The sequence below is a fragment of the Lepus europaeus genome, chromosome 16, assembly GCF_033115175.1.
Source record: "Lepus europaeus isolate LE1 chromosome 16, mLepTim1.pri, whole genome shotgun sequence".
NCBI lineage: Eukaryota > Metazoa > Chordata > Mammalia > Lagomorpha > Leporidae > Lepus > Lepus europaeus.
The window spans coordinates 12,239,376-12,527,733 of record NC_084842.1 but is presented as its reverse complement, the minus strand read 5'-3'; the positions used below and the strand labels follow the sequence as shown (position 1 = coordinate 12,527,733).

The 288,358-nt window shown below is 41.9% G+C and overlaps 2 protein-coding genes and 2 pseudogenes across 9 annotated transcripts; 1 reads left to right on the top strand and 3 right to left on the bottom strand.

Annotated features, from left to right (window-relative positions):
* Positions 1-71,542: 71,542 nt before the first annotated feature.
* LOC133775027 (citrate synthase, mitochondrial-like) lies at positions 71,543-72,292 on the bottom strand (annotated as a pseudogene).
* Positions 72,293-81,802: 9,510 nt separating this feature from the next.
* PURG (purine rich element binding protein G) lies at positions 81,803-113,293 on the bottom strand. 3 transcript variants are annotated; one of them, XM_062213295.1, is made up of 3 exons: positions 113,211-113,293; positions 112,066-112,929; positions 81,803-82,707 (listed from the first exon to the last, which is right to left on the bottom strand). In XM_062213295.1, the coding sequence occupies exons 2-3, from the start codon at positions 112,921-112,923 to the stop codon at positions 82,615-82,617; spliced, it is 951 nt and encodes a 316-aa protein (XP_062069279.1). In that variant the 5' UTR covers positions 112,924-112,929; positions 113,211-113,293; the 3' UTR covers positions 81,803-82,614. The 3 variants fall into 3 exon arrangements, with proteins under 3 accessions (XP_062069279.1, XP_062069280.1, XP_062069278.1); XM_062213296.1 differs by having other exon boundaries at positions 112,075-112,929; XM_062213294.1 differs by lacking the exon at positions 81,803-82,707 and having other exon boundaries at positions 107,794-112,929.
* A 620-nt stretch (positions 113,294-113,913) lies between these two features.
* Positions 113,914-262,840, top strand: WRN (WRN RecQ like helicase). Of its 6 annotated transcripts, XM_062213771.1 has the most exons (38): positions 113,914-114,092; positions 114,428-114,554; positions 115,062-115,166; positions 138,121-138,228; positions 138,883-138,995; positions 144,683-144,828; positions 145,560-145,708; positions 146,457-146,606; positions 148,101-148,170; positions 154,653-154,767; positions 161,025-161,418; positions 164,168-164,254; positions 166,821-166,956; positions 174,466-174,541; positions 176,295-176,362; positions 176,637-176,745; positions 177,739-177,807; positions 181,695-181,777; positions 187,436-187,542; positions 193,261-193,448; positions 196,417-196,591; positions 207,202-207,383; positions 209,656-209,757; positions 210,646-210,738; positions 213,880-214,024; positions 223,783-223,953; positions 224,031-224,125; positions 224,614-224,686; positions 225,330-225,406; positions 229,157-229,232; positions 229,466-229,578; positions 230,405-230,519; positions 239,337-239,468; positions 243,724-243,886; positions 255,237-255,454; positions 259,025-259,156; positions 260,131-260,262; positions 260,866-262,838. In XM_062213771.1, the coding sequence occupies exons 4-38, from the start codon at positions 138,133-138,135 to the stop codon at positions 260,974-260,976; spliced, it is 4,461 nt and encodes a 1,486-aa protein (XP_062069755.1). In that variant the 5' UTR covers positions 113,914-114,092; positions 114,428-114,554; positions 115,062-115,166; positions 138,121-138,132; the 3' UTR covers positions 260,977-262,838. The 6 variants fall into 6 exon arrangements, with proteins under 6 accessions (XP_062069755.1, XP_062069754.1, XP_062069756.1 ...); XM_062213770.1 differs by lacking the exon at positions 115,062-115,166; XM_062213772.1 differs by lacking the exons at positions 114,428-114,554; positions 115,062-115,166 and having other exon boundaries at positions 225,333-225,406.
* Positions 177,084-177,394, bottom strand: LOC133775432 (histone H4-like; annotated as a pseudogene).
* Positions 262,841-288,358: the final 25,518 nt, after the last annotated feature.

Below are 288,358 nucleotides of genomic sequence, written 5' to 3'. Positions count from 1 at the left end.
GAATTACTGTAAAAGCACAGGGATAAGATTAGTCACTAATCTATATGGCTATGAGACGTTCAAAAAGACATCAGGGAAACACAAAGAAATAATCAGATGATTGAAGATAATAACACCATTTTCAAGGGAATTAATAACATCCATCTCTTGAAAGAGAAAAATAATAGTAAGAGCTCATTATTTAATGCTTGCAGAAGATATATCAGTTACTTCCCTCAACAAAGTTATCTCTGAAATTGGTCATACTAAAAAACACAAAATTCATTTTGATCAATAAAGGAAAAATAACTAGACAGTAAGTTGCTAACTAGAAATTAATAAATTTCTAGCTAGAATTGAGTAATATTGAAACAATGTTTTTTCTACCCCTGGCTTGTTTTCTGATTATAAACAAAAAATAGGGGCCAGTGTTGTGGCGTAGCTGGTAAAGCCATTGCATGTGATGCCGGCCTCCCAGAAGAGCACCCATTTGAGTCCCAGATGTTCCATTTCTGATCCAGCCCCCGCGAATGGTCTGGGAAAAGCATCAGAAGATGGTCCAAGAGTCTGGGCCCCTGCCACCCACATGAAGACCCGGATGAAGCTCCTGGCTTTGGCCTGGCACAGCCCCGGCTGTTGCAGCCATTTGAGGAGTGAACCAACAGATGGAACATCTGTCTCTCCTCTTTCTGTAAGGGTGCCTTTCAAATAAATAAATCTTAAAAAAAAAATGCGAAGGCAACCTGCGCTGTGGCTCATTTGGCTAATCCTCCGCCTGTGGCGCCGGCACCCCGGGTTCTAGTCCTGGTTGGGGCGCCAGATTCTGTCCCGGTTGCCCCTTTTCCAGTCCAGCTCTCTGCTGTGGCGCGGAAGTGCAGTGGAGGATGGCCCAGGTCCTTGGGCCCTGCACCTGCATGGGAGACCAGGAGAAGCACCTGGCTCCTGGCTTTGGATCCGCGTAGCACGCCGGCTGTCACGGTCATTTGGGGGGTGAACTAATGGAAGGAAGACCTCTCTCTCTCTCTCTCTCTCTCTCTCACTGTCTAACTCTGCCTGTCAAAAAAGAGAAGGCAACAACAAGTTTTCTTTCACATCAACAAGTTAACAATGTATATTTTTACTAATTTTCCTATTAGGGATGAATTTGAATATAATTTGTCTACTTTTAACATTATATTCATTTTCAGATTCTACCTGTCATTAATTGCATACAGATTTCTCAAAAATTCTTTGATGCTGTTTAATCATGTAGTGTCTCAAATATGGAAATAAACATTGTGGGGATTACACAAAGTAGACCAACTGGAGACATAAAAGACTTCAAGGAAATATGCAGGCCAAACTCAAACATTATTGAATCCAGAGAGGAAATGCAATTTGAGTACTGGTCATAGCATCCTAAATAGAGAGATGAACTAGAATCATTCCATTGACCCTCGTGATGATTTTTTTTAAGACTAAAAATTTTAGTCCTACTCTTACATTGTCCAAGTGACCAAAAAAGAATAATTTCCAAACTTAACAAATTAGCAGCAAGTAAATAATTTCTGTTTTAGAAAACAGGTATAAATAGTTCAGATAGCTTATTTTTTAAAGAAAATTCTTTTACTTATTCAGGCTATAGAAAAGAGACTATTTTTGGTGGCATCTTGGTGAACCAGTCCTCCTGGTTCCAAATTCAGTCTGCCCTTTATTGTGGAGATTGGACAAGGTCAAATCTGAGATGCACGTGAGAAGCCTTAAGGACACTTCAGGGAACAGGGCAAAAGTCACCGTGCATCATGTACTAGTCTGAGAATGTTCCTTGGCTGGATGACACACCTCCTTTTCTCACGCAGCTGCAGGCTATATCTGTCCTTGAAGGCAAATATTTTTGCCACCTTTTTTTTTTTTTTTTTTTTTGACAGGCAGAGTGGACAGTGAGAGAGAGACAGAGAGAAAGGCCTTCCTTTTCCATTAGTTCACCCTCCAATGGCTGCCGCAGCCGGCGCACTGCGCTGATCCGAAGCCAGGTGCTTCTCCTGGTCTCCCATGCGGGTGCAGGGCCCAAGCACTTGGGCCATCCTCCACTGCCTTCCCAGGCCACAGCAGAGAGCTGGCCTGCAAGAGGGGCAACCGGGACAGAATCCGGTGCCCCAACCAGGACTAGAACTCGGTGTGCCGGCGCCGCTAGGCGGAGGATTAGCCTATTGAGCCGCGGCGCCGGCTTGACCACCTTTTTAATAGATTGTTCCTTCAGATTATATGAAACATGAATATTATCTCCTTTAAGGGAAACTATATTTCCTTGAACTAGCCTAGTACTAACCCCCTGAGAAAATTAGTATGCTGTGATTGTGTGAGTATAAAAGCCCTTGTAAAACTAATAAAGTTTAACTATTGCTCTGACATTAGTCCCTGCCCATCTTTCAACTCGCGGTTCTAAACCTCACTGGAAAACAGCACACAATAACTAACTTCGGAGCAGTTACTTCAATCTCTGTTTCTTCATTTCTTCATTTATTAAGTGGGGAGAAATCAGTAACTATTTAGTAGGTTAACTCACCCCATCTTGTTATGCTGACCAACTGAATTAACACAGGGAAAACAAAGCAATAATTAACTCACTAAGTGCTATGTAAGTGTTGCCTATTCTCAGTACACATTTAATCAGTGGTGTACTATTTTCATCATTACAGTTTAATGCTAACTAACATCTCTCCATTCTTTTCCAAACAGTTTATTATATACTGACTTGCTGTTTTACCCTTAAGAATGAATAAGTAGGCTGGCATTGTGACACAGCAGCTTACTCCCTAAATGCCAACATCCCATTTGAGTGCCTTGTTCAAGTCTTGGCTGTTCCACTTCCAATCCAGTTCCCTGCTAGTACACCTGAGAAAGCACTGGAAGATGGTCTGAGTAACAGGTCTGCTGCCCATATGGGAAACCCAGATGGAGTTCCAGACTCCAGGCTTTGGCCTGGCCCAGCCCTGTCTGTTGCATTCATTTGGGGGAGTGAACTAGTGGATGGAAGATTTGTTTCTCCTTAACTGTCTTTCAAATAAACAAAATAGATCATTAGGGAGAGAGAGGGAGAAGAGAGAGAACAGGCATGTGTAAAGTACTTGTGTTGCTAATGGCTAAATACTTCAGACAAGCAAGTACTTAATACATTTGGAAAACCTAAAATATTAGGTTTAATTGAGAATGGCTTGAAGGACATATGAAAGGTAGTGATACAGAAGAGGGCTGATTCTGAATTAATATCCAAGTAGATACTATTCATTTACCAGTTTTACATATAAAAACACCAAGGCACGGAATGACACTAGACTTGATTGAAATGGCCTGAAAGACACACAAAAAATGAATTTCTAGACAAAGATGGATTTGTGGAGACTAAAATTTTCTTTTGTTCTTCACTTAAGCTGCTACCTATTCCTTGGCTAAATGTGACTTCACACAAAATATATCACACAAGGCGTACGAGTTAAGCTCCAAAGATTTAGACTTCCCTGACCAACACTACCCTAATGTAATTATACTTTTCTCCCTTTTAAGATTTGCTCTATTCTATCAATTGCATAAAATTACAGTAATGTTTTCTTTTATATACACTGAGGAAATATTTGCTCATATCTCTCCTTTAGTGAAGATAATTTGTTTTTTTGCTCATAGTTCTTGCTGAATCATACATTAAAATGTGAGCTTGAAATTTCTTTTTTTTTTTTTTTTTTTGACAGGCAGAGTTAGACAATGAGAGAGAGAGACAGAGAGAAAGGTCTTCTTTTTCCTGTTGGTTCACCCCCCCCAAGTGGCCGCTATGGCTGGCAGAACTGTTCTGGCCAGTGGGCTGCGCCAATCTGAAGCCAGGAGCCAGGCGCTTCCTTTCCTGGTTTCCCATGTGGGTGCAGGGCCCAAGGACCTGGGCCATCTTCCACTGCCTTCCCGGGCCACAGCAGAGAGCTGGACAGGAAGAGGGGCAACCGGGACAGAATCTGGCGCCCCGACCGGGACTAGAACCCGTTGTGCCGGTGCCACAGGCGGAGGATTAGCCTAGTGAGCCACTGCACTGGCCGTGCTTGAAGTTTCTTTTCTTTTTTTCTTTTTTGACAGGCAGAGTGGACAGTGAGAGAGAGAGAGACAGAGACAGAGAGAAAGGTCTTCCTTTTCCATTGGTTCACCCCCCCCCCCCCAATGGCTGCCGCGCCGGCGCACTACGCTGATCCGAAGCCAGGAGCCAGGTGCTTCCTCTCCTGGTCTCCCATGGGGTGCAGGGCCCAAGCACCTGGGCCATCCTCCACTGCCTTCCCGGGCCACAGCAGAGAGCTGGCCTGGAAAAGGGGCAACCGGGACAGAATCCGGTGCCCTGACCAGGACTAGAACTTGGTGTGCCGGCACTGCAAGGCGGAGGATTAGCCTAGTGAGCTGCGGCGCCGGCCAAAATTTCTTATAAGGCGTCACTTGTAAGCCACAGGGTGGAGAACACTGGCCTTCAAAAAAATGTGTCTGTAAAAAGCAAGTGATACAGAATAATGGAAGCAATGCACTAGAAAAAGCCTGTGTTGAGTCCTAGCTCTGTATTATATAACTACTCTGGTTTATAAAACTGAAATGTGATCCTCTAATATCTCTCAAATTTTATTACTGTTCAATGTTTTTCTGGTTGCAGGGATGTCTCATATTCTTTAAGAGAATTTCAAGTCATATACCTTTTCCTCGATAGAAACTAACACAATCCACACCTTTTCCAATTGGCGCATCAAGTGTTAGGGCTCAGAAAACAATATACCGAAGTGCAGCACCTTGGCGTACTGAGTTCTTTGAACTAAAGCAGACTGGGAGGCTTCAGAAGTAGCCTAAGAGGCAGTCTCTTTCTGATCTTCTACTGCACTCTTGTTTCCAAAGCAAGCCATAAAACCCAGCGTGATCGGCCCTCTTCTACCGTGAGCTGACTCTACAGGGGTCTGACCTGTACACGTGGGGAAGAAATGCTGCCACGGAGTGACCAAGAAGAATCTGAATGGACGTGTTTCGCTGGCTTTTTCTCCCTCCGTCTATTACCATTATATTATACTCTTTTGTCTAATTGAAACATTTCTACATGGCTGTCCATTCTTCATCTAACCTAAGAATAAAGTTTCCTCTGGGTCTCCCTTTCTGAAAGCTCTCAGGTCATGTACAAATCTGGTTAAAGAAATGTGTCATGCTTTTCTCATGTTAACCTGTCTTTTGCTATGGAAGTGCAGATCATGACCGTTATGATGGTTGAGAAAAGATGTCCCAGGGCCGGCACTGTGGCGTAGTGGGTAAAGCCTGCTAAGTGTCTTAGTTGCTTCACTTCCTCCCCCCCCGCCCACCATTTATTTATTTATTCCCAAAGAAACCTTTTTTTTTTTTTTTTTTTTTTTTTTTGACAGGCAGAGTGGATAGTGAGAGAGAGAGACAGAGAGAAAGGTCTTCCTTTTTGCCGTTGGTTCACCCTCCAATGGCCGCTGCGGCCGGTGCATCTCGCTGATCCGAAGCCAGGAGCCAGGTGCTTCTCCTGGTCTCCCATGCGGGTGCAGGGCCCAAGCACTTGGGCCATCCTCCACTGCCTTCCCGGGCCACAGCAGAGAGCTGGCCTGGAAGAGGGGCAACCGGGATAGAATCCGGCGCCCCAACCGGGACTAGAACCCGGTGTGCCGGCGCCGCAAGGCGGAGGATTATCCTGTTAAGCCACGGCGCCGGCCAGAAACCTTTTATTTAAGGAGTACAAATTTCATAAGTACAACTTTAGGAATATAGTAACTTCCCACCATACCCACCCTTCCACCCTACCTCCTCCTCCTTCTCCCATTCCCAGTTCCATTCTCCATTAAGATTTCAACAATTTACACACACTGTTTGAGCACAAGTTTTACAGCTAATTCTCATAACACAACTCACTGAGGACAGAGATCCTGCATGGGAAGTAAGTGCACAGTGACTCCTGGTGTTAATTTAACAATTAACACTTCTACATACGATATCAGTGATCATCGGAGGCTCCTGACATGAGCTGCCAAGGCTATGGAAACCTTTTGAATCCACAATCTCTGTCAGTGTTTAGACAAGACCATAAACAAAATGTATTTTTTTCCTCCCTTCAGAGAAAAGTACATCCTTCTTTGATGGCCACTTTCCACTGGGGTCTCACTCACAGAGATCCTTCCACACAGGACATTTTGCCACAATGGCTTGCCTTTCCATCTGGCTGCTCCACTTCCAAACCAGTTTCCTGATAACAGTCTGGGAAAAGCAGTGGAAGATGTCCCAAGTGTTTGGGACTCTGCCACCCATGTGGGGGACCGGGTGAAGCTCCTGGCTCCAGCCTGGCCCAGTGTGGCCATCTGGATAGTGAACTAGGAGATGGAAAATCTGTCTGTCCCTTTAATTCTGATTTTCAAATAAATAAATAAATAAATCTTTCTTAAAAAGTATTATATTTTTCACACCTACAAATATAATCTACAAAGTCCATGAATCCCAAGTTTATAATCTCTAGAGGTTCCTGCTAATTTAATACTAAAAATGCTATTTACTTATTTCTCTTCTCCCCCCTTCTCTCTCTCTCTTTCTCTCTCTCTCTCTCACACACACACACACACACACTCACTAATCATGCTGTTCTTTCTATAAATTTACAAACACTAACAAGCTCATGCCTCTAAAAGTGTGAAAGATATGAACTTTTATCTTTATTAACAAAAGTATTGTTTCTCTTAAGACATGAAAGTGAGAGTGTAGTTTCAAATTTATATCCTGACAAGCTAGACGCTCAAACCAGTAATTTTCTCTCTTTGATCAGTGTCCTCCAAATCTTCAAGCTGAGTTATGCAAGTTAAACCTCTCAAAGAATGTTAAAAAACTGTATTTTGTATATCTTACAGTCTAATAAACACTAACAAAGCTACCCAAAGCAAAAATTAGGTTCAGGTAATTTAACTGTCCAAACACTTACAAATTCACAGCTGTACTGGCGAAAGCAGTAGCTGCAGCTCTACCAAAGTCTCAGGTGTTGTAATTAAAGACAGACTCCCACCACCACCCCTGGAGTAGCTGTTATTAGTTTTAATGGGCAGTAATTACAAAGACTTCACATTATGTAGTTAATGCATTCCAAGGATATAGAATTGCTACCAGACTAAGGGGCTATCTTTACAAATTTGCTCATTAAGGCAATCATCAAATTTACTTTGTGTGTTAAAAATTTGGCTGTTGCTGCCAAGTTTATTATGCAACTTTACTTCACTTTGTAAAACACAGCTAGTCCTAAAAAGTCAATTTCTGACCAGCTAATCCCATTACTAGATTAACTTCATAAAGTATTATAAGCAAAAGTAAATCCCCCTAAGCGTTTGGTTTAGCCATGAAGCCACAGTTTGGCATATGCGGACCTGGATCTGGTACGAGAGTGCCTGGCTTCCAGCTCTGCTTCCGATTCCAGCTTCCTGTCAATGTGCGCCCTCAGAGGCAGCAAGTCCTGGCTCAAGTAGCTGCGGTCGCCACCAACACGGGAAACCTATAGTGAGTTATGGTCCCCTGCCTCAGTCTGGCCCAGCCTCCGTTACAAGGCCTCTGGGGAGTAAGTCAGCAGGTGGGAAATCTCTGTCCATCTGCATCTCTCTGCTTTTCAAAAAATAAGTAAATCACTCCAGTACATCACTTTTGAACACATCGTATCAATAAAAAAAAAAAAAAAAAAACCCTCTGGTTTTCTTGTTGAACCAAAAAGGTTCCTTTCTAATAAAGTAACAACATATGAATGGGAAAAAAATTAAGGCTATTTTTCTCCTTTGTTACAATATTTTGTAGATTTAGAGGAAAACAACTTCAAACACATCTAGGTCTTGGAGAGTACATTCGCCAAAAATCATAATTACCAATTTTCTAAAACTGATCTTTACATACTATGAAAATGGTGACTGTTTTCCCTAACTTGGAACATTTTGCAACCCATATACAGCAGGTCACCTTTCAGTATAAAGTGTACTTTCAGTGTGCTAGACAAAAAGTGATTCTCAGGTCTTTGGAAGCTGTATAAAAGTATTCCTGTAACATTTAACTGATTGTGAAAAAAACTTTCAATGTATTAAACTATAAAAATAAAATATGGCTAAGATATATATTTAGACTGAAATTATCGCTAGGTGCTAGGGGTAAAATGTAATAATGTTATCAAGTTAGTCTTCTTATCAAGGTCGCTACAGGTAATTCCTTATTTTTTATGTACTTAACAAATTTCTTTAATTTTTTTCAGAAAGAAAGTGTTGAGTATTCAAGACACTGACTCACTCATAATTTCTGACATTTTAATGGTTATTAGATACGGCTCATTTATAAATACCTGGGTGGTAAAGACAGGCTTTTGTTTTTTAAGCTCAGCATTTCAGAAAATGAGCAATGCCACAGCACTGAAACTATCTTTACACACCGAATTACTTTGCCAGTTTCCCTCACCTCGAATGTCAAAACGCATTCTACACTTTCTCTCTGTCTCTCTGTCACTATCCACCCTGCCTGTCAAAACAAACAAACAAAAAACTTTAAAACGCATTCTACAATAATATTCTCTGAATGAAGCCTAAAACCTTAAAGAAAAACCCAGTAAGTAGATTCCCGTGTTTTGTAAATGTGATCTCAACGACACTTTCCTTAAAGCCTGTACCACTTCTAACCCCTCTACGCAACACAGTTGTCAAAAAAGGAAATTCAAAACTGTAAGCAAATTGCTTCTAAAATTTCGTATAATTTTACTTTCAAATTCTCTTCAAATTATAACAAAAGTTATAACCTCCTAATAGTCTCAGACTCGTCTGTCACTCCGGTGGCACACAGCGCACTGGGGGTGTGGGGATGCTACCCACCCAGCTCGAAGCCCAGGCAAAACCCCACAACCGAGAAGCTGCGGGCGCCTGGGGCACCGCGCAGAGCCCAGGATCTCCTACAGCCCCCTCGCCCCTCGCACCTGCTGCTCGCAGCGGCACCACACGAGCCGAGACAGCCCGCCCCGGGCGCGGAAACAGCCGGCCCGGCCTCCCCGGCGGTGGGGCACTACCTGGCGGTCCGAGGGCTTCCTCTGCACCCGGGCCACGCCGGGACCCGAAACGACCCCGTAAGATCGCAGCGCCGAGCCAAAGACACCGACAGGTCCCGGGCCACCTCCGCGCATCCCACAACGGCCGCGGCGCCCGGACACGCGGCGGCCGCCCGCCGAGCCGGCAGTCGGGGCACGTCCCCCTCGAGCACCCCGGGCGCAGCACCGCGGCCCTCCGCGCTCACCCACCGCAGCTCCCCCACGGCCACCGGCTCCTGCAGCGAGACGGCGGGCGGCCGGCGCCGGCGGGCATCGTCCGGGCGCGGGCTCTCGTGGGCGCGGACGGCCCGGGCGGCTCGGCGCCTCGCGGAGGCGCGGGAGCCCTGTCACCCGGGCGGCGTTCCGTGCCTCGGCGTCCCCCGCGTCGCGCGTGTCCGGCGGGCGCCCCGGCGGGCGGCTGCCACCTGCAGGCTGCGGGGGGCGGGGGCTCGGCGCGGCCACGCCCCCGCAGACCCCGCCCCGCCCCGCGGCCCGGGAAGAGACCGGGCGGCAGCGACCTGGGACCGAGGCGCGCGGGACGTCGACGCGCGGGGGCTCCGAGGCTCCGGGCTGCTGCGCCCCCGAGAGCAGCGGTTCCCAGGGGCCGCAGCCCGGGCCCCGTCCGAGCCGCGGGCCTTCTCCTCGGGGCGCCCGGGCTGCCCCGACTGCAAGCGGCGGCGTCGTGCGACCTCGGCTGCTGCACCCGGGGCGGGGTGGATTACGGAGCGCAGCCCCTCCACAGACGCGCGCTTTCACGTCCAGCCGCAGCCCCCTCAAGGCCTGTCCTGGGGCCCAACAATTAACCACCTTGCCCCCTGGGCCTACCTGGCCCCCTGCTAGCGTCTAACCTCCCCTTCACCAGCCGAGTCCCCTACACACCCTGAGGCCCCGTCTGCGCTCATTTCGCTCCCTAGAAGGCAAGTCTTACCAGAGCACAGCTCCTCTCCGGCGTCCCGGGAAACTTCAGGAACACAGGCAGCACGCCCCCGCAGGCCCCCGAGCACGCGACGGGGCGGAGCCAGCAGGCCGTCGCCGCGGCGCCTGCGCAGTGGGCTGAGCGGGGCTCCCTCCGGGAGACCCCAGTGGGAGCTGGATCAGAAGTGGAGCATCCGGGGACTGGAGCGGGCGTCCCTACGGGATGTCGAGGCTGCAGGCAGAGGCTTAGCCCACAACGCCACAGTGCCGCCCCCTCCTTAGGCTTTAGAAAGATCATTCTAGAACATTTTTTTTTCTTTTTAACAGGCAGAGTGGACAGTGAGAGAGAGAGACAGAGAGAAAGGTCTTCCTTTGCCATTGGTTCACCCTCCAATGGCTGCCGATCTGAAGCCAGGAGCCAGGTGCTTCTCCTGGTCTCCCATGGGGTGCAGGGCCCAAGCACTTGGGCCATCCTGCACTGCACTCCCGGGCCACAGCAGAGAGCTGGACTGGAAGAGGAGCAACCGGGACAGAATCCGGCGCCCTGACCAGGACTAGAACCTGGTGTGCCAGCGCCTCAGGTGGAGGATTAGCCTATTGAGCCACGGCACCGGCCCATTCTAGAACATTCCACTATGGTCTTACACTTTCATTCAAAAGCACTTGGAAGTTTTGAAAGATTTTGTCTGTTCCTCAGCTCTTGGCCAATTCCTTTGGGTAAGGCTAAAACTAGGAGCTAATAAACAACTTTGGGGATCTAAAAAAAAGACTTTGCTGACAGAAAATTCTACTTTATAGCATGAGTTATTATGGCCCCATTCAGGTGCTATGTAGATTGTAGCATCCACGTCCTCCCTTCCAGCCCCTCAGATTTTCTTTCACAGTTGCAGGCCTGAGAGTCACTCGTTGTCATTCACTATTTGTGGGTAAAGATGTGGGACAGGGAATCCAAAACATGCACTAGTCCTTTTCCTGGTAATCACTTTTTATAAAGCAAGTTTTAAGGATACTTTCCAATTTGAATATAGCACATCATGACATAGTTTTTAAACATTCTATTTAAAAAGGAGAGACAGACCAAGAGATCTTACATACCTTAGTTCACTCTACAAATGGCCACAGTAGGATTAGGTCAAGCAGAAGCCAGGCTCCTTGGGAATAAGGAACCAGGTGTTTATGTGAAACCTGACATCAGCTGATTATACAAAAGACATTGTTCCAAGAAAATGTAAAGATTGTTAGGGAACACAATGAGTCCACACCCCTAGGTAACCATGTGAGAAACTAGGCTCTGGCACCATACCAGAACACACCACAAAGCAGCGTGTCTCAAGTGCATAGCCACTGATCAGGTAGGCATAACCTGCCTTAACTGGTCAGGTCAACAATATTTCTCAACTGTTACATCTCCCAAGTGGTTGACGAGGTAACGTCTATTAACTGGTCAGGAACCAGAACTGCTACTCAAGAGACAGGAAAAAAACAAAGTAGGCCCCTGACATACTGAAACTGTGTAGAAGAATTGACCAGTTGATATGCACTCCCTATAGAAGCTCCCAATGCCCAGACCTGGACGGCCCCTCCCTTAGGGACCCCTCCTGGCAAGCAGGAGTCTCTGTTTCTCAACAAAAATCTGCTCTCATGTGCTTTACTCACCACCCTTTATTGTCTATGTCGTCATTCTCCAAATTCCTGTAACACGAACAGTATTTCTTGGTTACATATTTCTAAATCTTATGTGGAAATCTTCCTTTATCCTAACTTTATTTTTTTAAAGATTTATTTATTTATTTGAAAGTCAGAGTTACACAAAGAGAGGAGGAGAGGCAGAGAGAGGTCTTCTATCCTCTGGTTCACTCCCCAGTTGGCCCCAACAGCTGGAACTGGGCTGATCTGAAGCTAGGAGCCAGGAGCTTCTTCTGGGTCTCCCATGTGGGTGCAGGGGCCCAAGGACTTGGGCCATCTTCTACTGCTTTCCCAGGCCACAGAACAGAGCTGGATTGGAAGTGGAGCAGCCAGGACGCGAAATGGCGCCCATGTGGGATGCTGGCACTACAGGCGGCAGCTTTACCCGCTGCGTCACGGCGCTGGCCCCATAATATTTTTAAAGATTTATTTAACTTATTTGAAAGGCAAAGTTACAGAGAGGCAGAGGCAGAGAGAGAGAGATAGAGCGAGCGAGAGAGAGGTCTTCCATCTGTTTGTTCACTCCCCAGATGGCCACAATGGCAGGAAGGAGCTAGGAGACTCCTCCGGGTTTCCCATGTGGGTGCAGGGGCCCAAGCACTTGGGCCATCTTCTGCTGCTTTCCCAGGCCATAGCAGAGAGCTGGATCAGAAGTGGAGCAGCCGGGACTAGAACTGGTGCCCATATAGGATGCAGGCCCTGCTGGCAGCAGCTTTACCTGCTACACCACAGTGCCGACCCCAGTATCCTAACTTTAAATATGGCACTTCAAAATAGAATTTTCAGGGCTGGGCTTGTAGTATGGCAGTTAAGATGGCACCTGGGATGCCTACCCCTCATACTGGGTGCCTGGGTTCAGGTCCCAGCTTTGCTCCTGGTTCCGGCTTCCTGCGGGTGAAGCCCCTGAGAAGCAGTATTGATGGTTCAGTGCATAGGTCCCTGCCACCCACATGGGAGACCAGCTTCAACCCCAGGCCAGCCCCACTGTCTCAGGCATTTGGGGAGTGAACCAGAAGATGGGAGCTCTCTGTCTCCCTGCTTCTGAAATAAATAAAAGTAAAAAGTGCTGCTCAACAAATATGATTGATGTAAATCCATATAAATGGCAATTTCCTAAGTTGACCTGCAGGTCCTGGACAGTTCAAAGTTAGGAGCTTCAAATAGGGCTGCTAGAATTAGCAATAAACAAATTAATGAATACAACAAATAATTTTTAAAGTAAGCTTGTGCATTGTTTATCTGCTTGTCTGTAGCTTATATGCAGAGTAGATACTTCATTCCTTGGTAATTTTGTCAGGTGAGGTCTTAAAGAGGAGTCAGACCAATTAGTAAGTCAAAGTAGACTATAAGGGGTCTGCGCTGTGGCCTAGTGGGTAAAGGTCTGGCCTGAGGTGCCAGCATCCCATTTGGGCACAGGTTCTAGTCCCGGCTGCTCCTCTTCCAATCCAACTCTCTGCTATGGCCTGGGATGGCAGTAGAAGATGGCCCAAGTCCTTGGGCCCAGGCACCCATGTGGGAGGCCTGGAAGAAGCTCCTGGCTCCCGGTGGCAGATTGGCGCAGCTCCAGCCATTGGGGCCAATTGGGGAGTGAACCAGCGGATGGAAGACCTCTCTCTCTCTCTCTCTCTCTCTCTCTCTTTCTCTCTCTGCCTCTCCTTCTCTCTGTGTGTAACTCTGACTTTCAAATAAATAAATAAATAAATAAATAACTCTTTTTTAAAAAGTAGACTATAAAAAATATTTTCTCTGCAATTTAGTACTATCTATGCTCACCCCTATTCCGGTATGTAGCACTAGAATACAACTACTGATTTTCTTGTTTTCTCCCCATTTTCTGTGAGCTATTTGAGGGCAGGCTTTTTCCAGATCTCTGTATCCCTGGAGCTCAACAGGTACCTGAGATAGACATAAATGGTGAGAGCTTGATGAACGGGTGGGCAGGTTAATTTCAGTTCCGATTACTTTGGCACATGGTCATTCCCTCCAGGAGAGGGCAGCTGTGCGCAGAGGACTGCACAGAGCAAGACTGTTAGCAGGGCTGAGCAAAGCAGCCTTTTGAATTAAAAAAAAAAAAAAAGCCTATACCTCCAGGTGTCTACTTAACAGCATTGCTATCCCATGTCCCCTCTCCCGTTCCGTGCCAATGCACACAGAACCAAGATCAATCAGTGTAAAAGATTCTTACTGTTAAATTCAGTGGAAATCTCAACTCATCCTCTCTTCTCTCCAGGAATGTGGAATTCTAACCTGAAAATATTTGAAAAAACAAATCAATCCACGTGATCTCTTTTTTTGATTGATAGCAGATGGCTTGGTACATTTACAGAGAATTCTAAATATGCTAGGCATTTTTATATTCCTTTTGATATATTCCATTAATGTAATATTTTAAAAATAATCTCTATATGAATTTTTGGCTCATATCCTTTACTAATCTGCTTATCAAAGAAAACAAAAGTAATTGTGTTCATAAAAACTGTATATAGGAAAAAGGTAATATTATTCCCATATGGTAAAAAGATATTGTCACTGAGCTGCAATAATGTCTATGACACACACACACATGCACACACGGGGCTTCAAAAAAACTCATGGAAAACTAGAATTAAAAGGCACATTTCTTTTGTTGCAACAAATGGAAATCCATGTGTAGCTTTCTCATAATACACATTTTCATCAACTTTTAAAATTATTTTTATTTGTTTTACTTGAAAGTCAGAGTTAGAGAGAGGCGGGGAGAGAGAGAGGTCTTCCATCTGCTAGTTCCCTCCCCAGATGGCCAAAATGGCCAGAGCTGCATTGATCCGAAGCCAGGAGCCAGGAGCTGCCTCTGGGTCTCCCACGCAGGTGCAGGGGCACAAGGACCTGGGCCATCCTCCACTGCTTTCCCAGACCATAGCAGGGAGCTGGATCAGATGTGGAGCAGCCAGGACACGAACTGGCACCCATATGGGATGCTGGCACTATAGGCAATGGCTTTACCTGCTATGCCACAGCACCGATCCTACACATCCATTTCTGTCATACTTGGCACATAGGAGAAAAAGAAACTAAATTCAACTGTTCGCATGTCTCTGTCAGCCTCTCAGAATGGTGATAAATTTGAGAGATTGCAAACAAAACCCAAAAACAATGAAAAGCAATTGCATGAACACCCTGGCTCAGTCTACTAAAAGTGCCTTTCAAAAGCTGAAGACTTGGCTGGCACTGCGGCTCACTAGGCTAATCCTCCACCTGCAGCGCCGGCACACCAGGTTCTAGTCCCGGTTGGGGTGCCGGATTCTGTCCCGGTTGCTCCTCTTCCAGTCCAGCTCTCTGCTGTGGCCCCGGGAAGGCAGTGGAGGATGCCCCAAGTGCTTGGGTCCCTGCACCCGCATGGGAGACCAGGAGGAAGCACCTGGCTTCTGGCTTCGGATCAGTGCAGCTCGCAGGCCCTGGCGGTCATTTTGGGGGTGAACCAACAGAAGGAAGACCTTTCTCTCTGTCTCTCTCTCACTAACTCTGCCTGTCCAAAAAAAAAAAAAAAAAAAAAAAACAAAAAAACCTGAAGTCTCAGGGGTGTGGCAGGGACGGGAAGCAGGCAAAGCGCTCTCATTTATGGGTTTAGGGGGGCACCCTGCACACACTCGCGCTCCAGGTCACACTCATACTCAAAGTCTGTGTCACACTCAAAGTCCATGTAGTCTGCAGGTTCTCCCTCAGGCACCATCACCAGCGACACAGGCCACTGCAGCCTGCTCTCATTTCTCTTTAAGGAAATAGAGTCTCTGATTGGGGAGAAGAAGAAGCAGCTCAGCTTCCCTGCTCCAAGCTCCGCATTTGCTCAGAAGTAAAAGTCAATGGGTGACTGTGGAATTCCCTCTCAGCTAAAACTGGCGATTTCTTCCTACCTTGTCGTCGTAAGATGGTGGTTCATTGCCAGCAGCTGGCTGCACCAAGTGGCTGGCTGCAGCCATGTCCCTGGGCTCTGTCCTCCTGTCCAGAGTCTTTACTGTTTTTTTTTTTTTTTTCAGTTCTTTGCCAAAAATTCCCATCAGTCAGACCCCTGGCAATGTGGTCCACCCTTTGTTCTCTTCATATCTCAGAGCAGCTGAAGTTAGTGTGGCTACACCCTATTCAGCCATCTTGGATCTCTCCCCCATACGTCAATGACACAGTAGGTTGTGTAGTACATTCACTGGCTTAGGGTACCCGCAGAGTTCTGAAGTTCTGGTAGCTGTGATGGTGACTAGGAGGGGAGACACGTGCTTTAGGAGAGTGGGCAGGGATGTGCTGACAGACAGAGCTCCTTTGAGAGTGTGTACAGATCACACAGGTGGAAAGAGGCCAGCAGGGTTTAGGCAGACCTCAAGTGGAGATTGAGTGTATGCATATAGTGCGCCCCCTGCAGTTTGCTCTAATTATTTTTTCCCTTGTGTCTACTGTGGAATTGCAAACCACATCAGGTTCTGCTTTTCATCCCACTTGGATGCTGGCATCCTCCCTGTTGGTCTTCTGATTTACTTAGAAATTTATTCTTATCATCCCTAACTTGAGTGCAGATGCCTCAACCTGTTTTTCTAAAACCAAACATCACAATTAATTACCTGATTTCATGACTCCCTGCAAGGCCAACTCACTATGAACGTGGAGCACCTCCTAGAAACCATGGGGGGGGGGGGGTTGGCGCTCAGCTGTGCAGCAGGCCTCCGGGGCTGCAGGTTCCTTGTGGTTTCTCCATCAGGCAAAGGACCCCCTTCAATGTATTTTCTATCACTTCAGTGTGATTTTGGCAGGGATGAGAGATAAACACATTTGCTTAGACCACCATCTTTAATGAGTTAAAATGCGAGCTTTAAATTTTAAAACATATTGTCAAAAATCAACCTTCCAAAACAAAATTTGCACTAGTTGACGCTTTTATCAACAGCAGATGAGAGTGCCAATTTCCCCATTCCCATGCCAGCTCCGGATGAAAATCTCTCCTTTAAATCTTCCTTAGCATCACAGATTAAAAAGCTGTTCTCTTGCTTTTTCTTTATTTTTCTTGGGTTGTTGGTGACGTTAAGTATCTTTTCATCCGTGTACAGCTTCTTAGTTTCTTTTCCTGTCTATTTTATGCTACATCTTCATTGTGCTTTTTTTTAAAAAAAGAATATTTATTTATTTAAAAGTCAGAGTTACACAGAGAGAAGAGAAGCAGAGAGAGAGAGAGAGAGAGAGATGTTTTCATCTGCTGGTTCACTCCCCAGTTGGCTGCAACAGCCAGAGCTGTGCCAATCGGGAGCCAGGAGCTTCTTCCAGGTCTTCCACATGGGTTCAGGGGTCCAAGCACCTGGGCCGTCTTCTACTGCTTTCCCAGGCCACAGCAGAGAGCTGATAGCAAGGGGAGCAGCCGGGACTCGAACCAGCGCCCATATGAAATGCCGGCACTGCAGGAGGTGGTTTTACCCACTATGCTGCAGCGCCAGCCCCTCACTGTACTTTCTACTGAGGTGTTCGTTCATTTTTATTGATTTGAGATAGTTATGCATTTAAATGTAGTATGATATTTTTGCATATATTGCATATATTGCTATTTTTCTCACATTGTCATTTGTATTTTATTTTTATGCATGGCATATTTTGCTCTAGAGTTTAAAAGTAAGTTTTGTAGTCAAGCCTGTCAGTTTTTTTATAGTTTCTAATTTTTGTGTATAGCTTAGAATATTCCTTTATCCTATTTTCTTTTGAATTTTTGTTTCTTGATGAAGATGCTTAAATGATTTTTTCTTATTTGTTAATGTAGATATTTACAGATTTGATTTTTTTCTCTAAAGTTAGCTTTATTTATATCCTGAAAGTTTGATATGTAGAGTGTCATTGCTGCTATTCTAAGTAATCATAACTTCAGTCCTAATTTCTATTTAATGCAAGAGTTATTTAGAGATGCCATTTATGACTTCCAGGAAATTACTTTCTTTCTTTTTTTTTTTTTTTTTTTTTTTGAGAAAACTCTTCCTTTTCCATTGGTTCACCAAAATGGCCATTATGGCAGGCGCACTGCGGGGATCCAAAACCAGGAAATTACTTTCTTTGAAGTTATTTTTTGATGATAACTTCTTCTTCTTTTTTTTATTTTTATTTATTTATTTTTTGACAGGTAGAGTTATACAGTGAGAGAGAGACAGAGAGAAAGGTCTTCCTCCCGTTGGTTCACCCCCCAAATGACTGCTACGGCCAGCGCTGTGCCGATCTGAAGCCAGGAGCCAGGTGCTTCCTTCTGGTTTCCCATGCTGGTGCAGGGCCCAAGGACTTGGGCCATCCTCCACTGCCTTCCCAGACCACAGCAGAGAGCTGGACTGGAAGAGGAGCAGCTGGGACAGAATCTGGCACCCCAACCAGGACTAGAACCTATGGTGCTGGCGCTGCAGGCAGAGTATTAGCCTAGTGAGCCGCAGCGCCGGCCATGATAACTTCTACTTTAAATTTTATTTTGGCCAGGGAGTTCTACTTTGTGAAATATATTGTTTATTAACTATATGATCTCCTAGTCCCTATGGGTTTCAATTATTCCTAAATAACTTTTTTTGTTGTTTTTTTTTTTCCATTTAGATTTATTTATTTGAAGGCAGAGCCACAGAGAGGCAGAGGCAGAAAGAGAAAGAGAGAGAGAGAGGTCTTCCATCCGCTGGTTCACTCCCCAATTGGCCGTAACTGGTGGAGCTACACCAATGCAAAGCCGCAGGCAGAGAATTATCCAAGTGTGCCACGGCGCCAGCCCTGCAGATTCTGTTTCACATGTGCTTAGAAATCCCCACTAGAAAAGAAAGCCCTAAAAGTGCCTAAACCCAAATGCTTACTTAGTAGGTTGAACAGAATGTTGACTGTGGACGAATAATAAAATGTATTGGGATGTAAAGGAAGGTAAGAGTTATTTTAACAAAGTCTGTTCGTACAGATTGGTGTTGACCTCCACTTGTCTCTGGTGATAAGAATGTTTATTCTCTCCTGGTACCCAGAGAAAAGGAGAGGTCAGAGTGTCTTTTTTTGTATCTGTTATTTTTCAAGTATCTTTAGTTCAAAATGATCTTTGTGCCAAAGTGGCATATTTTGGGGTGTCCCAATCTGCCACTTTTCAGAATTAAAAATGAAAATTTCAAATGAAAAAGAAGGAAAGACTAACAAAATCAACTAGTGTAACTATTGATATTAACTTAAGTATCCAAAGGAGAAAATTAATGTAGTTTCACACATGCCCTTCATAACATTTTTTGTTTTCTTTTGTATCAGATGTTAACAATCCAAGCCTCTGGTCTTAATATCTATGCTGTCAAGGTAACCATATGTAAAAAGCTTGCAGTGTGCCCAAAAAGAGAGCAAAACCAATCTATCCAGAGACAGCAAGTGCTGAGCAAGGCTATGAGCAAGGTTAGGAGTTGTGACTAAATGACTGGGTCAGTGCTAAGGGAGTTGTCAGGAGACTGGCCACATCCCCTATTGCATTTTATGTAGAAAGCAGGTGAGGCCGGTGCCGTGGCTCACTAGGCTAATCCTCCGCCTTGTGGTGTCGGCACCCCGGGTTCTAGTCCCGGTTGGGGCACCGGATTCTATCCCGGTTGCCCCTCTTCCAGGCCAGCTCTCTGCTATGGCCCAGGAGTGCAGTGGAGGATGGCCCAAGTGCTTGGGCCCTGCACCCCATGGGAGACCAGGAGAAGCACCTGGCTCCAGGCTTCGGATTGGCACAGTGTGCAGGCTTTAGTGGCCATTTGTGGGGGTGAACCAACGGAAGGAAGACCTTTCTTTCTGTCTCTCTCTCTCACTGTCTAACTCTGCCTGTCAAAACAAAACAAAACCGCCTTGCGGCGCCGGCACACCGGGTTCTAGTCCCGGTCGGGGCACCGATCCTGTCCCGGTTGCCCCTCTTCCAGGCCAGCTCTCTGCTGTGGCCAGGGAGTGCAGTGGAGGATGGCCCAAGTGTTTGGGCTCTGCACCCCAGGGGAGACCAGGATAAGCACCTGGCTCCTGCCATCGGAACAGCGCGGTGCGCCGGCCGCAGCACACTACCGCGGCGGCCATTGGAGGGTGAACCAACGGCAAAAGGCAGACCTTTCTCTCTGTCTCTCTCTCACTGTCCACTCTGCCTGTCAAAAATTAAAAAAAAAAAAAAAAAAAACAGCAGGTGAACCCAGGTACTGCACACTCCCTGACTGCCCACGACTCTCCTCATACATAATGTGTCACAGTGGCACAGCTGTTACTCTTGCATACACAAATTCTTTTTAGCCTGTCTCCTGTGAACACACAAAACCACTTTCAAGAAATGAGAGTGCATTCTACTGAGTAAGGTTGTAGGATGGCCTGTCCGAGACTAAACTGTGCCCCCTTCAGAGTGTATGTTGTAGGGCCGGCACTGTGGCTTAACAGGCTAATCCTCCGCCTTGCGGCGCCGGCACACCGGGTTCTAGTCCCGGTCAGGGCACCAGATTCTGTCCCTGTTGCCCCTCTTCCAGGCCAGCTCTCTGCTGTGGCCCAGGAGGGCAGTGGAGGATGGCCCAAGTGCTTGGGCCCTGCACCCCATGGGAGACCAGGAGAAGCACCTGGCTCCTGGCTTCGGATCAGCACGATGCGCCGGCCACAGTGGCCATTGGAGGGTGAACCAACGGCAAAAAGGAAGACCTTTCTCTGTGTGTCTCTCTCTCACTGTCCACTCTGCCTGTCAAAAAAAAAAAAAAAAAAAAGAGTGTATGTTGTAGGCCTGCTCTCCAATGGGACTCTGTGTGGAGATGGTAGGTAATTAGGATTAAGCAAGGTCTTGGGAGTGGAGCTCTAATCTGATAGGACCGTTGTCCTTTCAGAAGAGGGAGACACGGAGATCTCTTTCTCTCAATGAGAGCACAGGGACAAGGCCATGTGAGGACACAGCAGGGAGGCCGTCATCTGCAAGCCAGAAGGAGAAGCCTCACCAGAAACTGACTCTGAAGGCACCTTGATCATGGACTTGAGCTTATAATTCAGTTTAGAACCACATTGCCAAAGTGCTTAGTTTCTGTACACATTTGCATTGTTTTCTTTACACTCTTTGTATTAAATTTATGCATCTGAATCCAGATTGAAAAATGGTGGCCCTTCTTATCAGTCTATGAGGTTACGACGTCTTTTCAAGCAGAGTCGTCAGATGAAGCTATTGCTTTTTATAAACATCATAAGAACTTTATCTTATGAATATCATTGTGTTTTGATATCTAACATGACCCCTGATGTATGTAATGTAGACAGATAGCTATAGATCAAAAAGGTTTGAGTTGGCCGGCGCCACAGCTCACTTGGCTAATCCTCTGCCTGCGGCACCAGCATCCCATATGGGCCCCGGGGTTCTAGTCCTGGTTGCTCCTCTTCCAGTCCAGCTCTCTGCTGTGGCCTGGGAGGGCAGTGGAGGATGGCCCAAGTGCTTGGGCCCTGCACCCGCATGGAAGACCAGGAGGAAGCTCCTGGCTCCTGGCTTCAGATTGGGGCAGCGTGCCAGCCGTAGGGGCCATTTGAGGGGTGAATCAATGGAAGGAAGACCTTTCTCTCTGTCTCTCTCTCTCTCTCTCTCACACTGTCTAACTCTGCCTGTCAAAAAATAAAAATAAAAATAAAAATAAACACCCGTTTGAGTTAATTTTAATTGTATACATACTAATTCCAAAAATTCTCATGTGTTAGCTATAAGCCCAGCTCCACAGAAAGAAAGGCCCAAATGAATGTGACTATTAATGATACGCAAAATGCTATCCTCTGTGTGAAGTACTTGATTTTTAGTCATAACTGGCTGTGAGATGTTTGGCAAGAATCTTACCCTCTTGATTTTTTTCTTGTCTTGTTCTTGTTTTACCCTCAGGGGTGCAACTCAAAGAAAAAGTTGAGAACCAAAGGAAAAGATGATCTTTAAGATTTCTTTAAGAGGTGAGCAGTATACCTAGTAATTAACACATTGGTTAAAGTGTCCACAGCCCTTATCAAAGTACTTGGGTTGGAGCTGGGCTCTTGCTGTTCACACCAGCTTCCTGCCGATGTGTATCCCTGCAGGCAGCAGTGCTGGGTCCCTAAGCCTACATGGGAGACCTGGATTGAGTTCCGAGCTTCCAACTTTGGTCAAGCCCATGCTTGTCCATTGCTAGCATTTGGAGTGTGAACGAGCAGATGGATGCTCTCAATCTCTGTCTGTCTTTTTGCCTCTGGAATATATGAACAAAAATTTGGGGGAAAAGAAGAGGTTTCTTTAAATTCCAACATTCTTTCACTCACGTGTCATAATTTACAATCGGAGCTGCATGGCATGCTGGGACATTCTAATTCATAGAAGCCAGGGCCAGAGAATGGCAGTGCCATGGAGAAACCAGAGGCACACCGACTCTCTCTTAGGAAAAGGTGTGCAGACAACCTGGGGATGTGGCAAACTCTGGATGCATCTAGGTCAGCAGTACTCTGCAAGAGGGGCGGGTCACTGGATTGCAAGAGCAGTGGGCGCAGCTCGTGTGCAGGGTTTCCAGAGTGGTGATTCCAGGCGTCAGGTGGGTTTCCAGGATCATAAATCTGGGAGGACCATCCAAGGAGAGCCACTGGAGGAATACCAAGAGCTGGGGAACTCAGGGGAGGGTATCTGGATTATAGTCTCCCACGCTGGGATTCAGGGCCAAGGTTGGTTTTCACTGGGGAATCTGCATGGGGCAGGTAGCTCTGGCAGACCAGTTGGACAGACTGACTGAGATATGTGAGTGTTGTTTGTTTGCTGAGGTAGAACACAGACAGGGTGCTTCTCAGGGCTCACGCAGACATCCCAGGCTTGCTTCACCAGTGGGTTAAATAGTTTCCATAGTCCACACACAAGTGGGGAATGCATCTTATTCCTTGCAAGACTGGGTTTTTAATGGGTTTAAGAAAGGGGCAGGGCTGAGTCTGCAAAGGGTTAGGACACAAGTGAGCGGTGAGTGACAGCCGGCGGTGGAAGAGGGAGCAGTGTTCTCTGCTGCCATTGCAGAGCCTGGAACAAGGACTGAAGAGCAGAGTCATGGGTGGCAGACCTGACTCTCCATAGAGAAGGTTCTGTTCGGCTGGCACCGTGGCTTACTAGGCTAATCCTCTGCCTGTGGCACTGGCACCCCGGGTTCTAGTCCCGGTTGGGGCGCTGGATTCTTTCCTGGTTGCTCCTCTTTCAGTCCGGCTCTCTGCTGTGGCCCAGGAAGGCAGTGGAGGATGGCCCAAGTGCTTGGGCCCTGCACCCGCATAGGAGACCAGGGGGAAGCACCTGGCTCCTGGCTTCCGATCAGCATAGCTCTGGCTGTAGTGGCCATTTGGGGGGTGAACCAACAGAAGGAAGACCTTTCTCTCTCGCTCTCGCTCTCTCTCTCACTGTCTAACTCTGCCTGTCCAAAAAAAAAAAAAAAGTTCTGTTCAATAGAGCTGTCTGAAAATGAATTCCTCATCAATGAAATATTATGACTCCATAAAGATCCATCAGAGATACACTTCTTGTGTTGAGTGGGAAATTGGAGTAGAAAATCAGACAGAGCTGGATCAACTGGGATCTTAATTTTTACACCGTTCTGGCTCCTTTTATTTATTTATTTTCATTTTATTTAAAAGGCAAAGCTAGAGTGAGAGCAAGAGTGAGAGAGCAAGAGCAAGAGATCTGTCATCTGCTGGTTCACACACCAAATGCCTACAACAACCAGGGTGGAGCCAGGCTGAAGTCAGGAGCTGGGAACTAAGTCCCAAGTACTTGAGCCATCACCCGCTGCCTCCCAGGGAGTGCATTAGCAGGAAGATGGAATTGGAAGTGGAGCCAGGGCTCGAACCAGGCATTTCAATATGAGATGTGGGCTTCCCAAGTGACATCTTAACTGCTGTGCCAAACACCTGCTCCTAGCTCCTTTTACTGAACTAAATTTACCCACATAGGATGTACCAGGAATGGGTAAACACCAGCTTTAGGATTTGGCCTCTACTATGAATATGATTAACTCAGATGACTTCCGTTTTGCTTGACCAATAATACGAAAAGGCCAAGCTCACCTCCAGTGATTTCTTCCTTCCCCTTTGCTCCTTAAATTCTGATTTTTGCCATCAGTGTCACTGACTAGATAGCCCGTTTTAGATATGAAACAGGGCGCAGTGTGCAAGCTCAGCACTTGCTGGACACAATTCTGATACTGCTCTCCTGCACCCCATATATTATTATCTAATGGAAGGCTGCCTACTTCCTATGGGACAGACTAGATGGGCCGGTTTTCAATGCAGTCTTACAGCCGAGACAGGGGCACACCCAGTCCTCCACTGCCACGTCCTTTTGTGCAGATTTGAAATGAGGCAGGGAAGTGACCTGAGCTAACTGTGCTGTTCAAGCTGCACTTTTCAAGAAGAGAGCATTTGAGGACAAAAATTAAATTAAAGGAATAGGGAGAGGGAAATGAGATGAGGCTATTTTTGAGCAGTGCCTGTCTATGGACTCGGGAAGCGAGGTGACTGTCATGGATCCGAGTTCCCAGAAGATCCTCTGTCAAGGATTCGTGTGCAGGTAATTTATGGAAGAAGTGCTTCCAGCAAAAACTGGTGAGGAGGGAGGGCACACAGGCCAGGGAAAGGAGAGGAGCTGAGCAGCCATCAGCGTTCAGGTGCCATGTTCACGTCTTCTTTTTTTTTTTTTAAGATTTATTTATTAATTTGAAGGCAGAGGCAGAGAAAGAGAGAGAGAGAGAGAGAGAGAGAGAGGTCTTCCATCACTGGTTCACTCCCCAGATGGCTGCAACAGCCAGAGCTGCACTGATCCGAAGGCAGGAGCCAGGAGCTTCTTCTGGGTCTCTCATGTGGGTGCAGGGGCCCAAGGACTTGGGCCATCCTCTACTGCTTTCCCAAGCCATAGCAGAGAGCTGGATCGGTAGTGGAGCAGCCAGGTCTCAAACCGGCTCCCATATGGGATGTCGGCACTGCAAGTGGTGGCTTTACTTGCTACTCCACAGCGCTGGCCCGCATGTTAACATTTTTATTGCTGTATCCCACCAACTTAATGGCTTGAACAATGGTTTCCTCAGTTTCTGTAAGTCTGAAGTCTGGGCACCTGTAACTGAGGCCTCTGCTCAGGGCTTCAGGAGCCAGGGTGACATCTGGGATGCAGTCTGATTTGAGGCTCAGGGTCCTGGTCTAAGCTCACATAGCTGTTGGCAGAATCCACTTCTTGTAGCTGCTCAAAACTCATGGTGGCTCACTTCTTCTGGGTGGGCAGAGAGCATCTCTTCAATCTTGGGGGAGACTTAAGCCTGTTTTGTTTTTTAAAAAGGTATTTATTTATTTTATTATTTATTTGAGAGGCAGAGAGACAGGAAGAGATCTCCCACCTACTACTTTACTCCCCAAATGCCCACAGCAGCTGAAGCCAGGAGCTTAAAATTCGATTCAGGTCTCCTTTATGGGTTCCAAGCAGCCAAGTATTTCCATCATCACCGATGCCTCCTGGGATATGAATTAGGAGAAACCTGGGATGGAGAGTGGAGCCAGGACTTGAACCCAGACACTTCGATATGGGATGTAGGTGTCCCAAACAGTGTCTAACTGTTGTGCTAATGCCTGCCCCCAAGTCCTCGTCTAAGGACTCCCCTGATGGGATTAGGCCCACTCAGCGTTGTGGTTGTTGTTGTTTTCTTTAATAAACTCGAAGTTAACTTTAGGGAACTTACATCTATGAAATCCTTTCCCTTCGCCACATTATACGGCATAATCACGGCGATGATGCTATGGCCTATTTACATGCCCTGCATACACTCAAGTGGAGGCCGTTATGTAAGAATGTGGGTTATTGGCCGCCGTCTTGGAATTCTGTCTATTCGGGGATATTATAATTCTCATTATGATTCCCATAGGGAGCTATGAAGTGCAAATTATACTTCACAATTCTGGAAACCTGAGGCCAGGCAACGTGGATTTAATGTTCTTTCCCTGTCAGTCCCCAGCCAAGTTTCTCCAAGGGAAATAAACTTGTGGGCACATTAGGCTCTCCATAAGTATGGACAGAGGCTCTGATAGTTCTTAAGCAGTTGTATGAAGAAAGTTGCAGGTTCAGGCCATTGAAAACAAAAGGAGAGCCGGGCATTTGGCCTAATGGTGAAAATGCACCTGTTCCACATTGGAGCACGTGGTTTTGACTCCCACTCCCACTCCTGACTCCAGATTCTTTCTAAGCAGAGGCATTGGTGATGGCTTAAGTTGTTGTGCTCCTGCCATCCCCCTTGGGAGACCTGGATTGAATTCCTAGCTCCCAGCTTCAACCTTGGTCTGGCCTAGGACTGCTGCAGGCATTTCTCTGCTTCTGCCTCTCAACTAAAAAAAAATTTTTTAAAGGATATTTAAGATGAGGGAAGAGAATTCAGGATGAATTAAGGAGTTGTTGGCAAGTTGGGTAAATCACTAGCAATATAGTCAGTACTGGCCATTCAATTCTAATACCTAGAGCCACCTGAGTCTCAGTTTAAGGTCACTTCATCTGTCACAGCTCCTTCAAGATGACAGTTGACCACATTTCTGGAGGGAAAACTTACGATGTTTGTTTAACTGATGAAGTCAGTGAAAGCTCCCATTGCTGGAGCTGGTCTTGAGGTCATAACTGACCTGATACTTACTTCTCTGCTGTCCATTACTTTCTCACCACGAGTGAGGATTTCTGCTGGTCTACATGGTTTCCCTGAGGAGGGGACCCAGGAGGCCTGAACCCCTGGTCGCCAGGCTCATATCCAGCCATCTTCGCTGCTATTGTATACTCAGATTTAAAGCTGGGGATAAGAACACCATACTACCCTATTGTATCCTGGGAGTCCCAGAGAGATCCCGCTTGCTATGTTCTGGGGCAGCAGCTCCACTTCCTTGTGACAAAGGGAAGTAACTCCTTTATTTGGCTTTTATTCTACAAGCAAAATGAGAGATCCAGGACCAGGTAGCAGCTGTACTTTTACGTTTATTAAGTGGAACATTTCCACTCTGGCGACTAAGATATCCAGAGTCATAGAATCTGAACTTGTGGAGCCTGGAAGAATAAATTTCCCAAGGGAGTCACTAGATGGGAGAGCAGTCCTACTTCTGTTTCCACTGCTGGGTTTCTAGGCTCCTGTGCTCTACCTATGGGGCACATAGAACCATGCAGGATTTGTTAGTTTAAGGACAATGCCTGTCCTCCGATAGCTGCACCTTAAGGGGTATCCTGTGGCGGAATGAGAAGGCCATGCCAAGGTGGCCGCTGGCAAGTGAGCGTCAGTTACTCAGGAATGGCTTTGAATCCCACCTGGCAACAGAGCCTGCCTGGCAACAGGCTGTGATTGGATGGCTTTGGAAACTGCCTGGCAACAGGCTGTGATTGGTTAGGGCATAGACCGCCCCTTGACCGGATTGGCTGGTCTTGGCTATATAAGCTGTTGTACTAACTCAAAGGAGTCTCCAGGCTGCTCGCCTCTGGCCCACTTTCACCTGACTCCCCGGGGTCTGTGTGGTGACCCTCTTGCCCCCACCACGTTCCTCCTCTCAGAAACGAATTCACTGCAACATTGTTGAGAAATCAACGGCAACAGCATCCCGGTGCTCTATCAGAGCTGCCAGGCCTGGGGTATGACCTGTGGATCTTGTGGCCATGGGCCCAACCTGTGACTTCTTTATCTGTGGCTTTATTATGAGAGATTCACAAGGTATTGTGGTCAAGGAAATGAGGCCCAAAGACTGTGTTCATCTCAGTCAATGTCAATCACTGCCTTTTCTCTGATGAAGTGATCCCCTGGCCACCATGGAGATGGTTGGTCTCCTAGAGAGAAAGTACCAGATTGAGATCCAGTGTCCGTCCCTGCTGTAGATAGACCAGACATTCAGCAGAAACAATAGCTAAACTGGTATTGATGAGAGGAATTCTTGTTGTTGAGCCCATCTGTGTTAAGTGCATCTTTGTTAAAGCACAGGTAGCCAGAGGCTGTCTGGACAAGTCCTTAGTTATTTAATTCTTCCTCCACAATGAATCCACTCTGGTGGGCTCCTCATACTTTGAGTCCACTCCTATAGGAACCCAAGGCGTCATGTTCATAGTCTTCAGATCTCTGACAAACCAACAGAACTGCTCATATTCACCTGTCCATGAGCAGCATTGACCCAGGAGGTGGTGGTGGAATTGTCTATCCCTGTTTAGGCAAGACATGTGTCCCTTGTCTGTAGAGAATTTACAAACAATAATAAAAGCTCTGGGGCAGGTACTTGGTTTAGTGGTTAAGACGCTAGTTGGGATGCCTGCGCCTCAAATCCGAGTACCTGGGTTTGAGTTCTAGTTCTGCTTCTGATTCCAACTTCCCTGCTAATGCACACCCCGGGAGGCAGTAGGTGATGCCTCAAGAACTTGGGTCCCTTCCACACATGTGGGAGACCTGGATTGAGTTTCTGGCTTCTGGCGTTGGCCTGTCCCGTGCCTGGCTTCTGTGGCTTTTGACAAGCGGATCAGGAGATGGGAGATTTTTCTTTCTTTCTTTCTCTCAGATAAATAAAAGAAATAAATACTAAAGACAATAAAAGCCTAGGAGTCATCTGCCTTTTATTATTAATGTACAGCGGTAGTCCTAAACAATGTGAGTGTTCCTCCTAACCAGAGTGGACTGTTCCCACTGCCCTATCCCAAACTTGGTGGCTCTCTGCCCAAGAGTTCACAACGACTTTATTTCAGATCAGTTCTCTTTCTGCACAAAGTGGACAATCCCATGGACTTCCTAAAGCTCAGTCCATTGGGAAGGATGTCCCCCACTATTGTCTTTCAGGGCCACTCTCATATGGGTGCGTAGTGTACCCCAGTCAATTTGTGTGTTCATCTCGGAACCACTCCAACCTTGCCAACCATTATGGTAATTAAATTCCCCTTGCCTCTCTGGTGTTCAAGAGCTACCACTTAGCTTGCTTCGTTCTATCATTCCCATTGTCCTCAGGGAAAACAGTTCTGTAATGGCGTCTGGGGCTGTTTGCCCTGGGTGATGGAGGAGCCCACAACAGAGTGTCTCATGGGTGCTGTGTCTGCTCTTCAGTATATTCCTTATGGTATGTTATGGATTGACCGAGACTTGACTCCTAAATGTGTGCAGACATTTAAACCCCAAAGTCTTATGTTAGCAGTTAATGAATTAAATGGTGCATTGAAGTGGAGACTTGATTGATTATGGCTTCTGATAAGTGGGCCTAGTGGGAGGTCTTTAGGTCCCTGGGGGCTTACCCTTGGAAGGTAGCTCTCAGGGATGGTTATGTGGGCCGAGTGTGCTTTTTGTGTTATCTTTTTCCTTCTTAGCTCACCAGATGATCATTCCTCGGTACCTGCTCTGCCATTGACTGCCCCCACCAGATGCCAGAGTCATGGGGCAGCCCCACCCTGAACTATGAGTCTCAAAACTGTAAGACAAAATCAACCTTTTATTTCCCAAAGAAGCTCCTCACAGGCATTTAAGTGAAGATGACGATAAGCTGGCTGTCACATTGGTGAAAGGAGTGTCCGCTGGGCCCTTGCAAAGAACATGGACAGTAAACAGGCCCACGAGTCTTAAAGGAATCATTTTGATGGTTCTTATCTCTAAGCTCTCCAATACCATTCTTAACATCCTTGCAAGGTATTGCTGCCACCGCTGCCTCTTTTCATGGGGGCCACTTCTCCTGGTAAATGTTTCAAAGCCATCTCAACAGTGCATTAGGAGTGGTTCCAGTGCCAGATCCTGAGCCCCGAGATCACGACCATGCCCGCATTTAAAGACCCTCCTTGATCCAGCTTAATCTAGCCCAACTTGTTCCAGCCCTCTGAATATCTACTCCCAGACATGCCCTCCAGACCTTGAAACTCCTCCAGGGTCACTCCCCTCTTTCCTTGGTTGGCTGACACTTTCCCAATTAGGCAGCAGTGGCAGTGTGGCTGGTCCTTCATCATTGGACTTGTGGCCAACAGGCAAGGAGGCTGCTGAACTGGTGGAAGGTAGGTCCTTGTATTGTCTTGAGAAACACAAGGCACGGGCCTCTACCTGGTCTTCAGGTGAGGGCCGGGCTGATGCTTTCCAGCAAGAGGAAGCATTCCCTTCTGCAGCACCAGAGAGCTCCATGGCCCCCAGGGCATCTAACGGATGTTTGCATCCCAAATCTCAGGCTCACACTGCTGCTCCACCTGGCCCTGCCTCTGGTCTGGGGGACTCGGTGAGGCTGCAGATTCAGCTATCTCTGAAGTTCTGCTGTTCTATACAGCTAGGAGCTAGCATGATCTTTAGCACACGATGTCTGGAAATGAAAGTGTATTTAAATGTTACCCAGGAGGCCTCTGACTTTCATACCCAAGCTTGCCATTTTCTCAGCGTCTCAGTAATGCCCCAGAATAATCAACTTCATCGTTCTTATAATTGCTATTTCCCTTCTCCTTCTCCAACAGCAGACAAATCATGCAAATCAGGGAGCCCTGGCTGCCATTTGCTGGGCAGGTGTCTTAACTCCAGAACCTCAGGCTTGCAGCCAGCTTCCTAGCAGAACCAAGTGCCTTGGGCTTGGTTCCCCCAAAGCAGACACTGAGACAAGGATTTGTGAGCACGTGATGTAAGAAGGAGGCATCTTGGGAGAAACCCCAAGGAAATAGGGAAGCAGGATAGGGAAGGGGAGAAACGAAGCCCATGTGAAATTCTGAGCTTCACTCTGAGGTGTTTACTACCCAAAAACATAGACCCCCTCAGGACAAGCGAGATGAGCTTACACATGGGCACACACACATCAGCTTTTGGCTAAGGAGGGCCCCATCAGGGAGAGGCAAACCTCCACTCTGCAAGTGTGAACCAGCTGGCGCCAGTTGGCACTAGTAGCCCTTAAGCAGCTAAGCCAGTTCATAGCTCAGGATGGGGCTGCCCCATGATCCTGGCATCTGGTGGGGACAGTCACTGGCAGAGTAGGTGCAGAGGAATGATCACTTGGTGAGCCAGGAAAGAGAGAGAGGCACAAAAAGCACACTCAGTCCACCAACCAACCCTGTTTTGAGAGCTACCATCCAAGGGCAAGCTCCCAGTGATCTAAAGACCTCCCACCAAGCCCACCTACCAGAGGCCTTAATTAATCAAGTCTCCACTCCAGTGCATCGTTGAATCCACTAACTGTTAACTGACTCTGAAGGGAGTCGCTGGGATGCGCTGTCAGAAGCAAAGGCGGGGGGCAGAGACCTTAGAAATGGTTAAATGAATGTGACAGGATCTGCCTCCCCCAATTCCCTCTGCCCTGGTCAAAGAGTGATTGCCATAGTGTTACACTGGAGGCTCTCCCAAGATACTCTCCTGACTCATGGAGCAATGGGACCTTTGGGTGAGATTGAAGACAGCAAGTCACAAACATACAGGTAACAGCAGGGCCATGCCAGGAGACCTTTTGCATTGTGTCTATTGCATTGAGATGGTGAATCTCTGTGTGTGTGTGTGTGTGTGTGGTACTGGCACAGTACTGGCAGGTTTCTTCTGGACCCACACTTGCATCCCTCATTGTTTAATTGCCATCAGGATTCACTTGTTCACATGCCAATAGCAGTAGCTGCATAAAGGAAGACTAGAGCTGCTCCTTTCCTTTGCTTCATTGTGGAAGAATTGGCACAGCAGGATAATGTACAGAATCACAAAGCAAATAGAACAGTGGATGGAGAATGTTTGAGCATCCATACAATGTTAGGACTTGATTTACAGGCGTTTTAGCAGCACATGCAATGCTACCAAAATAACCAAACCAATCCGAAGGTCAGCTCTGTAACAGTAGCTAGTACAATAGCATACATATAGGAAGCTTTAACTAAATATTTGTGGATAAATGACTGATGAAGTAATGGAAATGCCTAGATCTTATAATAGAGTTGGAGTGATAAATTATGTACTCGTGAAAAAGTCATTACAACATTAAAAGTTCAGATCACCAATAATATAGTCAGAATATCCTGGAAATGTTTTGCAGCTACACCATCAAAGATGCATAGAGCTGAAGACATTGATATTTCAGAATAGTGTGTGAATGAATGAATGCAACATTTGCTACAAGCAGGGTGCTGTGCCAGGGCCTGTGGGTACAAGAGAGGCAAGATTGATATAGTCCTACTCCATAAGAGGGACTACACAAAAGAAATACTCAAGTAATTATACATGGAGAATTGTTTAATACCTCGAAGGAAAACTAGTGTGCAGTGAGGTTGTATTTGAATATTTAAAAGAGATCTGATGTGGGAGTCTCCCATTAGAGTGATGTTCAGAGTGAATTGCCATTATCCAAGTGCATTCATTTCCTAGGGATGCTGCTACAAAGGACCGTGAACTTGGTGGCTTACAACAACAGTTCTGGTGGCTTGAAACCCCCAGTGCTGGAGGCCAGAAGTCCAAAATCAATATGTCAGCAGGGCCGTGCTCCTTCCAAAGGCTCAAGCGGGAGAACCCTTCCTTGCCTCTCTTCTTTCTGATGCCTCCTGGAACTCCTCAGCTTGTAGCATCTTCACTTGCATCCCGACCTCTGTCTTGGTATGTCCTCCTTCCCTCTGCTTTCTCTTTAACTTGGAGATAGTGTGTCTCGAAGCACTCTCTCCTTTCTCTTATGCGGACAACCACTCACTAGATTTAGCACAGATCCCAAGGTGATCTCCTCTCAAGACCCTTAATTTAGTCACATCTCCAGACACTGTACTTCCAAAGATGACTTTTTTTTCCCCCCCACAGGCAGAGTGGACAGTGAGAGAGAGAGAGAGAGAGGCAGAGAGAAAGGTCTTCCTTTGCTGTTGGTTCACCTTCCAATGGCCGCTGTGGCCGGTGCACCGCGCTGATCTGGAGCCAGGAGCCAGGTGCTTCTCCTGGTCTCCCATGCGGGTGCAGGGCCCAAGCACTTGGGCCATCCTCCACTGCACTCCCGGGCCACAGCAGAGAGCTGGCCTGGAAGAGGGGCAACTGGGACAGAATCCGGCGTCCCGACTGGGACTAGAACCCGGTGTGCCGGCGCCGTAAGGCGGAGGATTAGCCTGTTGAGCCGCGGCGCCGGCCCAAAGATGACATTTCATGGGTACCAAGCATCAGGACTTGGACATGCCTTTCTTGGATGCACAGTTTGAGCCACTGCATCAAGGGAATGGACAGCCTGAAGAGAGGAAATGAAGAGGAAGAGCTTTCTAAGGGAGGAAACAGCAGGTCTGGGGACTGCTGTAGGTAACAACACTTTCATTCATGAAAGAGAAGCAGGACTTCTATGTAAGCCTACATTGAACAGGTACGTGTATAACGCCTTCCTCCCAAGTACCCATTGAAAGGACAGACAATGAATGGGAATTGTATCTGTTTACAGATATGCAGAGGCAACCCACAATGGACTGATGATATTAACACATTTTTGGGAGATAGGAAGCAGAGACAAGGGTGATAAAGAATGAGGCTAAAGCAGAGAAGGCTGAAACCTATAGGATGGGATTGGAGAATGACAAAAAAGGAGCAAGCTCACTTCCATAAAACCATTGAAAGGATCAATTGCTGAGGCTGACACTATAGCCTGGTAGGCCAAACCTCTGCCTGCAGCACCAGCATCCCATATAGGCGCCAGTTTGAGTCCCAGCTGTTCCACTTCTGACCAAGCTCCCTGCTGATGGCCTGGGAAGGCAGTGGAAAATGGCCCAAGTGCTTGGACCCCTGCACCCACATGGGAGACCAGGAGAAGCTCCTGAATCCATGCTTCAGCCTGGCCCAGTCCTGGCTGTTGTGGCCATTTGGGGAGTGAACCAGCAGATAGAAGACTTTCTCTCTCTCTCTCTCTCTCTCTCTCTCTCTCTCTCTGTGCCTTTGCCTCTTTTAACTTTGACTTTCAAAAATCCATGATTTGGGACTGGCACTGTGGCACAGTGGGTAAAGCCGCCACTGACAGTGCCGGCATCCCATATGGGTGCTGATTTGAATCCTGGCCGCTCCGTTTCTGATCCTGCAGGACTATCTTGTCACCTAGTTTTGCTCTATAATATCTGTGTTTTAATGTGGGCATCTGGAAGGATTCGGAAGCATTGCTGCAGCTACTGCTGCTGCTCTCTTCCCAGAATCCTCCTCACTCTAGTACAGTGGAAGCTCGAAATTCTCAGAAAGGATCAAGAATAAAAAATGTGTCACACTTAGAAGCAATAATCTTGGAAGCATAAAGCAGAGGGGAAATAGCTTTAAACCTTAAGGGAAAATATTTTCAATGTAGAAACTATCAGACAAGTAGAATCAGACTGTAGCCTGAGTTGGGAATTGCTGTTTTATGTTTTGAAAATTTGCAATACTATTTGAATTTTTTAAGACTTGCTTTTATGAGATTAAAAATAAGGGTTAAGCATTAAAATACCAGAGTGGCTAGAGCACAGTGAGTAAGGGTGAAGGACAGCTGAGATAAAACTGTGAAATGAGGGCCAGCGCTGTGGCGTAGCAGGTTAAGCCTCCACCTGTGAAACCAGCATCCCATATGGGCGCCAGTTCAAATCCAGGCTGCTCCACTCCTGATCCAGCTCTCTGCTAATGTGCCTGGGGAAAGAGCAGAAGATGGCCCAGGTGCTTGGGCCCCTGCACCCACACGGGAGACTCAGAAGAAGCTTCAAGCCCCTGGTTTTAGCTTGGCCCAGTCCTGGCTGTTGCAGTCCTGGGGAGTGAACCAACAGATGGAATCTCTCTCTTTCTCTCTCTCTCTCTGTCTCCCCTCCTCTCTCTGTAACTCTTCCTTTCAAATAAATAAAAAATAAATCTTAAAAAAAAAAAAACCCTGAGACATGAGGGGACATTATGGAAGGACAGACGGGACAAGGTACACAAGAAAACAACCCCTGCCCCTGCCAAGGTATAGGCAGGTTATAATAATGGCACCTTTCATTTGTGTAATATGTCATATATAAAACCAGAATTCCACAGATAGAGAACTTGATAAGGTAAGTAGGTCAATCAAACTAGCCTAAGTTTACAGGTTCCTGTATCACATGTTTGCCAGTTTTTGATGGTGAGCAACACTGACACAATCTCTGCCTTGTGTTGCTTATAGCAAGAACAGCAAGGAAGGCAGGCGTTCAACATAAAAACATGTAAAAACGCTACAGAGGCTGAGTGGAAGCAGCGAGGGAGTTTTATCTCTGCTTCTTTCAGCGGAGAGGGAAGCAGGCCAGGATGCTCAGGGCCAAGAGGGAAGGGGAACAAAGCGTGGCCCACGGTGAGACTGCAGAGCTCAGGAGAGGCATCCCTGGGGGATGTAATTAGAATGCCATCTTTTTTCCTAGCAGAAATGGGAAGTCCCGAACAGTTTTACACTAGGGAGTGATGAGATCAGATTGATGTTTTCAAAGGGTCCCTAGATGATACCTTTGCTGTTACTTTCAACGATGCACATCTAAACATTAGCAAACTAAGAATGGGGGAAACTTGCTCAACTTGATGAAGATCATCTATCAAAAGAACTATAGGGGCCAGTGCTGTGACGCAGTGGGTTAAAGCCCGGCCTGCAGCACTGGCATTCCCATATGGGTGCCAGTTCAAGTCCCAGCTGATCCACTTCTGATCCAGCTCTCTGCTACGGCCTGGGAAAGCAGTGGAAGATGGCTCAGGTCCTTGGGCCCCTGTATGCACATGGGAAACCTGGAAGAAGCTCCTGGCTCCTGGCTCCTGGCTTTGGATCAGCTTAGCTCTGGCCATTGTGGTCATCTGGGGAGTGAACTGTGAGATGGAAGACCTCCCTCTCTCTCTGTAACACTGTCTTTCCAGTGAATAAAATGAATCTTAAAAAAAAAAAAAGAAGAAGAAGAAGCCGGCGCCATGGCTCACTAGGCTAATCCTCCGCCTGCAGTGCTGGTACCCCGGGGTTCTAGTCCCAGTTGGGGCGCCGGATTCTGTTCCAGTTGCTCCTCTTCCTGTCTAGTTCTCTGCTGTGGCCCGGGAAGGCAGTGGAGGATGGCCCAAGTGCTTGGGCCCTGCACCCGCATGGGAGACCAGGAGAAGCACCTGGCTCCTGGCTTTGGATCAGCACAGTGGGCCGGCCGTAGCGGCCATTTTGGGGGTGAACCAACGGAAGGAAGACCTTTCTCTCTGTCTCTCTCTCTCACTGTCTAACTCTGCCTGTCAAAAAATAAATAAATAAATAAAAAATAAAAGAACCACAGCTGACAGCATATCATACTTAACGATGAATGTAATGGGCTGCATTGTGTTTGTCTCACCTCCCAGATTCGTATGTTGAAGTCCTAACCCCTAATATCTCTGACTGTGGCTGTATCTGAGGAAAGTAAGTTAAAATGATGTGGTGAGGATTGGCTCTAATCCTATATGACTGGTTTCATAAGAAGAGGAGATTGAGACACAGAGAGAAGACGGCCAATAGCAAGATAGGGAGAGAGGCCTCAGAAGACACAAATCCTGCCTACACCTTGACCTCAGAATTCTGGCTTCTAGAATTGTGAGACAGAAATTTCTGTTGCTTAAGCCGCCAGGCTGCGGTACTTTCAGAAGAATACACAGTGAGAAACGACATGCTTTCTCTCTCTCTCTCTCTATCTCTTTTTTAAGATTTTATTTATTTACTTGAGAAGTAGTGTTACAGACAGTGAGAGGGAGAGACATTGAGAGACTTATTTCCATCCGTTGATTCATTCCCTATATGGCCGCAACAGCCGGAGCTGCACCGATCTGAAGCCAGTAGCCAGGGGCTTCTTCCAGGTCTCCCACATGGGTGCCAGGGCCCAAGCACTTGGGCCATCTTCCACTACCTTCCCAGACCATAACAGAGAATTGGGTCAGAAGTGGAGCAGCTGGGACTCAAACCAACACCCATATGGGATGCTGGCACTGCAGATGGCAGCTTTACCCACTATGTCACAGCGCTGGGCCCTAAACTTTTAATTCCATCTTCCATGAAGTTTTCAAAGTTCCTTCAGGTGTGTGTCTGTATGCTTTGAGTATGCCTAGATTGTATCTAGAGCGATTCGTTAGCAACTGCTGACGTTGAATGCCTCCAGGGAAGCAGGTGGTGATTAGGAGAGGGTTGCTTTTACACATGTTGTATCTTTTGAATTTTGTTCCATCTCATGTGTGTAGATGAAAAATGTGGACTAGAAGAGAATTTATAGTAGGTCACATTGCTAGTGAGAGATACAAATGGGACTAAGTCCAGGTTGTCTGAATGTTAAGTACAATGATTTTTTTCCACTAGTCTGCCATATGAAGGCAGATGAGAGAAGGGAGTTTCTCTTTGTGTGGAATGGGGGGGGGGGTAGAGAGAGAGGGATGGGAAGAGCCTCAGGATGGGTGTGGGGGTCATCATGCCAGTCATGAAGACTCACTCAAGTTTTCCTCGGGGGGAATTGGATCCCAGTAAGGGTAGGGCTTTGCTCTCCTCTTCTTCCATCACTGCCCTGGATCAGGCTTCAGATAGGGCCAGTGGAGAGACAGAGGGTGTCTTAGTCTGTTCCGGCTGCTCTAGCAAAACACCACAGATGAGGGGCCAGTGTTTGGCCTGGTGGTTAAGCTGCTCATGTCCCGCATTGTTGTCCCTAGGTGCGACACCCAGCTCTGGCTCCTGACTCCAGCTTCCTGCTAATGTGGAACCTGTGAAACAGCAGTGACAGCTCAAGCAACTGGGTTCTTGTCTTCCATCTGGGAGGCCTGCACTGGGTTCCTGTCTTCCATCTGGGAGGCCTGCACTGGGTTTCTGTCTTCCATCTGGGAGGCCTGCACTGGGTTCCTGTCTTCCATCTGGGAGGCCTACATTGGGTTCCTGTCTTCCATCTGGGAGGCCTGCACTGGGCTCCTGGATGCTGGCTTTTGCCCTGGCTCGGCCCCCAATCATTGCAAGCATTTAGAGGCGTGAACTAGAAGATGGGAGCGCTCTCTCTCTCTGTCCATTTGTCTTTCTGCATATAAATAAATAAGTAAATAAAAATACCACAGATGAGCAATTTGTATGCAACACAAATTTATTTCTTGCAACTCTTGAGGCTTGGAAGTCTAAGATTAAAGTGGCAGCAAGGTTCACCAGCAGATCTGGTGCCTGGTGAGGTCTCTGTGCTGCAGCCTCAGAAGGTAGACGGCTATGCAGTGTTACAGGAGGTGATGGAGGGATGACTTGAATGGTAGGAAAGGAGCGAGCTTTTGCACAAGCCATGAGTAATTCTGAGACAGGGAGAAAACGAGGCGGGGGAGGAGAAAGAGCAGCTCCCACGGCCTCGGCTACCCTTCGCACGGACTGCCTTTTCACTGGGACAGAACATTAAGAAGCTGCTGTCCAAATGAGAATTACTTCTCACGTTGTGAAAGAGTCTAGGAGCTAATAGTCACTGTGCGTTTACACGTGAGCCCGGCTGTGATGTCATAATGTGCCTTTCTAGAGCAGCATTCATGTGAGACAGAAGCCTGCTTTCCCAGCATGAACGCTTCAGCCCTCAGAACGCCCCAGGGAAGCGGCCGCCAGCAAGAGCATCTCCATTTCACAAGCAAAAAACATGGAGCCATGGAGTCGTAGGTGATTGGGCAGAGAACGAGTTGAGTTTACATAGGGAATTAATACTGATATTAATCCAAGTCTCTGGGAAATGAATTATAAACAATCGGTTTCAAAGCAGTGTCGTGTTCAGATTCCTCGGAACATTTTAATAAATGAGTACCTGACTTTATAACCAACAGAGTAGATTGTTATTCAAGTTTTAATTACCCTGACTACAAAATTTGTCTCATGGGATTTAAAGCCATCACGCTCCTTGGTAGAGTGATAGATTCTGAGAAAGGAATTACCAGAGCATGGTCATAACAGAAAGTTGCTGGGTTTAATAGAGCATTCGTCATTTGTTTTGGTTTTTGAACTCCCAGTAGTGTAAGTAGGTATTCAGAGGTCATCCCTGGAAGCAGGTGCGTGGCGTGGGGAAATGAAGAAGAGAGGAAAGCCGACACAGGGATTCTTCACAAGCAGGGCACAGCCAATGGCAAAGGGCTCCATCCGCCAGGGACCTCTGGGAGCGTATAGACCACACCCAAGAATCATGCCCCAGGGGCAAGCGCTTTGTTTATTTCTCTCTGCCAACCTCCCGTCCTTCTTCGGGGGAGCACTGTTCCTTGGAATGTCTGGTTGTTGTGTGCTCAAGGCTGAGGTACTTCTGCAGCCAGAGAAGTGCCAGGAAGCCTTCAGCGAGTACCACGACAGCACTCCTGGAAGTGCTGGTGACCACAGGGTAGGCAACCCCAGACGCTTAATTGCCTATCTTTTTTTTTTTTTTTAACCTACTTTTTTTTTTTTTTAAATTTTTTTTTGACAGGCAGAGTGGACAGTAGAGGGAGACAGAGAGAAAGGTCTTCCTTTTTGCCGTTGGTTCACCCTCCAATGGCCGCTGCGGCCGGCGCATCGCGCTGATCCGAAGCCAGGAGCCAGGTGCTTCTCCTGGTCTCCCATGGGGTGCAGGACCCAAGGACTTGGGCCATCCTCCACTGCACTCCCTGGCCACAGCAGAGAGCTGGCCTGGAAGAGGGGCAACCGGGACAGGATCGGTGCCCCGACCGGGACTAGAACCTGGTGTGCGGCGCCGCAAGGCGGAGGATTAGCCTAGTGAGCCGCGGCGCCGGCCTTAATTGCCTATCTACTGTGTGCCTGCCACTTTGCTAGTTCCAAAGATATAGATTAACTCAGGCGTGGTGATTTCTCTGGAATGTAAATGCTGATCCAGAACCACCTTCCAGTGGTTCAGAGCCACTTCACGTTGCTGCAGCGAGAGCTGCAGGGAACTCTGTGTAGGAGACCACAAAGAAAAGCTGTATTGGGGCCAGTGCCGTGGCTTAACAGGCTAATCTTCCGCCTTGCGGTGCCGGCACCCCAGGTTCTAGTCCCAGTTGGGGCGCCGGATTCTATCCCGGTTGCCCCTCTTCCAGGCCAGCTCTCTGCTATGGCCCGGGAAGGCAGTGGAGGATGGCCCAAGTCCTTGGGCCCTGCACCCGCATGGGAGACCAGGAGAAGCACCTGGCTCCTGGCTTCGGATCAGTGAGATGCGCCGGCCGCAGCAGCCATTGGGGAGTGAAACAACGGCAAAAAGGAAGACCTTTCTCTCTGTCTCTCTCTCTCTCACTATCCACTCTGCCTGTCCAAAAAAAAAAAAAAAAAAGCTGTATTGGATTCTCTGCAATTTGGTTTAACAGACGGAGTGATTCCCCAGCCTCCGTCTCCCGTCTCTTCCCAATACGTTACAGAGCTTTGGTTTTATGGCAGAGTAGGGCAGAATCTTCTTGCTTTATGAGCCCGGTTTAGCCATGTTTCATTTTCTACCTCTAATAGGCTATTTGGGAGGCCTGTCTATTTGACTTCAGCTTTCTTCCTGTCTCTTAAACTGACTCTCATTAAACCTGCCTGTTTTTCATTAACCCCTTTGCTTTCAACCTGATTCTCCCTTGTAGAAATCTTCCCCGTGGCTATGAGCTCATCTGGGGCTTTCTTCTTATTCAGTGCCTGCAACATGACCACTCCTCACTGATGATTTTTGATCTCAATTAAAATTTACAAATATTATAATCAATCTCAAGCTACTATCCTCTTTCCTGATTTCTAAGGTGAATTTTTCCTTGAGTTACTAGGTTGTTGATAAAATAAGTCCCTGCCTGTTGTATCATACAAATACGTCCAAATAATACGTATTATTTTAAACCTGACTCACAGAGGTCAGCCTTCACATTCCTGACCATTGCTTGGTTTTATGGACAAGATCTTCAGTTTAATATGGAGACAGAGGTGATATGTTATCTCTACAAGGGGCTATTTAAAAAAAAATTATTTAAAAGGTAGAGAGACACAGAGACACAGAGAAAGAGATCTTTCATCCATGAGATCACTCCCCAAATGCCCACAACAGCTGGGGCAGGGCCAGGCCAAAGTCAGGAGCTGGGAACTCAGTCCAGGTCTCTCACACAGTGTGCAGGGACCCAGGTATCCGAGCCATTGCCTGCTGCCTCCTCGGGTCTACATTAGGAGGAAGCTGGACTGGGAGTGGAGCCAGAGCCCGAACCCAGGTACTTTAACATTAGATGTGAGTATTGCCAGCCCCATCTTAGCCACTGTGTCGAAAGATCTCCTCACAGGACCATTTTCTAGTTGGTACCCAGATCACAGGGGTTATTCTCCAGATGCTTTGTGAAGACTGGAAATTAGGTAATTTGGGGTGGTGGGGAGGGTTGAAATCATCTGTTTACTGATTGGTATCTACCTATTGCTGTGCAGCTCTCTTCTTGGGCATCTGTGTACTTTTTGCTTAGGGGCTAGACATTAAGGTGTGTGTGTGTGTGTGTGCAATGAGCCTGGAGTGTGTTAGCCATCTTGCAGTATCACTACATATCACTAAATATATCTCTTTGGGAGCTATTGGGTTGAATTCTGGTTTTCATTTAGGAACTGCAAAAGTTGAGGGTTTTTTAAAAAAAAATTTTTTTTTGACAGGCAGAGTTAGAGAGAGAGAAAGAGAGAGAGAGAGAGAGAGAGAAAGAGAAATCTTCCTTCCATTGGTTCCCTCCCCAATTGGACTACAGCCGGCGCACTGCTCTGATCCGAAGCCAGGAGCCGGATGCTTCCCCCTGGTCTCCCATGTGGGTGCAGGGCCCAAGCACTTGGGCCATCCTCCACTGCCTTCCCAGGCCACAGCAGAGAGCTAGACTGGAATAGAACCCAGGGTGCCGGCGCCGCAGGTGGAGGATTAGCTAAGTGAGCTGCAGTGCTGGCCAAAGTTGAGGGTTAAGTTTGTAACAGCTTGGTTTAGTAGCCTTTCTCCAAGGTGAACAGAAGGTAACAAGACACAGAAAATATAATTATGGGCCAGCGCCGCGGCTCACTAGGCTAATCCTCCGCCTTGCGGCACCGGCACACCGGGTTCTAGTCCCGGTCGGGGCACCGATCCTGTCCCGGTTGCCCCTCTTCCAGGCCAGCTCTCTGCTGTGGCCAGGGAGTGCAGTGGAGGATGGCCCAAGTCCTTGGGTCCTGCACCCCGTGGGAGACCAGGATAAGCCCCTGGCTCCTGCCATCGGAACAGCGTGGTGCGCCGGCTGCAGTGCGCCTACCGCGGCGGCCATTGGAGGGTGAACCAACGGCAAAGGAAGACCTTTCTCTCTTTCTCTCTCTCTCTCACTGTCCACTCTGCCTGTCAAATATATATATATATATATATATATATATATATATATATAATTATGTAATTCTAAGCTGTGGAAGTCTAATTCCTTTTTCGCTCATTGAAATAGTATGAGAAGATGATGATGTGTAGGGTCAAAGACATAGGCTCAATCTATAATCCTCATGCTGAATATTCCAAAATTGGCAGCATTTGGTGCCCTTTATATTAGATGCTGGGGGTGGGGCAAAGGAGAAAGAGAATGAAGATGTAGCCATTCTATCACTTCAGAAACTAATTCTAGGTGGAAATAACAAGGGCAAATCAGCCTTTCAAGAATTTTAGCCAAAAAGGAAAGGAAAGAGAGAATGGTAGCAGTAAAGGAACACAAGATTAAAAACAAAACCAAAAAACAACACTAGCAAGCACCCTGGCACGAAGCAAATGATGACTCAAGTAGTTGGGTCTTTGCTAACCACGTGAGAAACCTGGATTGAATTCCTGGCTCCTGGCTTCTGCCTGACCAGCCCCAACTGTTATGGGCATTTGAGGAGTGAACCAGCAGACAGGAAATCTCTGGCTCTCTGCCTTTTGAAAAAAATAAATCATTAAAAATTGAAAAGCCCAACAACTAGCAAGCAAGTGCTCAATTCTGATGGGATATTATCAAATAAATTTAGAATTTTTAAGAAGATTTTATTTATTTACCTGAGAGGTAGAGTTACAGACACAGAGAGGGAGAAAGGAGAGAAAGGTCTTCCATCAGCTGATTCACTCCTCAAATGGCCACAACAACCAAAGCTGAGCCGATCTGAAGCCCAGAACCAGGAGCGTCATCCAAGTCTCCCACGTGGGTGGCAGGGGCCCAAGCACTTGGGCCATCTTCCACTGCTTTCCCAGGCCATAGCAGAGAGCTGGATTGGAAGTGGAGCAGCTGGGACTTGAACTGGTGCCCATATGGGAGGCAGAGGCATAGCCCACTATGCCACAGCACCAGTCCCTAGAATATTTTGTTTCTAAGCGGGTGCTGTGGCTCAATAGGCTAATCCTCTGCCTTGCGGTGCCGGCACCCCGTGTTCTAGTCCCTGTCGGGGTGCCGGATTCTGTCCCAGTTGCCCCTCTTCCAGGCCAGCTCTCTGCTGTGGCCCGGGAGTGCAGTGGAGGATGGCCCAAGTGCTTGGGCCCTGCACCCGCATGGGAGACCAGGAGGAAACACCTGGCTCCTGGCTTTGGATCAGCACGGTGTGCCGGCCGCGGCGGCCTTTGGAGGGTGAACCAACGGAAGGAAGACCTTTCTCTCTGTCTCTCTCTCTCACTATCCACTCTGCCTGTCAAAAAAATAAAAAGAATAGGCCGGCGCCGTGGCTCAACAGGCTAATCCTCCGCCTTGCGGCGCCAGCACACCGGGTTCTAGTCCCGGTCGGGGCACCGATCCTGTCCCGGTTGCCCCTCTTCCAGGCCAGCTCTCTGCTGTGGCCAGGGAGTGCAGTGGAGGATGGCCCAAGTGCTTGGGCCCTGCACCCCAAGGGAGACCAGGAGAAGCACCTGGCTCCTGCCATCGGAACAGCGCGGTGCGCCGGCCGCAGCGTGCCTACCGCGGCGGCCATTGGAGGGTGAACCAACGGCAAAAGGAAGACCTTTCTCTCTGTCTCTCTCTCACTGTCCACTCTGCCTGTAAAAAAAAATAAAAATAAAAATAAAAAGAATATTTTGTTTCTGTATGAAGTATCTAAATGTTTCCTTTGGTTTTCATTTTTGAAAGCGATATCCCAGTGCCTACTCTGTACCCCACTGTCTCAGCCCACGGGAGTTAGTGAAGCCCCTGCTGTAGTAGTAACAGCACATACCATGTCTGGTAATCAGAAGATTTTACCTCTTCTAGACATGGAAATTGGGTCTGATGCAAGCCAGGCCAAGGAAATCAGCTCCAGGAGTTGTGCTGGAAGGACTGGGGCTGCGTCATTCCTTTTCTAATGCGGTTGCTCAGGTGACAGGAGGTAAGCTTGGGCTGTGGGTCACCCTGTTTACTGTCCTCTGGGGTGAGAGCCTGCATAAGCGTGAAATTAATGCAGAGGAAAGCACAACCAACAGACAGAGGCAGAGGAAGTGCTGATGATGTTGCCTGTTGAAACCTATAAGATGCAATGTATTCTTTGACTTTATCAGCTGAGCCAATGTTTTCTTTTTTGAATAGACAAATATGAGTCACCTTTCTCGTGTCTGAGAACCAGAGTTCTGACTAATATAATCTTTATAGATCAGTAGTTTCTTCTCCCCTTGCTCTACTTGTCTGTGTGTTTTTGTCAACATAAGTTCTGACGTTTTTTATTGTGGTAAAATATATGTAACATAAAATTTACCATTTTAGCTGATTTTAAGAATATAATCTTTTTTTTATTTTTATCATTTATTATTTTTTTTTGACAGGCAGAGTGGACAGTGAGAGAGAGAGACAGAGAGAAAGGTCTTCCTTTGCCATTGGTTCACCCTCCAATGGCCGCTGCGGCCGGCACACTGCGCTGACCCGATGGCAGGAGCCAGGTGCTTCTCCTGGTCTCCCATGGGGTGCAGGGCACAAGCACTTGGGCCATCCTCCACTGCCTTCCCGGGCCACAGCAGAGAGCTGGCCTGGAAGAGGGGCAACCGGGACAGAATCCGGCGCCCCGACCGGGACTAGAACCCTGTGTGCCGGTGCTGCAAATCGGAGGATTAGCCTATTGAGCCGTGGTGCCGGCTTAAGCATATAATCTAAGAATATTCAGTATGGTCACAATCTTGTAGCACTATCATGACTCTCCATTTAGTTCAACCTTTTTAAAGCAAGCAATATTTCAGCTGAATTTTCTTCTTTATACTCTGCTTCCTAAGAGGTCTTGTCAATTACAGTAATGCTGGATCAAAACCATTATAAGAAATTAACTTACAAAAGCAATACTTATAGGGGCAAGGAAATACTCCATCTGCAGGTCACACAGGAGCTATTTCGCCCAGATACATACTGAGTGGACACAGTCTTGTGGTACCCTGAATACCTCTTAGCTTAATGTTCTGTTGTAGAAGGGCCCAGTACAATGAAAGTCTTATTAAGTAATGAAACTTGATTGCAACTCAAAGTCACAGACAGAAATGGATGGCTAAACACCGTAGGATTCCCTCCAACAAGTCCAATTGCTCCAAGTCCTTGATCCTACGATTTGCAGGATGCTCATCCTTTACAGTCTTTGAAAGAGAATGTTGAGAGTCCTTAAAAGACTCCGAGCAATGGAGAATAGAAGCCATTGATGTGAATGGTTGATGGGAAATACACGATTAGAATGTGGTGATGGCCAGCGCCGCGGCTCACTAGGCTAATCCTCTGCCTTGTGGCGCCGGCACACCGGGTTCTAGTCCCGGTTAGGGCGCCGGATTCTATCCCGGTTGCCCCTCTTCCAGGCCAGTTCTCTGCTGTGGCCCGGGAAGGCAGTGGAGGATGGCCCAAGTGCTTGGGCCCTGCATCCGCATGGGAGACCAGGAGAAGCACCTGGCTCCTGGCTTCGGATCGGTGCAGTGCCGGCCGTGGCGGCCACTTGGGGAGTGAACCAACGGAAAAAGGAAGACCTTTCTCTCTGTCTCTCTGTGTCTGTCTCTGTCTCTCTCTCTTGCTGTCTAACTCTGCCTGTCAAAAAATAAAATAAAAAAAGAAAGAATGTGGTGACTTGGCCTCTGGGGGTGCGCGTGCTTCCGTGGGTGTGTCTGACCGGAGGCCCCGGAGCAGTTTTAGGAAGGCTGAAAGGGCACTAGCTCGGATTCCTTCGGAGCAGACCAGCGGCCTTCTGCATTTAGAATCCCAGCAGTTACTGAGGCGGTCTCTTACTCCCCAGCTTTCAGCTTGGCTCTTTGCTTCTTCTCCTTCTGCTGTCTCTCTCCTCCTGTCTCCTGCCCAGTGTTGTCTCCCACATTGTTCTCTTTTCTCTCTCTTCCTTTCCTTTGCCTTAGTCCTGCACTCGGTACCAGAGGCAGCTGTAGGCACCACGTATGTAGGTCTCAAAAGCCCTTTAGAACTCCAAAATGAGTCCATTCTGGTCAGCAGTTGCCTTGATTTCCTAAAGAAACTCGCGAGTTGCCCTGTTCTCATGGCTGGATGTGTTGGAGTTTAGAAGCCATGTTATTTATGTGTAAATTTTCTTGTTGATATTGGATTATTACTATTTCAGAAGTTCTGATGTTTCAAGCCCCCAGGGTGTCCTTCAATGGAAGATACAAGAGGAAAAAGAATGTTTCCAGCCAGGAGTTCTTATAAAAAGTGAGTATAACTCTTTTTAGCACGGACAATAGGAGAAACTGGTGATCAAAGGCAATTTGAGAAATTCCTAATGATTGAAATATCTACCCTGCTGGCTACTCTACAAATTTCTCTTTGGGGCTATTGGATTGAACTCTGGTTTGGTTCATGTGTTGCAGACATTACAGAATACCACACCCTCATAAATGGAGTGAAAGTTTTTTTTGAAGAGATTAATTTCCTGATCTCATTTACCCAGTTGGCCTTAACACAATAAATTTGAGCTTAGAAAATACAACAGGGTACAGGCGTGCCATCTGGGGCCTTGTTCTTTTTAGAGATAGATTTTAAAGAGAGTTTTCCAGAAGACAAATGTCTGGATGTGACCCCTTGGTAAGATTTGCAAAGATGGTATTTGCAGGAAATTTGACATTCATTGCTTTCCTGTCCAGAGTAATTTTTTTTTTTGAGATATTATTCTGCCTACGACATCCTGGAAAGTACATGTGACTCACCAGCCTCCCCCAGCATTGCTTGTAGGACAAGCTGTGGATATCTAATACTAGATGGGTCAATTATATGTTTGCTTTTAAGAAGTTGGAATTGTTGCAGTGAGAGTCTGCATCAGTTAGATGGTTACGTGTCCGTGAACTTAAAGGTCATATATAGTCAGGACTGGAGCTGACTTCAGGGCAAGGTCAGTCCTGTGCTACAGCTAAAATTATGGCAAACCTGAAGCAGAAAAATGGCACAGCCAAAAGAAATCAGCTATTAGAACTCCTGAATGATTAGGGGAACTAATGCTGACTGCTGTAAGAGGCAGACTCCAGGACCTTAACAGACACATTTCAGTGGTTTAACACAATCGAAGTTCACTTCTAGCTTCGTAACGTCCAGCTGGGTGCTCTGGGCTGGTGGGTGGCCTTCCACGTAATCACCAGGGACATAAGGCTCTGGCTTCCTCTAATGGCTTCTAATTGGACTCATTTTTTTTTTTTTAATTATTTGATAGATAGTTAGACAGTGAAAGAGAAAGGTCTTCCTTCTGTTGGTTCACCCCCCAAATGGCCGCTACAGCTGGAGCTATGCCGATCCAAAACTAGGAGCCAGGTGCCTCCTCTTGGTCTCCCATGTGGGTGCAGGGGCCCAAGCACTTGGGCCATCCTCCACTGCCCTCCCGGGCCACAGCAGAGGGCTGGACTGGAAGAGGAGCAACTGGGACTAGAACCTGGCACCTATATGGGATGCCAGCGCCACAGATGGAGGATTAACCAAGTGAGCCATGGCGCCGGCCCCTGGACTCTATTTTTATACTACTTAGTTTGGTAGGGTAAATATAGTCGGCCCTCCATATCCACGGATTCCACATCCATGGATTCAACCATTCGTGGATCAAAAAAAAAAAAAAAAGAAAGAAAGAAAAAAGCAAAGCCATTACTAAACTAATGTTTAGTGTGTTTAGCAAACATACTAAACAAGTAAAAAAATTTTTCTTGTCATTATTTTCTAAACAATTCTGTGTAACAACAATTTACGTATCATTTATGTTGTTTTTGTGATTATAAGTAATGCAGGTGATTTAGAGTAATACTAGAGGATTTGCGTGGATTATATGCAAATATTATGCCATTTTATGTAAGGAACTTGAGTAGCTGCAGATTTTAATATCTACAAGGAGGTCCTGGAGCCAGTCCCCTGCACAGATAGTGTTCATATCATAAGGAGACTCTTCACTTTCAGAAGGATTGTCTCCCAAGAGCCAGTAACTAGGAAGGACCATAGTAGCACTTAAAATGTGGACCTCCGGACCCGGTGCTGCGCCATAGCGGGTAAAGCCACCACCTGTAGTGCCAGCATCTCATATGGGCGCTGGTTTGAGTCCTGGCTGGTCCACTTCTGATCCAGCTCTCTGCTGTGGCCTGGGAAAGCAGTAGAGGATGGCCCAAGTCCTTGGGCCCCTGCACCCATGTGGGAGACCTGGAGGAAGCTCCTGGATCCTGGCTTCAGATGGGCACAGATCTGGCTGTTGCTGCCATATGAAGAGTGAACATCAGATGGAAGACCTCTTTCTGTCTGCCTCTCCTTCTCTGTGTAACTCTTTCAAATAAGTAAATAAATCTAAAAAAAAAAATGTATAGTTCTAAGTCAATTTACATGTCTCTTTTTTTTTTTTAGTATAAAGACTTCATCCATCCATCAGAACCTATTCCAGGCCGGCGCCGCAGCTCACTAGGCTAATCCTCTGCCTGTGGCGCTGGCACCCCGGGTTCTAGTTCCAGTTGGGGCACCGGTTCTGTCTTGGTTGCTCCTCTTCCAGTCCAGCTCTCTGCTGTGGCCCGGGAGTGCAGTGGAGGATGGCCCAGGTGTTTGGGCCCTGCACCTGCATGGGAGACCAGGAGAAGCACCTGGCTCCTGGCTTCAGACCAGCGCAGTGCTGGCAGTAGCAGCCATTTGGGGAGTGAACCAACGGAAAAAGGAAGACCTTTCTCTCTGTCTCTCTCTCTCACTGTCTAACTCTGCCTGTCAAAAAAAAAAAAAAAAAAAAAAAAAAAAAAAAAAAAAAAACCTATTTCAGAGGACTTTTGGCAAAATTCCTTTTTATGGTCCTGGAGCAAAGTGACACCTTCATACATTTAATGACTTTCCCCCCTTCTCCCTTAAAAAAAAAAAAAAAGAGAATAGAAACATGAAACTCTTAGAACTAATTTTATCAACACTGTCTTTTTAAAAAATCTTGTTTATTAATTTGAAAGGCAGAGTTACAGAGAGAAAGTCAGATACAGAGTTCTTCCATCAACGTTTCACTCTGCAAATGACTGCATTGGCTGGGCCTGGGCCAGGTGGAAGCCAGGAGCCAGGAGCCAGGAGCCAGGAGCTTCTTCCGGGTCTCCCACATGAATGGCAGAGGCCCAGGCACATTAGCAGGGAGGTGGATCGGAAGTACAGCAGCAGGGACTTGAACTGTAGCTCCCATGAGATGCCGGCCCTGCAGGCTGCAGCTTAGGCCTCTGCACCACAGTGCTGGCCCCTCAGATTTGTCTTACCAAGATTCATCCGCAATTTTCTCAGAAAAAAGTTCACATTTTTTAAAAAAGAAATTTAATTTATTTTATGCATTTGAAAGCCGAAGTTACAGAGAGGGAGAGACAATCTTCCATCTGCAGGTTCATTCCCCAAATGGCCACAATGGCCATGGCTAGGCCAGGCTGAAGCCAGCAGCCAGAAGCTTCTTCCAGGTCTCCTACGTGGGTGCAGGGACCCAAGCACTTGGGCTGTTCTCCGACATTTTCCCAGGTGCATTACCAGGGAGCTGGATCGGGAGCAGAGCAGACTTGAACCCGTGCTCATATGGGATGCTGGTGCTGTTGGCAGTGACTTAACATGCTGACTTAACAGTGCCTGCCCCGAAAGTGCACATTCTCACCACAAATGGGGCATATAAAGCTCGCAATTTTCCAAGAGACATAATTGTGTAAATATCAGCACTGATAGTTTTACTAACATCAACATAAGTGTACTAATATTAATATTGTCCTAATATCTGAATAAATACAAATAATAGCAGGAAGGAACAGAGAGGGGCCTACCTATTGAAATGAACCCTATTTAACTGAGGGAGCAGGACCATGATTAGAGGTTCCCTCAATCCCAGTCTTTCTGTATCAGAAGAGTTTTGTTAAAGAAAAAACCGTGCTTTACTCCCTGAAGAAGGGGAACTTGTTGCAGATAAGAACTGTGCGTTCTAGTCCCGGTCGGGGAGCCGGATTCTATCCCGGTTGTCCCTCTTCCAGGCCAACTCTCTGCTATGGCCCGGGAAGGCAGTGGAGGATGGCCCAAGTGCTTGGGCCCTGCACCCCATGGGAGACCAGGAGAAGCACCTGGCTCCTGGCTTCGGATCAGCAAGATGTGCCGGCTGCAGCGGCCATTGGAGGGTGAACCAACGGCAAAAGGAAGACCTTTCTCTCTGTCTCTCTCTCTCACTATCCACTCTGCCTGTCAAAAAAAAAAAAAAAAAGAACTGTGCGTCAGGGCAGGCACTGGCCCGGCGGTTAAGTGTCCCCTTGGGATGGCCACATCCCATCTTGGAGTCTGTGAGTTTGAGTCTCAGCTCTGCTTCCCATACAGCTTCCTGCTGGTCAGCATCTTGGAAGGCAACCAGTGGTGGCTCAAGAGCTGTGGTCCTGGCCACCCATGGGGGAGACCCAGATGGAGTTCCAGGCTCCTGATCTCATCCTGGCCAGCAACTCCCTCCCCCCCCCCCCCCCCCCCCCCGCTGTTGTGGGCATTTGCAGTTGAACCAGCAAATGGAGGAAATCTCTCTGTCTCTCTGCTTTTCAAGTGGATACAATCAATAATAAAAAATGTATAGTACTTAAAAAGAACTCCGTGTCTTTTAGATTGTCATGTAGACACAGTTACATCTTACTAAACATATGAAAAGGTAAGGACTCCCTTAGGCAAAAGTCTAAAACAGTGCTCTAACACCTGAATGTGGCTTACTGTTGTTTTGGTTAGAAAATAAATAGGTACTACACATCCCTTCTACTTACCTTGAAGCCAGAAGCCTGGAACTCCATCCGGGCCTCCCGTGTGGTGGCAGGGGCCCAGGCACCTGGGACATCTTCACTTCCAGGAGCACTAGCTGGCAGGTAATCAGAAGCCGAGCAGCCGGGACTCAAACCAGTGCTTACATGGGATGATGGCACTGCAGGCGGCTTAACCTATTGCACCACAATGCTGGCTCTCAATTTTTTTCCTTATAATTTATTTAAAAGAACAAAAATTAGGCCTAGTCTAAAAAAAAATGGAGTCATCTCTGGTTTTAGAAAGTGCTCAGAATAGGTGCCAAGCGATCCTCTTACATTTGTCTTTAATGAGGCATTGCTTCTCTTCAGGAAGTTGAAGAATGGTAATTTCCAAGATTGTGTTGTCCACTTACAAGTACCCAAGTGATTTCTCTCTGAGTCCTCTTTGGCTACATGCCTATGTTTTATATATCATTCTTTTAAAAATAATAAATTATTCAACATTATTATTATTTTCATGCAGCAAATACTTACGTGCTAGGTGTCAGGGGTACAGTAGAGAAAACCAACAAACTTACCCTCCAAACAATATGAAAACACTGCAAATGAATAGTTTCCAAGTTAGAGACTTGTTGGGATTTTGCTTTTGGGGAAAAGATGCAGAGAAATGAGAAAGAAAGACCTATGGTGAGGATTCCCGGTCACCTCTACTTTACACCTTTGACCAGACAAAAAGTCCCAGGATCTGGAAGCTGATGTTTGGGGAGAAAATCACCATCTAAAGTGGCCCCTATTCTCTCACTGCTATGTGGAGCATTGTTTATAAGATACAACACAGACAGTATGGCATTCTTTTTTTTTTTTTTTTTTGACAGGCAGAGTGGACAGTGAGAGAGAGAGACAGAGAGAAAGGTCTTCCTTTGCCGTTGGTTCACCCTCCAATGGCCGCCGCAGCTGAAGTGCTGCAGCTGGCACACCGCGCTGATCTGAAGCCAGGAGCCAGGTGCTTCTCCTGGTCTCCCATGGGGTGCAGGGCCCAAGCACTTGGGCCATCCTCCACTGCCTTCCTGGGCCACAGCAGAGAGCTGGACTGGAAGAGGAGCAACTGGGACAGAATCCGGCGCCCCGACCGGGACTAGAACCTGGTGTGCCGGCACCGCAGGCAGAGGATTAGCCTGTTGAGCCACAGTGCCTGCCAGTATGGCATTCTTTATTTTAAAATTTTATTTCTCTATTTGAGAAGCAGAGAAAGAGAGAGGCAGACAGATGGACAGCCAGCCAGAGGGACCATCCTCTGGTTCACTCCCTAAATGCCTGTAATGGGTGGGGCTGGGCTGGGGCTGAAAGTAGGTGGGAACTCAATCCTGGTTTCCCATGTGGGTGTTAGGGACCCAGTTATTTAAGCCACAACGGCTGCCCTCCTGGGTCTATGTTAGCAGGACACTGGAGTCAGGAGCCAAAGCTGGGAATCGAAGCCAGGCACTCTCTTGTGGGAGTCTTAAGCTCTAGACTCAACACCTGCCTCAAGGATGGCATTCTCTACATTTAAAGAGAAATGGAAGATATGGCTTGGATTTTCTGTAAGAAATCCATAGAACACACAAATCAAAGAGCAAAACAACTTTATCTTCATACGAAAAATGGATTTTGTTTGACATTATCCCTCTAAGGTAGAAATGGGCAAGAATTCAAGGTTGAAAAAAAGTGTTTTTTTAACTGAACGAATTTTCTTCACTCCAACCACTTTCTACTGTTTATTGATGAGAGAGAGAGACAGAGACAGAGACAGAGGGACGAGAGGAAGTGCTCTGCCCTCGCAGTGGCCTGTTTCCACTGTTCCCTGATCAGCAGGCTCATCGTGCCCAGAAGAGGGAGGACCGCCCTGAAAGTCAGGAGCCAGCCCTTGCTGCTTAAGTGACTTCATGCTGGTAGCAATTTTCACAAAGAGCAAAAACACTAGCTAGAAGGAAAGAACAGATTCATTCCATTGTTTATTCCTCCACCCTGCCCCCAAATAATCTGTTAAAAAGTACTGGGGAGAAAATATTTGACAGAAAATTGGTGCTTTGTTTTTATTTTATTTTTTGAAACATTTATTTGACAGGCAGAGTTACACACACACACGCACACACACACAGAGGGAGAGAGAGAGAGAGAGATTTTCCATCCGCTGGTCCACTTTTCAAATGACTATAACAGCTGGCAGCTGGGCCACACTATAGTCAAGAACCAGCAACTCTATCGGCTCTCCCATGTGAGTAGCAGTAGCCCTTGGGCCATCTTCTGCTGCCCTCCCAGGTACATTAGCAGGGAGCAAGATTGGAAGTGGAGCAACAGGGACAAAAACTGGCACCCATACGGAATGTAGGTGTTGCAGGCAGCAGCTTAACCCTGGAGATGCCACAATGCCAGCCGTTATTTTATTTGATTGTATATTTATTGATTGTGTATATAATTGACTACAATGAACAATATATTTGTTTGCATTGGGTGAAGATAATTAAAGGTTTACCAACAATAGACACTGCTAGCCCAGTGACGACGTAGGCAATGGTGGATGTGGTGATGCTGATGGAGGCCGTTATTGAGTGTTGACTGTGCACCAGACACATAGGAAACCTATTCCACACATCATTTAATCTCTCCACAAGAGCACACAGGACAAGGCACTATTATTGTCCTTGTTGTACAATAAAATGCTGGGATAAGTTCTTTGTCCAAGATCAAGTTTACACAGCTGGAATGCAGGCAGAGCCAGAATGGGAACCCAGGTTGGTGAGCTTCAAAGTCACATGTAGAATATGCCATATAAGAACTCATCTTTGTTAAAACTTGAATTTGCAAATGCCTAGGAAAATGTGTTGATATCAAAAATATAATAGTGATACATCTAAAATGTGTTAGATTGAAACAATCCTTTCCCCCTAAACAGTTGCCTTCAGAAAACACTTAGAGCACTACTTTTTTTTTTTTTTTTTAAGATGTATTTATTTGAAAGGCAGAGTTACACAGGGGCCGAGGCAGAGAGAGAGGTCTTCCATTTCTGGCTCATTCCCCAGATAGCCGCAATGATCGGAGCTGCGCCATGAGCTTCCTCTGGGTCTCCCACATGGGTACAGGGGCCCAAGAACTTGGGCCATCTTCTACTGCTCTCCCAGGCCATAGCAGAGCACTGGATCAGAAGAGGAGCAGCCGGGACTTGAACTGGTGTCCATATGGGATGCCAGCATTGCAGTCGGCAACTCTACCCACTACGCTACAGCGCCGGACCCTATAGCACTACTTTGATCATCACTATTTTATACCACTTACTCTTCTCATTTTGAAGCAATTTCCAGAGTTCAATTTCTGTGTCTGAAAGTTCCTAAGAATTGGGAGGGTCTGTCTATTTACACTAATAATACTTTTGGGATGGTAATCATGGTGTAGTTAGCCATGGAAACACAAAGAGAATGAGTATATTTAGAAGAGAGCAAGAAATCATGTGTCATAAACTTGGGCAAGCTGTGGGAGTTTCACATATGTATGCTTGGAGAAATATAGTAATGGATTCTTGGGTTACCTGATACACGAAGAAAAAGAAGATAATATGTGAGAAGCATTTAGAATGCCAAATATACTGATACAATGTTGTTGTTTTTCACATACATGCCATATGAAACTGCATTATATCTTTAGATTCCCTCTCCCTCTCCCTCTCTCTCTCTCTCCCTTCTCCCTCCCACCCCCCCCCCCCAAGGGATTTACCATCAAGACAACTGGGGAGGCTGGCGCTGTGGTGCAAAGGGTTCTGGAGCCCTGGCCTGAAGCGCCGGCATCCCATATGGTTACCGGTTCTAGTCCCGGCTGCTCCTCTTCCAATCCAGCTCTCTGCTATGACCTGGGAAAGCAGTAGAAGATGGCCCAAGTCCTTGGGCCCCTGCATCCACGTGGGAGACCCAGAAGAAGCTCCTGGCTCCTGGCTTCAGATTGGCGCAGCTCCAGCCGTTGCAGCCATCTGGGGAGTGAACCAGCGGATGGAAGATCTCTTTCTCTATCTCTGCCTCTCTCTGTAACTCTGTCTTTCAAATAAATAAAATAAATCTTTTTTAAAAAAGACAACTGGGTCATCTTTTTGTCTCATATCGCCCACATCACCGACACCCTCTTGTTCTAGGACTCACAACTCCACTGCTTCTCACCATCTTGGCTACTGTCTGCTTCAAGCTGCTCTCCTTTCTTGCCTGGGCTACTTCAAAAGCCTCTTAGCAGATTTCTCTGTTTCCACCTTGCCCTTTTGTGGTCTACTGGAGCCTATTAAAACGTGGGTCTAATTACAACATACACTTAGAACTCTCTAGTACCTTCTCATCTCAGAGTAAAAGAACCTTTGTATGATCTACACTCCACTATGTGATCTGTCTCAGTTCCCCCACTTACTCTGCTATTCGGGTGTTATTCTACCTTGTGTCACCTCTGTTCTGGCCAAACTGCCCTCCACAGTGTTCCTTGACATGCAAGGAGCGCTCCAGTTGTCCAGTCTCAAGGCTCGGACTCAAGGAGATGCTCTTCCCTCAGATACCCATATAGGCCTTTTCCTTCCTTTTTCCAGGTTTGTATTTGGTGAGTTTTAGAAGACACATCCACGTGGGTATTTGGATTATTATGCAACAAGCATGGTTTCTCAACTGAAAACAGTAGTCCTAACTACCAAATATACTGAAGGAAATAGTGACACTCAGTCGCTTCCATTTTGTTAGATACTTTTTTAAAAAAAAATTATTTTATTTGAGAGAGAGCAAGAGCGAGAGTGAGAGTGAGAGCGAGAGCGAGAGCGAGAGAGAGAGAATCTTCTACCCATTGGCTCCTTCCCTAAATGGCTGCAACAGGCAGGGCTGGGCCAAGCTGAAGCCAGAAGCCAAGGACACCATCAAGGTCTCCCACATGGGTAGCAGGAACCAAGTACTTGAATCATTATCCACTAACTTCCCAGGCCCATTAGTAGGAAGCTGGGTTGGAAGCAGAGCAACTGGTACTTGAATTGGTGCTCTGATATGGGATGCTGACAGAAATGTGGGCAAGCTGTGAAGCCCCTGAATTTTCCTTTCTTATACTCTGGTACAAAGGTCGTGGGAGGAGCACGAATTCATTCAGGTAAAATTTATTATTCAGGGCCGGCGCCGTGGCTCAACAGGCTAATCCTCTGCCTTGCGGCGCCGGCACACCGGGTTCTAGTCCCGGTCGGGGCTCCGGATTCTGTCCTGGTTGCCCCTCTTCCAGGCCAGCTCTCTGCTGTGGCCAGGGAGTGCAGTGGAGGATGGCCCAAGTGCTTGGGCCCTGCACCCCATGGGAGACCAGGAGAAGCACCTGGCTCCTGCCATCGGAACAGCACGGTGCGCCGGCCGCAGCGCACCAACGGCGGCGGCCATTGGAGGGTGAACCAACGGCGAAAGGAAGACCTTTCTCTCTGTCTCTCTCTCTCACTGTCCACTCTGCCTGTCAAATAAATAAATAAATAAAATAAAATAAAATAAAATAAACTGCTTAAAAAATTTTATTATTCAGTTATTGTCCTTTTTCCAAAAGAACCCAAGTGATGTGTATACCAGAGTAGCTTAGGTCAGCTTATAACACCTTCCTATTCCTTAGTACAAAATACATGTAACACGAAATTGTAAAGTAAGTGTAAAGAATACAATTATTCTTAATTTCATAGCAGTGTAGCTACCAGTTATTTTTTGAAACTATTAAACATATGTTTATGTTTTTCTTAATTTTTTTTTGGAAGCCCTGATTTGTTGAAAACATAACCAAGTATTTTTTTTTTTAAGATTTATTTTATTTATTTGAAAGATAGAATTACAGAGAAAGGTAGAGACAGAGAGAGAGGTCTTCCATCTGCTGGTTCACTTCCAAGATGGTCACAACGGCCGGAGCTGCAGCGATCTGAAGCCAGGAGCCAGGGGCTTCTTCTGGGTCTCCCACGCAGGTGCAGGGACCCAAGGACTTGGGCCATCTCCTACTGCTTTCCCAGGCCATAGCAGAGAGCTGGATTGGGAGAGGAGCAGCTGGGACTAGAACTGGTGTCCAATGGGATGCCGGCGCTTCAGCCCAGGGCTCCAACCCGCTGCACCACAGCGCCGGCCCGATAATCAGGTCTTAATTTGCCAATTGGTGTGGGCCAAACATTTGTGTCCCCCAATTCATTGAAATGTAATTCCCAATGTGATAGTATCTGGAGATGAGACTTGTGGAAGGTAGTTAGATCATGAGGGTGGAGGCTTCATGAATGGAAATAGCACTGAGCTCTCTCTCTCTCTTTCTCTCCCTCCTTCCCCCTCCCCCTCCCTCCTACCATGAGTGGTTACAATCAGTCTGAAGTCTGCAGCCCAAGAAAGGGCCCTCACCAGAACCCGACACTGACCTCAGACTCCCGCATTCTAGAACTGTGGGAAATGCCTTTCTGTTAGTTCTAAGAAGCCCAGTCTATGTCACTTTGTTGTAGCAACCAGAAGTGACTAAGGCGCTATTGTATTGAAGCCCACCCATATGCTGTATGCGGTTGTCACTGGAGGATTCTGGAGGATAAGCCTCTTCGATATTTGGTGCCTGGTTAGTTGTGTTATCTTGCTACATGCAAGGTGCGTGTGATGATAAGAGAACAGTTGAAAGGCAGGAAGGCAAAGGAAGTCCAAGGAAGGTGGAGCAAAGAGCCCTGAAGGGAGCTGTGGGAAGAGCCGGGGTGAACTGCTGAAAGATACACTGGCTGGCGCCCTACAGGCACTGACAACCGCCATGGTTTTATGTCCCTTTACACAGTGGAAAATCTTTGACCTTGCTTTATTTTTGGGGTGACTGAATAGCCTTACTCTAAAATGAGTTTTCAGGCTTCTATTTGGTATTTTGATTAAAGGATAGCAATATTTTCATTAGTTTTCAAGCCCCCAGGATTTTCAGTCTTCCAGATAATTTTCTTAGGAAATGCATTAAAATTATTAATTTTCCATGATACCTATGAATTTGTAGAAATGGAGAAATGTATCAGCAACTTTAATATAAAAGTATGTACTACTTGCTTTCTGTTTAATTATCATTTTCTTAACTGAAAATATATAGATTTCTATCAAGATACGCAAATAAAAAATTCCTACCTTGTCACAATCAAGATATGTAAGCATGGGCTGGTGTTGTGGCACAGCTGGTTAAGCTGTTGCTTGTGACACTGGTATCCTGTACTGGAGTAACAGCTGGAGTCCCAGCAGCTCCACTTCCGATCCAACTTCCCACTAATGCACCTGGGAAAGCAGCAGAAGATGGCCCAAGTGCTTGGGCCCCTGCACCCATGTGGGAGACCAAGATGGGAGTTGCTGGCTCCTGACTTTGGCCTTGGCCTAGAGCTGGCTGTTGTGGGCATTTGGGGAGTGAACCAGCAGATGGAAGTTCTATTTTTCCTTCTCATTGCTTTTTAAATAAATAAAGCTTAAAAAAAAAAAAAAGATACTTAGGCACAGAACTAAACTAAATGTCTATCTTCAAAACAATTACTTCATAAAGAATTTATTTTATTTTTTGAGTATTAAGAAAGTTATGAGGCTGGCGCCGCGGCTCACTAGGCTAATCCTCTGCCTTGCGGTGCCGGCACACCTGGTTCTAGTCCCGGTCGGGGCACCGATCCTGTCTCGGTTGCCCCTCTTCCAGGCCAGCTCTCTGCTGTGGCCTGGGAAGGCAGTGGAGGATGGCCCAAGTGCTTGGGCCCTGCACCCCATGGGAGACCAGGAGAAGCACCTGGCTCCTGCCATCGGATCAGCGTGGTGCGCAGGCCGCAGTGTGCCAGCCGCGGCGGCCATTGGAGGGTGAACCAACGGCGAAAGGAAGACCTTTCTCTCTGTCTCTCTCTCACTGTCCACTCTGCCTGTCAAAAAAAAAAAAAAAAAAAAAAAAAAAGAAAAGAAAGGAAAGAAAGAAAGAAAGTTATGAGTGAAGTATGAGTTCATGCCACAAAGATGAGCCTTGATTCCATTTATATGAATTCTCCATGGGCCAATGCTGTGGTATAGTGGGTAAAACTGCCGCCTGCAGTGCTAGCATCCCATTTGGCAACGGTTTGAGTCCCGGCTGCTCCACTTCCAATCCAGCTCTGTGCTGTGGCCTGGGAAAGCAGTAGAAGATGGCCCCTGCACCCACATGGGATACCCAGAAGACAGTCCTGGCTCCTGGCTTCAGATTGGCACAGCTCTGGCTGTTGTGGCTATCCTGAGGAGTGATCCAGCAGATGAAAGACTTCTCTCTCTCCCTCTCCCTCCCCCTACCCCCGCCTCTGTCTCTTTGTAGCTCTGCCTTTCAAATAAAATAAATAAATCTTTAAAAAGAAAAAAAGAAATTTGCAGAACAGGCACAGCTACAGAGATAGAAAGTAGTTCATGAGTGGCTGCTAAGGGCTGAGAAGGGGGGGTGGGGTGGGAAATGGAACTGACAACTAATGAGTGTGGAGTTTCTTTCATGACAGAAAAAAAATGCTCTAAAATTAGACTGCAGTGATGTTTGTGAATCATTCTCCTTTATTTCCCTGTAAGCCCTGACAAATTTGCTCACGAGAGTGCATACCACTTTAAGTACTGACATAGCAAAATCCCACACTGGCGTTCAGTTACTCAGTGATGATACACACGGCTGCTTCTAGCTCATCGTTCAGGAAGCTGGAGTGTGGCCAGCGATTGCACATCCACACAGAGTGCAATGTTTTCTGGTGTAATTAGCAAGTGGGAATGTAAATGACTGATGCTGTGCGTCTAGTTGTAGCTCAACCATAAAGCCATCTTTCAAAACCAGGAACTACAACATAAAGAAATTATATTTAAATAACAACGCCCCATCTGTAGAAAATCAAAGCCAGTCACACTAACCCTTCATTTTCTCCTCGCCCTCACTGTTGAGAACCCACGCAAGTGAAGAGGAGAATTCTCCCATTAGAATCTTTTTTCCTCTTGCTACCAGTTGTGCAATGAATGAATAAATGTGCTCAAGGGAAAAAAAAAAAACCCACATTCAAGCAGATCACTTAGTGAAAGCAAATGATACGGTGTCTACCATATAGGGGGTATATGATAAATAAACGATACAGTAGTTTCTTAATAAGTCAGACAGTGTTTCCTGCTCCATAGAAAAAGGGCTTTGGCTTGCAGCTCTTCCCTAGCGCGTAATTAGCTTTCCCTCCGTGAGAGGTTCAGAATCAAATTAGTGATTTCAGCGTTTAGACTTCGGTTTATTGAGGCAGGGCTGAGAGGACAGAAGGTAGAAAGGAGGTGACCTGACCTTATTAGGACCTACACTTTGGGACATGGAGAAAGAACATTTCACTTGTTTGATGGATGGTGGGGTTTTTAACCTTTCATTCCCTGATCTCCTTTGAGGAACGTCAAAGGAAAATTTAAAATTTTCTCTTTTCCGCTTTGACACCCCGTGGATCAAGAAGCTGTACTGTAGTGTTCTGAGAGCCAGACACTTTGCGACTTAGCAGCCCCGGCCTCCGGGATGAATTGAGAGAGGTGCTGAATGGCCAGACACCATACCCAATTGCTTTGATCCACAACAGTAATGAGAGGCAGAGAGACTGGAGAATTCAGAGAGAAGGCAAAGCCCAGCACGCCATCTTAAATTTCATTAAATATCCCCATGGGGAATAAGCACCGAACACCACACTCCTCCAGCCAGGAGTGGGCCATCTCCATATCACCTTCAGGGGGCTTCTGAGCGGAGACACAAGGCCCACAGCCTTCCTAAAATCTGTGAGTGCCTTGGTTTTAAGGTTGCATAGAAAAATGGGCTGATCTGCTCCCTCCTCTAGGTAGGGCACACCACTCACCGAGTCATTCATTCCCTCACTCACGCATTCCATTCTCTCATAATGAGTGTCTAATACACATTAGGCTCTGTCTCAGGTTCTGAAAACAGAGGCCATCTGAAGTTGACAGTGATGCTGGGAAGGATCTAGTCAATAGGGATAGCAGACAAAATGGAAAAATACAGACTCCAGGATATGGAGAGGTTAGTGGGATTGTAGCCAAAAGAAGGAAAAATTTTCTGGAAGATGGAAAAAGCAGATATGGGCAGGGGACGTCGTGAGGGAGTGAGAAGAACGCGCATAAGCTGAATTTGTCTGAAACGAATGTAAAAGATCCTGAGATGGATGGGTGAGGGCTTTTGTGGCAATTGATGTGAGTGTGGAATTAGGAAAAGAAAGCCCGGAGCTGGCATTTAACCCAGCGGTTAAGATGCTCGCCTCCCACAGTGGAGTGCCTGTGTTTGATTCCTGGCTCAGGTTCTTGACTTCAGCTTCCTGCTAAAGGAGACCCTGGGAGGCAGCAGTGATAGCTCAAGTCAAATAATTGGAGTCTTTTTTCTGTGTGTGTGTGACAGGCAGAGTTAGACAGTGAGAGAGAGAGAGAGAGAAAGAGAGAAAGGTCTTCCTTCCGTTGGTTCACCTCCCAAATGGCCGCTACTGCGGGGGCTGTGCTGTCCCAAAGCCAAGAGCCAGGTGCTTCTCTTGGTTTCCCATGTGGGTGCAGGGCCCAAGCACTTGTGCCATCCTCCACTGCCTTCCTGGGCCGCAGCAGAGAGCTGGACTGGAAGAGGAGCAACTGGAACTAAAACCTGGTGCCCCAACCGGGACTAGAACCTGGGGTGCCGGTGCCACAGGCAGAGAATTAGCCTAGTGAGCCGCAGCACCGGTCCAAATAATTGGATTCTTGACACATGCATGGGAGCCCTGGATTGAGTTCCTGGCTGCTGGCTTTGACTGGACCCAGCCCAAGCCATCGTGTGCCTTTGGGGGAGTGCACCAGTGCATGAGAGCTCTCTCTGTATCTCTAATTAAGAAAAAGTGAGACAAAGGGAAAAAAGGATGAGGAAATGTTGGCTGAATAAGTGACACTCACACTGTTTGCAGGTTTTATTTTTGGTCAAATTTATTTTTGAATTGATAATACAGCTCATCATTTCAGAAAAAAATTGAAAGCATATACAATGAAAATATTTCTTTCCTAATCTATCACACAGCTCCTATTCCTTTAAGGCACCTATTTTTATTTGTTTCTTGTATGTCCTTCCAGGGGTATTTTGTGTATATAAAAGAAAATACAGATACATATTTTCTTTCTTTTTATGCAAAGGGTACCATACTATATACAGAGGGAAAAACAGTGAAACAGCTTCTTAGATCAGAACTGTGATTTGGGGAAAACTGTATTGTGAAAACTGATACAGAATATAATTCGGTAGAGAACAAGACTGTGTGATTGTCATGAATAAATTCTTGGGGAAGAGACTCTCAGACTCTGGGATATGTGTGTGTGTGTATCATTCCAGCTCCTTGGTTTATTGGTGATTTTCCTTTGTCAGTGTTCTCTGGTGGATATTAACAAGCAATACAAATATCGCCACATTTCTTCATTCTGCCATTTGTCCATCCACCAGCCTCCTCTCCAGACCTGCCTGTACCCAGTGCTCCAATCTTCCTCTCAATCGCTTGACCAAACAGCCATGCCACTTGTCATTTTCTTTGAGTCTGCACATCCTTACCTTGGGCTGCTTTTCTTTCCAACAAGGAGGAGGAGCCAGTGCACCAAGCTCTGCCCATTGGGAGCATTTCCCTTCAGCGCTGGTCAGAGCCCCCTCTGAGAGGGTTGTGGTGCAGCAGCAGTCCATCTGTGGCTTGTATGCACAGTGAGCTGACTCACCGTCCTATTTTTTCCTTTGCTGTGAGCCAATCACAAAGGCCCCCTTTGGTGGCTATAGGTATGACCAGAGGGCAGGTGGTGTGCATTAGTGGAGAACGATGGGGGTCTGAGGCACCTGCTCATTCTGCTAACTTTTGCCCTTTGCCCCTGCTTATGTGCATGATCCCAAACGTGTCACTTCCGCCTTAGAGTGGAATGCTGCTGAACCCACCTAACCTCACTGTGTAACTGCGTGGGCCGGGCAGAACCCAGTTCACGGTGGGCAGTTCTGGACACAAGGTTACTTCATGTTCCACGGTCAAGCATTCCATCTCTACCAGAACATAATAGTCTACCAGAAGCTAATTTTTCAAATGGTTTATAATTACCTGCTGCATGTAGCATGATCTTGCTTCAGATCCTAGGGACTTGGCATTGTGATTCTTCGGTTGGGGCTTTCCATAAAAATCTATGTGACATCTTTTCCAACCACAGATGCCTCTAATAGCGCAGAGTGCAATGGGTCAAGTGGCAAGGTGATGGAAATGCTTGTGTTGCAGCCTGGGCTTACTGCAGGGCCCTTCAGTGCTCTGGGGTCCACTCAAAGCAGAAAACTTCCTTGTTTGGTAAAACGGGCCAGAGCTGCATCTCTAAGTGTAGAATATGATACCTCCAGGATCTGAAGATCGCTTCTAGGTATTTTGATTCTATGTTACTGGTAGGAAATGTAAGATGTATTAACTGTCCCTCATTTTGGAAAGGATATCCCATTATGTCCTAGACCAGGGACTCTGAATATTTTTGCTAATGGTAGATCCTTGAACCCTTGCTAGGTTTATTTTGCATTTTCTGGAATGAGTGTCTTACCAAAGCCACCAACATTATTCTTTTTTGCTACTTTTTGTTCATCTAGTCCAGTCAATATGATGTTGACATTATAATGGACCAAGCAATATTGTGCAGAATGCCCAGAGAATTTTTTTTATATATATATATATATATATATATATATATATATATATGATGTAATGGTTAGCATAGCTCTATACAAGACAATAAATGTATACTGTAGTTTGATCTGAATGAACATGAACTTTCTGATCTGTCTTCAAAATAGAGATGGAAAAGAAGGCCTTTGGCAGCTCAAGGGCCATATACTGCATACCAGAGGCAATATAAATCTGTTCCAATGAAGATACCACATCCCACACAGCAGGTGAAATTTGGGCTACTGTTTGGGTGAATTTGAGGTAGTTCATTAGCATCTTCCAAGATGCAGTTTTTGTAGGAGCCAGATGGCAGAATTAAACAAATGCACCTGCAACCTTTATCTCTTTTCGGGTAGAACTGACCTCTGCCTTTCCTCCCTGAAATATCATATTGGTTTGGACTTACCATTGTCACTTGGACGAGGAGATTTCCACTTGCCCTTTGCCATTGTTGCAGGTTTTACTGTGGAAACCAAGAAGTTATTTGGCCAGCTCTCAAGTATGCCTTGTCCAATTATACATATGTGCCTATACATGTTTGCAAGATGTGAAAAAAATCAATTGTACCCCAAAATACACAAATATCCACTGTATCTTCATGGGCAAAATGGAAATAGGAACCAGATTATAAAAACAACATGATTTATAACAATATAAAAATTATCCAATGCTTAAGGATAAACCTGAAAAAAGATATGCAAGATATGTACATTTAAAATTTTAATTCATGAAATAAATTAAAGAAGAGCTCAGTAAGTAGGGGAGGTATATGGTGTGAATGAGCTGGAAGAACTGCCACTGTTAAGATCTCAGTTCAGTCCAAGTTGACACATGGATTGAATGCAATCCCTTCATCCTCCCCACAGACTTTAGTGCACAAGTTGAGAAACTGATTCTCAAATTCAGTTGGGACTGCAAAGGACCTAGAATAATCCAAAAACTTTATTAAGAATAAGAAAGTTGGGAGGCAAACACTTCCTGCTATTTAGACTTATTAGAGTAATCAAGACAATGAAGTATTGGCAACTAGAACAACAAAAATATGAATGGAACAAAGTAGAGTTCAGAAATAAGGCCACACATACGTGCACAACTGACTTTTCCATGAGGTTGCAAGGTAAGTGAGCAGAGAAGGATAATCTTCACAACAAATAATGTTAGAATTATTGGATATTATATTGCAACAAAATTTACTTTGATCTATGGCTTAAACCATGTATAAAAATGTATAAGATTATCATAGACCTAAATGTAATATATAGAATTATAAAGTTCATAAGAGAAAAGCTAGGAGAAAATCTTTGTGACTTTGAGTTAGGCATAGAATTCTTTTCTATATGTATTTTTAAAGATTTATTTATTTTATTTGAAAGTCAGAGTTACACAGAGAGAGGAGAGGCAGAGTAAGAGAGAGAGGTCTTCGTCTGATTATTCACTCCCCAGATGGCCACAACAGCTGGAGCTGTGCCGCTCTGAAGCCAGGAGCCAGGAGCTAGGAGCTTCTTCCAGGACTCCCATGCGAGTGCAGGGGCCCAAGTCTTGGGCCATCTTCCACTGCTTTCCCAGGCCATAGCAGAGAGCTAGATTGCAAGAGGAGCAGCCGGGACTAGAACCGGTGCCCATATGGGATGCCTGCGCATCAGGCCAGGGCGTTAACCCACTGCGGCCACAGTGCTGGCTCCAGCATTTAATTCTTTTAAAAAATTTTTTGTTGGGCTGGTGTTGTGGCACAGCAAGTTAAGCTGCCGCCTGCAGTGCCATCATCACATGTAGGTGCCAGTTCAAGTCCCGGCTGTTCCACTTGTGATCCCTGCTGATGTGCCTGGAAAGGCAGTGGAGGATGGCCCAAGTGCTTGGGCATCTGCATCCATGTGGGAGACCTGGATGAAGCTTCTGGCTCCTGGCTTTGGGTCTGGCCCCAGGCTTGGCCATTTTGGCCATTTGGGGAGTGAACCAGTGGATTTGGAAGACCTCTCTCTCTCTGACTCTTGTCTTTCCCTCTTTGTAACTCACCTTTCAAATAAATAATAAAAAAAAGTTGTTTATTTGAAAGGCAGAGCAACAGACAGAGGAAGAGACACTCAGAGAGAAATCTTCCATTTGCTGTTTCACTCTGCAAATGGCCCTGACAGCTAGGGCTGATCAGGCTGAAGCCAGAAGCCAGCAGTCAGGAGCAAGGAACACTATCCTGGTCTCCCGCATGGGGGGCAGGTTCCTAAACAGTTAAGCAATCTTCTGCTGCCATCCCAGGAGTGTTATCAGGAAGTGGACTGGAAGCAGAGCAAATGGAATCTGAACCAGCACCCTGATATGGGATGCTGGTGGCTTAACCTGCTGTGCCACAAAGCTGACCCCTAGAAATAAAAATTCTTAGGTATAGGACCAAGAGTACAAGTCACAAAAGAAAAAACTGACAAACTACACTTTATTAAAATCAAGTTTCTGTTCTTTGGAAGACTGACACGAAAAAGAAAAGGTAAGCCACAAAGTGGAAAAGAAGTTTGCATATCGTGTATCTGATAAGGGACTCCAAAACAAGGCAATAAAAATAAGGACATCAACAAATGGTAAAGATTAACACTTGATCAAAGAAGATACACGGTGCCGAATAAGCACATGTAATGATGCTGGACATCACTAGTCTCCAGGGAAGCGCCACTTAAAAACACGTGAGCTATCCTGGCATTCTACGTGAAATGGTGACGATCTTAGAAACTGGCCATCCCAAAGATTGTGATGATGTGGAGGAACTGCTGGGAGGAAGGTTGAGTGAAACAACCACTTCAGAGAACAGTTTGGCAGTTTCTTGGAAAGTTAAACATCTACTTACCATACAATCTGGTCACTCCATTCCTGGGTATTTACCAAAGAGAAATGAAAGCAAAACATACCCGGCAATGCTTGAACACCATTTTGTGAATTTTTTGTAGCAGCTTTACTTTGAATAGCTAAAGACTGGAAAACAACCCAACTGTTTATCGGTGGATGAATAGATGAACACATTTAGTATATCCATACAACAAATTCTCTTTAGCACTAAAACAATATGGATGGATTGTAAAAGAAATATGCTGAGTACAAGAGGGCAGACACACTATGGAAGTCAACTTACATGGACTCTCAGGAAACATCTTAAAAGCAGGCCAGTGATTGCCTGATAGGGAAGAGGAGGAGGACGGGTGTCAGAAGGGGAAGGGTGGGGAGGGGAGGGGCAGGTTGCTGACGAAGCGGTAAGACATCAGGTAAGCTGCTCATGTCCTTTGTCACTACCTGGGTTACATGCACTTGGCTCTGGTTCCCTACTCCTGCTTCCTGCCACCGCAGACCTTGGGAAGCAGGGGGGCACTTTGGAGACCTGGATTGTGTTTCTGGCTCCTGGCTCTGGCCATGGCTCAGCCTCAGCTGTTCTGGGCATTTGGAGAGAGAAACAGCAACTTAGGGACTCTCTGTCTATTAAATAAATAAATTTTTTAAAAGGAAGAAGAAACATGTTCAGATGATGGATATGTTTATTACTTTGACAGTGATATTTTCATGGTTTCATACACAACCAAAACTTACCAAATTATATACTTGAAATATGTATAGTATCTTGTATGTATGTCATTTTTGCCTTAATAGAATAATTAAAATATAAATCTCTTTTGAATAAGTAACTTCACTTGTTAAGATATGCATAAACTATGTTTAATACAACATTGGCTGACATTATAAAAAAACTGAGAACAATGCAATATCCATTATTAGAGGATTCGTTGAATAAATTTTGATGCCTTCATACAATGGAATACAAAATCTACTAAAAATTAAATTAATCTCTGTACATCCTATGCTCAAGATATTTTAAATATAAAAAGTAATTTGTTTGCTGGTGAGGATATGAAATGGTGAAATGATGGTGGAAAACAGTTTGGCAATTCCTCAAAGAATTCAACGTTGAATTACCACGTGATCTAGACTCCTAGGTATGTACTAAGGGATTGAAAACAAATGTCCATGCAAAAACTTGCACATAGAATATTCATAATGGCCAAAAATGGAAACAATATAACAACTGATAAATGGATAAATAAAAGTATAGCCTTGCAATGGAATATTATTCAGGCATAAAAAGGGGTGATGTTCTGGCTAACATGGATTAATCGGGAAACAACACGCTATGTGAAAGAAGCCAGACACGGAGGGCCACATATCGATGTGAAGGCTCTAGAGCAGGGAAATCCATAAAGTCAAAGGTACATGACCAACTGAGAGTCTGGGGGGAAGAAGGAATTAGAACTAACTGTCCATAGGCATAGATTTTGTTTTGCTTTGTTTTTATGGGAACGGATAATGTAATGATGGCTGCAAAGCATAGTGAATATACTAAAACTAATGTACACTTGCTATTCTGTGAATTTTTAATATTTTTAAAAGATTTATTCATTTATTTGAAAGGCAGAGTTATAGAGGGAGAGAGGAGAGAGAGAGCTTCCATCCTCTGGTTCACTCCCCAAATGGCTGCAACAGCCAGAGCTTGTCAGTCCAAAACCAGGAGCCAGGAGCTTCTTCCCACTCTCCTACGTGGGTGCAGGGGCCCAAGTACTTGGGCCATCTCCCATTGCTTTCCCAGGTGCATTAGCAGGGAGCTGGATTGGAAGTGGAGCAACCAGGTATTGAATTGGTGCCCATATGGGATGCTGGTGCCACTGGCTGGGGCTTTACCCACCACACAACAACACTGGCCCCAATATATCAATTTTTAAAAATGTTACTTTTTATTACCCATGAAGAGTAAAAGGTATAATGTTTAAAAATTCAGTTATACCATAATTTGGTATATTAATTTTTGTTTAAAAATTTTATGTACCTCTCTGTCCATAATTCTAATTTTCAAACAAATAAGTAAATCCTTAAAAATACATGTATATTTTGACATATGCATGTAAATAAATTTGTAATACTATTCACTGAACTGTGAACAATGGGTATCTGTGAGGAGTGAGATTACAGAGGACTTTTATTTTTAAGTAATCCATTTAGGTACTATTTGAGGCTTTTTAAAAAATAGAAACATTTTGTGATCAAGAAAAATCAAAGCTATTTAGGAACAGGCATATAGTCTAAGGGTTAAGGTGTCCTGCCTCCCACATCATACAGCCTGGGTTCAATTCCCAAATCCGGCTCCAGCTCCTGACTCCAGCTTCCTGACAATGCAGACCCGGGCAGGCAGCTGTGATGGCTCAAGTAGCTGGGTCCCAGCCACCCATGCAGGTGAACCACATTGAATTCCCAGCTCTCAATTTTGCTCCTGGCTCAACCTCAGTCATTGTAGGCATTTGAGGAGTGAACCTGATGGGAGAGCTTGCTCTCTCTCTGCCTCTCAAAGAAGAAGAGTTTTTAAGATTTTAAAAACAAAGAAATTTATTTGCAGTTTTCTATTGAATATATCAACTGGGAAATCTTTTTTTTTTTTTTTTTAATTTTTATTTGACAGATAGAGTTAGACAGTGAGAGAGACAGAGAGAAAGGTCTTCCCTCAGCTGGTTCACTCCCCAAAATGGCCGCTACGGCTGGCGCTGCGCCGATCTGAAGCCAGGAGACAGGTGCTTCCTCCTGGTTTCCCAGGCGGGTGCAGGGCCCAAGGACCTGGGCCATCCTCCATTGCCTTCTGGGGCCACAGCAGAGAGCTGGACTAGAAGAGGAGCAAGCGGGACTAGAACCCGGTGTCCAAATGGGATGCGGGCACCGCAGGCGGAGGATTAACCAAGTGAGCCACGGCACCGGCCCCAACCAGGAAATCTTTTAAAAGAAATCCCTTAAGGGGCTGGCCTTGTGGCACAGCATGTGAAGCTCCTCCTGGGATGTCTGCATCAAATGTCAGAGTCCTGGTTTGAGCCCCGGCTACTCTGTGCTTCTGATCCAGATTCCAGCTAATGTGCCTGGGAGGCAGCAGATGATGGCCCATGTACTTGGGGCTCTGCCACCAATGTGGAATACCTGAATGGAGCTTCTGGCTCCTGGCTTTGTCCTGGCCTGGCCCTGGCTGTTGGTCGACATTTGGGGAGTGAGCCAGCAGATGGAAGTCTCTCTTTCTCTGTCTCTCCTCTCTCTGTCGCTCTTGCTTTCGAAAATAAACAAATCTTAAAAAAAAAAAATCCTTTGAATGAAAAATCAGTCTTCTTCTTTGAACAAATTTAAATTTTTGCTAATTGAAAGAAATAATTTCTTCTAATATCTATCTATAGATATTCTAGAATATACAAATATTTATAGAATATACAGAAGATATTTGTATATTGAGATGTTTTTAACAGCAGGTTTAAGCAATATTAATACAAACATTTACTTTGCATTTTGGGGATCCACACAGACACAGGATGGAGTTTTGCAGGAGGAAGAGGGCACAGCAGGAGTGTGTCTCAGTGCCTTCTCAAAGCCAAGGCAGCAGAGGATTCTGAGCCACGGAAAACCTGTGCAAATGGGGCTCACTGTCCTGCGAGCTCTTGGCAAAGGGGCAGGACAGGGCCACAGGCAAACAAGACTGTGCTTTCTTGTGGGAGGGGAGGAGGAGGAAGGCTTACTACTTTTAATGCTCCCAGCCCCAGGGACTGATAGTTAAAGGAGACTACATCCAATTTTGCATCATTTCCCTGTTCAAAAAGAGATGACTAGACCGTGAGGAGGTTATGCCGGTCATTCCCCAGCCCCTCTGCTTACAAATGCCGTGTCTTTAGGGTCACCCTATGGCATAAAAAGATGATCAAGGCATGTCTGACTAATGGCTGTGTGCGTGCACGGCCGAGGGCCACGTGGCTTGGCACAGCTGGCACGACTGCTCGGGAAACGGAAGGGGCAGGGTCCTGGTTTGCCGCACTCTTGAGGGCTGAGCAGAGCAGAAGCAAAAGCTCCAGTGACTGCAATCAGCTTTGATCCTGGGAAAGAGGAGCCAGAGCCTCCCTCGAGGACCTGGGAGGCCAAACCTAACCCATACCACAGGCACGGGTCCTCACCACCCTAGAGTTGATGGGCAGCTCTTACCAGGCAGGGGAAGAGAGCTGGTTCGAGAGGAAGGAGTCCCTTTTCATCGTTTAAAGTCCTAATTTATATTTTAACCTCAAACATATATTCATGTACACAGATACAATTTTTTTTAAAGATTTATTTATTTATTTGAAAGTCAGAGTTACACAGAGTGAGGAGAGGCAGAGAGAGAGAGAGAGAGAGAGACAGAGTGAGAAAGAGAGAGAGAGAGAGAGAGGTCTTCCATCCGATGGTTCACTCCCCAATTGGCCAGAATGGCTGGAGCTGTGCCGATCTGAAGTCAGGAGCCAGGAGCTTCTTCCATGTCTCCCACGCGGGTGCAGGGTCATCTTCTACTGCTTTCCCAGGCCATAGCAGAGAGCTGGATCGGAAGTGGAGCAGCCGAGTCTCGAACCGGCTCCCATATGTGATGCCTGCGCTTCAGGCCAGGGCGTTAACCTGCACAGCGCCGGCCCCCCACAGATAGAATTTAATCTTCAATTTTTAAAGACCCCAGAAACAAAACAGGAATATACACTTTTTAAAACCTTCCATTCTTGGGGCTGACATTATGGCTTAAGCCTCTCCCTGTGGCCCAGAATCCCATATGGGCACCGGTTTGAGTCTTCGCTGCTCCTTTTCTGATCCAGTTCTCTGCTATGGCCTGGAGAAGCAGTAGAAGATGGCCCAAGTCCTTGGGCCCCTGCATCAGCGTGGGAGACCCAGAAGAAGCTCCTGGCTCTGAATTGACCCAGCTCCAGCTGTTGTGGCCATCTGGGGAGTGAACCAGAGTTTGGAAGACCTTTCTGTCTGTCTCTCCTGTCCTTCTCTCTATTTGTTTTCAAATAAATTAAAAAAACAACAACCACAAAACCTTCCCTTAGATTGATTGATTTGAAAAGCAGAGTCACAGAGAGAAAGAAAGGAGAGAGAGAGAGAAATAGAGAGAGAGAGAGAGAGAGAGAGAGAGAGGCAGAATGTCTTTCATTTAGTGGTTCACTCCCCAAATGGCTACAATGGCCTAGGCTGGACCAAGCCCAACCGAGGAGTCAGGAACTCTACCCCAGACTCCCCTGTGGTTGGCAGGAGCCCAAGTACTTGGGCTACCATCCACTGCCTTCCTAGGAGGCATTGGTAGGAGGCTAGATTGAAAGTGGAGCATGGACACTTGACCTGGCACTCCAATATGGGCTGTCAGTGTTGCAAACTCTGGCTTACCCTGCTGCGTCACAATGCTGGCCCCAATCAGTCTTTTTGGTACTGCACGGCCATGGTCTGGGGCAACCTGTCATGCAATGAATGTGTTCCAGATGTAGGCTCATCACTGCTCATCTGACACATCTTTGCTAATTTACTTCTGAGCCAAACCAGCACTTTCTGATTTTCTCGTCTGTGTGGAGGCCCTGACAGCCTGTGCACAGCTGCTGCCTGGCAAGTGGCTGAGATGGGCCCTTACACTACTGCCCTGCTGGCCACTGTGGATGGTGAGGCGCATGCTCATGAGTTCAGTGGGCCCAGAATCAGCAGAGCCTAACATGTGGGTGAAATTGTGGGACCAGTGCAGTCTGGAGTCAATGGCTATAGTACTGCTGCTCTCCGGGTGGAGATTCTGGTCGATCTTTGCTGCAACACAGGATGGCTTTGTGATCAGATCCTTGCAGGCTTCACAAATCAATTCCCAGAACTCAGCTCATTTGAGGCCCTCTGCACATGCCTGAGCAAAGTTATTTTAACAGTACAGGGTTGTAATGGCTACATTGAGCAAAAACATGGGGTATAAACTGGTGGGAGTCACCCAGCATGATGATCATGTGAGAAGCCAGGGCTGCCCTCTTTGTTTACTCTTTTGAGAGCCAAGGTACCTGTTCCGCAGATGGCATCTGTCCAGTGACCAGTAACCAAAATAAACCTTTGGGCAGAGGTTCTTCCCAACTGTTAGGTTTGGGGAGAAGTGTCCGGCATCAGGGGTTCCTATGGCATTGGAAATGGGTGCTCCATCCAGATAAAGAACTGTTGTTTCACACAGCAATCTCTTCATGCCTCTGACACCACCAGACATTGTGTCCACAGTGATTCAGCCATTATCATCTTGCCATCTTGCTCCCAAGAACTAGGCAAGAGTTATGGCTGACTGGTGAACTCTGAAAGTGAGCAGAGAGTTGTGGCACGAATAGAGCCACCACCACTCCTGCACCAGGGGCCACACAGACAGGTGGATGAGGCTCCTGAATTTTTTTTTTTTAGAGTTTTAAAGTATTTGACTTTTTTTTGTAATACAAGTTTGTCTATTGATATTATTTATTTTTAAAATTTATTTATTTATCTCAGAGACTAGGACGAAAGCGAGGCATGGGGGAGAAAATGAAGAAAAAAAAAAGAAGAGAATCCTCAACTACTGGTTCACTCAGCCAGGACTGAGCTAGGGCCAGAGCCAGGAACCTGGGGCTGAGTCCAGGTCTCCCACTTGGGTAGCAGGGACCCAACTGCTTGAGTTATACACTGCTGCCTTCCAGGGTCTACATTAGCAGGAAGTTATACCAAGGTGTCAAACTTGGGTACTCCAATACGGAATGTGGGTATCCTTTTTTTTGACAGGCAGAGTGGATAGTGAGAAAGAGAGAGACAGAGAGAAAGGTCTTCCTTTTTGCCGTTGGTTCACCCTCCAATGGCCGCTGCGGCTGGCGCATCGCGCTGATCCGAAGGCAGGAGCCAGGTGCTTCTCCTGGTCTCCCATGCGGGTGCAGGGCCAAGCACTTGGGCCATCCTCCACTGCCTTCCCAGGCCATAGCAGAGAGCTGGCCTGGAAGAGGGGCAACCGGGACAGAATCCGGTGCCCAAACTGGGACTAGAACCTGGTGTGCCGGCGCCGCAAGGCAGAGGATTAGCCTGTTGAGCCACAGCGCAGGCTGAATGTGGGTATCTTAACAGACAGTAAGTAACCACTAGTCTGAAGGCCTGCCCACTCACTGCCTTATTATTCCTTTGATTACTTAAGTTCAGTTCAGACTGTAATTAGGATGACTCTTTCCCCCAGTATTGAGTAGAAGGATCCGAATTATCCGCCCACCTCCAACAGAGCAAAATAAGCATTAACACCACATCCACGGTAGGGATGAGCTCTTTATGATAACAAATGCGTCTAGGCAGTGACCTGGCAGCCAAGAGAATGTCCAGGGAGGATAAGTAACCAAAGGCCCCAGCTGCTGGGTCTGACTTCTCTCACTGCACTCAGGCCACGGCCCACTTCTCCTGGCCTGTTCCCACTGGCTGCCCATGGCAGGATGCCAAGGCAGGCCCATTTCTGCCTCCTCTGAAGGGCACCTTTGGCTTGAGGATGCTATAGACCTAGTTGCAACTTTCTCAAAACAAACCTAAAGGCTAACATCTTTCTTTTCTTCTTCATAGATGTCAGAGCAGTGCCACAACACGATGTCTCTCCCAGCATCCTCTAGCTCCCCTTTTCCCCTCACCAGCTTTTGACTCAATAAATCTCTTACACATCTAATCCTATCTTGGCTTTTTGCTTCTCATATCACCTGGACTAAAAGAAGTAGTAAGAATGATTAAGTGTTTGTTTCAACAGCACAAACAAGGAAGATTATCACAGTCCCTGAGCAAGGATGACATAGAAATTCATGACATAATCCCTACTTTAATTAATAAAAAAAGACATGACCAAGAAAATAGGTGGTAAGACTGTGATTTGGGCTGACCCTCTCACCATCTAGGCAGCAAGGAGGATGCTTACCTTAGTTGAGAGGGGGGGCATGGAGAAGTATACGGTGTTGCATCAAATGCTAAAGGTCTCACAGGGTGACCTGGTAGAATGTCCTGGTGGAAAAGAAAGATGTTGCCCATGTGAGGCTTGGTGCATTTAAAGCTATTGAGAGAAAAATGTCCTCAAAGACAGCAGAGTTGGCTGACTACTGCTAAGCTGTATTGATGCCAGCAGAGGGATAATGAGAGCAGTTAAACTGGTAATGGCCAAGTGTGCAAGGCGGAGGCTCTCTCTGGTGGCTTTCAAAGAAGCCCTTACTTTTTGCAGTGTTGGGAGAGAACAGAAACAGTTGAACAGAGAGTAGAACACATAGAATTACAGAGATCCCCAGCTGTTTCCACAGATACGAACGTTGCCCTGGCGCATGTACTGTGTGACAAAGATAACTGCCAACCTTGAGCAGGGCTCACAGCATGTGTAACAAACCATGGGTTAGGCCCATACCATCAGGCAGACCCTATGGCTTTGGAAGTGTCTGTGTAGGGGAAAGATGCAATGGGAAAAGATGGAGCTTATGGCAAGCACCAGGGACTGAACCACTATGCAGCCCCTGGAACTGTAGAGTAAGAGACTGACAACCACTGCAGAGAAGTATACACGTTTTGAGAAAGAGCTATGGGCATATTACTAGTCCCTGGCAGAGATGATGGTTATGGACCATGAGTATCAAACTGCCCACTATGATGTGGGATCTCTTGAACCCTCCACTGTTGGACAGACCCTGTATACAGACCCTGTATACTATAGTCTATGATAGGATCTTCGAACATCCAAGTTCAGGCCTGGGCAGGACCAGGGACTAGGAATGTGCTGCATGAACTGGCAGCCCGAACTTTCTCATCTTTATCAAACGATGCACCAGCAGCCCTCTTGCAACTCACACTCTGCCATATGTGGGTCCCTGTACACCAGCTGAAGGATAAGGAAAAGCCCGAGCTTGGTTTATGGATGGGGTGGCTCAGTGCAAGCTGCAAATGGGTGTGATGGCTTTGAAAGGCAATGGTGAAGGAAAATCTTCCTAACTGCTCACCCACTTTGTATGGGAGAAATGGCCTGGGGTCAGATATAGACAGTTCCTGGGCAGTGGCCAATGGCCTGGCTGTCTGGTCAGGAACCTGGAAGAACTGGAAGATTGGGACAGAGAGGTCTGGGATAGAGGCTTGTGGATGGACATATGGGAGTGGGCAGACATTGTGAAGAGCTTTGTGTCACATATTAACATCCACCATGGAAGAGGCGGTGAACAACCAAGTAGACAAAATGACTTGAACATGAATCATACTGCCCCTGGCCACAAGAACAGAGACTGCTCGGAGCAGATGCATCCAACGAGGGGTCCCATCCACTTCACAACGGAGGTGGAGGGCACAGGCCTACAACACAAGCACCACACCATCCAGAGGCCGACCGACTTCACAGCATGCTCCCTACAGTGAGAAACTGGAGACATATTTTCACGGCCACCACAGGCTCCAGTTTTTGCCTTGCACACATCTATACTTTCACTTAATTGGCCCACAGACCAACCTGCTGTGCTCTGAAATCCATCACCGTGTTTGCACTGAGGGTGGCTTCCTCCAAGCTGCTCTCAGCCAGTAGCTTAGTGGAGCAGGGATACTAAGCAGATCTGGTACCTGCAAGATGCTGACTTCTCAAGGGCGATTTTGGCTCACGGACTCCCCACAGGCCTGGCTGACGCTTGCTTGGGCCTGCACTGTGGTCTAAGACATTATTTCTGTGCTCCCTTCTCCTCCCCGCCCTAGATCCCTCCTTTTTTTTTCCACAAAGACCTGCATTATCGTCTGCTGTCTCCTCCTCTGGCTCCTTTTTCATTTTCTTTCACTGGCATTTTCTCTAATAAGTCCCTTGCACATTTAAAAATAGATGGTAAGACCGTGATCTCATATTGGCAAGTGGTTCTGAAAGGACTCAGACTAACACAGATGGTTTGTACGTGCGCTGGTGGGCATCTAAGGCAGAATGGCAAAACTGGGGTGGGGGGAACTTGTATGCTAAGAGCAGTCAACTGGTAGTGGCTGCCACAAGAACGCTGAGTTGAAAAGGATTCTAGAGCTGGATCCGGCCATTGTCATGAATGCGTGGTCTATTAGTAAGGTTGCCATGAGGACAAGAGGAGAGAGCTTGGTGTTGTTAGTTACTATCGTTGAATTGGGATGTTCCTCAAACTGCTATCAAGAAAGGTCATGGTCAGACAGCTATTGTTTGTTAATGATGAATGATACTCATAATGATAGTGAGTGATTAAAGAATAGTTATAAAAAAGAATAATTATTGGCCGGCGCCGTGGCTTAACAGGCTAATCCTCCACCTTGCGGCGCCGGCACACCGGGTTCTAGTCCCAGTTGGGGCGCCGGACTCTATCCCGGTTGCCCCTCTTCCAGGCCAGCTCTCTGCTATGGCCCGGGAAGGCAGTGGAAGATGGCCCAAGTGCTTGGGCCCTGCACCCGCATGGGAGACCAGGAGAAGCACCTGGCTCCTGGCTTCGGATCAGCGAGATACGCCGTCCGTAGCGGCCATTGGAGGGTGAACCAACGGCAAAAAGGAAGACCTTCCTCTCTGTCTCTCTCTCTCACTATCCACTCTGCCTGTCAAAAAACAAAAAACAAACAAACAAAAAAGAATAATTATATAACAATATGTGTTAATGATAATGCTTAATGATGAAGATAATTATAAGATAGTATATATCATTGGGGATCCTATAGTAATACTAAATGTAAGAAATATGTGGGGGTGAGATTTTGGCCTTTTGGCTAAGATGCTAGTTCTGATGTTGACATCTCACACCAGGGTACATGGGTTCAATATCCACCTCTAGCTCCTAGTTTCAGCTTCCTGCTAATGCAGACCCTGGGAAGAGGCAATGATGGCTCAAGTGGGTTCCTGCCGTCCACATGGGTTTCTAGAGGACTTTGGCTCCAGCTGGGGGCCCTTCATGGCATTGGTGGGGGGTGTCAATCAATGGATGGCAGCTCTCTCTCTCAAACACATTAAAAATATAACACATGGCTTCATTAAATTATATAAACAATAAACATTCTCACATGGAAAGATGCTGAGTCATATGGAATCTAGGAGAAAGATTCCAAAGCACAGGAGTTTGTTAGGGGTTTCCATCTCTGAGCCGATGTGATTATTCCTGTTTCGTTGGCAGGTCTGAATCGTGGAGTACATCATAACGTGATGTTACTAATGAAGAAAATGGATTTCCCTCTATCTGATTTTGCCAAGCACTATTCTGACATTAATTAGGTTTGGAAGCAGATTTTTCAGGTCAAACTGCTGCCTGCAATGCCAGGCATCCCATATGGTTAGTGTCCCAGCTGCTCCACTTCTGATCCAGCTTCCTGTTAATGGCCTGGGAAAAACAGGAGATGGGTCAAGTGCTCAGGCCCCTGTGACCCACGTGGAAGACCTGGATGAAGCTCCTGGCTCCTGGCCTTGGCATAGCTCAGCCCTGGTTGTTGGAGCCATTTGGGGAATGAACCAGTGGCTGGAAGCTCGCTCTCCCTCTGTCTCTTCCCCGTCCCTCCCTCTGTAACTCTGACTTTCAAATAAATAAATAAATCTTAAAAAAGAAGTGGATTTTCCTACTGGCAAGACAATGTGCTGACCAGTTGATGTAGGTATTCTAGTCTGCCTAGCATTTATTTCCTTCCTTTAAAAAGTCATTCAAAAATTATAAAAATAATGCATGCTTATCACAAAGTAATAATTACAACAGTAAAAAAAGCAACACTCAGAGTTCACTTCTCATGCACAGCTTCTTTCCAATCCTGCTCTCCAGGAGCAACATCTGATTTTTTTTGTTGTAAATTAATTGGCTTCTCCATTGGATATCTGGCATCCAAGATGTTTCTTTATGACCTTGTTTAAAAGGAATCTCTTGTGAATTCACTCAGAATGAACCAACAAAACTGAGTTTCTAAACACACAAAATTGAGGGCCAACCTTTTCATTCAGAGTCCTTTTATCTTCATGAGCCACGTTTTTGTTAAGTCTTTTAGAATAGCAAATATGCTTTGTAAAAAGTGTAAGCTTAACCTTCCAGTCACAGAATATAAGAGAGCAGACTGGAAACGTGGGTACTGCTGGGTTTGCTGCATTGTACGATGTTTCCAGTCCCATGAACTACCTCATTTATTTTTGTATTAATTCTCAGTTATTTTCTAAGTCTTTTCAGCAACCCTACTCACCCCTCCCCCAAGATAAAGTAGGCGATTAGAAAAGTAATTCTGATCCCAGTGTGAACCAGTAGGCACCTGCTTCAACAGTTTTAAAATAAGAACCGAGAAGATAAATCTGAAATGACTTAGGTTATAGATTGGTTCTTGTTTCTTAAAAATGTCAAGATTATTATTATCGCCTATATTAAAGCAATTCCTAGTTGGAAAAATTAGTTCCTAAGATAAGCAAAGTTACGTTTTTAAGGAAATACGAAATTTATTTCAACACTTCCCTCAATGGAAAATGTCTTTACAAGGATTTAGAAAGGACATCTTGAGTACAAGATCTCTAAAGGAATTTACTGTTTTAAGACTAGAACAGACAACTTACCAACATAGCGATGAAGAAACTGTGAAGGAGGATGTAACTTTCAAAAAACTTAAAATCCTGAGTTCACGTAAAGAGAGGAGGATTACATTATTTTCATAAATGAACCAAACTTACAAAATGTACTCATTTTATAAGGCTGATGAGTTTTATAAATCATTTCAACTGCAAAAAAAATTGATAAAAATTTGAGAATTTTTTTAGGTGTGAAAAACATTACACATTAACAGAGAAATCTGATTGAATGTGGGGGTAAAATTAAGAGATCCCATCATGTACATTAAAAAGACTTTTCTCAAATTAACTCATTTATTCTCTCATCTTTTTATAAAATTAGAATTAATTTTTCTTTCGATTAACAAGCATGGTATAAAGATTCTTTTTTAAAAAATGATGTATTTACTTGTTTTATTTGAAAAGCAGAACGAGAAAGAGAGCAAGACAGAGACAGAAAAAGAGAGATCTTCCATCTTCTGGTTGACTCTCAAAGTGGTCACAACAGCCAGGTCTGGGCCAGGCTGAAGTCAAAAGCCAGGAACTCCATTGGGTTTCCCACATGGGTGGTAGGCGCCCAAGTAGTTTGGTCATCATCTTCTGTCTTCCCAGGTGCATTAGTAGGAAGCTGGATAGGAAGTGGAGCTGCTGGGATCTGAAAATGTAGTCTGATATCAAATGCTGCTGGAGCAAGCAGCGACTCAATCTACTGTGCCACAACACCAGCTCCTAAAAATAATTTAAACATTCATAGGGTGGGAGTTTGGTCTAGTGGCTTAAGAGGCCAGTTGGGTTGCCTGCAACTCCTTTCAAAGTGTCTCGGTTGGAGTCTTGGTTTTGCTCCTGATTCCAGCTTCCTGCTAACCTATACAGTGGGAAGCAGCAGGTGATGGCTTAAGTAACTGGGTTCCCAATTACTTAAAAGCAAAACAAGACAAAAATTCATGATCTCTTTTTCACTAAAGACATTGTGGAATTGTTTCGTAGTACATTAATTATTCATCAGTTTTCATGAAATGGAATGCTGTAAAAGGAGTTACAAAATTACACGGTGGGTGTATCTTTGGGGAAAAGCTGTGGTTTGGTAAATATGGCGTTTTTTCCAAAATACAGAGAGGCAAGCTTAGTGTTCACATTGGCATTATTCTCTAAACTTTCATTTCATGATGTTACAAGCCAGACACAATTTGAGACAAAATGAATGTGCTTCAAACTCTATATAAAAGGACCACAGTAGCATGGAAATGTCATTTCAGCCATCTGACCCTCTGGATTAGATTGATAGATTTGGTCATCTTCTATTTAAGGTTGATGATTGTGGCTTGAAGTGCTTTAATACATTTGTTTTGATTTTTCATTTCTTTTTATTTTTTAAAAATATTTATTTATTTATTTGAAAGTCAGAGTTACAGAGAGAGGTCTTCCATCCACTGGTTTACTCCCCAGTTGGCAGCAATGGCTGGAGTTGTGCTGATCTGAAGCCAGGAGCCGGGAGCTTCTTCCAGGACTCCCACACGAGTGCAGGGGCCCAAGGACTTGGGCCATCACCTACTGCTTTCCCAGGCCATAGCAGAGAGCTGGATCAGAGGTGGAGCAGCCACCTATGAGTGGTGGAGCAGCCAGGACTTGAACCGGTGCGCATATGGGATGCTAGTGCTTCAGGCCAGGGTGTTAACCCACTGCACCACAGCCCTGGCCCCTCCTTTCTTTTTAAAATGTAATGTTACCCATGGGTGAGGCAGAATGACAAGGTTGAAATGCAAATTCGCCCACTGTCTTTAACACTGAATTTATCACTCACTCAGCATAAACAGTCCTTTGCTGTCATGAGACTATTTGCGGTTCACTTGTCCTACTCTCTGATTTTTAGTACAGATAATATGAAGTACAGATAATATGAAGTACAGATAATATGAAGAATATAATATGAAGAATCCAATTAACCATTGCCAGCAGTTTCTCTGCTCTGGCATTCTGGCATCTGATGTCAGTCTGTCCTGGAAAACTATAGTTTGATTTGGTGGGGGTGGGGAGAGGAGTTACTTTTATATATAAAGGGTAACACTTTTACCTTAAGTATGAGGGATTCTCAAAGTTCCCCAAAATTTGTATCATTAAAAAACTATGAGTGGGCCGGCGCTATGGCTTAACAAGCTAATCCTCCGCCTTGCGGCGCTGGCACACGGGGTTCTAGTCCCAGTTGGGGCGCCGGATTCTATCCCAGTTGCCCCTCTTCCAGGCCAGCTCTCTGCTATGGCCCGGGAAGGCAGTGGAGGATGGCCCAAGTGCTTGGGCCCTGCACCCGCATGGGAGACCAGGAGAAGCACCTGGCTCCTGCCTTCCGATCAGCGAGATCAGCTGGCCGCGGCGGCCATTGGAGGGTGAACCAACGGCAAAAAGGAAGACCTTTCTCTCTGTCTCTCTCTCTCTCACTATCCACTCTGCCTGTAAAAAACAAAAACAAAAACAAAAACTATGAGTGGTGGCTGGCGCTGTGGCATAGTGGGTAAAGCCACACCTGCAGTGCCAGCATCCCATATGGGCACCGGTTTGAGACCCAGCTGCTCTACTTCTGATCCAGTTCTCTGCTATGACCTGGGAAAGCAGTGGAAGATGGCCCAAGTCCCTGGGCCTCTGCACCCATGTGGGAGAGCAGGAAGAAACTTGTGGCTTCAGATTTCCTCACCTCTGATTGTTGCAGCCATCTGGGGAGTGAATGAGCAGATGGAAGACCTCTCTCTCTCTCCCCCCCTCTGCCACTCTGTAGCTCTGCCTTTCAAAGAAATAAAAAAATCTTAAAAAAAAAAAACACAAAAAAACAAAACAAAACAAACAACCGCTATGAGTGGATTTCAAATTTTCTGCATCAAAATAAATTTATATTTTAATGCCACTTTCCATGAATTCTGGGAAGTACCTTTTGTGAACATGGGCAGAAATGCCCTTTTCAATGTCATCTGAGTTGAGATAATGGTTTTGCATGCATACCTGCCTTCAATGCAAGTACCAAAATAGAGAAAGCTACCCTACTGACACATTTTTTGGTTTTCTCAATTTACTCATTTCTATGTCTTACAGTTTTACTTTTAATATACCCTAAATATGATTTGAGAAGCCAGACGAATTTCATTCAAATTCCTAAAAGACAATGCAAGTGTTCAGGCAAAATGAAATCACAACAAAACAGACCAACTCCTGGGGCCTGGTAGAACCGAGATGATTTCTGAAAAACAAGAATCCAAACTAATTACACATATAAACCAGTTTATTAGATTGTCAGTGATACTTTGAGACAAATTCAAGTTATTTTATTTTACTTCATATAAACAGAAGAAGGGAGGAAAGTTTTGAACTTCAAGCCTTGTTCAGCATGTGTGCAGTTAGCATCCACAAAAGCACCATCGGATATGGAAGAATTAGCACCACAGAATTTTAGGACCTAACTGTTAACATGCATCACCAAAAAACTTGGAACATGAGAACAGAAGTGGTATGTGGTATGGTCTATTCTGAGCAATACAAGGCAATTTATGATTTCTTTTCATACAGTACAATACAATCACAATCAATGAGAACCTTTTAAGTACAATACAGGACAAAAAACACCTTGTACCCTGTTAACACTAAAGCAGTTACAGATTTTAAAAAATGATTCTTGTAAGAGAGAGTGGGTTGAAATTATTCCTCCCCCCTCAATTTTTAAAATTCAGAGTTATATAGTTACATGATCTCTTAAGAAAGTATTTTCAAATCTATATGTCTCTCTCCCTCAATGCTGACAAATGGTGGTTTGAAAACTGAAAGGCTTGATGAATTAAAAAACAAAACCAAAAAAGACAAAATCCTGATAGAGTCAAGAAGGATTCCAGTGTGGTAGAAGGTATACCACATGAGATCGGTTTGACAATGATGCCAATGCTGTTGATACTTGTCTTCCCTTCCGTGCAGGAATGCCAAGTACAGAGGCCTTGCATTCATGATGAACTTCAGTTCATTCCTTTCATCGAATGCCTTTATTCTGAAGTGTAACATGAGAGATTTATTCCTTATTCCTCAACTGTCTTTGTAGCATCCTTATGCTTGATTTGGCAACAGTGAAAAGGGTTGATATTCTCTCTGGATTTAGGATAATTTGTGAGCTAAAGAAAAAATATTAATTTAAATTTAGCAAAGATGAAATTTTAAAGGGAGTTCCACTATTTCCACAGTACAAACCCATAATTAATATCATTGAAAACCTTTCTGTTAGAAAGCATGTAACAAACCCTCAATTTTTAGTTGTGTCTAGGCCAATTTTGGCCTATGAGAAGATACTGTATAAGAAAGGTGCAATAAGAATAAATAGATACAGGTATATTCAGATCTCAATGCATTGATATCAAGGAAGAAATATTTTTACTCACCAAGAGAAGAATATACCTTGAAGCATCTATGCAGACACATGAATCAATCATGTATCTGCCCAAATTCTAATTCTGGAATAGTGATAACAGGGTCATTTAGGAAAAAAGTACTCAATTACAGTACGGCAGCAATTTTATGTTGTATATATTTAACAGTGAAACATTTTTGAAAATAGAATTAGTACTATACGGTAAGTTTACAATTCACCATTTCTATACTTGTAATACATGCGATTATTTGTTTTCTGAGTTTTTAAAAATCCCACTAGGACCAACACTCTTTTGGAACAACAATCTAACATTAAACAAAACTTTCTAAGGAAAATATTTAGCATCACAGAGATTTGAGAAAAGTCTGTTACTCAGCATCACAAAATACTCAGTAGCTCTACATTTAAGATTGTTCATGCCATGACATTAACACGCCTTTGGGTTAATATATCTTATTTTAAAAAGAAAACAAAGAAACAAAGCAAACAATAGACATGGAATTTGTCTTTGGTCCCTCCTTGGTCAGGACAGACCTCTGATAAACTCGATTCCTTTCTATCTCTATCGTGGACTGATGACTGTCTTTGAAACTGCGTTTACATTTAGTAAAACATTTCTAACCAGAGAGAGAAAGATTGGCCACCACAGAGTAAGACTTAAAGGGAAGTAAAATTGTGCAAAAATGTTCTTCTAACTGTTTTTTTTTGGAAAGTGTGCTGCCCCCATACAAAAAAGAAAGCAAAGTTTGTTCACTTTGAAATAGTTTTCTGTTGAAAAACATTCTTGGTTAAAAGGTAGCCTATCCTTAAAAATGTCAACGTTTAGCTTGAGAAGGTTGACCTTTTTTGAAAAAAATTCCTATGCTTTTTGTATGGAACTAAGTCCACTGTAGAAATGAACAGCTGCTTTTCTGCAGAGGAAACAGTCACACACAGCAGCACAGCCATGCAGTGATTTACATCTGCGGATTCACCCAGCACAGCGGATGTGAGCAAAGAAACAATATTGATTTCTTCATGCTGCAGGACTACATTTGGAAAAAATCAACTGAAACAGAGCTGAGTTATGATAGGCTCGTGGAATAATTTTGATTGCCCGTATATTTTAATCAACATTTCAAGACAAGGTAACAAAAATAAATTTAAAAAATAAAAACTGTTCAAAAATTGAAAAAGCCTTCAAATTTGACATTGTTAATTTCAAATAACTGTAGACTAAGACAGTTTTGCCATTATCACATATACTTTTCTTACTCTTGGGTTTTATTCCTGCATTATTTATTGGTTATATTATGTAACACAATTTTCTGTTAAATTAAAACAGTTTATTAGATTATACTGAAAGTGGCTTTAAAAATCATGACTAGAGTTAAATTCATAAAAGGATAAGGAGAATTTTAAAAGCTTTTAGACAAATTCTATAGACGAATAGTTAGTTCAAGTTAATAAAGTGCCTTCTTTTGTAGGTAATTAATTTTTTACTAAAATATTTTAAGGCTTTATAATAAACCCAACATTCTCAGAAATTTGATAGTCTATGGGGTTCTGTTACTAACTAGCATTGTTTCATAGTTTTTATTTTATTTAATCTTTTAATCCATATGGTAGATTTTAATAGCAGATTAAAATTATAAATTTGAATTGTCTGTTTGGAATCCATTTTGTGGAGAAAGAAAAGATGCATCGTTTCTAAATTCTGTGATTTGTACATAAAACTCACATGTTGCTTGTTAACAATCTAATTTATGCCATACATATATCAGCCAATGCCCTCAAGCACTTCAGCAGAATATTTAATCTCATGGCAAATGGCCATCATTTCATTCATTTATTCATATATTGTTGTCTGACATTTAAAATGACTGTGCAGTCTTAAATGAAAAAGGCCAATGGAAATCTAAGGTAAATTGTTCATATATAGGCACAATGAATATCTTTTATTGCAACAGTTTATGCATAATCTGTATTGATGCCAACATTTAATGTTAAGCATTTATATTCATTTACATGTTGTTTCTGCTACCCATAGGTATGTCACAGTAAAATACTGGTAATACATTACTATACATATATTTGGTAGCCATAATCCTACAGAACTCTATTTCTTGTAAGTCTTGTCATTTCTCTTGGGGGGACATGGGTGTGTTTTAAGTACAGCTGCAAACTTGGTTGCCTTGGCAGCTCCAGATTTTAGGATAAATTATGACCACATAGACATCAACCACTCAAGTGTTCATAGCCAATAAGGACTAATTAAAATGCTTGAATATTCTTTTTCAGAAAATTGCCAAAAGTTGGGAAAAGATGACTCTGATACTTAAAATGTTTTTCTGATGACCAATGGATCAACTTAAAATGTCCTTTTAAATTAAAAACCCACTGCAAAGAATAGCTTAAATTAATTCGGGGATTGTTTACAGCCCTCTCTCTTCTGTTGAGGAACTTTTTTTTTTTTTCTTTTCACAATATTTGTTGAACTCTTTTACTTAGGGTAGGGTTAACTATATGATCATTAAATAAACTGAAAACAGATCTTTGTAAAAATTAAGAGTGGGAATGCGAGAGAGAGGAGGAAAAGGGTTGGAGGGTGGGCGGTAGGGAGGGTGGGGAAGGAAGTGTCACTATGTTCCTAAATAAGAATACATGAAACTTGTATAACTTAAGTGAAATTTAAAAGAAAGAAAAAAAAAACCTTACAAAAAGAGAATAGCTTAAGTTAAATGTATAATTAGAAAATTAACAAAATTAAGAAAAATAATGCTACGCTTAGGATTGTGTTTGGTTTTCAATCTAAAGCCTTGAAAAAATAAGTCCAGGGTCAAAAAAAAAAAAAAAAAAAAGAAAATAGCATAATCATTTGTAATTACACAGTGCTTTACCAAAGTGTCATAAGTTAGCAAATAGTTTTCTAAAATGCATATGATTCTACTTTTCAAATCTAAGTACATATACAGTTCTTTCTTTCTCATACTAGTATGGTATAGTTTCACAAACTTAGCACAAATATAATCTGGATGATGAATTATAACTTTCTAACCAAGTATATAGTATGTGTGTTTATAGAAAGATAACTCTTAAGGAGCCTTTGTCATTGTGAAATTCGAATCTAAGTATAGCCAAAGCATTCCCATAAAACTTGAAAACATGAAAGTTTGTTTAGGCAAATTTTAGTAATGATCTGCTATACAATGCACAAAAATCACTTGCTCATTTTTAAAAACACGTATGGTTTAGTTCTCTTGTTTTTATCTATTTGACTACAAATTATTCTCTTCAGTCATGGAAGTGACGGTACATATAATAACCAAGTTTTGAAGACAGCATTAAGTACTGAGATTTCTAGCCTTAACTGCTCCTTTCTATAATACACAGCAAAAATGTCTGATGCATGGGTCATTAATTTTCATGCTGCTATCTCTTTTTTCTAAATAAAAACATTAAATGAAGTGGATAGAGATAACATAACAGGAGGACATTAGAGACTAAAGCACCAATATATGGAAGAAATAAAATCATAAGCAACTCTATGGGAGTTCTCCATACTACTGAATTAGGTAAGTTGGGAGAATAATGAAAAATGAATATTCTTTACTATATAATAATTATGTGAATATACATTTTTCAAATAAATGGTATGTACATAAAGTTAAATCTTCATATTTTTATTGTTTGTTAGTGTGATAAAATTAACTTAGGGAGTTGCCTCATTATAAACCAAGACTCCTCTGCCCCGCCCCCAATCATATCCTTTAGAGGAAAGAGAATGTAAGATCATAATTCTCAATGACCGATCATCTAGGTCCTACTATGCCACAGACTGAACACTGGGGTGCTGTGCTGCATTTAACTGGGGGTGAAAATGCAGTTAAAAACATAAGAGAACTAAATGTTAAAATTAGGATTAGTTCCTAGTCTCAGAACATTAAGTGACAATCAAGAAAGGACTCCCTTCCTTCTCCTACAGTTTGAGAATCTCAATCTTACGTATATAAACAGCTTTATAAAAACATCTGAAAAAAATTCCCAATTCCATTCTTTATCTTTTGATACGTAGAACAGCAAATAAATGGATATCCTAGTATTGTGAGAGAATTAACAGGGATCCAACTACTTAAGTTACCACCTTTGCCTCCCAGCCAAAGCTCTGCTCTCAGGACTTTAAAACATTAAATATCAATCCGATGTTGCTCTTACAGTATCTATTATTAATACTTTCATTTATACATTTTTCGTTAGGAATTACAGATCCAAGTGACTTTGTAATAATAAATCTGAGTGCATCACGTGCACATTATATACTTTTTAAGACTGCATAAAAGCAACTGATAAACAATGGGGGCTTTCTTCCCAGTGTGTTCTGATAACTGAGACACTCTAAGAAGTATCTGCTCACCTGAGATTATATCTCACATCATGTACGTCCTGAGGTCAAACACAAGTGAAGAAAACTGTCCCAGTTCCGAGGCCATTATAACTGCTGAGGTTACTCACCTATGCCCCACTGTCTCTGCTTCTAGAACAATTTAGAGCTTCCCAAGATGATCTCTCATTGGGGTGGGGGAGCTGTTTGAATGTCAGGAGTACTGCCACTTAATATTAATTGTAGGGGGTTATTTTCTCCACTCGAATTCTTACTCATGGTTTACTGCCGTGATTTTGTTAGTATTTATGTGTCCATTAAGACTTTAAGGGAAGATCTGCTTATTTCTTGCTTGTTTCCAAAAATTAGTATCATCAAAAATAAATAAAATAAAAAGGAACTATCTGCTATTAAACTCAAAAACATTGATGATTTCAATTCTATTAGGCTGAATGAAAGCAGCCAAATACAAACAAGGGTTAATTTATATTAACTTTTTTTGATCAATAGACAAAAACTAACCAGTGGTGATAAAATCAGATTAGTAATGGGGCTGGTGTTTGCTCTAGTGGTTAAGCCGCTAGGTAGGACTCTCACATCTCACATCACAGAACCTGGGTTCAATATCTAGCTCCAGTTCTTAAATCAAACTTCCTGTGGTGCACACACTGGGAGGCAGCAACTGATGGCCCAACTGACTGGGCTCCTGTCACCCACATCAAGGTCTGGACTGAGTTCCTGGCTTCTGGCCCAGTTAAGGTTCAGCCCCATCCAAAGCTCAGCCATGCCCACTGTAGGCATTTAGGGAATGAATCAGCAGATGAAAATTTTATTTCTATCATCAAAAACCCAAAAACCCAAAAAAGCAAAGCCAGATCATGGCTGCTTTTGGAAGTTGGAATGGGGAGAAAGTGGGGGCACTAACTAGGGGAGTATACATGAGAAGTTTCCACGGTGACAGAAATGTTTAATGTTTCCATATTCCTCAACACTGAATGGTGGATTAAGATCAGAGCATTTCACTCTGTAAATCATGTCTGAATTAAAATATTAAAAAGCATTACAACTACACATAATCGTCCTGCTAAGCATCAGGGGTTGGCTGATGTCTTTCTTCACTTCCAAAATTCCTTCCTAGTGTCCCGTAGCGAGTATATATCCTAGAGTGGAATCCGTGGCTCAGACCCACCGGGGACATGGACTTTCTAACAGGGACCACCGGCTGAGAACTGTGCATCATTAATATAAAAAGAGAGCAATTCACTTCTAACTTTCAGGTGGAAAGAACACGATTTTGTCATATGCCCTTGGTACATAATCAAGTGCAAAATACGGCATATCACACGTTAACACAGTTTTGAATGCCAGCAGTTGGGGCCTAATTTATAATCATTACCTCACCACTTCAAATCTTAGGGGCCATGTGTTCATCAGATTTAATGAGGTTACACTCAATTGCCAATAGCCAGTGAATTCTAGTTTCCTACAGAAATAACCTTATTACATGATCTGACAATTCTAAAAATAAGTAAGTGAGAAAATTCTATTGGTCCTCAGAAGAAAATGGTAATATTCTGGACAGAATTCATCCAGCAGTGCTGCCAAGTATTCATCTACACAATTAAAACTTTAATCAGAAGTCGGGCAATTATTTCTCCAATTTATTTCTTCTTGTTATGCCAATTCAAACCCACCAAAGGCTTATGCTGGTCCAAATCCACATGTCATACGGAGATATTTAAAATACGTAATTTGAGGCAGGTGTTTGGCCTAGTGGTGAAGAAGCCCGTCGGGCCTCCAGTTGGGACACCTGACTCCCACACTGCAGTGCCTGCGTTCAACACAGAGCTCTGGCTCCTGACTTCAGCACTTTTTAAAAAAGACTTATTTTATTTATTTGAAATGCAGAGTGAGAGAGAGAGAGAGAGAGCGAGAGAGAGAGAGCACCTCCATGCACTGTTTCACTCCCCAAATGGCCTTAACAGCCAGACTAGGCCATGCTGAAGCTACGAGCCAGCAGCTTCTTCTGGGTCTCCCATGCATGTGCAGGGTCCAAGGACTGGGGCCATCCTCTGCTGCTTTCCCATGCATGAGCAGGGAGCTGGATCTGAAGTGGAGCAGCCAGGACTTGAACCAGTGCCTCTCTGGGATGCCAGCATTGCAGTGCGGCTTTAACCTGTTATGCCACAATGGCAGCCCCACTTCAGCTTCTTGCTAATGCAGACCTTGGGAGGCAGTGGTGATGGCTCATATAGTTGGGTCCCTGTCACTCATGTTGGAGAACTGGACTGAGTTCCCAGCTCCCAGCTTTGGCCCAGTCCAGTCCTGGCCACTGGGGGCATTTGGGGGGTGAACCAGTAGACGGGGAGCTCTCTCTCTTTTCCTCTTAAATTAAAAAAAAAAAAATGTAATTTTTCTATTCATGATTATCTCTACCTGAGATTAGAAGAAAAGGTGACAAAAGTAAAAATTTTCCCTAGAGCAACGCTTGGTCCATAGAAGGAATTTAAATCTAGTAAGTACGGGTTGAATAAATAAATGTTCTCATTTTCGTTCAAATTGCCATTTTCCAAAATACCACATAGTGGCTTCTTAGTCCATTTTACAAATTTGGTATGATTAAAAAGCAAAAGCATAGGCACATAATTTGTCAGTTTAAAAAATGCCCTGCAATCCCTAGGCTTCATCATCTTTACTGCTATAGCTACTGTTAAGACAAAAATTACATAAAATATAAATCGAAGCAATTATTCTAAAAATGACAACTTGATAATTAGCTATAAAATTTCCCTTGTAAAAACTGAACTAAGGACACGGATTTTTTTTGCCTCTTTAGAGTAAAAAACAAAAGCTTATGCAATCAAGAGAATGGAGAGTTGTACGATGTTTCACGTAAACATTTCTGAGAATGAGAGGTTTAATGGCTCCGCAGCATCAAAGGAAAATGGAGTTCCATGTGCCAGAAGGCAGAAGACCACAGCTGCACGGCAGAGGAGCGCAGCGTCAGGCATGCTCTCTGGAGCCTCTTGGTGACAGGGCTTTGGCCTCTGTTGTAACAGTTCTTTATTTTCCAGAAACCAAGGGCAAGTGTGTGCCTCAGCTCTCAAAAGGTACTTTTCTTGGAGTCAGAATGACCACCCCCACCAAACATAATCTAGTAATAATACTTTCAACTTTAAAGCCAACAGGTGAGGAAACTCTTCTAGTTGAAAAATGACAACAGAATGTGTTTTTAATGAAGCCTGCAGTCTCCCCCCGAATTTTTAAAAAAATTATTTATTAGAGAGACAGCGATAGACACATTGAGAGAGACAGAGATTGACTTCAACTACTGGTTTGTGCGCAAACTACCCACAATGGCCTGGGTTGTACTGAAGCCAGGAGCCAGGAACTCAGTCCAGGTCTTCCAAGTGGGTGTCAGGGATCCAACTACTTAACCCATCACCTCTGCCTCCCAGCCAGAGCTCTGCTCTCAGAGCTGGGACTCAAATCCAGGCACTTGGAAGTTGGATGTGGGCAACTTCAGCACTAGGCCAAATGCTTGCCCCTCCCACTGAAGCAAAGCAATATAGAGAAAAAGACACCGAGCAGTGGAGGAACCACTTAAAACGGTGTAGTTCAGGATTTGAAAGGACTATTTATTTTGAATAAGCCACATAACATCTTTAATATTTTTCCTGTCTGTTGTAAAATGAGGGTGTTATATTACTACCAAACACTCCTTCAGTAAAAAAAAAAAGAAAAAAAAAAATCAAAGTCGATGACAGATTTAGACAAGAAAATCTTAGGTTGTCAAATCACTATGGATATTTACACCTATATTAGAAAATAAGTAAATGTAATCCATTTAGTTCTGGGCGAATTGGTCCTCAAATCATGTAAGCTGCCTCATAATCATTAAAAAAAACAAACAAACAAACAAACAAAAAACCCAGAAAGAAGACAGTTTTGATTTCCTCTAGGAATAAAACCATACTTTCTTATTTCCTGGTCTTCATTTTCTTAATGGTATCTCTGGATAAGCAGAAAGTTTTAATTTTGATGGACTCTGAGTCTTCATTTTTTTTCTATTATAGTTAGTGCCTTTTGTTTCCTGTCCAAGAACAATTGGCCTATGTAACTGCGCACTTTTATAAGTGACTGAAAAACAGCTTCAGCATATTCTAACTAGCACAGCTCCCTTGCCACTGCTCTACCTGGGATTGTCTGTGGTAGGAAGAGGCTCCCATCTAATTTTGCATAATTTTGTTGTAACTTGCTGGGCAACCACCCATTTTTTGCATTGTGAAGAATTTTTGATGCTAACTGATGTTTATCAAATGTTTGTTTTATGACACACTTTGCTAATTTATCCTAAAACATTTAATTTTCTTTGAGAGAATTCTGGTTGACTCTAAGTTCTATGACAGTAAGGAATATTATGTTTTGTTACCGATATAATCCTGTGGACCCAGAAGCCCTCTGAGCACATAATGGGTGACTGACTTGTATACATTAAATGCTGAATGAATCAATTCTTACAACCCTATAAAGTTAAATTAATTGCTCCAAATTAGACAAGTGACAGAACTTGAACTTGACCCCCAGACTGGCTGACCCCAAAGTCTGTGTTATTTATTATTCTGTAGTAGGCCACTGAGACTGCATGATAACTGTGGTGGGGCTGAGCACCAAAAACCACAGCTGAAATTACTGCTGTAGCACAAGGGGGTGGAAGAAGAGGATTTAAATTACTGTTTTATTTCTCTCGTAGCAAAACGCAAATGTGGAACTTCTTTAAGCTATTCCTTAACAGTCCTAAGCATACTGATCTTTTTATAACTATATGATGATTTGTACAGACTGAACCAATATGAAATTTTTATGGGACAGAATAATTTTACAGGGGCTGGCATTGTGAGGCAGCCCGTTAAGCCGCCGCTTGCGGCTCTGGCATCCCACGTAGGAGTGCTGGTGGAGTCCTGGCTGCTCAGCTTCCCTTCTAACTTCCTGCTAATGTGCCTGGGAAGGCAGCGGAAGATGGCCCAAGTATTTGGCCCCCTGCCATCCATGTGGGAGTCTAGGATGTAGTTTCTAGATTCTGCTTTGGCCTGGCTCAGACCTGGCTGTTGCATTTGGGTACTGAACCAGCAGACAGAAGCTCGCTCTCTCTATCTCTGATGCTCTGCCTTTCAAATAAACAAATCTTAAAAAGAAGAATTTTATAAATGATTTTATAAATATAGGGACAGAATAAGTCAATCTGTTTATAAAATTGTAAATTTTAGCCTACAAATTCTTCTGCGATGCTACAAAACAAAACCTGGGTTAACTGAGAACGCCAGGAAGCAAGGTCATTTATTTACTAGAATTTCCTAGCTACCAGAGTTTTAGTCGTAATGCTTTTAATCCTACTGAAATTGAAATATTTCTATTATGTATTATTTTGATTTTCTGCTTTAATAAACATAATGAGCATGGTTAAACTTTGTGTGCATGAATGAGAATCCTGTAGTGCTCTCAAGCCTTTATTAGTAAGATTTATAATCACTGTATAATGATGGAAACAATGAAGATGTGGCTTCTTGAGCTAACCTGGGACATTCCTTCCACACAGGTTTTTGAAAGAGCCCATTTCCATTTTGCTTTGGTCATTTATTGCACATAGGAGTTTAGGGGAAAGATTATGCTAGTTGATTTTTAATTTACTTCAGTTATCAAGGGAAGGAAGTGTTTTACTTCTTAAATTCTCTAAATAATAATATTCTTTGAGAGCTACTCTGAGCTGTAGATGCCAAGACAAGATTTGTGACGGTGGGACAGGGAGAGATCAAGTTACTGAAGGTTAGCTATGGTGGGTAGCTGAGGCAGGGAGATTAAATAAATACAGGTGGTGGAAAACTCTGAGCTCCAGGTAGGGGCTGACAAAGGCTCAGCATCCAGGCAAGCGGACCATGCACAAACACGCGCCCCAATGAGTTGAGTTGCTATGTCTCCCGCTGGGACCCAAACAGGAATACTAAGTGCAGAATTGAGCCTAAAGATGTATGAAAACAAAATACCCAGCGTGCATTAAAAACATAACTGTTTGAATTAAATCAGCTATTATAACATGTTTAATTCTGATTTAAAGTTTAACCATTTAACACTTCTCTAATGTTATTCCAAATGCATCCTTATGCAGCAGGCTCAGTAGGGTCCTGATGTTTCACTAAGTAGCCAGGTGGTAACAGCCACCTCATTTCACCTGCCAGGGCCTCGGTTTTCTTCCTCTGTTAAGTGGGGATAGTGAAACTGAACTAAACCGAGCTAAATCAGTAGCTTTATGAAATGAGATAGAATATTGTGAAAGAACTTTGAAAACCACTTCAAGCAGTATATAAATTATAATTTAAGTTCCATTTTCTATTTTATTGGTAAATATTTAATAATAATGAACAGCTATGAGAAAAATTGAGGACACATGAGTTGTCTGTATTCATAAATGAATCTATGAATAATCTACATTGTAATGTCTCCACAGTGAAAATGAATACAACTGCTTACGAACTAACACAGTTAAGTGGATGCAGGCCTTTTTCAATGGGGTAAGGCATTGGTGAGATGGTCATCATAGTTGAGAACACTGTTGGAGTTCTGCAAATCCAAACGTGTGAAGAAAAAAGGAATTTATGAATATATGAGGGGTCTTCAAAGAAGTTATGGAAATGCATATTGTGAAAAACTAGGCATGGGTTTAAAAAATTTTTGCATCAATATGAACTTATTTTTAATTCCATTTTCCACAAGCTTTTTGAAGTACCCTCATATTGTCCATGTAATGAGAGTGAAGTTAAATCAAAACTGTGGAAGCATAGAAGAGCCTGGGGTATGGAGGGCAAACATGTGATGCACACGTTCCCACTCCTTGCCTTCCTCATCTACTGCCTGGCTCAACCTCCCATCCCCATCCAAAATACAGCATCTTTTATGACACAGTAGGTACATGGGATAAAACAGAACTATCATTTTCACTGTAGGACACCAAGAAGAGACTTGGAATGAGGAACATATAATTATTGCTGAAAATAGGATCATTGTATTTCTCCAAATCTGCATCAATAAAATAGAATGCAAATAGTTAATGAGATTTAAAGGATAAATTGTTGAAAGTAAAACAGTATGAATCACTTTATAGTAGCTTCAAACACACTTCTCATATAAACCAATACACTGCCTGGCACATGCCAATAACCAAATGAAACCATCTACTGGATTTAAAAAACACCAAGTTTGATTAGGCACCAAAAGTTGCTTTGATTCAAGTAACTTTGGACATGCCACACTTGCAGCTAATGGCAGTGAAATATTTGTGTTTTCTAGGTTATTGTAGCCCTAGTCCCTAGCACAGGACCTGGCACAAGTAGCCACTTGAGCGTCTAGGAGAGCATCATTTATCTACTAAGCCAGGCAAAGGATATTCCCGAAGTAAAACTTAGGATGTGGAGGAAACAGAAGATTCCATGTTACACTGCATCTTAATGCGTGAATCATCTTTGAAGTAAAAATGACATAGTATTTCTTGTTATGTTTTTACATTATCACTTCACCATTTTTTTTTCCATTTAGATTTGTCTATTAATTACTGTCTGTGATTACAAAGCAATAAGATTACAAAGGCAAAACAGAATCAGGAATAGTGGTCATTCAGTGAAGGGAGGTGACTTAAGTAATCCTGCACGGGGTGTACAGGGGAATACAAAAGAGGAGGAAACAGTCTCTGGTATTAAGCTCAGGTTAAGGAGATAGGATTTTTATATGGAAATTAAGTTTAAAATATTTTTAAGTTGTGTGTGTAAAAAAAGCTTCTGAAACTGGAGGGATTGCCCTGTTAACAAGCTCCCATGTGCAGTGCCAAAGTTAAGTTTTACTGATTATATGTGTCACAATCAACTAGTTTTTGTGTTAGTTCCAAGATAATTTGTAAACATGCACAAGCATGCGCGCACACACACACACACATGCACAAGAGCGAGGGCGAGAGAGTGAGAGAGCGATGGAGAGAGAGAGAAGAGAAACTGTCTTCTATTCACTATGTCTTCAATGGCTGGGGCTAAGTCAGGCAAACCCAGAAGCCAGGAAATTAATCTGGGTCTTCCAAGTGGGTGGCAGGGACCCGAAGACCTGAGTCATCCCTGTTGCCTCACATGGAGGCTGGCGCCTGGAATCAGGAGTGGGAGCCGAGCTGAATCCAAGGCTCTGACATCTTAGCTGCTGGGCCAAATGTCTGCCTCCGCATTATCTTTTAATTCCACTTTTTCCAACAGACTTTTTGGGGCCCCCACAAATAATTAAATGGCAGGTAAAAGGGGAACTGGGCAAATGAGACAGAGAAACAGTATATTGAATCTATGTAAAGCAGTCGTAACTGCACATGAAGGATGAAAAGGAGGAAAGGAGGGCCAAAGAGCAGCTGGAGAAAAACGAGGACAGGCTAGAAAGAAGCTGAAGGGAACTTCAGAGTCCCACTGACTCCAGGGATACAGAGATTGAAACCTTCTCAGAAGTCACCTACGCTGATTCAATCCCCTCAACCTGAGGGCCCCAGGCCCGTCTAGAAGACACAGTTGAGGTGTTTCTTAGCAACACGGTGCCCTGACCATCACCCCGCACCACGGCACACAATGATGCCTTGGGCAAGACTGTAAGGGTTTCATAAACTCTGTGAGTACTTGAAATAACAGTCCAAATCATACACAAATGAATTTTCTTGGCTTTATTAATGACAGCACAAGCAAAGTGAGAGTAATTTAGTATCCATACTCATTTTAGTCATTTTGTAACGTGTTTACTAACTTGTCACTTAGAATTATTGAAATTCTAGTTTGAGAATCAAGGTATGTGTTTACACAAGATCATTTTTTTCCTATATAAAATAGAAAATGCTTCTATCAAATAAACTGTAGATTTTATGTAGTCTGTCTTGTCAAACGCAAATCATCTCAGTAGACAGTACTGCTTGAATGACAGCTTAATATGACATGTCATTAAATTTAATATTTGGGGCTTTTAAAAGATAAGACAAAGCAAATTGTCACCTAATCACTCAAAGGCTCCCTTAGACGGGAGTACAGTTGAGAAACAATAATGCAAACCAACTTTAGCTATTGCTAATCACGTAAGCATTTGTTATTCTTTGTCAAGTCAATGTTTCAATTGATAAAGTAGGTAAACAATTAGGGAACACAGGTCCAGAACCTGGGGAATTTTCAGGCATGGATTCTCCTTAGTCTCTGCAGCTTCCTCCTGGAAAAACGTTAGTGCCCGGCTTATGTCAGAGACAACAGACAGAGGGCACGTAAGCTATGGAGTGGGCAGGATGCGCTCTGGGCAGTTCATGACTCTAAAGAATGTCTGTGCTTCAGAGGTGACAATAAACAACAGTGAAGAATCAGCTTAAATAGTGAGGGGAGCACTGGAAATTAACCAAAAAACATCCAGTAATTGCTTAGCATTTTATGGAACCAGGTTTATCACAACTCCTTCACTAAATCATTTCAATTGAAATAGACTTTTTTTTAAACCATCTTACTAAGAAATTTCTAATTTTATGATGGACATCAAAGGAATAATGATATTCCATTTGAAAGAATTTTCCCTGAATAAATATTACCAATATGTGGTAGTAGACCATTCAAGAAAAATCTAACTGGCACAAAATTATGGAATTATTAAAAAAGATTCTAAATAAATAGCATCTATCTTGCTCACAAGATGCCACTGATGTTACGAATGTTCAACTCCTAAGATGAAGAGGCAGTTAACACTATCAAAGAGGCATGATCAACTAGTTTTTGTACTAGTTCCAAGATAATTTAGGCCAACAAAAGGGATTTTTTTTCCCAATAGCAAGATCATAAACAGCATGCTCGTAATCATAGTATTTTTTGCTATTTAAATGTGTATTGTTGCAGGATTTTAAACTTTATTGATTTCCTTGAAAGATTTTAATGTCAGGAAGAAAAAATTTTTTTAAATAAAAACTTAGGAAGAGTAATTTTTAAAAATGTGCTTCTTGAGTTTTTTCCTTACTGTCAGATTTTGAAAATAATATTTGAAACAGGTCTAATGTAGAAAAACCCATTTAATTTTATACATATTTCCTCTCACACCACATTTCCTATTAAGCTGTTTAAAGCTAAATGGTTTCACACTGAAATAAGCAAAGATTCTGAAATCATAACATTCACATTGTTAAATTCCAGAAAATTTTCCAACCTACTACTTAAGTTATGTGTTATGGGCAAACAATCCTAGAATGCACATAGGAGAGAGCCATGAAAAATCTAGGAGTTAAGCCTAATTGCCCTGGTAATTCTCAGCTCAGATCTTCAACAAAGAAACAAACCAACCAACCACAAACCAGCAAGCACAAAGTGTCCCTCTGGAATCCCGCAGGTCTTACGAGGAATAAAAGACTTGGCTTCCCCTTTTAATCAGCAGAAAGGCTTCCAAGATACAATAACCTTCATTCACAGTTACCCAAGAATTGTAAGGATCTCCTATTTTAATATGAGCACAATTGCTTTATAATTGTAAATCTCTTTGCACATGAGAATTATAATAATAGAGAAGATAACGTTTATATTTGGAGAGCAAAAGGGAAATGACTAAAAACTCATTACTGATGGGAGGTGGGAGGGGTGAAGAAAACATTTTGCTTACAAAAAAAAAAGGCTGAGAAGAAAATATGATGGTAGTTGCTGGTGGCTACAGGATGGGGAGACGAGTTAATTAATGGGTGTAGGTTTCAGTTTTGCAACACAAAAATGTTCTGGTGTTGTTTGTACAACAGGTGAGCATACTTAACCCTACTGAACACTTGACACTACTGGACACTTAGAAATGGTTAAGAATGTAAATTTTATGTTATGTGTGTGTGTTTTTTTTAGCTAAAATTGAGTAAAAGAATGTCATAAGAAGTGAAACAAAGATTGAGAAAGGGTATCTTTTTTTTCTATCCCTAATAAATTGTAGGTTTATAACTACAAAATAGAGTTGAGAAGTCATTCTGTGAGAAGCTGAAAGACCAGTCCTTCAGCTCAGACTGGAAAGACTCAGGATATTTGGGCTGTGAAATCTTGGAAGCACGCAATGAGTGGTTAGCTGCCACGTAAGAACAGTTTGAACTTGGGCGGAGGAGGTGGAGAAACTGGCCATTCTAGTAACCACTGCCCAGAAAGATCGCCAGTAAGAGTACAACATCTTACATTAAACACCTGAATTTATGTATACAGCTTATCTGTGTTTAAAAGTGAACCCAAGGCATTACGTGTTGATTTTGTAACCAAAGTCATTATCCATGGTGTCATGCCTATTAAATCTTAAGCAATTCCAGTGGGAAAAATGCTATGAGACAAAGTATGCAAGTCAATGCTCCATCACCCAAGTCCATGTCAACCAACAGCTTTCGTGCCACTTATATCAAAATGAGTAAGACAAGTAAAAATGTCAATTTCCGAACCCCTCTCTGGATCAACCAAATCAGAAAACTCTGAGGACAGGGACCAGAACCTACATTTCTAATACATTATGCACACTAATGTTTGCCAATCACCCAGGCTAAATTTAAAGGAAGAATCTGCCATCATCTTAAAGGTGGGTAGCACTCATTAGAGGCAAGTATAGAATTCACTGCTTAAGTACATCCTAGACGACACCATCACGGCCATCTAATCCCTCAGAGGTGCAGAGAGGATTTTCTGTTGTTTTCACAGAGGTATTATTGGATTGAAACAATCTTTTTGAAGTATTAGAAGAGACACATTTCTAGCTGCATCACATTGGTTTGTGCTCCAACTGCCAGCTATCTGGCTCAACTTGAGAAATTTTTAGTGCACAATGAGAACTAAAATAGCAAATACTTGGCATAAATGCTGTTTTTTCTTTCTCTTCCCCTGTAGATAGACTTTAAACTCAACGTAGCACTTCAGGGTAGCCAACTATTATAGTAACGAACAAGATAAACCAATTTGCCATTACTTCTCCAGGGGCAAAGAACAGGTGGACAGGATTGGACTCTCTTTATAATTTCTATTATTTATGTGTGTCACACACACACAAAATATATGAATAGCGTGGAGTAAATTTTGCTTAAATATTTAGAAATGTGTGATACAGTTACTAAGCTCACCCACCTAGGTGTAATCTATTTCAGCCTACTCAGATCTCTCCATGAAAGGTACTATTATTTGTCCTTTTGAAATTTGGAAATGTTACAGTATCACACAAAAGCACAGATTATTGGAAGAGCTGACAAGAAGTGGCTGCTGCCAGGCAGAAAAGAGTTTTAGAATGGATCACATAGGATCCTGAATTTAGGTATTTCTGCTACAGCTACTCTTCTTTCCTTTACAAAGCCTTGAAACTCTTAAGGCCAGAATCACATATAGAATTTACAGCCATAATGGACTTACTTGGAAACTTAATCCCTGAAACAAAAAATCTAATATGAAATGAGCAAACCATGTTTGTTCATGTTGTTTCTTTCCACTGTCATTAGTAGTGTTAGAAAAAAATTTGAGATTATATGTGTTTCAACCTTTAAACAGAATTTAATCTGAATTTTTATATTAAAAAAACTCTGACAATCAGTAATGTGGTTTCCAATTTACCTTAGGTCACTTAATATCTTTCTAAATAAATCTGTAGCAGTTAGTTTTGAAATAGTAATATAAATACTAAATTTATTAAGAATTAAAGATTCCTAATATGAATGATTAATGAAAAATTTCTGTGAAAATTACAAAATGTATGCTTACTTTTGCAGGGCGAATTTCATGAAAACTACTTTAGTTAATTCACTTAACTAAAATTCAGGAAAATTTGGAATATAGTTCTTAGATTATTTTGCAAAAATAAATGTTGGGAGGAAAGGGTAAATATTTAATATTTTTAGAGAAATACTAGAATATTTGAAATCACATTTAGTTATTAAACTTGGTAAATTAACAGAGGATATGAATACAAGCATTCCAAGTAGTATTCCCAATAAGTTGAGTCTGTGTTAAAAACAATCTCTGAAGAAGTAACAATTCTTTTCTGACTTATCAATTCCCTTTATACATCCTATATGAAGTGTGTTGTAGTCTCTGCCTTAAATAATTCCAGTAACAGGTAAGTAAAACTAACTGTTCTTGAAGTCTGCTTCACCTTGAGCCGAAATCTAAAAAACTATATGCCGCCTGAAGTTTACTCAGATTATAATTCTAAAACTTATTTTTGAAATCTAAAATTTACATTGTAGATATATTAAAAATAGGATAGAGAATTTTTAAGGAAGTTACACTGCCCATAAAGGTCAGCCTTTTGAGCTTGTGATCACCTCTGTTGTTAGCAGGGAGTTAGCTGTTTTCACAATTAATAACTCAATGTTCTGGAGCACTAATCATTGAAAGGTAGGAGCTGCAAAGAGCTGTCAATGAGTCTGCAGAGCTGTCAAATGTCTATGTGTGAATTAACTTAATATTTCTGATTAGGATTTGATGTACTAGAATGACAGTTACTAAGAGGTGTAGGTATAGTTACAACTATTAACTATATTGATTTATATGTAAAGTATGGTTTTACTTTTGATCAACCCAGTATATTACAGAATATCCACAGGTTGGCAAACATAGAACAAGCCATTTTTACATGTTGGTTTTGTTTTCAGATAATATGCTTAATGAGATGAAAGCAATGGGTCCAAAAGTTAATCTGAAGAAAGTTCCTTTAATCCACTACACTATACAGTTCTTTTGTCCTATACATATAGAGAATGAAAAGATGGTAAAACATTTAGTTTTTAAAAGACATTATATATTTCTGTCTTTGTATCTCAATATAGCATGTTAAGCTCTAGCCCTTAAAGTGTTTACTTAGCCTATTTTAGGAATTATGAATCATTTGAGCTGTATGAGGTATGTCACAAAATGTAAAATTAAAGGACTAGAGAGATGCCAAGGTCCCATAAGTTCTAGTATTTAATACTTACTAAGCCTGAAGTATTAATAATTCTTAAATAGATGGCATATTCTCTTTTGTTTACTAAGACTGAAATATCAGCATTATATAATAAATTAAAATGTGCTTTAGTCTCCATACATTTATTACCACTAAAGTTTTTCATGTCAGGATTTAGAAATTTTTAAGATAGCTGCTGAAAAATGAAAAGCAGAAAGGTTATTAAATGTGATTAAAGGATAAAAATAATTTCTTTAATCCAAAAATGTAGGTAACTTACAAAAAATGTTCCATGTTTTAAGATTTGTAAACTCCTCCAGGCAGAATGAGCGGCTCTCAAGGCTGCCTCATCTACCGAGACACTATGGTGATTTTGACTGAGTTTTTTCCTTCACTAACTTTTGTAGTTCAGGTCAAACTCTCATCCACTCAGAGCAGTGATTCTTAAAACACAGGCCCCAGGTCAGCAGCTTCCACTCACCTGGGAATATGTTAGACACGCAAATTGGTCCTTACTGTACCTTAACACTTCTACTACACAGAAACTGGGCCTGGGGCCCAGCAACGTGTGGTTGTTAAAAAACCTTCTAGGTGGTTCTCAACTTACACTAAAGTTTGGAAACCTTTGCCCTGGAATAATGGAGAAAACTGTGTCCATCGATAGAGCAGTTACCTCAGTTTATTCTGTTGCAGTTGGGCAAAGAGGAGAGAACTCAGTAATTAAATGTGAAAAGGAATGGACACTGCAGGAGGAGGTGGTAGGAAAAGTGAGAAATAAACAAAACTCTCAATAATATTGACAAGATTTCCAAACGAATTTAACAGAATCAGTTATTTCTGGATCCTGAAAATGAAACTGCAGATCTGCAGTGAGGAGTAATTTGTCTCCTCTCTGCCCTTACAGATAGAACTGGGAAGACCCATCTACAGTCTCATCTTCTGACTCCTTTTAAAACTCAGTGACATTTATGTGAAACAGCTGACTGTGATTAGAGGTTCAAGCTGTGAACTGTATTAGAGATCAGATAAATTGTATTTATTAGCACCAACATTAACCAACTAAATAAACACTTATTTATGAAGGTGTCTCTTGGTGAGACTAGTCTCATATATGGGGGTCAGTTTTGGGATAAAATAATGCCCAGGGATTTATATTGGTGGTTTTATAGTGGTGGCTGGGGGTAGATTGTGCTTAAGTCTTAAAGGCAACCTGGCCTAACTGAATGGGCACAATCTTTGGCTTTGGTGTCAATTTGCATTCAAATACGTTAGTTCTGAGAGACTGCACCAGTTTTTAAACTTCTGGGAAATTATACGACAATGGGGATAATAGGGTTCATCAGACACAGTAAAAGTACGGGACTCAGCAATGCATAGTAAACAGTAGGTATTTAACACGTAATAGTTCTTAGAACTAATAAATCTCAATGGGATCTGCCTTTTATCACCATTTATCTTTAAAAATTGGTCAATGGTGAAACTTTTCTAGGGACTCAACTCATTTCTGAAATGACTTGTCAATCAGAGTAGTCAAAAATATTTTCTGAAGCCTTACTGTATATTGAAAAACTGGAGCAACTGACCTTTCAGTCCACATCATCCCAAATGACCTGTGTTTTCTTCTTATCCTAAATTGCTACCTAGAAATAGGCTTAGAGTGCGGGGCTCAGCTGAGTGAAGTAGTGGCCCATCTTACTTAGTGTCTTTAGATTTAGCCTGTAGGGAAATTTCTAAATTTTCAAAGAGCAGCTCTAGTTTTTATTGTTCCAGTTGTTAACAAATAGGATGGAGTGGGGCCATGGGGGTAGTGAGAGAAATTAATGCCCTTCTCTACTTCCAACAGGGGCCAGTTTACAGGAGGGGAGATTATCACTGATGGAATTTTAGAACTCTTCATTTACACTTGATGTTAACGTGCTACTCCCTTTTTAGAGTATTTGCCAAGCAGCAATAGGTTTAGTCTTATTGATACAATGCAGATCACTGATGTAAATCACACTGCTAGCTTGAAAAATCTAGGAATGAGATACAGTAGCTTCCAAAGTAAATTAGCAAATGATGTAGAATGTTTTGGATCTTGGTGTCTGTACATACCCGTATCCTTGCTCATTAATCTTACGGTTCTGCTGTTTTACTTTGCTGGGTAGTTTTGGCACTTAGGTGTACACTCTTTTGGTAAAGTTGCTTGGAATGTTTGATGGAGCTGAGGAAAAATTCTACAAAATGGCAAGGGTAAAAAAAAACTAGCCAAATTAAACTATTCTTTCATATCCCACTTAGATTTCACATGACACTGAAGAGGAAGCAATCAAGAACCTAAAATATATATACTATTTTGAGAAGAGGGGGTAGAGAAAGAGAAGTTTTTTTGCACATCACTTCATTTTATAGAATTTGCTGCAAACAGACCACCAATTGCTCTTGTGAACCTCCACTAGGCCAAGGACTGTTTATCACATGGAAGGTTTCTGTAATGGGATTTTACATGCAAAGATACTTTTGACATTAGCACATGAGCTTATGCACTTCAAAATATACTTAGTTTATTCTTAAACAGGGTCTCTGATACACTAAAAAGACAGCAAAAGAGAAGTCTGTGGAGAACCGTGCCACTCTTTTAATCCTCTCTGCGGGCAGTGTGACACTGCCCAGTGCAGGACTCCAAGAGAGAGGGCTCTGTCTGCTGCTCTCTTCTCCAGTCATCAACCTTTGCAGTTTCTCAAACTGTTGGTGACTGCTTAACCTTTGCATACCCTACAAGTGATAGTTCCTTCTAAAACAGAACCACACTGTTCACAGGTCAGTGTGCTTCCTGATGTTCTCCATTAAACATCATTATTTGTAACCTGGAGATCAAAGGCAGCACTATATCTTGGGGACCACTATAATGATAGTTGCAGTGTATTACTTAGCAATGTAATTTATAGTTATTTCAAGAACAATGGCATTCCAAGAAGTGGTATTAATTTTTAAAATTTCTCTGCCATACAAAATGTAAGACATGATTATAGGATGTGTAGAGATATGCAATGTTCCTTCAAGAATGAGATCTCACATAAATAATAAAAATTTCTCTTGTAAAAAATTAAAGCGTAGGACAGATATGTGATCAGTATACAGCAGTTTGCTCTTAATAAGGACTAAGAATGAAATTTTGTTTTGCATGGCCAAAGAGATCCATATTATAAAACTGACATTTCTGCATTGCTCCTTTGGCTGTCATTATACATAGTTGCATTATTATAGCTGTTTTTAATATAAAATTTTTTCTTTCATCTTTCACTGACACAGAATTTCAAAAGGTTAGGGTAGGAGGGAACTGTAGCTTCAGGCACAACACTGTTGATGTTTCATAGTCAGGCCATACATTGGCAGAATTAGTTCTTCCTAATCTTTCTCAAGTGTTCTTTTAATGGTAATTTTGAGAATTACATATTTCTCTTTTCTGTTAAACTAGATTGATTTCTTCTGTTATAGGAAAGCAAAATCATCAGCCACTATCTTTCGCTTGTGTTTCTTCTTATCTATATCTTAATTTCAGGCAACTTCATCAAATCCACAACAAATAATAAATAAAATCCTGAAGAAGAGCGTTATTTTCTCTAAGAAAAATAAAATATCAACTTTAGGTAAAATATGATTTATACCAATAGTTTGATAAAAACAAAAAACAACAAAAGCCTTTTCTCCCCAATCTTACACTTGGAGCAACTTTAACTTTTGACTTTTTTTTTCATCCCCATTATTTCCTAGGAAAATGAAACTGAATACAACAACTCATAGAACTAAGTATAAGGAGACAAAATGAGAGGACAAACAGTTGCTACCTGATCTTAGAAGAAAGCCAATAGTACTGAAGAAGAAACTATACATTCCATTTAAATGAATTATTTTCCTCATAGTTGTAATACAAAGTAACTTCACTGCAGCAGCACTAATTCATTATGTTTTAATTTATTGGTGGATGTCACTGGCCTTAATGAGAGTAAGCACATTTTACAAGGGATATTGAAAAGAACATAAAGGCTGGAAAACAGAAGTTACTATAAAGCACCAACATGGGAAACTCTTTAAGGATGGGCAATTAAATTAAAGCAAAATTCACTTCTGAAGTGAACACATACTCACACACTACATTGTAAGCTTAAACAAGTAAATACTTGTAGATCTGTACCAGTTTTATAGTTTCTATAAAGGACAATGAATTATTCATCACTGAAATACAAGCAAACTTTTTTATGCATTAAAAATATGCTTAAGAGAAACTTGTCTTCCAACAACACCTCACTCATTTTGTAATCAGAAAATTATGCCACCAATTATAGGGATAGTCTAAAGTTTAAACCAGCGCTTTAAGTTTTTAAATCTTCCAACATTTTTATAGGATTTACACCTACTATAGGACTTATACCTACTCATTAACACAATTCTTCCTTAACCTGCATATTCTTTAAGATATTTCTAACTGTATTGGAACTTTTACTTTGGTTGTTTTAATTTACAACTAAATGGGATCTTTAACTTTCCAGATAATTTTTTTTCTTGGTAGTTAATAGAAAAGTGATCCTAAAATACATTTTTGATGGAAGTGAAACAGAATGATGATTTCTTAGGGGGAGACTTCGAGAACGAATAAAGTAGTTTTGCTTATATTTTCAATGAATGGTAATAATGCTAATTTCATATTTAAACAATTACATTCTTTCAGTAGAGAATGGAGATGGTTTCATTGTAGCTCCCCAGTTTTTACTCTTCTGCAAAATCATCATAACACCTTCAGATCCCAAAGACTTGTGATTCTGGATCCATCAATGAAAAATAAGTGCTTTCAATAATCACAGCTAGTATTATTACTTGGCTTAAGGCTTAGATTTGACAAAGTTGCTACATAGACTTTCTCATAAAGATAAGAGCTTCACGTTAACAAATGAAAGGATTTCAACAGAATTGTAGCATAATCTTTTACTACAGTTCTAACACTCATTTACTCTCAGAACGGATAAAAATAAGATACTAATAACAAAACTAGTAAAAATTGGAACTGGTAATTTGTTGAAGCTTTTAAATATGTCAGTTCTTCATTAGAAAACAGTTAATCTAATATGATAGTTGTTTAAATTATTTGCTATTCTTATCTTCCTAAACTGTATTATTTCAGGAAAAAGATCAATTTTTTAGCGCAAAGAAAGAAGGAAATTTAGGAAGGCAAGATTGTTAGGAACAGGGATAATGGAATATGTGTACATTTAAAAAAAATCAATATTTAGATATATTTGCACTTTAAAAATACCAATGGGATTTATTCAAAATTACCCAGTTGCTCCCTCGGTATACTAACACAATTAAAAGTGAATGATATGTTAACTAGATCAAGTGTAATATATAAGTAAAAGAAAAAAAATCCCTTAAAATGACAGATCCGAAATTGATACTAAGTATGACAAGGTATATGTTGTTATTTGTATGTTTAAAAAGAATATGTATATGTACATATATGCTTGTATATGCAGAATAACTCTAGAAGAATACATAAGGAATTGTTAATATTGATTGCTACTCTCCACTGTCTACCCACCTGTAGTGTTTAAATTTTGTACTATTTAAAAATACTAATTAAAACCCCATTACTAAAATAAATTTAAATGGTTTAAAATATTACAAGAACAAAGACTGAATTTTTTTTTTCTCTCATCACACAAGAAGATATAACACACATTATTTTTCTAAGATCTACCTATATAAATTTGGGTATGTTTTCTTTATGATAGCGTTACTGTGTTTTAAATACCCAGTTTTTCACATGACATTACATCGGGAAGACCACATTCCCAGAGTCATTGCCATGGTATTGTGAGTGATGGATTGTCTCGACAGCACGTCAACGTCCCTACTCTGTTCCTCTGATGGGCTAGCCATTAGCCACCATTTCTGCAGGAAAGTCAAAAAGTCTTTAAGGAAACTTCAGAAAGATTTAGGTCTCTTTTCTGGTTGTGACAAATATTACATCTGTATTATCCTATAGTCACAGAATCAATGTTAATTTCTCCTTGTTAAATCATTCTGCCAAAGACATTTGGTGTTTTGGTAAAGACAGACTTCAGGCTAAGTGGTGACCAAGGAAAGCCCTTATATATAGCTTGGAATAAAATTTCATAAAGAGTTCCAGTGAAAGATATTTGGAAATAAACAGGAAAAAAAAATACCCCTTGTAGTTATGAAAAAAAGTGCTTTCAGAAAATCACTTGAAAATTCAAATTGCCTTATTAATTTCAACGTTAAAATAAACCATAAAAGAAATATTAAAGGAATGACAATACATACATCAGCTTTTAATGGTAGCTGCTCATTAAAAATGAGTATCTGAGGGTATATTCCAATTTCATCCTCTTCAGATTGTGCAGCTCAGATGTTTATTTTACTGAAAATATTTGTAAAATTACTATATAAACACATGATTATATTAAGATAGGATGACTATATATAATGTATTCTTATCTATAGATATAAAATGAATGCAGTAAATATAGCACACTCTTGATGAATCGTTAGTACACAGTGATTCTCAGTAAAGTACATACTGCACAGCCTATTATTAAGCAACACTTATCTAGCTTCCAAATGTACACTTAGGAAGTTTTTAGGATGGAAGGAGACACTAAATCCCCCAATACCCTTTTCAGTTGGTGAAGGTTAGTACTATCGCAAATTTTGAAATATTGGATTTATTTAGCAACTGTTCTTAGGCTCTTTGCATTTCCTTAACTTTAAGCTTTATTTCTTTTGTCAGAATGGTTTTTAAATGATGCCATATCAGCTAACCATATTTTGAATTCTTGTATAGTATCATGTACTATCTTTTTTATTAGTTACTTGAACATACATCAACAATAAAACAGAATCATTTAAAAATTTTTTTGTCAGGACACATTTCCAAAATGAACTTTCAGGGTATTATAGGGATCCTTAACTAGACACAGCCTCAACTGCAATACTAATCTGGGTTAGAAATAGTTATCTTTTAAAAAATTTATTCTAGTCCTTAAGAATACAAATGTGAACTCTACTTTAAAATTCTTTGTTAAATATATTGGGATTTGTTTCAAAAGCATCTTCTACCCTTCTCCGTTACATTGACCTAATGAAACCTGTTACTACAACGGTTCCAACACAAACGTATGCATGCAAGAGATCACCCTATAGGTTCTAGCTACATAGTTAACGAAACACATCCCACCTGTCAAGTGGCATAAATTTACATCTTCTATATACAAAAGGTAAAGTGCATTATTAAATTAGTGAACTGACAGATTGTCTGCCTGGACCATATAGCTTTGCGAATAGACAAATGTGAAATTCTCCCATTAGAACCAACTATTTCAAGAGGTTCCAACTAGCTTTTCCACCCTGTCATTTATTTTTTGGCCATGCTCTTTAGTGCAAATAAGCTTGTGTTTGACTCAAGTTTAAGGGACATGGCAGTTTGGGGCTTTAACAAGGAAAATTATAAAATGTGGCAGAACTTTAATACCTTTATAATACATTGCATCATTTGCATATAAGCAACAGATTAGTGCTGCTTTCAATTGCTAGGAGCATACTGCCAACTATCATGAGGAACCCGTTTCCAAATTTCATACGATTAGCTTATATTGTTACAGTTTTGAGTCTGTACCACATTATGCCTGGATTATTATGTGCAAACATCATCAGTGTTTTAGCATTATACAGTGAACTAGTAATTTTGGTTACTACTTTACGCTCATTTTTAAACTAACATCCAGTTGCCTTAAGAGTTTAATATCATCAAGGCAGGGATCCTGTTACTTTGAAGAATACCATGTACACTTGCAGCTCCATTTATGTTACAAATGACAATAAATAAAATGTATATTGCACAGATAAGAATAGTAGCTTACTTTACAAGATACATGGCAATACATGTCCTAATACCAGAGTTTTGAGCTGGATCATATTATTATGGCTAATGAATTTTTGGGAATTTTAAGTATCAAATAAAAAATCATAGCATCATTTCATTTTTCAGTGAATACATGAACTATGAAAAAGTGAAACAAAAGGACTGGTAGAAGGCTTAATGATTCTAGCATATAGATACATCTGTCCAATCTGCAACAGTGAGATGGTAAAAACTCTGAAGTCTACATACATGATAGGAAACGTGGCGGCTTAACTAGGACTTTACTTAAATAACTAATGCAAAATCAAACTGATATTTACATTCAATGAATGAAGGATACTTAGGTTTGATTCTGACATTGTAGTATGTGTGCACATATATGTATGGGTATGTATATAGACACACATATGCAAATTTTATCAAACTAAAGACCAAAAAAGAATGACTTAGACCTAATGCATATAAATATTTTAGAAAGGAAGATTTTAAGAGCGAGTATACACTCATAACGATAGTGAGAGGAACAATCGAATACTGGGATATTCAAAGCTCCAGTTTGCCAAAGTCTGACAGGTTGATTATTATTAATAGGCACTATGATGGGCAGCAATAACAATCAGTAGTACAGTAATTCAAGTGCACATCACTCCTTCAAATACCAGGAACTACTTTTTAGCAAGACTACATAGTTATTTTTACAGTTAGGACTGTTTAAAAATCCTTGCTACTTTTAGAGTCTCAACACCCACCATGTGCTATTAACTCTAGTACTAACATTATCTTCTAACCTTCCGTTGTTCCGTAGCGATCCAGATGGTCCACAATTATAATGAACTGAGATTCCTTCATACTAGCTGAGGAAACGTGAAATACAATCTGCAAACCAACACCAGTATATAGGTCTGGGTTACTGATTGCTTGTTCTCAAGTAGCAGAAACCAATGAAATTAATTTCTTAATTCGTCCTGTTAGGTTTCCTTAGTGACCTTATACTTAAATGTATTTGGGGGCAAACCTTTGGAGGAAAGAACTGTTAAAATAATTCTGAATTACTTAGAGTATACAGAAGAAGAGCTACATTCTGATTTCAAACCAAGAAGCCAGCTCTCATCAATAAGAGCTATGTTTGGAAGTTGGAATCAGTGTTCTGGCTCTTAAACATGAATATATGGACTTAATTGTATGGGAAATGAATAAAGCCAAGTTAAAAGACAGTTATTTCATTCAGAGTAAAATGTAGCTCAGGAGATGAAATTTCAGGCAGTTAATACAGGATGGGTTGGTACACGTAGACACTATATCCATTTGTTTAAAAAAATTGCTTAGGTGTTGAAAGATTGCTGTGGCACTTCCTGAAAAGCAATTTTTAATACAGGTAAATGGGTGATTCTTGTGTAAAGTAAACCTCTTTAAGAATCATAAAAAGCACCTTAGAAAATGCCTGAAATCTTCTCTTAAATATATTTATAACCAATCTTCAAATAATATTTTTTATACTGATAATTTGAATTCTAAATGTTTTTCTTTTTAGAAAAAACATGTGTTTTTTTTTTTTTTTCTTTTTTTTTTTTCTGGAATTAAAACACCTGTAAAAGTCAGGTTTATTCTGGAAGAGTTGACATGGTTTTCAGGGTAGCAACTGCAGAAGTGCTACTAAAATGTTTTATTACAGATGTTATTTTTAATATCACTTTATCAGTTAACTGGTATACCAACCCCTCTGAAAGAGTGTTAAAGAAGAAGCATAAAATATAACATCTTGAGTCCATGATATATTTTTGGGGGGGGGGGGCAGGAGGGAACCTCTCACAATCTTAAATTAGCATGAAAAACTAAAACACCAAGATTTCCATAGCAAAGCCACTGGACGAAGCCTCTCACCCAATACTAACATAAAAATTCCTGAAACTTGGAAAGTCAATTAAATACATATGGTACAATCAACAGAGGTGAAGATGGACCTGTTAGTCATTTAGAGTAACCAAATTAAAACTCTCCCATGGCTTTGATATGGCAACTATGAGCTGTAGAGTTACCACAAAATTTGAAATTATAGAATACTAGAGTTACTATTAAATATTGAGACACTTATTTTTAAGGTTTAAGTGGCTAATGAGATTTGATTCTTTAACGATACTGTTTAATATTCAATTACCCAATGGACAATGTTTCTACTTGTACTTTTATAAATAAGTATGTATACTATACCGGAGGTCAATTTCTGTTTCTGTGGTAACTGTCCTACAGGCAAGCTTGGCAGCTTTTAATGAAGTAGGAATGGGATACTTTTTTTTTTGGGGGGGGGGGAGACTTGTGAAATAGAAAGTCACACTTCTGTATTTAAGTATCCGTATCTTTGTTCAGGATTACGTCATAACGCAATGTAAATCTTAGTTACGGTATTTAGAAGGTCAGAATGTCACGTTTTGTGCTGATTTGCATACTTCAATAGTCTGGAGCAGCTGAAGTAGCTAAACTAATTTAGCTTTGGGAAAGTTGGGATTCCCATAAGAATGAGAGTGAGCTATGCTTAACGTAACATGAGAATCAGACTCCTTGAAGTATAGACTACTGGAGGTACTACTGATAACAAAGGGCCAAAAAAGAGGAAAAACTTCTCCGAAATGATAATGGATCAGTACTTTTAGCCAATTTAAGATTTTAAATTTTGCCTGATGGAGTTCAATTTCTCTCTAGTCGAGGCATTCTCCTTCTTCACCACTGGCCCTTCTGCCATCCATTCTCTTTTCTTTATGGCTGTTGCAAATTTTCCTCATCTCTTCTTCATACTTGATAAAATTCTCCCCAAACCTTGTCCAAGCTTTGAACGGAACAGTAATAGTATTACGGTAAGGTGGCCTCACCTCACTTACCTTCAGGAAAATTCCATATTTATTAGAGCCCACATCAAAGTAGAACCTTTTATTGTCCACTCTGAAAGAAGTCCCCTCCGGGAGTTCAAGCGGGTCGTCGTCGCCACCTCTGCGTTCTTCGATGTCCCCTTCGCCATAGTCTTCGATCAGCTGGACCAAGGCATCCCGGAACTCGATCATCCCCTGGGCTGGGAGGACAATCGTCTGCTCCTGGCCCAGACTGTGGCCAAAATAGCCTATCATGCCAGCGCCCCGCATCACGGTCTGCCGGATCCTCAGGAAGCGACCCCGCTGGTTCTCCTTGAGGTCTAGGTAATACTTCCTATTGTCCCTCTCTATATAGTCCGTCTTGAGGACGCTGTGCGGATGCTCCTCCGACCCCACGGACACGGGCGGGGAGGGCGCCGCGTGCTTCTGCCTCCTCCGGGAGCCCGGCTCCTTGCCGTGGCCGTGCTCGGCCCGGTGGCCCTTGAGGCCTAGGTGGGCGTAGTGCTCGATGAAGTCCCCCAGACAGTCCTTGAGCTCCGCGGCCACAGACAGGGACAGGGTCAGCTTACTCTTCCTGATGTTGTCCTGCCGGCCTCTCCCTATCCACACTTCGGCTATCTTTAGGAAGCGGCCCCGCGAGCTCTGCTTCACGTCGAGGTAAAACCTCTTCTTCTGGATGTCCACTCGCTTGGAGGCCAGCTCCTGGATTTCGGCCTGACTGGGGGTGGCCGCCGCGGCGTAGTGGGGGTAGTGGGAGTGCTGGGCCTGGGGATAGAGTCTACTCTTGCTTAGGCCAGAGCCCCCTACATGCTTGCCGCCGCGGCCGCGGCCGCCGCCTCCCCTCCGCCTGGCTCTTTCCATCTTCAGCTGCAGGCGACAAACAGACACACGGGGTGGGGTGGGGGAGGGGGTTGAGAACAATCGCGGGCGCCCCTCGGCCTGCGCCGCCCCCGCCGCCGCCCGGGCCCCCTCGCACCGGCCCGGCTCCGGCGCTGGCCTCTGCCGGACGCGCGGCGGCCGCGGCTCCCGCCTGCACACCTCATCCCTCGGCCGTCCCCGTCCGCCCGCTCCCGCGGCCGCCGGACGACCGCCCGCCTCCTCAGGCTCGGCGGCCCCCCCGGGGGCTCCCCACGCCAGCAGGCACTCACATCGTCGGTGCCATCACCGCCGCCGCCGCCGATGCCCTTCACGACCACCGCCGCCGCCAGCTCTCGGCCCCTCTGCTGCAGCCGCCGCCGCAGCCGCCGCCCCCCGCCTCCTCCCGCGCCGCCGCCGCTCGCTCTGCCCCCCGCCGGAGCAGCCGGGCAGAGGCATCGCCCGCGGCGCCCACCGCCGCCGCCCCTCCTGCGGCCGCCGCCGCCTCGAGTCCGGCCCCGGCCCGACGCCCGCCGCGCGCGGAGAGGAGGCGGGGAGGGGGGCGGCGCGGCGCGGGGCGGGCGGCGGACCCCGCCTCTCCCCCGCGCACTCGCTGCTGAGGGGAAGAGGGGGTCTCGGGCGCTCCTCCTGGGCGCGCCCCCCGCCGCAGCCGAGCGCGTGGGGACGGTGTGCGTGCGTGAGGGACTGAGCGGTGACCGGACAGAGGTGAAGATGGCAGGAAGGGCCGGGTGCCGGGAGTGCTCTGACTTCTCCACGTTCCGCCGGGATGCAGGGCTCCGGGCGGCCCGCGGGCACCCGCGCGGAGACTACACTTCCCGAAGTGCTCAGCGGCAGCGACGGCCTGTGCGCATGCGTGCCGCGCCGCGCCGGCCTCCGCGGCACCGGCTGCGGCGACTAGCGAGGGGCGGCCGGACGGGGCGTGGCCCGGGCCGGAGGGGCGTGGCCCCGGGGCGCCCAGGGTGGGCGGGCTGGTCTCCCAGAGCTGGTGCGTGGTGTGCGCGCCGGTGACGCCGTGCCGTTCCTTCTGCAGCGCGGGAATAAAGTGTGTAGGGTGGGCGGCTGTCCTGGATGCCCGGGTTGCAGGCCTTGGTGTCGTGGCGCCCCACGAGCCTTCCCGCTGAAGGAGAAGTCCCGTTGACCTGGCTCTTCTCAGGGTAACGTGTCCTCCGTCCCCTGGGGCTGAGCTGTCCCTGTAGGCCTCAGCGCTGCTTTTAGGGGGACCCCTTACAAAGGGACGTTCTCCCTCAGAGCTCGCCCACCGGAGCGCCTGGGAGAAGGGTGCCGGGCAGCCGGCTGGCCTGGGTGCTCCCCGCCCCTTGCGGCCCCGGGCGTTCTGTCCTGCGGAGGCGGCCTTTGCTGGTGCAGAAACTGAGCCGCCTCGGGTTGCACCGTGCAGCCGAGGGAAGGCGTTGGCCGTTTGTGGTTTACAAAGTTCTGTTGGATGTCTTGAGTTCCAGTCGTGCAGACTTCAGTAACTTTTTATTTTCAGGTTTCATACGAGCTTTGTTGATTGGTTTGATGTGGAGAAATACTGCTCCCTATGGAAGAGGGTGATAAAGTCCTTAGGAGCTTAATTTAGGAACCTTTGGCAGCATGCTTCAACTACGTGTAGTTTGGTATGTTAGTTTTTAGGGGGTTGGAGGTCAGGATGGGTGGGACAATTCAGATTTTGACATCATTTAAGTGCGATCTCCCTTTATGAACTCAACAAGTATTAATTGAGCCCTGCTCTTGCACTAGGGATACCAATAATGAACAACACAGTCCAAAATCTTTTTTGCTCTCGGAGCTCACATTTGGGTGGAAAGAGGCAAAAAAAAAAAAAAAAAATCAAATATGTCATTTGTCACAGGTGCAAATCCTATAGAGACTGCTATAGAAAAGAGAGTTGAAAGGTGCACGTGGGTAGGGAGCACAGTTTTACAATAGGCAGTCAGGGGAGGACTTACTGAAAATGGAATAAAAAAAAACCCAAGTTAATTAGTTTTGAGAGGCAGAGAGGTAGAGAGAGAGAGAGACAGACAGACAGACAGACAGAGTACTCCTGCAAATGCCCACAATGGCTGGGCCTGGGCAAAGCCAGGAGCATGGAACAACATCCAGGTCTTCTGCATGGGTGACAGGTGCCCAGTTACTTCAGTCATCACCTGCTGCCTCCCAGGGTGTGCGTTAGCAGGAAGCTGGAACTCGGAGCTGGGCATCGCATCAGAGCTGGGCATCAAATTCAGGTGATTCTGGGATGCATCTTATCTGGAAAGAATGAATGTGCAAAGGCATCATGGGAGCCGTGCTTGGTTTTATTCAAAGAGCAGCCTAGGAGGCCAGTAAGCTAATAGGGGAAGTATAATAGGAGATTAAGTCAGACCGGAAAAACAGGGACAGATTATGTAGGGCATAGTGTATTTTGTACATTCTGAGGGAATGGAAACTTTAGGGAAGTTTTAAATTTAATCTTTTTTTCCCCTTTGAAATTTTGGGAGCTTTAGTCTTTGAAATAACCCGACAATAGACAACTTAATAGATGGGAAAAAAATCCTAACATTTATTAATGTGAAAAAACACAAGAGCCATACACAAAGAATGAGACTCAAAGGAAGGTTAGATGGTAGGTACTTAAATAGCCCTCAACAAAGGCATAGGGGCTTCCTGTGCTTGTGAGGGGAGGTGGCTTCAGGTTATAGAGAAGGTACACAGTGAGGCAAAGGTTGTTTTGTTAGGTGGCTGAAGTCTCCCAGGGAATGACCATCTGGCCAGGAGTTAGACCCCCAGTCTCTACATCCTTTGGCTGTTTCCATCGCTAATGTAGATTTCCTTCATAGATGTCTGTTTCTTTTATAATAGGGCAGCCTTTGCCGCCATCCTTGGGTCTGCAGAAGTGTGCAATTTTGTAACCAGTATGCCAAAGAAATATATGTCGGATGGGGTATTTTACTCTCAGGAGCTGATGGGAGAGTTGTGAAACAAACAACAGGATATGAATGATTTTTTTTCCTTTTTTTTACAAATTGTAAAATATGCATAACACAAAATTTTTATTTATTTTTAAGATTTATTTATTTATTTGGTGGAGTTAAACAGAGAGAGAAGGAGAGGCAGAGAGAGAGAGATCTTCCATCCACTGGTTCACTCCCCAATTGGCTGCAACGGATGGAGCTGCGCAGATCCGAAGCCAGGAACCAGGAACTTCCTCCGGGTCTCCCACATGGGTGCAGGGGCCCAAGGACTTGGGCCATCTTCTACTGCTTTCCCAGGCCACAGCCGAGAGCTGGATCGGAAGTGGAGAAGCTGTTGCAAGCACCACTTGTAACGCAGCTTGACAAGGCTGACGCGACGTGTTGGAGCATGGGGAAGAATCTTAATGGCCTTTTCAATATAATTTATTAATCAGTACCACTCAATATATTATTAGTCCACAGGTCAACACACATCTAGGAGTAGAACAATCTCATATAATATCCAGCAATGATAATATGTGTAAAGCATAGAAAGCATAATCACTCTAGTCACACATGGCTAATCTCATAAAAGCTCCTCTTGCAAGGTTTGGATCACGGTCACAAAAGTGAAAGCTAAAAGTCCAGAGTCCGTTATTCCCCATTACCACTCCGAGAGACAGGGTCTCTGATCAGCCACATACGGGCAGTAGTTGTGGAATGACTGGCACTCCGAGCAGTAGGCTCAGAATTCTGAGATGGAGGTAAGAAGTCGTAGTCGCCCTCCAGGTCGAATGCAGAGATGTAGGAGTTGGGTCTGGCTTTGATGTCGGCTCCAGCAGCGGCTAGTCGTCTAGGCGAGGTCGCGTCCAGCAGAGAATCGAGCAGAGTCCTTGCAAGATGTGGCAGATCCACTTGGCCATCACTCGCAATGAGCCATGGTTTCCCGAAAGGATGAAGAGCATCTGTGAGGCTTGCTTTTTATTCACTTTCTGTAGTGGGTGAGGTTATTGGGTGTCACCAATCGTGTATCAGTTAATAGGTGAGGTCCATAGGTGTCACCAATCATGTGTCAGTAGGTGAGGTCAATAGGTGTCACCAATCATGTATTCGTATTTTTTATCATCTAGGTTGCAGAGGTCTGTCTGTGTATTTGCCAAGAAGCATAGTAGCATATTAGCGCACGTTGTAATGCTGTTGAAGCTTGTCCACACAGGGGCAGATGCCTTATATGCAGATGCACCTGCCACCATATAGATAATCTTGCGCAGCATGTCACCACTGGCCTGTCTGTACAGTGGCAGATGTTTGTGTATGTCGTCATACGCTTTCAACTCCAGTGCCCAGCAAGATGGAGTTACTTATGCTAAGCACTGAAAGTGAAAACGTGGGGCTCCACTTTGGATTTTATTTATTGGCTTAGTGGTGATTTGTAACTCTTTTTGGATTCCTGTGGGATTCCCCACAGCAGCCGGGACTCGAACCGGTACCCATATGGGATGCCAGCACTGCAGGCGGTGACTTTACCTACTACACCACAGTGCCAGCCCCCTTACCCGTTTTTAAATGTATGGTTTGGTGACAATTACCCTCACTGTGTTGTGCAATCATCACTACTATTTCTAGAACTTCATTATCTCAAACAAAACAAGGCAGCAACTCCCCATTGCCTCCTCTACCCAGATGGTAACCTCAAATATATTTTCTTTACAAATGTGTGTATTCTGGATATTTCATATAAATGGAATCATTAGTATATATTTTGTATCTGGCAAGCCTCACTTGGCATACTGTTTTCAAGGTCTCTCTTTGTGTGGCACGTATCATAACTTGATCTTTGTATGACTGAGTAATGTTTGTGTGTGTGTGTGTGTGTGTAGACACATAATATTTTATCTATTCGTGTGTTTATGGACACTTGGGACTGTTGCATTATTTGGTTGTCATGAATAATGGTGTGATGAACCTTGGTATACAAGTATCTGGTTTCACTTGTAGGAGTGGTCTTGCTGAATCATGTGGTAAGCTTTTTGTTTAGCTTTTTGAGAGACTGCCAGGTTGTTTTCCACAGTGGTAATATATAGGTGTTCCACTTTTGCCACTCTCTCGCCAAACTTACTTTTTTGTTTTGATGGTACTAATTCTAGTGAGTGGTGAAGTGGTATCTTATTGTGGTTTCGATTTGCATTTCCTTAATGACAAATGATGTTGAGGATCTTTTCACGTGCTTACCGGATGTTTGTATATCTTTCCTGGGGAGCTGTCTATTCAATCTTCTGCCCATTTTTTGAGTTGCCCGGCTCTCTGTTGTTGACTAATAGGAGACTATTATATATTTTGAATATTAAATCATTATCACATGTATGATTTGCAAGTAATTTCTCCTCTGATTTTTTCACTTTTTGATATTCTTTGATTCATAAAATTTTTAATTTTTATGCAGTCCACTTTATTTTTTCTTTTGGTGTCATATCTATGAATTCATTCCCAAATCCAGAGTCATGAAGATTTTCCTCTATGTTTTATGGCTTTAATGCTTATATTGGAGTCGTTGTTCTGTTATATGGACTTTGTAGGGCATAGTGTCACTCTTTTGCATGTGGAAATTCAGTTGACCCAGCACCATCTGTTGAAGAGCCCATCCCTTTGCCATTGAATGGACTTGGTAGCTTTGGCTAAAAAAAATAATCTGGCCATAAATGCCTGTTTTAGTTGTGGAATGTCAGTTCTTTTCCATTCATCTATTTGAGAGGTCTTCTGAAAAGTTCATGAAGGAGCAGGAATTTGGCCTGGCCATTAATATGCCTGCATCCCATATCAGAGTGCCTGGATTCGGTTCCTGCCTCAGCTGCTGATTCTAGCTTCCTGCTAATGCACGTTCTGCAAGACAGCAGGTGATGCCTCGAGTAGTTGGGTCCCTACCACTCATATGGGAGACCTGGACTGAGTTCTGGCTCCTGGCTTTGGCCTAGTTGAGGCTCGGCCATTGCAGGCATTTCGGGAGTGAACCAGCTGATAGGAACTCTCCCTATCTCTGCCTTTCAATCAGAAATGTTTCATGGGAAGTGATACTGTGAAAACACTATGAACAGATTTCATTTATTTTTGCACAAAAATTAACTTGTTATAATGTGTCTGGGATCTTGTTTGAGGAGTTTGGAAGAATAAGACATCAGTTTGAAAAAGAGCCTTTATAAGAGCAACATGCATTCTGCTACGAGGAAAGCAAGAAAAACATCCAGAAGCTTGGGTGGGAGATTGATGAAATTACTGATGTCTTAGGAAAACTTTGCAGACACAGCACCCCAAAGAAATCAGTGGTTTACAAACACATAACTTGTTTTAAGAAGGGATGACAGGGGCCAGCGCAGTGGCATAGTGGGCTTGGCCTCCACCTGCAGTGCAGGCATCCCTATGGGCACTGGTCTGTGTCCCAGCTTTACCTCTTCCAATCCAGCTCTCTGCTTATGGCCTAGGAAAGCAGTGGAGGATGGCTGGAGTGCTTGGCCCCTGCACCTGTCTGGGAGACCTGGCAGTGGCTCCTGGCTCCTGGCTTTAGATCAGCTCAGTTCCAGCTGTTGCAGCCATTTGGGGAGTGAACCGGTGGATGGAAGACCTTGCTATCTGTCTTTCCCTCTTTCTGTCTGTAACTCTGCATAAATAATAAATAAATAAATAAATAAATAAATAAATAATTTTTTTAAAGAAGGGATGACAGTGTCAAAGATAGTGGCAAAATTATCCACATCAGTTGGCGAGGAAAAAAATTAATGTCTGTCATACCCTCATTGAAGAGGATCGATGATCCACAGTGGAAACATCTCAAGGGGCTCAACTTACGCAATTATGACTGAAAAGCTAAAGTAGAGCGAACTTTCTGCTTGATGGGCACAAAACTGTTGTGCTCAGAACAACTGCAAACAAGAGCGGACCCTTCAGTGGAAATTTTAAACAAGTGGGATTGAGATCCTGAAGCATTTCTTGGGAGAATTATAACAGGAGGTGAAATATGGCTTTACCTGTGTGATCCTGAAGACAGAAGACACAATGGCTACTGAGAGGTGGAAGTGGTTGCGTGAAAGCAAAAGTGGGCCAGCGCCGCGGCTCACTAGGCTAATCCTCCGCCTGCGGCGCCAGCACACCAGGTTCTAGTCCTGGTTGGGGCGCTGGATTCTGTACCGGTTGCCCCTCTTCCAGTCCAGCTCTCTGCTGTGGCCCGGGAGTGCAGTAGAGGGTGGCCCAAGTGCTTGGGCCCTGCACCTGCATGGGGGACCAGGAGAAGCACCTGGCTCTTGACTTCTGATCTGTGCGGTGTGCCAGCTGCAGTGCACTGGCCGCAGTGGCCATTAGAGGGTGAACCAATGGAAAAGGAAGACCTTTCTCTCTGTATCTCTCTCTCACACTGTCCACTCTGCCTGTCAAAAAAAAAAAAAAAAAAAAAAGCAAAAGTGGATTGGTGGAGAGTAAAGATCATGGGTGCTCAGGGTATTTTGCTTGTCTTGTTTCTGAAGGGTCATAGAATGATAACATCTGCTTGTTATGAGCGTGTCTTGATAAAGTTAACCAAAGCTCTAGCAGAAACATGCTCAGGAAATCTTCCCTGGAGATTGTTTCTCCAGCATGACAATGCTCCCGCTCATTCCTCTTCTCAAACAAGGGCAATTTTGTGAGGATTTTGATGGGTAACCATTAGAGATCCACCTTAATTGGTCCTGGTTTATCTCCTTCTGACTTCTTTTTTGTTTCCTAATCTTAAACAATTTTGAAAGAGCATCCATTTGTCTCGGGTTAATAATGGAAAAAGACTGCATTGAAGTGGTCAAGTTCCCGGGACTCTCAGTTCCTTAGGGATGGACTAAACTGGCAAAGGGTACTGAGAAGGAATTCTTATCTATGTAGATTGAGAACAAGAGTTATCACAGAAGTGCAATAAAAGTGTTTCAAGAAGGTAGGTGTGATTAATTGTGTCATTTGCTGCTGGTGCATTGAGCCAAGTGAGAATTGAGAATTGGAATAGGATTTGGCAACATAAAGGTCCTCGGTCACCTTAACATGGGCACTTTTGGCAAAATGGAGTGGTTAAAGCAGGCTTAAGAGACAATTGAGGGGCCGTTGCTGTGGTGCAGTGGGCCTGTAGCACCGGCATCCTATGTGGGTGCCGGTTCTAGGTCCTGGCTGCTCCTCCTCTTCTCCAGCTCTGCTATGGCCTGGGAAAGCAGTAGAAGACGGCCCAAGTCCTTGGGCCCCTGCACCCAAGGGATTCAGCTCCTGGCTCCTCGCTTTGGATCCACAGAGCACCAGCCGTTGCTGCCACTGGGGAACGAACCAGAGGATGGAAGACCTTTCTGTCTCTCCCTCTGTCTGTAACTCTACCTCTCAAAGTAAATCAATAAAATCTTTTTTTTTTTTTAAAGAGAAAAATTGAAGGAGTGGAAATGGAAATGCTAGTGTAGTTGGCTCTTTTGAGTAATTTTTCTGTGAAAGGAGAAGAGTAATGGAGCAGTTTGCCAAGAGTTAAGGCTTTCTTTTTATGTTTGGGTGAATTTGCAGTATTCTTATGTACTGGTGAGACTTTTCTGATAGACTAGTAGAGAATAAAAAAATTTAGGATTCAAGAGACAGGCAGAAAAACGTTCTTAAGGAGGAGGGATATGGAATCTAGTGTACACATGGAGGGGCTGGACTGTGGAGTTCAACCATATTTATGGAAAAGAAAGAGGTTGTATTAATCAGTGTTCTCCAGAGAAACAAAACCAGTAGGAAAGCTGTATCTGTGTTGTATTTATATAAAGAGATTTATTATAAGGAATTGTGATTATCCTCCATGACTTTGGAGGCTGAGAGGTTCTAAGATCTGCCAGGAGATCTGCATAGGCTTGCTGATGGCGTAGTAATGAAGTTAGAGATGGGCAGTGAAGTCACTGGGGTGTGCAGTGAGGTGGTTATAACCTTAGAATTTCAGCTGGTCAAGGGGAGAAACAAGGGATGGAGGATTATGAATCGGTAGTAGGACTATTAGATTATAAGGTCCTAGTCAGGTCAAAAGATTACTAGAATTGAGTTTCTAGACAGAATGAGCTAGAAAAATAGGGGGTGATGGTGAGAGAATTGGATGGATGGAATTGAGATAATGGAAAAATTCCATCATTGGTAATGACATGTTGTCTTTGTCAGGAGTGGAGCAGAGTGCAGGCAAGAGCACTAGTGGGGGGCCGGTGCCATGGTTCACTTGGTTGGTCCTCCACCTGCGGCGCCGGCATCCCATATGGGTGCCGGGTTCTAGTCCCAGTTGCTCCTTTTCCAGTCCAGCTCTCTGCTGTGGCCCAGGAAGGCAGTGGAGGATGGCCCAAGTGCTTGTGCCCTGCACCCGCATGGGAGACCAGGAGAAGCACCTGGCTCCTGGCTTCAGATCAGCGCAGTGCTGGCTGTGGTGGCCATTTGGGGGGTGAACCCACGGAAGGAAGACCTTTCTCTCTGTCTCTCTCTCTCTCACTGTCTAACTCTATCTGTCAAATAAAAAAAAAAAAAATCACTAGCGGAGAGCTAGTCAGAAAACTGGGAGGCATAATCTTCAATATTATGCATTGGTGCTTGTGACAAGTTGGGTGGAGGCAGAGGGCAGGACATAGAAAAAATTGGCTGTTATATTGATGGTGATGGTAATGATGATGGTGATCCATTAACAACCCAATCAAATGCCATCAATTTGATTCATATCTAGCACTGGGAAATTAGGTTATGATTTACATATGGCTATAGTGCAACTCGTGGTCACCCCATATGCCCTTCCTGAACTTCTGTTCTGTGATTAAAGTTTCTTGTAGGAGTAGTAGAGACTTAAACTTTTTTGCTTAGTTGTAGGTTTGAAATCCTTCACCCAGGGTTTATTTTAAGCAAAGTACTGTAGAAGTTTCGCTTGGCAGGCTGCTTCTTTGGCTTGTCTTACCTTTTGATTAGCAAACCATTTTGAATAACTTATTGGTGAGAAGGCAGGCAGAGAATTAAGAGTACTCTTTGACCTCATAATTTTACATGCAGGAATCTATCCTTTAGAAATAATAAGAATGCATAAAGGTATTCATAAACACGAAAGGGTTTAAAGTCAACATTATTTGTTTTAAGATTAGAAACAGCCTAAGAGTTATCAATAGGAAATAGTTAAATAAATTTGATAAAGAAGATAGAATTCTGTGCAGTCTGGAAAATCAGATTACAAACAGTACTAGGTGTAGATATCCCAGCCTGTCAACACAGACATTTTCAGCTGCAAGTAGTGGAAAAGCAGAGTATCTAAAATCTACTTTATTGTAAATTTTCGGTAAATAACACATTGTTATTACCCTCATGCTATATGTTACATCTCAAGAGTTTTACCCATCATATATAACTGTAACTTTGTATCCTTTGACCGACTTTTCCCCATTTCTTACCCACCCCCACCTATTGTATATTTTTATGTCTTTGGTTTTAAGAAATTACACATATAAGTGATATCATACAGTATTTTACTTTCTGTGTCTGGTTTATTTCACTTAGCATAATGTCCTCCAGGCTCATCCATGTTGCTGCAAATGATAGTGTTTCCTCTCTTGTTTAAGGCTGAGTAATATTCCATTGACTATATATTCCATGATTTCTTTATCCATTCGTCTCTTGATGGAATGTTTCCATGTCTTGGCTGTGACAAAAATGCTGTAGTAAACATGGGAGCCCAGATAATTCTGCATGGTACAGATTTCATTTCCTTTGTGTATGTATCTAGCAGAAATGCTGGATCATATGGTAGTTTATTATTTATTGATATTTTTAATTTGAGAGGCAGGGAGAGACAGCCTGAATGCAATCCTGTATGCTATTTTATATGCTATTTTATATATGCTGGTTCACTTTCCACATGTCCACAATGGCCAGGACTGGGCTGAGCTGAAGCAGGGAGCCAGGGACTCAATCTGGATCTGCCATGTGGATGGCAGTCCAATCACTAGAGCCATGACCGTTGCCTCCCAGGGTCTGCATTAACAGGAAGCTGGAGTCAGGAGCATTGAACCCAGGCACTGTGATAAGGGATCTGGGTATCTTTCTTTCTTTTTTTTTTAGCTTTTGTTTAATAAATATAAATTTCCAAAGTATAACTTGGATTATAGCGGCTTTTCCCCCCATAACCTCCCTCCCATCCGCAACGATCCCATCTCCCACTCCTTCTCCCATCCCATTCACATCAAGATTCATTTTCAATTATTTTTATATACAGAAGATCAACTTAGTATATACTAAGTAAAGATTTCAACAGTTTGCACCCACACAGAAACACAAAGTATAAAGTACTGTTTGAGTACTAGTTATAGCATTAATTCACATTGTACAACACATTAAGGACAGAGATCCTACATGGGGGGGTAAGTGCACAGTGACTCCTGTTGTTGATTTAACAATTGACACTCTTAATTATGGTGTCAGTAATCACCCTAGGCTCTTGTCATGAGTTGCCAAGGCTATGGAAGCCTCTTGAGTTCGCCAACTCCGATCTTATTTAGACAAGGTCATAATCAAAGTGGAAGTTCTCTCCTCCCTTCAGAGAAAGGTACCTCCTTCTTTGATGGCCTGTTCTTTCCACTGGGATCTCACTCACAGAGATATTTCGTTTAGGTCCTTTTTTGCCACAGTGTCTTGGCTTTCCATGCCTGAAATACTCTCATGGGCTTTTTAGCCAGATCCAAATGCCTTAAGGGCTGATTCTGAGGCCAGAGTGCTGTTTAGGATATCTGTCATTCTATGAGTCTGCTGTGTATTGGGATCTGGGCATCTTAACTCGTATCTTCACCACTAGGTTAAATGCCCATTTCTGGTGGCTGTAGTTTTAATTATCTGAGGAACCTCCATACTGTTATCCACACAGTATAATTTATATTCGGTTGTACTAGTTTAAGTTCTTACCAGCAATGTACAAAGGTTTCCTTAGCCAGTCTATCAGTTGTGAAGAAATACCTCATTTTGGTTTTGATTTGTATTTTTCTTTCTTTTTTTTTTAAGATTTTTTTTTATTTATTTATTTGAAAGGTAGAGTTACAGAGAGAAGGAGAGGCAGAGAGGGAGAGAGAGAGTTCTTCCATCTGTTGGTTCACTCCCCAAATGGCTGCAATGGCTGGAGCTGTGCTGATCCAAAGCCAGGAGCCAGGAGCTTCCTCTGGGTCTCCCACACAGGTGCAGGGGACCAAGGACTTGGGCCATCCTCTGCTGTTTCCCCAGGCCACAGCAGAGAGCTGGATCAGAAGTGGAGCAGCTGGGACTCCAACTGACGCCCATATGGGATGCCAGCATTGCAGGTGGCGGCTTTACCCGCTACACTGCAGCATCGGCCCCTGATATGCGTTTTTCATAATGATTGGTGATACTGAACACCTTTTCATGTGCTTCCTGGCAGTTTTTATGTCTTTGGAAAAATCTGTTCAGATCATTTACCTACTTTGTATTTATTTATCAAATTTTTGTTTTATTTGTTTGAATAGAGGGAGAGGGGAGGGGAGAGAGAGATACACACACAGAGAGAAAGAGAGACAAAGAGAGAGAAATATTGATCTTCTGTCTGCAGATTCACTCCCCAAATGCCATAATCCAGGCCCAAACCAGGAGCTGATAATTAAATCTGCCATATGGTGGCAGGGACTCAGCCACTGGAGCTGTCATTTGTGGCCTCCTGGGAAGGACATTAACAGAAAGCTGAAATCAGGAGCCACGCCAAGACTTGAACCCAGGCAGTCCCACACAAGATGTGGGTGTCCCAACATGCTGTCTCAACCAGTGTGCCTAACACCTGCCCTCCTTTGCCCACTTTTAGTCTGTTTTAGTTTTTGCTTTTGAGTGGTGGGAGTTCTTTATGAATTCTGCGTAGTAACCCCTTATCTGATATCTATTTTGTAAGTATTTCCACCCAATCTGTAAACTGCCTTTTAATTTTGTTGATTGGTTCCTTTACTTTACAGAAGCTTTTTGTCTGAGGTAGCCCCACTTCTTTATTGCTTTTGTTGCTTGAGCTTTTGGTGTGATATCCAAAAAATGATAGCCAAGGCCAGTATAAAGAAGTTTTCCCTCTTGGTTTTCTTCTAGAAAATTTAGTTTTAGGTCTTATGTTTAATCTATTTTGAGTTGAGTTTTTTGTGTCTGTTAAATTTTATTTTATTTTTTAAAGTTTTTATTTATTTTTATTTGAGAGTCAGAGTTACAGACAGAAAGAGGGAGAGAGGACAGAAAGGCCTTCCATCTGGTGGTTCACTCCCCAAATGGCTGCAATGATCAGGTTTGGGCAGATCCTAAGCCAGGAGCTTCTTCCCAGTCTCCCTTGTGGGTGCAGGAGCCCACTTGGGCTGTCTTCTATTGCTTTCGCAGGCCATTAGCAGGGAAGTGAATTGCAAGGAAGCAGCTGGGACATGAACTGGCACTTGTATGTAGGATGCTGGCATTTCAAGCAGCCGCTTAACCCGCTGCACCACTACTCTGGCCCCATGGAATTTTGCTAGTAATTCTGTTGCATCTGTATATTGCTTTGGGTAGTGTGGACGTTTTAATAATATTAGTTATTGTAATACATCCACGTGTGATTTTTAAAATTTATCACTGTCATTTTCCAATTCTCTCATCGTTCTACATGTATGGATTTTTTTTCATTTTCTTAAATTTATTCCTTAGTATTTTATTCTTTTTGATCATAAATGAGATTGTTTTCTTGATTTCATTTTTGGGTAGAAAGTTATTGGTGTAAAGAAATGGAACTCATGTTTCTGTATGCATTTTGTTTTCTGATTTACTGAATTTGTTTATTCTAACTTTTTTTTAATGGAATCTTTAGGGTTTTCTACATATAGGATTGGACATGGTATGTTTTGTTCCATTGCTTTATTTCTCTATTCTTACACCAATTACACACTTCTTGAATTACTTTGGTTTTGTTCTATTTCACATTTAGGAAGGTGTTTTCCCTTACTCGTTTCATTTAGTCATTTTTTAAAGTGCTGCTCTTGAGCATTTTCTTTTCCCGGTGAACTTTAATATAAATGTGTGAGGTTTGATGAAAAATTTTGCTGACATTTTTTCTTGGTATTGCTCCTAGAGTGTATTGATTTAGTTAATACATTAAAGGTTTTGAGTCAGTGTGTCTCACCTGTGGTGGAGAGTCACTTGTTCTTTAGCTCCCCTGGAAACCCAGAAGGTTAGAGGTATTGGTTCTTAGTTTGTGGTAGGAATAAAAGGAGCCATCAGGAAAAACAACAACAACAACAAAACAAACAAACAAACAAAAAACCAAAAACTTATCAGAGCTGGGCAGCCCTCCTGTAAATCTGGTGTGAAACATGAGTCATCACCTATTGGTATCTAATGTGTGTTTGCTGCACATTCATACAGTGCAGTCACTCCAGTACGGTGGAAAAGTTATTGGCCTGGAGGATAACATTCTTCCTTTCAGAAGGTACACAGTAATAAAATTGCTGATCTTCCTTCCTTCTTATGTTACATGAATATAAACTCACCCTGTCTTAGGAGTCTGTAGTTGATGTTCTTGTGAGAATCTGCACTTATAGTTGCCTACAGGATTGCATACAGGATTGTGTATGAATTTTCCAATGTCTTTTTCACCCAGTCTTTTTATCTTTCCATTTTCTTCTCACACTTTAAGTTGATTTTGTTATAAACCTTATGCATTTTGGTTTCTACCTGCCTGTGCTGAATTTCTACCCAATGAAGAGTTTTTAATCTAAACTTAAACGTCACTCTGATTTAGATAAGTTATAATTTTGTTAAATTATTGCTGAAAGGTTATTTCGATTCTTACTCTGATCCTAAAAAGTTTAAGTTTTCTACTTATGAAATAAGGAAACTTTTGGTTCTGTATGCTTTGTTGTGACTATTTTTTAAATCCAAAACAATTTTCTTAAAGTAAGAGATTAAAGAAAGGGTTTGACTACACAGTTATATATATATTTACAGTTGTGTTTGTGTGTCAGAGTGCAGGTGCGGAAAACTTGATTCAAACAGGCTTAAAAAATAAGGAAGCTTACCATTTAGTATGCCTTGAAGGTCAAAATAGGCTGAGTTCAGGCTGCTTTAGTGCATTGGCTGTCGCTCCATTTCTCATTTCTGCTTTCTTCTGTGTGTTGGCTTTGTGCACAAGCTGACTTTCATTATGGTGGCAAAAGGCTATGGAAGTTCTGGGCATCACAATCTCAAGTGGAAGGTGTTTTTCTGGTGGTTTTCTTTCTTTGCTTTTTTTTTTTTTTAAATTTATGTATTTATTTGAAAAGCAGAATTACAGAGGCAGATGCAGAGAGAGAGAGAGAGAGAGAGAGAGAAAGAATCTTCTATCTGTTAGTCCACTCCTGAAATGGCCACAACGGCTGGTGCTGAGCCGACCGGAAGCCAGGAGCTTGGAGCTTCCTCTAGGACTCCTGTGTAGGTGCAGGGGCCCAAACACTTGGGCCGTCGTCCACTGCCTTCCCAGGCACACCAGCAGGGAGCTGGATCGAGGGGGAGCAGCCGGGACTCTAACTGTTGTCGATATGGGATGTAGGCAGTGCAAGCGGCAGCTTTACCTGCTAAGCCACAGCACTGGCCCTGGTAGTTTTCTTATAGGAACAAGGACAGTATTGTTCTCAGAAATCCTCCCCAAAACCCATGTTGTATCTCATTGGCCTGAATTAAATCAGATTTTTTAGGGTGGGCGTTGTGGCGTAGCCCAGGATGCCAGCATCCCATATTGACGCAAATTTGTGTCCTGGCTTCTCTGCTTCCGATCCAGCTCCCTGCTAATGTTCCTGGGAAAGCCGAAGAAGATGGCCAGTGGGGGAGCTCCTGGCTCCTGGCTTGTTGGGGACATTTGGGGAGTGAACCAACACAGATGGAAGCTCTCTTTCTCTCTGTTTCTTCTCCTCTCTCTGCAACTTTTCAAATAAAACAAATAAATCTTAAAAACAAACAAACAAACAAACAAACCTGTAGCTTTTATTCTTTAATCAAAGCCAGGGGAATACTTGCCCTTGGACCTGAGGTCTGAGTCGTCACTGTGGCAAGGGGAATGGGATTACTTTTGGACCTGATGGGGCTACCATGGGACCAAGTGGGGCAGTTTCCCTAAAGCACATTGGCTTTATTGGTAGCTGATTGTTACGGAAATTAAATTACTTCGTGTTGTAGAAGAAGGGTCTAGGCCGGCGCCGTGGCTTAACAGGCTAATCCTCCGCCTTGCGGCGCTGGCACACCGGGTTCTAGTCCCAGTTGGGGCGCCGGATTCTATCCCGGTTGCCCCTCTTCCAGGCCAGCTCTCTGCAATGTCCCGGGAAGGCAGTGGAGGATGGCCTAAGTCCTTGGGCCCTGCACCCGCATGGGAGACCAGGAGAAGCACCTGGCTCCTGGCTTTGGATCAGCACGATGCGCCGGCCGCAGCAGCCATTGGAGGGTGAACCAACGGCAAAAAGGAAGACCTTTCTCTCTGTCTCTCTCTCTCACTATCCACTCTGTCTGTCAAAAAAAAAAAAAAAAAAAAAAAGAAGAGGGGTCTAGGATTGAATGGATGCTGGCTTGGCCACCCTTAATAATCCACTTAATAATGAGTCCTATAAGATTTCATCTCAGGCTGTATGAAGTAGCAGTAGTAAATATAAAAGGAAAAGTAGACAGCCTAAGCAAGTTTTAAATTGACTTACTTGAAAACTTTCTCTGCAGTCTCCCATTTTATAATGGTTGATTTCAGCTGACTGGCTATAGCTACTTACAGGACAGAGGAAATTCATTAAAAAGAATGAATTATTCAGTTGCATAGTGAAGTTCAGTTACAAAGCACTTCACTGTTGTGGCTTCAGTTCAGGTCAAATCTTGTTCCTGGTTTATGGACACTGCAGCTTCTCACTATGACACAGCAGAGAGAGGCTTTTACCCTCTTCCCCTGTTGCTAGCGTTTTAATGGTATTTTTTTGTGTTTATTAGGTTTTATTCACACTTTATTTCTATTGACTTTGTTCATACAAAGCTGTGATCTATATATTTGGCAATTATGCAGAAATTATTAGATACCTGTAAAGTAACAGGTCTTTGTAAAAAATCATCTGAATACTTTGAAAAATTGCATGGACTTGCTGTAGTTGAACCAAATGCTAACAGATGATTTTATTTAGCTTTTCTGGTTTGCTTGCTTGCATGGCTTGGAGGAAAAGGAAGATTAGCAGAAATCTGATAATAGATTATTGGAAGTCTTGAAAGCCTCTTTAATTAGAGAATTTAGTGAGTGCTTCGTTATGGATTCTTTGGTTCCTGTATCATTTCCCCCATCCCTTATTTCTCTTAGTTCATAGAAAAGTAGAAAGAAATTCTCAAAAACAATGCAAGAGAATATTTTATAAATTGTAACTTATGTAATGAATTATAGGTTGTGTGTATATGTCTGTATTTGAGTAGGATTAAAAAGTTCATGGAAGAATGGTATTAAGAGATACAGACATTTTCCATGAACTTTGTAAAGTCCCGTTGTCTGAATATGTATGCGTGTAAATTTAGATAATGTGCAAGGATCACATTTTCAGAAATTATGTAATATAACAAATCAAAACAAACCAAGCTCAACATTTAAAAACTTTATTGTACTGTTTATTAAATCTGAAAAAAATTTTAAAGATTTTATTTATTTATTTGAGCGGCAGAGTTACAGACAGAGAGAGGGAGAGACAGAGAGAAAAGTTGTCCAATCTGCTGGTTTACTCCCAAATAGCTGAAACGGCCAGAGCTGAGCCGATCCAAAACCAGGAGCTGGGAGCTTCTTCCAGGTCTCCCACACGGGTACTGGGGCCCAAGGACTTGGGCCATCATATGCTGTTTTCCCAGGCCATAGCAGCAAGCTGGATCGGAAGTGGAACAGCCTGGACATGAACTGGTGCCCATATAAGATGCTGGCGCCACAAGCAGAGGCTTACCCACTATGACACAGTGCCGGTTCCTGAAAGAATTTTTGATTGGAGGCTGCCTGTCGATAAAAGTAAAATAATTGTGCTGGTAAAACCCAAGCTGTTTAACCAAAATCATGGCACTGATAACCACATTCAATGCTGAATCATTTATTTCTTTGATTTTATAAGCTTTCTGTGTGATTATTTGGAAGTACCTATTAAATCCAGACTTGTAATTTATCAAGTATTGAAATTTCTTTTCTCTGTTTCCTTCTACACACATGAAAAATTGGGTGAGTACAGGGATATTAATCTTGTCATTTACATTATAGTTGGAAACCTGCCACATGAAGTTCGTGTATTATAGCTAAAGAGAAAGAAAGCACTTGTGTGTTGAAATTCAGTACTACTTGGATCAGGTCCGTTGAGTAAGAATGATGGACTGTGTTGGATAAATGAATCCATTTCCTTTTCTCTGTTCAAATTTATCATTTTAAAGAACATTCTATCCATGACGCCCCTTAGTGCTAATTAACTGTTGATAACATTTATATGTAGTGTCTAATTTGTATGAACTTGAAATATCTGTACTGCGGATTCTTGATCCTTCTGAAGGGATCCCTGGATACTATAGGTAATGAAATAAATAACAGTAAAAGCCAATTACTACTCCTATCAGTATTCTAGCTCATGTGTAACTACAGTTGAAAAGATGTGACATCATATTTGTCACTGCTGACCTTCACGGTAACTCTGTGATCATCAACAAGACAAATAATATAATATCCAAGGTAGGTAATATACATAATAATGGGAACACAGTCTCCTTTTACAGATGAGGAAATGAAAATTTAGAAAGGTAAAGTAACCTGACTAAAGTCACATGGATAATAAGTGATTGATTTTCTTGATTTTCTAAAAAGTTTAAGCACAGATTCTTATGCAGATGTAGAATGCACATATCCTATGTTGGCAGTTCATGAGGGAGTGAGCAGGGTGATAAAGTTGGTTCAAGAGGAACATAGATTATACAGACGTTGAATAAAGAAGTTTAAAATAAGATTGCTGGGTCAGATACAAAGCTGTCACAGTGGGCAGTGAAACCTGTAGCCTAAGAGTTTGTCTTTTCTACTAGACACAATCCAGTTGTGTCTTTGCCACACAAAAATTTGTGACTTAGCCTGTAAAACATAGAATCTGAGTTTTAAAATCTTTAATAATAAATAGCCAGGCTGGCGCCGTGGCTCACTAGGCTAATCCTCCACCTGCGGCGCCAGCACCCCAGGTTCTAGTCCCGGTCGGGGCACCGGATTCTATCCTGGTTGCTCCTCTTCCAGTCCAGCACTCTGCTGTGGCCAGGGAGTGCAGTGGAGGATGGCCTAGGTCCTTGGGCCCTGCACCCGCATGGGAGACCAGGAGGAAGCACCTGGCTCCTGGCTTCGGATAAGCGCAGCGCGCCGGCCGCAATGCGCCAGCTGTAGTGGCCACTTGGGGGGTGAACCAACGGAAAAAGGAAGACCTTTCTCTCTGTCTCTCTCTCTCACTGTCTAACTCTACCTGTCAAAATAAAATAATAATAATAATAATAATAATAAATAGCTAGTCATTAGCATATTCCCTAATGAAATAATCTTGGCTGAGGTTGTTTTCCTAAGTGACATGAAAAGATATACTGTCCTTTCTGTGTTTCTTCAAAATTTTAGATAATTTTTCTCACCACAAAGCAGCATTGGATCTTACGTTTTCTGACTCCAAGTCCAGATTTATTTCCACTCTGATTCTTCATAGTGTAATTTTCAATATTCGAACACTCTGCTAACGTTTGCAAAGTCAGCTAGTCTTTGTTATTAGTTTTCCTTTGTGTGGAGTGATGCTTATACTGCTCTACAGAGAAACGTGAAACTCAGTGGGCATTTGTAAGATTTATATAACTGTCCAAAGTGAGAAACTGAAACTATAGCTTAATATTGCCTGTACTCTTTTATGACATTTTGTTAGCAAATTTCAGAGTAATTATAAACATTCTTGCATTTTTCATTAAACAATCATATTTATATAACAGTATATTTAATCAGATCTGCCTTTATATATTTAGAGCAAAGTAGAATTGAACCATTTTAGGAATTGAGTGGAAATTTGTCCGTATTAAACAGTATTAACGCATGTCATATTAAGCATTGATTTAATAATTTTTTCCTGGACTTGAAATGGTTATCTGTATGTCCTATTTAATTTAGCAGTAGCTTATTTTTTTTTTGGGGGGGGGGAGGGTGTTTCGCAAACAGATTGGGATACTTTAGCCCTCAAGCAATTAGGTGAGTCAGTTACCATGGTAACAGTAGGTATTAATTTCTTTACCTTAGTTAGAGACTTTAGGAACAAAGAAATTTTGAGCTTATCCATTGCAAGCCAACTTTCTCTTGAGACTTGACTGTCCATTGTCTAGAAGATGACATTATTCAAGTGGACAAATTGAGAAATTGCTACTCTGTCAGAGTGAAGTAGAGTATGGATAACATATTGGCCCACACTGCTCCAGACCTTCAGATACCACACACATTGGTTTTCTTTTTTTTAATTTTTAAAATTTTTTGACAGGCTGAGTTAGACAGTGAGAGAGAGACAGAGAAAGGTCTTCCTTCCGTTGGTTCACCCCTGAAATGGCTGCCACGGCCGGCGCAGCGCCGATCCGAAGCCAGGAGCCAGGTGCTTCCTCCTGGTCTCCCATGGGGTGCAGGGCCCAAGCACTTGGGCCATCTTCCACTGCCCTCCCGGGCCACAGCAGAGAGCTGAACTGGAAGAGGAGCAACTGGGACAGAATCCGGCGCCCCAACTGGGACTAGAACGCGGGGTGCCGGCGCCGCAAGGGAGGATTAGCCTAGTGAGCCAGCCGCCCGCCCGCACATTGGTTTTCCTTCTTCCCCAAGTGATAAGTTACAAGAACATTGTTTTCAATGACTGCATAGTGTTGTTGTACCACAATTTATTTTTATGGTGTGATAAAAGGGGTTATCAGATTGAGCTCAAGGAGCTAGTTAATAGGGTTGCATAATTAATAAAGCCCAACATTTCCCACTAGATTGCTACCCCCCCCCCCACTTTTTTTCCCTGCCCATGTGACGAGTGAGGCAAAAGAAATGGAAAAGCTGCCATTTTCAGTTGTTCTGTGGGAGTGTATGTTGAAGATCTGCCAAGTGACAGAGAGACAACAGTAATCCCAAAGTTGAGTGAAGAGGGATTCGTTTCAGATGTGACTTCACAGAGGTTAGGTTATGGCTCTCAGGAGAACTGTATAGAAGCCTTGAAGAAAAACACCTGGAAGACGTTTTTGCTTGGCAAAGAAGTTCCAAAACCAGCTGGGGGTAAAATGCTCAAAGTGACAAATATTTTGAAACATACAAGATAGTATGAGACAGAGTGGAAATTTAAGACTGATTGTGACATTACGTTTAGTCTAAAAAAAGTAATGTGTTGTCTTATTCATAGAGAAGTGCTTATATATTAAAGATTACCTGTAGTTTGAGTTTACTTTAAAGTTTGTCATAAAAATGATGAGCCTAATCAAATTTGACCTCCTACAGTAATTTCTTTCAGCCTTAGGGGAAGACATGCATTTAGCTTTTTCATTACTGAGGTCTGTTAACAATCCAAAGAAAAGTTTCTAAGCTAAAAGGCAAACATTAAATTATTCCATGTGAGTGACTCTTACTCTGTGGATTTGTTGAAGTACAGTTACTGGCTCCAAAAAAAAAAAGGCATCTGTCACTGACATTTGAGCATTTGAATTAACTCAATCAAAAATGCAGTGATCATGTGGAAGATATTTTAACACGTACTGACAACGATTTATGAATTCAGAGCCAGAATTCGGCATTGGAAAGTGAAGTTACAATGATTTTGGAGTGGGCATTTGGCCCAGCAGTGAGATGCCAGTTAGCTTATGTACGTGCCGGGTGAGAACTGGGTCCCCTACATAACTCTGGCTACTGAGTCTGTCTTCCTGCTGATGCAGATCCTGAGAGGCAGCAGTGAGGGCCCAAGTCATTGGATTCCTGCTGCCCATGTGAGAGAACTGGATTGGACCCCTGGCTCCTGGCTCTTGGCCTCAGCCCAGCCCCGCTTCAGCTGTTTCGGGGATTTGGGATGGGATCTGTCTCTCGCTGTTGTCTCTCTGCTTCTTAAATAAATAAACCAATAAAGTTTAGAAGAAGTTTAACTGGTGATATTTGAATCTAAAGGAGACTTAGTAGTAGTCTTACTAGATTAAAATCAGTGTGTGTCTGAAAGTTTTAGTATTATTTTGAAATAACTTGATGTACAATATTCGGTTGCCTTCTAAGCTTACTTATATCATCAGAAATAATTAATATGTTTGTTAAAGAGACAGAGAAGATGTTAGAATAGTTAGACAGTGAGAGAGAGAGACAGAGAGAAAGGTCTTCCTTTTTCCATTGGTTCACCCCCCAAGTGGCCGCTACAGCTGGCGCGTTGCGGTTGGCACACTGCGCTTATCCGAAGCCAGGAGCCAGGTGCTTCCTCCTGGTCTCCCATGCGGGTGCAGGGCCCAAAGGACCTGGGTCATCCTTCACTGCACTCCCGGGCCACAGCAGAGTGCTGGACTGGAAGAGGGGCAACCGGGATAGAATCCGATGCCCCAACCGGAACTAGAACCCGGGGTGCCGGCGCCACAGGCAGAGGATTAGCCTAGTGAGCCGCGATGCTGGCCGGTTATTAGATTTAAAGAATTTTCACATCCTTGCATTTTAAAGAGGTTGAATTGTTAGAATCCTGGTTAGAGGTGAAAACGAGTATTCTGTGTTTTGGAGTAAAGGCTCCTCTTTTGTAATTTGCTACCTGTATGCTAACAACGCCTATTATGGTTGCTGTATAGGATTTGAAGACAATACTATTAAAAAGTATGTATCAGAAGTGGAGTATAGCATAAAACCTTGTATTTTGACATCAGTGGGAAATAAAAGGCAATGAATAATAATTTCACCAAGTCAGAAAAAATGGAAAAAGGAAAAGATGAATCTGAAGGAAACAAAATTAAATATTAATCAAAGTTAGGTAAAAGGGAGAACTCATGTTTTCATGCTACCTGTGAATCAGATGAGCTTTCCTACTGAAAGACAGACATGTTCAAATTAAAAAACAGAAAAATAAACAACAAAAACCCCAACAGCCTTTAGTACAGCAATAAAGGTTACAAAGTTGTATACAGTGGTAGATGAATAGGCAAGATGAATTCAGGGAAGTCCAAACCAAAGCAAGTTAGAAAATGTGTGCATTATTTATTTCAAAGGGATTTAAGGTCCTTTAATTTTATGTGAAACACTATAAAATGATAAAAGATGTGTTTTTTGAAAAAGATGTGTCAAAGTTGTACATACTCAAACACCATAGCAGCTGAATATGTAAATAAAAAAATTCTTTTATGTTGTGACTTTGATCCCTTCCAGATTCTTATCAAGAATTAAAACCCACATGTGTGTTAAAAGATTTCCCTATTGCAAATTATTCCACAACTTCAGTTTTCTGTATGCTTTTTTATCTGTCCCAAGATCTAAGTAAATTTGATGAAGATGTTAGGTTTATACACCATTTTACTTTCAAATTCTTCACCTGAAAGCATCTAGATAGAATTCTGTGTGTAAAAGAGACTGTTTACATCTAAAAGGTAGATATTTCAAATTAAAATGATTTTAGTGTTACAGATAACTGCAGGGAAGAGCTATTGAAGTTTATTTCTGTTGTGGCAGTGTGATTGAATTCCAAGACTCTACAGTTATTTTTATATAGTTTGTGTTATTTGCAGAAACCTCAATTTTCTGGTAATGATCTAGTCTGAGTATAGCAAGAACTTGTTTTCCAGATTTATAAAATATGTTTCAAGATTAAGATTAGAAACATGTATACAGTTGGAGATGAATTTTTGGCTTCTCTCTAGGTATTTGAATTTGTGACAAATGTGAACTTAATAACCGCTAACATTTGTAAAATGCTTCACAGTTAATAAAGCATTTGTATTGTCAATTCTGATTCACTGTATCTTACTTAGGTAGATCTTAGCCAACACGAAACGGTGCTAATGGTTCAAAGACTATAGATATCAAGTGCAGATGGAACATTTTTTTTGTTTGTTTTAAGGAGTCCCAACCTGTGAGAAACAGGTTCCAAAAAGATTTCTTTCTCCAGCATTAGGCCATATTATGCCTTTGGATCAGCAGGCTAGTTTCGGTGATGTGTGCAAAATCACTATGCAAAGGAAGTTGTGGTTTGGAACTCCTGTATTCTCTTACATATACAGCTTATTTGAGTGCCCCCATTTTCTGGCCATCTATTAGAAATCCATAATTTCAGGATTATTTGTAATAAACAGTCTAAATAACTGAGCTATATCTTGCTGACCACATCTTCTGGATAGGAACTCTTTGGTGTTTTTCTTCTAGTTAGCAGGTTTACAAAATGACCACCTGGTTTGAAGTCTTAGCACGTTTGCTAGGAACCTAGCTTGAGATCTTTCATTTTTTTCCCTTCCCCAGTAGGGAAGAAGTGTGTTACAAACCTACTGTTAACACTTTCCTTCCCAATGTCTAAGAGCAATTGACTGGTATATAGAAAATTAAAGTTCGAAAAAGTAATCTTTTAAAATTTTTGCTCCATAAATGATCAGGCTTAGTTTTGGGCTCATGTGTAGGAAATTAGCAATTAAAGTGGATACGTCTGGATATTGCTTAATTTCTTCAGGGTTTATATTGTTAAATAGTATCAAATGTAGCAGGCTATTCCTAAATCTTAAACAGTTGCTTTAATTATTTAACATCGACATCATGTTTCATTTTGGGGACCTTCAGGGGTACATTCAAAAGTGGAATGTAAATGCCATAACTTGCTTTAAATATATGTGTTTGAGTGTGCATTTTGCCTGGTGGTTAAGACTCTGGTTAACATGTTGTACATTGAAGGGTATGGTTTCCTGGGTGCCATACCCAGCTCTGCTCCTGATTCCATCTTCCTGCTAATGCAGACCCTAGGGGGCAGAGGTGATGATGGTTCAAATAATTGGCTCCCTTCCATCCACGTGGGAGACATGGATTGAATTCCTGACTCCTGGCTTCTGCCAGCCCAGCCCTGGCCATTATGGGCATTTGGACATTTGAGGAGTAAAACCAATGGATGAGATCTCTTTGCTTCTGCAATAATAATAACAACAAAAATTTGAAATGTGTGTTTGGTGTTCAGTCATATGGAAATGGCTATCTCTGGATTTTCTTTTAAACATTGTTTTATTTTCCCATTAAGTAATTTTTTTTTACAACCAGGGCATTTTAAAAATGAATGAAAAAAGATTGGAAACAGCTGCAGAGCAGCGGAAGTTTCCCAAATGGATGTCTGTGGAGAGTAAAAGATGCGCTGTAGAAGAAACAAAGGTATGTTGTCCACTGAGTGTTCTTTCAGATCGGAAGCTTAGTTTCAGTGTGCCTGTGCACAAGTCAGCTCTCACCTGTGAACTTCTGGTCGTTGCATAGGTCAGAGTTGCTGTTTGAATGAACCAGAATCTTGTCACTGAATAGGTGAATGGGAATGCATTTTCATTGGATTTACAAAATAAGATTTTTAATGTATACCTTCCCTTTTGATGCCTGGTTTGCGTGCTTGACCCTACTAGTTTGTTCCAGCTCAGATAATAATTTAGAAAATGTTAACTTGTTGAATTTTTTGATTAAGCTGGTTTAAGCCCTTATAGATTTGAGATCTGCCAACCAGTCTTCGCTGTTTTAAAGCAAGACTATTGCATCTAAATAAAAACAAACATTACTATAGCTAGAATACTGCTATAATTATCAGAAAATTAATTTTTTATTAAAATATGATTACAAGCTGAAAATAAACTTAAGAAAAATAATTTTACATTGAGATGACTTTGTCTTTGTTAAATAGTCCTTGTGACTTTATTAGTCTATAAAGCATTATTGATAAATCTTAGAACTTTAAGTTGAATGCTTCAGTGAATGTTATTATTCTAATAAGTATTTATTATTTATGTGGACTTTTTTTTGTGCGCATTTTGAATTTTTCTTAAGGCATCTACTCGCAAGAGTGTTTTGGAAGATGACCTCCCTTTCTTAGAATTCACTGGGTCCATTGTGTATAGTTACGATGCTAGTGACTGCTCTTTCCTATCAGAAGATATTAGGTAAGAGATTTGAATTTCCTCCTTTCAAGTTGATTTGGGTCCTTAAGGGATAAAACTATTATGGCAATATTTGTAAGTATACTGAGCTTTTCTGTTAAGGTGTGTTCAAAAGATAACTAATTCTGTGTATTTTTTATTTTTTTTTTTGTTATCTTCTGTGTATTTTTTTTTGTTAAAAAGATTCACTGAATTAAATTTGTGATGTACCTGCTGTTCATTCATAAGCTTTTCTATTAATACAATTTTTATATTTAAGAAGTGATATATGGAACTACTGAACATACTATATTTTACCAATTTTGGAAAAAATGCAAAAATTACTCAACCCCTTTGTACCTCTTTTATTTCATTAAAAATAGCATCATCATAGTACTGTTGTATTTAGTTGGCAATGATTATAGCAAATGACCCTTAAAATGAACATTATAGGGGCTAGTGTTGTGGCATAAGGGGTAAAGCTGCCCACCTGCAAAGCTGACATCCCACGTGGGTACCAGTTTTTGTCCTGGCTGCTCCACTTCCGATCCTACTTCCTGCTAATGGTCTGGGAAAAGCAGTGGAAGATGGTCAAGTGTTTGGGCTTCTGCCTTCCATGTGGGAAACATGGATGAAGCTCCTGTTCCTGGCTTCAGCCTCGTACAGCCCTGACCATTATGGCCATCTAGGGAGTGAACCAGCCGGTGGAGGATCTCTCTGTCTCTGTCTCTGTAACTCTGACTTCCAAACAAATAAATCTTTTGTTGTTGTTGTAGAAATGACTCTCAGTACAAAGTTTCTTTGTTAAATTAGGACTCTGCAACGTTTTATAAGCAGAAGTAGTAGTAAAAATCTTGAAATGTTTTATAAACAGAAGTAGTAAGGTAGTCACTCAGATTTTCTTTGAAGTTGTTATATCTGTTCCTTTTTACTGTGTTAAAACTGTTATACATTGCTTTAAAAAAAAGCAGATTAGCTATTTGTGAATGGTCTGTTGGTAGTATGTGTAATTTAGAAATGTCATTCAGATATCCTTACTTCCACTCATTATCTGATCACTTGTGAGTCTTATTATGTTGAACTAAATGAGTTTCACAGAGGTGGCAAAATCCATTACTTACAATTATAATAACTCTACTAGTTTCCTTTTGAAATGTTATAGTGTGTCTGAAGGCAATGAGCATAAGTGATTTAAAGAATTGTAGTTTTAATGAATTGTGTGATAAAAGGCAATTTTTCTGTTTGTTTTGTTTTGATTTTCCCTTGTCCTGTGGCCACTGTAAAGTTCTTGTTGCCACAGGTTTACAAGTTTTCAACAAGTTGATAACGATGTGCATTTGTGTAATGTGGTTTGTTTATCCTGCATGGCATTCATTGAGTTTACAGTTTTAATCAAATTCAAAAAATTTCTGCCAAGTTTTTTTCTCTCATCCTGTTACTCTTCTCTCCTTTTGGACTTTCAATACACGTAAGTACCATGCATGATCCCGTGTCAGAAGACACAAAAGCTCTTCCTTCTGTCTTTTCGTTTTCCCTTTTGTCCTTTTTTCCTCTTCTGTGCTCCAGTTTGAATAGTTTCTTTCACAGTGTCTTCAAGGTCTCTGATTTTTTTTCTTCTGCAGTATCATATCTGAAGTTTATCCTATCCTGTGAATTTTAAATTCTAAATTATTTATTTATTTATTGAAAGAGAGAAAGAGAGAGAGAGAGAGAGAGAGAGAGAGAGAGAGAGAGAGATCTTCCATCTGCTGATTCACTCCCTGGATGCGCACAACAGCTAAGGCTCAGCCAGGCTGAAGCCAGGGACACAGAACTCCATTTGGGTTCATCACATGGCAGGGTTCTAAGTAGTTGAGCCATCACTGCTGCCTCCTGGGGTACACATTAGCAGGAAGCTGGAATGGGAAGCAAAGCCAAGACTTGAACTCAGGTGCTCGGACATGGGCTGCAGGCTGCTGCACCAAATGCCTGTCCCATATTTTAAATTTTAGATAGTGTATTTTTCATCTCTAGAAATTGAATTTGCTTCTTTTAAAAATTTTGTATTTATGTTCCATTTTGGCTGTCATGATACTCAGTTTTTGTTTTAAATCCTTGAGCATGTTCAGCATATTTATAGTAGTTGTTTTAATGCACTTATCTGTTAATTACATTGTTCCACTTTATTTTCCCTCTTATTGAATGACTTATCTTCTGAGTATGGGTCATGTTTTCTTGTTTCTTGCCGTGGCTGTTTTTTTTTTTTAAATTTTTTTTTTTTTTTTTTTGATGAGGCATTGTGAATTTACCTTTCTAAACATTAGATTTTGTTTGTCTTTCTTCAAAGAAAGGAACTTTGTCAGGTAGTTAAGATCCTTGAAGATAGCTTTGCATTTGTGACCTGGTGTTAAGCTTTGTTAGGGCAAGTCTACAGCTGCTTTAACTTTAAGGGTAAGGTAGCCCTGTGATATTGTGACCCTCCTAGAATCTTTGCTGACTGTGATGTAAATCTCTTTACAAGATGTGGAAAGTTTTTGTTTATTTATTTAAGAGGCAGAGAGAGAGAGACAGAGAGAGCAAGTACACCCCCCCCACCCCCTAGTCGTTTGTTCATTCCTTAAATGCCCTCAATGGCTGGAGCTCAGCTGGGCTGGGCCTCTGGCCAAAGGTAGGACAAAGAAAGTCAAGCCAGGTCTCCTTCATGGTTGACAGGACTGCAACAACTTGGCCCCATCACTGCTGCCTATTAAGTTTCCTACTAAGGCAGGAAATGGGTTTCAAGGGTCAGAGCTGAGACTCCAGTATGGGGCTGTGGTGTTGGGATGTGGGTGTCCCAACCAGTGGTGTACACACTAGGCCAAATGCCTCTACTACTATGATTTTTCAGCAGGCAATATCTCCTCCCTCAGGAGTTGTTCAGCTTATACATTGTTGCTGTGGATTCTTCTGAAAGGAGGAGCGTGGTGGAGGCAAGAGGCGCAGAGTTACCACACAGACCCTGGGAGTGGGGTGAAAGCAGGCCAGAGCAGCCTAGAGACTCGTTTATTCCAGTTGGTACAGCAACTTAAATAGCTAAGGCAGCCAATCTGGTCAAGGAGCGGTTTATGCCCTAACCAGTCACAGCCTGTTGCCAGTCATGCTCCATTGTCATGTGGTTTCCAAAGCCATCCAATCACAGTCTGTTGCCAGGCAGTGTCTGTTGCCAGCGGCCATCTTGGCATGGCCTTCTCATTCCACCACAATAGATCTCTGGTTCATTTGTTGACCTCATAGTTTCCATCTATGCACGTGTCTAAGTAGTCTGTGAAGACTCAAGGAGACTCCTGTGACAATTTCTGGAGATCTTTTCCTGCCTAGCTCTCTCTAGAGAACTCTGCCCTTCCACTTTGAGCTGCCCCAGTCTCCCCGCCTCTGAGCTCTGCCTCCTCAGCTTAGTGCTCTCCTGGGGATTTATCTCTCTGTCCTATTGTGTGTGGTATGTTCCAGGCAGAACGCTGGAGCCATGGAAGGCCCACCCTTTGTCTCCCTTTCCTCAGAGACCACAGCTCTACTCTGCTTACTGTCTAGTGTCTAGAAACAGTTATTATAAATATTGTGTCCAGTCTTCAGTTTATTTATGTTGGGAGTATGAGTCCAGTCCCTGCTAATCTCTCCTGGCCTGCTGCAGCAGTTGAGTTTCTTCTATTTTTTGAAATATTTAAAAAAAATTTTTTTTAAAGATTTATTTTATTTATTTGAAAGAGTTACAGAGAGAGAGTCTTCCATTCACTGGTTCACTCCACAAATGGCCACAGCAGCCAGAGCTGAGCCAATCTGAAGCTAGGAGCCAGGAGCTTCTTTCGGGTCTCCCACATGGGTGCAGGGGCCATCCTCTCCTGCTACCCCAGGCCCATTAGCAGGGAGCTGGGTCAGAAGTGGAACAGCCAGGACTTGAATTGGTGTCCAAATGGGATGCCAGTATTGCAGGCTGGGGCTTTAACCAGCTGCGCCACAGTGCTGGCCCCAATATATTTTTAATTTTTTAAAAAATATGAAATAGGCAAATATAAGCAACAATAGTACTAAAACGAACACAGGTGCTCCTAGCTTTATCAGATCTTAATATTTATTTGCTTCAAACCTTTAATAAATGAAACAGTAAAATACAGCAGATGCCCCATGTATGTCCTTTCTGACCTCCCCTGCCCTCCCCCACACCTGAGATAACCCCTGTCGTGAGTTAGGTGTTTAGCATTCCCTCATTTGTTTTTTGTGATTGTGGTTTATACTTTTATATCCCAAAATATTATATAAATATTATATAAATTGTGTTACCAATTTGAAAACTTCAAAAAGTGCTATCAAACTATATGAATACTCTGCAGCTTATCTTTTTCTCAACAAGTTTCTGAGAATTTTTCTTGTTGTTCCATGTATGTAGTTGCATTTTAACTTTTAGATGATTTCCCACTGTTTCAGTTGTCACAATTTGTCCATTCTCTTGGGAGAAATTTAATTTGTTTCCAGTTTTGTGCCAGTAGGTGCAATCTTGCAATGAACATTCTTTAAACATTTGTGTTTCTTTGTACACATGAATTTTATGTATTATGAAGAAAAATTTTCCAAGTCTTGGTGTTCATACATTTTCAAGTAGATATTGTTGAAGTTTTTTCCAACAAGATTTTGCCAGTGTATATACTCACCTGAAATGAGCGATCCCACTATTGATATCCTTCCCAGGACTTGATGTTGTGAGTCTTTCATTTTTGCCTGTCAGGCGGATAGAATTCAATTTGCATTTCTCTGGTTTCTAGTGACTTCACATATTGGACTTTATTGGCTATTTGGATTTCTTTGTTTTTGGTTTTCTCCATATTTTCTGCTGAATTATCTGTCTTTTCCTATTTATTTTTCAGATAATTTTTAACATTTTCTGACTATTTATTATCAGTTATATATATATATAACAGACAATTTAGTCTGTGGTTTCTCTCTCTGTCTTTTTTTAAAAAATATTTATTTATTTATTTGAAAGACAGAGAGAGAGACCCAGAGAAGAAGTAACAGAGATCTTCTATCTGCTGGTTCACTCCTCAGCTAGCTGGGTCTGGTCTAGGCCAAAGCTAGGAGCCAGGAACTCCATTGAGGTTTCCCACGTGGGTGGCAGGAACCCGAGTATTTGAATCATCATTTGCTTCCTCCTAGGCTCATTAGCAGGAAGCGGGGTTGGAAGCCCAGGTGGGACTTAATCCCAGGCATTTCAGATATTGGTTGTGGGTATTCCAGGTGGTGGCTAAATCTACTGCACCACACACTCACTCCAGTCTTTTTTTTTTTTTTTTTTTTTTAAGATTTATTTATTTATTTGAAAGGCAGAGTTAGAGAGAGGCAGAGGCAGAGAGAGAGAGAGAGAGAGAGAGAGAGAGAGACAGACGTCTTTCATCTGCTGGTTCACTCCCCAGATGGCCATCTGCCAATGAGCCAATCTGAAGTCAGGAGCCAGGAGCTTCTTCCAGGTCTCTAAGGACTTGGGCTATCTTCCACTGCTTTTCTAGGCCAGAGCAGAGAGCGGGATCTGAAGTGGAGCAGCTGGGACTTGAACCGGCACCCATATGGGATGCCAGCACTGCAGGTGGCAGCTTTACCCACTATGCCACAGCGTCAGGCCCGGTTTGTCTTTTTTGAATGATGTCTAGCTATGCATAAGTTCAAATTTTAATGAATTTTAATTTTATACTTTTTTTCCCCTTTAGCATGAGTCTGTCTGATGGTGACGTGGTGGGATTTGACATGGAATGGCCACCAGTGTACACTAAAGGGAAATCAAGTAGAGTTGCACTAATTCAGTTGTGTGTGTCAGAGAGCAAATGTTATTTGTTTCACATTTCTTCTATGTCAGGTTGGTATCTCTTTTCTTTGTTTGATTTTCATAGGCCTGATAATTGTAATATATCAACTTTTTAATCTATCAAATTCAGCTCTTTCATTAGGTAGCACTTCTCTCATTTTCTTGTGTTTTGTCTGATTCACTCATATCCTATTTCATTTAACTTTCATAACACCCTGTGAGGTATTAGTATTTTTCTTGTTTAAGAGAAGAAAGAGTTAAAGTTTAGAGAGGCTCTGTCACCAGGAATATGCATGGTGCTGGTACTAGCAGGGGTGGCATTTGAAGGATAGGTGGTACCTCAGAGATATTGTGGGTTTTATTCCAGATCACCTCGATAAAACAAGTTACTAAAATTTTTTGATTTCCCAGTACACATGAAAGTTATAGTATGCTAATGTGTCATAGAATTATGTCAAAAAATCAATGTATGCACCTTATTAAAAATTCTCTAGTGCTAAAAAATGCTGGCTTCATCTGAGTTGCTGGAAAAATGGCACTGATAGACTTGTTTGACACAGGGCGGGTACAAGCCATCAATCTGTGAACCATTCAGTATCTTCAAAGCATAGGAAAGTGGAGACCAATGCAATGAAGTATGCCCATAGTTGTTTATGCTTGTCATCCATCAGTCAGCATGTTACATAAGCAAAATTTGGAAACAAACATAGTATGTATAAGAAGTAGAACATAAACCCATCATACTTGACAGAATTTATGGAGGTAACAATAAAATGTTACAGTTTTTCCCCAGGGATTAAAAATGTTGCTTGAAAATAAAGCAATTAAAAAAGCAGGCATAGGAATTGAAGGAGATCAGTGGAAACTTCTCCGTGACTTTGACATCAAATTGAAGAGCTTTGTGGAATTGACAGATGTTGCCAATGAAAAGGTAGAAATAATCTGTCTCTGTGCTATCTTTCATAAACAAGGTAACTTTGTGCTTCACAGAATGTGCCTTCTATCCAAATATTACATGTTTTGAGAAAATAATTTATACTGTATAATGTTTTCATAGCAATAAAAAAGTTCCATGTGACTATTCCATAATTAAAACTTCCATTTCTAAATCCATTGTCTTGGCCAACTATTTACTTAAGCAAGAATCCCCCTTCTCTTCCTCCAGTACTTTGTTTTATACATGTATAAATTTAAATATTACATCTTATCTTTTTAATGCATTTATGCTTGTAACTTTTTTCTTTTTAAAGGGTATAATGCAGCTCTTGTGGTGTCTTGCTATTAGTGCAAGTTTGACCATCATTTCTACTATTCATATATCACATATTTTATTAATGACATCATTAATATAAATTCTCAAATTTAGCCAAGTATTTGTATAGCTGGGAAGTAGAAAACCAAACAACCCATTCAACTTTTTTCCAGGGACACTTCTTTTGAAGTCCAGGAACTTTAATTCTTACGTTGGAGAATTCCAGAATTAAATTTTCATAATATAGACTGTAAATGAGTTTTTTTTTTTTTTTTGTTAATGTCAGCAGATTTATTGACTACTATCTCTGGGTTGTATTTTGGTGTAAGATTTCCAGTTTTGTTTGTGGCATGGCCATTTGATGGTATTTATGAATATCAGACAGAAGAAAATGATTTTTGCTATGTCGATTTTTCATTACTTCTAGCTGAAATGTGCCGAGACCTGGAGCCTCAATGGTCTGGTTAAGCACCTCTTAGGTAAACAGCTTCTGAAAGACAAGTCCATCCGCTGTAGCAATTGGAGTAATTTTCCTCTCACCGAGGACCAGAAACTGTACGCAGCCACTGACGCTTACGTACGTAAAGATCTTCAGACTGTGGTGTATGTTTAAACTCTATCATAAATTACCTTAGAAAAATTTTATTGTGGTACTCACACAAACTCAACTGAAATATTTAAAGTCAGTTTGGCATTAAAAATGCTTAGGAAGACAGTTAGTGATACTGTTAATTCTTGATATTAATTAGCGAGTGCCATTCAACAGATTTTTCACGCTAATTATTTTCATTGTCATGCAGCCAAAATGATGTCCAATTTGTATATATAAAAAAAGTGAACTTGCTGAAACTGAGCAAGCACAAATGGTATTGATGAAACATTTGGTTACATAGGCAACTTCAGAATAAAATTAAGTACAAGACCGTTTCTATATTGGAACTGGCCTTCTTCCATGTATTTGTATTTAAAATGTGAGGTAAATTTAGAAAAATTGCCTTCAAATTTAACTTACTGATGCTGCTAGACATATTTTCATATTTACAAGTTTGTACATAGTGAGGTCTTCATATATTGAGCTACTGTGATTTTTTTTTTTTTTTCAGATTTATTTGTTTGAAAGGCAGAGTTACAGAGAGAGGGAGAAAGAGAGACAGACAGAGATCTTCCACTGGCTAGTTTGCTTCCTAAATGGCCACGGCTGAGCCAGGCCAAAGCCAGAAGCTTCTTTTGGGTCCCCCACTTGGCTGCAATGGCCTGGGCGATCTGCTTTCCCAGGCTATCAGCAGGGACCTGTATTGGAAGTGGAGTAGCCAGGACTCAAACTGGTGCCCAAAAGGGATGCCGGCATCACAGGCGGCAGCTTTAACCCCTGTGCCACAGCACTGGCCCCTGTTTTTTAATCTAAGAAATATATGTTATTCCACGGTGAATTCCTTTCTCCCCAGTTCATACTTCCCTTCACAGATGAGTATCTTGTTTCCCTCTTAGCATCTGTTTTTAGTAATGGAAACTCCTTTGATTTGTAACCAGAAAAAAAAAGTCATTTTTTGTCAGAGAAGTAGAGTGATAAATTTCCTTTAAAAAAAAAATCACAAAACTGTTGAGAGGTAGCACAAATTCAGCAGCACTTTTATTGTGAAAAGTCAGTCTGATTTGGTTGTTCAGTTAAACACTGCTTAGGTAGAGGACTGACCGCGGTGACCACGCACTGACTAATGTCGTCTGCTGATGTGATGAAATAGCAGGAGGTGGATGTCTGTATTCAAAACAGATTTCTCCTACATTGTGTTTCGTTAGGTTCTATTTGCACGTTATTTGATTTGCATACCTGCTTACAATATACACTATTAATAAGTAAAAACTTTAGCTTTTATGTTAAGGCTTAAGCAGCTTAGTTTCTCTGTTCTCAAAGCTGGTGTGTAGCTAAAGCAGGACATACAGATCTGTGTATAACAATAGTTTGAATTCAGTTTTTTGGGAATCATTCTGTTGGATTTTTCTAAATATGGGATATGTAGTTTTATTTTGGTTATCTTTAGTATGCTTCTTTTATTTTCCTGTTTTCCTATAGGCTGGTCTCATCATTTATCGAAAACTAGAAATTTTGGGTGATGCTGTGCAAATGTTTGCTATAAGTGAAGGTATGTTATGATCCAGAAATAAAAGATAAAATGTGCATTTGCTGATCTGTAAGGTTTATCTTCAAAAGGCAAGATTCACACATCTGCAGAGTGTTTATTATTGCAATCTCTTGAATGTCTGGGTAACTTTGACACTAAGGTGAGCTCTGTCAGGGTTAAAGATTAGAATTTGGGGGAGCTGGTGTTGTGGTACAGTGGGTTAACCTGCTGCTTGTGAGTAGCCAGTGCTTGCCACACTGGCATCCAATGTCAGAACGCTGATTCAAATTCTGGCTGCTTCCCTTCCAATCCAGTTTCCTGCTAATGCACCTGGGAGGCAGCTGAAACTGACCCAAGTCCTTGGCCTCTGCCGCACATGTGAGAGACCAGAATGTTGTTTGAGGCTCCTGGCTTTGGCCTGACACAGACCTTGCTGTTGTTTCCATTTGGGGAGTGAATCAATGGATGGAAAATCTCTCTCTTTTTACCTCCCTCTCTCTCTCTCTCTCTGTCACATAAATATATACATCCATGTATACACACATACCTACACACATAGGTCCTTCAGGAAAGACTAGAGCTGGGGAATGAGCATTTAGCCTAGTGGTTAAGATGCCCATGTCTCAAATTGGAGTGCCTGAGTTTGATGCCCACCTCTAGTTCCTGACTCCTGCCATTGTAGAACCTTGGGAGACAGTAGGTGATGGGTCTATCCATTGGGTTAATGAGAGAAACCTCTATTGCATTCCTGGCCTCTGGCTCCAGCCCTGGCCATTATTGGCATTTGAGGAGTGTACCAGTGGATGGGTGCACTTTTTGTTTCTTTGCCTCTTAAGAAGAAAAGCAAAACAAAGGCAAGTGCTGTGGCATAATGGGTTAAACTGCTGCCTGCAATGCTGGCATCCTATATGGATGCCAGTTTCAGTGCCAGCTCTGTCATTTCCCATCTAGATCCCTGCTAATGCTCCTAGAAAAGCAGCAAAAGATGGCTCAAGTGCTCGGGCCTCTGTACCCACATGGGAGACCCAGAAGAAATTCTGGGCTCCTGGCTTTGGCCTGGCTCAGCTTCAGACGTTGTGGCTGTTTGGGGAGTGAACTAGTAGACAGAAGATCTCTCTCTCTAACTCTGCCTTTCAAGTAAATAAAATAATTTTTTTAGATTTTATTTTTTATTTATTTGAAAGGCAGAGTTAGAGAGAGAGGAGGAGAGACATAGAAAGAGAGAGATATCTTCCATCTTCTGGTTCACTCTCCAAATGGCCATCTCTGCAAGGGCTGGGCCAGGCTGAATACAGGAGCCTGGAACTTCTTCTGGGCCTCCCACTGCTTTCCCAGGCACGTTATCAGGGAGCTGGATTGGAAGTGGAGCAGCCAGGTCTCAAACTGGTGCCTATCTGGGATGCCGGCATTGCAGGCAGAGGCCTAACCTACTATGCCACAATACCAGCCCCATAAAATAAATCTTAAAACAACAACAAGAATTAAAGATTAGCACTTTGGATATGTTACCTGTAGCAAAGCAGGATTTGTTACTTCTGTTCCTATGTGAGAGACCCAGATTGAGGTGTGGGCTCCTGACTGTGGCCTAGTCCACTCTGGCTGTTGTGGCCATTTGGGAGGAGTGAACTAAAGATCTTCTTCTGTCTGTGTATTTCTTTCTCTCTGTCTCTCTGCCTTTCAAATAAAAAATGAAAATAAATAAGGAAAGACTCAAAAATGTAAAACAAAAGTCTGCTTTTACTTTGTGGCCAAGCTATTCATTAGGCTTCTAGAATTGGGATTTTGTGATTATGATAACATTAAGGAATTAACTGGCTTTTTCCAAGTCTGCAGATGGTGTGCCCTTGTTATAGATATTTACAGAGCATTGTATACAATGCTATATAATATATATAATTTGCTTTATAGTATACTGGTTTAAGTTCTAAATATTTTCTGCTGTTTTTCTCCCAAAAGGGTGACTACTTCATTTGGTTTCAGTTCTCATCTTAGATGTTTTGATAGATCAGTGACAACAAAACAAGTCACATACGGAGTGGATGAATACAAGCTTTTGTGTTGCGTAGACCAGTGGTGGAGTCCCAGCTCTGTGATCTGGGATACACTCATTTCCCCACTTTACAATGTGGGTAATAGCATACTACTCTGTTTCACAGAATACTTGTGAATACAGAGAGGATCATAGCATTGAAAGTACCCACTATGATATGTGTAGAGTTGTTACTACAGGTTGAACATCATCATCTGAAATACAAAATGCCCTGAAATGCAAAGCTTTTTGAGCGCTGACATGATGCACATACTTGGAGGTATTCAAGAATATTTCCTGGAGAAAGCTATGTTTAAGACAAAACTAGAAATACGAGCAAGAGTTGGTTAGTTCCAGAGTAAAGGAAAAATGTTGTAGGCACAGGAAACGGCGGGTGCAAAATTTCAGAGCTGAGACAGATCATGATATCGATAGGCAGTTGAAATAGTTCAGTATGGTAAACCGTTGAGTATGGCGGGGTGAGTGGTAAAAGGAAGCAGAAGAAGGAAAGAAGATAAGCCATGTTAAAAGCAGTTGAAGCTATTGAGGGTTTTAAACACAGGAGTGAAATGAGGTACATTGAACAGAACAACTTGAACTTTAGAATAGAAAATGGATTGAAAGAGAACAAGTGCCATAGTGGCAGGATCTCTGGGGAGGCTATGACTATATTCCAAGTGAGAGGTGGTAGTAACTTGAACTGGTTGTCTGTTCTGAGGGTGGAAATAGATTCAAACTACACTTAATAGATGAGTAGATTAATAGAATTTGTAGGAACAAAGAGAAGCATTTACCACGGATAATTACTTGGCTAGCATGAACAGCAGGGTTGAAAAACAATGACAAGGAAGAGCAAGATTTGGGGCTGAGAAATCCTGTGGTTGATTTTAGGAATGCTAAAGAAAAGAAGCCTGCAAGATTCAGCGTGGAGGTGGCCAGTAGGCGCTTAGATGTACAAGTACAGGATGTAACTCAGAAGATAGTTGGAGTTAAAGAATTATGACTAAGAAGTCCTGAGCAGCTCATTGTGCTTGATGCTTGCATGGAGTTGCTACAGGCATATAAGGAAATTAGTAAGGATGGTGTGCAGAAAACCAAGTGAAGAGTAGGAAGAGGCCATTGTCAACTATTTTAAATTCAACAGAGTTTGAGAATCTCAGGACTTAGAATTAATCATTGGATTTGGCAATGTGGAAATCATTTGTAAATTTTTGCAGTAGTAGCTTTCATATCTTGGGTGACTAAGGAGTATTTCAAGGAGAGAGTGGGCATTTGGTGCACGTTTTATTAAAACAGGAGAGTCTATAGGCTTTGGTAACATGAAGGTACTATAACCATAGTGGGAGTGAAGGAGAGGTATGGTGAGTGGAAATGATATTAACTCCAACAGAGGAATCAGTTGTATCAGGAATGTACTCAAAGCACATGGGGACTACCTTCTTCAAAAGCTTGGTTGAAGAGGAAATAAACATTCATTCCTGTAACGTGTGTGTCGAAGGCCTCTTCCATGTCAAGTGCCTTTAGAGTTGCTAGAGAAAATTCCCTGAACAAACTAGAACAAGCCCCTCCGTTTCATCTGACTAATGGGAGGGGTGCCAGAGATGTGGGTGCCTGAAGGAAGAGCACTGCAGGTTGGGAGGACAGGCAGGGCCAGGCCTCCGAGGGGGATTGCTCACCTCCTGAGGACCAGTGAGCGTCACTGAAGCAAAACAAGTCAGGGTGAGCGTGGTAGGAAACGTAGCTGGCAAACCGGCCTGAGCCAGATCATCCTAGGGCACGGTGGGCTGAGGATCTGACTTCATGTTTTATTTACGGCGGTGATGAGAAATCCTCAGAGGGTGTGGAGCAGAAGAATGAAGGGATTAAAATTTTATTTTAAAAGCATTTTTCTGGCAGCTGTGAGAGGACACGTGTTTAGGCAAGGAGTTAGGAAGCTATTGTGATAGTCCAGGCAAGAGGTGATAATTGGATTAGGCCAGTGACAGCAGAGGAGTGGGGAACTCTGTAGGTACTTCGAAGGAATAGTACTTTGTGAAGGGTTTGCTTATCAGTTCTCTAACGGGTGAGAAATACAGACTGTTAATGGAGATATTACCTGACAAACTCATGAAGGGAAGGATCTGTTGTAGTGGGGAATTATCAGAAGAGATTTGCGAAAAATACAGAATTCTATGTTTTGCATGCTAAATTTTAGATGTGTATTAATGTCCGAGAAGATGTCTTAGCTGACAGTGTCCTTCTGGAATTCAAGGGAAAGGTTGGAGTTGGAGGTGTAATTTTGGAAATCAAACCAGATAAAGTAGGGATTGTAGGCAATGAAGGAGCGCGGAGGTATTGGCATCGAGGGTGCACCATCATCTGAAGTCAGGAAGATGAAGAGAAAGCAGCAAAGTGGCCTGGGAAGGGGCGCTAATGAGGGGGCAGGTGCAGGAGCTGAATTCAGAAGCCAAGTGAGGGAGATTTGTGAAGCGCTCTAAATCTGTAGGTTTGAGATGGGATCTGGAATTAACGATTGCGTTGTGTGGACGCCGAGAGCCTTCCCTCCAGTGGTAGTTTTGCTGCACTGCTGGAGGTGAAAGCTTAGCTGGGAATGGGAGCAGAAAATCTGAGACGGTGAGTGTGGGCAGCTCTTCAGGAATTTTGCTGTAAGTGGGAGTAAGAGATGAGCTGGTAGACTAATCCTGTTTTCCTAATGAGATAGAGATGTTTGTTCCTTCAGTCGAGGAGAGATGAGCAGCTGTTAGTATGAAAGAAAAGGAAGAAGGTGTGAAATAGTTGTCCTGAGAGGTGGAGAGTGGGAAATGTAGAACTGACAGTCAGAACTGAGGGTTTATTTTGGATCTGTATCATGAATTTAAAGTCAAATTTGTTATTAGAGTTGTCTTTTATTTTTAACTACCTTCAGCCATTTCTATGTAAGCATCAAGTAGGTTAAAAATGGGGCCGGTTCTGTGGTGCAGCAGGTTAAATCCCTGGTCTGCAGCACCTGAATCCCATATGGGTGCCGGTTCAAGTCCTGGCTGCTCCATTTCCAATCCAGCTCTCTGCTGTGGCCTGGGAAAACAGTAGAAGATGGCCCAAGTCCTTGGGTCCTTGCACCCACGTGGAAGACCTGGAAGATGCTCCTGGCTCCTGGCTTGGGATTGGCTTTGCTCTGGCTGTTGTGGCCATCTGGGGAATGAACCATCAGGTGGAAGACCTCTCTCTCTCTCTCTCTCTCTCTCTCTCTCTCTCTCTTTACCTCCCTCTGTAACTCTCTCTTTCAAATACACAAAATAAATCTTTTTTTAAAAAAAGTAGGTTAAAAAGAAGAAAAGTTAGACTTACATAGAGCAGGATTTTCTCCAGGTAAGTACCTTGGAGGGAGGGGAGAGCAAAGGAGTTAAGAATTTATACTCCTGTGTATAGAGGAATGATTCCTATAATGCAGCTAAGAAAAGAAGGACTTGGTGGAGAGTGGGAGCAGGAGGTTAACAGGCAAGGAAAACGTGGGCTGGGTCGGTGGGTTTGGTTCTGAAAGTGTCAAAGACTTGTTGAGTTAGGGAAAGCAGGCTGGGAGAAAGGCGTGGCAGTGTTCAGAGGCTGAACTGCTTACCCCTGAACTTTGGAGGTGGTGACTTCACTGGCAGTTATAAGGTCAGGGGTCTGATGTGGAATATGTGCCTGAGGTCAGTCAAGGAAAAGATTGTTGGAAATGCAGGGGTCCAGGAACTGAAAAGGCCACACCATTGGATGGAGCATCTTTGTGGATGTTGGACTCATCAGGAATGATCACGGGGATAGCAGTGGGAAAGACAGGTAGTGAACCAGGTGCTGGAATCTTCAGAACTAAGGGGGATATGGTTTTGAGATCACACGATAACTGTAGCACTCGGTAAAACCAGGTTGTATAGTGCTGTCCCACTCACTCCCGAGGAGCGGGGCTTTTGGCAAGACAAGAAGAGTGGTGCTGAAGAAATTCTAAGCAGAAGGGTTTGGCAAGGAGGGCAGGTCTTGCGCTGTTGATGGAGAATGATGAGCGAACCACACAGAATGAAGCTGAGGATTTGGAAGGTGATCACTGAACAGAAAAGACGTGATTTGATGTCGGTGATGACTGATAATGGAGGAGTGAGGAGTGACTGTTGGATAAGGCAATGTTTACCAAACTTAAGAAGCAGCCCATGAGGTGTTACAGTGATTTCTCATTTTGAAATAGTGCAGATGGGTTCCTATATTTCATTTCTGCCTTCTCCTTTTTCATAGACCTGGTTTGTACTTTGTATGACTGCAGATCACTAGGAATTTATTCAGAAGTTAAAACAACAACAGTTGGAAAGGGAAGTAAAGTGACTAAGGTGATTTAGGGATTAGATGAGGAAGTCATTTTATTGGAATTCATTTAAGTTCTGAGTTCTAATGCTATTTAATGAAGTGACTAAATAAATATCTCTGCTCTGTGGTGTGAAAATCAGTGTTGATTTTGTCCCGCCAGGGGAAGAAATCCTGCCTAGTGATATGAAGAAACAGTTGACTTCAATCTCTGAGGAGGTGATGGATCTGGCCAACCAGCTTCCTGACACTTTGAGGAAACTGGAAAATCCACAGAGGTTCAATATTATGTCTCATCATTTCTGTTTGTTCTTACTGCCTTTCCCTCTGTGTTGAGAACTAAGTCCTTTCACGTAGACCCATGCAAATTTGCTTGAATTCACAAGCATAGATTGATGTATAAATTTGAGAAATACCTTTCCACTTGTTAAAGAGTACATCCAAAGGTTTAAGGCTTTTCTGTCTAGTTTATATGATGTTTTATGGAATGGAGAAATAGAATGTAAAGTTAATTCATATTATACTTTTTGAAATTATATTTATATTATTGTCAAAGCAAAATATGTACACATAGAGTGAGATGTTTGACATATGGAATTTTGTTTCTGTTTATGAAGATCTTTTACTTAATTACATTTATAGTTTGGTCACTTGAAATGCAACATTTTTACTTGAAAGTTTTTTTTTTTTGTAGTTGTTTGATTATTATTTGAAATTCCTACGTAATTAGCAGACTATCAGAACAAAAGGCATTCAGTCTTTAAAGATTGTTTTATAGATGAAGCACTAAATAACTTCAGGTATTTGAAGCAAATATGCTGTACAAATGAATAGTCTTTGAACTACAGGTGCTGTGTAGCTAACGCCTTTTGGAGGCAGGCTTTACCCAGGCCTTCACTGCAGAATGACTTACTTGTTAGATCTCTAAACGCAGAATTGCTCTTGAACAGTGAACAATTACAGTGTGGTAATATAATTTTGAGGAAAGAAATAACTTTGTAGAAATGAAAAGCCATTAATGGGAACGGAAAGAATTCTGACTCAAAAAAAAATGCAGTATTCACTTTTTTTTGGGTGAGATGTATGATAGATTTTGGTTGAGGGGTCTGGAAATGTGATAGAATCAGCTCTTTTTCTCAGTTACCCTCCACCCCATTAGATTGTTGTAGTAGTTTTTGCGTAGCTTTGAGAATTTCCAAAACACGGCACTTTCAAAGGTGGAAGGATACTAGTAAAACGACCTCTTTCTTGTGTTTACGTTTTTCCTTCCTTGAAATTATGTTTAAAAAAAAAAAATCACCTTTCATGTGATTTTTACACGCATTTCAGAGTTTTGTACTAGCAATGAAAATACCTATCGGATGGAAGTTCCATGTGCTTAATACTTTGCCTCATAACAGCAAAGCCAAGTACGTTTTTTTAAAACTTGAGAGTGGGAATTACTGGTTCTTAAAGGTTAGTGTCAAAATAAGAGCTAGTGAGATCTCTTATTTCCTTCTTATTTCTTCATAACACATCTACAGAAATGCCTAGCTCATCCAGATTGCACCTCAGAATCAGGAGGAAGCCAAGCTCCGAGATGCATGTCATCCATATTTATGGCATTTCCAGTGGCATTTGAAGCCACACTCAGTGCATATCTGCTCTTTAGTTATAGATAGAGTTGAACAAGGTTGAATATTACGTTAAAATTAAAGTTGTAACTCACGTGAGTGAGGAGCGGTGTGCACATCACAAGAGCTGGAAGTGACAGCTGGCAGTCTGAAAGAGAGGACAAAAAGTATAAAAATTAGAACTAAGAACTCTTTTTTTTTTTATAATTTTTTTTTTTTTGGACAGGCAGAGTGGATAGTGAGAGAGACAGAGAGAAAGGTCTTCCTTTTTGTCGTTGGTTCACCCTTCAATGGCCGCTGCGGCCGGCACATCTCGCTGATCCGAAGGCAGGAGCCAGGTGCTTCTCCTGGTCTCCCAAGTGGGTGCAGGGCCCAAAGACTTGGGCCATCCTCCACTGCCTTCCCGGGCCATAGCAGAGAGCTGGCCTGGAAGAGGGCAACCGGGATAGAATCCGGCGCCCCAACCGGGACTAGAACCCCGTGTGCCGGTGCCGCAAGGCGGAGTATTAGCCTGTTAAGCCACAGCGCCGGCCAGAACTAAGAACTCTTAAAAAGAACAATTTGAGATTTGTTAAGAAGGGGGTGGCTTTATGCTTTCATGGACCCTGAAGATATCTGTATTGCACAGCACTGCAGAATCATTGGTTTATTTTATTTTATTTATTTATTTTTTTGACAGGCAGAGTGGACAGTGAGAGAGAGAGACAGAGAGAAAGGTCTTCCTTTACCGTTGGTTTACCCTCCAATGGCCGCTGCGGCCGGCGCATCGCGCTGATCCAAAGCCAGGAGCCAGGTGCTTCTCCTGATCTCCCACGTGGGTGCAGGGCCCAAGGACTTGGGCCATCCTCTACTGCCCTCCTGGGCCACAGCAGAGAGCTGGCTTGGAAGAGGGGCAACCGGGACAGAATCTGGCGCCCCAACCGGGACTAGAACCCGGGGTGCCGGCGCCACAGGCGGAGGATTAGACTAGTAAGCCACGGCGCCGGCCAGAATTGGTTTAAATTCAATATGTCACTGTTGTGTATTGCTGTCACAGTGATGCTGTCCATAGACTACCGATATGCATACTGATACTAGAAAAGAAGGGAAAGCTCCCTAGGTCTTACTGAAGAAGGCAGGAAGGCCTTTGGTATTTGTTAGGGGTTATTTGCTACCTTACATGAAACCTGATGTTAGTGCTGAGTGAATGAGCCCTTACAGTCTTGTTACTTGGTCTCTGCCACTGTTGCTGTATGTGTATGTTACAGTGCTCCCTGTGCATTTAACAATTAAACAGTATCACATAATAATTTTTACTAAATTATTTGTTCTTTTTTTTTTTAAAGATTTATTTTATTTATTTGAAGGACAGAGTTACAGAGAGAGGTAGAGACAGAGAGAGAGGTCTTCCATCTGCTGGTTCACTCCCCAGATGGCTTCAACGGCTGGAGCTGCGCCGATCCCAAGCCAGGAGCCAGGAGCTTTTTCCGGGTCTCCCATGTGGGTGCAGGGGCCCAAGGGATTGGGCCACTTCACTGCTATCCCAGGCCATAGCAGAGAGCTGGATCGGAAGAGGAGCAGCCGGGACTAGAACCGACGCCCATATGGGATGCCGGCGCTTTAGGCCAGGGCTTTAACCCACTGTGCCACAGCACCGGCCCCCTAAATTATTTGTCCTTATATTTGAGTAGCTCAGTGTGATGCTTAATATAAAATTTATTTATTTGAGAGACAAAGAAGGGAGAGATGGAGAGCACTCCCACCTGCTGGTTCACTTGTCGAGTATCTCGCAGCCAGGAGCTCATGTCTCCCATGGCCGTGGCTGCTTGAGCCATGACTTGCTGCCTTCCAGGATCTGCAATAGCAGGATGCTGGAATCCAGCGCAGGGCCAGGGCTCCAACCCAGGCTCTGCATCCAGTATGGATGCAGTTGCCCCAAGCAGCATCTTACCTACCAGGCCAAATGTCTGCTCTGCTAAATATTCTGTATAAAATTTAAAGAATTTCAGACTGTTAAAATTAGTGTTTTGGGGTCAGTGTTGTGGTGTTGCAGGTAAAGCTGCCGCCCGTGATGCCATCATCCCAAATGGGCACTGATTCAAGTCCCGGCGGCTCCACTTCCAATCCAGCCCCCTGCTGATGGCCTGGGAGAAGGAGCAGAAGATGGCCCAAGTGCCTGGCAGACACAGACGAAGCTCTTGGCTCCTGGCTCCTGGGACATTGGGACCATCTGGAGAGTGAAACAGCAGATGGAAGATCTCCCTCTGTCTCTCTTTGACTATCAAATAGATAAATAAATTTTTAAAGACAAAGCTAGTGTTTTTAGTTTTTTCATTTGGTTTAATTTTGCTTTGTACACGTTGTCAAGTAAAACTGGAGCCTGACTTTGGAGTGCCATTAATAATGCTGTTGCAATGTGGAAATAACTCTTGAAACAAATCAGCATTTTGATAGTTCATTACCAGGGAAGATCAAATTTTTATTTGAATCACTGATATAAAAATTTAAAAGATATGCCAGATTTTATTAAGTGTTGATTTTAAATACAGAAAAATTAGAAGACTTGAACAGAAGCAGTAATTAAATAATAAAACACATCACTTTTGTCATCATACTCCCCTTACTGGCTATAATTTCTGCTTTTGTGCAGTATGTAAAAATTGCTTTAATAATGCCTACAACTAATAGACAAGATGATAGGCCTTATTTTCACTCCAGGAGTGGTTTTCCATTAAATTAACCAGGTTTGGTTGTAATAGAGTCATTTAAAGTCACCTGGTTAAAGTATTATACATTAGCAATCGCAATTAAGGTGTAAAATTTAGTCTGTATTTATTCAAATGCATCTTACCAGTATTTTCTCATGTGATATATTTACCTGTTGATGGGAAGGGCTTTTTTTTTTCTAATCTAAAGAGTATATACCCAGCTTTGAGGTTTTTGAAGATGTAAAACAGCGTAATTTTTTTTTTAAGATTTATTTTATTTATTTGAAAGACAGTTAAAGAGAGAAGTAGAGACACACAGAGAGAGGCCTTCCATCTGCTGGTTCACTCTCCAAATGGTTGCAGTGGTCAGATCTGGGCCAATCCAAAGCCAGGAAGGAGCCAGGAGCAGGGGCCCAATTACTTGAGCCATCTTCTACTGTTTCCCAGGCACATTAGCAGAGAGCTGGGTTGAAAGAGGAATAGCGGGGACTTGAATTGGCGCCCATATGGGATGCCTGTGCTGCAAGCCAGGGTTTTAACCTGCTGTGCCACAGCACTGGCCCACAACATCATTTTATTAGCATAAAGATTCATGTGTATGTTACAGTTAAAACTAGTGATTGATCGGTAATTGAAAAAGTTAAATAAAACATGAGCTCATAAAATTTTTCTTTTGAATGAGCACATTAATGTATGTTTATTCCCAATTTTGGTGTATATCAAGCCTTTTCATTAAAATATGAGCCTGCTCTCTTGAGTTTTGCAGTATTTCTTGGTCAAGTAAAACCTATTATTTGTCACCTGCAATCTAATTTCAGTTTTTTTTTTTAAAGATTTATTTATTGGGGCCGATGCTGTGACATAGCAGGTAAAGCCACCGCCTGCAGTGCCAGCATCCCATATGGGTGCCAGTTCAAGTCCTGGCTGCTCCACTTCCGATCCAGCTCTCTGCTATGGCCTGGGAAAGCAGTAGAAGATGGCCCAAGTCCTTGGGCCCCGGTGCCCGTGTGGGAGACCTGGAAGAAGCTCCTGTCTTCTGGCTTCCGATAGACAGCAGTTCTGGCCATCGTGGCCAACTGGGGAGTGAACCAGCAGATGGAAGACCTCTTTCTCTCTCTGCCTCTCCTTCACTCTCTCTGTAACTCTGCCTTTCAAATTTATTTGACTGGTAGTGTTACTGACAGAGAGGGAGAGATGGAGAGACAGAGAGAAAGGTCTTCCATCCTCTGGTTCACTCCCCAATTGGCCGCAATGGCCAGAGCTGCTGTCTATTTGAAGCCAGGAGACAGGAGCTTCTTCCAGGTCTCCCACATGGGTGCAGGGGCCCAAGGACTTGGGCCACCTTCTACTGCTTTCCCAGGCCATAGCAGAGAGCTGGATTGGAAGTGCAGCAGCTGGGGTACAAACTGGCACCTAAATGGGATGTCGGTACTGTAGGTGGAGGCTTAGCCTTCCACATCACAGGACTGGCCCCGTTGTTGTTGTTGCTTGTTTGTTTTTTTTTTTTAAATATATATAGGGTGAAAAATTAAGATTCTGAAAGCATTCTGAATACAGGGTCCTGGGAATTTTTAAGATTTTTTCCTTCTGAACTGTTATTTGGAATATAATTGATGAAATAGTTTTTTAACTAAAGAATTTTGCTAAGTCTGTGTTCAACGTCAGATTTAGTGAAATCGTTTTTGCTTTTTGTGGTCAGGTATCTTTGATCACTTTACATATAATTAAATTAATTACCCAGAAATATATAGCTGGCATAAAGTTTTGGATCAAACACTATCAACTCTTCGTAAGGCTGCAAGTCCACGTGGGTTGCAGAAGTGCTAACTGTTCTCCAAAGTATCCTATCAGCCATGATCATATAAGAGCATTAGGGAATCAAGAGCAGCTGTATTCCAAAGGATCTTTGTAGAAAGCTTGTATTTATTGAGAATCTTTCCAACTTCTTATAGTTACTACAGTTAAAGTGGAATTAACTTGTGCTTGGGTCCCTGCACCCACATGGGAGACCAGGAAGAAACACCTGGCTCCTGGCTTTGGATTGGCGCAGCGCTGGCCGTAGCAGCCCTTTGCGGGGTGAACCAACGGAAGGAAGACCTTTCTCTCTGTCTCTCTCTCTCACTGTCTATAACTCTACCTGTCAAATAAATAAATAAAAAATACATAAAAAAATAAATTAAAAAAGTGTCAGAAAGAAAAAAGTTGAATTAACTTTTCTTAAATTCTTTTTTTTAGGATTTCTATACTATTGAAGGCTATTTCAGAAAATGTATATTCACTGAGGAAGATGTTATTTGGTTCAACTGACATGAACACAGAGCTGGGGCCCAGCAGTAATTTTAACTTACCATCATCGGATGACTCAACTCAAATTATAGAACATAAAATTGATAACGATGAGAGAAGGGGCGCAACACATTATAATTCGGTTACACGCAATGCGGAAGATATATTTGGAAATGAAACAAAACAAGAGGATGGATTTGAAGATGGAATAGAAAATACATCAAAAGAGAATATGGAAAGGTTTTGTTTGATGTCGTTAGATATTACAGAATATGAACTCCAAATGTTGGAACAGCAGGCTCAGGAAAAAGCTGTTAGTGATGTTCCTAACACATCTGCTGAGGTACTGAACAATGAGAAAACACTTTTAAATTCATTAGTAGGGGTTGACTGATTTGTTTTTCTGTAAAGGAGCAGATAGTAGATATTGTAAGTGTTACAGGATATTAATTCTTGGTTGCAGCTACCTAGCTCTGCCAATGTAGTGTGAAAGCAGCTACTGACTAAGTAAACAAATGTACCTGTCTGTGTTTCAATAAAACTTTATCTACAAAAACAAACAGTGGGCCATATTTAGCTTGCAAATCAGGTTGCTGTTCCTGACATAATATACCAAATAACATATAGTGGAAAGGTTCTGTAGTGTCAGTACACATATGTTATATTTGCCATTTTATCATTTCATATGCTTTTAAAATATTAGCTATATCTCTCCTTTTTGTGGATTTCTCATACATGTATTAGCGTTTACTCTTCCAGAGATGATTTTGGGGAGTATTTATTTTCTGATGTAGGATTTTTTACTTGATAGGGTAAGAGACTTTCTAATAAACTCCTGATGTTTTTGCTTCACACTACTGTTTACCGTCATCTGGAGAGTCAGTATCTCATTTATTCATTTAATTTCTTAATTAAGTTAATTACTTAATTTCTCATTCATTTTTCATTAGTTTAAAAATTACTTAAGATGCCTGTACTTCTCAAACCTTGAGCATTTTTTGCTATAAACACATTTTTTAAAAAAAGATTTATCTATTTATTTGAAAGTCAGAGTTACACAAAGAGAGGAGAGGCAGAGAGAGAGAGAGGTCCTCCATCTGATGGTTCACTCTCCAATTGGCTACAACAGCCAGAGCCGTGCTGATCCAAAGCCAGGAGCCAGAGCTTCCTCTGGGTCTCCACGTGGGTGCAGGAGCCCAAGGACTCTACTGCTTTCCTAGGCCACAGCAGAGAGCTGGATCAGAAGAGGAGCAGCCAGGTCTCAAACCGCTGCCCATATAAGATGCTGGTGCTTCAGGCCAGGGTGTTAACCCACTGTGCCAACAAGCCGGCCCCTATAAATACATTTAAAAAAAAAATAGATTTTTAGGGGCCAGCACAGTGGTGCTGTGGGTTAAAGCCCTGGCCTGAAGTGCTGGCATCCCATATGGGCAGCAGTTCAAGGCCTGGCTGCTGTACTTCCAAACCAGCTCTCTGCTATGGCCTGGGAAAGCAGTAGAAGATGGCCCAAGTCCTTGAGCCCCTGCACCTACTTCTTCCGGAGATCTGGAAGAAGCTCCTGGCTCCTGGCTTTGCATTGGCACAGCTCCAGCTGTTGCGGCCGTCTGGGAAGTGAACCATTGGATGGAAGACCTCTCTTGCTCTGCCACTCTTTCTCTCTCTCTGTAACTCTGACTTTCAAATAAATAAATAAATCTTTTTTAAAAAATTAGATTTTTAAAGTAATAGGGTTGTTTCTCCTTATTCGTCTAATGGCAACAGACTTCTCAATACTTGAGGAATCTTTTGATGTTTTGGTAGTTATATTAGTAATCACTTCTATCAGTATATAATGTATTTTATTTTAAAACTATTTTCAATATATTTCCACACTAACCATTTGTACATTAATTTTCTTTATTGGGAAATATCTTTTGCTAACATTTGCATTACCTTTTAATTTTCTAGAAGTTTCCTATTAAGTATATACTTTAAAATCATATGCTTTAAATATTATAGAATTATATTCAAGATTTTTTTGACATCTTTTACACCAATTATTTGCCATTTTTATTGTGTTATGATATCAGCATTGTTTCCTTTTTTTCAAAGACCCCATTTATAAAGTAACTTTTCTCTCCTAGTAAAAAGCTGATTTTATGATTTTTTTAGCTAAAATGCACAAGTTAATTGAAGTTATACTTCCTTTATCCACTTTCAATTTAAGTATTAAGTGTTTTTAGCAAGTTAATTATTAAGTATTTTTCTAGATTTGTTTTGTGGGTTTCCATCCTGTTGGATTCTTACCTCCTGTATATTGCCAGCTTATTGGAAAGTTTCCTCATATCCGAATTTTAGCAATATATTTGATAAATAAGATATTTGATGTTGTTCTCAAATATCCATCGATACTCTTTGTAAAATAGTGATTTATTTAGAGATACTACAATCATAGAAGCTTTTTTTTAAAAAAAGATTTATTTATTTGAAAGATAGAGTTACAGAGAGAGGTAGAGAGAGAGAGAGAGAGAGAGAGAGAGAGAGGTCTTCCATCTGCTGTTTCACTCCCCAGATGGCCGCAACGGCCGGAGCTGCGCCAATCCAAAGCCAGGAGCCAGGAACTTCCTCCGGGTCTTGCACGTGGGTGCAGGAGCCCAAGGACTTGGGCCATCTCATAGAAGCTTTTTATAATCACTGAAGAAAAATAAGTGGATATAAGCAAGCCACTGTTCTTGGCTTTGTGGAGAATTCTCAGTGTTGTGAACAGGTTCTTGTACTCAAACATTTGGGAGACACAGTTTGACATTTTTGAACCATAGTATAGTTTGTCATCTTGTGCTCTGATTTAGAGTGGTGGTATTATTTCAAGTCTGTGTAACTGGTCTGCCTTTTTAACATTTCTTTCTTTATCTTTGTTTCTGTGTTCATCCTTCCTTCCCTCCATTTTTCTATCTACCATACAAATATATAGATAGTGTTATACATTTGCCTATGAGAGAAGAAAGAGTTGCCTGAAGATATCTAGCATATAGGAACATTTTTGTAGCAAACAGGGTATGGAGTCAATTATACTGGAAATTAATGTTTTGTTTTTTGAAATATTTTTTTAAAAGCATTTATCTCCTAAGGATAATGAAAATGAAAATGATTCATCTTACATAATTGAAAGTGATGAAGATTTAGAATTGGAGATGCTTAAGGTATGTTAAAATTATAAAAGAGGTACTTCAAGTTCTTTGCAAAAGACTTTTAATTAAGTATTACCTAATTCTGTACTAAGTCCTACCACAGGGAAATTGCTGACAATCATATGACATAAGGTTTAATGTTTCCAAATTCGTATTTCTTTGTATCTTTTATATGGTCTATGAATTGTGTTTTAGAAATGGTATACCATTTATGTAGTATATTTTCTGTGTTCCTTTTTAAGTCACTTTCTGTCTTTTCATTAAGCTCTTCATTATTGAAGTTGCTCCCCTCCTTTTATTTGGAAATTCTGCTTTTAAATATCAATAAGCCATTTTACTTTCTTTGGCATCACTGTGCATGCTTTACATGTACCATACACAGTTTTCTAATGTTTAAATGATTTGGTTTTGCTCTGTCAAGCTGACAGTAGTACTTTGTGATGTATGTATTTTCTATGCCTGCACTTAACCTCTAGGTTTTACTTTCTTTCTTTCTTTTTTCTTTCTCTCTCTCTCTCTCTTTTTTTTTTTAGAGATTTATTTAATTATTTGAAAACAGAGTTACAGAGAGAGAAGGGGAGAGAAAAAGACAGAAAGATCTTCCATCTGCTGGTTCATTCCCCAGATGGCCACAAAGACTAGAGCCTGGAACTCCATCCAGGTGTCCCATGTGGGTGGCAGGGGCCCAAGCCAGTAGGTCATTTTCTGCTGTTTTCACAGGCTCCGTAGCAGGGAGCTGGATCAGAAGTGGAACAGCTGGGGCTAGAACCAGTGCCCATATGGGATGCTGGTGCTGCAAGCAGTGGCTTAGCCCATTGTGCAGAGTGCCAGCCCCAGCCTCTAGTTTCTTTGTCAGCTGTTGTGAACCAAAGATGGAAAGTAAGAAAGAAAAACCAGTTCAACTAAATTTAGAGAAAAATGAAGAAAATCACAGAAGTTTACCATAATCTATACTTTTTATCCCTTATCTTTGGATTGATGAAATTTTCTTTTTATGATATCATTTAATTTTTTTGATTCTCTAGTTTTGTGGCCAAATTGTCATGATTGAGGTGCCAGTTGAGAGTACAGACTCTGAATTGAGATACAGGTTTGAATCCTGTCTTCTACACTTATTGGCTATGTGACTTTGAGCAAATTCCTTAGCCTTTTTGATACTTAGTTAACATAATTATTATTTAAGGTTTTGCTTGTGAAGAACTTTGAAGAGAGTCTGGCATATAGTGGTTTTGTTTTCTGTTGTTGTGTTTTTTTTTTTTTTTTTTTCAGATTTTTCTTATTTGAGAGGTAGAGAGAAAGGTCTTCCATCCACTGGTTCACTCCCTAAATGGCTGCAACAGCTAGAGCTGGGCCGATCCAAAGTCAGGAGCCAGGAGCTTCTTCTGAATCTCCCACGTAGGTGCAGGGGCCCAAGCATTTGGGCCATCTTCTACTGCTTTCCCAGACCATAGCAGAGAGCTGGATTGGAAGAGGAGCAACCAGGACATCCCATATAGGATGCTGGTGCCACAGGTGGAGGCTTAGCCTACTACACCACTGTGCTGGCCCCTGGTATACAGTGTTAATAAATATTAGCTAACACTAATAGAGCAAAATACTAAAATACTAAATCATATTTTTTTTACTGATTAACCATTTCTCTGAGAAGTACTGTTTAAGATGTGCATTTATAGGATACTTGTGGACTCTACAAACATATATTATATATTGAATCTCTTAGAAAGCAGCCTAGCTACCCCGTGTTAGAAAATTCTATTTTTAAAGTATTTTCTAAAGATGTTTGACCTGAACAAAAAAAAAATCAGAAGCAGAATCACTCTTTTTTTTTATTCTAAACCTGAAAAAAGTACACTTTAAAAAAAACCTATAGAATAAAATAACACATGGAAGATTTAATACAAAGAAGAAACAAATGAGAACTGTTGTTTAATAAAGTCATCCTGTCACTTCTTAGTAAAAAAATTTTGTAGCTGAAATAATTTTGAAATAGCATCACATCTTTAAAATAGATAAACTTTCTTTAGGAGAATTAAAGATTGTATTGTCAAGATAAAATAAAAACAAATAACTTTATTTCATGTTTGTAATCTTCCTTTTGTAGAATTATTTGAATCTTTTGCTTTGGCATTTATTTCAAGAACATTTATTATTTGCTTATAGTTTAAAACCTATCCTTACTTAAAAAAAATGTGACTCACGCATGGTATTGAGAAATTCATTACACAAATGGCATGAAAACCCACATTGACTGCTTGGGAATTGAGACAATTGTAGTGCAGCAAAGGAAAAAAAATGTTCTAAATGATCTGCACTCAAAACTTATGATAGGTTACCCCAAAAGGCAGTTCATTATGTGCTATTAATGAATCCTATTTTGTGGGAAGTTTTCCATCTTTGGCCTTTTGCCTTAGAAACTGTTCTTGTGCCCATATTTAAACTGGAGTGCACGTGTTCTTTTGTGGCATTGCTTGTACGTTTGCCAGCCTCGAACAAAATTGCAGGCTCTGTTAATAATACTCCTTCTGTGTTTGGTGAAAAAGAGATGATGCTGTCAGTGGTTTTGCTTTTAAAATTTCAGTCTTTAGAAAACCTAAACAGTGGCACGGTAGAACCAATGCATTCTAAATGCTTAGAAATGGAAAGACATGTGGATCTTCCTGCTGAAGACGATGAAGATGAAAATGAAGCTCTTGAAGAGGAAGGTGATGATGAGGGTAAGTGACTCACCTCTGATACCTACCACTGACTTTAATTTAACATTTAGGTTTTCAGTGTTCTAGAGATCAGGGATTTGGGGCATATGGTTAATTATTAGGTCCTATAAACTTGCTATTAAATTCCTTGGTGTTGGGCAAACATTTAATTCTTTCTTTCTCTCTCTCTCTCTCTCAGTCTCTGTCTCTGTCTCTGTCTCTCTGTCTCTCTTTCTCTCTGTTTCTAGAGTTACAGTGCCTGATCCTGCATTGGGAGTATCTGGGTTTGATTCCCAGGTCTGGCTCCTGGCTCTAGCTTCCTGTTGATGCATACACCAGGAAGCTGTGTTGATGGCTCACATAGTTGGGCTCCTGTTACTTACATAGGAGACCTGGGTTGAGTTCCTAGCTCCAGGCTTTGACCCCAGCCTAGCTTGGCTCTTGTGGACATTTGGGGAGTAAACCAGCAGATGGGAGGTTTCTCTCTCTCTTGTTCTCTCTCTGCCTCTGAAATTAAAAAAAACAAACAAAAAAATGGCTTTTTTGTCTCCATAAAGTACATTCTTATAAAAATGGAGTAGTGCAAGAATTATGTCATTAGGTGAATGTGGTGATGTGAAACTTCATCTGAAGTTTGTATTTTTTTGTATCTTAATGACAGTCATAAAATAACTTATTTTTGTAGGAATACTAAATGTTTGTAACATGAATCCATAGGATATGCTGTTTATGAACTTATTATTTAACAAGTAGCACAGTATCAAATAGCAACAAGAAATAGTTTCAGACGGTCTTAATAGTAGAGAATGTGTCAAATGAATCTTTAATCGTATTATTTAAAATTGTGGGGGGTCTCTCACTAAGTAGAATTCTCACTAGAGCTATACTTCATCAATGACATACTGTGGAAAATATGAAATGTGCATACAAATATGTTAATATTTTCCCCTTTGTTTTCTTGTTCTAAACACATGCTTTCTCCAGATTAGTTTTCTTTTTTTAGGGCTGCCAGAACGTAATAAAGAACTTTGATTTGCTTAGTGATAAATTATCTTGATTCTTTGCTCCTCTTGGCCAGTCATGACTGCTTCAACCCAAGCGTGAGCTGTGAAAGTCACTTGGGTGGAGCTGACATAACTTGTGCTATACGGTGAAGGGTTTTGGTCCAAGGTGTAGGTAGCTAGGTTTGCCCAACTGACTTAGATTTAGGTGATGCTTAAGGAAACAAACCAGTTTTCCTCTTCACTTACACAACAGTCAATACAAAATACTTCAGTGACCTTGAAAGGTGTGGGGATTTCTTCCCATCCATCAGCGAATACTCCATTCTGTAGGTCCCCTCTCGTTTGTTTTAAATGTTTTATTTTTTTAAAAGATTTTATTTATTTACTTGAGAGGTAGAGTTACAGACAGTGAGAGGGAGAGACAGAGAGAAAGGTCTTCCATCTGTTAGTTGACTCTCCAAATGGCTACAATGGTCAGAGCTGCACCGGTCCGAAGCCAGGAGCCAGGTGCTTCTCCTGGTCTCCCATGTGGGTGCAGGGCCCAAGGACTTGGGCCATCCTCCACTGCCTTCCCTGGCCACAGCAGAGAGCTGGATGGGAAGAGGAGCAGGTGCCCATATGGAATGTGGGTGCTGCAGGCTGAAGATTAACCTACTGTGCCGCAGCACTGGCCCCTTGTTTTAAATGTTAATTCAGTGTAGCAAATTTCCAAACCAGCAGTCTTTTTTTTTTTTTCCCTATTGCTGTCAAAGTGTGAACCACAACCAGTTTTTTTTGTTCAAGGTTTATTTAAGGAATACAACTTCGTGCACTTAATATACACAAGTTTAGGAACATGATGATTCCCGCCCCCCCCCCCCATCTTCTTTCCACCCATACTCCCGCCTTTCTTCCTCCTCCCTCTTCTTTTCCCATTCTTACTTTCTACAGAGATCAACTTTCAGTTAATTTTTATACTCACAAGATTAACCCTACATTAAGTGGAGAGTTCATCGATTAGTATGAAGAAAAAAAAGAAGAAAATTAAAAAAACAACCAACCAAACAAGAAAAACCTTGTTCCTTGACAGTCAAGGCAAAATCGTGGCATCTCAAAGTGTCAGTTTCGTTCCTGTAGATTACTTTTTAAGTACTCTCTTAGTTACCCCAGATCAGAGAAACCATATGGTGTTTGTCTTTTTGTTACTGGCTTATTTCACTAAGTATAATGGTTTCCAGTTGCATCCATTTTCTTGCAAATGATAGGATTTCATTTATTTTACCACTGTTTGGTATTCCATAGTATATATATTCCATAATTTCTTTATCCAGTCTTCAGTTGATGAACATATGGGTTGATTCCATATCTTAGCTATTGTAAATTTCTTTTTTAAGACTTATTTTTTATTTGGAAGGCAGAGCTACAGAGAGGCAGAGAGAGAGAGAGAGAGAGAGAGAGAGAAAGAGAAAGAGAGAAAAGTCTTTCATCTGTTGGTTCACTCCCCAAATGGCTGCAACAGCCAGAACTGGGCTGATCTGAACCCAGGAGCTTCTACCAGGTCTCCCACGCAGGTGCAGGGGCCCAAGGACTTGGGCCATCTTCTACTGCTTTCTCAAGCCATAGCAGGGAGCTTGATGAGAAATGGAGCAGCTGGGACTTGAACCAGTGCCTATATGGGATGCCAGCACTTTAGGCCACCACAGCACTGGCCTCTGCTTTTGTAAACTGAGCTGAAAACAACAAGGGGGTACAGATCACTTGTTCATATGCTGATTGCCTTTCCTTTGGATAAATTCCCAGGAGTGGAATGGCTGGGTGATATGGTAGTTCTGTATTCAGCTTCCTGAGGTTTCTCCATACTGTCTTCCTCAATGGCTGTACCAGTTTACATTCCCACCAACAGTTAATTAAGGTACCCTTCTCCCCACATACTCTCCAGCATTTGTTGTTTCTTGATTTCTGTGTAAGAGCCATTCTAACAGGGGTGAGGTGAAACCTCATAGTGGATTTGATTGGCATTTCCCTGATGGCTAGTGATCCTGAGCATTTTATCATGTGTCTGTTGGCCTCTCTTGAAAAATGTCTGTTCAGGTCCTTTGCCATTTCGTAACTAGGCTGTTTGTTTTGTGGTTGTTGAGTTTCTTGAACTCTTTATAGATTCTGGAGGTTAATTGTTTGTCAGTTGCATAGTTTGCAGATATTTTCTCCCACTCTGTCAGTTGCTTCTTCACTTTGCTGAGCATTTCTTTTGCAGTGCAGAAGCTTCTCAGCTTGATGTAGTCCACTTCTTAATTTTGGCATTCACTGCCTGTGCTTCTGGGGTCTTTACCAAGGAGTCTTTCCCTGTGCCAATGTCTTGCAGGGTCTTCCCAATGTTTTCTAGTAATGCATTGGTAGCTCATCATATATTTAGGTCTCTGGTCTATTTTGAGTGGATTTTTGTGTAAGTTGTAAGAAGGGGTTGTTTCATACTTCTGCATGCGGAGATCCAGTTTTCCCACCACCATTTTTTTTTAAAGACTGTCTTTGCTCCAGGGGTTGATTTTTGCTTCTTTGTTGAAGATAAGTTGGTTGTAGACGCATAGGTTAATTCTTGGAGTTTCTATTCTGCTCCATTGGTTACATGTCTGTCTGTGTGCCAGTACCAGGCTGTTTTGATTATAACTGTGCTGTAGAATTTTTTTTAAAGATTTATTTATTTATTTGTAAGTCAGAGTTACACAGAGAAAGGAGAGGCAGAGAGAGAGAGAGGTCTTCCATCCGATGATTCACTCCCTAATTGGCCGCAATGGCCGGAACTGTGTCGTTCCAAAGCCAGGAGCCAGGAGCTTCTTCCAGGTCTCCCATGTGGTGCAGGGGCCCAAGGGCTTGCGCCATGTTCCACTGCTTTTCCAGGTCATAGCAGAGAACTGAATTGGAAGAGGAGCAGCTGGGACTAGAACCGGCACCCATGTGGGATGCCGGCGCTTCAGGCCAGGGCATTAACCCACTGAGCCACAGCGCTGGCCCCTGTAGTATATCTTGAGGTCTGGTATTGTGATAACTCCAGCTTAAGATTGCTTTAGTTTTTCAGGGTCTCTTGTGTTTCCACATGAATTTTAGCATCATTTTTTTTCTACATCTGAGAAGAATGTTGTTGGTGTTTTGATTGGGATCTCTTTGAATCCATAAATTGCTTTCGGTAGAATGGACATTTTAAAGATGTTGATTCTTCTAATCCATGAACAGGGAAGATTTTTCTACTTTTTTATGTTCTTCTATTTCTCTTTACTAGTTTGTAATTTTCATCGTAGAGATCTTTGACATTCTTGGTTAAATATATTCCAAGGAATTTAAATTATTTTGTAGCTATGTTGAATGGGATTGATCTTTAGAATTTCTTTCTCAGCCATGGCATTGGCTATGTGTACAAAGGCTGTTGATTTTTGTGTGTTCATTTTATACCCTGCTACTTTACCAAACTCTTCAATGAGTTCCAGTAGTCTCTTAGTGGAGTCTTTTGGGTTCTCTCTATATAGAATTATGTCATCTGCAAATAGAGATAGTTTGACTTCCTCCTTCCCAATTTGTATCCCTTTGATTTCTTTTTCTTGCCTAATGGCTCTGGCTAAAACTTCCAGGACTATAATGAATAGCAGTGGTGAGAGTGGGCATCCCTGTCTGGTTCCTGTTCTCACTGGGAATGCTTCCAGCTTTTTGCCATTTAGTAGGACATTGGCTGTGGGTTTGTCATAAATTACCTTGATTGTGTTGAGGAATGTTCCTTCTATACTCAATTTGCTTAACATTTTCATCATGAAAGGGGGTTGTAATTTATCAAGTGATCTCTCTGCATGTACTGAGATAATCATATGGTTTTTGTCCTTCAGTTATTAATGTGATATATCACATTGATTGATTTGCAAATGCTGAGGTATCCCTGCATACCAGGGATAAATCCCACTCGGTCCAGGTGAATGATCTTTCTAATGTGTTGTTAGATTTGATTGGCTAGTATTTTGTTGAGGATTTTTGCATCTGTGTTCATCAGGAATATTGATTTAAAGTTCTCTTTCTCTGTCGTAGCTTTTTCTGGCTTAGGAATTAAGTTGATGCCAGTGATAGAAGGAGTTTGGGAGGATTCCCTCCCTTTCAATTGTTTTGAATAGCTTAAGAATTGGAATTCTTTAAATGTCTGGGAGAATTCAGCAATGAAGCCGTTGGGACCTGGGCTTTTCTTAGTTGAGAGGGTCTTTAATTACAGATTCAATTTCTGTCTTGGTTATTGGTCTGTTTAGGTTTTTTCCTTCTTGATGTGTACAGGAATCTATCCATTTCTTCTAGATTTCCTGATCTGTTGGCCTGTAGCTCTTTGTAGTGGTTTCTGATGATTCTTTTTATTTCTGTGGTGTCTGTTGTTACATTTCTTTTTTCACCTTTGATTTTGGTGATTGTGGTCTTCTCCCTCCTTTTTTTGGTTAGTTGGGCCAACAGCGTGTCAATTTTGTTTATTTTTTCAAAAAACCAGCTCTTCATTTTGCTGATCTTTTGTATATTTTTTGTTTCGATTTTATTTCTTCCTTAATTTTAATCATTTGTTTCCTTCCACTAATTTGGGGTTTTGTTTTTTATTATTTTTGTATATTTTCTAGGTCCTTGAGATGCACTGGCAGCTCATTTATTTGGTGACTTTCCAGTTTCTTGATGTAGGCTCTAATTGGCATAAAATTCCCTTTAACACTGCTTTTGCTGTATCCCTTAGGTTTTTCTGTGAAGTTTTTGTCATCTACATTCATTTCCAGAAGTTTTTCGATTTCTCTTTTGATATCTTTTATGACCCACTGTTCATTTAGGAATATGTTGTTCAGTCTCCATGTGTTTGTGAATGTTCTTGAGAGTCTTGTCTTGTTGATTGTGAGCTTCAGTCCATTGTGGTCAGAGAATATGCATGGTATGATTTAGATTTTTTGAATTTGCTGGGACTTGCTTTGTGGCCTAGTATATGATCTATCCTAGATAAAGTTCCATGCACCGCTGAGAAGAATGTGTATTCTGCAGCTGTGGGGTGGAAGTTCTGAAGATATTAGTTAGGCCCATTTGGTCCCTAGTGCCCAGTAGCTCTGTTTCCTGTCGGCTTGATCCATCCGCTGATTAAAGTAGGGTATTGAAGTCCCTTGTTAGTAGGGTGGTGGAGTCTATGTCTCCCTTCAAATCCATTAATAGTACTTTTAAATACCCAGGTGCTCTGTAGTTTGGTGCATTTACATTTGTTATAGTCATGTCTTCCTGTTATATTGATCCCTTAATCATTACATAGTGTTCTTGTCTCTTTCAACAGTTTTTGTGTTAAAGTCTATTTTGTCTGATAATAGGATGGCTACCCCTGTTTTTTTTTTTCCCCCTTCTGTTAGCATGGAATATCTTTATCCTTTCACTTTCATCTACATGTATCTTTGTTGGTGAGGTGTGTTTCTTGTAAGCAGCAAATAGATGAGTCTTGTTTTTTAATCCTTTCTACCAGTCTGTATTTTTTAACTGGAGAGTTGAGGCCATTTATATTCAAGGTAACTATTGATAAGTAGTACTTGGCCCTGCCATTTTTCCGTGAATATTCCTGTTGTTTATTTTGGATTTCCTTTGTGCTTTTATTAGAGGATTTTCTGTCTTCATGTTCTTTCATGATGATGGCTTTCTTCCTGTGTTTCCTTGTGTAGCATATCCATTAGCATCTTTTGTAAGGCTGGATGCATGGTAACAAATTCTTTCAATTTCTGTTTGTTATGGAAGGTGTTTATTTCACCTTTGTTCTGGTAAGATCTCTGGATCAGAGGCACACATAATATCCGTCAGCCGCAGTCCCTCTAGCTTCACAGCTGTGCTGGGTGCGTAGGAGAGTCCAGCGGATGGTACTTCCCTTCCATAGGGATGCTCCGCCTCCCCTCCTGTTGCTGGGTGGGTGCAGCCTGTATAGTGGAGACTGTATGCATGGTTGCCCTAGAATTGCTGTGGTTGTCCCCACCAACTGATTGGAGGGCAAGCACAATAATTGCTGGGTGCACACACTGGAGATGGAGTAGCCGCTACCTGTCTGTCTTCAAAAGTAGTGCCAGCCCTCCCACCCTGGGCTGCAGGTCACTGGTTTGCTGGGCAGGTGCTTTCTTCCCGGATCCAGGCTGCTGGGTCTGTTTTTGTCGCTTAGTATGCTGCTGGGTGTCTGCACTTTCTGCACGGGTCCGGGCCATTTCTACTGCTTTTGCAGGATCTCCCACTGAAGGTTCCCCTGCAGCTTTGCCCTGAGAGTGCACTTTCTCTACTTTTTATATTAATTTCAGCCAGCCTAAATCGGACTGCTCTGTCACTATTCTGCCATCTTGGGACCCCCACAAGCAAATTTTAATTCTTAATAGGAATCAAGGTGTTTATCTGGAGCCGTGACTGATACCAGAGGGCCAGATTGCACTGAAATTAAAGGACAGAAAACAGAACCTGTGGTACCTATAAATTTATCCCTCTGCTAATCTAGTATGTTTTTATTTGAACATTAATACTAATTTTATTTTATTTTAAGATCATTTGTTGCCAGAACCCAGTGCAAAGCAAGTTATTTGCCTCAAGACATATTTTGGCCATTTTAGTTTCAAACCGTGAGTATAATCTTGGTTAATTAAATTACATATTTAATTAATTATTTAATGGTGTATTCTTCACATAGGAAAGAAGGCAATAGCTGTACAACTTCACTGTAGTTATACATATTACATTAGAAACACAAATTGTTTTAATTGGTGAGAAAAACTGGTTTTCCGGTAACTTACGAGTTTGTGTAGAAACTAATTTGAAGACATTAATAAATGGATTTTAATTTAAAGCTGACTTATTTTTGATTTTAAATAAGTGTCTCAGGGCCTGTTTTGTGCATGATGTCCAAAGCATGTTGAAGTAATAGATGTTCATGGGACAGTGGTTTTAAGACTATTATAGTAACGGATTTCAACATACTCAAAATGTGTTTGTGTTTCATACTTACAAGCATAAAAATAGGATGGATAAAAATGAATTGAGAAAAAAGTAAATGTGAATAGAGCTAATAAGAGTGAAAATCTAGACTGGACTCTTCCTATTCTGAAGGTTTAAAATAGAATCCACTGAAGCACTTCTTTCCCTATTTTTTTTTGGCCTCGGCTTCCTACTTAGGAAAATGTGCATTTGGGTGTCCAGCTCAGTGACCTTTCGTAACCTGAATGCCCTATGTAAACAGGTCTTAGAAAAGAATAGGTCATTGTCAGCGTAGCAGAAGACCACCTCTCTTACTGATTTTTCCCTTGACATTTTATTATGAAAAATTTCTAAGATGTAACGTTGGAAAAAAAAAATACTCACTGATGCCTGTGTCCTCACCACCTGGATTCTACTATTTACATTTTACCGTATTTGCTTTATCGCATATTCCTCTATTGATCTTTCTATTTGTCCATTAATTCCTGGAAGTTTAAAAATGCCTCTCAAGGACAATTGTGGGCACCATTACACTTCCCACTAAGTACTTGAGCATGTACATATTTAACCAGAATTAAATATGTTTTTACAGCCTTTTTCTTTTGATGTAAATTTGCATATAAGGAAATTTACAAACCTTAAGTGTATGTTTATAAATCTCAAGTGTACCTGCAAGCCTCTGTAACCTTATTAAGTTACAGAATACTGGGGCAGGCATTGTGTTTGGGTTACCCACATTCTGTATCAGAGAGCCTAGGATTGAGGTGCACCTGCACTTCCAGTCCAGCTTCCTGCTAATATCCTTGGGAGGCAGCAGATGATGATCCTTGTGATTGGGTTCCTGCCACCCATGTGGGAGAGCAGGAGTTTCTGCCTCCTGGTTTTGGCTTGACTTAGTCCTGGACTGCTGCAGGCATGTGAGGAGTGAACCAGCTGATGGGCAATAAATTCTCTGTGTTTCTTCTTCTCCTTCTGTTGCTGCCTTTCAAATAAATGAAATCTTAATGCATATATATTTAGAGTATTACTGTAATTACAGAGTTCCCTTATTTGCATCCCAGTCAATCCTGGAGCGTTTTTCTTATTTATTTTACAGCATTGATTCTTTTGGAGATATAGTATGAAGGTTGGAGTTTATTTTGTACCTTAGATCTTTGTAATACAATTTAATGCATATGCCAAATATAAACTCCTTGTTGTTCAGTCAGCTTGAGTGGGAGGTTAATCAAATCTGGTTCTTTATTTTAAAGTTCCAGGTTATGTACATAGTTATATATGAAGCTCAAAAATTTAAAAACAATTCTATTAGAGGAAGTACAAAGATTAAATAGGTTTTAACTCATTCCCTGAGTTTCTTAGTAATGAAACAAAAAAATTTTTTTTTTCTTTTTAACCTCCAAGAGTTCAGTGGAAAGTGATTCATTCTGTATTGGAAGAAAGACGAGATAATGTTGTTGTCATGGCAACCGGTAAGTTGTACTTAAGCAAATACCCTAATCCTTTAAAAAAACAGAACTTAAAGGGTTTGAAATGCTCAATCTTTTATTAAACTCTCAAAATACAAATACAAATGGCATATAGAAAAAAGTGATCCGAGTGAAAAAAGGCTCAAATGTATGCATCGATTAGCTTTTAGGGAGATAGCATATTAGCACTGACCATTCAGCCACACGAGCACTTTATAAGATGGTAAAGTATCCAGGGTTTACTTTCTGTCTGTGAGTGTATTGTTTCTATTTCAAGGATACGGAAAGAGTTTATGTTTCCAGTATCCACCTGTTTACGTAGGCAAGATTGGCGTTGTCATCTGTCCTCTTATTTCTCTGATGGAAGACCAAGTGCTACAGCTGGAGTGAGTATTGTTTTGGTTGCCACACCCTTGTTCTCCTTTTGTCTGCTGTGACTGGCACATCTGATCTGTCATGTGTGTTGATGTCTAGTTCATAATAACACACATTTGCATGTGTTCTTTATCCTTACTATTAATATATGATACTTTAATGACAGAACTTAACTTCTTTCTTGAGTTTTCTATAATTAAGGCTACCAAGTGGCTCCAATGTTTTTTTTAAAGCAAGAGTACTTAGTTCCTCTTAATATGGAAAAATCTAAAAAATAGTTTCATATTCTTTTTTTTTTATGGCCCTAAAAAGGGCCTTTGGGGTACTCGGTGGCAGCTGCGAGGCCGGCCTAGCCGCTGAAGCCGTAGAGCGTGCGGCCCTGACACTTGAGCGCGTAGACCACGTCCATGGCCGTGACCGTCTTGCGCTTGGCGTGCTCTGTGTAGGTGATGGCATTGCGGATGACGTTCTCCAGGAAGACCTTGAGCACGCCGCGGGTCTCCTCGTAGATGAGCCCCAAGATGCGCTTGACGCCACCGCGCCGGGCCAGGCGGCGGATGGCGGCTTGGTGATGCCCTGGATGTTGTCGCGCAGCACCTTGCAGTGGCGCTTGGCGCCACCCTCGCCCAGGCCTTTGCCGCCTTTGCCGCATCCGGACATGGTCGCAGTGCAGCTCGCCTCAGACACCAGCAGAAACCTGAATTTCTAGTTTCATATTCTTTTACCCTTGCTTTTCAGCTTGGTATGAAGTGTTTACATGGAAGTATTTTATCTTGAGAAACTTTTCAACCTCAGTCTGAGCAGCTTGTGCTGTTTTCAAAAGGCCACCTTAGAAACCTGCCTTCAATATGGCCCCTGAAGAATTTATAAAGTTAGTGAGTTACAAAAAGAGAGAATTGCAAAGAGGAGTCTATATTATTATATTTCATTACTCCTTCTCATCTTAAATTAAAGTTGATATTGTAGTGTGTACATTGCTCCAATATTTGTTTTTCTTCTTACAGAATGTCCAACATCCCAGCTTGTTTCCTTGGATCAGCACAGTCAAAAAACGTTCTAGAGGATATTAAATTGTGAGTAATTTGTATGACTTCTGATCATCTGGTTAAGTGGCTATGGTATGTGAGAGAATGTTTTCCACAAAATGAACAAAAACATCTATAACTTAAAAATGTACTTTCTTTTGATAGTACATTTGCAGATTTTAGAATCTTTCAAAGTAAAGTATTATTCTCAGTCCTTGTGCTGTATGATTAGCATTGTAGTCATGGGATTAATAGAATTATACATATAATTTTAGTTTCAAAAGAGAACTTAGAGAGTTTCTTGATTTGTCTCATTTTACAGATGAGGAAACTGGAGACCAGATACAAGTTATTTGCCTGTAGTCAGTGAATTTTTGGCTAAGCAGGGACTCAATTGTAGGTTTCTTGTTTCACCAATTCTCTCATGTCATAATTCCTAAGAAGAACTTCATCTCAGATACATGGGAAAGAACATATATATGCATGAATCTGTAAATTTATATACACAATGCACACACATATTTACTGAGTTTTGATAAATGTGTAAAAATATTCAACCCAAACCCTGAAGTGATGCAATATGACTGCCACTCTTGAAACTTTGTTCACATCTTTTCCCTGTCTATACTTTTCACTTCCATCCTGAGACTAACCTCTGCTCTAACGTTTTTCTATTGTGGTTTAATTCCTTCTATTCTAGAATTTTGTATAAATAATTGTTTCATTCAACATAATAGTCTTTTTTTAATATTTATTTATTTGAAAGGCAGAGATAGAGAAGGTGAGAGACAGAGAGAACTTCCATTTGAGGGTTCATTCCTCAAATGGGTCTGGGTCAGGTCAGAGCAGGAGCCAGGAATTTCTTCTGGGTTTCCCATGTGAGTGGCAGGGGTCCAGGGACTTGGGCCATCCTCTTTTGCTTTTCCAGGTACATTAGCAGGGAGCTGGGTCAGAAGAGGAGCAGCCGGGATTTGAACTGGTGCCCCCATAGGATGCCGGCACTGCAGGCAGGGGCTTAATGTTCTGCGCCACAGCGCTGGCCCCCAGCAGAATATTCTCGAGATTCCTCTGTGTTGTTGAATATATCAAATGTGGTTTTCTACAGTGTCTAAATGGTATTTCACTGTATGAATAAACTGCAGTTTATTTTTACATTTTCTTGTTGATAGATGCCTAAACTATTTTGATTTGGGGTATTATGAAATCAAGATGCTGTAAACATTCCTGTAAAAGTCTATTTGTGAAGATGTGTTTCCTTTTTTTCTAAACACTTCAACCACCTGTATGGGTTTACAGACAATACATTTTACCTTATGAAAATGTATGATTTAATAAGTTTGCCATGTGTATGCCCCAATGAAACCATCATCCCAGTCTTTACAATGAATATCTGCCATTCTGTTTCTTCAGATCTCTTTAATTTCCTCTCTTCCCACATCTCTGCCTTCCCCACCCTAGTCACCAAGTAAATGCTGATCTGCTTTCTCTCACTGTAGATTAGCTGGCATTTTCTAAATTGTGTATAAGTTGGACCAACCTTACTTATGTGTTCTTTTCTTGGTGTGGTTTAAATAATTTAGCATAATTATTTTGAGAGTTGTCCATGTTTTTACATTTATTAATAGTTCTTTTACTGTTGAGTGGATTCCATTATATGGATATACTGCAATCTATTCATTTATTTGTTAATAGATATTTGAATTGTTTCCACTTGGGGGCATTGAGCTGCTGTGGGTGTTCATATATAAGTTTTCTTATGGATATACATTTTAATTTTATTTTTATATTCCAAAGTTTAGGATTACTGGATCAGGTGGTAGATTTATGTTTAACTGTGTTTTTTTCTAATAAAGATAAATTCACATAACACAAAATTTGTCATTTTAACCATTAGTAAAGAAAGGTAGCTTTTAGTGTATTAATAATGTTGTATAACATTACTACCGTCTAGTTCCAGAACATTTTCACCACCCCTAAATGAGCTACCATACCCATTGAACAGTTGCTCCATATTTCTTCACTTTTCTACTTCTTTCAACCACAAACCCACATTTTGTCTATTATTTGCCTATTCTGGATATTTCCTATAAATGAGCTGATACAGCATGTGGCCTTTGTGTCTGCTTTCTTTTACTTGGAACAACATTATCAGTACTTCATTTCTGTGACTGAATAATATTCCATTGGATAGGGATACCACCGTTTGTTCATCCATTCAGCAATGCTGTACAGTGGGTTTTCATTTGTTGGTTGTTATGCATGACACTGTTGTGAACAGCTATGTACAACTTTTCATGTCAACCTGCATCTTGAACTCTCATGTGTGTGCTAAGAGTGGCATTTTTGGGTTGTATCATAATTCTGTGTTTACTTTTTTAAGAAACTGTTAGACTTTCTGAGAGTAGTATATCAGTTTGTGTTTCCACCAGCGTGAGAGGCACAGTTCCTCTCTATCTCTGACATCCCTTGCTGTGGGAAGTCTTTGATTTCAGCCATGCTGAAAGATCTCATTGTGTTTTTAATTTGCTTTTCCCTGATGGCTGATCATGTTGAGTATCTTCTTATATTCTCCTTGGGCACCTGCCTATCTTTGGTATCTATTCAAGTGTTTTGTTATTTATTTTTTAATAAAAAATTACTTGTTTGAGAGACAGAGAAATGGGAAAGGGAGAGACAGACAAACAGACAGAGACACATGGACAGAAGAGACAGAGCTCCCATTCTCTGGTTGACTCCCCAGATGTTGGAAATAGCTGTGCCTGGGCCAAGCCAAAGCCAGGAACTAGATCCAGGTCTCCAACATGGGTGGCAGGAACCCAATTACTTGAGCTATTACCACTTCCTCCCAGAGTGTACATTCGGAGGAAGCTGATGTCAGGAGCCCAATAGTGAATCCAATGTGGGGTGCTGGTTTCTTAACCTCTAACTAAATACTGACCACTCTAAGTGAGTTTTTAGTCACATACATATCCAAGATATAAATGCTATATTTGATAAATGCGTTGTAATATTTTGTTCTAGTTATGAGTTTGCTTTTTATTTGCTTCACGTCCTTTTGACAAGTTTCTCATTTTTATAAAGTCCAGTTTGTCACTTTGTTTTGTGGATTTTGCTTTGCTGTTTAATCTAGGACATCTTTGCTTGACTCAAAGCCACAAAGATTTTCCTTTAATTTTCTTCCCCAAAATTTCATAGTTTTAACTTTTACATTTAGATTTTATGATCTATTTTTGGTAAATTTTGTATATTTTATGAAGTATTGATTGTAGTTTATTCATTTGTCATTTTACTTGAGAGATAGAGAGGAACAGAGAGAGAGATATCATTCATCTGCTGGTTCATTCCCCAAGTGCTCCAAAAGCCAGAGCTGGGCTAGGCTGAAGCTAGCAACCTGGAACTCAATTCAGGTCTCCCTCCTGGGTGGCAGGAACCCAACTACTTGAGCCATCATCTGTTTCCTCCAAGAATGGGCATTAGTAAGAAGCTGGCTGAAATCAGAAACAGAACTGGGACTTGAACCCAGGCTCTCTGATATGGGCAATGGGTGTCCTAAAGGTATCTTAACCACTGCACCAAATGCCCGTGTCTGTGAGTAATTTCTCCCATAAGGATATCCGATTGTTCTGTCTCTATTTGTTGAAAAGATTATTCCTGTCCACTAAATTTCCTTTGAGCTTTTGTCAGAAATAAGTTGATTACATATGTGTGGGTCTTTGCTAAGTACTCTCTGACAGGAATTGCCACTTTTTCTTTCAATGTGCTGAATAAATCAAAGAACTAATGTATTTGAAAATATGCACACACATATAGCCTTCATTTAGTTTTTTGCAAATGCCACAATTTATTGTCTAAAAGCTTATCAGATGTATTAAGTTGTAATTCATTGAGATGGTTTTTTTTTTATTGTATATTTCATTTCCTGTTTGTTTTTACAGAGGCAAATACTGTATTGTGTACATGACTCCAGAATTCTGTTCAGGTAACTTAGACCTACTCCAGCAACTTGATGCTAGCATTGGTAAGTGGTGAAGTAGAATCTTCATAAATACTTATTGAGTTATCTTTAAAGAGAAAGAATAGTGGATTTCACTTCTGTTAAAGTTTATTTCAAACATCTCCTCTAGGAAATCGCTGGCTCTCCAATTTGGTGTTTCTCTTATCTTTTATCATAGTATCCTATAATTCCGTTTGCCATACAAATTAGGCTCCTGTATTAAAATTACCTGTTTATATATCTGTTTTCACTGATAGACTACAAACTTTTCAAGGAAAACCATACTATCCTTATTTGCATTTCCTTAATTTGGTGGTTGGTACATAGTGAGGCACTTAAATATATTTTCTTTTAGTTTTTAGTTACTCATTTCCATTTTATTTGAAAGAGATCTTCCATCTGCTGGTTTACTCCCCAAATTCCTGCAACAGATGGGACTGGGCCAGGCTGAAATCAGGAGCCCAGAAATCAGTCCAGTTTATCTGTGTGAGCGGCAGGGACTCAAATACTTTAGTCATCACCTGCTGCCTCCCAGGGTGTACATTAGCAGGAAGCCGTATCAAAAGTAGATGAGCAGGCCAGCGCTGCGGTTCACTAAGCTGATCCTCTGCCTGTGGCACCAGTACCATGGGTTCTAGTCCTGGTTGGGGCACCAGATTCTGTCCCGGTTGCTCCTCTTCCAGTCCAGCTCTCTGCTGTGGCCCGGGAGGGCAGTGGAGGATGGCCCAAGTGCTTGGGCCCTGCACCCCATGGGAGACCAGGAGGAAGCACCTGGCTCCTGGCTTCAGATCGGCGCAGCGCTGGCTGTAGCGACCATTTGGGGTGGTGAACCAATGGAAAAAAGACCTTTCTGTCTCTCTCTCTCTTTTTCACTGTCAGGAAAAAAAAAAAAAAAAAAGTAGATGAGCTAGGACTAGAACCGGGCACTCGATATGGAATGCAGGCATCCCTAAGTGACTTCACTGCTGAACTAAATGCCCACCTCACTTAAATGTAGTGTTGAATCATGTTGAGTCTTGGGTTCTATGAAATTACTACTTACCTTTTCCACATCCTAAATTTAAATTCAATTGATGTGTTAAATTTAGGAAACCAGCCTCCAACCTTGAAACCTGATTTAAGAGGCCTGGAGTAGGGTCTGACATCTGTACTTTTCACAGGCATTCTGATGTATAGCCAGCGTTGGAAAGCCATATCTTTGATTTATGGCTATTAGTAAATGTAATTGATTACAAATAAACAAAAACTCAGAGCTGGTGTTGTCGCGCAATGCGTTAAGCCACCACCTGCAATGCTGACATCCCATTTGGGCACCAGTTTGAGTCTCAGCTGTTCCATTTCCTGTTCAACTCCCTGCTAATGCACCTGAGAAGAGAGCTTGGGCTCCTGCATGCATGTGGGAGCAATGAGTGGTTTTCCTGGCTCCAAGCTTTGGCTTGGCCAAGCCCTAGCCATCGCAGTCATTTTCTCTCTCCCTCTCTCTCTCTCTGTCTCTTCTATACTGTCTTTCAAGTAAATAAATAGATATTTTCTTAAAGAAACAGGGGCCAGCCCTGTAGTGTACCAGGTAAAGCTGCCACCTGCAGTACTGGCATCCCATATGGGACTGGTTTGAGACTCGGCTGCTCTGCTTCCAATCCAGCTCTCTGCTATGGCCTGGGAAAGCAGCAGAAGGTGATCCAAATCCTTGGGCCCCTGCACCTACGTGGGAGACCCAGAAGAAGCTACTGGCTCCTGGCTTCAGATCGGCCCAGCTCTGGCTGTTGTGGCCATTGGGAACGAGCCAGTGGACAGAAGATCCATCTCTGTCTGTTTCTCTCTTTTTCTCTGCCTCTGTCTCTCTGTAGCTCTTTCATATAAATAAATAAATCTTTAAAAAAAAAAACAAAAACTTCATCATATGTTCTAGAAAATATAAACAGAAGTAGTCAAAAGCTGATGCCACTTTTGCCCTTAAAAATTTTAAGATTTGTTGGTTTTTTGTTTTTAAGATTTATTTATTAATCTGAAAGGCCTAATTACAGAGAGACAGTGAGAAATCTTTCATCAGTTGGTTCACTCCTTGCTGGACCACGCTGAAGCTAAGAGCCTGTACCTCCATCTGTGCTTCTTACATGGGTGCCAAGGGCCCAAGCACTTAGGATTTGAACCGGTACTAATGGGGTGTCCATATTCCAGAAGCAGCTTAACCCACTGAAGCCACAATGCCGACCTTCTTCGTGGTTATTCTCAGCCATCCAAGTGTTGCGTTCATGGCTTCTATTACAAATGCCAGTGGTTGAGACCTTAAACTGAACTAACCAATCTGAACGTTCCCAGATTATATGATCTATTTGTATTATTATGTATTAAAACAATTCCAGATAGGTTAAGTTTTCAGTACTGTAATATCTCTTTGAGTGGTTCCTTACTCATAACTCTAGGGAAGTGTTTAACAATTTTTCTAACAATATTATGAAAACGAACTTGTAGATTTGTTGTATGTATCCAAACCAATAGGTTGAGGGCTTCCTATGTTTTTTGTTCCTATTTTTCCTATAATCAAACGTACTTACTGGTAGCAACTAATTAAAGTTTTGTTCTAGAGTTTTCAAGCTTTGCTACAGCTTTCCAGCCTTTCCAACCTTTGCTGTAGTATCAGAGTACCTCAGAAATGAATGTTTGATTAAGTGTATTATCAAAGAGTGCATCCATCAGCCATTAGACTCCCTTATTGGCATATTAAGTTTTTGCCTTCAATGGGAAATGAATCTGATATGTCTCCTCTTATGTTCTTGTGAATAGTTCAGCATTTTTGATTATGCATAACTACCCAATATATAAATTTCACAATTTTGTTGCCAGAAGTGTGGTATATGTCCTTAGTGGTCCCAGGATGTTTTGTTCCATTTTAGCATATGATGCTGTTAAATGAATAATTAGCTTAATTGTTGAAGTAAATATTTTATATTTCCAACAAGAATCTATAACTATTTTTGTAATGGATTAACTACACTCATTAGCATAGTATACTTTGTAGATAAAAATGTACTCTTCAGTTGACTCTGTTGAACAAAAAGAAGTAAATTAAATGAAACAGTTTTAAAATATTTTTCTTCGGCTTTTGTTTGTGAGAAATTGTAAAATGTTTGCAAAAATGAATGTACTCAGAATTGCATTTGTTCAGTAGTCTGACATTTAGCTAATCAGATTTATTGATTTTGGGTAAATGTTAAATTATTTAAGTAGTCTGGATTTGTAACAGAAACAGCAAACATAATTTTATGTGGAGACTCCTTAACAACCAAACCTTTTTCATGAGGAAATAAGGCTTGAATGACAAGTATGCCAAAATGAAATATGTTTAGAGGGCCTAGGGAGACACTAGGGCTTGCACATTTAAAGTGACTGTTGGCAAAAATTTACCAGTTTGTAAAACCTGTAACTAAGACTTGTAAAAATAAGGAGTTTTCAAATAAAGGAGGACCATCGTCTTGGTCTTAACCTATTTAATTTAAAATCAGAATGATTTAGTCACTAAAATAAAACAAGTACAGTAGTAACAAACTTTTCCCCAGCCACTGAGCAGCAACCAAGGGGATTTTGAATCTAATCAGCCAACTTTGCTCATATTTAGTAGACTTCTTTGCTTTCTGCCTACTCCAAGGTGTTTTTTTTTTTGGACAGGCAGAGTTAGACAGTGAAAGAGAGAGCGAGACATAGAGAAAGGTCTTCCTTCCTTTGGTTCACCCCCCAAATGGCCGCTACTGCCAGCGCGCTGCGCTGATCTGAAGCCAGGAGCCAAGTGCTTCCTCCTGGTCTCCCATGCAGGTGCAGGGCCCAAACACCTGGGCCACCCTCTACTACCTTCCCAGGCTACAGCAGAGAGCTGGACTGGAAGAGGAGAAACCGGGACAGAATTCGGTGCCCCAACCAGGACTAGAACCCGGAGTACCAGCGCCACAGGCGGAGGATTAGCCTAGTGAGCCGTAGTGCCGGCCCCCAAGCTTTAAGACTCTTTTGTAGCTGCCAATCTCAGTGAGTTATAATTGTTGGTTTGCATGTCTGTCTCCTATTTTAAAACTGTGAACACCTCAAAGTCGTGGATTGTATTTTTTAAAAGATTTATTTAGTTGTTTGAAAGGCAGAGTTACTGAGAGAGAGAGGCAGAGGCAGAGAGAGAGAGAGAGAGAGAGAGAGAGGTCTTCCATTGGCTGGTTCACTCCCCAGATGGCTGTGAAGGCCGGAGCTGCACTGATCCGAAGCCAGGAGCTTCTTCCCTGTCTCCCATTTGGGTGCACGGGCCCAAAGAATTGGTCCATTCTCCACTGCTTTTCCAGGCCATAGCAGAGAACTGGATTGGAAGTGGAGCAGCTGGATCTTGAGCCAGCGCCCATGTGGGATTGTCAGCACTGCAGGTGGTGGTTTTACCTGCTACACCACAGTGCCAGCCCCATGGATTGTATTTTATTGATCTTTTTATTCCTAGAAAAGTGTTTGGATCATAGTGGGCACTTAATAGCCATAATAACAATAGTTTTTGTTTTTTTTTTTAATTGAACTCTCTTTTTTGTGTGTGCCAGGCCCTATCTTAGCATTTTATGTGAATGATCTAAATTAATGTTTAGCATAAGTTAAAATTGTGTTAGATTCTCTTCTCCACGTTATACTTGGGAGGACTGAGACTTGCAAAGCTTAAGTTACTTGCCTAAGGTAGAACACATGGTGAGTGAGGGATCCAGGTTCTGTGTGAATGCAGACTCATGTGGCGTTTTTAATCTGCCCCCAACTACCACCTCTACACTAGGGGAAAAAGATTAATTCTCAGAGAAGTATCAAGTATGATCAGCCTGAGTGAAGGAAAACATTTTTGTCTTAAGTATTAATGTGGTGATTGAGGTGTAAGCACTGCCATCATTACTTTGAAATGTCTTAAGACTTTTTAATGGGTGGTGATAGTGGTTTGATGGATGGTACTCAGTGAAACACTTTTCTGAAACGCGTCACTACACATTCGTGATCCCCTTTCAGTTTATGTGTATGGGACAGGTTGGAGTGTAGAGGTTGCTAGGGGAAGAGAGAACAGATTATGTTCCTTACCTGCTTTGTATTTAATGAGATTTCGTTCTCGACATCCCATCTTAGACTGGAAAGTGTGGGGTGTTGTCCCATGGTATGATATGTGCTGGTCATGGAGAGTGACACCCCTAACCTCAGTAGAAATGTGCTGACTCCTTCTGTCTCTTCTGATAGCTAATCTTGGCAATGAAATTTAAGGTGCACCAAAGAGATATAGAACAGTTCTTTTTAAAAGATACTGTTGTTACAGGTTGTTCATGAGTGATAGTTTTGAGCATAAAGTAATAGTAAGGGATCCATTTTTCTGAGGAACAATGATGAAATGTAATGAATGTGTTGTTTGAATTAACATATAAATTTTCCCTTTGTAATGTTTATGCATTTATCCATATAGCTCTCTGTCCTTGTTATCAATAATGATTTTTGGTGTTGACTAATGTTATTTATGCTTAAATTTTTATACTGGCCAAATATATTTTATATTGGCCAAATATTTTGATTTGAGTTTATTGAATTCTTCTTTTTCTAATACTTACATATGCTAAATGGAGAAGTTACTGTTGACTTAGGTAAGTTCTTTCTTTTTGGATTTTATTTTTTGCGTTGTTTGTTTTCTTTCTTAAGGTATCACACTCATTGCAGTGGATGAGGCCCATTGTATTTCTGAGTGGGGGCATGACTTTAGAAGTTCATTCAGGAGCTTGGGTTCCCTAAAGACAGCACTCCCACTGGTAAGTGGTGCCAAGTCTAATGTTCGAAATGGTCTTTCTAGCAAGTGCAGCATCCAGGATTGGGAGATGCTCAAAAACCGGAAGACTCAGGGCAGATGGATGGTATATACAAGGGAAAGATTAAAAAAAGATTAACCTTGGCTTCCTTCTAAAGTTGGCATGTAATTTTTTGAGGAATATTGTAGAACAAGACATGGCCTACCCTTTCTGAAAGAACCAGATAGTAAATTCAGTAGTACTTATCCCTGGATATATTCCACGGTAGCTGCCTGAAGCTGCAAATAATACCAAATCCTGTGTATTCCATGTTTCTAGTTTGTTTCATGCATAAAACTGTTACAGATATAATATAAAATCACCTCTAGACTATTACATAAAGTATATATAAAACATAAATGAATTTTATGTTTAGACTTGAGTCCCATCCTCCAGAAATCCTATTACATGTGTGCAAATATTCCAAAATCCAAATGAAGTGTCCTGCCCAGCTCTATCATTAACTACCTGTGTGGGAATGTTACTTCTCTGATTTCCAGCTTTATCATCAGAATTCATTCATTCATTTTTCATTTACCAGTTATTTGTTGGCATGTACTGTGAGCCAGGTACCAAACTATCAAAAATTCCTCCCCAGAAGGACTATTCTAGTGGGAACTCACAAACAATAGACAAAATGTAGTAAGTTAGATAGTAGTAAGTGCTAATTAAAAATTCCAAAGGCATATGAGGAGTGTTGAGTGTTGGGAAGGAATGATTAATTTAATATCTCAAAAGTAGTAGCCCAGGAGTACTAAGTGAGAAAGCAGTATTTCAGCAGAGACCTGACAGAAGTATGGGAGTGACTCATATGAATTTTCCAAGAGAAAAGTGTTAGGAACAAGGAATAGCAGGAGCAAAGCTCTGAGGCAGAAGCACACCGTCGGGGCAGGGTTGCTGGGCCCGGTGAACGAGGAGGTGAATAACTGAGGCAGAAGTAAGAAAATGCAACACCAGATCACAAGAAGCTGATGAGATGTGGTTGTGGTGTTTGCCTTTGTTCAGAGTGAAATGGTATGCTATCTGATTTCTATTTTTTTTTTTTTAAGATTTTATTTATTTATTTGAAAGTCAGAGTTACACAGAGAGAGAGAGAGGTCTTCCATCTGATGGTTCACTCCCCAATCGGCCGCAACAGCTGGAGCTGCGCCAATCCGAAGCCAGGAGCCAGGAACTTCTTTCGGGTCTCCCACGTGGGTGCAGGGGCCTAAGGACTTGGGCCATCCTCCACTGCTTTCCCAGGCCACAGCAGAGAGTTGGATCGGAAGTGGAGCAGCCAGGACTAGAACCAGGACCCATATGGGATCCCAGTGCTTCAGGCCAGGGCGTTAAACCACTGTGCTACAGCGCCAGCCCCAGCTTTCTATTTTTTGAAAGTCATTCTGGATCTTGTGTTGAAGTAGACTAATGAAGGAAAAGAGTGAAAGCAGGAAGGAGAAAGGAGAAGGTGGCAGGGATCAAGCGAGAAGTGACTGGATTCTGTACTGTGAAGACCTTATGAGATTTCCTTACTGTTAAAGGAACAGTGGAGCATGGGAGAGTCACAGCTTAGGATTTAGCATCAGAAGGATGGAATTGCTATTAAAACAAGATGGGGGAGCCGGCGCTGCGGCTCAATAGGCTGATCCTCCACCTGCGGCACCGGCACCCCGGGTTCTAGTCCTGGTTGCCCCTCTTCCACTCTAGCTCTCTGCTGTGGTCCGGGAGTGCAGTGGAGGATGGCCCAAGTGCTTGGGCCCTGCACCCACATAGGAGACCAGGAGAAGCACCTGGCTTCTGGCTTTGGATCAGCGCGGTGTGCCGGCCAGCAGCCGCGGCGGCCATTGCAGAGTGAACCAACAGCAAAGGAAAACTTTTCTCTCTGTCTCTCTTTCTCTCACTGTCCACTCTGCCTGTCATAAAAAAAAAAAAAAACAAAAAAAACAAAAAAAACAAAAAAAACAAAAAAAAAAAAAACAAGATGGGGGAGACAGATCTAGGGTAGGAGAATTTCAAGAAGTCAGTTTCAGATGAGTGTAGTTTGGGATGGCAGAAAAACGTTGAGTAGGCATAGCAAATGATTCCTAAGAGGTATAAAACATACTTTCTGCCTTCAGGTAGTTTATAATCCAGTAAAGGAGTTTAGATTCCTGTAACTCGAGTTTCCCTTATTTGAAATGCTTCAGATCAGAAGCATTTCAGAATTAAGACTTTTTCAGAATTTTCTGGAGTAAATGCCCATGAGTACAGTTATTGAGTCCTGTGATTAAATGCATATTTAGTTTTCTAAGGAACTGCAAAACTGTTTTCCAGAGTGGCTATATCATTTTATATTCCTACCAGTAATGTATGAACAACCTAGCTTCTTCTTACCTTTGCCAATACTTGATGGGTTTTGGAACGGTTGAGTATACATAATGAGATACCTTGGGGCTACCACCAAGACTGTGCATGAAGTTCATTTGTGTTTCATATATAGTTTATACATGTTGCCTGAAGGCAGTATATATCTTTAATAATTTTCTGCATTGAAACAAATTTTCCTATGTTATGGAAATCCCCGCTTGTGGCTTTATGTTCAGTGACCCAGATCTGAAATTTTTGAAGATTGTGGATTTTCAGATTAGGAATGTTTAACCTACATCTGTAAAAGTAATAATACCAAATAGCTTATCGTATGTGGGGTGGTGCAAATAATATGAAAATAATACTATTGATAGTACACATACTAGAAAAGGGGTGTCTCTGAGAAAATCACTAGGCGCAGTTCAGCTGGAGGACCGATTTCCATTAATTTAGAATTTTTTAAAATCAGCTCTTAGAAACTAGGAAGACTGTTTTCTATAATCCTTTCCTAGGTCTTTGATTCTAGAAGGATTGTGTTAAAGGAGTTTTAAATATTTTATGCAGTTCTTAAACAATTTTCAGGTTGAATTAAATTTTTTATTATGTCTGGCTATGGATGTCATTGGATCGTTTTCATTTCTAGGGATGATTAAAAGTAGCGTTTTCCTCCTGTTGAGCCCCTAGGGCAGGCTGTTTGTAAAGCAATGGCTGAAAAACCTTCATCCCCTAATGCTCTCAAGGACTGTCTTTATTAACGCCAAGTGGTGAGAGATGCCACCTGGTGGCCATAGTGCTGTCGTTTTTCTCACTGTTCTTGGTGCTTTTTTTTGTCGAATTCCAGTTACACTCAGACAACTGGCCTGAATCTGGGATGCTTCACACCATATTATTCAATAAGTTGAAAAATAGCAAAGAAATCACAAAACCATTGGTCACAAAGATCCTCATTTTGAGGAGAGCAGTCAAATTAAGTCTTCAGAAAGAACAGCCAAACAGGAAGCTCCACATCAGTTTGAAAAATCCAGAAAATTCAAACGAGGCACTGTGAGAGCCATAAGATACGCTGGTTCTTTCCATTACTATCTTTCCAGCACCTGTTACTACCATTGGCATGTAGTACACCAGGAACTATTTGTGATGAGTGAATGAAGGAATGGTGTGTGTGTGGGGTGTTGCAGAGTACAGAGTTAGAATTAGCAACATGACCCAAATTTGAGGCAGATGGAGTAGATATAATTCTCTCAAGGTGTGGGTGTTATACCATTGAAATGTGTGACTAAAATCTTCCTAAATTTTTAAAGTCAGAAGCTAATCTGTATTTCATTACTTATTTTAACAAAATATGGCACCTCTTACCAAAGAAAGCAAGACTTGTCAACTTAAAGAATAAATTTCATAAATTAAGAACTTGGTATAATTTGGTGGCAGTGTAATTTATCACCCAAATCGGTTTGCTTTTTTTTTTTTTAAGATTTATTTATTTATTTGAAAGGCAGAGTTACAGAGAGTCAGAAAGAGAGAGAGAGAGTTTTCCATTTGCTGGTTCACTCTCCCAAATGGCCGCAATGGCCAGGAGTAGGTCAGGCTGAAGCCAGGAGCCAGGAGCTTCATCTGGGTCTCCCATGTGGATGCAGGGACCCAAGCACTTGGGCCATCTTCCGCTGCTTTCCCAGGCACATTTGCAAGGAGCTGGATTGGAAGTGGAGCTGCCTGGACTTGAACCAGTGCTCATGAGGGATGATGGCATTATAGGTGGTGGCCCAATCCATTATGCCATAATACCAGCCCCAGGGAATTTGTAATTTTTAAACTTCTCTTATTCTTAGTAGTATGTTTTCTACTATACCTGCTCATGTTAACATAGACATGAAAGGCCTTCAAAAAGTTCAGGGAAATGCATGGTATGAAAAACCTATATGTGAATTTCAACATTTCTTGCATCACTGTAAACGTATGTTTTAATTCAATTTTCCATGAGCTTTTGGAAGCAACCTTATATCTATATTAACGTTTGATTAGGGAAATTAACTTTTTTATAAATTGGCCTGCTCATCTCTAAGTTGTTGTGTAGACACTTTAAATTCAGAGAACCGTCTGATTGTAAGCCAGAAATCAATGGGATTAATTTTGGAGTTACATATTAGAAATAGTTACATAGAACTTAAAGATATAGAATATAAAAATGATACCAATTACCTGGTCACATTGGTTTTAATTTGTTTTTATCTGAGAGACTGCTTCAAATTAAATAGTTTTATGTGAGTTTTGAAATCATTTTTCATTCAGTAAAGTAATATTGTTAAAGTAGTTTATAATTTTTAATAAATTATCCCTTATTTTAATTTTGAGTCAAAGTCTTGTTTATTTGCAAATTAGCAAATTTCCTACAAATTTCCACTTACATACAACATAGTTGCTTAAGCTGGTTTGTGAGGTCAGTGCAGTGTTTATGAAGAGCAATTTTATGAGGAAGTTGTTTCCTGTATCTTTAACGGGCCAAAAAATATTTTTAAGAAAATTATATCATTGGAATAACTCGTGATCTAGGAACTTTAGGATAGTCCTTTTTTTTTTTTTTTTTTTTTTTTTTTATTCTGAAGTAGTGGCATAATTGAAGTTAGCTCCCTAATGAAAAAAGAGACAAAAATATTAAATCCAGTTTTATGGGAGTTTCTGAAAATTAGATTCATGTTTTTCCTGGTACCTGCTTTGGCTGTTAATCCAGTTAAGAAGTCTTTGCTGGGCCAAAAATAGAACATGCCTTGGTTGCTCAAGGAATGAGTAAATAACTTATGTTTCATTTTGTACATATTTTTATATATGGTATGCCGCTGGTTAACCTAGTAAAATGAGAAGTTGTCCCACTCATTGGGAGATTGGCTTCTAGATCTGAGAAAGTATACACCAATATAGTCAATATAAGAGCCTTAAAGACTCACTGCTTTGTTATATAGTTAGAATTTTAGTGCATTGAGAGATTCATAATTTGTGAAAAATCAGAAATACACAGTGTACCCACTGCTTATATCAACAATTATAAATGTAATAAGTGTTAAAAACAATAAACAGAGAGGTAAATAGCTAACAAGTAAGCTAATTCAATAAGACAATGTAATTGAATTTGGAAACCCTGTGGAGTTAATGTTTTATCTAAATGATTTCTGATGTTTACAAGGTAAATATTTTATTCAGATGGCTGAGAAAAAAGTAGAAGTTTTTTTCTTCTTCAAAAAAATTGTAAAGTTGGATTTTGCACTACCACTTGAAAATTGTCTTCACACTCTTTGGGAGAAGGCGGTAGGAATATTGGGATTTATGAGCCCTCTCCTTAATAAACATCACTTTTACCACATTCAGGTTCCAATTGTTGCACTTACTGCCACTGCAAGTTCTTCAGTGCGGGAAGACATTGTTCGTTGCCTAAAACTGAGCAATCCTCAGATTACCTGTACGAGCTTTGATCGACCAAACCTGTATTTAGAAGTTGGGCCAAAAACAGGGAATATCCTTCAGGACCTAAAGCAATTTCTTGTCAAAAAGACAAGGTAAGGATTTAATGGTTGATGAATTTTTTAACCATTTCCTTTTAAAAACATATTTTACTTATTATTATTATTATTTATTTATTTATTTATTTCTCTCTAATGCAAGTTTATCATATTTCAAATTCTACCTAGCTTTGGTTCAACTCAGATGTGGGGTTATATAATCAATTCAGTGACTGAGGAAAAGGTGCATTTTTGAAGGTAGAAACTAATTCTAATATTTTTGTATTCTGTACTGTTGCTTGAGCAGGAATGTATATGCTTAATAATTGACAAGTGAGCAAACATAAAGTGAACCCTTCATCTGAGTCCCATCTAGTTCACTAATAACACAACCATCTTCAGTCTTAGGATATATGTTTTTAAAATCTTAAGTATGTATTTTTATTTGAAAGGCCAAGTGATAGAGATGCAGAGACAGATCTTCTATCCTCTGGTTCATTTCCCAAATGACCACAACAGCTGGGGTTGGGCCATGCTAGAGCCGGGAAGCTGAACTCCATCTGGGCCTCCCAGTGGGTGGCAGGGGCCCTACTTCTTGAGATATCACAGGTTGCCTCCCAGGGTCTGCAGTAGCAGGAAGCTGGAATCAGGAGCAGAGCTGGCACTTAAACGCAGGCACTCTGATTTGAGATGCAGGCATTGCAGATGTACCAAATGCCCACCCCTTGGGGTTTTTAGTCATCCTCCTGTGGACTTGGATATATATACCATATTCCACAGAATATCCTTGGTGCTTTATATAAGTGATGCAGTTTATGCATTATCAGTACTCGGTACACTACATATTATTTTCATTTTATTGGTGAAGGAACTGTCACATACTTTTTTCTGTTTATTTTTGTAAGGGCATTTTATATTTACGCCAAGAATCTTCCCTAAACCTTATTCCCTGATCTGTCTGCTCTGGGAAAAGCTTACGATTTTCAAGTCATGTGATGTGGTTTTTAGTCAGAATACATTACATTAACGTTTCTCCTACCAATACAAATACTAAACAAATCCTGGCAAGTAGAGTTTAAGGAGTACCTCTGGTCTTTCCTTTGTCTAGAAGGGGATAAAAAGAAAGACCTGTCCTAGGTTAAGGAAACCCTGCAGCTATTTTTGAGGACCTTAAGGAGAGATTTAAGACGCAGGGTTTGCTACCTGTTTAGTTGTCCTGTTTCAGAGTGACTGTACTCTGAGTGTTCTGGTCGTCTGGTTGTCTCTGAGGTGAGTGCACATCGTGCTTCACTTCCCTTCTGTACTAACGAGAAAACGTTCTCTCGAAGAAGGTGTCTGTTCTAGGCTAGGGCCTCCACAGTCAGAGCATGGCCGAACTCGCCAAACATCTTATTCAGTCCATATTAGTCTCAATCTCCAGGGCACTTCCTCCTTATAAAAACAAGACTGTTTCTTTTTGAAACAGTCTGCTTTCTCATTTTTGTTTTGGTGACACTGTTCTATTTTGATGAGACAGTTGTCCTCATAGTATCTTATGCAAATGTTTCCTTCTCACTGTTTTTCATGTTGATTCTGCTGGTTGAGGTCTTTGTTGCTTTTTGACCTGCACTGTTAACCTCTGCCAACAGAGCTCCCTCCTCCTCAGTGCGCCATGATGCACGCTATGCACAGTCAAGATTTATCATCTGAAAACGCGCTCCGAGGTCTCTGAGTACTACTCTGGAACTCTTTCCTATAGAGAACAGACTCCTTAGCCTGACTTTTAAGACCACCCAAGATCTTAGTATTTGATGTGAAATGGTTTTTCTAAAAGCAGATGAAGAAAGATTTTTGTATCCATTTTCAGTCCTCCAAGGAGAGTGATTGTAGAGGAACCATTACAGATCTTAGATAAACAGAAGTTTTCCTTTTAATGGACAGTAATCAAGCTTTCCAAATATTGCTTTTTATTTGCAATTTCTTCCCTTCTTTTAACTCTGCCATTTATTTTCTATTCGCATTTCTTCTATTTATAGAGCTGACATGTTTCTTAAACCTTATTTTATTTCTGTATTTACAACGCATTTAAATTACAGATGAGTTTATTTTTTGAAAGAGAGATTGCAAGAGTTCTTCTGTCCACTGGTTCTCTCTCTTCATTTCACACATACGCACACACGCACACATGCACACAGATTGAGACTGCCATCTTCGGTCCACTAGTTAAGTGCCTTACAACAGCCAGGGCTGGGCTGGGCTGAAGCCAGGAGCCTGAAATTTGAAATCATTAAAGGATAGGTATATTTAAAATTAAATAAAATAAATTCTCATACATCCAACTTAGTCTTTATATTAAGTCAGCATAAGTAAATCTATTTGAGATATTAAATAAATGTCCATGGAAATCATTGTTTATACTTTTAGCAGATAAGCACAAGTTTCTATAGTAGAAATTCTAACAGATGTCATTTTCTATAACATTCATAGTCTTAAGATTATTCATGAACACTTTGAATTATAAAGATTTTTTATTTCAGTACTATAAAATAGCTGTTACTTTTTTTAGTAAATAAAGAAGCTCAACTTGATCATTTAAGAGAGAATAAGTGTAGCATAACAAAGTTTATGCATGTGCCCACGTAAATAACCACTTCCCTCCTAAGAAAATTAAGACTAATTGTTAAATCTAGTGTGTTGTTTCTCCCCCAGTTGTTTATTTCAGTTGTTCATAAGTTTTATCAAGTTCTCTGCTGAAAGGAACAAACATGTTTCTGGGTTTAACTCTTAATTTGAGCCGAAACTGAGTCAGAGCTTTAGCATCTTGACACAGTTCAACTCCACGTGTGACCATGCTTAATGCTACAGATCTCCTTGTAGATTTTTACACATGTGCTTGGTGCATAAAAGATCTTCATCCTTTTTTCATATACTCTTCCCTTTATGGTCTTTCCCTTAGCAAGTAGAATAGCACATTAAATAAGATAAAACACAAACTGGTCTGAAGCATATATCTAATACATGTGTGTGTTGTTTTCTTCTTCTGTAGTTCTGACTGGGAATTTGAAGGTCCAACCATCATCTATTGTCCTTCCCGGAAGATGACTGAACAAGTTACAGCTGAACTTCGTAAACTGAATGTGGCCTGTGGAACGTACCATGCAGGCATGAGCTGTAGCAGGAGGAAGGAGGTTCATCATAGTTTCATGAGAGACGACATTCAGGTGTGAGGCTCTCTTGTCATCCCTGCCTTTTCCCATAGCGGAAACACATTTCTCAGATACTCATTTGCCAAGTCTTTTTTTGAATACTTTGTGTGTATTGGGGCATAGAGCAGTCCCTCTGATAAAGAACCAGGTGTAATGTGAGAGATAGGTATGTCAGTCAGCTGATGCAGACTAGTGTGAATGGCAGCCGTGTCCAAGAAGATGTAATTTGAGTCAGGTCTGAACAAGTAAATGAGGTTTGTCTTCTGTGACTATTTTAGCCTTAGATTTTTTTTTTTAAAATTGAGAGACAGAAGGAGTTCTCATTCACTGATTTATTCCCTAAATGTCCACAACAGTTGGAACTGGACCTGGCCAAAGCTGGAATCCAGGAACACAATCTAGGTCTCCCACATGGGTGGCAGGAACCTTGTTACTTGAGCCATCACTGCTGCCTCCTAGGGTCTGTAGGAAGCTGGAATTGGGAGGCAACGCCAGGAACTGAATCCAGACACCCTGATAGGGAATACAAGCACCTTAACCAGTGTCTTAACTGCTAACTGCTAGGCCAGGTGCCTAACTGCAGCCTTAGAAATTTTAATTTAAATGAAATTTTATATGTTAAATAAAGCAGATTAAATTAAAATACTTCTCGTTGAATATTACAGAGGATCCAACAGCCACCCAATCTCTAAGCTAGTCCCTGTAGATGTCTTAGAACCATTAGAGGGTACAGAAGAGTTTGGAAACCACCTGCATGTTTTTGAACAAGTTCAGAGTGTTTTAGAAATGTTAGATTGCAGCACTAGGTGGGATTGGTCTGACAGTGAAGAAACTGAAGGACAGAAGGTGGTGTTGAAGTTGATGTGTGAATTCTACAGCTGAGATTCCTGTGATGGTTGTCCTGGTTCAGTGAGTGTCAGAGAGTACTTGGAAGGATTGAAAGCTGAGTTAAATTTAGTAGGCTGAAGTCAACACTGTAGCACTGTTGACCTGCACTCCGTCACTATAAACCTGTGGAATAGCCCTCCTCTCACATGAAGAGGTGAATTTAACCGCACCTCTGGCGTACCTCTCTATCCAGCCCTCTCTGTGATATATAGATATTATAACCACTAGTCCACATTGTTCAGATACTATGGTTTGTTGTACTGTCTGTAAAGTTCACCATGTACAGTCATGCTCTAGTGCATGCCTTTTATGAAAGCATGGTAGTTAAAAACTTCATTTGGAAGGCACAGACAGAGATCTTCCTTCTGTTGGTTCACTATCGAAGTATGCACAAGAGGTAGAGCTGGGCCAGGAATCTGGATCTCCCGCATGGATGCAGGGGCCCAAGTTCTTGAGCCGTAACATGCTGCTTCCTAGGGCGCTAGTTAGCAGGAAGCTGGAATTGTAAGTGGAACCAGGTGGTGGCTTAACTGCTGCTCTCAACACCATCCTCCTGAAAGCATCTTCCTTTCTTTTTCTCCTTCTTTCCAAAGATAGCAACAACTGTCACAACTGTTGAGAATAGAAATTTTGTCCAAATTCTTGAATGCTTTTTATTTTTTCTGGATTATTTCAGTGGCTTGAAAATTACCAGATGAAATTAGATTAACTGTTAGGACTCGATGGTCAATCTTCAAGGCATTAAGTGCTCAGTGGTTTCTTCTATCTTGTTGTATAACTACTTGTTAATTGAGGTTAAAACACCTCACAAGGACAACAAGGGCTACAGACTTTATCCATGTTATATTGTGATGGGAGATTTTGTTGTATCCCTCTGATTTTCCCGACAATGCACAGCTTCATTAAACATCAATGATTAAATATGGCTCAACTTCACAGTGATCATTAATTACACCTGATTCCTAGAGGGTATATTATGTGTGTGCTAGTGTATTTTGTCTTTCTGTGGTAGGATGTACCTTTTTATCCACATTATGAAAATTAATAAATTAGCAATGACTGTTTCACCCTAGGTTGACATTAGGTGTTGTGTATTATCTAACAACTGACCCCATGTACTTTTTCCTGCCATGTATAATTCTAAAGCTCCACATTTGCATCACAGATTTTCAAACACTGTATCCAACATTTCATCATCAATATAGAATAATTGTGTTCTTGGAATTATTTGCCATTGAGTATTTATTGAGTGCCTTCTGAATACATATTGAATTCTACATATTTATTTTCTGTTCTTTTTACAGTTGATTTATATTTCAGTGTGGGCCTAAAAATAGAGCTGCCCTTCCTTGCTCTTGGTGTCTTGGATTGCTTGATGCTAAGAATCTTGGTATTTTCTAATTTATGATTTAGAAAGGCATGTAGACTTTTTTTTTCTATTCTTAGAACCAGATCCAATTATATTGGTATGTAGATGTGTGTTTTTCATCTGTGACTATTCATTTTTTTTTTAAGATTTATTTATTTATTTGAAAGTCAGAGGTACACAAACAGGAGAGGTAGAGAGAGAGAGAGGTCTTCAATCCGATGGTTCACTCCCCAATTGGCTGCAACGGCCGGAGCTACACTGATCTGAAGCCAGGAGCCAGGAGCTTTTTCTAGGTCTCCCACGTGGGTGCAGGGGCCCAAGGACTTGGGCCATCTTCTACTGCTTTCCCAGGCCATAGCAGAGAGCTGAATTGGAAGAGGAGCAGCAGGAACTAGAACTGGTGCCCATATGGGATGCCGGCGCTTCAGGCCAGGGCGTTAACCTGCTGCGCCACAGTGCCGGCTCCAACTATTCATTCTTTCTTTTAATCTTCACTTTTAGTTTTGTATCTTTTATTTTTGTATTTCATTTTCCCTTTTCAGATGCCTTGAATTCATTTCCTCTCTGAAATAAAGTTGTGAACAAATTGTTTGATAAAGTTTTGTTGTTTACACCTAGGGTTTATAAGGATATTTTGAAAATCATGTTCGTAGAATCAGTTAATCCCATCTAAAAATAATATGATTAGAATGATTGTGTTGCTTATTAATGCTTAAGTAATGCATAATTGTCTAATTTTATTTACCTAAAAGCTTTACTTGGTTTTCATTCCTGTATTTTCTCTCCTTTGTCATACTTCCTTTTAGTTGTCAGCATTTTCTTGTTATTTCATTTTCTTCCTTTTCTTTCTTTGAACTTCTGGTCCATCTTAGCACATGTCTTTTTTCTTTTTGCTCTTAAATGGTACTTTAACTTTCATTAGGTAAACTTGCAATTCGATTTGTTCTGCTGTGTTTACAATGAAAAGCTTCAGCCTTGCTTGTCTTCCCCTCTTGAGTTTCCTGTGCCTGATTTTTCTGGTGTTTACCGCTACATCTTGCCATAATTTGCTTATGATGCTGCTACTAATCTTTTGTGTGTCAGTTTATTAGTTTAGGCATTTGTCTATGGACTCTTCAGTTGGAAATAAAAGAGTTCAGATGCCTTTCACATCCTTTCTTCTTTCATTACTCTGTATTTTTAACTCCCTTTCCTCTAAATTACAGTTTTGGTTAGATCAATATATAGAATTTAAACAATCATTGCTTTATAAGTACTTTTTACCTCTAGTCTATGTAGTATATCATAGTTATTTTTCTTATCTTTTTGAACTCTTAATAAGTTTTGGTTTAAATTTTTTTTCTTTTTTTTTAACTTTTATTTAATGAATATAAATTTCCAGTGTACAGCTTATGGATTACAGTGGCTTCCCCCTCCCATAACTTCCCTCCCACCCGCAACCCTCCCCTCTCCCGCTCCCTCTCCCCTTCCATTCACATCAAGATTCATTTTCAATTCTCTTTATATACAGAAGATCAATTTAGTATAAAGATTTCAACAGTTTGCACCCACATAGAAACACAAAGTGAAACATACTGTTTGAGTACTAGTTATAGCATTAAATCACAATGTACAGCACATTAAGGACAGAGATCCCACATGAGGAGCAAGTGCACAGTGGCTCCTGTTGTTGACCCAACAAATTGACACTCTAGTTTATGGCGCCAGTAACCACCCTAGGCTGTCGTCATGAGTTGCCAAGGCTATGGAAGCCTTCCAAGTTTGCCGACTCTGATCATATTTAGACAAGGTCATAAAAGACAGAGTGAGGATAGTAACCAATGATCCTAAGAATGGCATTTACCAGGTTTGAACAATTATACAGCATTAAGTGGGGAAGAGGACCATCAGTACACACAGGTTGGGAGTAGAGCCATTGGTGGTAGAGTAGAGGTTATGATTACGAAGGAATGAGGCCCAAGTGCGCTAGACAGGGTCTAGAACAAAGGACAGAGTCATTATTAGAGGAGCTAAGAAAGGTGCTGTCTAAGCTACAATTACGTTTTCTGATTGAGAGGCAAGTAGAACTTGATAGAAGGGGCTTGATAATAATCTGGTGGGCTTTAGGCCTTGTAAGTTAAGAGGCCCAGACCTATCTATCTCTTCACATGGGGTATATCCTAAGGGAGGTGTGAACCTCCTAGGGGAAGGCACTCTGTTGACTTTCATTACTTGGCTGGCCTGGGAGGAGAGCTGGCCAGGTAAAGGCAGGGGGCATCTCTAACAAGAAATTTACAGTTCTGCCTGGAATGTTGCTGACCCTACTTGACCATCCCCTCAGCTGCAGTGGTCACTTTGGAAGTTGGGCTGAGTGAAGGGCTTTTCAGCTTAGAGCCAATAAGATCTGTGGCTCTGACCTGGGCATCCTTCGACTCCAGGGCAGGTCCATTTCCAGTGATCCAACTCTTGGCAGCGCTGCCAGGGCTCTTCACAAGCTGACTTTTGCTGAAGCCCAGGCTTATCACATTGAAAGCCACTGCAATGGACTGGCCTGTTGGGTCTCCTTGAGGGCAGATCACTGTACAGATCAGCCATTAATAGGCCTGCCACCCATTGCTTCTGATGCCTAGCTTTCTTTTCCTCCTGGTTTGTGTTAAAGCAGACCAGAGGATGCAAGTCAAGGGAGTGCCCGTGTCCCATCTCTAATCTTCGGTGGCCTGAACTACAAGTCTATAGTCACAGGCATGTTCTGTAGTAGTTTTTCTAAGGTAGACAATGCCCATGAGGAAAGTTATATTCTCACTTTAAAACTTTCTTTCCCTTTGGTCTGAAAGGGAGGTTTTTTCTACTTACTGCTTACTTCGCTGATGGCGAAGTGAATCTAGCTTTGAGATTATTATTTAAGTTCTTATTTTGGCTATGCTATTACAGAAAAATGTTAGCCATCTCTTTTATAAGGTCTGAAGATTAAATTGTGCGTCCTAAAGATTCCTTTATAATAGAATTAGTTTACTACCTTGAGGAGAACAGAGAAATGAAAGAACAAGTTGGGCTTAGAATAGAGAAATGAGGGAGCAAGTCCTAGATCGCTTGCTGACAATAGCAATATTACATGAATATTTAGCAAACCGTTTCAACCATTAGATAACAACTTAAGAAAACATTTACCAGAAGGTCCAATGCCTTCTATAAATATTAGAATCATGTATTTGGAAACACCTCTTAAATATCTAAGATGGTGTAGTTTGTTTAACCAGTAAACTTAAGCACAACCATATAAAATGTTTTTAGTTTCTTTCTACCAACACGTTTAAAACATATGATACACAGATTCAGGTCACACAAATTAAAATGTATTTTTGATTGATTTTAGCAGCTTAAATTTATGGACAATCTTATCTATAAGCCATTTAAAATAAAACTCTTAATAAAATTTCCCCATGTGGACATACAATATGTACACAGATATAACATAGCATAATAGACCAATATAGCAATTTTAATAATAGCTTTTAAAATCTTTAACTCTTTTTGTAGATTGCCAATTGATTTGAATTGCTTTTTGTTTTTAGTAACCTCAGTTAACCATACTTTCTCTCAGTTGGTACTGTTAATACATTATTGGCTTCATCTGTTTACAGAGCCATCCCAAAGTACTGAATACAATAGAAGTGGCTGGAAAAAGTCCATAGGAACCTATAGGAGGACAGCTAAACACAGAACCAACAACACTTTAGTTTTATGAGCAGCACATCATATATAACTATGGATGACAAAAGACTTTAAGTCGCCATGTTTAAAATTATAAACTCATCGACCAACAAGAGGCACTTGCTTACTTCACAGTATTTTTGAAAGCACCTGTAGGATTTTACAAGTATTTAATCCTTTAGGCCTCTGGGGCTTTCTCATTAAGATAACTATCATGTCTAGTAACACAAGATCATTAGACTATTTAATTCTCAAACATTTGTATTAATAGCATTTTCCATTATAGAAACTTGAAGTTTGGTACCACATCACATCTTGACAGTACTTCTAATATAATCCAAATAGCCTGATTAGTTGGTGTCTCTATAACATGAGAGACATAGGTTTCGATTTTTTCAGTTGGGCCCAAACTGGAAAAACCAAAGTCCAGGATTTACTGGAAATTTGAGAGTCCAGATTGTTTGAAACTTTGATTTTTTGAATTCCTGTCAAGAATGCCAAGAAGGCTCAAAATCCAAAATATCTGGTTGAAATAAGATTCCTTAAAATCATGACATAACATAGACCAAATTTGATCATTGTTACAAGGTGATTATTCAAATCTTTGAAAATAAGCACATATTTAAATAACCCATAGCTCTTAATAAAAATTCAGCTGTTTTTGAGCAATTAGAATTTAACAGACATCAAGAGAACATAATAGATTACTTTAACACATTGCTTTAACAGAGCATCAGAGTTTAATTCTATGTCAAAGAGAAATTGAGCTTCCTGTGATCTTTTGCTGTGAGGTTTCCTTCCTTTACCTTCTTTCATATTGATTTCCGTGTTTTTGTGTTTCTGTGTGTAACACATCTTTAAGCATCTTTTGCAGGGCAGGATGAGTGGCAACAAATTCTTTCAGTTTCTGTTTGCTATGAAAAGTCTTAATTTCACCTTCATTCACAAATGAGAGCTTTGCAGGATATAATATTCTGGGCTGGCAGTTTTTCTCTCTTAGTACCTGGGCTATGTTTCGCCATTCCCTTCTAGCTTGTAGGGTTTCTGATGAGAAGTCTGCTGTGAGTCTAATTGGAGATCCTTTGAGAGTAATCTGACTTTTCTCTCTTGCACCTTTTAGAATCTTTTCTTTATGTTTCACTGTGGTGAGTTTGATTACAACGTGTCGTGGTGAGGATCTCTTTTGGTCATGTTTATTAGGGGTTCTATAAGCTTCCTGTACTAAGATGCCTCTGTCCTTCTCCAAACTCGGAAATTTTCTGCTAGTATCTCACTGAAAATGCCTTCTAATCCTTTCTCCCTCTCCATGCCTTCAGGAACTCCTAGAACCCGAATGTTAGGTTTTTTAATAGTATCCTGTAGATTCCCGACAATATTTTTTAGATTTCTAATTTCTTCTTCTTTTCTTTGGTTTGCCTGTTTCCTTTCCTGTTCTCTGTCTTCTAAGTCTGATATTCTCTCTTCTGCTTCGCCCATTCTGTTTTTAAGGCTCTCTAATGTGTTTGTCATTTGATCTATTGAATTCTTCATTTCATTATGATTTCTCATCACTATCACAGTTTCTTGTTCTACTAGTTGTTTCATTTCATTTTGATTCCTCCTTAATATTTCATTTTCACGAGAGAGATTTTCTATCTTGTCCATGAAGGATTTCTGTAGTTCGAGAATTTGTTTTTGAGAACTTCTTAATGTTCTTATCAATTTTTTGAGATCCACTTCCTGCATTTCTTCTATCTCATCATCTTCATAATCTTGAATTGGGGTGTCTTTTTCATTTGGGGGCATCATAGTGTCTTCCTTGTTCTTGTTACCTCGGTTTTTGCGTTTGTTGTATGGCATGTTGGAGATATTTGGTTTCTTCACTGTGGTGTTTTTTCTTGTTACACTATGGCTCTATATTAAGTGGACTGTCTGCTTTCGGTGGAGCCTTAGAGGCTTGAGATGAGTGTGGCCTGAGAGCTGTGTTTGGTTCCTCAGGGTTGAGGGTGTGTCAAAGATGACATTCCCAGGTTAGGCATGGTAAATCTCTCTTTCTTTCTTTTTTTTTTATTTATTTTTTTATTCAAAAGGGAAGTAATTCCGCACAGCTGAACGTAATTGGAGGTAGTTAGCAGGCAAATGATATACTCACAGGAGCCAGAGATTGGAAGCTCTTTCCCAAGGACCACACAGGGAATCTCTGCTGCCCTCGGTGTGGGCTCCAATTCTCCTGCAGTCTCCCACTGGGTTGCCAAGTTAGATCCTAATCTCCTGTTATTTCACCCCTCCCCGCAGAGTCAGGTTTTTCTGCTAGGCTCAGGGCCGGTGCAGACCTGAGGTCGCCCTGCTTATGACGTATGTCCAAAATGGCGCCTGCTCTTTGTCTTGCTCGCCTTTGAGGGGTGAGCAGAGAGAGAGAAACTCATGTCCGTATCGGTCACTTTTTTTTTTTCCTCTCTCTCTTCTAGTTAGCCTGGTGAACTTTTCCCCACGGAGTTTCAAACCTCGTTCCCTCTAGTCTCCTCTTTCCGCTTGACCGCTGGTGTCTCGGGCTATGGAGGTTCGGCTCATCTCGCGTTCCAGCACTGGTGTGTTGAGTCTGCCATTGGTGTTCTGAACTTGGGCTCCCACGCTCTCCACGCAGGTCCACTGTGAATCACTAGTTCCGGAAGAGTTTCCTCTGCTGTTTCTTCCCCTACTCTTCCTTGACCCTGCAGTCTCTCCACTTTTATGAACCTGTGTCTTGCCGAACTATTAATGTGATCCCTTCCTATTCTGCCATCTTGCCACTCTCTAAATTTTTTTAGTTTTCTGTATTTACCAGTATTTTTTCCATAATACCTCCCAAGGTCATGTAATGTTATTTCATTATATTCATACATATTAGATACTCTATCCATTTTGTTCTCTTCAAGATGCAGAGATAATACATCATGTGTATTACTTAATAAGCCATTTCCATCTTTGAATAGTATTAGAAAACATTAAGATGTAGCCAGGTAAGGATACTTGAAACTTCATAGTAATATGTAAGTTTCACTTATATCTTAAGAGCCACTTCTGTGACTCATGTATAGGTGTTCACAGGAGCCACATTATTTACTACTTTATAATACAAAGTGACCATAAATCCCACTTTATGGTAACCAATCCTTTTTATTTTTTTTTTTTTTGACAGGCAGAGTGGACAGTGAGAGAGAGAGATAGAGAGAAAGGTCTTCCTTTTTGCCATAGGTTCACCCTCCAATGGCCGCCGCGGCCGGCGCACTGCGGCTGGCACACCGCGCTGATCCGAAGGCAGGAGCCAGGTGCTTCTCCTGGTCTCCCATGGGGTGCAGGGCCCAAGCACTTGGGCCATCCTCCACTGCCCTCCCGGGCCACAGCAGAGAGCTGGCCTGGAAGAGGGGCAACCGGGACAGGATCGGTGCCCTGACCGGGACTAGAACCCGGTGTGCCAGCGCCGCAAGGCGGAGGATTAGCCTATTGAGCCACGGCGCCGGCCACCAATCCTTTTTTTTTTACATTTAGGTTATTTTTTGTTTTATTCTCATCATGACAATATTACAGAAAACTTACATAGTCTTTGTGTATTTGACCAAATTTATGTAAGATAAATTCCTGCAGTTCAATCCCACCAAGGGACATTTGCATTTAAAGTATTTTGTAGAGAGATCTGCCAAATTATCCTCTGAAGAAACTACTCATTACACTACTACCAATAGTAGTGTAAGAGTTTGTTTCCCCAAACCTTCAGCAAGTGTGTGTGATCAGAGTCAGAATCCTTCAGATGCTTCCAATTTCCCAGTTCTAATGATCTCTAGTTTCAGATTTTCTTTCCTTCTTTTTAGCTGTCTGAACACACTTTGTTTTCTTTCTTTGTTTCTTTTCCCAAAGAAACCCTTTATTTAGTGAGCACAAATTTCAAAAGTACAACTTTAGGAATATAGTGATTATTCCCAACATACCCGCCCTCCCACCCCTACTCCCATGCCACCCCACCACCTCCTCTCTCTCCCATTCCTAGTCCCACTGTCCATTAAGATTTATTTTCAATTAACTTTATGCACAGAAGACCAACTCTATACTAAGTAAGGATTTCAATAATTGGCACACATACATACACACACACACACAAACTATTTGAGAACAGGTTTTACAGTTAATTCTCTTAATATAATTGATTGAGGACAGAAGTCCTGCATGGGAAGTTAAGTGCTATGGAAGTCTTTTGAATCCATGAACTCTGTCAGTATTTAGACAAGGCCATAAGCAAAGTGGAAGTTCTCTCCTCCCTTCAGAGCAAAGTACATCCTTCTCTGATGGCCACTTCTTTCCACTGGGGTCTCTCTCACAGAGATCCTTCATGTAGGACACTCTTTTGTCACAGTGTCTTGGCTTTCCATGCCTGAAATGCTCTCATGGGCTTTTCAGCCAAACCAGAATGCCTTAAGAGATGATTCTGAGGTCAGAGTACTATTTAAAACGATTGTCATTCTATCATTCTGCTGTTGGTCACCAATCCTTAATCTATAAATTGGATAATTTCTTAATCTATAAGTGATTGGTAGAAATTATATTAAATTCAGTTGAATTACTTTAGTTAATGAACGAAGTATTATTAATAGAAGTTGTTAAAGTAAGGTTTGGTTCTGCTAAACATGTGTTGTTTATTCCAAAACTGTATTGTTTTTATTCTCAGTGTGTCATAGCTACCATTGCTTTTGGAATGGGCATTAATAAGGCTGATATTCGCAAAGTCATTCATTATGGTACTCCCAAGGAAATGGAATCCTATTATCAGGAAATTGGTAGAGCTGGCCGTGATGGACTTCAGAGTTCTTGTCACCTACTGTGGGCTGCAGCAGATTCTAACTTGAATAGGTAAAAACACTCATTGCTTCCAACTTACAGATTTCCTTCTTTCTAAGACAGTGTTCGAGGCAGCGTCCAAAGCTACGAGTTATTTGTGAATGCATTTAAAGCCACCCCCCGAAAAAGAGGAGTCTAAGATCGTACAGATATGCTTGCTACAAATGCTGTGAAAGAAATTACAATTGTGTTAAGTTCCATGAAGCAAAGTTTCATTGAGTAGTGAGAGTATACATGGTATGTTGTGTTTACCCAGTTAATAAGGTCAGGTAGTGCTTCTTTAAGGAAGTAAGAGTTAAGTTGAAATTGGCAAAAAAAAAAAAAAAAAGGATTCAATTAGTTAAAAATGTTTGATATAAATTTTAAACTCTTCCTTCTCTTATTCCCTTTTGACACCAGTGTCTATATCAAGGTTTGATGAACCAGTTTAAATTGGATAGAATGCAGCTGTACATGCTACTATTAAATTTGGGATATATCAAACATCAGTTGATTCCTACCAGTTGTGATTTAATTTGCATTATGCTAAAGGAGCTCAAGACATCAACAGCTTGAGTTTTGCAGGCTCATCAATATACTTTTGTTTATCTGGATCTTAAAAGATATTTTAAATGCTTATATCATTAATATTTAATAGGAAATATTAAATAGTGATGAGTAATCAAATAATGGTGCTGGAAAACTCATAGTTGATTTTTTTGTATAGATAGGTTGCTCTTTGCATTAGTCCTAAGGGAAATTAAACTTGGGTTAATCACCAAAAAAAAAAAAAAAAAAAGAATTGAACAAGGATTGAGGATGGCTTTATGTGATTGTAATGACAAATCTCTTCTAGAAAGAAAAACAGGTTAAGAATAAGTGAGACTTTCTGGTTCTCAACTCAAAAGGTCACTGTAATTCCCAAAATTTTAGTTTATTGTATACAGAATTCTGTGACTTAGAGAATGTCCAATCATCATTCAGTCATTATGTAATTTTGTATTTCTTGTTGGTGAAACTATGCTATAAGCAACATCCCAGTGCCTATATTTGCTATCTGTTGTATTATCTTTTTTTTAATAAAAATTTTTTTACAGATTTATTTACTTATTTGAAAGGCAGTGATGCATAGAAAGTGAGAGAGAGAGAGAGATCTATCTGCTAGTTTACTCCCCAAATGGCACAATGGCCAGAGCTGGGCTGGGTGCCAGAAGCCAGGAGCTTTTTCCAGGTCTCCCATGTGGGTGCAAGGGCCCAAGCACTTGGGCCATCTTCTCCTTCTTTCCCAAGCACATTAACAGGGAGCTGGATTGGAAGTGGAACATGTGGGATGCCCAGCATTGCAGGCGGAGGCTTAACTTTCTACACCGTAGTGCTGGCCCCTGTATTATCTTAAATCGTCAAACCAAATAACTCTTGCAACTTTTTTTTTTAAGGGAATAATTTGTAAAAGTCTCAGTTCAATAAATATTTCACTGGCTCCAACTGAGTTCTATTAACGACAATGTTTTTAGGAATTTTAAGTAGTTTTCAAACTGTATGCTGTAGAATGTTATATTTTAATTTGTTATAGTCCCACAAGAAGAATAAATATTCATTTGATTTGCTGTTAGAGACTTATTGTTTTATTTTCTAAAATTGTTTATTGAGACAGGTGAGGTTAATTAAATGTAGTTCATTTGAACCCAAGAACTATAAGGGAGGTTCTAGTTATGAGAGTATGGGCATTTGTTTTGCTTGTTCTTTCTGTCTAGGGAGGAGGAAGTGACCCAAACAAACAAGCAAAATAAAACAAAGCTAGATTGAAAGTGGAGCAGCTGTGATTCAAACTGGTGCTTTGATATGGGATGGCAGCCTTGCAGATAGCAGCTTAGCTCACCATGCCACAATGCCGGCCCTTGGCTCATTTTAAAGTCAGGTTTTTTATTTTTACTGTTGAGTTGTTTGAGTCTTTCTATACTCTGGTTATTCATCCCTTGTTGGATGCATGATTTCAAGTATTTTCTTCCGTTCTGTAGATTGTCTATACTCTCAATTGTTACCTTTGTTGTACATAGGCTTTTGAGTTTGATATAGTATCATTTGCCAATTTTGGGTTTTGTTGTCAGTATTTTTGGGGTCATTTCCAAAATATCTTTGCCCAGACCAATGCCCTGAAACATTTCCTTTATGTTTTCTGAATGATATTTCTTTAACCTGATAGGGGTGTGAGTTTTTGTATTATTTACTTTGAACAGTAATGAATAAATAGTAACAAAATTGATAATACAGTTTTACATATTCTGTGGATATTTTTAATTGACAGGCACCTACTTATGGAGATACGTGATGAGAAGTTTCGATTATATAAATTACAGATGTTGACAAAGATGGAAAAATATCTTCATTCCAGCAGATGTCGGCGGCAGTATGTATTATTATTATTATCATCATCATCATCATTTTAAAGATTTATTTATTTATTTGAAAGTCAGAGTTACACAGAGAGAGAAGGAGAAGCAGAGAGAGACAGAAGTCTTTCATCCGTTGGTTCACTCCCCAAATGGCTGCAACTGTTGGAGCTGTACCTATCTGAAGCCAGGAGCCAGAGCTACTTCTGGGTTTCCCACATGGGTGTGGGGGCTCAAGGACTTGGGCCATTTTCTACTGCTTTCCCAGTCCATAGCACAGAGCTGGATCTGAAGTGGAGCACCTGGGACTCGAACTGGAGCCCATATGGGATGCTGGCACTGCAGGCGGCAGCCTTACCCCACTACACCACAGCGCCGGCCCCAAGTACATATTATTTTATGTCAGTTAATAACATGGATTTATGGATAGTGCTCTTTTAAGATAAAAGTTTTGCTAAATAATTTGATACTTTTTAAGAAAATATTTGTTACATGTGTACTGAATATTAAGGCAAGCTTCGTTACATCTGAGTAAACAGAATTCACGTAAGTAAGTTCAAGTGGATCAATTAATGATGATTTTATCTCATTTCTAGTAATGATTTTTTTAATGATTTTTATTTATTTATTCGAAAGGCAGAGTTACAGAGAGGCAGAGGCAGAGAGAGAGGTCTTTCATCTGCTGGATCACTCCCCAAATGGCCGTAATGGCTGGAGCTGGGCTGATCTGAAGCTGGGAGCCTAGAGCTTTTTCCAGGTTTCCCAAGTGCGTACAGGTGCTCAAAGACTTGGGCCATCTTCCACTGCTTCCTAGCACATCAGCAGGGAGCTGGATCAGAAGTGGAGCAGCCACCTCTCTGGCAATGAATTTAACATGTACATTTCTGTTCTTCTTTCTTGGATAGGATCATCTTGTCTCATTTTGAGGACAAACAACTGCGAAAAGCCTCGTTGGGTATAATGGGAACTGAAAAATGCTGTGATAATTGCAGGTCCAGGTAAAGATTGCTCATAGATTGGTGTTCTAGAAGTCTGCGTTTTTCTGTTTTGTCAGATCATGTTTAATTGAATTCTTGTTTCATGATATTTATTTTAGTATTTTAAAATAATGAGTTTATTTGTTTAAATGTAAGGCAAAGCAAACGATATTAGAATGTTTTGCTTTTTTAAATAGATACAGTAAAATGGTAGACCTAAATCTAAACATCATTGTTTACATTAAATTTAACTGACCTAACAATATTGCTAAAATGCATAAATTACCAGAATTAATTTAAAAACGTGACCCTACCCTATATGCTGTCTTTAAGAAATCCACTATAAGTATAATTATACAGGTAGGTCTAAAAAAGAATGAAATGTTGCATATCAGGAGAACACTGTTCGAAGGAAAGCAGGATCTGTTATTTTAACATTGGGCCATAGAGACCTCAGAGCAAAGAATATTACCATGGATAAACAAGGGCATTACATGATGTCAGAGGGTCAGTTCACCAATGTGTCAGTCTGGGTTCTCCAGAGAGCCAGGACCAGTAATTATATAAAGTGGGGGCAGAAGGTAGGGGGAAGGAGCGAAGGGTGGGGGCTGATAAGTCTAAAACCCATAACTGCTGGCTGACAGGCTGGAAATGGGTAGGCAAATGGTCTTAAGACAAAATTCCCTTTTCTCTAGCAAACCTCAGATTGGTTGAGGCTCACATTATTGAGGGTTATCTTAAAGTCAACTGATTGTAAATGTTAATCACATCTAATGGATTTTTTTACAGTAATATCTAGATTAGTGTTTAACAAAACAGCTGAGCACAATAGCCTAGCCACATTGACACAGGAGATTAACCACCATGGCTGAAAAGATGTAATCCTGAATGTACACAAACTTACCAAACAGACTGAAGAACTGAAGAAGTAGAGAAATCCAGTTGCACTTGATGACTTCAACACCTTTTAGTGATCGATAAAGCTGTAGACAATAGTTAGTAAGGAGGTAGAAAAAGTGAACAGGACTTTCAACAAATCACATCTAATTGACTTTTATTGAGCATTCAACCAACAAGACTGTACGTTCTTTTCTAGTGCAGATCGAATATTCATGAACAGCAATCATATTCTGGGTCAGGAAACATACCTTAAGCATTTTGAAGTATTATCTTTATATGAAATGTTTTTTGACTAGAATGTAATTAAAATTGGAAAGCAGTAACAGAAACATACAGGAAAGTTTCCAATCCTTGGGAAATTAAATAACATACTTCTGAATAATCCATGAGTAAAAGAGGAAGTCTCCAGGCAAATCAGAAAATGTTTTGAACTGAATGAAATGAAAATACATAATGTATGGGATGGAGCTAATGCATTCCTGAGAAGGAAATTTATAGCATTAAATACTTATAAAAGAAGAAAGGTTTCAAATCAATAATTAAACATTTAGTTTAAGAAACAAGCAAATACAAGCAAAAGAAACCAAATGGAAACATAAGGAAGGAAATAATAAAGAGTGTAATCAGTGAAACAAAACAAAAACAGCAGAGAAATACAAAAACCTAACAGCTCGTTTATTGTAAAGGTCAATAAAATTGATGTAAACCTCTAACAAGATGGACAGAAAAAAGGAGATGCAGATTACCAGTATCAGGAAGGAGAAGGAATTCTCTGTAGACCACAGGCATTGTAAGGGGCATAAAGGGACACTTTGAGCAGTTCAGTAGATGTCAACGCAATGATTTAGGTGAAATGGACCAAATCTCTGATAACTCCATCCTAACAAAACTCACAGTGAATTCACTCACAGTGAATTTCCTTTGAGAATTCCTTGTTAAAACCTCTGGGGAAAAAAATCCCAACTTACATGGTTTCAATGAGAAATTCTAATCACTTAGGAAATAATGCCAGCCCTACAGAATTACTTCAGTTGTGTGGTATTCTCTGCAACATGGCAACAGGGATAAAGAAGAGACCAATGGTTGCCAGAGACTAGAGGAGGGAGGAAGTGTGAGTACAATGAATACTTCGTACAGAGGAGAGGTTTAGAGTAATGGATATGTTGCATGCCCTGATTTTGATGAGTGAATCTAAAAATATGAATCTATGGTTGTGTTAGAATATGTTGAATTTTACACACACACACACACAGCCCATATACAATTAACTATATACTAATTCTAAAAAAAAAAAAAAAAAAAAAAAGATGCACCTGCCAGATAAGCTGTATAACTAGTATAATAGCTGTATTGCTGTTAGATCAAAGAAGCATTGTTAGGCATAGTTCATGATATACTTCTTTATAGAAGGGACTTGGTACCGTGGTGATGGGCAGGGGTCCTGGAACCAATTCCCTGAGGAGAATGAGGGACGACCATCCTCATATTAGAAAGGAAAATAATCATCTGAGCAAACTGCTCAAGAGGCCAGGAGAGTAAACTTAATCAGTACTTTTTTCCCCCAAATATATTGTTATATCTGGAATACTGAATTTATTCTTTTGTTACTCCAAAGATATTTATTATTAAGAAAAGCAATTGAATTAAGAGCTTGAACTGCATTAGTTGATTTTTCTGTAGGGAATCCTTTTGTTCTCATCCAACTCAAAATATTTTCATTTGTATGAGATAATTTCAAATGTTCCTGAAGCTGACCTAGGAATTTAACTTCACAATGCATATAAATGAAAGATTTATCATAGTTGATCATATTTTACAGCCTTTGGCATTTAAGCTAACAATTTATTGCATAGGATATTTGCTTTCTTTAAATTAAAAACTTCTTTTAGAACAAATTTTTTTCCCTAACAAAAGCTAGCACAAAAGTCCATTATTTATATAATCCATCCAGTGGTGACGTTCTAGCTGTAACCCTCCAGCTGTGCCTGCTTGAAGCTTTCCTTCTTCCAGCGTCTTCTTATGAAGCTTGCCTAGAATTAGAAAGCAACAACATAACATTCTGTGGTGCCTCAATATGGTTTATTTTTCAGGAATTACATTCTCCACATGCTTTTGGTTGTAATAAATTTTATTTGTAGTTTCTGAAGCAGTGGGCACATTTGGGATATCTTTTTACTTGGCTGATTATTATACTAAATATTTTGATTTTCAAAGGTGCATGCCTTATCTAAGTGTTCTTACTATGTCATAATTTTTCCTTAGATTGGGTCATTCTCGTCCTGTTGATGCTTCGGATGATGACACATCACAGGACTTCGGACCACAAGCATTCCAGTTGCTGTCTGCTGTGGCCATCCTGGGGCAAAAGTTTGGAATTGGGGTTCCAATTTTATTTCTCCGAGGATCTGTGAGTATGCCTTCACAGTTCAATGATTCATGGCACACGTTTCTTCAGAAGTTTGTAGCTGTTGGAAACTCAAGAGTTGTGTTAAGTTTCCGTTAGACACTACAAACATTGCTTTGGAGAGCACCTGTGTGTGTCGCCCCTGCTCTGCTCTTGTGTTCCGAGCTGAAGTTCACCTTTGCACTTTAGTCTGGAAGAACTGGGGCAGTTTATCATGTTGCCCTCGGGTGACTCCCTAGAGTGGTCGTAATTAAGGAAAGTTAACTTCCACCGTGTCAAGGGACAAGTGAACAAAATTAGATCTCTTGGTGTCCAGGAAACTGTTAAATTCTTTGAGCAAAACTTCAGTTTCAGTTATGAATTGTCTAAGTTAAATTACTTGACTTGGCAACATATTTTCTCCCTTGTATTCCGTTTCCTCTCAGAAATATCCGAATTTCTAAGAACATTGTTTTGTTGTTTGCTTTACTGATGAATTGACAGTTCAATCCAACTACCTTTTTCAAGTGATCAGTGTACCTGATCAACTTCAGGTACAAATATGAATAAGTCATGTACCTGATGATCAACAGGATTTTTTTCTGTTGCCCTGTTATTTATATGATTGCATTCTGGATTTAGAAGTTTATGAAATAAAGCTAAGTATGTATGTTAGTTAAATAAATCAAGAATGGAAGACAGAGGACACCTTGTCAATATTTTATAAAAATATGTAAGACAAAAGTAAAAATTCTTATTTTGTATGTAGAATTTAACAAGTAATTTTAACAAATAACATAATTTAACAAATATTTTATTAAATACTCAAGTGCTGCATGTAAATGTTTATTTTCTGAGTTTTGAATTTGTTTAGGAAGGAGTATATTACATTAATTGTGAGATATTTTTAGTGGAACATTGAAAACTCCGGTTAACTTTTTAGATACTAATGTCTTTAGGTTCTGAATGGGTTTTCCAATTTTGTTTTTAAATCATAGATTGATTAGAAATTTAATAGTAGAGTTGTGGCCTAAGGAACTTTGTTTCGGCTGCTACACATGCTACTATATTTTTTATAAAAAGAATTTAAGTTCCAAAGGATAGCTTAAGTGTAATTGAGATCTATAAAAATTTCTTCTGTCACCTTCAAAACCAGGTCTTATAAATGTGTAATTTATAAACATGATCCTTCTTTTAATTTGTTGTAATCCAACCATCTCCAGTATCAACAAATAAGTACAAGGGGGCTGCTAGCAAACCTGAGCTGGTCACGAGAGGGATCAGATTTCACCTATTATTTGAAAACCAAGTCAGACTGCCTACACTGACAGTCTCTTCTGGGAGCCCTCAAATTAAGAAGTTTGTGCTTTGTGAAATTTTATACTACCCTTGCTAGATAAAAGTGTAAAACTTTTTTAAAAGTGCCACTTAGTGAAAATTTATAGACACTGAGATGAAAATAAGGCAAGTTTTCCCTTGCTTTTTGGTGACCTTGGTATCTACTGGGATATTATTCAAAAATTTATAATTATAATTCCTTTGAGAATTTAGTAAATTGTTCCCCTTAACCAATTTAGGAAGATTTAGCACCTTTGCAGATAATTTTGATCTGTAAAATGATGTGTCTTAAACTGAGAACTATTGGAGTTTATTTAAAGAGATAATGAGTCTATATAACAAATATAACTGCAGCAGTACACAATTCTGTTCTCTCATAAAAGATTTAAAACATGAGTATAAAACTGATATGCAGCCTATCCAGAAGTTTGTGAATGGAGTTAAAAATTTTGTGAAACACAAGTTTGATTGGAAGCTAAATAGTAAAGGTACTGCCTGAGGAACTTTGTTTTCTCTTTCTAAATAGCCCCATCTAAAACCTTTAAACACTCCATATGTGCTTTCCCAGGAGGTTAAGTGAGACTTTTTTCCTGATCACACTACCAAAGTGTAAAACCTTAATCATGGCTTGGAACTGGGTAACACTTTTTATAGAAGATGATTTGACATTGGCAGCCACTGGGGCCTGCTGGTAGTTTTACTTACCTTTTATAATTTTCAGAGTATCTAATAGAGAGTTATCCATTTAATTTTCTAGACAAGCTTTTTCATCTGATTGACATATATTGCTACAGATAATCGTTTGTTCTTTATCTTCTGGTTTCATTTTATGCATAGAGAAGCAGCTCACAATGACTTTCTGAACTCCTGGAGTGGTGCCTGGGAGCTTCTTTGGCCTGCAGCAACTGGCAGAGAAGCAAAAAGCAAACAAACAAACAAAATATCAAAAACATTACAATATTTAATAGAGCTATGGGCTTGTTTTGTAATTTAAAAAATTAGGAACTTAAAGCATTTGAGTTGAAGTTTATGACTCCCCCCATTAGTTATTAATATCTATTCTTGTACAAGGCACTGCATAGTGTTTATACAGGATCCGAGGCTGAGTTAGATGACACTTGTCTACATGGAAGGAGCTACTTGGGAAGAAGTTAGTTCATGGGGCATAGAAAGAGGAACGGACATGTGAACAGACCGAAGTTCTGAAGAGAGCATGAGAGAGAACTTAGAAAGAATTACAACAAAAAGCAGTTGTGATTTTCTCAAAAGTTAGTTTGGGTAAATGGCAAGGTTTTTGGTTTCTGTGTGTTCCTCTTAGCAGACACTGGTGCAAAGATTCTGCTTTCACCAGGAATTCGCACTTTGGGTTGTCTACTCTGACCAGCCAGTGCTCTTCTCAATTGGAAGAGTTCCATGTTCCGTGGCCCATTGCTTGGTGATCATAGTTTTCCAACCTGATTTTTTAAAGGAGAAGAAATTTTAAAAAAAAAGTCTCTTTTTGAAATGTTTTGAAATAGAAATATAGACTCTTACAGCTCAAACTGGCAGAAAGACTATAACACTGTCACCTAATTTTCCTGTAGTTGAAACTGAGTTAAAATGAAAGTTAAATGACGTGGCTTAGGTCACACCGGTCCTTTGTGTCAGAGTCAGGTTGAGCAAGCAGCTGTCTTGACTCCTTGTCTGATGCTGTTTCTACTTATTATGTTGTTACATGCCATCTTAAATTTATGTTTTTAGATTGAGCAGTTTAGAAATTCTAGCATGAATGTTTGTGGTTGGTTGGTTGATTGGTAAGGAATGTGTTTATGAAATTGTGCCCTCATTAAAAATCAGTGCCAAATCCCTGTATTGACAGCAGCTTTCTCATCCTGGGCATTTGCACTACCTCAATGCATAACTAGGAAAATTAAGTCACCGAGCACTTAAGCAATTTGTGGAGGATACGTTGCTTAGAGCAAGGAATCACTAAACAATCGTTGCTGAAAATCCTTGTCTTCTTTAACTCTGTTTGGTGCACTTTGGATTTCTAGTTAGAAGAGAAATATAATTTCTTTTTTTAAAAGGTTTATTTATTTATTTGAAAGTCACAGTTACACAGAGAGAGAAGGAGAGGCAGAGAGAGAGAGAGAGAGAGGTCTTCCATCCAATGGTTCACCTCCCAGATGGCTGCAATGTCCGGAGCTGTGTGGATCTGAAGCCAGGAGCCAGGAGCTTCTTCCGGGTCTCCCACATGAGTGCAGGGGCCCATGGTCTTGGACCTTTTTCTACTGCTTTCCCAGGCCATAGCAGAGAGCTGTATTGGAAGTGGAGCAGCCAGGACTCAAACCGGCGCCCATATGGGATGCCAGCACTGCAGGCAGCAGCTTTACCCACTATACCACAGCACTGGCCCTGGAAATATAATTTCTCTAAAATGGTCATGCTCTTTATCCAAGGTGAAGATACTTGACGCTTTGCTAGGTGGTTTGCCATGGTAAAAAAGACATCACACATTTCTTCACTTTGTACACAATATTCACATTGATTATTGATCATGAGAGGAAGGAATAGCTACTCCCACGGATTAGGGGAAAAAAAGTCTCATTGCTTAAAATGTACTAATTCATGCCAGGGTTTTTCTGCTTAGTAAAGGAAAAGCTAGAAGATTAGTTTTTAGTGTTTGGAGAACTAGTGGGTACTAGTTAAGCAACTTAACACCTTTGGTGCTATTGGTTTGCAATCAATCACATCTCAAACTGCAAAGGTAAGCCCCTAGCAGATGTAAAGTAGGATTAGCAATGAATCCAGGGAAAACTAAGTCATAGCTTTTACTCTTCAGTTAAGAAATTCAGATTGACTTAAAAGATCAACTGTTAAATAATGAAGAGAAAGTTAACTAGTAAGTCAGGCTTTATCCTGATTACTTAGTCTTCACAATATCCTCAAGAGATAGCAACTATTATTATCCTCATGTATGAAATGAGGTAGTACAAGAATGAATCAATTTTAAAACTTTTTGTGTTAAAGTAAACTTGTCTGTTAATTCAGTTTCTCCATGAACTTTTCAAAGTACTCTTGTCTTCATAGAAGCACAGTTAAGTAACTTTCCAGAGCTATGACTTGAACCCAGGTAATCAAGCTCACTAGCACCTACACATGGTGTGTATTAGTTTGTGTGTATGTGTGAGTCTGCATATATAGTAATCAAAAATTAGAACTGGTAGTCTGGAGGTCTGTCTGGATGCCCATGTTCTGGTCCTAGCTATAGTACTTCCACACAATGGGACTTTGGGCTACCACATAACTCCAGCCTATTATGAGGAAACTGAGCATGGATTTAAAAACATTTTTTTGTGGGGCCCGACATTGTGGAATAGTGGGTTAATCCAAAGCCTGTGACACCAGCATCCCGTATGGGCGTGGGTTCAAATCCCGGCTGCCCTACTTCCCATCCAGCACCCTGCTAATGTGCCTGTATCCACTTGGGAGGCCTGAATGAAGCTCCTAGCTCCTAGCTTCTGGTTCCTGGCTCCTGGCTTTGACCTGAGCCCCAGCTGTTATGACCATCTGGGAAATGAACCAGTGGATGAAGATCTCTCTCTGCCTCTCCTTCTCTCTGTAACTCTGCCTTTCAGATAAATAAATAAATCCTTAAAAAAAAACACATAGTTTGCACTAAAATCAACATATCTTAATTCAGTTTCTATGAACTTTGAAGTACCCTTTTGTATATGATAAAAGGGTTACAATAGTAAAACATTTACACATCCATCACCTCACAGTTAACCCATCATTTTGTTTTTATGGCAACAGCAACAAAATTTATTCAGTTAGCAAGAATCTCAAATACAGTAAATTGTATTAGCTATAGTCCTCATGTTGTATAGATCTCCAGGCCTATTTACCTCATATATGTGCTATTTGATTTACAATACTACTTAAATCAGCACAAAGCCGAAGTTACCCATAAGCAGGGATTGTCAATAAAGAGGCCGTGTTGTTCCCGGGTGATTACAGTTCCCTGGATCTTCTTCTGGTAAAGTTTTTGTAGATATCAGCATGATACTAAAATTCACAACTCAGCTATTCGATTTTTTTCATAATTTGAAAAGCACCTTTATTTAAGAAATTTTTTTTATATTTATATTTTTTTTCTTTGAAAGGCAGAAAGTAAGAGAGAGAAAGAGAAAAACTTCATTTGAGAGAGAGAGAGAGAGATCATTTCTTTTGCTGGCTCACTTCCCAAATGCCTACAATACCTGGGACTAGGCCAGACCAAAGTCAAGAATTAGAAACTCAGTCTGGGTCTCCCACGTGGGTAGCATAGGGACCACACCATCACCTGCTACCTCCCAGGGTGCACACTAGTAGGAATCCGGCATCGGAAACAGAGCCGGAGCCCAGACCCCAGCAGCCTGACACGGCATGCAAGTGTCCAGGTGGCTCTTAACCACTACACCAAATGCCCACCCCCACTTAGTTTAATAAAAATAATTCTATTTTCATTTTTAAGATTTAATAAAGAACATGTTACAGATTGTTAACTACACATATTGGAAGCCTATGGGGTTTTTGTTTGTTTGTTTTAAGATTTATTTATTTGAAAGGCAGAGTTACAGAGAGGAAGCAAGAGATCTTCCGTCCACTGTTTCACTCCCCAAATGGCCATGAAGCCAGGAGCCAGGAGCTTCATCTGGGTCTGCTTGTGGGTACAGAGGCCCAGCTACTTGGGTCATCTTCCACTGCTTTCCTAGGCACATTAGCAGGGAGCTGGATTGGAGTTGGAGCAGCTGAAAATTGAACTAGTGCCCATATGGGATGCTGATGTCTCAGGCAGTGGCTTAACCTGCTACCCCAAAATGCTGGCCCTTGGAAGGTTGTGTGTGTGTGTGTGTGTGTGTTTAAGATTTATTTATTTATTTGAAAGAGTTACACAGAGAGAGAGAGGTCTTCCATCCGCTGGTTCACTCCCCAATTGGCCACAACAGCCAGAGCTGCGCCGATCCGAAGCCAGGAGCCAGGAGCTTCTTCTGGGTCTCCCATGCGGGTGCAGGGGCCCAAGAACTTGGGCCATCATCTACTGGTTTCCCAGGCCATAGCAGAGAGCTGGATCGGAAGAGCAGCACCTGGGTCTCGAACTGGCGCCCATATGCTGCACCACAGGCCAGGGCGTTAACCTGCTGCGCCACAGTGCCGGAAGGTGGTGTTTTAAGCCCACTATCTAACATCTGTGTTTCTGGTGAAAACTTACCCTGCTTTACCTAATTTTAACTTAGCTTCCTGTTTTTTTTTAATCAACATTCTTTAGGCTGTTTTGCAAATGATATGATTTATTTTTGTTTTCAGTCATGTACTTGGGAAGATCTTCACATATTAAAGCAATATATCTGTTTCTAAATATGCCATTCTTACTCTGTTTTAGAATGGTTCTATTTACTTTTTTAACATTCTAAAATGATAAACTGTAGCTATAATGTTCTCATCAGTTGAATAAAACCAATATGTTCTCAATAGAGTCTTACAGTTTGTCTGAGTTACGTCTGCTGTAACTCATCCCATATGTTATTTTTTTTTAAAGATTTATTTTATTTATTTGAAAGAGTTACAGAGAGAAGTAGAGACAGCGAGAGAGGTCTTCCATCCACTGGTTCATTCCCCAGATGGCCACAACAGCCGGAGCTGCGCCAATCTGAAGCCAGGAGCCAGGAGCTTCTTCCGGGTCTCTCACGTGGGTGCAGGGGCCCAAGGACTTGGGCCATCTTCCACTGCTTTCCCAGGCCATAGCAGAGAGCTGGATCGGAAGAGGAGCAGCTAGAACCAGCGCCCATATGGGATGCTGGCGCTTCAGGCCAGGGCTTTAACGCACTGTGCCACAATGCCGCCCGCCCCCATGTGTTCTTTTAATTGTGATCCCTAGATTTTTTTTTTATTTTTAAATTTATTTAGTAAATATAAATTTCCAAAGTACAGTTTATGGATTACAATGGCTTCCCCACTAGATTTTTATATGCACTAATTATTTTAAGATTTATTTATTTGAAAGTCAAAGTTACAGAGAGAGAGAGGTCTTCCATCTCTGGCTCACTCCCCAGTTGCTGCAACAGCCAGAACTGGGCTGATCTGAAGCCAGGAGCTTCCTCTGGGGCTTCCCACATGGGTGCAGGGGCCCAAGGATTTGGGCCATCTTCTTCTGCTTTCCCAGGCCATAACAGAGAACTGGATTGGAAGTGGAGAAGCCGGGACTTGAACCGGCACCCATATGGGATGCCAGCATTGTAGGCAGCGGCTTTATCCACGGTACCATAGTGCCAGCCCCTAATTATTTTTGAAAAAGATTTACTTATTATTTGAAAGGCAGAATTAGAGAGAGAGGGAGAGACAGAGAAGGGAGAGAGAGAAAGATTTTCCATCTGCTGATTCACTTCTTAAGTGGCTGCAAAGGCTAGAGCTGGACCAATCTGAAGCCAGGAGCCAGAAGCTTCTCCTTGGTGCCGGGGCCCAAGTACTTGGTAATTTTCCACTGCTTTCCCAGGTGCATTAGCAGGGAGCTGGATTGGAAATGGAGCAGCCAGGACCCTAACCAGCACCCAAATGGGTTGCCAGCATTGCAGGCAGCAGCTTTACCAGCTACGCCACAGCGCTGGCCCCCGCCCCCTGATTATTATATAATCTGATTATTATTTAACACTGATTATTAAACCTTCATTAGGGTGTAAGGGAAATATTAAAATATTGTGATTATCATATGCCTGTTTCTAAAATTTTAGACTGCATTTTATATTGAAGGTTTTAGAATACAGTAACCTCTTGGCAAATTCAACAGTTGAATGCTTTTGAAACATGAATGTAACCTAGAATACAGTACTTAACAGGAGAAAGCTCATAAACACTCTAGCTAATTCAGACAGTAGGAAATATATTGTTGGGTATTAAATAGCTTATGATATACTGGACAAGGTTACCCTGTAAGATAGTCCAGCAAGGGAGCTGCTACCTCCTCAGTGATCACCCCCCAAATGGCCGCTATGGCTGACGTGCTGCACCAATCTGAAGCCAGGAGCCAGGTGCTTCCTCCTGGTCTCCCATGCAGGTGCAGGGCCCAAGCACTTGGGCCTTCCTCCATTGCCTTCCTGGGCCACAGCAGAGAACTGGACTGGAAAAGGAGCAACCGGGACAGAATCTGGCACCCTGACTGCTGTAGGCTGAGGATTAGCCTAGTGAGCCACGGCTCCAGCCTAGCAGCTGTCTTGATAACTATGCTAACTGACCCTACACTTCCCTGAGCAGGAAGCAATACAATCAGGAAGGTTCTATTTGTGCTTGCTTTGAGAACCCCCCTCACCTGCTATAATCTTTATCAACAGAATGGGTGTCTCTTGATACTTACGAAGCAAGTAGTTGTATGCTGGGTTCCTTGCTAACCCTTGCTCATAAAAGCAAACACCTCCATAGTCATGCATGTCGTGGAGCAGCTTTTGGGTCACTTCCTACTAACACATGTCATGCAAATAATATACCTGATTAACAGAAATTAAATTGCATCTAGAATCCTGGTTGAAGGTGAGTTTGGGAAATAGTGTCTGTGACTTCCCAGATTCTGCATTAGAGAAACACACAGTGGGTGTAAGATTAGACTGAACCTTGAATTACAATATGCTATATTCACTATGACTATCTTAGGAAAATTTTCTAAAGAGCCCTGCTACTGCTGTACACCTTTAAATGCATGAAAGAGACAGGTAAGAGGGCAAAATGACTGGAAAAGTCTAGAGAATGAAGGTGGGGAGAGTCTTGTGCATTATAGGACAAAAGAATTACATATGACAGAATAACTTACCCCACATTTCTAGAACTTGATGGCTATGAAGAACCTTCCCTAGGAATTTTTCCTTTACTTTGAAAAAATATCTCAAAACCATCAACTGGTCAGCCTATACTTGTTTTCCCTGGTGTTGGTAAAGCAGCTAATTAATAAATGGTTAAATAAACATCACAGTAAATTACGAATAAAAACACAGTAAGAACAGACATGCAGTCGAAGCCACGAGTTGTTGTGTGGTGCTCACCAGTGATTAGCTGTGGGTCACATTGCCTTTTACACACAGTGGCTCTAGTCTTGGCCTGGAGGTTATGGTCACGTTTTCAAACAGTATGTGAGCATATTAATCAAGGTCTAAACAGCAGAGGTTAAGGATTCCAAACACATACCCAAATGTAAACCTTGGGAAATGCATCTGAATTATGTGTGAAATTTCCTGCCGTTATTTACAACACAAAAGGAACTCCCTTTTAATGACATTGATTTGTGAGTTGTCTTTTCAGCATAAGCAGGATGGGTATACAATTTTTGTAAATTTTTAAAACTGAAATTTATCGATCCAAAGAATCAGTAGATAAGTATGTGTTTTTACTTAGCCTGTTTAATTGAGCATTTAAGACACTGGTTTTACTCCTAATTTCAGAGTTCTCAGCGTGTGGCAGATAAATATCGCAGTCACAGTTTCTTTGGTATCGGCAAGGATCAAACGGAGAGTTGGTGGAAGGCCTTTTCCCGTCTGCTTATCAGTGAGGGATTCTTGGTAGAAGTTCCTGGGCCTAGCAAATTTATAAAGATTTGCACCCTTACAAAAAAGGTAAGGAGTGTGACAATCTACCAGTCTGAGCGAATTGTTCTCACTGTACATGAACAGATTGTTCTTGCCTTCCACAGGGTAGCGTTTGGCTTGATACAGCCCGTGGGGAATCGCCTCAGAGACTTGTCCTTCCTGCTAGTGACCTGTGTCCAAGGACGTGTCCCCTGCCAAGGTTCGTTTCTTGGTGTTTTCCTTTTAACTTCTGGGAGGCTTGTGTTTCTGTGGTTGACAGCACACTGCTTCCCAGGCCTGTTTGTTCCTGCGTGTTACTGTGGCCAGGTCAGAGAAAAGGGGCTGTGGGAGAAAGGCAGATCACGGGCACTCTCCTGGTCGACAGGAACAGCTGGCCAGTCTGCCATCGGTGAAAGCAGCAGCGCTGAGATCAGTGCTCAGGAGTCTGTGGCCCGTGTTTCCTTCTTGGGTGTTGAAGGTGGGAAGGGAATGCATCTGTTTGACCTTTACATGTTATCCATCGTGTATCAGTTTTTACTTTCAAACTTCTTCCTTTTCTGGGGGAAAAAAAAAAATCAGTTTTAAAAATTATCAGTTCTAAAAGGTAGGATCTCACCTACCTGTCTGAGAGAAGGTGGGTTATGATGGTTCACGAATTGGATAATAGCATTTTAGCATTTGAGAGCATTTAATTTTCCTGTTTTTCAGTTCCAGAACTGCGTCTTCAGGCAGTGATCATTCCGCTAGTCTGTTACCTGTTGAGCTGACTGCAGAGAAGAAGGTTCGTTTTAAAGAGGTGGTTTTTTCTTCATTCCTTATTGACGTAACTCCTATTTAAAATGTTTATAGTTTAATTTCCCTCCAATTAAGAAAAATGACATGGAATGTGCAGTTTGGAAAGAGAAGTGATATGAGCAGACTAAAATATATGGCAGCTGACTTTGGGGGTAATAGAAGTATTTGAGAAATTAATGTATTTTGATTCTCTTAAGCCTATTCTGTATTTCATTTGACTTAGAGTTTTTACATATTTTAATACCTATGGTTGATAAAAAAAACTAAACCTGATTCCTTCATTCATTCTCCCTCTTATACACACACACAAACACACAAACATACACCATTTCTTGCTTTGTTTTAGATCTTAGATAACCATTACTGTGTCTTATAGCATTCTTCTGGTCATTGATTCTCTGTAATTTTGGGATAAGTGGGATATGGTGGGGGGGGTATCTTCTAGCTGCCTGTAAAATATTCCAGTTAGTCACTCAAGAGCTTGTTTGCAGGTGCTTTATTTGAGGACTTGGTTGGGGGGGGGGGGGGGATTGTTATTATGAGACTTTGTATTTTATGTTTTTCACATTTAAAATTTTTTTAAAAAGAAATTTCTTATTTTTTAAAATGGACCTTTCTGTGTTTAAAAGCAGTATAACTTGGAGAAGATGTATTCTTACAAAGCAGTTGATAAAATTTCTTCTGGGAGTAACATTCCTCCAAAAAGGTACAGAGTTCTCAGTTTGTGCTTTCTGTAGTTACTTTATCAGCTCTTTTTTCTTTCCAGAAGACAGAGGGCTATCAAATGTTGGGCTATTTCATTGGCAAAAGGAAGTTAAAGTTAAAAAAATAAGCTTCCAGTAATATAATTATTAAGGCAGACCTATAAAATGATAGCATTGATGTTAATGTAACAGCTGACATGTTTTAACTTTGCCAGGTTCTATGGTAAAATACCATTTGCTTTACATGTAGTATCTCAGTCTTCAAACATTCCATGAGTTAGCAACTGTAAATCAGTGTGTTCTAAGACTGGTGCACACTCTCTGATGGTTTGCTCACTTGAAGTAGTACTACTTTGGATCCTTTAGAGAAAAATATGAGAAAAATATTTACCATAAAATCAGTTTCATGGTCAAAACAAGTTAGTTTTATTTGGATGGGTGGAATGATTGCTATGTTTTACGTTAATAAAAAGTTTTAGGAAACATGCAAGACAGTACATCCAGCAAAACATAGGTGAAGCTTTACCTCATTTAATCCAACTCTTTCGTGGTGCTAAGTACTGCTGTAGTGTTGGGACTCCGTGGAGGATAATACAGATGTGGGCACTGGCCCTCCCAGAGGCTGTCCTCTAGGAGGACCTACAGGGAAGGAAATGGAAGATTACAGTCCTGGGCTATAGCACTTTGGAAACAGTGGAGACTACAGCACGGCTTCCCGTGAGTGATCGTGAAGCCTAAGAAGTTAGTCAGGTGGGGTGTGGGGAAATTTTCTAAGCAGAGGAGTGGTCCACCTGCAAAAACTGGAAAGGAAGAGGGGTGTGTTGTGACCGAGGGACTCCACAGTATGAGATTCCCTGGCTGGGAGGGAAGCCACGGAATTCAACAGGGATCAGAATATCCCATTCCTTCCAACAGCTTGGCATAGGCAGTCAGGCGTTCAGGAAGGGTTTTAGACAGAACAGGGTCCTGATCAAACTTAAAAGTCACAGGAGGTAGTGGCCGATTTTTCTCTGAAGGATCAGATAGCGAATATTTTAGGTATGAGGACTAAAACCTTGCCTCAGTCACAGAGACTCAGTTTTGCTGTTCTAGCTTCAAAGTAGCCACAGAAAATACATAGTTGAATGAGAGTGTTGTGTTCCAATAACCCTTTGTTTGTGGACTGAAATTTGAATTTCATATAATTTACCATGTCATAAAATATTCTTCTGTTGGTATTTTCTTTAAAAGAATTATTTTATTTATTTGAAAGAGTTACAGAGAGAGAGAGACAGAGACACAGAGAGACACAGAGAGAGAGAGAGAGAGAGAGAGATCCTCCATTCCTCTGATTCACTCCCCAAATGGCCGTACTGGCTGGAGCTGAGCCGATCTGAAGCCACGAGCCAGGAGCTTCCTTCGGATCTCCTACGTGGGTGCAGGGGCCCAAGCAGTTGAGCTATCTTCCACTGCTTTCCTAGGCCATAGCAGAGAGCTGGATCAGAAGAAGAATAGCAGGGACTCGAACCGGTGGCCATATGGGATGCTGGATTCCAAAACTAATGGATCTGACTCATGAGCTCTCATGTGCCAGTCCTGGATGGATCACTACAGCTATGGAGGGAGTGGATAGGAGAGTCAGAGTTGTTGTGGAGACACAAGCAAGGAGACTCTCACAGTAGCCTGGGAAGAGGCGACAGTAGCCTGGATGAAGGAAGTGGCAGAGGGCCTGGAGAGAAATAGATTTGTGGGGCCAGTGCTGTGGCGCAGTAGGTTAAACCTCTGCCTAGGGTGCCGGCATCCCATATGGGCGCCGGGTTCTAGTTCAGGCTACTCCTCTTCAATCCAGCTCTCTGCTATGGCCTGGGAAAGCAGTAGAAGATGGCCCAAGTGCTTGGGCCCCTGCACCCACGTGGGAGACTGGGAAGAAGCTCCTGGCTCCTGGCTTCTGCCTTCGCAGCTCTGGCCATTGTGGCCATCTGGGGAATGAACCAACGGAAGGAAGACCTTTCTGTCTCTCTCTCTCTCTCTCACTGTCTAACTCTGCCTGTCAAAAAAAAAAAAAAATAATAATATATGTCCATGGTTTAAAAAGTCAATTGGTGCTTAAAGCTTATAATGAACAGAGCATACTGAAACCCACCATGTTTTCTTCTAATACAAAGAAGCACCCCGAAATCTTTCAGCTGGTATCTCTGGTGTTTGCCTCCATGTTACTAAATAATGTGCTTAGACTATCATCTTTTTGGCCTCCTAGCTTTGAAAAGTTTCTGTTGATTTCCTCTTGTGGGAGATTGCCTTCTTCATTCCACCCAACATAAGTATATTAGAGCTTTTGGTTGTATTAATAATTTGTTTTTACGTTATTATAACCACACAAATATTATCCTACTATATGTACTACTGTGCTACTGTGGCCACTACTGCCTTTATTTTTCCTGGTGTTAATATTTGTCTTTTAAATACTTTTTGTTTGGCTTTCACATCTCTTTCACTCATTTTTCTTTTCTCCTATTTCATTCTCTTTTTCTTTGTTTACTTTCCTGGAGAGGTCCTTGACTCTTTTCTCTCTTCCTATGGGGTGAACGTCTAGTGCTCAAATTTTTGATTTTGAAGAATTCCTTCTTGTACTCTTCTTGTTTCCTTACAGGTATTTACCTGATTCTTGTTTTATGGATAAAGAATCTCTGACTCTCCTCATTGTAGTTATTTTGAACTTATCTTCTGTGCACTTAGAATAGACTTCATTGACAGCACATTTTTTATTAGACTTTTTCTGCATGTATTTCTTCCTCAGAGATATGTTACCCAGAATATTGCCAGTATATATGATATAAAATTTCTTTGTGAAATACTTCAAATTACCATTTTGCATTAGCATAAACATATGTATAAATACTAAACTAAAAATTAATATATCATTTAAAGCCAATTTATACTTTTCTTGATTGATCTGGTATTGCTCATTCTTTGAACTGAATCATCAGATTCAGGCCGACTTGTTTTAGGATTTAGCAGTTCTGAAAATGAAATCTTACTTTATAGTTTGTGAATTCTTGCAACAGAGAAATTGATGGGCGTTTCTTAAATTCCAAGTGTGCTTGCCCACCTGTCCTCAGGAAGCAGGGATATATTTTAATTTGACATCTTTTATATGAGCTGTTCTGTACAATTCCGTTTTCATAACTTTTATCCATGAGAGATGCCTCTTGTAGAAGTTGATTTTCTGTGTAGTTTGCCAAATGCCGCTTTTCATGCTGTGCTGTTTACTAATTGGATGCTTTCTCTCACTCTTTTAAGGAGTCAAAAACTAAATTACTTCTTTTGCCTTAGATTTGATTTCGAAAAAAATTCTGAATAATTTGATTAATCCCTTGCAAATGTTCCCCACCAACCAAAAACTGTGACATCACAGCAGGACTCATAGATTTTTTCAGTGTTGGTTACCGAAAGTATCTTCTGTGTGAATGAGAGCATTTTCTTTCAGAGTATTTGGGTGGGGAGGAAGATGGGACAAACATTCCTCTTAATCACACTTAAATTGTGATAATTCAAATTGCATTTTTAACTTTACTGTTATAATGACCATAGTATTTGATCCAGAATGTTTACAATCTGGGCTGTTGTTACTTAAGTAGTAAATTGCTGTGCTAGTACTGTAAAGAAAAAAAATGTTCATACTGACTTGGAAAAATACCCTCATTTGATGGTGAAATAAAAAGTAAACTAGGAGAAAAAGCCATTCATTATATATTCTCTCTTAAATATTTTAGTATCATGCTGCAGTCACCGGGAAAATCTTACAGTTTCTCAGGACCTGTTATTTCGGCCCAAGAGCAAGAGACTCAGGTAAGTTTTTTTTTTTTTTAAAAGGTTAGGTTAGGTTATGTGAGGATAGTGACTACTCTATGCATGCTTACAGTGCTGCTGCCTGTATTTTAAAATTGCTGTTTAAGGGTATGAAATGCAGCTCAGTTTATTTTCATCTTAAGGAAAAATGTAGTATCTGAAGCTCTGAAAATAAAGCCTGGATTTTTCGAAGCACTTTTTTTTTAAAGTGTCTCTTTGTTTTTTTTGTTCAGACTGTGTTATATGGCAAATTAGTAGAAGCAAGACAGAAATATGCCAATAAGATGGATGTTCCTCCAGCTATTCTGGCAACAAATAAGATACTGATAGATATGGCCAAAATGAGGTAAACTCTCCATTTGTATATGTTCTGACTTACTTTTCTTGAAAATCAATTTGTAAAATATGTTGTTAAGTGATAATGTGACCATGGCCTCAGCCGGCACAACATTTTTAGGGGGTGCCAAGCAGTATTTCAGTCCTTGTATGCAGTGTGAACTGATGGAATCAGGCAGTTAGCATTTCCCCTTCCTTGGCTTTGCCTTTCCGGTGGAGACTGCCAGCTCCTCTCTTTCCATTCTTTATACAGTGTACACAGTGCGCTGTGAACTCCAGTTGCCCACTGTGCTGTGTAGAACTGGAACCTTCTACTAACTGTCTTGGCAGCCACTGTCAGGCCTCCTTTTGACCCTCCCCTCGCTCTGCTAGTCACTATGTTATGTTCAGATCAACTCTTCTGTTGTTGTCGTCGTTTTAGCTTCCATGTGTGAGAGAGAACCTGTGATATTTCTCTTTCTGCGTCTGGCTCATTTCATTTAACATAATGCCCTCCAATTCTGTCCATTTTGCTGCAAGTGCCAGGATTTCATTCTTTTTTTTATGGCCAATATACACATTCCATTGTGTATATTCACCACGTATTCTGTATCCATTCATCCATCAGTGGACACTTACATTGATTCTGTATCTTGAGAACACCAAATCTTTAAATGGTGGAAAGAAAAGGAAGAAACTACAATATATGTGACTACCTATATTATACAATATTTTCGGTTGTTGGGAGCATATATACATTTACTTAGCATTAATATGAAGCTGAAGATCATATGGTGAATGGTACCATTTCAGTGGCTTTTTAAACTGTTTTTCATCTTTTTCTTTTTTAATGACAGACCAACGACAATTGAAAATGTGAAAAGGATTGATGGTGTTTCTGAAGGCAAAGCTGCTATGTTGGCCCCTCTGTTGGAAGTCATCAAACACTTCTGCCAAGTAAACAGTGTTGAGGTAAAACACTGTGGTTGTCAGGAGCTCTTACAGATCAGAGATGAGGCAAAAGATAAGTGCTCCAAAGGATGGGAATGAAATCTTTATTTATACATTCTGAATAGATAAAATGACTGCTGGTTTCTTTGGGTTGGAATTATACATGGATTGTTCTAAAATTGAAACCGTTTTTATTAAAGAAATAAGTTAATAAGCTTTAATGTTTATTGAACTAGGTCTTTTTCTTTACTGCTTTTGCTAAGCTTTTAATACAATTACTTAAAATTTTGAGGTAACTCTCATTATACAAATCATAAGTTATTAGACTATAGATGGGTATTAAACCCAGTCATAACACCATTTAAGAAAAATACATGGGGGCCGGCATTGTGGCATAACAGGTTAAGCTGCTGCCTGTAGTGTCAGCACCCCATATGGGTACCAGTTTCAGTCCTAGCAGCTTCACTTCCAATCCAGCTCCTGATAATGTGCCTGGGAAAGCAGCAGAAGATGGCTCAATACCTTGGGCCCCTGCACACATGTGGGAAATCTGGGTGAAGTTCCTGGTTCCTGACTTCGGCCTGGCTGAGCCCCAGCCTTTGCAGCCATTTGGAGAGTGAACCAGTGGATGGAAGAGCTCTTTCTGTGTGTGTCTGTGTGTGTGTGTCTGTAATTTTACTTTTCAAATACATAAAAAATAAATTTTAAAAATATGCTGAAATTGCCGGCGCCGTGGCTCAATAGGCTAATCCTCTGCCTTGCGGCGCTGGCACACCGGGTTCTAGTCCCAGTCGGGGCGCTGGATTCTGTCCCGGTTGCCCCTCTTCCAGGCCAGCTCTCTGCTGTGGCCAGGGAGTGCAGTGGAGGATGGCCCAAGTGCTTGGGCCCTGCACCCCATGGGAGACCAGGAGAAGCACCTGGCTCCTGGCTTCGGATAAGCGTGGTGTGCCAGCTGCAGCACTCCAGCTGCGGCGGCCATTGGAGGGTGAACCAACGGCGAAGGAAGACCTTTCTCTCTGTCTCTCTCTCACTGTCCACTCTGCCTGTCAAAAATAAAATAAAATAAAATTAAAATATATGCTGAAATGACTTTATATAAATATAGTTTTATGAAAATGATGTTTTAAAAGTATCTTTTCCCTCTGAATTATACTGGCAAAATTCCTAAAGATTTTAGTAGTTATAGGACAGAATGATTGTATCATTTGTAAATGTGTAACTGAAGGAATATCCAAAACTTGGCAAAATAATCTAAAGTAATAATCTTAAGATGGTAGGGCTAGTGTAAGCTAAAGTCTAATCAAATAATAATCTATATAGATAGAAGACAGAACAGAGAGTGTTCATATAAATAGGGAACATATAAAAAGGAAAGACATAGGACAAAAGCAGGCAGAGCTAACCCAAGCACAGTTCAGGTGAGAAGACCCTTTGGCTAACTAGATTTGAATGCCATAATTTCATTGGCAAGTGGAATGCCTCAACCTTACTTTGTTATAAGAGGGACTACCCAAGACTACCCAAGAATCAGAAATTCCTTTGCTGTAGTCCAAGCTTGCTAAACACGATTCTAGTGTGTCAACTTTCCACAGAATTCTCATGTAGAACAGAAGCTAGCGACACTTTTTCGTTGTACGCCTCACTAAAAATTCTGTTTATATCTGCACACATGCACGTAAGTCAAGTTCTCAGAGATGGCAGTGCAGATCCACTGCCCTGAACACAACTGTTCTGTAGCATCAGACTTTCATGATTGCAAGGACGATACTAAAGCCCTGGCTTGTCCCCAGCATGCACTAAACAGTATAGGAACTGGCCTGAGCAGCCAGCGTGGCCTTCCCAGAAAATACCCATTCTGTCTTGGTGTATGCTTTCTAAAACTGCAAACTGTTGTGATTCTGAAGCTTTGAAACAAACATAAACATACAGAATCTCACAGTGTTTTTAGAACCATGTGCTTAGACCACCAAACCTCCACTGTTGGGCATACTCTTATTTAGTTGAAATTGTCTTTTATGTTGACGCAAAGACAAGCTCTGAGATGCTTCCATTTGTAAGATGAAATCTTCAGAAAGATTTCGAAAGCAAATTGTATTGCCTTGGGTCAGATAATACGAATGCTAAAATTAGGCATTGCATATATAACAAAGTCAAATAGAAACAATCTTACTAAGCCATAAACCAGTATTCAACTAATATAATTTTTATTGAAGTTCCTAAATGACAGGATATAGAAGCAAATTTATTTCCCACAGAAAAGCTCATAAATATTTTTCATTAAGTATGTATATATAATACAGTAGGTCACAATGATTAATAACTTTATCAAAGTGATAACCAATATTAATCATCAGGAGACCAGGCTCTTTGAATTATTAAACTAGTTTGTTACAAGTTTCATTATGACTGCAGCATGCTATTTTAATCTGCTTTTTGTGTGTAGTTAAAATAGTTGTTGGGGCCAGTGTTGTGGTATAATGGGTTAAGTCACCACTGTGACTCTGGCATTACATGTGGGCACCAGTTTCAGTGCCTGCTGCTCCACTTCTGATACAGCTCTCTGCTGGCGTGCCTGGAGGACAGTAGAAGATGGCCCAAGTGATTTGGCCCCTGACATCCACTTAAGAGACCTGGACAGGATTCCAGGCTCTTAGTGTTGGCCTGACCCAACCCTGGTCATTGCCTCCATTTAGGGAGGGAACCAGTAGATGGAAGATCTCCCCCTCCCCCTCCCCAACTCTTTCTGGCTCGCTCGCTCTCTGTCAAATAAATAAATTAATTAGTCTTTTATATAAAAAAAAAGTTGTCCATCTCTTTACCTTTCACTCAAATTTTTTAAAATTTCAACATTCTCATTTTAATTTTATTTTTTAAGCCCTCTGTATTTCTTTTAAACACCTGTTAAGGGACCAAATTTAAAATTTTGACATAATGCTTAAAATTTAGAGTTGTAGTTGTATATGTATAAATGTAAATATGTTGTGCTATATTTCCTTATGCAACATTAGCAAAATTTGTGGTTATAGTATATAAATTTGAATATTGGTTCTGTTTGTTTGCTTGTTCTTTATGCACTTCCAGGGGAATAGAGGAGTGATTTAGAAACAGTAGTTCACATTACAGCATCATTTTTGTTCCTCCTTATTGCTTAAAGAGAAGGCTAGGAAGTGTTTGCTATTAGAAGTGTTTTATTAAAATTATGCTCTCTAGTTTTATTTAACCATTTCCCATTAAAATGTAAAAATTCTTTTTTTTTTTTTTTTTTTTTTAATTTTTATTTAATGAATACAAATTTCCAGTGTACAGCTTATGGATTACAATGGCTCCCCCCCCCCATAACTTCCCTCCCACCCGCAACCCTCCCCCCTCCCGCTCCCTCTCCCCTTCCATTTGCATCAAGATTCATTTTCAATTCTCTTTATATACAGAAGATCAATTTAGTATAAAGATTTCAACAGTTTGCACCCACATAGAAACACAAAGTGAAACATACTGTTTGAGTACTAGTTATAGCATTAAATCACAATGGACAGCACATTAAGGACAGAGATCCCACATGAGGAGCAAGTGCACAGTGGCTCCTGTTGTTGACCCAACAAATTGACACTCTAGTTTATGGCGCCAGTAACCATCCTAGGCTGTCGTCATGAGTTGCCAAGGCTATGGAAGCCTTCCAAGTTTGCCGACTCTGATCATATTTAGACAAGGTCATAAAAGACAGAGTGAGGATAGTAACCTATGATCCTAAGAGTGGCAATTACCAGGTTTGAACAATTATACAGCATTAAGTGGGGGAAGAGGACCATCAGTACACACAGGTTGGGAGTAGAGCCATTGGTGGTAGAGTAGAGGTTATGATTACAAAGGAATGAGGCCCAAGTGCACTAGACAGGGCCTAGAACAAAGGACAGAGTCATTATTAGAGGAGCTAAGAAAGGTGCTGTCTAAGCTACAATTAAGTTTTCTGATTGAGAGGCAAATAGAACCTGATAGAAGGGGCTTGATAATAATCTGGTGGGCTTTAGGCCTTGTAAATTCAGAGGCCCAGACCTATCTATCTCTTCACATGGGGTATATCCTAAGGGAGGTGTGAACCTCCTAGGGGAAGGCACTCTGTTGACTTTCATTACTTGGCTGGCCTTGGAGGAGAGCTGGCCAGGTAAAGTCAGGTGGCATCTCTAACAAGAAATTTACAGTTCTGCCTGCAATGTTGCTGACCCTACTTGACCATCCCCTCAGCTGCAGTGGTCACTTTGGAAGTTGGGCTGAGTGAAGGGCTTTTCAGCTTAGAGCCAATAAGATCTGTGGCTCTGACCTGGGCATCCTTCGACTCCAGGGCAGGTCCATTTCCAGTGATCCAACTCTTGGCAGAGCTGCCAGGGCTCTTCACAAGCTGACTTCTGCTGAAGCCCAGGCTTACCACATTGAAAGCCACTGCAGTGGACTGGCCTGTTGGGTCTCCTTGAGGGCAGATCACTGTACAGATCAGCCATTAATAGGCCTGCCACCCATTGCTTCTGATGCCGAGCTTTCTTTTCCTCCTGGTTTGTGTTAAAGCAGACCAGACGATGCAAGTCAAGGGAGTGCCCGTGTCCCATCTCTAATCTTCGGTGGCCTGAACTACAAGTCTATAGTCACAGGCATGTTCTGTAGTAGTTTTTCTAAGGTAGACAATGCCCATGAGGAAAATTATATTCTCACTTTAAAACTTTCTTTCCCTTTGGTCTGAAAGGGAGGTTTTTTCTACTTACTGTATACTTCGCTGATGGCGAAGTGAATCTAGCTATGAGATTATTATTTGAGTTCTTATTTTGGCTATGCTATTGCAGAAAAATGTTAGCCATCTCTTTTATAAGGTCTAAAGATTAAATTGTGCGTCCTACAGATTCCTTCATAATAGAATTAGTTTCCTACCTTGAAGAGAATAGAGAAATGAAAGAACAAGTTGGGCTTAGAATAGAGAAATGAGGGAGCAAGTCCTAGATCGCTTGCTGACAATAGCAATATCACATGAATACTTAGCAAACCGTTTCAACCATTAGATAACAACTTAAGAAAACATTTACCAGAAGGTCCAATGCCTTCTATAAATTTTAAGAATCATGTATTTGAAAACACCTCTTAAATATCTAACATGGTGTAGTTTGTTTAGCCAGTAAACTTAAGCACAACCATCTAAAATGTTTTTAGTTTCTTTCTACCAACAAGTCTAAAACATATGATACACAGATTCAGGTCCCACAAATTAAAATGTATCTTTGATTGATTTTAGCAGCTTAAATTTATGGACAATCTTATCTATAAGCCATTTAAAATAAAACTCTTAATAAAATTTCCCCATGTGGACATACAATATGTACACACATATAATATAGCATAATAGACCAATATAGCATTTTTAATAATAGCTTTTAAAATCTTTAACTCTTTTTGTAGATTGCCAATTGATTTGAATTGCTTTTTCTTTTTAGTAACCTCAGTTAACCATACTTTCTCTCAGTTGGTACTGTTAATACATTATTGGCTTCATCTGTTTACAGAGCCATCCCAAAGTACTGAATACAATAAAAGTGGCTGGAAAAAGTCCATAGGAACCTATAGGAGGACAGCTAAACACAGAACCAACAACGCTTTAGTTTTATGAGCAGCAGATCATATATAACTGTGGATGACAAAAGACTTTAAGTCGCCATGTTTAAAATTATAAACTCATCAACCAACAAGAGGCACTTGCTTACTTCACAGTATTTTTGAAAGCACCTGTAGGATTTTACAAGTATTTAGCCCTTTAAGCCTCTGGGGCTTTCTCATGAAGATAACTATCATGTCTAGTAACACAAGATCATTAGACTTTTTAATTCTCAAACATTTGTATTAATAGCATTTTCCATTATAGAAACTTAAAGTCTGGTACCACATCACATCTTGACAGTACTTCTAATATACTCCAAATAGACTGATTAGTTGGTGTCTCTATAAGATGAGAGACATAGGTCCTTCGATTTTTTCAGTTGGGCCCAAACTGGAAAACCCAAAGTCCAGGATTTACTGGAAATTTTAGAGACCAGATTGTTTGAAACTTTGATTTTTTGAATGCCTGTCAAGAATGCCAAGAAGGCTCAAAATCCAAAATATCTGGTTGAAATAAGATTTCTTAAAATCATGACATAACATAGACCAAATTTGATCATTGTTACAAGGTGATTATTCAAATTTTTGAAAAAAGCACATATTTAAATAACCCATAGCTCTTAATAAAAATTCAGCTGTTTTTGAACAATTAGAATTTAACAGACATCAAGAGAACATAATAGATTACCTTAACACATTGCTTTAACAGAGCATCAGAGTTTAATTCTATGTCAAAGAGAAATTGAGCTTCCTGTGATCTTTTGCTGTGAGGTTTCCTTCCTTTACCTTCTTTCATATTGGTGACCATGTTTCTGTGTTTCTGTGTGTAAGACATCTTTAAGCATCTTTTGCAGGGCAGGATGAGTGGCAACAAATTCTTTCAGTTTCTGTTTGCTATGAAAAGTCTTAATTTCACCTTCATTCACAAATGAGAGCTTTGCAGGATATAGTATTCTGGGCTGGCAGTTTTTCTCTCTTAGTACCTGGGCTATGTCTCGCCATTCCCTTCTAGCTTGTAGGGTTTCTGATGAGAAGTCTGCTGTGAGTCTAATTGGAGATCCTCTAAGAGTGATCTGACGTTTCTCTCTTGCACCTTTTAGGATCTTTTCTTTATGTTTCACTGTGGTGAGTTTGATTACAACATGTCGTGGTGAGGATCTCTTTTGGTCATGTTTATTAGGGGTTCTATAAGCTTCCTGTACTAAGATGCCTCTTTCCTTCTCCAAACCTGGGAAATTTTCTGCTAGTATCTCACTGAAAATGCCTTCTAATCCTTTCTCCCTCTCCATGCCTTCAGGAACTCCTAGAACCCGAATGTTGGGTTTTTTAATAGTATCCTGTAGATTCCCGACAATATTTTTTAGATTTCTAATTTCTTCTTCTTTTCTTTGGTTTGCCTGTTTCCTTTCCTGTTCTCTGTCTTCTAAGTCTGATATTCTCTCTTCTGCTTCGCCCATTCTGTTTTTAAGGCTCTCTAATGTGTTTGTCATTTGATCTATTGAACTCTTCATTTCATTATGATTTCTCGTCACTATCAGAGTTTCTTGTTCCACTAGTTGTTTCATTTCATTTTGATTCCTCCTTAATATTTCACTTTCACGAGAGAGATTTTCTATCTTGTCCATGAAGGATTTCTGTAGTTCAAGAATTTGTTTTTGAGAACTTCTTAATGTTCTTATCAATTTTTTGAGATCCGTTTCTTGCATTTCTTCGATCTCATCATCTTCATAATCTTGAATTGGGGTGTCTTTTTCATTTGGGGGCGTCATAGTTTCTTCCTTGTTCTTGTTAGCTTGGTTTTTGCGTTTGTTGTTTGGCATGTTGGAGATATTTGGTTTCTTCACTGTGGTGTTTTTTCTTGTTACACTATGGCTCTATATTAAGTGGACTGTCTGCTTTCAGTGGAGCTTTAGAGGCTTGAGATGAGTGTGGACTGAGAGCTGTGTTTGGTTCCTCAGGGTTGAGGGTGTGTCAAGGATGACACTCCCAGGTTAGGTGTGGTAAATCTCTCTTTCTTTTTTTGATTTAAAAGGGAAGTAATTCCGCACAGCTGAACGTAATTGGAGGTAGTTAGCAGGCAAATGATATACCCACAAGAGCCAGAGATCGGAAGCTCTTTCTCAAGGACCACACAGGGAATCTCTGCTGTCCTTAGTGTGGGCTCCAATTCTCCTGCAGTCTCCCACTGGGTTGCCAAGTTAGATGCTAATCTCCTGTTATTTCACCTCTCCCCACAGAGTCAGGTTTTTCTGCTAGGCTCAGGGCTGGTGCAGACCTGAGGTCGCCCTGCTTATGACGTATGTCCAAAATGGCGCCTGCTCTGTCTTGCTCGCCTGTGAGAGGTGAGCGGAGAGAGAGAAATTTGTGTCCGTATCAGTCACTTTTTTTATTTTTTTCCTCTCTCTCTTCTAGTTAGCCTGGTGAACTTTTCCCCACGGAGTTTCAAGCCTCGTTCCCTCTAGCCTCCTCTTTCTGCTTGCCCGCTGGTGTCTCGGGCTATGGAGATTCGGCTCACCTCGCGTTCCAGCGCTGGTGCGTTGAGTCTGCCGCTGGTGTCCCGAACTTGGGCTTCCACGCTCTCCACGCAGGTCCACTGTGAATCACTAGTTCCGGAAGAGTTTCCGCTGATGTTTCTTCCCCTACTCTTCCTTGACCCTGCAGTATCTCCACTTATATTAAACTTTCTCTCCCCCCGGACTAAGTGTGCTTCCTGCCTATTCCGCCATCTTCAAAATGTAAAAATTCTAACTTTTTTTTTAAGATTTATTTCTTTGAAAGTCATGGTTACAGAGACAGGGAGACCTTTCATCTGCTGGTTCACTCCCCAGATGGCCACAATGGCCCCAGCCAGGAGCTTCATCCAGATCTTCTATAAGGGTGGCAGGGGCTCAAACCCTGGGGCCATCTTCTGCTACTTTTCCCAGGCCATTAGCAGGGAGCTGGATTGGAAGTGGAGCAGCTGGAACTGAACCAGCACTCATATGTGATGCTGACATCACAGACAGTGGCATTACCCACTATGCCACAACGCTGGGTCCTCCAGCTTCTTTTTGAGCTCCTCAAGAAAAGGATATTTTTTTTGACCACGACTTCAAGGTTTTATTTGTGTGATTTTTCCCCCTAGTAGCTATGGGTCATATTTATTTTCTGTCTCTCATTGTATTGATATTAGTGCTGAACATTTGCGTTGCTTCTAAAATTCTGTAGACGGACCTTTTTTCAACTGCAAAACCTCAAGAAGAACAGAAGGAAAGTGTGGTAGCAAGAAATAAAAGATGCTCACTTTCACAGTCTGTGGCCATCACTTACTCCTTATTCCAGGAAAAGAAGATGTCTGTGGTAGGTGTTACTTTCAACTTAGAGGAAGATTTTGGTTGATAGGAATGTGTGGTTTATCACTTAATATTAAAACTGTGACCTGGGGTCAATGTCTTCTAACTTTACATAAGTCCTGTTTTCTCTTAAATTTTCCTTTTCTTTTAAATTTAACTTTATTTTATTTAAGGTAAACAAATTTCATGTATTTTGTATACACATATTTAGGAACATAGTGATACTTCCAACCCTCCTCTTCCTCCTGCCCACACTCCTAGCTTTTATTATTCCAAACTCTCTTAATTTTTACAGTGATCTACTTTCAACTCATAAGATTAACTCTAGACTAAGTAAAGAGTTCAACAAATAGAAAGAAGAAAAAAAAAACTGTTTCTCAACAGTAGGGACAGGGCTATGAGCAATCATCACATCTCAGTGTGATTTCATTTCTGTACATTGCATTTTTGGTACTCTATTAGTTACCACAGATCAGGGAAAATATGGTAGTTGTCATTTTGAAACTGGCTTATTTCACTAAGTATAATGGTTTCTAGTTACATATATTTTGTTGCAAAATATAGGATTTCATTATTTTTTTATGGCTGATTAGTATTTCATATATATATATAATAATTTCCTTATCCAGTCATCAGTTGATGGACATCTGGGCTGATTCCATATCTTAGCTATTGTGAATTAAGCTGCAATAAATATGGAATAACTCTATCATTTCTCTTGGGAAAATTCCCAGGAGTGGGATTGCTGGGTCATATAGTAGATCTATTTTTAGATTTCTGAGTTTTCTCCATACTGTCTTCCATAGTGGCTATACCAATTTACATTCCCACCAACAGTGGATTAGAGTGTTGATTTCTGTGTGAAAGCCATTCTAACTGGGATGAGGTGAAACCTCATTGTGGCTTTGATTTGCATTTCCCAGATGGCTAGAGATCCTGAGCATTTTTCATGTGTCTCTTGACCACTTGAATTTCCTCTTTTGGAAAATGCCTACTCAAGTTCTTTGCCCATTTCTTAACTGGATTGTTTTTGTTGTTGAGTTTCTTGAGCTCTTTTTAGATTCTGGATATTAATCTTTTATCAATTTCATAGTTTGCTAATATTTTCTCCCATTCTGTTGGTTATCTATTCACTTTGCTGATAATATTTTCTACCATTCTGTTGGTTATCTATTCACTTTTCTGAGTTTTTCCTTTGTAGTGCAGAAACTTCTCAGTTTGATGTAATACCATTTGTGTGTTTTGGCTTTGATTGCCTGTGCTTCTGCGGTCTTTTCCAAGAAATCTGCCTATGCCAGTGTCTTGCAGAGGTTCCCCAGTGTTCTTTTCTAGTAATCTGATGGCATCAGGTCAGATCAGATTTAGATCCTTGATCCATTTGAGTTGATTTTTGTATGAGGCATAAGGTAGGGATTTTGTCTAATACTTCTGCATGCAGAGATCCAGTTTTCCCAGCACCATTTGTTGAATAGACCATCCTTTCTCCAGGGATTGATTTTTACCTCCATTGGCAAAGATTAGTTGCTTGTAAATGCGTGGATTGATTTCTGAAGTTTCTGTTCTGTTCTGGTGTACATGTCTATTTTTTGTGCCAGTTGCAGGCTTTTGATTCTAACTGCCCTGCAGTGTGTCTTGAAATCTGGTATTGTGATGCATCTAGCTTTGTTTTTGTTATATAAGATTGCTTTAGCTATTCAGGGTATCTTGTGTTTCCATGTGAATGTTAGCATCATTTTTTCTAGATCTGAAAAGAATGTCATTGGTATTTTGATTGGGATTCTGTTGAAACTGTAAGTTGCTTTCGGCAGTATGGATATTTTGATGATATTAATTCTTCTAATCCACAAACATGGAAGATTCTTCCATTTCTTGGTGTCGTCTTCTGTTTCTCTATTAAATGTTTGTAATTTTTATCATACAGATCTTTCACCTCCTTAAATGTATTCCAAAGTATTTAATTTTTTTTGTTGCTACTGTGAATAGTATTGATCTTATAAATTCTTTCTCAGCCATGGCATTGTCTGTGTATACAAAGGCTGTTGATTTTTGTGCATTAATTTTATATCCTGCCACTTTACAAAACTCTTTTATGATTGCCTTCAATTTCAAAGCATATTAAAATATCATTTTCTTTTTCTCTTAGGTCTACCTCTGTCACTTAAGTAACAATGTATAATTTGTGTTCTGTTAAGCATATTTATAGCTCAGGGACCTTGCAGCAGCAATATTTTAAAACCCTTTTTAAAAAAGAGTTAAAGACCCATTAGCATATGTACTGTTGAGAAACAGTGTGTAAGACATGTGAAGTTTTGTAAAAAAGAAAGCTACAAAGCAGGATGAAAAGCCAGTATCTAAATGTGTGTTTATATGTGTGTGTGTATGCCTGCCTAGATAGTCACACATCCTTGTATATGTATCATAAGTATATATGGTATCTCTGGAAGGATATACAAAAGAGCGGAAATAAGTTTTAAAAGACATGTTTCACCCTGTCCTCTGGTACCTCTGGTATTGTGTGTGTGTGTGTGTGTGTTTCCGTGTGCCTGATGCTCTTTGACAAAATACCTAATTACTGTAAAAAATAGCCATACTTAATTTTTCTTCATTGTTCTAACCAATTCTTAAGGCTGTGGGGTTTTTTGGTATACAAAATAGAGAGTGAGACCTCTTAATGGAATTGAGACAGAATGAAGCTTCCAGCTAAGCTTAATTCATTTGAGTTCCTGTCCTCTCGGACATTAAATTGACTTGGAATGAATTATAAGATCCAAAGCCTGTCTTCCCTGTTATCCGTGCCGCCATCCACTAGGCTGTACTGCACATTTTTTTTAATCCAGGTTAAGGTCCACCATAAATAAGGCTAAACTGTCCACAGTTTCTCTTACTCACTAGTAAATGTTGCTTAATTAAAATCACAGTTACACAAAAAACCAAATAATTTTATTATACTGTGTTTTAATTAAAACACATGGTGATTAGGAATTTTAAGTATAATCTCATATATGCAGTAACTTATATGTTACATGTTACATATGCCTGGATATACATAATCTATGGGAAATGTGTATTATGAAAACACTATGTAAAGATTTCCAAAAACTTTTATATCAAAATAAATACATCTTTTAATTCCATTCTGTAATAACTTTTTGAAGTGCCCATGCAAAGATGATAGAACTGAAGCTCATAACACATTGTGTGAATAAACAGTGCATTCTGTTACTTAGCCATGATATGAGGTTTCATGTATCATCTTATGTAGTCAAGGATAAAGGTGTGAAAATGGTATATTGTCATTGATGTCTTTAGGTATTATTTGGTTGTATTTTACTGTGTGATATGGTGGTTAATTATCTCTATCTCCCAGGAGTCTGAGAAAGGCTTGCCAGTTAACCACAAAATTAAACATGCCTAAGGACTAATTAATCAGGAGCAATAATACACTTAGTTTCAGGTAATCTGATGCCTGGTATCAAATAACCATGATATTATGCACACATGGTGCACTCTTTCTAGTAGAAAAAGACAGACATTTAATGAAAGTAATTTAAAACCTACCTTTGGAGGTTGAAAATAATGCTTTTACATGCTGTATTCTGTGAAAATAACTGGCTTCACACAAATGCAGTCTAAATTCAGACCTCCAAAAAGTAATAGAAGAATATCAGAGTGTTTTGCCCAACATATATCATAAATGTATTTGGAGCCACATTTCTTTGAAAAGGTGTATAAATATAAGCAGTTTTCCTCAGTTTCACCCAGGTCATGTTAAATTCTATATTAGGAAAATGGTAACAGCCCTTGTTAAATTATGGTATTTTATGTCTAGAGCAAATTTAAAACCTATTAAAGTCTACTCTAGAACTTTGTATAGAATACATCAGGAGCCCTATGTTATCACTAAGCCTTGTCAGATTTATCTTCTTGGACATTTGTAACCAAAGCACCGTGTGCTGTTTCAGATCTATGGAATATTGGATTGCAGTTTATTTTCAAAGGGTTGTGACAGCTTCGAGAATTACCATAGAATGACTTATCTCTCTGTCCCTGATAGTAATTAGAGAAGGGTGATTCTGGGTGAAGGTTGATAGTGTGCATAGTTTTAATGAAATAGTTAAAATGCACATTTTAAATGAAGGTTTAGTCCATGGTTGATTTCTCAGTGACCATTTACTACCTGAAGGTGTTGGATGTCTACTTTCCATGAAGTACAGTGGAAACTGTAAAACACTCACTAGCTGTGTTTGCTGTTCCTTCTCTAGGAGAGCATAGCTGAGAACAGGATTCTGCCTCTCACAGCGGTTGGCATGCAGTTATCCCAGGCCGTGAGAGCTGGCTGCCCCCTGGACATGGAGCGGGCAGGCCTGACTCCGGAGGTTCAGAAGATCATTGCTGATGTTATCCGAAACCCCCCTGTCAACTCAGGTGAGAAGCATATGCCGCTCTGCAGCCTGAAGGACTGGAGTCACTGAACCCAGAAGTGAACTCGCCATCCGCTCGTATTTCTCACCTTAACAGCCTTGGCTCTCTGCTCTGTGAACACTGACTTTGGTCTTGCTTGTTATTTAGAAAAACAGTCCCTCTCTCCATGATCACTCAGAGGAAAGTACGCTGAGAAATTACCTGCCTTTGGTAGCCATAGACTACAGCTTCCCCTCCTGTCCTCAAACAGTGTTCTTTCAGCCTTGCTAACTTCCACATCATCACTTGAAAAAAAAAATCACACTTTTTTCCACTTCCATTCACAGCTCACTGACTCCTGGTTTTACTCTGACCCTTCCTGATCCCTTGTCACTGGCTTCACTTGAGTCGCCTTTGTAGTCAGCACAGTCCGTGGCGCCCATCACTGTGACGTGGAAGGGACAGACCAAGTTCTGTGAGGCTCCTGTGCATGGATTCCTCCAGTCACTCTGCTGCAGAAACCCCCGTGCCCCTGGAGATCAAGCTCCATGCTTGCTCTGCTGAATGCTTTTTTTTTTTTTCTCAGATTGATTGATTTATTTGAAAGGCAGAGTGACAGAGTTCTTCCGTCTGCTGGAAGATGGCCAGTGGCCACAACAGCCAGGGCTGGTCTAGTCGGAAGCAGGAGCCTGGAACTCCATCCAGGTCTCCCACATGGGTACAGGGGCCCATGCGCTTGGGCCATCGTCCTGCTGCCTTCCCAGACGCAATACCAAAGAGTTGAATCAGAAGTGGAGCAGGGGCCGGCTCTGTGGTGTAGTGGGTAAAGCTGCCGCCTGCAGTGCCAGCATCCCTTATGGGTGCTGGTTCAAGTCCTGGCTTCTCCACTTCCAATCTGGCTCTCTGCTATGACCTGGGAAAACAGTAGAAAATGGCCTAAGTCCTTGGGCTCCTGTATCTGTGTGGGAGACCCAAAAGAAGCTGCTGGCTCCTGGCTTCGGATCATCCCAGCTCCAGCCATTGCAGCCATTTGGGGAGTGAGCCAGCGGATGGAAGACCTCTCTCTCTGTTTGTCTCTGCCTCTCTGTAACTCTGCCTTTCAATAAATAAATCTTAAAAAAAAAGAAGAAGAAGAAGAAGTGGAGCAGCCAGGAACAGAACCAGTGCTCTGCTATGGGATGCCAGTGTCGCAGGTGACTGCTAAGCCACAATGCCAGGATCACCTGCAGAAATTTTTAAGTTATTATCAGTTTTTTTTTTTTAAATTAGGATCCTTAATTTTTATTTATTTATTTACTTATTTAAATTTGACAGAGTTATAGATAGTGAGAGGAGACAGAGAGAAAGGTCTTCCTTCTGTTGGTTCACTCCCCTAATGGCTGCTACAGCCGGCACGCTGCACCAATCCAAAGCCAGGAGCTGGGTGCTTCCTCCCGGTCTCCCATGCGGGTACAGGGCCCAAGCACTTGGACCATCCTCCACTGCCTTCCCGGGCCACAGCAGAGAGCTGGACTGGAAGAGGAGCAACCGGGACTAGTACCCGGCATCCCAGCTGGGACTAGAACCTGGGGTGCCAGCGCCGCAGGCAGAGGATTAGCCAAGTGAGCCACGGCGCCGGCCAGTATCCTTAATTTAAACATAGGCGGACACATATCTCCCATTTGCTGGTTCACTCCACAAACGTCTGCAATAGCCAGATCTTGACCACACTGAAGCCAGTAGCCAGAAACCCAGTGTGGGTCTCCTGTGTAGGTGGAGGAATCCAAGTGCTTGGGCCTAGACTTGAGAGTTGGGCCTAGACTTGAACCTGGCACTCTGATACGGGGTGCAGTTGTCTCTTCTTAACTTCTTTGTCAGTTGCCTGCTCTGTAAATAGGGGTCTGCTAGAGGAGTCCCCCCAAAAATGTTCAGTTAGAAACTTGATTTGTTGTAACTCAACAGAACTGATCTTTTTTTAAGGAAGTCAAAACAGAGCAGTGGCCATACAAAAAGCCTCATCTCCAAAGCTATAGGGCAAACAATTACTTTTTATTACCTCAAATTCTTTCCCCTCTAGGAAAAACTATAAGGCCCTCCCCAAGAATTTGGAAATAAGGTCACTCTGAAAGCATAATTCAAACTGCACTTAATTGATCAGAGCAAAAATAGTCAACATTCTAGGCTGGAGCCAGACTTGAGCGAAGGTCTACAGAGCAGACACCCCCACCTGCACTGGGCATTGATCCACAGTGTGCAGGTGGCGCTAATCGAAGTTCCAGGGTGGGGAGAGGGAGACAGACTTCAGATACATTCGGGGCCTGTTGACAGCCAAGAACGCATTTGAGGCAGGCTCCTAACAGCTAGTTCTGTTTCTGTATTACTTTGTGGCTTTCTGCTTATAAACTGATTTCACAGGTAGATCTGTCTACAGGGAGAGCATGCGCTAGTCATGTCAATCTGAATATGTGATTCTTGTCAACTCATACTTGTAAACTGATAAATTGGCATTCTGTATATGTGTCTATGCTAAGATGACATTAGGTTTCTAAATTTGAAGACCTGTGGGCCAAAACCTGGACTGCATGGATATCCAGGAAACTCAGCTTGAGGCCTCGTGTGAGAAAGTAGCTGAGTCTTCTGGGCAAATCTTTCCCATTCCGGCAGCTAAATTTTGCTAGAATTTAAGACAGGAAGGAAGCTAGTAATTACTTTGTAGGGTTAGAGTTGTAGCTGTGTAAATGTGTTTCTCCAATGAGACAGCATTTTAGGGAAAGCCAAAAGCTCAAATGCATTCTTGATTTAATACTTGGGAACTGTTTTTTTCTTCTAAATGTGTTGGCTTTCAGTTCTCAGAGAAGTGCGCTTCTTCCTGAGACGCTGAGCTGTAGACAATACTGAGTCTGTGCGGTTTTCCCCTTTGGCTTCTGCTGGCTGTGACTGCCGTCCACCTTCCTTTAGTCCTGATGGTGTCCTGGTTGGCAGAGCAAGGGCTGTGGCAGAAGACGGGTCTGTGCTCCCATCCTGGCTCTCCCACTTCTTAGTTGCATGTCCTTAGGTAAATTTCTCTATCTCCCCAAGCCTCAGTTTCCCCATTTGTAAAGTAGGGAGGGATAATCTTGCCTCTCTTACAGAATTGTGAGTAATCAATTAGATACTGCACAAAAAAACCCAGGCATATGGCAGGTGGTTGGTAAATGGGGGTAATGAATATAATGTTGATGATGACTGGGGGTAAAATCTATGGCATTTTAAAAATACCTCTAAATTTGACTACTTTTATATTCTATCCCTTTTAATAGCTAATTAAGAATATGGGCCATTAGTAAAGATGTAAGAAGAAAGTTTCAAAACCTATATTTTATAGAAACATGCAGCATCAAAAATTCAGATGGGCTGTGATCTTTTCTGTGTGGTTACATGTGTACTAAAGAATTCTTGGGCAGATATTGAATGATATAAAATGTGTGTTCTAATCCCAATTTGTTGTTGTGAGGAGAAAATGGTAGAGGGATATTTAACAGTATAATAAGTAAAAATATTGACAGCTTCTGTTTTATTTGGCTATGGTAAAGAATTAAGGTGTTGGGGCCGGCAATATGGCATAGGGGTAAAGCAGCCGCCTGCAGAGCCGTCATCCCATATGGGCATTGGTTCGAGTCTTGGCTGCTCCACTTCCGATCCAGCTCGCTGCAAATGTGCCTGGGAAAGCAGTAGAAGATGGCCCAATTGTTTGGACCCCTGCACCCATGTGGGAGACCTGGAAGAAGCTCCTGGCTTCCTGCTTTGGCCAAGCCCAGCCCTGGCTGTTGAGATCATTTGGGGGATTGAACCAGTGGATGGAAGATCTCTCTGTGCTTCTGCCTCTCTCTGTAACTCTGTCTTTCAAACAAGTAAAATAAAATCTTTTTTAAATATTGAAGTGCTATTAATTTTTTTCTAAAAATATAATTTTAAATTTATGGAAATTTTGATTTGAAGCATAAATTGGAAATCAGATTTTTCCATTCCTTCTGCTACCTTGTTTCAGAGGTAGGAATGAGACCTAGAGAATTGCAAAATTGTTTTAGCACTGTTTTTGAGGTCAATAACTGAGCAAGTTTTTCTTTTTTATTTTTATTTTTGACAGGCAGAGTGGACAGTGAGAGAGACAGACAGAGAGAAAGGTCTTCCTTTGCCGTTGGTTCACCCTCTAATGGCCGCCGCGGTAGCGCGCTGCGGCCGGCACACCGCGCTGATCCGATGGCAGGAGCCAGGTGCTTATCCTGGTCTCGCATGGGGTGCAGAGCCCAAACACTTGGGCCATCCTCCACTGCACTCCCTGGCCACAGCAGAGAGCTGGCCTGGAAGAGGGGCGACCGGGACAGGATCGGTGCCCCAACCGGGACTAGAACCCGGTGTGCCGGCGCCGCAAGGCGGAGGATTAGCCTGTTGAGCCATGGCGCCGGCCTGTTTTTCTTTTTTTATACTGAGCAAGTTTTTCTTTTTGTTAATGTTGTACTACAAACTAAATTAAAAGGAATAAATATGCAATTTCTAATCTTGATATGGGTTTTTTAATAAACCTCTAACTTGAGAGTAAAATAAATTGGTTTAGTTTAATAATTTTACATATATAGTATCTTTACTCTATCATAGCTACAAGAGTGTAACTATTTAAATTTCTGATGTTAGATAAGTTAAAATCAGTCCAAATATATAAACATGGAAAATTATTTATGATTGACCAACCTAATTCAACAAATATCAGGAAATGAGATAAATATTTGGTGATGATTATGACTAAAATATTAGTAACATCACCACCAAACACAATATAGTTTTAAATAAATTTTTGTTCAGAGATAAATATTAAAATTATAAAAAATAATAGAGAACAAATTTAGTTATTAAGCACTATTTCGTCTGTCTGTATACTCTATGTAGTTTACACATTTAATATGAAAATATATTTTTGTAACCAAATTCTGAAGCCAAAATCTAGAAAATTTAAAAGGTTGTGGTAACCATAAGTTCTTTTCTGTCTTTTGGTAGTGCATTTGTAGTCTGAGATATCACTGATTGATGTTAGGTTCTACTTTTGTTTTCTTGTTTTTCACTGATAAAACATACCCTGTTACTGGAGGGAACATTGTTGAGTTACAAATGATAGCTAGAAATGAAGGAGTGCGCACCACATTAATGATTCAGATGTGTTATTTTCATTTGTTTTTAGCTTTATCACATAATTCAGCATTTTAATGAACAAATTTGAAATCTAATTTTGCATAATCTTGGATTGAGAAGTTTTCTGTATTATAATATAGTCTCTGCTTGAAGGAGGATTTGTGAATTGAGAAACTGTATCTTTCCTGCATTTTCATATTATGTCATTTGCTAAACAGGTTTTGTGTTTGTAACTCTTGATGTTGAAAGGAGTCTGCGTGTTTTTAATTCCTTTAGTTTTTCTGTGTTTATAGAATTCTTTTATGGGGTTGAGATTTCAACTATGCTCAGTAACAAACTAAACAAGACCCTTAATGAGGTACCTAGATAGTATTTTGAATAATTTCATCCTCCCATTCTTTATGTGCATATAACTGGAAAATTAAGGGCTTCCAAGGGACCTGCCACCAAACTAGTGGTAATATGATCTCTTAACATCCTGTTAGGAGTGCAGCCAATGTTGTCTTTTAATTCCCCAGCAGGTATTTTCAGCACTTTTTTACATGGAAAGTTGGAGCAAAACAAGGTGCATCTTTAAAACTAGATACCTCCTACTGCCAGATACACAGGTGTCAAGCAGGATATTTTTAAGATTAGAGTTAATATGTGCACTTATGGAGATGAATAAGAAAATATATGACTTCTCTAATTATATCTAGAAATTACATTAACTTTATATATTTACCAAATTATCAGCAGTGGTTTAACACCATAGGCAAATGTTTATACATTATAATTTTATGAAAAAAATTTTTTTATTTTAGAAATAATTGATTTGGAGGCTGGCATTGCAAAGTGGGTTACACTGCCCCTTGGCATGCCTGGATCCCATACCTCAGGACTGCCTGGGATCACATCCTGCCTCTGTATCCAATCTAGCTTCCTGCTTATGTGCACCCTGGGAGACAGTGAATGATGACTCAAGTACCTGGGGCTCTGCCACCAAATGTGGGAGACCTGAATGGAGCTCCTGGCTCCTGGCTTTGGCCTGGCCCAGCCCTGACTGTTGCAGGCATTTGCGGAGTAAATCAGTGGATAGACAATTTCTCTATGTTGTTCTGCCTTTCATATACACTAAAAATTTTTAAAAAGAGAAATAATTGATTCAAATTGGAATAAAAGGTGTTTTCCTTTAAAAATAATTTGTTTAGCCCATGATGCTCTGACAGTTCAAGCTTGTGTATGGATCCCCCCCCCCAAAAAAAAAAAAAACAACCTGATTTATAAATACTGCGTTTGTAGTATGAAGAAATTAAGGATGTATAGCTTACTTACCTAAGTTTTGAATACTGGGGACAACTTGGTGACGCAGCAAGTTAAGCTGCCACTTGCAACAGTAGCATCCTATATTGGAGTGCCAGTATAAGTCTCCTGATCCAGCTACCTGCTATTGTACCTTGGAAAGCATCAGATGATGGCCCACATGCTTGGTTCCCTGCGTCCCACTTCGGAGACCCAGATGGAGTTCCAAACTTCTGACTTTGGTATGCCCCAGCCCAGTTCCTGTTGTGGGCTTAGAGAGGTGAACCAGCAGATAGAAAAATCTCTCTCTCTCTCTCTCTCTCCCCCTCTCCCTCTCCCTCTCCCTCTCCCTCTTTCCCTCCCTCTCCTCTTTTCCCTCTCCCTCTCTCTCCTTCTCTATCACTCTGCTTTAAAAAAAAAAAATAAACAAAGGCCAGCTTCATGGCATAGTGGGTAAAGATGCCACCTGCAATGCCGGCATCCCGTGTGGGTGTCAATCAAGCCCCAGCTGTTCCGCTTTTTTTTTTTTTTTTTAACTTTTTTTTTTGACAAGCAGAGTGGACAGTGAGAGAGAGAGACAGAGAGAAAGGTCTTCCTTTGCCGTTGGTTCATCCTCCAATGGCTGCTGCGGCCAGTGCGCTGCGGCCGGTGCACCGCAGCCGGTGCGCTGCGCTGATCCGAAGGCAGGAGCCAGGTGCTTATCCTGGTCTCCCATGGAGTGCAGCGCCCAAGCACTTGGGCCATCCTCCACTACACTCCCTGGCCACAGCAGAGAGCTGGCCTGGAAGAGGAGCAACCGGGATAGAATCCAGCACCCCGACTGGGACTAGAACCCGGTGTGCCAGCGCCGCAAGGCGGAGGATTAGCCTAGTGAGCCGCAGTGCCGGCCCAGCTGTTCCACTTTCAATACAGCTCCCTGCTAATGGTGTGGGAAAGTGGTGGAAGATGGTCCAAGTGCTTGGCCCCTGCCACCCATAAGAGAGACTTGGATGAATCTCCTGGCTTCTGACTTCAGACTAACCAAGCAGTGGCCATGTTGGCCATCTGGGTGTGAACCAGAGAATGGAAGATTCTCTGTGTCTCTGTCTTTTCCTCTCTCTGTAACTCTGACTTACAATATAAATAAATAAATCTTTTTAAAAATGAACAAATGTAATTCTAACAATTTTATTAACCCAACATATTTTATCATTTAAGGATAAATCAATGTAAACATTTAAAAATTTTTTTTTGAGAAAGAGTGAGATTGAGAGAGCTCTCATCTGCTGGTTTACTCCCCACATACCTACAACAGCTGGGGGTGGGGGTGGGGAACTAGGCTGGAGTATAGAGCTGGCACTGAATCCAGATCTCCCATGTGGCTAACAGTGTCTCAACTAGTTGAGCTGTCTCCTGCTGCCTTCCAAGATCTGCATCAACAGGAAACCTGAATTGGAAGCCAGAGCCAGGACTGGAACCCAGGCACTCCAGGGTGGGACAGAGACACGTTAATTAGCATCCCAACTTCTTGGCTGATGGCCCACTCCTGTAACAGTTATTCATGATATACTTTATGTACTCTTTCTGTGACAAACCTTTGAAATCAGGTATATATTTTAAATTTACAGTGTATCTTCTCAAACTAAATTTAATGATAAATATTTAATATGTATTTAGCTTTCATAAAATTTATAGGGAAACAAAGTAGATTAACATAGCCAAGTTGTTTTAAACATACTTAAAATTTTTCCAGTTACTGATTCAAATTTTAGTTTTTAAAAATAAATAAATTGAGGAACAACTTACTATTTTATTCCTTTTAGTGTTTTTGTTTTACTTAATACCATTGGTTGAACTCTTGAATTAACACACAATTATTATTAGGCATTTAAATTTAACTGAAAAGTGATCCCTGTTAAATATAAGAGTGGGAATAAGAGAGGGAGGAGATGTATAGTTCAGCTCGTGCTCACTTGGACTTACCCCTAATGGTAGAGCTAGAAATGTGCCAGGGGATTCCAATTCAATCCCATCAAGGTGGCATGTGCCAATACCATCTCACTAGTTCATGTGATCAATTTCAGTTCATAATTGATCATTATTATAGGATTAAGTGTCAAAGGGATCACATAAACAAGACTAATACTAACTGATATAATTAAAAAGGAGAGAACGATCCAACATGGGAAGCAGGATACACAGCAGACTCATAGAGTGGCAGATGTCCTAAACATCACACTGGCCTCAGAATCAGCCCTTAAGGCATTTGGATCTGGCTGAAAAGCCCACTAGAGTTTCTCAGGCATGGAAAGCCAAGACACTGTGGCAAAATAAAATAAAATAAAATAAAATGACCTAAATGAAAAATCTCTGTGAGTGAGATCCAAGCGGAGGGAATGGGCCATCAAAGAAGGCGGTACCTTTCTCTGAAGGGAGGAGAGAACTTCCACTTTGACTAGGGCCTTGCCTAAATAAGATTGGAGTTTGTGAACTCAAGAGGCTTCCATAGCCTTGGCAGCTCATGACAAGAGCCTCGGGTGATTACTGACATCATAAATACGAGTGTTGGTTGTTGGATCAACAACAGGAGTCACTGTGCACCTGCTCCCCATGTAAGATCTCTGTCCTTAATGTGTTGTACTGTGCGAATTAACGGTAAAGCTACTACTCAAATAGTACTTTATATTTTGTGTGACTTTACGGGTGCAGTCTATTAAAATCTTTACATAGTATATACTAAGTTGATCTTCTGTATATAAAGATAATTGAAAATGAATCTTGATGAAGAATGAGAGAGTGGGAATGGGATGGTTGCAGGTGGAAGGGAGGTTATGGGAGGAAAAGCCGCTATAATCCAAAAGTTGTACTTTTGAAATTTATATTTATTAAATAAAAGTTGAAACAAAAACTAAATTAAATTTTGAATTAATTGGAATTATTGAAACTTAAAAATTCATTTCTTCAGTCATTACTTAGAATAAGAATCCCATTTTCAGGAATCTAAAAGTATGGAAAGGCATGTGCGATGTGATGTTTAACAGAACTTTATTTTCCCAAAGAAAATTTGAAGATAAATGAAAGAGAACTCAAAGTAAATTCTGAATCACATACACAGTCGAAAACTCTGCCAGTAAGAGATGATGAAGTGGTAAAATTGGTGGAATTTCATTGGTGTTAGGAAGGTATAATGACCATGGGACAAATAAAATTTTACTCTAGTTGCTAGATAGTTGTGTTGCTGAATTTATTACATATAAAGGAATCTTGTCCTTTCTGAGACAAAATTTTGCTTAGCACCATCTTAGATTTTAAAACTTCAATTTAATACTTCAGTTATGGGGCCAGCACAACAGGTTAAGCCAACACAGTGGGTTAAGTCACCACCAGTGGTGCCAGCTTCCGTGTAGGCTCTGGTTTGAGTCCTGGCTGCTCCGCTTCTGATCCAGCTCCCTGCTAATGAGCTCAGGAAAGCAGCAGAGGATGGCCCAAGTACATGGCCTCTGCTACCCAATGGGAGACTCAGGTGTAGTTGCAGACTCCTGGCTTCTCCTGCCCAGCCCTGGCCACTATAACCATTTGAGGAGTGAACCAACAGATGGAAGATTTTGATCTCCCTCTCTGTAACTTTGCCTTTCAAATAAATAAAGAAATATTTTAAAAATTAAAAAAATAAAACTTTAATTAAAATAGATAACCCATTGTCCTAGTTTCTGTCAGTTGTGAAACCTCTTCCTGACCTTTTTTAATCATCATAGGCTGCAGTGTTTTGAGTAAATCCGAGAGTAGCAAGCTCAGGTCTTCAAAGCAAAGAATATAAACCTGAAAACTAGAATAATTTAAAACCAGCCTTCCTGGGTGGCATTTCTGACTGCCAGTTTGAACTGGGTATCAGAATGTTTCATGCATTTTGTGGATTACATGAAGGTAAGTAGCTTCTAAGCTGCCTAGATTTACCATATTCAGAGTATTGCAGATGAATGGGGCGTGGGCAGGAAGTGCTTGAAACATAAATAGTGGTCTGTCTGGGGGCGGGGGGGGTGACTGCTGTAATTTGTAGAAGGTATGAAGAGATTGACACAGAATGAATTCGTTCTGTTGAGTTGCAAAAGATGAACAGTCCCTTGATCCTAGAAATCCGGCATCTTTTTCCCAGAAAGCTCATCTGGCTAATATGCATTGTATTAGTGGATGTCTTTTATTACGCTACAATATCCATTGAAAGCTTCCTTTCATTAGAATCTCATTTACAAGCGTGATTAGCTTCTATTTCAAGAATAAATCATCTGTAAGAAACATTAATTTATAATTGATATCTGAAATTAGAAGTGGTTTCCTTAGGAACAGTTCTGTGCATGGTTGTTTGGATTCCCGGGATAGCCCATAAAAAAGCTGGAAACACAATTTCCTCAGGGTCAGCGGTACTGACCTGACTCTGGGTTGAGGTGATGTAGAAGTGCTGGGGAAATCTGCATTTTGTAGGGCTAAAAGTGTTTGGAAGAGGAAACATTTTCTTTGGCAACCTTCTTCCTCCCATTCTAGAAAATAGCTATTTTCAGGCTGGCGCCGCGGCTCACTAGGCTAATCCTCTGCCTGCGCCCGGGTTCTAGTCCCAGTTGGGGTGCCGGATTCTGTCCCGGTTGCTCCTCTTCCTGTCTAATTCTCTGCTGTGGCCCGGGAGTGCAGTGGAGGGTGGCCCAAGTCCTTGGGCCCTGCACCCGCATGGGAGACCAGGAGAAGCACCTGACTCCTGGCTTCAGATCAGCGCGGTGCGGCGGCCGTAGTGGCCATTTGGGGGGTGAACCAACGGAAAAGGAAGACCTTTCTCTCTGTCTCTCTCTCTCTCACTGTCCACTCTGCCTGTCAAAAAAAAAAAAAAAAAAAAAGAGAGAGAGAGACTATTTTCAGCTCATAGGTTTTCTAAAATGTTCTGCATAATTTATTTTAAAATGTGTTTTTTTTTCATCTTTTACAGATATGAGTAAAGTTAAATTAATTAGAACACTAGTTCCTGAAAACATTGACACATACCTTATCCACATGGCAATTGAGATCCTGGAAAATGATCATGACAGCAGACCGTCAGGCCACAGAACTTTATGTGATTCCAACAAGAAGAGATGCTTCCCCAGTGCTGAAGAGAGCTGTTCAGATTCTAAGAGAAGCAAGGAAGAGACAGGCACTAATACCAAGGTATTAATTATATGTAGACTTTGCTTAAAGTGTCTGTTCAACCTGCAGATTCTACTACTGGAATGATGTTTTTTGGATGTTTATAAATTCTAATACAAGCTTGCTTTTTTAAATCTGTGTGCTAGATTTCCTTTGCTTTTTGTAACTATAATCTGAGAAAAGTGATTTTTAAAAGGTAGTAAAATGCTCTGGCCTCAGAATCAGCCCTTAAGGCACTCAGATCTGGCTGAAGAGCCCATGAGAGTATTTTAGGCATGGAAAGCCAAGACACTCTGGCAAAACAAAACAAACAAACAAACAAAACCCCTAAATGGAAGGTCTCTGCCAGTGAGATCCCAGTGGAAAGAACGGGCCATCAAAGGAGGAGGTGCCTTTCTCTGAAGGGAGGAGAGAACGTCCACTTTGACTATGACCTGGTCTAAATAAGATTGAAGTCAGCGAACTCAAGAGGCTTCCATAGCCTTGGAAACTCATGACTAGAGCCTAGGGAGATTAATGACGCCATAAACAAGAGTGTCAAATTGTTAAGTCAACAACAGGAGTCACTGTGTACTTACTCCTCACGTGGGATCTCTGTCCCTAATGTGTTGTCCAACGTGAATTAATGCCATAACTAGTACTGAAACAGTATTTTACACTTTATGTTCTGTGTGGGTGCAAACTGTTGAAATCTTTACTTAATATATGCTAAATTGATCTTCTGTATATAAAGATAATTGAAAATGAATCTTGATGTGAATGGAATGGGAGAGGGAGCGGGAGATGGGAGGAGTGCGGGTGGGAGGGTAAGTTATGGGGGGGGGGAAGCCATTGTAATCCATAAACTGTACTTTGGAAATTTATATTTACTAAATAAAAGTTAAAAAAAAAAGATAGTAAAATGAACATAGTCCGTCTATTTAGCTGATTTTGTAGAATGTCAACATAAATTTTATCTGCACCTCATACTGACTTCATAGCCTGAAAATTACTCTTTTCTTTCAGGAATGTGGTTAATAGATTTAAGCTGTGGCAGTTTATGTTGTTAATGAAAATGAAAACAAACTTTATCTTAAATGTCCCCTACCCCAAGCTGATTTCTCTCTCATTCTGTCCTATGTCATGTGCTGTTACCATTATATTGAATGTGTATGATGCAAAAGTTGTTGTTGCTTAGGGTTCTCAGCATATCCCAATGGACTTTTGGTGTAGTCAGAGAAAGACTGTTAATTCAGTATTATTGTAGATGGTATGTTTTGTTAAAATCCAATAGATTATTGCTTTTAGAATGGGTGTTTAGCCTAGCAGGTAACATGCCTCTGTCCCATATCGGAATGCCTGGGCTCTATTCTTGGCTCAGGCTCCTGATTCCAGCTTTCCATCAATGCAGATCATAGGAGCAGTAGTGATGGCTCAAGTAACTAGGTTCCTGCCATGCATGTGGGAGACCTGGATTGTGTTCCTGGCTCCGAGCTTCGGCCTGGCCCAGTCCTCACTATTGTGAGCACTTGGGGAGTGAACCAGCTGATGGAAGCACTCTCTTTCTCTGCCTCTCAAGTTAAATCAGAACAATAATAATAAAAACACTGCTCTCTGTGTGGTATGATATGAGTAAGTTTTCTGACAAGGTGACTCTCTTAAATGACTGCATAAATTTGAAAAATTGACCCTCATTATCTTTCAGGTATAAGATTACATTACTCTATGATAAAAGTTTTTGAAAACTGCTGCTTAGCTAAAATACTAGTTTAGCTCATAGATGGTAAATTCTTCGTGGTAGAAAATGGTTGTAAATATTTATATTAGAGCATTACAGACGCCATTTTAGTCCTAAGGTAATTTTTTATCAGATTTCCAACAGTTAAGCTTCTTTACCTAATAGTTTAAAAATAAGCAGGAACTAGTCTTTTTAACTTCTGGACTTTAGTTTTTATATAGTTATGTCCTAAATAAGCTAATGAAATTTAATTAGTTGGAAATTTTTACATTTTTTGTAAGTGTACTAGCTGTAAGAAGGACATTAAAGAAAATATATTTGGGGTGGAGTTAATAAAATGTAGCTTCTATGCCCAGCCTTTTATTTCTGCAGTCTCTACCAGATGCCTAAGACTATCATGTTCCCCAACTGCTACCAATAACTTCTTGCTTTTCTTGACTACTGAAGAGCATTTATAGTAAAATCTTATTTTTATTGCACATTAGTATTTTTTTTTTTTTTGACAGAGTGGATAGTGAGAGAGACAGAGAGAAAAGTCTTCCTTTTTTGCCGTTGGTTCACCCTCCAATGGCCACTGCGGCCAGCGCATCATGCCGATCCAAAGCCAGGAGCCAGGTGCTTCTCCTGGTCTCCCATGCGGGTGCAGGGCCCAAGCACTTGAGTCATCCTCCACTGCCTTCCCGGGCCATAGCAGAGAGCTGGCCTGGAAGAGGGGCAACCGGGACAGAATCCGGCACCCCAACCAGGACTAGAACCCCGTGTGCCGGCGCCGCAAGGCGGAGGATTAGCCTGTTAAGCCTCGGCGCCGGCCTTTCCCTCTTGTTTGTCTTGATGGTTGGTACCTGTCCTGTTTGGTTTTGGTCTAACCCCAGCAGCTTCTCCTTAGTGTGGGGCCCTTTATGGAGTTCAGAGGCACCAGTTGCTCTCCCCATTTAAGATACCAGCATGGAGTCAGGTGTTTGGCACAGTGGTTAGGATCCCTCCTGAGATACCCACGTTCCATATTGGAGTGCTGGGTTCGAGACCCAGCTCTGTTCCCAATTCCACTTTGCTGGTAACAAGCACCCTGGAAGGCGGCAGTGATGGCTCAAGTAGTTGGGTTCCTGCCACCCATGTGGGAGACCTGAGTTGAGTTCTCAGCTCCTGGCTTCAGCCTGACCCAGCCCCAGCTGTTGCAGGGAATTGGAGGAGTGATGCTGATGATCTCTCTGCCTTTCAAATAATTAATTAGTTAACAATAATAATAATAAGAGAAACGCTGTGAACGTCTTACATTCACCTACTACTGGGTTGGACAAAGGCCCTCCAGTTTTCAGATGTTGTCCTCAAATTAATGTGACATAGTTTCCAGGGGCTGCCTGTTAGGGGTTCTCCTGCTTGCCTCTGCTTTCTCCCCTGTAGATGACTGTTACCATGCAGGGCTTAAGGGCTGTTGATTGGTTTCTCCTTCTGTGCAGATTGTTTGGGTTGCCTGTAGCTACCCTAAACTTAGATTCATTGTAGTGTAGATGATTTTGGCTTGACTGTCTGTCTGTTTCTCTGTGCTTGAAAGCAGGGATTCAGAAAAGCTATGATGCTGTGTCACATTTTTCTTCTTCATTTTATTGACTGCATAAGAGAATGCATATAATATTTCCTGACCTGCCATTGAGTTGGTTATACATTAAAATATATAATATTGTTTATAAACCAGTTTAAGATACTCAAAAAGTGTTGAATAGATAATGCTATTATAATGATTATTAAAATTCAGTACTGTAGACTTAAGAATTTTCTTAAGCCCTGTTTTATAGGCACAGGTTTTTTTTTTTCTTTGTGTGGCCAAAAAAAATAGTACATGGTATAAATACTTTGTATTTCTTAAAATTTTTAAGGTTGATAGAATTCATCCTGGTAATTTTTCACTGAAAGATGAAAGCCACAGAAGGTCACTAAAACCAACATCTTGGAATCAGGCATCCTACAATTCAGAAATAGAAGATTTATTTGCAGATTCTCATATACCGGTAAAATTAATTTAAGAAAATAGTTTTCATGATATATGCATCAGGCTTGCTAACTAGTGTACTTAGATTTGTCTCAAGCAAGATGCAATTAAGTGTGAAAATATAACTTTCTGAATCGAAAATGGATTTTAGTGGAGAATGGGACTGGGAATGGGAAAGGGGGGGAGGAGTAGGAGGGTGAGTGGGAGGATGGGTGTGGTGGGAAGAGTCACTGTATTCCTAAAGTTGTACTTATGAAGTGCAGAAGTTTGTATTTCTTAAATAAAAGGTTTCTTTGGGAAAAATCTAACTTTTATACTTTTTAAAAGATTTTTATTTATTTATTTGAGAGATTCTTATCTCTGATGCAAGAAAGAATTCAAGGACATGATGTAGGTAAAGACTAGCAGAGGGACCAGACTTACTGTTACCTCAGGAATGCAGGCCTGCTCAAGTGAGCTGCGCCTCGTGAGGTTTGGCTTCATCCCTTTATATGATCTGGAGGCATTAGGGGTGGTGCGTGGGGAAGGATTTAACTGAATTTTCATTGGAGATGATGTTTACAGTAGGATTTGAATACTACCCATTTCCTTGACTCTTCTGGAAGTATCAGTGGTGTCATGGCATCAGGTGCATGATGGGAGTAGGAATGTCAGCCATGGTAATTTTCTTACAGTGAGATTACAGTTACCGAGATCATGGCAGGGACACAGTTAGCAGCCCTGTTGGTTATTATTGGTTGGCGCCAGTTCTGGGTGGTAGTTGCATGGAAGCTGTAATTTCTCACAGTACAGAAAGGGGTGAGGGATTGGCAGAGTAGTAGGGAGGGGCTGGTGACCTCAGCTTCTCCCTGCTAGCCCCCTGTTCACCTATATCAGCAGTATTAGACTAGAAGATTTTTTTTCTTCTGCTCTATAACTATTTAAATGTCTTACTCTATTTTCTTCTTTGTCCTTATTATAATTTTAACCATTTTTTCCCCATCATGCACTTAGGAGCCAGGAACTCAATTGAGGCCTCCCCCATGGGTGTCAGGAACCCAATTACCTGAGCCATCACTACTGCCTCCCAGCATCTGTGCTAGCAGGAAGCTGGAGTCAGGAGCCAGAGCTGGGCATGGACCCCAGGTACTCCACTGTGGGACTGGCGTGCCTTCCTCAGAGTCTTCACTACTGCCGCAATGCCTGCCCCAGCTGATGTTTTCTGGTTGTGTCTGTGGCATCTTGGCTGTTGCTGATTGGGCCACCCTTCTAGTCTGTCTACCACTGTGGCAATGGAAGTTGTGTTCTTCACATGCCTCATTCATTCATTCATTCATTCTCTTTCTCTCTCTCAGGATGCGTGTGTGTGTGTGTGTATATATAGATGCCAAACAGATAACTTCTTTAGAACATTTAATTCACCATTGTGGTCAACCCAAAGCAAATACACTATAGGACATAGGCCCAAAATCATGTCCAATTTTTTACTTACCAAATGCCTATGATTGAATGTATAAAAATAAATAATTGGATGACAAGTAATTGCCTAAAGTAATGATTTTGTCTCTTTTATTTATTTACTTTTTGACCCAGAAATAAATTCTGTAGATATCACTATTTTGTGTTGTGGGAGAAAAAAGTTTGAAAACATATTCAGGAGCCTATATTATGATTATGATGATGATTATTATTGCAATGGATAACATTTTCAATAGTATAAATATTTCTTTTTCTTTTTATTTCCCATAGACTTCAACTGAAACTTCAAAGAGAATATTACCTGAGTGGTTTGCCAAAACACTTTCTGATACCAGCAAGAAACCAGTGGTAAAAACAAAAAAAGAAGGTCTTTTTAGTTAAGTGGGAAATGACCAGAACCAGCTTGTGTGCCTTGGTGTATTAAAAGAGGAGAGCTGTGTTTTGTTTCTTAAAATAATGAGGAGTAATGTTTAGCTTCAGAATTATTCTAATGCCAAAGTTAAGCTCATCTATTTACTGAAGGACTGTCAACTTAGATCAGCATTCACATAAACATTGGGTCAGCCTTCTATATTGGTCTTTTGAGAACTGGAGTGAGTATGGCTTAGAATATTAAATTAGATTTTCTCTAAGATTGCTTAAAAAGACTGCATTCCCATCCTGTTTTCCAGTGTGTTTATTTATTGAAGTAATATATTTGAAACACAGGATGTGCTGTGATTTGAATTAGGTAACAGATTAGTTGTGTGATTACTAGTGATAGAAAATATTCTTACATTGCCAAAATTCTGCCTTGTAACTATAAGAAAACATAGTTATTTTATAAATTGTCTTTACTGCCATTTGAAGCAAAAAGGCATTAGAAGTATTAGATGGTATTAGTTGACCAGACCAGACCAATGAAAATAAAACATTTTTCAATCCATGTTAATGGGGAAAAAATGTAAAATTATTCCAATTGCAGTAGGCAGCTGTGAGGGTACTTCAAAAAGTTGATCTTGGAAAGTGCACATTATCTTTTAATGTTTTCTGCAAGTATTTTGAAATTCCCTCTTTATGCACTTTGTATTTTATACAGTTTTTCTATTATTTTTCAAATAAAACAATATGCTTCCTACTAAATATTATAAATTATATGTATATATTTTAACTTTCATTTCCTTAGCTACCTTGAGTGCCTTTGTTTTTTGAAGATGTCAGAATTGTCTCTCTTGTGTTGTGCAAATAGCTTAAATGTCTAAAACTCTAAACTGTGTTTATATTAAACTTTAAGCACTTTTCCATATGTTTTATAAATACATTCCATTTAATAACCTCTCCATCATTCTCATGATAAACACAGTCAACCCCTTGCGTATCCTGCCAGACCTTTTGGTTTTTGCATGTTTCTGCTCATTGTCACGTGAACACAGGGATGAATTTTCATAGTAAAACAGCCTTCGGACTTCAAAGTCCCCTGTACCATGGTTTTTCACATCCCGTTACCGAGAGAGAGCTCCTGTTTAATATGTGATAGGCGGTTCTCCAGTCCTGTCTTCCGCATTTGCGTGCCTCGTGTGTGTATCTAACAGAGATCAGTATTCCGTGTGACGCAGTGGGACATGCACAGGTGCTTTATGTGGGACAGGAGAGGCACGCCTTCATTTCCTTGAGTTGTGCATTGAATCAGCTGCTCTTCTTCATTGCTACCATTGTTATTGAAAAGACTGACAGAACGCTGTAGATGGTCATTTAGACTTGTGTGTTTGGCAGACATTTGCTCAAAATAGAACCAAGTCAGCCTCTCACTTCAGGGAAAACTGGTGATATTTGTTGCCACACAAAACTTGAGTTTTCTAGTGAAATTTGGAAGACTTGTGTCCCCCACCAGGGAACTGACAGCTTCCCTTAACATAAAGATTTTTCTTTTGAGATGGATGGTAGTTAATAAATGTGACTTTCTGATTTTGTAAAAAAGGATTGTCAGTGTTTGAAAGATGTGTTATTTAGTGACGTGTATCTTCTGGATGATTAGTATGTAGTGTTACGGTTATAACATGAGTTAAAAATCTGTTCCAAACAGAAGCGTGGATTTTAATGTAGTAGAGTATGAAAAAGTTTGCTGATATGGCTTCAGATTATATATTGCAACTCATCTTTAAAAACTACCAGTTGTTCAGTTTGAGTATAATTTCAAAAAAGGCAGTGCACCATTATCTGAGAAGACTATTAAAATACTCCTCTCTTCCCTAACTGTATACCTGTGTGAGCAAAGATCTTTATATACCTCAGCCGAAATAGTGTGTCAGAATAGATCACTGAGAATCGAGCCCCTTCTGCTAAAGCAGACAATAAAGATATTTGCAAAAATGTAAACAGTGACACTCTTCTAATTTTTTTTCCCAATTTTTATATATTTATTAGAAATCAATCCAAGCATCTACAGCCAATTCATTCCAGTTAGAATGGCTTTCTTACAGAAATCAACAAACAACAAATGCTGGCAAGGATGTGGGGAAAAAGGTTCCCTAATCCACTGTTGGTGGGAATGTAAACTGGTGAAACCACTATGGAAGTCAGTTTGGAGACACCTCAGAAATCTGAATATAGACCTACCATATGACCCTGCCATCCCACTCCTGGGAATTTACCCAAGGGAAATGAAAGAAGCAAATAAAAGAGTTATTGGTTAAAAAAAATTATGTATTTATGTTAACATACAATGACTTTACTACTGCTGAATTTTTTAGAATTAAAAGATAAGTGTATTTTGGTGCTGAAAATTTTGAAGTCATACATTTTCCATTAACTTTTAAAAATTTTTATTAATATAAAGAGAATATATTTCATGTATTTCATAGGTAAAATTCTAAGAAGATCACCACAGTGCCCTTCAGCCTTCTCTGCCTCCTTCCCTCAATCCTTTCTTTTTTTTCTTTAATTTTTATAAAAACATTATTTCAGTCCACTCTATAATCACAGGCTCAATGCAGCATGGAACATAATATTTAACAAGTAAAAAGTATGAAGACAACAGTTCCCCAGGAATATATAAACAAGGGCTAAAAACAACAATCACATCAAAAATGTCTGGTTCCTATACTTTATTTTTGTATTCTATATGAACCACTACATTACAGAGAAAACACATGTTATTTATCTTTTTGGGACTGGTTTATTTCACTAAGCCCAAAAGTTTCCAGTTATACCAATTTTGTTGCAAAAGACAGGATTTCATTCTCTTTATGGCTGTACAGTATTCTATATATATATAGCACATTTTCTTTATCTAGTCATCAGTTGATGGACATCAGGGTTGATTCCATTTCTTAGGTATTGTGAATTGAGCTATAATAAACATGGGAGATAAATAAATCTTTCACATGCTGATTTCATTTCCTTTGGTAAATTCCTAGCTGTGGGATGGCTAGGCCATATGATAGACCTGTTTTTAGATTTCTGAGGAATTTCCATACAGTTTTCCATAATAGTTTACATTCCCACCAACAGTGTATTAAAATAACTTTTCCCCTATATCCTCAACAGCATTTATTATTTTTTGGATTTTTGGATGATAGCCATTCTGACCTCCTTGTGGTTTTGACTTACATTTCCCTGACGGCTAGTGATCCTGAGCAATTTTTCATGTGTCTGTTGGCCATTTGTATTTCATCCTTTGAAAAATGCCTGATCATGTCCTTCACTCATTTCTTAACTGGATTATTTATTTTGTTGTTGCTGAGTTTTTTGAGCTCCTTATATATTCTAAATATGTATCAGCTTTATCAGCTACATAATTTGCAAACGTTTTCTCCCATTCTGTTAGTTGCCACTTCACTTTGTGGGTGTTTTCCTCACTGTGCAGAAGTTTCTTAATTATTTTTGCTTTTAGTGCCTGTGCTTCTCGGGTATTATCCAAGAAGTATTTGCTTATGCCAGTGCTTTGCAGTGTTTCCCCAATGTTTTCCTCTAGTAATTTGATGGTATCAGGTCATTGATTTAGATCCTTTACCGTTTAAGAGTTGATTTTTGGGTAAGGTGTAAGGCATGGTTCTTGTTTCATACATCAGCATGTGGAGATCCAATTTTCCCAGCACCATTTGATGAAGAGACTGTCCTTTCCTCAGGGATTGATTTTGGCTCATTTGTCAAAGTTAAGTTGGCTGTAGTAGTGTGGATTAAGTTCTGGGGTTTCCATTCTGTTCTGTGGTCTACTTGTCTGTTTTTGTGCCAGTACCAGTCTGTTGTTTGTTTTTTTTTTTTTTTAAAGATTTATTTATTTATTTGAAAGGCTTTTTTAAAAGATTTATTTATTTATTTGAAAAGCAGAATTACAGAGAGGCAGAGAGAGAGAGAGAGAGAGGGAGGGAGGGAAGGAGGAAAGGAGGGAGGGAGGGAAGGAAGGAGGGGGGGAGGGAAGGAGGGAGGCGGCGGGAGGGAGGGAGAGATATCTTCTATCTGCTGGTTCACTCCCCAAATGGTTGGAGCTGGGCTGACCCAAAGCCAGGAGCCAGGAGCTTCTTCTGGGTCTCCCACATGGGTGCAGGGGCCCAAGGACTTGGACCATCTTCCACTGCTTTCCCAGGCCATAGCAGAGAGCCGGGTCTGAATTGGAGCAACCAGGACTTGAACCAGCACCTATATGGGATGCTGGGAGTGCAGGTGGCAGCTTTACGCTCTAAGTCACAGCAACACAACACAGGCTATTTTGATTGTAACTGCTCTATAATATGTCTTTTAAAAATTTAAAGATTTTATTTTATTTATTTGAGAGGCAGAGAGAAAGATCGTCCATCTGCTTGCTTATTCCCCAAATGGCCACAATAGCTGGGTGGTCAGAGCTGCGCTGATCCAAAGCCAGGATCCAGGACCTTCTTCTGGGTCTCACATGCAGGTGCAGGGACCCAAACACTTGACTGTTTCTACTGCTTTCCCAGGCCATAGCAGAGAGCTGGTTTGGAAGAGAAGCAGCCAGGACTATAATAGGTGCCCTTGTGGGATGCCAGCGCCACAGGTGGATTAACCCACTGTTCCACAGTGCCAGTCCCTGTAATATGTCTTGGAATCTGGTATTGTGATGTCTGTGGCTTTGTTTTTCTTATTTAAGATTACTTTAGTTATTTGGGGTCTCTTGTGTTTCCGTATGAATTTTAGTATTGTTTTTTCTAGGTCTGAAAAGAATGTCCTTGGTGTTTTGATTAGAATTGCATTAAATTGCTTTGGGTAGTGTGGACATTTTGATGACATTAATTCTTCCAATCCAAAGCATGAAAGATTCTTCTAATTTTTTTAATGTATCTTCTATTTTTTTCTTTAATTTTTAAAATAATTTTCATTGTAGAGAACTTTCACATCCTTGGTTAAATTTATTCCAAGTTATTTAAATTTTTTGTTTATTGTGAATGGTACTGATCTTACAGGTTCTTTCTCAACTATAACATTTTTTGTGTATGCAAAGGCTATAGACTTTTTTTTATCTTTTATTTAATGAATATAAATTTCCAAAGTACAGCTTATGGATTACAATGCCCCCCCCATAACTTCCCTCCCACCCACAACCCTCCCCTTTCCCGCTCCCTCTCCCCTTCCATTCACATCAAGATTCATTTTCAATTCTCTTTATATACAGAAAATCAATTTAGTATATGTAAAGTAAATATTTCAACAGTTTGCCCTCACATAGCAACACAAAGTGAAAAATACTGTTGGAGTACTAGTTATAGCATTAAAGAACAGTGTACAGCACATTAATGACAGAGATCCTACATGATATTTTTTTAAAAAATTGATTAATTTTCTATGTAATTTCCAATTTAACCCCAAGTTTTTTTTTTATTTTCAATTATCTTTATATACAGAAGATCGATTCAGTATATACTAAGTAAAGATTTCATCAGTTTGCATCCACACAGAAACACAAAGTGTAAAAATACTGTTTCAGTACTAGCTATATCCTTACTTCACATTGGACAACCCATTAAGGACAGATCCCACATGGGACGTAAGTACACAGTGACTCTTGATGTTGATTTAACAATTTAACACTCTTGTTTATGGCGTCAGTAATCTCCCTAGGCTCTAGTCATGAGTTGCCAAGGCTATGGAAGCCTTTAGGGTGCTCTGACTTCGATCTTATTCCGACAGGGTCATAGTCAAAGTGGAAGTTCTCTCCTCCCTTCAGAGAAAGGTATCTCCTACCTTGATGGCCCTGTTCTTTCCACTGGGATCACACTCACTGAGATCTTTCATTTAGGTCTTCTTCTTTTTTTTTTCTTCCAGAGTGTCTTGGCTTTCCATGCCTAAAATACTCTCATAGGCTCTTCAGCCAGATCCAGATGCCTTAAGGGCTGATTCTGAGAAAAGCTATAGACTTTTGTGTGTTGATTTTATATCTTACAACTTTACTAAACTCTCTTGTGAGTTCCAATAGTTTCTTAGTAGAATTTTTTGGTTCCCCTATACATAGAATCCTGTCATCTGCAAACAGAAATAATTTGACTTCCTCTTTTCCAATCTGTATTCCTTTGATTTGTATTTCTTTAATAATGGCTCTGGGCAAAAATTCCAGAAATATATTGAACAGCAAAGATGAAAGTGGGCATCGTTGTCTGGCTCTGGATCTTAGTGAAAATGTTTCCAACTTTTCCCTGTTGAATATGATGCTGGCTGTGGATTTGTCATATATTGGCTTGATCGTGTTGAGGAATGTTCCTTCTATTTCCGTTTTGCTTAAGGTTTTTATCATGAACAACTGTTGTATTTTATCAAATGCTTTCTCCGCATTTATTGAGATAATCATATGGTTTTTGTTTGTTAATATGATGTATCACATTTATTGATTTACAAATGTTTAACCATCCCTACATACTGGGGATAAATCCCACTTGATCGGGGTGAATGATCTTTCTGATGTGTTGTTGGATTTGATTAGCTAGTAGTTTGTTGAGGACTTTATGCATCTGTGTTCATCAGGAAGATTGGGCTATAGTTCTCTTTCTTTGCTGTATCTTTTTCAGGTTTTGGAATTAAGGTGATGCTGGCCTCGTGGAAGGAGATTGGGAGGCTTCCCTCCTTTTCAGTTGTTTCAAAGTTTGAAAAAAATTGTGATTAGTTCTTTTAAAATTTTGGTAGAGGGGCAGTGCTGTGGTGTAGAGGGTAAAGCATCTGCCTGCAGTGTTGGCATCCCATACAGGCATTGGTTCAAGTCCTGGCTTCTGATCCTGGTGCCTGCTATTTCACCTAGGAAAGCAGTGGAAGATGCCCCAAGTGCTTGGGCCCCTGCACCCACATGGGGGACCCAGAAGAGGCTCTGGGCTTCTGTTTTTGGACCAGCCCAGCTCTGGCAGTTGGCAGCCATTCAGAAAGTGAACCAGCAGATGGAAGATTCTCTCTCTCTCTCTCTCTCTCTCTCACTTTCTCACTATCTCTCTCTCTAACTATGCTTTTCAATAAATAAATACACCTTAAAAAATTTTTTTTGATAGAATTCAGCCCAACAATGCTGGGCTTTGGGGAGGGTTTTTATTACTGATTCAATCTCTATCTTGGTTATTGATCTATTTAGGTTTTACTGTGTATTCATGACTCAGTTTTGGTAGATTGCATATGTCCAGAAATCTATCTATTTCTTCTAAATTTTCCACTTTGTTGGCATATAGCTATTAGCAGTAGTTACTGATGATTCTTTTTATTTCTGTGGTATCCATTGTAATATCTCCTTTTTCATCTCTGATTTTATTAATTTGGGTCTTACCCCTTTTTTTGTTTGGTTTAATTAGATTTCCACTGTATTTTCTATTTGACAAATTCTTCATTTCTGCTATTTGTTTGATTTGTCTTCTTTTTCTCTGTCTCTAGGCAGAATTTTTCCTCCATTTCATGTATGGATTTCTTTCACTCGTGTATTTGCTTCTCTGTTTTTTTCTTTTTTTCCACTATTTTTTTATTTAATAAATATAAATTTACAAAGTACAACTTTTGCATTGTTGTGGCTTTTTTCCTCACAACCTCCCTCCCACCTGCAGCCATCCCATCTCCCACTCCCTCTCCCATCCCACTCTTCATCAAGATTCATTTTCCTTTCTTTCTTTCTTCTTCTTTTTTTTTTTTTTTTGACAGGCAGAGTGGATAGTGAGAGAGAGAGACAGAGAGAAAGGTCTTCCTTTGCCGTTGGTTCACCCTCCAATGGCCGCCACGGCCGGCGCACTGCGGCCAGTGCATCACGCTGATCCGAAGGCAGGAGCCAGGTGCTTCTCCTGGTCTCCCATGGGGTGCAGGGCCCAAGCACTTGGGCCATCCTCCACTGCACTCCCTGGCCACAGCAGAGAGCTGGCCTGGAAGAGGGGCAATCGGGACAGAATCCGGCGCCTCGACCAGGACTAGAACCCAGTGTGCCAGCTCCGCTAGGCGGAGGATTAGCCTGTTGAGCCACGGCGCCAGCCAAGATTCATTTTCAATTATCTTTATATACAGAAGATCATCTTAGTATATACTAAGCAAAGATTTCAACAGCCTGCACCCACACAACAGTGCAAGATATAGAGTACTGTTCGACTAGTAGTTTTACCGTTAATTCTCATAGTACAACACATTAAGGACAGAGATCCTACATGGGGAGCAGGTGCACAGTGGTGACCACTCTTTTGAATTCCTTTTCAGGTGTTTCATCAATCAGTTTGTCCTAACCTTCTAATATTGAAGTGTTATTGTCTTCCTTTTGGGGAATTAGTCTGTCTTACTTGTTCTTGTTTCTTGTATTCGTACATTTATTTTTAGGCATTTGTGGAAACACTTGTGAGGTTTCTCCTCTGAGGGTGTTTATCTTTGGTTTATGCCTCTGTGGCCTGTGGAGTGTCTCCTCCTTCAGTGGATATCCAGAGGCATATGCTGGGTGGGGTCAGGGAGCTCTGGCCAATGCTCAAGGTTCGGGCAGGAGTCCAGTGTGACTGACACTCAGGTTGGGTGTGGTCGATCTCATCTATCGTCAGCAGGGGGCAGGGTATGATCGTGTTGGCTGACATGATTATAGTGTCAGCCCCTCTCTGCCAAGATGAACCAACCACCCAGGGTGAGCCCACAGTGCCTAGGCATCTCATCCATGCAAGTGCCTGAACTACACAAAGGATTTGCGTGCTCTTCAATGTGGGCGCAAAAGCCTGAGCCTCTGAGACCAGACACAGCAGGGCCAGCCACACCTGACTGTACTCCCTATCAAGAGTCACTCTCAGTCCCATGAGTGTCCCCTGTCTACTGAAAGAGTTACAGCATGCCCAGAGTCAGCTGCTTAACCAATAAGGGTTGGTTGGTGCCCCTCCTTGATAAGTTGAGTCCAGGTGTCCATGGTAGAGTGAGGGGGAGGGGAGAACTTCCTAGGCCTAAGTGGGTGTCCTGCCCCCCTCAGCCTTCCAGGATAGACTCAAAGTCAGAGGGGACTGCAGATTTATCCCTCCAACAAAATCCCACAGCAACGCAGGACGCAGCAGGCTCTACTCGCCCTAGTAAGATGGTGTCTCCTCCCTGCTGGTTGCCCGGTGCCTGGCTCCAGGAAGGTGGTATCCCCTCCAGGCACTGGCTGCAGGAGTTGCCAGTGGTTTCCTGCTCCCTGCCATATAATTGTAATCACTGCTGCTGTTTTTAAACAATTTAATAAATATGTTTAGAATTTCTGAATTTTAATTTCTAAAATGATAGTGATATATAGCCTACACTTACAAAACAAAGTTCTGCATTGTGGCACAATGGGTAAAGCTGCCATTTGCAACAGCAGCATCCCACATGAGGGCCAGTTTGAGTGCCGGCTGCTCCATTTCTGATCCAGCTCCCTGTGATGCACCTGGGAATGCACCAGAAGATGTCCCAAGGACTGGGCCCCTGCCACCCATGTGGGAGACCCTAATTGAGTCTCCTGGCTTCTACACTCTGAATGACTGGAGTGCATATGGTTGGATGTTTACGATGGTTTCGGGGTTGAGAATGTGACACAGTGGTTAAGACTCTGCTAGGATGCCCCAATGACATATCAAAGTGAGTTTGAATCCCAGCTTCCGGCCAAGGCCCCAGCTATTGCAGGCATCTGGGGAGTATCTGTCTGTCTCTTTCAAATAAAAAATAATTTTAATTGATTCCAATATTTAAACAGCATGGCTTGAAAATTCTTGAAATGAAATGTCATGTTGTCTCATGCCAAACACATACAAGGAGAGAGAATTGGTTTGTTTATTGCCTGTAGTAGACTTTTATGCCTTCCCAGCATAAAATCTTTCTCTCTGTTTCACGTGGCTCTGGATTTCTTTACTGACTAGTTTTAAGGAGGCTACGTCTCCCCTGATGATGGACTTGGCCCCCGTGGCCTCACAGAACCTCGTCCCTAGATGTGGTGTAGACATGGAACCTGAGCTGTTCTAGTCACACTGACTTACTGGAGTCGTTTACTGAAATGCTGCAGCAAATATGTTCCCTTTTTCCTTGTTGTCACTCAAGAGGGAGAAGCAGCCTCTGAAGTGTTGTGCCATTTGGAAACTGTGAAGGGTCATCCTTTAGTGATACTGACACTGTGCTGGGTAGAGCAGAAATTCTGAAAGAACCAGGTTATTGGTGGTGTTGCAGAGTTTATCCTGTTCCTGCACTATCTCATATACGTGGGCTGTTAATGTGTCTTTACTGATGTTAAACCTGTTTGAATGTAGGCTTTTTGTTGTTTTAAACTTGTAGGTGTGTGTTGCCGTTGATTTCTCCACAATGTTGCAGTGGGTTCGTTTCTGAGAGGAGCAGCGTGGTGGGGGCAAGAGGCGCGGAGTCAACACACAGACCCCGGGAGTCGAGTGAGAGCAGGCTTGAGGCGAGCAGCCTGCAGACTCGTTTATTACAGTTGATACAACAGCTTATATAGCCAAGACCAGCCAATCTGGTCAAGGGGCGGTCCATACCCCAACCAATCACAGCCTTTTGCCAGGCAGTTTCCACAGCCATCCAATCACAGCCTGTCGCCAGGCAGTTTCCAGAGCCATCCAATCACAGCCTGTTGCTAGGCAGTTTCAAAGCCATTCCTGACTAACTGACGCTTGCTTGCCAGTGGCCACCTTCGCATGGCCTTCTCATTCCACTACATTAAGATCCCCTGGGGGACAACCTAAGACAGGCACAGCTGCGTACGGAGACCACATGGAAACGGGGTCAACAATGGTATGGCCAAGAATCATGCCTCCCGTTGCTCAAAAATAAACGAAAAGGGGGAAATGTAGTGGAATGAGAAGGCCATGCGAAGGTGGCCACTGGCAAGCAAGCGTCAGTCAGTCAGGAATGGCTTTGAAACTGCCTAGCAACAGGCTGTGATTGGATGGTTCTGGAAACTGCCTGGCGACAGGCTGTGATTGGATGGATTTGAAACTGCCTGGCGACAGGCTGTGATTGGATGGCTCTGGAAACTGCCTGGCAACAGGCTGTGATTGGATGGATTTGAAACTGCCTGGCGACAGGCTGTGATTGGATGGCTGTGGAAACTGCCTGGCAACAGGCTGTGATTGGTTGGGGTATGGACCGCCCCTTGACCAGATTGGCTGGTCTTGGCTATATAAGCTGTTGTATCAACTGTAATAAACGAGTCTGCAGGCTGCTCGCCTCAAGCCTGCTCTCACCCGACTCCCGAGGTCTGTGTGTTGACTCCGCGCCTCTTGCCCCCACCACGCTGCTCCTCTCAGAAACGAACCCACTGCAACATTGTGGAGAAATCAACGGCAACAGGTGTGTTTAGTTGTCACGACAGTACAGTGTTGTGATTGATGGAAAGACACACACAGGATGCAGTTTCTTGAAGGGCCAGGGATGTGGACTCTCAGAGGACAGAGCAGCATGCGCGAGGTGGGGACGTAGCTTCTTGTGTCCCCACATTCCCCAGGAGTTGCTGCTGGGGCTTTTGTTTGCTGCCAGCTCCCCTTCCTTCATTCCCTGCTCCCTGAGTGTGTTTTGGAGGCTGTGGCATCGCATGGTCACCAGGTGCAAGTAGCCAGTACAACACAGCTTCCGCACCAGACACAATATTTACTGTACCATTGGGTGGCCTGCAGGTCAGTTCCCCAGGTGTAGCATCACCCTTCAGCACTCCCAGGCCTTGTGTCTCTCAGGTTTATTCTTACAAACGCAGAGTTTCTTCCAGGGTAATGGTCTCAGGCTATCCCCTACAAAAAGTATTTAATTACTCTCTTGTCTGTGTTGTTTGACATTTGACTATAGTAATTACTATAGAGTCAGACAAAGCTCTGACAGAATTCAGAAAACCTACTGGAGTATTAGAACAAGAAAGGAATGCAGTCTTCTTCCCATTCGGGTGGGTTGCATAGGATTAGCTAAGAGCCTGCAGGATCCGAAGGAAAGACCTTCACGTGGTTGTAGAGATAAACTGACATTTACCCGTCTCAGGGGAAAGAGATGCAAAACCATGAATACACTGAGGAAGGTGAGTTGCAGGCATAATCGGACCTGCAAATGGACAATCCCGGCCTTCCCAGGAGCCTGGGCGGGGATAACGTACATTTTCTCTTACTGGACAGAGGTGTTTAAATCTTGGGAAAATGTGTCAGTAGAATATGGAGTAAATTAAACCTTTGGTAGAGATATTTTAGGACTAAATAATAGTATGTAATTGATATTTAAGCATTTAATATGTGAGATAATTTAGCTTATTTGAGTAACAGATGATTCTTGTGACTCCAATATGAAATATATCACTGAAAAATTAATAGGGCTGACACTGTGGCATAGCTGGTTAAACCACCTTCTGAGCACCAGCATCGCATATGGGCGCTGGCTTGTGTCCCAGCTGCTCCACTTCCGATCAGCTCCCTGCTAATGTGCCTGGGAAAGCAGCAGAAGATGGCCCAAGTCCTTGGGCCCCTGCACCCAAATGGCAAACCCAAAAGAGGCTCCTGGTCCTGGCTTAGGCCTGGCCTGGCCCCAGCCATTGAGGCCGTTTGGGGAGTTAACAAGCAGATAGAAGATTTCTCTCTCTCTCTCTCTCTGTAACTTTGCCTTTCAAATAAATAAAATAAATCTTAAAAAAAGGGGGGAAAATTAGTATATACTTATAATTTTAAGTATTTTTATATAAGTATACTTATAATTTTAAGTATTTAAATCCTACCCAGTTTGAAACATTATTGTACTATTTTATGTGAATTTTTAACTTTGTTACTGTATAGTTAGTATCAACAAATTTCACATGTAAAAAGTCTAATTAAAGTTACTATTAATATTAACTCCAACACTAATATTAATATCTAGTCATCAAATGCAGAGTTTTATTTCTCAGGAAGATTAATAAAACTTTAGCTTCATATCAGTTTAACTCCTTCAGAAATACATGGAAGAGTATGTCTCTTATGTCTTCCATAGCATTTGCATTCCTGGTATGGAAGACTGCATGCTGGGCTCACCAAAGGCAGAATCAGTGGAAGAACGTGCAGTGTGCGTCACATGCTTAAGAGGGAAACGTTAACTGACAAATCAATGAGAAGACATCTCACATGAACATTCTCCTACAGGAACCAAACATGCGCCAGCAACATTTATTCCTTCACACTGTCAGTAAGACATATGAAAAAACTGGCTCTGTGAAAGAAACAGAAGGCGGTCATAGGAAGGGATTCTTACAGTAAGAGCTCTCGTGGATAGAACCTCTTCAGCATTTGCTATATGCTAGTCTTCCAGATAACCCAGAGGTAGGAATGATTGTGTAATGAGGTAGAGTGGGGTTTTTATCTTCTTGATAATTGACTAAATATACAATTGAAAACTGAAGGTACTCCTAAATGCCCCATAGTCTTTCCAAAGCCCAAAAAGCTGTCCGTGTGATGGTGCCTTTCAAACAAGTCTGGCACTTGCACCTCCACCTCATGGGAGGCAATGAAAGCTTACTTCCCAAGGGAACAGCCTGTGGCGTGCAGACTTCCTGTCTCTTTCCTGTGGAGAGGAGACTTAAAAAAAAAATTATTTGAGAGGTAGAGTTACAGAGGGGGGAGGGAGGAGAGAGAGAGAGAGAGAGAGAGGTCTTCCATCCACTGGTTCACTCCCAAAATGGCCCCAACAGTAGTGCTGTGCCGATCCGGACCCAGAGGCTTCTTCCAGGTCTCCCATGCAAGTGCAGGGGCCCAAGGACTTGGGCCATCCTCTACTGCTTTCCCAGGCCCTAGCAGAGAGCTGGATCCAAAGTAGAGCAGCAAGACGTGAACCGGCACCCATAAGGGATGCTGGCGCATGCAGTCTGGGGGCCTGGTGAGTAGGGAATGGGGCTGGGGCAGTTGGTGAGAATTAGAAAGGTGTGCAGGAGGGAGATGTCTCCAAAGGAGCAATATATTTGGTGTTTCAGTGAGGCCCTTCATGCCAACAACGGAGACGGGGGAAGGAAGGAGTGGGCCACAATATTCACTTAACACAGATAAGCTAGCCTCAGTGTCCACGAAGAAAGAGACCAACACCGTCCCTGTCACCTCGAGTCCCGGGGTGCGTCTGCCATGGGGGCTGTTGAGCCCTGGGCCTCCTCATCCCTTTAAGTTGAACAGATGAGATGTCCTGTGCTGGAGTTGGCAGGGCAGAGGGCTGTCCTGGATGGGGAGGGCTTCCCCCCACCGGAGACGGTCCATCTTCCAGTGTCCCCACTGTCCACACTGGGACGTGGTTGAGTGGGAGGCCTCCGCCCAGGGCCCACTATTGTCACCTTGAAGGCAGCCTCCCGCCGGACTGGGATTTGGCTTGCTGCCAGGCAAGCATCTGATACTTTGATTTTGTGTTTTTCTCCTTTTCCGTCTTTTGCTGCTGGTCTCCACTGTTCAGGACTCCATGGGGCAGTTGGTCCGGCGGATCAGCATTGCAGAGGGGATGTGGGGAGTAAGGGCTGGTGGGGCCGAGGGTTTCAGGTTCAGGCCTGAACACAAGGAACCTGTGGCCATTTGCAGTCTCTTCTGTGTCAGTTCTTTTGGTTTTACCTCCCCTTTCAAGCTCAAGATGGAGAGGCTTTGTCGAGACAGGCCAGGGGCGAGTTGGGAGGAATGCCAGCATTTTCACAGTCATGGCCCAGGCAGAGTGGGGACTTGGCTGGCTCCAGGGCACCCCGGGGAGGGGCTCCCACAACCGGAATCCTCCTGGAGGACAGAGTCCCAGCGTCCGGGGCAGGTGTTCCCCACAATCTGCCAAAGCTTCCTCCCTTGCTCCCAGACGAAGGGGGAGGGGAGCGGCAGCGGCCGGAGCCTGCCCCAGGCGCGCTGGGGAAAGAGGCCGGCTTCTTACCAGTCCGTGGGGAGAAAAATCCAGTCTGATGGTGCACGCGGCGGAGAGATCTGGCTCTGGCTGGAGTCCTTGGGAAAGCACCAAGCAAGGGAAGGGAGGGTGAGAGATGCTGGGTGGGAATTCAGCGGGGCGCCACGAGTGCTGGGCGATCCGTGGTCCTCACCCACGGTGTGCTGCAGAGAGGAAGTTTCCGAGGAGGGGAGAGTCACGGAGCTCTTTCCCATGGCTGCCTACAAGCCCTGTGGCTTCTGAGGGTCCCCCCCCCGGAGGGGGGCGGGCTGAGCTCTGGCATCGCTGCTCGCGGGGCGCCGACTGTAGGGGTTAAGATGAGGCAGACCAGAGAGGGACTCACTACCAGCGAGGGTAGGGAGCACTCTTCCCCTACAGACTGGTTGTACACAGTCGAGGCAGCTGAGGATCAGGACTGGGGGGGCGTTGGGGCTGAGCTGGTTTGCGCAGGCCTCTTCGGTGGGCAGGAAGGTTAACAGTTGCAGTGGGGTTGAGAAACATTGCAGAGGGTTGGGAAGTTTCTCCATGGAGTGGGGGCTGGGTTCTGCTCTCAGTCTTGCAAGCAAAGAACTGAAAAGCGATGGGGTGCTTTAGACCTTCCATGCTTGTTCCGTCTCTACCTAAGGGGTGACGGCATCCCTGTAGCAAGAGCTCACGCAGCAAGAGGTTGGAGAGGGGTAACCCCCGCCCTGGGTCCTCTGAAGAACCAGCTAATGTCCCCAGTGCAAGGAGAGCCAGCGTCTGCGTATGTGCCGGCAGCGGTGCTAAGTTAGCTGGGAAGCGACCGCGGGCTGCGCGAGCCTTGCTTCCTTCCCCCTTCCCGGTCCATTGCCTCAGGGTAGATGCATAGCTTAGGGAGGAGACGTGAAAGACACCACTGAAACCATCCTGTGGCAGTTCCTGGGGCCTGCGGATGAGAAGGTTGAATCACGTACATAAAGCCATAAAGATTGAAATGAGATTATTTTTCAAAGATTTATTTATTTATTTGAAAGGCAGAGTTCCAGAGAGAGAGAGAGAGAGAGAGAGAGATCTTCCACCTCTGGTTCACACCCCAAATGTCTGTAACAAGTGGGGACTGAGCCAGACCGAAGCCAGGAGCCAGGAGCTTCATCTGGGTCTCCCATGTGGGTGCAGGGGCTCAAACATGTGGGCCATGTTCTACTGCTTTCCCAGGTGCATTAGCAGGGAGCTGGATCAGAACTGGAGGAGCCAGGACTTGAGCCAGCGTCCATACGGGATGCCAGCGTCACAGGCCAATTATGGCAAATTCTGGAATTGGAAGGAGATAAAAAGTGAACCATTCCCCCATGGGAAAGAGGGAACCTGGTAGCAGTTCCAAAAAAAAAGTTCATGTTTGCACCACAGCATACCCACCATGATGTTTATGTTTGTAGGAACATAAAGAAGTGTTGACTGAAACACTTCCCTTGGTGAACATTTGTTACTTCAGGGATTGGGATGGGAAGGGTGGAAGAGCCAGCTATTTAAATTTTTATCATCTTTTGCATCAACTCCATGTAGATTGCTTTAAGAAAATAAAGTAGGCCAGGACCTCTGGGCCGTGGCTGATGGATGCACCTGCTTTCCCCCCATCCCCAACTTCAATCCTCACACCTCTCTTGAGCTGTCTTTTGGCCGTCAGGACTGGCAGGTGGGCTGTTAGGCTGCACCTGTCCCTGGAGACAGCCGGCAAGCCCTAAGTCAAGGTTGGGAGCCCAGGGGATCCTGGGTGATTCCCAGACCTCGGGGGAAGGCTTGTCTAAGTTTGCTGGGGTGTGTTAACCCTCAGCCTCCTGGGAACCAGGAGAAAGCTGAGCAGGTGGACAAAATTCTTTCTGTCCCTGAGAGTGGAAGATTGTGACACCAGGGATCTGATGGCCGTCCCCCTGCTAGACTGGGCTTTACTGAGAAGATATCATCCCCACCCCCCGCTGTGTCCACTGGGCGAGGATCCACGGGCCCAGGGGTCCAGGCTCGCTTGGAGCTGGCCCCCACCCCTTTTCGACAGCATGCTCCCAGTGCACAGGGCCCCTGGTGCACAGTCCACGCATTCCTGAGCCCCCAGAGCCTGGAGTGGCTTCTGGCCTTGGGTCTCTGGTGAGCTTGTTTCTTGGGCTCACAGGTGTTGAAAGAAAGGCTGTCAATAAGGATAATGAACTAGGTCAAGGGCTACCCAGGTGCAACTGGGGACTTCCTGTGGTGCAGAGCAGAGTGAGGGGTGGGGGGTGGGCAGAGGCAGGCTGGAGTCCCTGTACCAGTAACACCACATCCCAAGGAATCTGAGAATTGGAAACTCAAATCTGACTTTCCTGGTTGTTGTATGCGTCTAGGTAGGGGGATGGGAGGCTGGTATTTCCAGGTGCGAGCCTGGTTTATAAATGTGTGCATAGTGTATTCGGGCTCCCGTTTGTTCCTTTGCCCGGGGTCCCGCCAGCGTGGTAGAGTGGGCCTGTCTTTGTGTGGATACAGACCTCAGGGAACTCCTGCTGTCCTGCTCGCTCCCTGAGTATTAGCACAACCACTTTTACTTCCATTTTTTTTGAATGCTGTGTTTTGTTATGGTCACGCACCACAGTCAGTGGCGGACAGCCTATCCAATACTGGTGGCTCCAGGAGGCCAGGGGGCCTGGTGACGTCATGGCCATGATGACTTGTGCAAGCACACTCTACGGCGCTGGCACTGTGCTTGTGCTGCCTACCCATACATTTCTCAGGACTCATTCCTGTTAAAGGACTCATGGCTGTATTTTTTTTAAAAAGATTTATTTATTTATTTGAAAGAGTTACACATAGAAGGAAAGGCAGAGAGAGAGCGAGGTCTTCCATCTGATGGTTCACTCCCCAATTGGCAGCAACAGCTGGAGCTGCACCGATCCAAAGCCAGGATCCAGGAGCTTCCTCCATGTCTCCCACGCAGGTGCAGGGGCCCAAGGACTTGGGCCATCTTCTACTGCTTTCCCAGGCCATAGCAGAGAGCTGGATTGGAAGTGGAGCAGCCTGGACTTGAACTGGTGCCCATATGAGATGCTGACACTGCAGGCAGTGGCTTTACCCGCTATGCCACAGCGCCGGCCTCCTCTCCCCCTTTTCTGCGATTGAAACCTCAGGCTCTGTGAGATCCTGAGAGGCCTGTGGGGTCTGTGCTGTCCTCAGAAGCCCTCTGACTGGGCCTCCCCCCGTTCTTACTCCCCCTCCTGCTATGCCCCAGGTGCTCTGCTCTCTCCTACAATGCTTCTGCATTAACCACGGCGCACTCCCTAGCTGCCTTCCAATCTGTTAAGTGAACCGCACCCTGACTGACCTACTTAGCGTCTCAGAGCCCTGCCCTGCTGTCTCCCACTCACTGAGTGCTCCACGTAGCACAGCCAGCTTCCAACACACCCAGACAGGTACTTGCAGCGTGCATTTGTGTTGCTCTCCCCCTGCCCGCGCAGAAGCTGCCTGAGGGCAGGCAGGGATTGCATCGTCCTGCTCACAGCTCTATGGCAGCACCTAGAGAAGAGCCTGGTACCTGGCAGGAACCCAGCAGGTGTTTGTTGAATGAATACATGAATGGATGCATCCCAGGGCTGCAGACCTCCACCGAGGTCTACATCCCCCCAGGCTCGTGGTCCTGGCTGCCCTTCACACTGACCTCTTTTGGAAAATGTCTGGGTTACATCTGTGCCAGTCGCTCTGTAACCACCTCTGCACCCAGCCATCAGCCACATGCTCACTATGCTGGGTGACTTTGGACTAATCGCTTAAACACTCTGACCTCCTTCCAACAACGTGTGGCCTGGGGAGCTGCTGCTGGGATTAGACCCAAGGCAGGTGGGGAGCATTTCACAGTGCTGGGCGTGCGAGTTAGTGCTCCCTCAGTGGTGCTGTAGATATAGGGAGCAGAAAGTGTTAGGGTATAGGAACGAGGCAAAGAGGAGACAAATCAAGAACGGGTTTATTTATTTATTTTTTGACAGGCAGAGTGGACAGAGAGAGAGAGAGAGAGAGAGAGAGAGAGAGAAAGGTCTTCCTTTTTCTGTTGGTTCATCCCCCAGTAGCTGCTGCGGCTGGCGTGCTGTGGCTGGCACACCGCGCTGATCCGAAGCCAGGAGCCAGGTGCTTCTCCTGGTCTCCCATGCGGGTGCAGGGCCCAAGCACTTGGGCCATCCTCCACTGCCTTCCCGGGCCATAGCAGAGAGCTGGACTGGAAGAGGAACAACCGGGACAGAATCTGGCGCCCCGACCAGGACTAGAACCCGGGGTGCTGGCGCTGCAGGCGGAGGATTAGCCTAGTGAGCCGCGGCGCTGGCAACAACGGGTTTATTAAAAGACAAACCTGAAAGCGACCCATTACCAGTGACGGTAAAGAGCACATGGAAGAGAGCTCAGTTCACTTACAAGGCTGGGGCTTATATAGTTAAGGCAGCTGGGGGTCGTGGGTGGGCAGGTGTTAGATGGGGCTGAGCTGGTTGAGGAAGATTGCAGGGGGTTGGGAAGTTTCTCGATGGAGCTGGGATGGGTTCTGTTCTCAGGCAGGCGAAGAACTGGGGTGCTTTAGATCTGCTTCCGTTCCGGCTCTATCAGAAAGCACCAGCCTCAGTGGCTGTGTGCCTACCACACGGTACTCATCATGGCAATCCAGGGATGCCCCTGGCTGTACTTGGTCAGAAATCTCCCGTCGCCAAACCCAAGGTGGAGCCTCCACTCAGGGGTGGATTTGGGCTCTCGCTTTCCAGATTGACAGCAAGAGAAATGAATTCTCTACGGAGAGTTACTGACGGCCTAGTGGCAGCTGGGCAGTTTTCTAGGTGCTGGGGTTAGCAGGATGCAGGATGAGCAAAAGGAAACAAGTAGGATGTTAGCGCTTTCCCGGGGTAAGTGCAGGAGAGCAAGTGAGGGAGGAAGGAGGTGACCATGTTCCATACAGGGTAGAGCTTGCTGAGGATGTGCGAGATGAGCTCGAGTTTGGTCATTTTTAAAAAAATTTATTTGACAGGTAGAGTTACAGAGAGAGAGAGAGAGAAAGGTCCTCCTTCCGTTGGTTCACTCCCCAAATGACCACTATGGCCGGGGCTGTGCCAATCTGAAGCCAGGAGCCAGGCACTTCCTCCTGGTCTCCCATGGGGGTGCAGGGCCCAAGCACTTGGGCCATCCTCCACTGCCTTCCCAGGCCACAGCAGAGAGCTGGCCTGGAAGAGGAGCAACCGGGACAGAATCCAGCGCCCCAACAAGGACTAGACCCAGTGTGCCGGCACCACAGGCAGAGGATTAGCTTAGTGCGCCATCACGCTGGCCTCTAGTTTGGTCATTTGTAACTGCACCTTGAGCAGTTTCTTTTCTGCCCAGCAGGAGAGTGGGGGAGAGCGGATGAAGGGTGGCACTTAGCACAGCTGGTAGCACGCTGCAGAGATGATTCACATGGCTGGGCTCATCCTTGCTATGGGGAAGCCGGTGCAGCGGAAGCCGCGTTATCACCTGAAGGTTGCCCAGCAGTTTGATCCGAGAAGGGGAATTGGGTAATTTTTATATCTAAGAACATCTTGATGTACCATAGTCACGCTTACTTTTCATTTAACAAACGGCACAAGGGGGATGATCATTCCAAAAGCTTTCAGGAAAGAATTGGGAATCACTGGATATTTACGTGACTTAGTTTGGTGTGTGAATCATTTATCTGGTAAACCACAGTCCTGGATTTCTGAGTACAAATTACTTTTAATTTCCTCAAAGGCACATTGGGCTGATGTCGGGGGGCAGAAAGTACTAAGAGGGAGGATGTGGGACATGCCAAGCCACCAGGCGCTCTGTTTTGGGTCCTGATAGGGGAAGTCATCTATTTTTATTGGCTCTTGAATTTTCCATTGTTTGAAGCACCCATCAGTTTTTCTCCTTTTCCCTCCTTTGCTTGGTCATTTTCATACCCTGAGCAACTAAAGGAACATTTTACTTGGCTGGTTCAAGAGCACCACCCACTGGCCAAATTTGGTAATTTCAGGTTATAGGGTGGCTAGAAACATCAAAACGTGTTGTGTTTGGTTTTGGTCAATCCACTTTTCAGTATAATTTTCTGGGTCCAGGTTCATGTGAAATTCTAGGAGGCAAAGGGAGGCATGGCATGCTTTCTGTTGTAGTTGACGGAGAGCTCAAGATTTTAAATGTCTAACCCCAGTGAGGGTGATAGTTTTTTAATTTTTTTTATTTGACAGAGCTAGACAGTGAGAGGGAGAGACGGAGAGAAAGGTCTTCCTTCCGTTGGTTCAATTCCCAAATGCCAGCCACGGCCGGAGCTGCGCCGATCCGAAGCCAGGAGCCAGGTGCTTCTCCTGGTCTCCCATGCAGGTGCAGGGCCCAAGCACTTGGGCCATCCTCCACTGCCCTCCAGGGCCACAGCAGAGAGCTGGACAGGACGAGGAGTAACTGGGACTAGAACCTGGCACCCATATGGGATGCTGGCGCTGCAGGCGGAGGATTAACCAAGTGAGCCACTGCGCCGGCCCCTAGGGTCATAGTTCAGTGGACGTTTATGGATGAACACATTGGACAACCAGCATGAAGAATGTCGGCCTGTGCCGAGTGTCCAGTCACACAACGGAGGCGAGGAGGGCCTTTCAGGCAAAGGTGCACATCCCCCTATGCCTCAGGAGAGTGATGCAAATCTGGAGACAGGAGGAAGCTCAGGGGGCACGAGGCAGGTTCCAGAAAGAGGGCTCCAGCCCGGCCTGCGGGAGAGGAGAAGGCATCTGGTGGGGGGTGGGGGTGACATCCAGACCATCGGAGCACAGACAAGCCACAGCCAGGCGGGAACATTTCCAGATGAGCAAGGGCCTCGGGCACAGCACCGCATGTCAGAGGGCCACGGCTGTTTGATTTTGTGCGAAGTGCGGTAGCTCTGTGATTCTGCGCCGGCAGCCCTCATGTACTGGGCGGGGAGGTGCCGGCCCGGCCTCCCAGCCGCCCACCTGTGCACTCACTCTCTCCTTTTCCCTTCTCTTCTTCTCCCCAGGCATTGCTTTATCTGGCCTTCAAACCTCAGTCCTGCCAGGAAACTTTCACCATCTTCTTCATGTGTTTTGGTCCTTGGCACATCCTGCTAAGAGTATTAGTGGATTATTTATTTATTTATTTGAGAGATTGAGTTAGAGAGAGAGAAGGAGGGACAGAGAGATCTTCCATCTGCTGGTTCACTCCCCATATGGTTGCCATGGCCAGAGCTGGGCTGATCTGAAGTCAGGAGCCAGGAGCTTCTTCCAGGTCCCCAACGTGGGTGCAGGGGCCCAAACACTTGGGCTATCTTCCACTGCTTTCCCAGGCCATAGCAGAGAGCTGGATCGGAAGGGTGCATATGAGATGCCAGTGCTGCAGGTGGAGGCTTCACCTACTATGCCACAGTGCCAGCCCCAGATTATTATTGGATTTTTTTTTAAATGCGTAATCCAGGACTTTGCTCAGGCACCACCTCCCCCAGGGAAGCCCTCCTCGATGGCCATCTCTAAAATGGCCCTGCACTGTCCCTTTCCACTTCAGCCCTGTGCTCCGAGGGTCTGAGGTGACGCCCTGAGATTCTGTGCCATCCAGCGTGGCAGCCATGAGTCACAAGTAGTCATTCTACAAAAGTGGGTAAGAAGACCGAGAAACTGCAATTTTAATTTAATAGAGTTTTAATCAGTTTGCATTGAAACAGCTTCCTGCGGCCGGTGGCCACTGTACTGGGCAGTGCAGCTCTGGGTCTCACACGAGACTGTGCTTCCCTGCCGTGGGGATGTGGGCTGTCTCATTCACACCAACCCATGGAAGAGTGCTATGACTTGAATGTTCCTGTCCACTCTAGGATTCGTGTTGAAACCTAATCCTCCATGCACCGGACCTTTTACCCGGTGACCAGGCAACAGGGTTCTACCTGCAACACTGAAGCCTTGGAAGACCCCAGGCAACCTCCTTGGCACTGAGCTGCCTATGCCCTCACGGGTGAGGAGCGCACTCCTGTTGTTTATCAGTGGTCCAAGCCTGGGGGGTTCTGCTCCCAGATTCCAGCCTCGTGCTCCTGCACATGTTGGGAGGCAGCAGGTGGTGGCTTCAGGAGTCCTGCGACTCCCCGTGCGCGCAGAGCTGCAGTGGGATCCCAGCTCCTGGTTTGCAGGCACCAGCGGATGGGAGCTCCTGCTGGCTGCTTTTTAACGGGCGGAGACCACGTGGCGGCTACTGGGTCCCTGCCGGGTTTGTTGGATGCGGTACCACCCACAGCTGCAGCCGCTCTGGAGCATGGAGAACACGCCTATGCCAGGGAGCTCCAGTCACTCGCTAGCAGAACTGTGCAGCTTGGTTGTTTCCTCGTGGCCCCAGGCGGCCCAGGAGCGAGCGCGGGGGCGTGGAAGCTTCACGTGTGGTCCTCGCTGACCTGGACTGGGGTGTTGAGGACTCCCCAATGCCTGCTGCGAGACTTCCGCCTCCTCTTAACACCAGGAGGTTTTCTCGTTAGGAGCGTGATTGGGAGTTTAGTAAGAGAAAGAAAATCCGATATTTGAGTGGGGATCTGCACGGGATTTGCAGCCCCTTGGTTCTGAGCAGTGGCTGTTTTTCACTCTGGAGTACAATGTTCTCCTTGACAACTGCAAGCCCAGGATAACTGAGCTGCTTAACCATCCTGTTGGGGCAGGCATTTGGTACAACCCTTACATTGAGGCTCCTGCTTCTCAAAGCAGAGTGACATGGAGTCCCAGCTCTCCTGCCAGTTCCAGCTTCCTGCTAACGCACACCCTAGGAGGCACCAGGTAGTGGCTGAAGTCCTGCCACCTACATGGGAGACCCAGACTTTCTAGCTCCTGGCTTGTAGACATTTGGGGAGTGAACCGGTGCATGGGGAACTCTTGCTGTCCATCTCTCAAATAAATTAAATAAATAGATGATTTAAAGTTATCCTGTTGTTGGGAATGTGTGTGAACCTGCACATGAACACACATAAACACACTCCTGGTTTTTGAAAAATCAGATTCTTAAATGCTCATCTCTATCTTGAATGTGAAAAGAGAATTCTAACCCTGACTTGCTGACTATTTGTCGTGTTGTTTGCATACCAAAGGGAATGAAAATGAGATAACTTGTTGATTTGTGGGAAAAGAGAAAAGAATTGACTGCTTCCTGTTCTACCAGTGGCCTCCTGCCTGTTGGTAATTGGTTTTGTTTTTGAGAATTTACAAGAGGGAATTTAAAATAGCATGCAATATGGACAGTTTTTTTTTTTTTTTTTTTTTTTTTTTGCTTAAAATGCCTACGTTGCACCATGGAGAAGGGAACAATCTCCTTGGAGGGTGATGGGGGCCAGCCTAGCGCCCCAGAGCTGTAGCAGGTGTGGCTGCAATGTCCAGGTTTTCGTGCAGAGGGAGGGAGGGCTGTGCACTTGGGCCCAGTTTCTGTCAGCTGTGCAGAGGCTGGAATCTGCTCATTCAGTTAACGAGCAGCGGGAGTTGGAATCTAAATCTGTCCATCAGTCCCTATGTGAAAGGCATGATGGGGTTTACTTCTGCATCTGGGAACCACCCATGGCCAGGGTCCCTGCACATTCCCTCTCATCCCCGAGGTACCCACTGATGGTGTCTCCCACCCCCAGTACAGATGTTGAAGGCCTAACCCCCAGGGCCTCGGGACAGAACGTTAGGGCCATAGAGGGCTACCTAACTTAAAATGGACATCACCAGACTGGGTCTGAATCCAGTGTGACTGACAGTGTCCTTCCAAGAAGAGGGGGTTAGCACCCAGAGTGAGGCTGTGTGCAGACCCCAGGGAGAAGGTGCCTGCAAGCTCAGGGGCAAGACCTGGCGGGGGGGGGGGGGCACACCGTGAACTTGAACCTGCAGCATCCGGAACTTGGAGAAGACCTGCTTGTGTTTCAGCCACGCAGGCTGCAGGCTGCGGGGTTGCGGTGTGGCAGTCCTAGCCGACTCAAACACCGGGTTCTCCCGGTGCAGCTCCATCCTGTCAAACTGACTGCACAGGCTATCTGAGCAAAGGCTCCCCTTGGTGCACGAGCTCAGGGTGCAGGTGGGGGCTCCTGGGCATCTTCGGTGTGGGCCTTCCAGCCCAGCCCCATTTCTGTTCCTGTGTCCCTATGCCTGACAGCTGCTGGGTTCACCGAGAGCAATGGAAAGGGGAATGAAAGATTCGAGCCAGGAAGTTCTGCTGTGGCAAATCCTTCATTTCCCAATGTTTCCCGGCTATTCTCAATTTGATCATCTGAATAAATGTAGAATTGTTTTAAGTTCCAAAAAATTATTTTATACTTTTCATTGGGAATACATTCATTTTATATATTTTTAACTTGGGAAAGAACTCCTAGGATTAACAAGATTTTCCTTTGGAGAACATAACTTTTCTTTTGTCTTTCTCAAAAATCTTTTGTTTCTCAGTAAGGCTTTGCAGTTTTCTTAATCTAGGTCTTCTATATATCTTAAATTTAGGCCTATGTGTGGTTTGTTTTTTTCTGGTTGTGCTGTTGTGACTACAACCCTTATTGTGTTTTTAGCTAGTTGTTATAGTAACAAAGTCATACATTTGTTGTGCAATAACCAGTATATAAATTTTCATTGGTTCTCTGTGATTTTCCAGGGAGAATACCAAATCCTATGCCAAAATGGAAGATGATTTATTCTGTACTTTGTATAACTCTAAATTCTTTTATAAATACATGGAGTAGAATCTTAAGAACAATATTGAATGATTTTGAACATGCTTGTCTGGTTTCTGACAATAATTTTGTTGTAATATTAGTTATATTTAAAGATGATTTCTGATAAGTACTTTTCATTATATCTGGGAAATTTTCTTCTATTTGTAATTTATTAAACTTTTATTTGTTTTCCAGAATGGATGCCATATTTTATTGAGTGCCTTTATTGATACCTGTTCAAATAGTTCTGTATCTTCTTTTTTTTTTTTAATGTTACTTGTTTATTTATTTATTTGAGAGGCAGAGGGACAGGGAGCTCCCATCTGCTGATTTACTCCCCAAATGCCCACAATGGATGGGGCTGGGCAAGACCAAAGCCAGGAGCCAGGAACTCCACCCTGGTCTCCCATGTGGGTGCAGGGACTCAAGCACTTGGGCTGTCTTCTGCTTCTTTCCCAGGCACATTAGCAGGGAGCTGGATCAGAAGTGGAGCAGCTGGGAGTGAACTGGCACTCGGATGTGGGATGCTGGCATTGCAAATGGTGGCTTAGACACTGCTTCCACCCCTGTGTACAGGTGTTTAGAGGAAGATATTTTTTCGATTCTCTGAGATAATTGGATGACCACGAATGCAATAGTGTATGTTTAGTCTCATAAGAAACTTCCAAAATGTTTTCCTGAGTGGCTGTACTATTTTGTATTCCTACCAGCAATGCATGCAGGATCCAGCTTCCTTCTCATCAGCTTTGGGCGGGGGGGCTCAGTACTTTCTTAGTTTAACTTCTAGATAGCTGTGTGGTGCTGTGCCATTGTGGTTTTACTTTTCAGTTCTTGAATGATAATGATGTTCAGTGTCTTTTATGTATTTATTTGTCAGCTGTGTATCCCCTTGGGTCAAATATCTCTGCATGTCTTTTGCCCATTTTCTGATATGATTTCTTAACTGTTGAGTGTTGGGAGTTCCTTACGTGTTCTACATCTGAGCACTTTGCTAGACTTGGGGTTTGTAAACGTTTTCTCCCACTCTGGTCTGTTTATGTACATTAGGGGTTCAGTCTGCCATTTTATTATTTGTTTTCTGAGATTTTCCTCCTGTTTCTCATTCCCCTATTCTCTTTTTCTGTGGGTTAACGATTTTTAGGGTGTCATCTTGATTTATTTATAATGCTTTTGAGTACATCTCTCTATATAATCCTGTTAGTGCTTTCTCCAGATTTTACTACACACACACACACACACACACTGTTGTATCCTCCTTTCCAATTCAAGTAAAGGTAGAAACTTTACTTCCATTTAGGTTCCTTCACCCATAACAGCAAATGGGACCATCATTTTTGCTTCCGCCATCAAATAGGACATAAGAAACACAGAAGACGTGGCTTGGTCTATGGTGTTTATCCCTATTTTTACCTGCCTTGATGTTCTTGACCTTCGGAAGTTTCAAGCATTCTTTTGTTATTTCCTTTGTGATTAACGAATTTCTTTAGCCTTCTCTCTTTTTTTAAAAAAAGACTTATTTATTTATTTGAAAGGCAGAGTTGCAGAGAGGCAGAGGCAGAGAGAGAGAGAGAAGTCTTCCATCTGCTGGTTCACTTCCCAAATGGCCACAACGGATCAGCTGGCCTGATCTGAAGCCAGGAGCCAGGAGCCTCCTCCGGGTCTCCCATGTGGGTGCAGGGGCCCAAGGACTTGGGCCATCTTCTACTGCTTTCCCAGGCCATAGCAGAGAGCTGGATGGGAAGTGGAGCAGCCGAGACTTGAACCAGCACCTATATGGGATGCCAGCACTGCAGGCCAGGGCTTTACCTGCTAGGCCACAGAATCAGCCCCTTAGCCTTCTCTTTAAGGATAGAT

Excerpts from the sequence above, each read along its gene's own strand:
- PURG (XM_062213294.1), bottom strand. The coding sequence starts at position 112,923 with ATGGAAAGAGCCAGGCGGAGGGGAGGCGGCGGCCGCGGCCGCGGCGGC.
- WRN (XM_062213769.1), top strand. The coding sequence starts at position 138,133 with ATGAATGAAAAAAGATTGGAAACAGCTGCAGAGCAGCGGAAGTTTCCC. Across the intron at positions 166,957-174,465 it reads AGAGGAAGGTGATGATGAGG|ATCATTTGTTGCCAGAACCC; the intron begins GTAAGTGACTCA and ends TTTTATTTTAAG. Across the intron at positions 223,954-224,030 it reads TTTGCACCCTTACAAAAAAG|GGTAGCGTTTGGCTTGATAC; the intron begins GTAAGGAGTGTG and ends TGCCTTCCACAG.